The sequence below is a fragment of the Schistocerca nitens genome, chromosome 2, assembly GCF_023898315.1.
Source record: "Schistocerca nitens isolate TAMUIC-IGC-003100 chromosome 2, iqSchNite1.1, whole genome shotgun sequence".
Lineage (NCBI taxonomy): Eukaryota > Metazoa > Arthropoda > Insecta > Orthoptera > Acrididae > Schistocerca > Schistocerca nitens.
The window spans coordinates 671,008,234-671,262,904 of record NC_064615.1 but is presented as its reverse complement, the minus strand read 5'-3'; the positions used below and the strand labels follow the sequence as shown (position 1 = coordinate 671,262,904).

Genomic DNA, 254,671 nt, shown 5'->3' with positions numbered 1-254,671 from the left:
GCTGTGGCTGGGTGGCGCCTGTGGGGAGAGCCCCTGGTCGGAGTGGGTTGCATCAGGGCGGATGACCCACAATGAAGTGGACTAAGTCATCTCTTGTTGGTGACCGTACGGTCACCAGCAGTCTCTAAGAAGAGCAAGATCGAATACAGTGCCGACGGGTATGATCCTAAATCGTTTCCCTCCCCCACTACACCGTCGGAGGAACGTAGGGCTACAGAACGGAGAGAGCCATATTCGCCTCTGTTTTTAGTCTGTAGCAGAACTGATCGGGACTCCTTTCTACCTACGAAGCTTCAATTTTTCGTTGAACGCCTTGAGGGTAAGTTTAGAAAAGGGACAGCGCTGTCCAAGATGCGAAACGGCGCGGTCTTGATTCAGACAGCATCCCCATTCCAAACCCGAGCGTTACTCGCCTGCGACATGCTGGATGGTATTGCTGTTTCCTTCACTCCACATAAAAGCCTCAACATCGTCCAGGGGATAATTTCCCATGACGGTCTCCTCTTGCAGTCTGACGACGAGCTCCGCGCCAATTTAGAACGGGGTGTTCATTTCATCTGGCGCGTTTACAGGGGACCCAAAGACAGCAGGGTTGCTACCAGTGCCTTCATCTTGGCCTTTGAGGGTGATTAATTGCCTGAAAAGGTCAAGGTGATGGTTTACTGCTGTGACATTAAACCATACGTTCCTCTCCCTATGCAGTGCTTTAAATACTGGAAATTCGGACACATGCCTTCCCACTGCACTTCCAGCGCCACATGTCGAGACTGCAAACGTCCACTGCACCCAGATACTCCATGTGCGCCTCCTCCCACTTGCATCAACTGTGGAGATCACTACTCCCCCTACTCGCGAAACTGCCCAGTACTCCAAAAGGAGCAGAAAATCATGGAGTACAAGACCCTAGACCGGTTGACTTACACAGAGGCTAAACATAAATTTGAAATAATACACCCCATTCGGTTGACATCGACATATGCTGCAGCTACGTCACCATCACCGTCCCAAAGTACCAGTGGTTCCTCACTCTGTGCCATGAAGAGTGGGCCGTTCAAGCCACCAGTATACATCATCCCCCTTGGTGGTAGGAGGCAAATCTTCCTCTGTTGCTCCCAAACCACCTACTTTGGGATCAAGCCCCCCTCCCCCCTGCTGGAGAAGCAACAGCCTCCTCCAGCTCCCCTCATGCAGAAGGGGTCCCTTGGAGCCACCTCTCCCAAGGTCTCCACTAATGCCAAGGCGGACACTTGCCAGTGGCTCAAGGAGCCAACAGCTGCTGGATGAAGAGCTTCGCGGTCTTCCTCCATGCCTGAAGCTGCTTTGGAGAAATCTTCCCAGCAAGCCCCTAAAGAGAAGCGAGAGAGCAAGCACTTTGCTGAGCACTATGCTCGCGCCTCTGCGTCGGAGAATTACCCCACAGCCTTTCATACTCTCAAACGGCGGATGGAAGGGAAAGTCCTCTGGTTCACTACACGCCACCGTGAACGCTATAACGCCACATTTACAGAGTGGGAGCTCCACAGTGCACTTGCACATTGCCCTGACACAGCTCCTGGGGCAGATCGGATCCACAGTCAGATGATTAAACATCTCTCGTCTGACTACAAGCGACATCTCTTCGTCATCTTCAACCGGATCTTGTGCGATTGCGCCTTTTCATCGAAATGGCGGGCGAGCACCATCATACCAGTGCTCAAATCCGGCAAAAACCCGCTTGATGTGGATAGCTATCGGCCCGTCAGCCTCACCAACGTTCTTTGTAAGCTGCTGGAAAGTATGGTGTGTCGGCAGTTGTGTTGGGTCCTGGAGTCACATGAACGTACTGGCTCCGTGTCAGGGGGATTTCCGCCTGGGTCGCTCTACCACTGATAATCTTGTGTCCCTCGAGTCTGCCATCTGAACAGCCTTTTCCAGACGCCAACACCTTCTTGCCGTCTTTTTTGATTTACGAAAAGCGAATGACACTATCTGGCGACGTCTTTTCTTTGCTACATTATATGAGTGGGATCTCCGAGGCCCACTCCCGATTTTTACCCAGAATTTCCTGTCGCTTCGTATTTGTCGTGTCCAAGTTGGTACCTCCCATAGTTCCCCCCGTATCTAGGAGAATGGGGTCCCGCAGGGCTCTGTATTGAGTATATCTCTATTTTTAGTGGCCATTAACGATCTAGCAGCAGCTGTAGGGCCGGACATCTCACCCTCTCTGAATGCAGACGACTTCTGTATTTCGTACCGCTCCACCAATACTGGTATTGCTGAGCGGCGCCTATAGGAAGCCATCCACAAGCCGCAGTCATGGGCTCTAGCGCACGGCTTCTAGTTTTCGGCTTCCAAGTCGTGTGTTATGCACTTCCGTCGGCGTCGTACCGTTCATCCGGAACCAGAACTTTACCTTACTGACTATCCCCTCGCTGTAGTGGAGACATATAGATTTTTAGGACTGGTTTTCGATGCCCGATTGGCTTGGCTTCCTCATCTTCGTCAGCTTAAGCGGAAGTGCTGGTAGCACCTCAATGCCCTCCGCTGCCTAAGCATAACCAACTAGGGTGCAGATCGCTCTATGCTGCTGCAGCTCTACAGAGCCCTTGTTCGATCCCGCCTTGACATGGTAGTGTAGTTTATGGTTCGGCGGCGTCCTCACCGTTGCGTTTACTCGACCCAGTCCATCACTATAGCGTTCGAATAGCGACGGGAGCTTTCAGGACCAGTCCAGTGACCAGCGTCCTGGCGGAGCTGGAGCCCCTCCATCGCAGGTCAGGCGTGCGCAACTGCTGGCCAATAACGTTGCACACGCTCATAGTTCTCCTGCGCATCCGAATTACCATCTCCTTTTCCCACCCAGGCGGTCCATCTCCCGCATCGGTGTCCCAGATCAGGACTTACAATTGCAGTTCGCCTCCGATCCCTTCTATCTGAACTGGAGTCCTTGCCTTTCCCACTTATACTTGAGGTCCATTCGCGTACACCTCCGTGGTGTACACGTAGGCCGCGGCTTCGCCTGGACCTTTCACATGGCCCGAAGGACTCAGTTCGCCCCGCGGCTCTCGGCTGTCACTTCCTCTCGGTTCTTGACGTGTACCGAGGCCATGAAACGGTTTACACCGACCTCTCGATGGCTGATGCTGAACTCGGCTTCGCGTGTGTCCATGGAGGACATATTGAACAGCATTCCTTGTCCGATGGCTGCAGTGTTTTCACTGCAGAGCAGGTGGCTATATCTCGTACTCTTGAACACATCCGTTCATGCCCTGGGGAGTCGTTTCTTCTGTGTACTGGCTTCTTGAGCAGCCTACAAGCTATCGACTAGTGCTATCTTCGTCATCCTTTGGTATCGACCATCCAGGAGTCCATCTATGCCCTGGAACGGTCTGGTCATTCAGTGGTGTTTGTGTGGACCCCAGGAGACGTCGGAATCCCAGACAACGAACTTGCTGACAGGCTGGCCAAACAGGCTACCGCTTATGGAGATCGGCATTCCAATAACTGACCTGGGTTGGTTTTTACGCCGCCAGGTTTTTCGGCTTTGGGAGACGGAATGGCATAGTCTCAGTACGCACAACAAACTGCGTGCCATTAAGGAGACTACGAATGTGTTGCTGTCCTCCATGCGGGTCTCTCGTAGGGACTCAGTGGTTCTCTGTCGGCTCCGCATTGGCCACGCTTGGGCGACCTACGGCTACCTCCCGCGCCCTGAAGACCCGCCTCAGTATCGATGCGGCGCCCAGTTGACAGCGGTCCATTTTCTGGTGCACTGTCCTACTTTGACTGTCCTGCGACGAAATCTTCGGTTACCAGACTCGTTGCCGCTAATTTTATCTGACATCGGCTGATTTGGTTTCACGTTTTATTCGTGAGGGTTGGTTTTATCGCTCTGTGTAACTTTAAATGCGAACATTTTTAGGTTAGGCTTTACCGTGACTGTTACTGACATTAAATGAAACAGTAAGTTCACTGTTACCAGTCACCGTTTTATTTATTTCCACGACGCGTTTCGAAGGTTTAAACCTCCATCATCGGGTGGATTTACATTAGTAAGTATTACATTTGTGTGTGTGTTGTGTTACGATTTTTGGAGGAACTTGTGGCACTGCCTAGTAGAGAAACGAGACACTATTTCAGAATATGGTTTAGGATAACTTTTGACGAAAAATTAAACTGATATCTAATGGTAAATATTAAATAAGTAAACTACAGTACCTTCAGTGATCACAGGTTCCTTTTGCTGTCGTAACACATCACATGTATACTGCCACATTTGTAAACAAATATGGCGTCTGGAATCAGCTGGGTGCAAAGTTCGTATAACAGAAGTGAAGACATACTCGCAAAGTGCAAAGAATATACATCATAACAATATTATTACAGAATAATTGCTTTAAGCATTTGGCGGTGTTTGTTTTGAGGGGTCAAATATATGTGTGTGTACTTCAGGTCGTATATAAATCCAATTCTGACAAGTTAGAACAGCAAACATTCGTACTCGTTTATACAATCAGGTGAAATGTTAAAATGGCTTAAACTTCATTCTTATTGATAACAATTAGGTGAAATGTTACAGACTATAATTACAATGATCGTATTGGCTACAACAGTAAAATCATACATACATTACATTCTTTGATTGGGGTTAATAGACAGATGTGAAGTGAGGGGCTAGAGGCAGAAGGAGAGGTAGAGAGAGAAAAAGTGTGTGTGTGTGTGTGTGTGTGTGTGTGTGTGTGTGTGTGTGTGTGTGTGTGTGTGTGTGAGTGAGTGAAAGGGAGAGGGAGAGGGGGGAGAGGGAGAGAGAGAGAGAGAGAGAGAGATGGGGGGAGAGAGAGAGAGAGAGAGAGAGAGAGACAGAGAGAGAGGAAAAAGTGATTATTGAGAGGAAACATTTACATGGCAAGGAGTCTTAAGATTGCATGTTGCATATAGTAGCTGCCTAAAGGTTGGAGTAATACATTGGTTAATGCTATGAAATATGCAGATAGATACACATTTGTGCCAGTAGTTGATGTACATAGAGTTTTAAGCTGACAAGGGGTACAAGCTGTTGGTGTGATGAATTATCTGTGAATGAGGTCAATCTCGTGTACTCTTGGCAGCTGTCAATATTTATGGTAAATATTAGGTGTGTGTGTGTGTGTGTGTGTGTGTGTGTGTGTGTGTGTGTGTGTGTGTGTGTGTGCGTGTGTGTGTGTGCATTTTATGAGTGTAGGCAGTCGCTGAAAATGGAGATGATACTATTGTAAATATTGTCATTTTTGTCATTTAAGATAGATTCTGGTTGTTTCATTTGATGTTTGTATATTTGGAGTGTTTCAAGGATGTGTAGTTTTCTGCCTTTTGGTTGGATGTGTAGGATGCTAATACTTGTGTTGTTAACATGGTGTTTTGTTTCATGCAAGTGTGTAGCTATTGCTGATGTGTGATATTTTTTGTTTTTTAGTGCTGCCATGTGTTCCTTGAACCTAATCTCAAATGATCTGCCTGTCTGGCCTATGTAGAAGCAGTCACAGTCCAAACATTCAATTTTGTACACACCTGTGTGATGAAGTGGGTTTTGTGTGCCGATGTTGTGGGGTAACTTCTGTCCAATCTTGTTGTCCGTTGTAAAGGATATGCTTATGCCTTTCCGTTTGAAGACATTGGCAATCTGGTATGAAATGTTACCCAGAAAGGGGATTGTATGGAAGATGTTATTTTCTTTTTGTTTATTGTGTTGTGATTCCTTTGCCATTATTGAGTGTTTTAGGGTGTCTACTATGGAGCTGTTATAACCATTTTCAATAGCTGTTTGTTTTATTATTTCAATTTCTTTATCACATTTATCTTCTGAGAGTGGTAGTTGGATAGCTCTATTAATCATGTACCGGAATGCTGCCATTTTGTGTGCTGCAGGGTGGCAAGAGGAGTTGTGGATTGTGGTATGTGTTGTGGTAGGCTTCCGATAAATTTCAAATTGATGCCTATTATTCTTTATTGTAATGGTAAGGTCTAGGAAATTTATACTGTCGTCTTTTTGGTGTTCAACTGTGAATTTTATGTTTTCATGGGAGTTGTTGAAAAACTGATTCAACTCACTGATGTCATCTTTAGTGCCTTTGGTTAAAATGATGGTATCATCTACATATCTGTAGTAGTAGATGATACTTTTGAGGAGGTGGTGATTGGAATTCAGGATTTTGTCTTCTAGGTTACTTATAAATATTTCTGCTAGCAATCCAGAAAGATTTGAGCCCATTGCCAGACCATCTGTTTGTTGGTAGATTTTATTGTTAAATTTAAAATAGTTGTGTGAAAGTGTGAATTCAAGCAGGTCCATTAGTTCATTAATGTGAGTTGAAGGGATATTTTTGTGTTTATGTAGGTTGGCATCTGTAGTGTGGGGTCTATTGGCACAGAGGAATATAGGTTTTGTATGTCAAATGAGGCAAGTGTGGCTCCATCAGGTACTTGTATGTTTTTGACATATAGTGTAAATTCTGTTGTGTTTCTAAGTGTTCTCTCATTATTGAATGTGTATGCTTGTTTGAGAATTCTGAAGAGTATTTTATTGAGCTTGAATGTTGGGCTGTTCCTACAGTTGACAATGGGCCTGATGGGGGTCCCGTTTTTGTGGATCTTTGGCTGTGATCTAAGGTAAGGTGCTTGTGGGCTCATTGTTACAATGTTTCTTGCTTCTTGGATGGTGAGTAGAAAATTGATGTTGTTTGAAATGTGTTTAATCTCCTTTTGTATTCTGGCTGTTGGATCTTTATGTATTTCAGTTATGTTGCTGGTTTGGAAGAAGTCTAGAGTTTTTTCTATGTATGTTGTTCTGTCCATTACAACAGTTGTGTTGCCCTTGTCAGCTTTTACAATTATTGCATTATTCACGTTTAATTTACTCTTAATGGTACGTGTAAGGGCTTCTTCTCTTTTCTTGTATGCTGGGAAAGGTTTTGCAATCTCCTTTTCAATGATTTCGTTAATTTTGTGGCAGGCTGATATTCTGTCAGTTTGCTTCTTAAGGGCGATGGTCGAGATCTGTGTTGCACAAGTGATGAGCTTTTCTTGGTTCTTTTGATCCAGCGGAGCTTGAACATTGTGCTTTAAGCCTTTGCAGAGTAGTGCCTCTTCTTCTGCTGTGAATGTTATGTTCGTGTTGTTGAGGAAGGGTGTGTAAAATGTGTGGTTCTTTTGACTGTTTTGGTTCGGTTTGGGAGGTAGTTGTTGCTCTATAAGATTGGCTAGTTTTTTCTTCTGTGTAGTTTTCGTTTTCTGTACGATGAACTCGGTGTACTCTTTGACTTTTTTGGTTATGGAATCATATTCTAATCTATGAAGCAACTTTCCCAACTGTAATTCTGCATTATAAAGCTGTGTATTGAACATTTGTTTTTTAATATAAAGTTCTTTCAGTTCATTTTTCACCCAGAGTTTTCGTGCGATTTCCAGTGTTCTCTTCGCAGTTGTTGTGTTTGTTTTGATGTCAATCTTGACATAATTTGGGATGATGTTATACTTGAGACAATTCCTATTGAAGTGTATGTGTTGTGTCGTCATTGCGACCTTTTCTGCACTGTTTTTGTAATCGAAAATAGCCTTGATTGCCTGACTGGGCAGATTAACTTTAAATGCGAACATTTTTAGGTTAGGCTTTACCGTGACTGTTACTGACATTAAATGAAACAATAAGTTCACTGTTACCAGTCACCGTTTTATTTATTTCCACGACGCGTTTCGAAGGTTTAAACCTCCATCATCGGGTGGATTTACATTAGTAAGTATTACATTTGTGTGTGTGTTGTGTTACGATTTTTGGAGGAACTTGTGGCACTGCCTAGTAGAGAAACGAGACACTATTTCAGAATATGGTTTAGGATAACTTTTGACGAAAAATTAAACTGATATCTAATGGTAAATATTAAATAAGTAAACTACAGTACCTTCAGTGATCACAGGTTCCTTTTGCTGTCGTAACACATCACATGTATACTGCCACATTTGTAAACAAATATGGCGTCTGGAATCAGCTGGGTGCAAAGTTCGTATAACAGAAGTGAAGACATACTCACAAAGTGCAAAGAATATACATCATAACAATATTATTACAGAATAATTGCTTTAAGCATTTGGCGGTGTTTGTTTTGAGGGGTCAAATATATGTGTGTGTACTTCAGGTCGTATATAAATCCAATTCTGACAAGTTAGAACAGCAAACATTCGTACTCGTTTATACAATCAGTTGAAATGTTAAAATGGCTTAAACTTCATTCTTATTGATAACAATTAGGTGAAATGTTACAGACTATAATTAAAATGATCATATTGGCTACAACAGTAAAATCATACATACATTACATTCTTTGATTGGGGTTAATAGACAGATGTGAAGTGAGGGGCTAGAGGCAGAAGGAGAGGTAGAGAGAGAAAAAGTGTGTGTGTGTGTGTGTGTGTGTGTGAGTGAAAGGGAGAGGGAGAGGGGGGGGAGAGGGGGAGAGAGAGAGAGAGAGAGAGAGAGAGAGGGGGAGAGAGAGAGAGAGAGAGAGAGAGAGAGAGAGAGACAGACAGAGAGAGAGGAAAAAGTGATTATTGAGAGGAAACATTTACATGGCAAGGAGTCTTAAGATTGCATGTTGCATATAGTAGCTGCCTAAAGGTTGGAGTAATACATTGGTTAATGCTATGAAATATGCAGATAGATATACATTTGTGCCAGTAGTTGATGTACATAGAGTTTTAAGCTGACAAGGGGTACAAGCTGTTGGTGTGATGAATTATCTGTGAATAAGGTCAATCTCGTGTACTCTTGGCAGCTGTCAATATTTATGGTAAATATTAGGTGTGTGTGTGTGTGTGTGTGTGTGTGTGTGTGTGTGTGTGTGTGTGTGTGTACATGTGTGTGTGTGCATTTTATGAGTGTAGGCAGTCGCTGAAAATGGAGATGATACTATTGTAAATATTGTCATTTTTGTCATTTAAGATAGATTCTGGTTGTTTCATTTGATGTTTGTATATTTGGAGTGTTAAAGGATGTCTAGTTTTCTGCCTTTTGGTTGGATCGGTAGGATGCTAATACTTGTGTTGTTAACATGGTGTTTTGTTTCATGCAAGTGTGTAGCTATTGCTGATGTGTGATATTTTTTGTTTTTTAGTGCTGCCGGAGCGTGGAATGTCAGATCCCTTAATCGGGCAGGTAGGTTAGAAAATTTAAAAAGGGAAATGGGTAGGTTAAAGTTAGATATAGTGGGAATTAGTGAAGTTCGGTGGCAGGAGGAACAAGACTTTTGGTCAGGTGATTACAGGGTTATAAATACAAAATCAAATAGGGGTAATGCAGGAGTAGGTTTAATAATGAATAAAAAAATAGGAGTGCGGGTTAGCTACTACAAACAGCATAGTGAACGCATTATTGTGGCCAAGATAGACACAAAGCCCATGCCTACTACAGTAGTACAAGTTTATATGCCAACTAGCTCTGCAGATGATGAAGAAATTGATGAAATGTATGACGAGATAAAAGAAATTATTCAGGTAGTGACGGGAGACGAAAATTTAATAGTCATGGGTGACTGGAATTCGTCAGTAGGAAAAGGGAGAGAAGGAAACATAGTAGGTGAATATGGATTGGGGGGAAGAAATGAAAGAGGAAGCCGCCTTGTAGAATTTTGCACAGAGCATAACTTAATCATAGCTAACACATGGTTCAAGAATCATAAAAGAAGGTTGTATACCTGGAAGAATCCTGGAGATACTAATAGGTATCAAATAGATTATATAATGGTAAGACAGAGATTTAGGAACCAGGTTTTAAATTGTAAGACATTTCCAGAGGCAGATGTGGATTCTGACCACAATCTATTGGTTATGAACTGCATATTGAAACTGAAGAAATTGCAAAAAGGTGGGAATTTAAGGAGATGGGACCTGGATAAACTGAAAGAACCAGAGGTTGTACAGAGTTTCAGGGAGAGCATAAGGGAACAATTGACAGGAATGGGGGAAAGAAATACAGTAGAAGAAGATTGGGTAGCTCTGAGGGATGCAGTAGTGAAGGCAGCAGAGGATCAAGTAGGTAAAAAGACGAGGGCTAATAGAAATCCTTGGGTAACAGAAGAAATATTGAATTTAATTGATGAAAGGAGAAAATATAAAAATGCAGTAAATGAAGCAGGCAAAAGGGAATACAAACGTCTCAAAAATGAGATTGACAGAAAGTGCAAAATGGCTAAGCAGGGATGGCTAGAGGACAAATGTAAGGATGTAGAGGCTTGTCTCACTAGGGGTAAGATAGATACTGCCTACAGGAAAATTAAAGAGACCTTTGGAGATAAGAAAACCACTTGTATGAATATCAAGAGCTCAGATGGCAACCCAGTTCTAAGCAAAGAAGGGAAGGCAGAAAGGTGGAAGGAGTATATAGAGGGTTTATACAAGGGCGATGTACTTGAGGACAATATTATGGAAATGGAAGAGGATGTAAATGAAGATGAAATGGGAGATAAGATACTGCGTGAAGAGTTTGACAGAGCACTGAAAGACCTGAGTCGAAACAAGGCCCCGGGAGTAGACAACATTCCATTAGAACTACTGATGGCCTTGGGAGAGCCAGTCCTGACAAAACTCTACCATCTGGTGAGCAAAATGTATGAGACAGGCGAAATACCCTCAGACTTCAAGAAGAATATAATAATTCCAATACCAAAGAAAGCAGGTGTTGACAGATGTGAAAATTACCGAACTATCAGTTTAATAAGTCACAGCTGCAAAATACTAACGCGAATTCTTTACAGACGAATGGAAAAACTGGTAGAGGCGGATCTCGGGGAAGATCAGTTTGGATTCCGTAGAAATGTTGGAACACGTGAGGCAATACTAACCTTACGACTTATCTTAGAAGAAAGATTAAGAAAAGGCAAACCTACGTTTCTAGCATTTGTAGACTTAGAGAAAGCTTTTGACAACGTTAACTGGAATACTCTCTTTCAAATTCTGAAGGTGGCAGGGGTAAAATACAGGGAGCGAAAGGCTATTTACAATTTGTACAGAAACCAGATGGCAGTTATAAGAGTCGAGGGGCATGAAAGGGAAGCAGTGGTTGGGAAAGGAGTGAGACAGGGTTGTAGCCTCTCCCCGATGTTATTCAATCTGTATATTGAGCACGCAGTAAAGGAAACAAAAGAAAAATTCGGAGTAGGTATTAAAATTCACGGAGAAGAAGTAAAAACTTTGAGGTTCACCGATGACATCGTAATTCTTTCAGAGACAGCAAAGGACTTCTAAGAGCAGTTGAACGGAATGGACAGTGTCTTGAAAGGAGGATATAAGATGAACATCAACAAAAGCAAAACGAGGATAATGGAATGTAGTCAAATTAAATCGGGTGATGCTGAGGGGATTAGATTAGGAAATGAGACACTTAAAGTAGTAAAGGAGTTTTGCTATTTAGGGAGTAAAATAACTGATGATGGTCGAAGTAGAGAGGATATAAAATGTAGACTGGCAATGGCAAGGAAATCGTTTCTGAAGAAGAGAAATTTGTTAACATCGACTATAGATTTAAGTATCAGGAAGTCGTTTCTGAAAGTATTTGTATGGAGTGTAGCCATGTATGGAAGTGAAACATGGACGATAACCAGTTTGGACAAGAAGAGAATAGAAGCTTTCGAAATGTGGTGCTACAGAAGAATGCTGAAGATAAGGTGGGTAGATCACGTAACTAATGAGGAGGTATTGAATAGGATTGGGGAGAAGAGAAGTTTGTGGCACAACTTGACTAGAAGAAGGGATCGATTGGTAGGACATGTTTTGAGGCATCAAGGGATCACAAATTTAGCATTGGAGGGCAGCGTGGAGGGTAAAAATCGTAGAGGGAGACCAAGAGATGAATACACTAAGCAGATTCAGAAGGATGTAGGTTGCAGCAGGTACTGTGAGATGAAGAAGCTGGCACAGGATAGAGTAGCATGGAGAGCTGCATCAAACCAGTCTCAGGACTGAAGACCACAACAACAACATGTGTTCCTTGAACCTAATCTCAAATGATCTGCCTGTCTGGCCTATGTAGAAGCAGTCACAGTCCAAACATTCCATTTTGTACACACCTGTGTGATGAAGTGGGTTTCGTGTGCCGATGTTGTGGGGTAACTTCTGTCCAATCTTGTTGTCCGTTGTAAAGGATATGCTTATGCCTTTCCGTTTGAAGACATTGGCAATCTGGTATGAAATGTTACCCAGAAAGGGGATTGTATGGAAGATGTTATTTTCTATTTGTTTATTGTGTTGTGATTCCTTTGCCATTATTGAGTGTTTTAGGGTGTCTACTATGGAGCTGTTATAACCATTTTCAATAGCTGTTTGTTTTATTATTTCAATTTCTTTATCACATTTATCTTCTGAGAGTGGTAGTTGGATAGCTCTATTAATCATGTACCGGAATGCTGCCATTTTGTGTGCTGCGGGGTGGCAAGAGGAGTTGTGGATTGTGGTATGTGTTGTGGTAGGCTTCCGATAAATTTCAAATTGATGCCTATTATTCTTTATTGTAATGGTAAGGTCTAGGAAATTTATACTGTCGTCTTTTTGGTGTTCAACTGTGAATTTTATGTTTTCATGGGAGTTGTTGAAAAACTGATTCAACTCACTGATGTCATCTTTAGTGCCTTTGGTTAAAATGATGGTATCATCTACATATCTGTAGTAGTAGATGATATTTTTGAGGAGGTGGTGACTGGAATTCAGGATTTTGTCTTCTAGGTTACTTATAAATATTTCTGCTAGCAATCCGGAAAGATTTGAGCCCATTGCCAGACCATCTGTTTGTTGGTAGATTTTATTGTTAAATTTAAAATAGTTGTGTGAAAGTGTGAATTCAAGCAGGTCCATTAGTTCATTAATGTGAGTTGAAGGGATATTTTTGTGTTTATGTAGGTTGGCATCTGTAGTGTGGGGTCTATTGGCACAGAGGAATATAGGTTTTGTATGTCAAATGAGGCAAGTGTGGCTCCATCAGGTACTTGTATGTTTTTGACATATAGTGTAAATTCTGTTGTGTTTCTAAGTGTTCTCTCATTATTGAATGTGTATGCTTGTTTGAGAATTCTGAAGAGTATTTTATTGAGCTTGAATGTTGGGCTGTTCCTACAGTTGACAATGGGCCTGATGGGGGTCCCGTTTTTGTGGATCTTTGGCTGTGATCTAAGGTAAGGTGCTTGTGGGCTCATTGTTACAATGTTTCTTGCTTCTTGGATGGTGAGTAGAAAATTGATGTTGTTTGAAATGTGTTTAATCTCCTTTTGTATTCTGGCTGTTGGATCTTTATGTATTTCAGTTATGTTGCTGGTTTGGAAGAAGTCTAGAGTTTTTTCTATGTATGTTGTTCTGTCCATTACAACAGTTGTGTTGCCCTTGTCAGCTTTTACAATTATTGCATTATTCACGTTTAATTTACTCTTAATGGTACGTGTAAGGGCTTCTTCTCTTTTCTTGTATGCTGGGAAAGGTTTTGCAATCTCCTTTTCAATGATTTCGTTAATTTTGTGGCAGGCTGATATTCTGTTAGTTTGCTTCTTAAGGGCGATGGTCGAGATCTGTGTTGCACAAGTGATGAGCTTTTCTTGGTTCTTTTGATCCAGCGGAGCTTGAACATTGTGCTTTAAGCCTTTGCAGAGTAGTGCCTCTTCTTCTGCAGTGAATGTTATGTTCGTGTTGTTGAGGAAGGGTGTGTAAAATGTGTGGTTCTTTTGACTGTTTTGGTTCGGTTTGGGAGGTAGTTGTTGCTCTATAAGATTGGCTAGCTTTTTCTTCTGTGTAGTTTTCGTTTTCTGTACGAAACCAAAAAAGTCAAAGAGTACACCGAGTTCATCGTACAGAAAACGAAAACTACACAGAAGAAAAAACTAGCCAGTCTTATAGAGCAACAACTACCTCCCAAACCGAACCAAAACAGTCAAAAGAACCACACATTTTACACACCCTTCCTCAACAACACGAACATAACATTCACTGCAGAAGAAGAGGCACTACTCTGCAAAGGCTTAAAACACAATGTTCAAGCTCCGCTGGATCAAAAGAACCAAGAAAAGCTCATCACTTGTGCAACACAGATCTCGACCATCGCCCTTTAGAAGCAAACTGACAGAATATCAGCCTGCCACAAAATTAACGAAATCATTGAAAAGGAGATTGCAAAACCTTTCCCAGCATACAAGAAAAGAGAAGAAGCCCTTACACGTACCATTAAGAGTAAATTAAACGTGAATAATGCAATAATTGTAAAAGCTGACAAGGGCAACACAACTGTTGTAATGGACAGAACAACATACATAGAAAAAACTCTAGACTTCTTCCAAACCAGCAACATAACTGAAATACATAAAGATACAACAGCCAGAATACAAAAGGAGATTAAACACATTTCAAACAACATCAATTTTCTACTCACCATCCAAGAAGCAAGAAACATTGTAACAATGAGCCCACAAGCACCTTACCTTAGATCACAGCCAAAGATCCACAAAAACGGGACCCCCATCAGGCCCATTGTCAACTGTAGGAACAGCCCAACATTCAAGCTCAATAAAATACTCTTCAGAATTCTCAAACAAGCATACACATTCAATAATGAGAGAACACTTAGAAACACAACAGAATTTACACTATATGTCAAAAACATACAAGTACCTGATGGAGCCACACTTGCCTCATTTGACATACAAAACCTATATTCCTCTGTGCCAATAGACCCCACACTACAGATGCCAACCTACATAAACACAAAAATATCCCTTCAACTCACATTAATGAACTAATGGACCTGCTTGAATTCACACTTTCACACAACTATTTTAAATTTAACAATAAAATCTACCAACAAACAGATGGTCTGGCAATGGGCTCAAATCTTTCCGGATTGCTAGCAGAAATATTTATAAGTAACCTAGAAGACAAAATCCTGAATTCCAATCACCACCTCCTCAAAAATATCATCTACTACTACAGATATGTAGATGATACCATCATTTTAACCAAAGGCACTAAAGATGACATCAGTGAGTTGAATCAGTTTTTCAACAACTCCCATGAAAACATAAAATTCACAGTTGAACACCAAAAAGACAACAGTATAAATTTCCTAGACCTTACCATTACAATAAAGAATAATAGGCATCAATTTGAAATTTATCGGAAGCCTACCACAACACATACCACAATCCACAACTCCTCTTGCCACCCCGCAGCACACAAAATGGCAGCATTCCGGTACATGATTAATAGAGCTATCCAACTACCACTCTCAGAAGATAAATGTGATAAAGAAATTGAAATAATAAAACAAACAGCTATTGAAAATGGTTATAACAGCTCCATAGTAGACACCCTAAAACACTCAATAATGGCAAAGGAATCACAACACAATAAACAAAAAGAAAATAACATCTTCCATACAATCCCCTTTCTGGGTAACATTTCATACCAGATTGCCAATGTCTTCAAACGGAAAGGCATAAGCATATCCTTTACAACGGACAACAAGATTGGACAGAAGTTACCCCACAACATCGGCACACGAAACCCACTTCATCACACAGGTGTGTACAAAATGGAATGTTTGGACTGTGACTGCTTCTACATAGGCCAGACAGGCAGATCATTTGAGATTAGGTTCAAGGAACACATGGCAGCACTAAAAAACAAAAAATATCACACATCAGCAATAGCTACACACTTGCATGAAACAAAACACCATGTTAACAACACAAGTATTAGCATCCTACACATCCAACCAAAAGGCAGAAAACTAGACATCCTTGAAACACTCCAAATATACAAACATCAAATGAAACAACCAGAATCTATCTTAAATGACAAAAATGACAATATTTACAATAGTATCATCTCCATTTTCAGCGACTGCCTACACTCATAAAATGCACACACACACACGCACACACACACACACACACACACTCACACACACACACACACACACACACACACACTTTTTCTCTCTCTACCTCTCCTTCTGCCTCTAGCCCCTCACTTCACATCTGTCTATTAACCCCAATCAAAGAATGTAATGTATGTATGATTTTACTGTTGTAGCCAATATGATCATTGTAATTATAGTCTGTAACATTTCACCTAATTGTTATCAATAAGAATGAAGTTTAAGCCATTTTAACATTTCACCTGATTGTATAAACGAGTACGAATGTTTGCTGTTCTAACTTGTCAGAATTGGATTTATATACGACCTGAAGTACACACACATATATTTGACCCCTCAAAACAAACACCGCCAAATGCTTAAAGCAATTATTCTGTAATAATATTGTTATGATGTATATTCTTTGCACTTTGCGAGTATGTCTTCACTTCTGTTATACGAACTTTGCACCCAGCTGATTCCAGACGCCATATTTGTTTACAAATGTGGCAGTATACATGTGATGTGTTACGACAGCAAAAGGAACCTGTGATCACTGAAGGTACTGTAGTTTACTTATTTAATATTTACCATTAGATATCAGTTTAATTTTTCGTCAAAAGTTATCCTAAACCATATTCTGAAATAGTGTCTCGTTTCTCTACTAGGCAGTGCCACAAGTTCCTCCAAAAATCGTAACACAACACACACACAAATGTAATACTTACTAATGTAAATCCACCCGATGATGGAGGTTTAAACCTTCGAAACGCGTCGTGGAAATAAATAAAACGGTGACTGGTAACAGTGAACTTATTGTTTCATTTAACGCTCTGTGTAAGTTTTAGCGCATGTCCTTTGTCCCTATGTGTCCTCCACCCTAGTGCTTTTAAGGTGGAGATTTTAATGTGTTTCTTCTCCTTTATATTCTCATGGTCAGCCAGCCATGGTAATCTGTTTTGTCGTTTTAATCTCTTCCACCTGTTTCTTGCGTTTCTGTGGTTGTCTTCTCCCCTTTTGTCCATTTAAATGTTTGTTGCCATTCCGACGTCCATGTGGTGTTTTCCTTTCTCTCTGTTGTGTGGTGTCAGTCTCGCTTGTTTTATTCTCGCCCTTGTGGCTTTGTTTTATTCGGAACAAGGTACCGATGACCTAGCAGTTTGTTCCCTTCCCCCCTCTTTCAGACCAACCAACCCACCTCTCTTTTAGTATGCCACATGATACTTCAACTAAGTTTTAGCGATGATTATACGCTGTCCAGTCACATTAACGTGACCATATATCAATAGCCTGAATAACCACATTTTGCACCGCAGACCGCTGTGACACATACAGGAAGAGAGTCAGTGGGGTTCTGGAATATACTGAGAGGGATGTGGAGCTACGCTGACTGTGGCCAGCTGCCTTAGTTTTCTCGATTGAGGATCCTGGCGCGAACAACACGATCGAGGTCTACATCTACATCTACATCTACATCCATACTCCGCAAGCCATCTGACGGTGTGTGGCGGAGGGTACCCTGAGTACCTCTATCGGTTCTCCCTTCTATTCCAGTCTCGTATTGTTCGTGGAAAGAAGGATTGTCGGTATGCTTCTGTGTGGGCTCTAATCTCTCTGATTTTGTCCTCATGGTCTCTTCGCGAGATATACGTAGGAGGGAGCAATATATTGCTTGACTCCTCGGTGAAGGTATGTTCTCGAAACTTCAACAAAAGCCCGTACCGAGCTACTGAGCGTCTCTCCTGCAGAGTCTTCCACTGGAGTTTATCTATCATCTCCGTAACGCTTTGGCGATTATTAAATGATCCTGTAACGAAGCGCACTGCTCTCCGTTGGATCTTCTCTATCTCTTCTATCAATCCTATCTGGTACGGATCTCACACTGTTGAGCAGTATTCAAGCAGTGGGCGAACAAGCGTACTGTAACCTACTTCCTTTGTTTTCGGATTGCATTTCCTTAGGATTCTTCCAATGAATCTCAGTCTGGCATCTGCTTTACCGACGATCAACTTTATATGATCATTCCATTTTAAATCACTCCTAATGCGTACTCCCAGATAATTTATGGAATTAACTGCTTCCAGTTGCTCACCTGGTATTTTGTAGTTAAATGATAAGGGAACTATCTTTCTATGTATTCGCAGCACATTACACTTGTCTACATTGAGATTCAATTGCCATTTGCTGCACCATGCGTCTATTCGCTGCAGATCCTCCTGCATTTCAGTACAATTTTCCATTGTTACAACCTCTAGATACACCACAGCATCATCTGCAAAAAGCCTCAGTGAACTTCCGATGTCATCCACAAAGTCATTTATGTATATTGTGAATAGCAACGGTCCTATGACACTCCCCTGCGGCACACCTGAAATCACTCTTACTTCGGAAGACTTCTCTCCATTGAGAATGACATGCTGTGTTCTGTTATTTAGGAACTCTTCAATCCAATCACACAATTGGTCTGATAGTCCATATGCTCTTACTTTGTTCATTAAACGACTGTGGGGAACTGTATCGAACGCCTTGCGGAAGTCAAGAAACACGGCATCTACCTGTGAACCCGTGTCTATGGCTCTCTGAGTCTCGTGGACGAATAGCGCGAGCTGGGTTTCATAAGACCGTCTTTTTCGAAACCCATGCTGATTCCTAGACAGTAAATTTCTAGTCTCCAGAAAAGCCATTATACTCGAACATAATACGTGTTCCAAAATTCTACAACTGATCGACGTTAGAGATATAGGTCTATAGTTCTGCACATCTGTTCGACGTCCCTTCTTGAAAACGGGGATGACCTGTGCCCTTTTCCAATCCTTTGGAACGCTACGCTCTTCTAGAGACCTACGGTACACCACTGCAAGAAGAGGGGCAAGTTCCTTCGCGTACTCTGTGTAAAATCGAACTGGTATCCCATCAGGTCCAGCGGCCTTTCCTCTTTTGATAGATTTTAATTGTTTCTCTATCCCTCTGTCGTCTATTTCGATATCTACCATTTCGTCATCTGTGCGACAGTCTAGAGAAGGAACTACAGTGCAGTCTTCCTCTGTGAAACAGCTTTGGAGAAAGACATTTAGTATTTCGGCCTTTAGTCTGTCGTCCTCTGTATCAGTACCATTTTGGTCACAGAGTGGCTGGACATTTTGTTTTGAGCCACCTACCGCTTTGACATAAGACCAAAATTTCTTATAATTTTCTGCCAAGTCAGTACATAGAACTTTACTTTCGAATTCATTGAACGCCTCTCGCACTACATTTCGCTTCGCGTAAGTTTTGTTTGTCTGCAAGGCTTTGGCTATGTTTATGTTTGCTGTGAAGTTCCCTTTGCTTCCGCAGCAGTTTCCTAACTCGGTTGTTGTACCACGGTGGCTCTTTTCCATCTCTTACGATCTTGTTTGGCACATACTCATCTAACGCATATTGTACGATGGTTTTGAACTTTGTCCACTGATCCTCAACACTATCTGTACTTGAGACAAAACTTTTGCGTTGAGCCGTCAGGTACTCTGCAATCTGCCTTTTGTCACTTTTGCTAAACAGAAAAATCTTCCTACATTTTTTAATATTTCAATTTACGGCTGAAATCATCGATGCATTAACCGCTTTATGATCGCTGATTCCCTGTTCTGCGTTAACTGTTTCAAATAGTTCGGGTCTGTTTATCGCCACGAGTCGGTTCTCTGTTTAACTGCTCAAGGTAGTTTTCAGATAAAGCACTTAAAAAAATTTCACTGGATTCTTTGTCCCTGCCACCCGTTATGAACGTTTGAGTCTCCCAGTCTATATCCGGCAAATTAAAATCTCCACCCAGAACTATAACATGGTGGGGAAATCTACTCGAAATATTATCCAAATTATCCTTGAGGTGCTCAGCCACAACAGCTGCTGAGCCAGGGGGCCTATAGAGACATCCAATTACCATGTCTGGGCCTGCTTTAACCGTGACCTTCACCCAAATTATTTCACATTTCGGATCTCCGTCAATTTCCTTCGATGCTATTGTACTTCTTATCGCTATAAACACGCCTCCCCCTTCACTGTCCAGCCTGTCTCTGCGGTATACATTCCAATCTGAGTTTAGGATTTCATTACTGTTTACGTCTGGTTTCAGCCAACGTTCTATCCCTAGTACTATATGGGTGTTGTGACCGTTTATTAATGAGAGCAGTTCTGGGACTTTTCTATAGGCGGTCCTGCAGTTTACTATGAGCACATTAATATTGTTATTCCCTGATGTATTTTGCCTACTCCTACCTTGCTGCGTCTCAGGAGGCGTCTTGTCGGGCCTAGGGAGGAAATTCTCTAACCTAAAAAACCCACATGTGCACTCCACACGTACTCCGCTACCCTTGTAGCCGCTTCCGGCGTGTAGTGCACGCCTGACCTATTCAGGGGGACCCTACATTTCTCCACCCGAGAGCGGAGGTCGAGAAATTTGCACCCCAGAGCTCCGCAGAATCGTCTGAGCCTCTGGTTTAAGCCTTCCCCCCTGCTCCAAACCAGAGGACCGCGATCGGTTCTGGGAACGATACTACAAATAGTTAGTTCTGATTCCACCCCGCGAGCGAGGCTTTCCGCCTTCACCAATTCCGCCAACCGCCTGTACGAACTGAGGATGACCTCTGAACCCAGACGGCAGGAGTCATTGGTGCCGACATGAGCAACAATTTGCAGTCGGGTGCACCCAGTGCTCTCTATCGCCGCCGGCAGGGTCTCCTCCACATCTCGGATGAGACCCCCCGGCAAGCAGACTGGCCTTCTTCCCCGACCTTTCCGCTATTTCCCTAAGGGGCTCCATCACCCGCCTAACGTTGGAGCTCCCAATAACTAATAAACCCCTCCCCCCGTGTGCTTGCTCGGACCTTGCTGAAGGAGCGGCCACATGTCGACTCACAGGCAGAGCGGGCGATGCCACACGGCCAGCCTCCACATTGACCCTCCGCCTCGTGCGCCGTGAACGCCGCTGAACCCGCCACTCCTCTTGAGAGGGTGGCCCAACCGCGCCCGGTACCCGCGAAGATGTCTCGACAGCAGGGACAGTGGGTGAAGCATGTAACACCTGGGGTGTACCATGCGACGCACCAGACTCCCCACTGCCGCTACACTCCGAGGCAGCAGCCTGAAGACGGCTGACTGCGGCCATCAACACGTTCAGCTGTTCGTGAACAGTGGCCAGCTCCTCCTGCGTCCGTACACAGCAGTCACACATCCTATCCATCCTAAGAAATCAATTTACTGTAGAGAGTTAATCAACTTTTAACTAGACTGCTAATTCACTAAAGGTGGCTGACTAAACTGACTTAACTGTGGTTGCTAGCCACTTCTTGTAGAAAACAATGAAAATAGCACTACCTGTCTCTGGACTGTATTGAAAACAAACACTAGCACTACTTGCACTATGTTTGACTAAAGGGACCCTCTCTGACTGTATTCAAAACAAACACGAAATCTATGGAACACTATTACTAGCACTCGACAATTAAAGCTTCCTAAAAGCAAAAACACACGGAAGAAGAAGTGACAAGTAAGAAAAATACAGTTAATACTTAAATTAACGAAGCTCGCTGAACAGCAGACGTGAAGCGGACGGCAGATTTTCGACTGGGTTTAAATCTGGGAAGTTTTGTGGCCGGGGGGGGGGGGGGGGGGGGTATGATAAACTCCTGCTCCTATTTAAAACATGCATGAACACTGCTAGCTGCGTTCATGCATTGCATTGCCTGCAAGTAGATGCCAACGTGCCGAGGAAAAACAAACTGTGTGCAAGGGTGGACATGGTCCCCAAGGATAGATGTATACTTCTGTTGATCCATTGTACCTTCCAGAATGGAAAGATCAACCAGGGAATGCCAGGAAAACATTTCCCAGCCCATAATACCCCTCCTCCGGCCTGGAGCCTTCGAACTATTATTGCGAGGCGTTTGCTGTCAGGCGCCTCACGTCCCATGGAGCATAAACGCGATTCTTCTCAAAAGGCCACCTGTCGCCACTCAGTGAACGACCAGCTGCAGTCATGGTGTGCAAATTCCAGCCTTCGTCGCCGATTAACAGCAGTCAGCGAGAATTCATGGACCAGGCGCCTGCTGCAGAGGCTCAAAAGCGGCAACATTCGCTGAACGGTTGTTAAGGAGGCAGTTTGTTTGTAAACCCTCGGTTCATCCGGGCGGTCAGCTGCTCGAGTGTCGCACGCCTGTTCGCCCGAATACATCTCAGCAGTCGCCGTTCGCTCCTGTCAAAGCCAATGATTCTGCCCGTTTGGGCGTAAGATAAATCGCTCCGTTTGCGCGGTGTTTTCAACGTCCTTCAAACATGCTTCATACACGTTCCGCTGCTAAAGTTTCCACCTGCCGACTGTGAGTGGTTATTGCACGCTGGTGTAGACCATAGGCTGTGATCACATTAATGTAACTGTACTGTGTACTAGGCTCTGTGGGAAATGCTACCAAGTGACTTCGTGTTTCATTTCTCTCCTCCACCCCCCCCCACCCCACCCCCCGCCCATGTTCTGCTATTATTTTTCCTTTTCTTTCTTGTCCTGTTATATATCATCCCATCATAATTGTATTATTATTTCTCTTAATGATTTCCTTTACCTCATCATACATTCTCCCTGTTCATCATCTACGGATCTGACAGATATAATCTTCTACCACGGTGATGCCTGAAGTTTCGTGGCCATCTCGGCTACGATGATGCGGTCACTATGCTGTTCATTGTAGATAACTCGCATTCCTATTGTCTTATTCGTCATCAGGCCTGCTTCTGCATTGCTCCTGTTCGATTTTGTATTTATAACTCGGCCTCAGAAGTGCTGTTCTTCCTGCCGCCGCACTTTCGGAACCACATGTTTGTCCGGCCTCACTCAAAAAAAAAAAAAAAAAAAAAAAAAAAAGGTTCAAATGGCTCTGAGCACTATGGGACTTAACATCTGAGGTCATCAGTCTCCTAGAACTTAGAACTACTTAAACCTAAAATAACCTAAGGACATCACTCACATCCATACATCCATGTCCGAGGCAGGATTCGAACCTGCGACCGTAGCGGTCGCGCGGTTCCAGACTGAAGCGCCTAGAACCGCTCGGCCACTCTGGCCGGCGGCCTCACTCAGATACACCATTGTAGTGGTAGCACGAGCGATAAGGCTGTATTTATCGTTGAGGCACGAGAGTGACGTGACCTTGGCGAGATTACGGTTCGTGGGGAGAGATAAACGATAAAAGTAAGGAAATAATTACACTGGTTGATGTTTTGAAGGTTAATATTAGCCTGAACATACTCTTCTTTTAAAAAAAAAGATTGGAGTTTAAGCATTTGAAGGTTCTTGCAAGATCTGCGATGATGGGAAAGCTCCCTGAAGCAGTGATGTGTGTCTTGTCAGGTTTTCACTTAAGAAAATGGAAATGTTACAATTTTTTTGTCGTTGCCGCCAATACTGAATATTTAGAAAACTGTGTAACTACAGTATCTAGAGGAGGTGTCTCGGAAAATTACAGACAAGTCGTCCGTCTAAAATGGGGTAGGAAAAACACGGAAAGGTACACATGGCAACAATTTAAAAAAATGGTTCAAATGGCTCTGAGCACTGTGGGACTTAACATCTGGGGTCATCAGTCCCCTAGAACTTTGAACTACTTAAACCTAACTAACCTAAGAACATCACACACATCCATGCCCGAGGCAAGATTCTAACCTGCGACCGTAGCGGCCGCACGGTTCCAGACTGAAGCGCCTAGAGCCGCTCGGCCACACCGGCCGGCTTGCAACAACTCGTATTGTACTTGTAAATTGTCGTAGTTATGCTCGGAAAGAACCAGAGTTCCAAGCGCTAACAGAAAGCGCTGTAGCTCAAATCGTTATAGGTACGGAAAACTGGCTAAGGCCGGAAGTGAGTTCATCCGCAATTTTTGCAAAGCACCTAATCGTGTTCAGAAAGGATAGATTAAATACAGTTGGCTGCGAAGTATTTATCAGTGTCAGCAGTAGTTTACTTTGTAATGGAACTAAAGCAGATAGTTCCTGTGAGCTAGTACGGTAGAGGCTGTACTTGACAACCGGCAAAATTAATAAATGGATCCCTTTTACGGAAACCCTGACTCAGATGATAAAGTTTCTGAACGTTTCAACGAAAAATTGAGTCTTATTTCGAATAGGTGTCCCACTCATACAGCTATAATTGGTTGTGAATTCTGTGTACCCTCGATATGCTGGCAACAGGTCTACGAAAGAGATTGCTTACACAACGCTTGTCCACCCTCTTCTGGAATATTGCTGTGCGGTGTGGGATCTGCATCAGATGGGGCTGTCGAAGCACATCGAAAAAGTTCGAAATGCAGTTCGTTTTGTATTATCGCGGAACAGGGGAGAGAGTGCCACGAACGTGATACGTGAATTGGGGTGACAATCATTAAAACAGGATCTTCTTGTGAAATTTCACGCACCAGATTTCTCCTCAGATTGGCAAAATATTTTGTTTGTCCCCAACTACGCAGTGAGAAATGATCATCCTAATAAAATAAGAGAAATCAGAGCTTGTACAGAAAGATGTAAGTGCTCGTTTCTCCGCGAGCCGTTCGAGAGTGGAATGGTGGAGAAATAGCTTGCAGGTGGTTCGATGAACGCTCCTAGGCACTTAATTGGGAACTGCAGAGTAATCATGTAGATGTAGACGAAGACGTAGTTACACAGCACATAGTTAATAATCCAAATGTTCAACTACCAAATAAAAGTTATTTTGTACTAGTGTACACTCTAATTGCCCCGGAAAGAACCAATAAGTGTCGTTTAAGTATTGAAAAACTTTGCCTTGTCTTAGAGCTATCGCTTTCAGAAAGGCGATTGGTTGGTTATACAGAAACTTGGAAGTGAGCTCCCGTATACACTCCTGGAAATTGAAATAAGAACACCGTGAATTCATTGTCCCAGGAAGGGGAAACTTTATTGACACATTCCTGGGGTAAGATACATCACATGATCACACTGACAGAACCACAGGCACATAGACACAGGCAACAGAGCATGCACAATGTCGGCACTAGTACAGTGTATATCCACCTTTCGCAGCAATGCAGGCTGCTATTCTCCCATGGAGACGATCGTAGAGATGCTGGATGTAGTCCTGTGGAACGGCTTGCCATGCCATTTCCACCTGGCGCCTCAGTTGGACCAGCGTTCGTGCTGGACGTGCAGACCGCGTGAGACGACGCTTCATCCAGTCGCAAACATGCTCAATGGGGGACAGATCCGGAGATCTTGCTGGCCAGGGTAGTTGACTTACACCTTCTAGAGCACGTTGGGTGGCACGGGATACATGCGGACGTGCATTGTCCTGTTGGAACAGCAAGTTCCCTTGCCGGTCTAGGAATGGTAGAACGATGGGTTCGATGACGGTTTGGATGTACCGTGCACTATTCAGTGTCCCCTCGACGATCACCAGTGGTGTACGGCCAGTGTAGGAGATCGCTCCCCACACCATGATGCCGGGTGTTGGCCCTGTGTGCCTCGGTCGTATGCAGTCCTGATTGTGGCGCTCACCTGCACGGCGCCAAACACGCATACGACCATCATTGGCACCAAGGCAGAAGCGACTCTCATCGCTGAAGACGACACGTCTCCATTCGTCCCTCCATTCACGCCTGTCGCGACACCACTGGAGGCGGGCTGCACGATGTTGGGGCGTGAGCGGAAGACGGCCTAACGGTGTGCGGGACCGTAGCCCAGCTTCATGGAGACGGTTGCGAATGGTCCTCGCCGATACCCCAGGAGCAACAGTGTCCCTAATTTGCTGGGAAGTGGCGGTGCGGTCCCCTACGGCACTGCGTAGGATCCTACGGTCTTGGCGTGCATCCGTGCGTCGCTGCGGTCCGGTCCCAGGTCGACGGGCACGTGCACCTTCCGCCGACCACTGGCGACAACATCGATGTACTGTGGAGACCTCACGCCCCACGTGTTGAGCAATTCGGCGGTACGTCCACCCGGCCTCCCGCATGCCCACTATACGCCCTCGCTCAAAGTCCGTCAACTGCACATACGGTTCACGTCCACGCTGTCGCGGCATGCTACCAGTGTTAAAGACTGCGATGGAGCTCCGTATGCCACGGCAAACTGGCTGACACTGACGGCGGCGGTGCACAAATGCTGCGCAGCTAGCGCCATTCGACGGCCAACACCGCGGTTCCTGGTGTGTCCGCTGTGCCGTGCGTGTGATCATTGCTTGTACAGCCCTCTCGCAGTGTCCGGAGCAAATATGGTGGGTCTGACACACCGGTGTCAATGTGTTCTTTTTTCCATTTCCAGGAGTGTAAATTACATGCATCGGTGTTTCCGGATACTTCAGGACGAATTGTGCTGCCTCTATAAGACTGGTATGCGGAACACCAATTGAAGACGCACACTAGAGGAAAATGTGATGTGTGTATTACTGCAAGACGAGGATACAGAAGGCCTTTGCTCGTTTAGTGCCTTCCAAAACGAAACGCTGCAGCGGAAGAGAGTGGATGGCGGACTGTGTTGCAGCGCGGCTGTCGGCAAGCAACGTGCTGTGGCTGCTGGCGTTCTGCGGCTTCGCCCTCAACTACGCGGTGCGCGTCAACCTCAACATCGCCATCGTGGCCATGGTGAGGAGGAGGGCGGCTGCGGCTGCGGCTGCGGCTGCGGCGGCAACGGCCGGCTACTGCGGGGGAGGCGCCGCACAGGCGAACGGAGGCAACGGCGCCAACGCCAGCGGCGCCGATGGGTTTTTTTTGGGCAGCCCTGAGCACAATATCACCGCAAATGACACAGCTTATGCGAACACTACAGCCTTTGATGAGGTTAGTGTGGAAATTTTCATAATTTTACTGCAGCCTGCTGCAGGTGCTTTCGGGGAACATGTACATGTTGAAGGAAATAAAAGTAACTGTAATGTAATCCTAAAGTAGAGATCCACACGGATTCGTATGTCCGGGGTTATACCTGCGGATAACTACAATAATTTATGGTGAATGAAGGTACATATGATAAACCAGGGGCAGCCAAGATCGCAACTCCCGGGGTCGTGCCTTAAGGACCTCGTACACGATCGAACAATTTGTCAAACTGTACTTTGTTTACCAAGCATTTGACCGTGTACAGACCTGCTTGATATGTTTGTCAAGCACAGATCGCGTGACGTGTTTGCGAGAATTTGTGATTGACGGTAAGTCTGACAATATGGCACACGTTGTTTGTGTCAATGATTCGCCATGTATGCTTAATGAAAAATTGTTTTATTACAATTTATCTCGCCGTATCTTGAGTTTCCACAACTATACAAATTATGATCAAGAATAAAAATAAAATAGCTTCAGTCATCAAAATTATCCCAACCACATACAGGGTGTCCATTGATCGTGACCGGGTCAAATATCTCACGAAATAAGCGTCAAGCGAAAAAAACTACAAAGAACGAAACTTGTCTAGCTTGAAGAGGGGAACCAGATGGCGCTATGATTGGCCCGCTAGATGTCGCTGCCATAGGACAAACGGATATCACTTGCGTTTTTTTAAAGTAGTACGTTAAGAAATACGAATGTTTTAGTTGGACCACTTTTTTCACTTTGTGATAGATGGCGCTGTAATAGTCACAAACATAAGGCTCACAATTTTAGACGAACAGTTGTTAACAGGTAGGTTTTTTAAATTAAAATACAGAACGTATGTACGTTTGAACATTTTATTTCGGTTGTTCCAATGTGATACATGTACCTATGTGAACTTATCATTTCTGAGAACGGCTGCCGTTACAGCGTGATTACCTGTAAATACCACATTAATGCAATAAATGCTCAAAATGATGTCCGTCAACCTCAATGCATTTGGCAATACGTGTAACGACATTCCTCTCAACAGCGAGTAGTTCTCCTTCCGTAATGTTCGCACATGCATTGACAATGCGCTGACACATGTTGTCAGGCGTTGTCGGTGGATCACGATGGCAAATATCCTTCAACTTTCCTCACAGGAAGAAATCCGGGGACGTCAGATCCGGTGAACGTGCGGGCCATGGTATGGTGCTTCGACGACCAATCCACCTGTCATGAAATATGCTATTCAATACCGCTTCAACCGAACGCGAGCTATGTGACTGGTGGAAGTACATCGCCATTCTGTCATGCAGTGAAACATGTTGTAGTAACATCGGTAGAATTATTATGTAGGAAATCAGCATACATTGCACCATTTAGATTGCCATCGATAAAATGGGGGCCAATTATCCTTCCTCCCAAAATGCCGCACCATGCATTAACCCGCCAAGGTCACTGATGTTCCACTTGTCGCAGCCATCGTGGATTTTCCGTTGCCCAATAGTGCGTATTTATTCCGGTTTACGTTACCGCTGTTGGTGAATGACGCTTCGTCGCTAAATACAACGCGTGCGAAAAATCTGTCGTCGTCCCGTTATTTCTCTTGTGCCCAGTGACAGAACTGTACACGACGTTCAGAGTCGTCGCCATGCAATTCCTGGTGCATAGAAATATGGCACGGGTGCAATAGATGTTGATGTAACATTCTCAATACCAATGTTTTTCAGATTCCCAAGTCTCACGCAATTGGTCTGCTACTGATGTGTGGATTAGCCGCGACAGCAGCTAAAACACCTACTTGGGCATCATGATTTGTTGCAGGTCGTGGTTGACGTTTCACAAGTGGCTGAACTCTTCCTGTTTCCTTAAATAACGTAACTATCTGGCGAACGGTCCGTACACTTGGATGATGTCGTCCAGAATACCGAGCAGCATACAAAGCACACGCCCGTTGTGCATTTTGATCACAATAACCATATGTCAACACGATATCGACCTTTTCAGCAATTGGTAAACGGTCCATTTTAACACGGGTAATGTATCACGAAGCAAATACCGTCCGCACTGGCGGAATGTTACGTGATACCACGTACTTATACGTTTGTGACTATTACAGTGCCATCTATCACAAAGCGAAAAAAGTGGTTCAACTTAAACATTCATATTTCTTTACGTACTACACGAATATGTAATAAAAAATGGGGTTCCCATTTAAAAAAGCGCAGTTTCGTTCTTTGTAGTTTTTTCGTTTGATGCTTATTTCGTGAGATATTTGGCCCGGTCACTATCAATGGACTACCCTGTATAATGCAGGAAGAGGTTATGAACAAAATCAGTATTTAACGCATAACTTACCGGCGGGAGTGCAATGGAATAAAAAAAAAATTCTAAATTCTCCCATTCTTCCACTAACGATGTGGGCTATATGTTCTTACGATGTGGTATCTTAATGAAACAGCGTTAGGGGAGCAAGTAGAAGAGAATATATTTTTCACACATTTGTGTCTTTTTCAATGTGCGGGCAGTGTAACTCTAAACAGATTATTAAAATTTTCATTGTCCATTCGCAGAAAGTCGAAGTATTCATCAGATTCTGAGTATAACATTTCCATTAACAGGTTTACCTGTAAATATTTCTCACTTTAACCATTCCCTCCGAGCGGTCCGAGGCGCTGCAGTCATGGACTTTGCGGCTGGTCCCGGCGGAGGCTCGAATCCTCCCTCGGGCATGGGTGTGAGTGTTTGTCCTTAGGATAATTTAGGTTAAGTAGTTTGTAATCTTAGGGACTGATGACCTTAGCGGTTAAGTCCCATAAGATTTCACACACATCTGAACATCGTCTGAAACCATCCCCACGACCAGCACCTTGTTTTCTTTTTTAGCACAGTGCCAGAGTGTATCTCAGAAATTTTTTTACTGCACTTACAGCTGTTCCCACCAGTGCCAAATTCGGCATACACGAAAAGCGTCTGCTTCAAAAGTAAGGTTAAATTGATAAGCTTTCTTTGTACGTGTACAGGCTTGTTTGATACATCCGTGCCTAGAAAAGAGCCAATTTGGCAGACATGTTTCTTCTCTTTTAAGAGGGCCTTAACAAGTTTTTAAGAGTTTCATTGTCGATTCGAAGAAAGTTGATGTTGTAATCGGTTGTCGGACTAATATTTCCTTTAGCGGAGTGTCATACGCAAATCTCTCTCATTTTAAGCCATTCCCTGTACCATCATTTTGTTTTCTTCTTCTTCTTCTTTAAACACAGTGCCAAAGTGAATGCCCGAACTACTTTGTCTACATTTGTGGCCATTTTCACTACTATCAAAATACGAACAGCGCCTGCTTCATAGTGGGATTAAAGTGACAAACTTCGTTTGTACGCTTATAGGCTTGTTTCACAAATCCGAAGTGATTTGCTCGTTTACGAGTGCCTTTAGCGCTCAGCCTCGCTGCACATTTCCGCCACCACCACGCCACGCTGTCTGGGTGCTTGTATGGGGGAGGGTGCAGAATGCGGGGGGAGCGGGGGGGGGGGGTGGAGATAAATGATAAATTGTGAACACGTGACATTTAAATGGCAACGCAGTCGCACTGCATACGACTTGGTTTTGTATTTCACACCTTTTAACAAAACAGATCAGAAACAAAACAAATTTTCTACACTATTTCACTGTTTTGCATTCGCATCAAATCATAAAGAAATTGTTTCTCGACTTGCGGTGACTTACTGTGGACAGTGTGCAGTTAAATTCATTTAAAACGCGAGGTCTGCAACCTATTTCGGATGTTCTAATTTTCGTTCCTGTACTCCTTTCTCCTTCACAAATTCAACAATAAAAAAGCACTCCGTCTTGAGGCCACAAGTGGCCCACAGGGACCATCAGACCGCCGTGTCATACTCAGCTGAGGATGCGGGTAGGAGGGACATGTGGTCTCGAAACTGCTCTCCCGGTCGTTATGATGGGTTTCTTCGACCAGAGCCGCCGCTACTATTCGGTCGAGTAGCTCCTCAGTTGGCATCACGAGGCTGAGTGCACCCCGAAAAATGGCAACAGCCCATGGCGGCCCGGATGGTCACCCATCCAAGTGCCGGCCACGCCCGACAGCAATTAACTTCGGTGATCTGACGGCAACCGGTTAATCCACTACAGCAAGGCCGTTGCCACAAATTCAAGATTACCGAGTTTTAAATCGAAAAATCGTCCCTCGGAATCCTCTCGACTTAACCAGAGTACTTTGCAGTAATAGATAAAGTCTCTATACTCTTCGTTCAGTTCCATCGAAAACTGTTGCAACTGATAATGGAGAATTGTGCACGGTCCCAGAAAAATTATTATTCATACTACCAGTTACTTCACGTACTACATGCCTGATAATTTAGTACAAAGTAATTCTCATTCTACTGAACAATGAATCCAGTCTCTCGGGCCCTTAATTTTTTGCGTTTTCAGTGTCACCTAAATCTTTAAATTCTTTCTGCATGTTACTGTAATACCGTTTCATAGCAAATTTGCAGTACCCATCGCTTAGGCGACTGTGTTGTAGATATTGAGAATTTTCGTCCCTATCTTCTGTCATTCCTATTTATTTTTAATGACTTGTAACTATAAAACGCTACACTGTCTCTTTTTGTGAAAAATCCACTGGGCCTGCGAACGTCCTTCATAACACGAACAAGTAGCGAAGATTAATTCTATCGAACTGTAGAAAGTCGTGCCAACAGAAAAAATGCCGCACCGCAGTACTAAAAGAAATGTCGCGCTGAACCGAGTACTTCCATGAAGAAACGACCAAAGACGGGACATGTCGAGCTGTAGCCCGCATGCGAGTCTCTCGCTCGGCCTACGTGAAATTGTGCACGCCGGCCCTTGGAAAGTTCTGCAGCAGATTTCACAAAATCAGTTCCAGTAAGTACGACAGAATGTGAAAGGTTCAATTGCACTTACATTTTTGCCTGCAGTATGTTTGCCTTCTAAAACCACGAATTTATCTTTGTAATTTTCTACAAGATCATCCTATTTTCTTTAATTTGGTGTGCGTGCGTGTGTGTGTGTGTGCGTGCGTGTGTGTGTGTGTGTGTGTGTGTGTGTGTGTGTGCGGGAGGGGGGGGCGGGGGAGGGGGGGGGGCAAAGCAATGCTGGACCTCTAGGATGTCGGGACGTAGGTGTTTGTTCAAGCTTTATTCAGACATAAAAAGGGGGTGGAGGGGGGGGGACGGGCGGTAGCCTGTGGCCCCACTGAAGGTGTTGGTTTTCATTGGATTTGGTTATTGCAGGGCCTCGGTGGTTGTAAGATGGACCTCAACTCGGTGCCACCGTTGAGGAGCGATAGATTCCAGGTGTCAGGTGATGGGCCTGAGTTCATCGATACTATGGAGGAGTTTCTCTGTTGCAGATGAGGTGTGATCAGAGATGCGTGAGATGTTCAGTTCGGCCGGCCGGGGTGGCCGAGCGGTTCTAGGCGCTACAGTCTGCAACCGAGCGCCCGCTACGGTCGCAGGTTCGAATCCTGCCTCGGGCATGGATGTGTGTGATGTCCTTAGGTTAGTTAGGTTTAAGTAGTTCTAAGTTTTAGGGGACTGATGACCTCAGAAGTTAAGTCCCATAGTGCTCAGAGCCATTTGAACCATTTGTTCAGTTCGGCGTGAAGATCAGCTATCCGGATCCACTTCGGAACTCCTAAGATGAGGCGAAGGCACCTGTTTTGAATGACTTGTAGTGGCCGAGAGTTGGACAGGCTGGTAGTTCCCCACATGGAGCAGCCGTAAAGAAGTGCAGGTAAAACGGTCGCTTGATACAGCCGAACCTTCATTCGAACGTTCATTTGGACACTGTACATCAAGGGGTACAGTTGGTATACGAGATATAATAGTTGAATCCTATTGTTGTGTATATGACGTTTGGAAAGGAGTTTGCTATCCATGGTCACCCCTAAGCGTTTTACTTCGTCCATTCATGCAAGCTCTTGATGGTGAAGAGTAGGCCTGTCCTGCAAGTCTGGGTGTCTGCAAGTGAAAAGGACAGCTTTAGTTTTGTCGACGTTGAGACGAATAATCTAACATCCACTGTTCCGTCAGTGTGAGTTGACGGTGCAGTCTCCTAACTGCTGCAGTAATCCGCCGGCTACCGTTAGTAAGGCTGTATCATCTGCGAACTGAGCTAGGAAGACCTGGCGCAGGATGAATAAGTCGTTAACATAAATGATAAATGGAGTTGGGGACAAGATCGAGCCCAGTGGGAGACCCTCCTATAGGCATCTAACAATGGACCAATGCTCATCGATGTGTACCACTATCTGCTGGAATTGGAGAAAACTGCTGATTATCCGAAGAGAATAGTCAGACAAAGTTTGCGGACCGTGCAGTTGATCAAGACCTTATCAGTTCACAAACGATTATAAGCTGTTTCTCTGTCTAAAAAGATGGCCGCTGTATAACTGGAAACATTCATACTATAGGCAATGTACTCTGTGACTCACAGTAGTTGAAGTCCACCTGAAAGCGAAGCTGGAACGCGGACTGATCTTGCCTAGTGACGACCTGATCTTGGATAAATGGTATCATGCGGCGCAGAATGAGGCTTTCCAGAAACTTTGATAAGGTGGAAAGTATCCTCATAGGACGGTGGTTAGTCAGTAGACTAATGTCTTTGTCATGGTTCGGGATTGGAGTGATTCGAGCGACCTTCCATGCGCCCGGAAAATAGCCCAGTCTCATACAACTATTATAAATCTTTGCGAGCAGCAGTAATAGTTTCTGTACAAGATCATCCCATGGTCTACTTCGATCAGTCGAGCTAATCTCTTTCGGTTATCTCTTTCTGGCACCATTGATGTGTATGGTAATTTTGGCGTTCTGCTAGGGCCTTCAGCCAATGATAAAACGTTTGCGGTTGTCCAGCCACGAGGCCGAGTAGATTCGAATGGACACTCAACATTCTGTTTCCGTTTCCAGATTTCTGCGTTCTGCGTTCTGCTTTTTGCTTGGTCGGCGCGGAGCAATTCAGAGTACTGCAATGTGTGGACTTTGGGTGAGATATTTACAACTGCTTGCCCTGTTGATTAACAGTCAGTTTGTAGGTGATTTCAGCCGTGTGATCTAAATATTCACAGTTATTTTTCAGTCATTCCGCTTGCAGAACATGATAAATTTTGACGTCCGTCCGCGTGGCGGCACAAATGCTCACAGATCGTTTGTAGTTTCGTAACCTGGAAGCTGATTTATATGAATCGATGAATATCCACCAGTTGAATTAAATATTCAGTCGTGTCATCCTCTCCTCCACTGTAAATGAAATATTGTGTTGTTGAAAGATGTATCTCGAACACAAGTGATTTCGAGCCTCTTTGAGAATTGCATTTTATTTTAGGTATATGAGAACTCATATGGTCTTTGTGATTTGTCTGCACACTCTTAAGGACAATACAATAACTAATTGTGCTATTTCTGTTAATTATTTCGTTCGACGCAAATCATTATATTATCATTGAACTAAAATTGTGCTATGCGGTTATACCGCCATCTTGTACACATGTAATGGTACGGGCTTCGTGACATCAAAGATCAGCCAGTACGCAAATGGTCAATTAATAGAGTCTCACGCTGTTATTCCAGTCCATTAACGATATATGTTCCGTTATTTTGCATGAATAATTTACAGGTGCTGAAAGCCAGGTCACTGATCCTCTTCTACAATGCAGATGACCACGGAAGACCATGCATTGTGATTGTTCGTACAATAGTGGTACATTTCGTGGCACATATGGTAGTGAGACGTCCCCTATTTTCAATAACGCCGGCACGGTAGCTCAGCGTGTTCGGTCAGAGAGTTGGTTGGCTTCTGTAATGAAAAACTGAGTGGAAGGATCAACCAACGAACTTGAACGGATGTCATGTGACGTCAGCAACGACCAAACACAACGATCAACAACGGACAAAAAAAATAGTGTTTACAAATTTTGGTTTTAACTTACGTCATGAACTCACTGGCTGATGAAACGTTTCAGAAATCGAAGTTTTGGAGTCCAGGTTGAGTGATCAGCGATACGGGGAAACATCCTCATGGCACCATTTTTGGCTATAATCTGAAAGTAAACACATTAAGTAACTTTTGAATAGGATTTCTTGAGTTACTACCCAGTGTTAGGTATTAGAGTACGTAGCTATGCAAGTTCATTACCATTGCGCACATATTAAGTAGGTGCGTGTGTGTTCTGTGACTATTCCTTAAATACATGAGTATAAACATTCATATGACACAGCACAGCTTAATAGACTGAGGCTTTGCCTAATTACTCATGATAGCAGCTAATTTCTTAAACAGCAAGCATCTTACAAATAGTCAGATAAGCGGGACTTATCGATAATATCGGAGGCTATGTTGTTTTTGTCAAGATCTGTCTCAAAGTTGGTTCATTGGTAAAATGTTAACAAAAAAAATTAGAAGTTTTGTTTTCAGGAAAAGACCTTAAAAATAAATAAGGGACAAAAATGTTTTGGCACTATTTTAGATCCAGAAAGAAATGAGTTTAAATTTGATGTTACTGACGTTGAAATATGTCTTTCTTTTAATTCACAACAAAACCAAAAAGCTGAGGGGTGGACCACCTCAACAGGGGGAGAGGGTGGCGGGGGCGGGAATCGGGTCAGGCGCAAACCTGTCATCAGCGCTGCTATGTACGAAAAGGGTGAAAGTACTTTGCAACCTTTAATAGCTGCGGACAAGGATCAAGGAATGGCCGGATGCAGTTGCTGATGCGCGAATAACTTGCGGATGCAATGCAGGTAGCATTTCGCTTGTCCGGTGGATATTTACCTACAAACTTACGTACTGTAATAAAATTGGTAAACTTAAGTTATTTCATATTTTTATTGTTCTTTACAGTTGTTTCGTTTTGGGAATATAGACGTTAGGTATCGTATCTTACACAGTAACAACCAAATAAGTCATGTTGCAGAAATGGAAACATACCATATTTGTAGAAAAGTAAATGCAGCAAAATATTTCCTGAATTTCAATCCACCGTTAATTCTCTCGGAGAAAAAGGTTGACGAAGGTTGTCTGGCTGATGCTATGCATTACCAGCGGCCGATCCTCGTAATTGTTTTCTCGATGAGCTCCCACTTCGAACAAGTGTCGCTCGTGTCTCGCTGTCGTCAGCCTCGTTGCTTTCTGTATCAGAAACACCGCACCTTACTGTGTAACACCGAACGCATTGTGGGAATATTTAGGAGCTGTAATAAATCTCAACTATCGGCAATGCTACGGTTGTAAAACGGTGTTAACACGAGGGTAGTCATAAAGTTTCAGTTATCGCTGCCAGACAATAAAGTTACTTACGGTAAGTCCTACAGAGTTGAACCACTTTTTTTCTTTGGCATAAAATTTGTGTGTTTTTCAACTCTTTTTTACTTCTGGCAGCATGAACGTATAGTGTACCATATAAATACAAGTATTATTGAGGCACTATCACTTAAAATACAGGTGATATGATAAAATGAAAATCTACATCGTTGATCCATTACATCTACTCACCCATGGGTGAGATGAACCAGCTTATTGGGAGGGATGGACCATATGAAAATGGCTGTACATGAAGAAAAGACTCAGTTAAAATTACATATTTTTATCTGGAGCATGTTGTAATGTGTACAGAATTACACTGAAGCGACAAAGAATCTAGTATAAGCAGGCGTATTCAAATATAGAAATATGTAAACAGGCAGAATACGGTGCTGCGGTCGGCAATGCCTACATAAGACAACAAGTGTCTGGCGCAGTTGTTAGATCGGTTATCGCTGCTACAACGGCTGGTTATGAAGATTTAAGTGACTCTGAACGTGGTGATATAGTCTGCGCACGAGCGATGGGACACAGCATTTCCGAGGTAGCGATGAAGTGGGGATTTTCCCGTACGACAATTTCTCGAGTGCACCCAGAATATCAGGAACCCTGTAAAACATCAAATCTCCGACATCGCTGTGGCCGGAAAAAGATCTTGCAAGAACGAGACCAATGACGACTGAAGAGAATCGTTCAACGTGACAGAAGCGCAAATATTTCGCAATTGCTGCAGATTTCAATGCTGGGCCACCAGCAAGTTTCAGCGTGAACCAGTCAACGAAACATCATCAATATGGGCTTTCGGGGCCAAAGGATCGCTTATGTACCCTTGATGACTGCATGACACAAAGTTTTACGCCTCGCCTGTGCCCGCCAACACAGACATTGGACTGTTGATGCCTGGAAACATGTTGCCTGGTCGGACGAGTCTCGTTTCAAATTGTATCAAGCGGACGGACGTGTACAGGTAGGGAGACAACCTCATAAATCCACGGACCCTGCATGTCGGCAGGGGGCTGTTCAAGCTGGTGGAGGCTCTGTAATGGTGTGGGGCGTGTGCAGTTGGAGTGATATGGGACCCCCTGATACGTCTAGATACGACTCTGACAGGTGACACCTGCATAAGCATCTTGTCCGATCACGTGCATCCATCCATGTCCATTGTGCATTCCGACGTACTTGGGCAATTCCAGCGAGACAATGCGACTCCCCACAAGTCCATAATCGCTACAGAGTGGCTCCAGGAACTCTCTTCTGAGCTTAAACACTTCCGTTGGCCACCAAACACCCCCCCCCCCCTACCAACAAGAACATTATTGATCATATGTGGGATGCTTTGCAACGTGCTGTTCGGAAGAGATCTCCACCCCCCCTCGTACTCTTACGGATTTATGGACAGTCCTGCAGGGTTCATGTTGTCAGTTCCCTCCAGCACTGCTTCAGACATTAGTCGAGTCCATGCCACGTCGTGTTCGGCATTTCTGCGTGCTCGCGGGGGCACAACGCGATATTACGCAATTGTACTAATTTATTTGGCTCTTCAGTGTATTTTATTAAATATCTTAGTCCGAAACAGCTTTATAAGTTTGCTAAAAATCTTGATTGAACATTGGCTTTTCAAATAAGTTGTAGGTTTTGTCCAAACGTGAACCTGACTTTCTCTCACTTCGGCAATTACTTTTATTACCAGATGTTGGACAACATTCACGTGACCATCGTGAAAAGGAAACGCACTAAATGCATTCATGATTTTTATTAGTTTTGTGATAGATTTCACCACACCCAACACATTCATCTTCATTGCATTCATCGAAGTTATATTCGTAATCTTCTACAATGCCTGCATGTGATGAACATGGTGAACTACTTGCAGTATATTTCTTTTTAATTTTCTTCAGTCTGTTTTTCCCATTACTAGTATTTACCTCTGTTGATCCTTTTGTGCCTTTTTTCTGTTTCCCTTCTTCTCTCATCCCTCTTTTTGTTTACAGTGTCAATATTTCCAATAGACTTTAGGCCTTTGGATGCAATTGGTGCGGCTAGCTTTCTCTTAAAAATCTTGGTTTTGCCAATAGAAGGAACAAATGAAATTTCTTCCAAAAGTTTTCTCTGTGTTGTCTGGGAAGTATTCAGTTTTGAAGATGGTAATATTGGAAATATTAGGCGCAGTAGGAGTAGAGTCCGACGTTGTTTTGGTGAATGAATTTGACTTGCGCATATAACCTTGCTCACCAACTAGTCCAACTCTCCTGGACTTAATTAATTCTTAGTTCGTTTGCAAATCCACGTCTGCATTCCTGGTACACACCGAAAACCCCGCGCCACAATGCCGTAGCACACAACTAGGAGAGTCAAAACACTGATAAAGTAGAGTCCCGCGCGTAATTCCTTTCCTACATTTGAAGGGGAACAACATAGCAATAATCCGGGCTGTGTTGCTGGAAGTGTAATAGTTCTCAGGGAACTTAGATAAGAACGGATGCGAGAAAGACACAACGGTTAGGTGGTGCAGGAGCTGAAAATAGAGAGAACGATGAAAAACAAAATGGCAAAACATCTCTTTGTAAAGAACTGGAAACCTCAAAACATGTGGAGGCCGTCGTGCTCGAATACAGGCATATACGAGGTGAGTCAAAAAGGACTTGACAACTTTGGAATGATATAGAAATTTATAGAGATAACTTACAGAAACAGTAAATGTGTCACTTTGTAGGAAACAGCCTCAAGTTTGATTCAAGTACCCCATTCAACCACCGGGAGCGCCAGCGCAGTGCACTGTTAAAATGGCTACTTTCACTAGTGCGGTGCGTGCTCGCTGTGTGTTTTTGTTTCACGAAACGAACTCTGCAACAACTCTTCGCATCAAATACACTAAACAACCTCCAAGCAGGCCTATAATTTGCTCCTGGCAGAAGAACTTTGTTGAGATGGGTCTTTCACTGCGACATGATAAATCACCAGGGCGCCCGCGTGTTGATGATTATGTAGAACAGAAAATCCACAGATCGACGAAGACGACTGAGATGGATGTTTTGCTGACAATAAGACGGTGCACTACCTCATTTCTTCACGGAAGTTCGAGGCTTCCTCGATAATCGCTTCCCAGGTTGGTCGATTGGCTGCGAAGGGCCAATCGCATCGCTACCTCGCTCCCCAGACTTGACACCACTGGATTTCTTTCCCTGGGGTTTCATTAAAGACCGTGTGTATGTTCCTTCCCTACCAAACGATTTAGCCACCCTGAAAAATCAAATCTACGCTGCTGTTGCACAAGTTATTCCACTTTTCAACAACAAATATGGGAAGAAATTGATTACCGGTGGGACATTTGCCTCATCACAAATTGGTAGTCACATCGAATCAAAACGACACCTGACACTTTTATTTGAATTCTGAGGTTGCTTGCTGCAAAATGACACGTCTAAATATTCTGCAAGTTATCTCAATAAATTTCTGTATCATTCCAAAGTTGTCAATTTCTTTTTGACGCACCCTCTACAATCAGGTTGAAAATGGAAAAAAGGGGAAGTCAGTCATAGGTCGGTTTTAAACGTCTTGCACGTGTAATGAAGGTGGCAAAGGTCGCTGCTAATACGTGCTCACAGCCATTAACAAAGCAAGCCGAACCGAGGCAACAGTAGAAATGTAACATCTGTGTCAAGCTAGGCCATATGATTTCTTTAGCTGCTCTGTTCAAAATGGAAGCTTGCTGGGTTTATCACCGAGACCCTGAAACAAAGGAATGCAAACAAGTGGGTCCACCACTGCCGCATAAGGCAAAGAACTAACCGTCATTGGGCAAGGTGATGCTGAGTGTATTTTGGGAATGACGTGGTCTAGTGGTCACAGAGGCATGCTGTCACACAAACATATCGAAACATCCAGACGAAGCTTCTCGAGAAAGTGTGCATGGGCTCCAATTCATTCTGCACACATTTGCAGCTCCTTTCAAATGGCTCTGAGCACTATGGGACTTAACTTAAACATCTGAGGTCATCAGTCCCCTAGAACTTAGAACTACTTAAACCTAACTAACCTAAGGACATCACACACATCCATGCCCGAGGCAATATTCGAACCTGCGACCGTAGCGGTCTCGTGGTTCCAGACTGAAGCGCCTAGAACCGTTCGGCCACAACGGCCGGCTGCCACTCCTTTGTCAAATTTTGTAGCATCCCCTGTCCTCTCCTGATGAGCAGCCAGTGATTTATCACTCTTTCTTTATGCGTGACCGGCATTTTCCTGAATGATGACGAGATTATTTTCTCCAGAAAATCCAAAATGAACACTTCTACAACCAAGGTCTCCCCCACCTCATCCATCGTTTGGAAAAATGCGCTGCACTAAGGGATGAATCTGTAGAAAAGGACTATATGACTTTCATCGTATCTGCTTGATTATTTCGACCTCATAATCAATACTTTCTGACTAGACGTCTTAAGGCTTGCCAGCATCACTTTGATTCCCGAAAACGGTTTAAAACCAAATGATAAACGCTCTGTAGCAATATAACTATTTTCAGAAGGATCTGCATCTACATAAATACTCCACAAGTTGCTGTACAGTGTATAGCGGAGAGTAACTCGTACCAATGTTACCAGTTTTATGTCCTATTCTCTTCGCGTATTGATCGAAGGCGAAATGACCGTCTATATGCCTCGGCATGTGTCCTAATCTCTCCTATTTCATTCTCATGATCCGTACCAGAGATATACGATGGAAGCAGCACAACGATCACGAAATCTCTACAAATACATGTTCTCTAAATTTACTCAACAAAGTTTCCCAAGAACTACATGACCTTTCTTCCAACGTTTCCCATTTAAGTTCCCTGACAATTTCCATTACACTTTCTCACTAGCTTGGAAAACGTACACCACTAGCAATGAATATAATGCATGCCCAAAAAGTTCTTAGACTGATTTTATTCCTGGCATATAAGCAACGTCATCACAGTAACTACTGTGGTGTCTTGAACTACCAACTATAAACAACAGATGTACATTCGATCAGTCTGTTGCGAGCAGGCAGTGTTTAGTAGTGGATGTCTGATAGTAGTGCGTCACAAATCGCAGTAGAGCAACAAACTGAATGTCTATAAATCAGGTGTTCAAGACACTCTCCTGAATGTTTTGAAGAAGAGAAAATTGTGTGAGAAGTTCGTGCCGCATCCCTTGTCTCTCGAACAAAAGCAACAACTCCTCGGTGCCTGCCCGATTCGATTGAAGTGCAAAATGCAGACAGTTCTTTTCTGGAACAAAATTATCACAAGTAACGAGATTTGGTGTTATCTGTACGAATCTATTACAAAACAACAACGTACAGAAGGTTACAAAAGGACCCAACTCGATGACATTACTGAAGTTCAAGTCACTGTGTAAGGTGGCAGAGTAAATGAATGTCAATTTTGCAACTTACATGAGAGTTTTTATACATCATAACAGGAAGGTGAATGTCACCCTACATACTTAAGCGAAAATGATCAGATTTGACTATTAAAATGAACAGTATTAAATGCAAAGGGATGACACCCAATCGACAGTATTAACACACCAAACCTAAATCCTGCACGTCAATTAGCAAGAGGTGAAACAAGCTGCTGGAGGAAACGTTTCGTTTGGGAGCAGATGCAAGGGGCGACGTCACGGGCCAAGTACAGCGGAAAGCTCTTAAAGCGACTTGCGGCGCAGGACTACGAACGGGTCAGGTGACTCATCCAGGAGGGCAAGTAGTGGGCCACAAGAGTAGTACAGAAAGAAGCTTTAGAAAACTGTGTTGGGGAATTTCCAGATGGATACGAATAAATAGGCGACGCAGTCGATCACGTGAACTGCATGTGGTATGTTTGTGATGTGCGCATGTAACTTTTAGGCGTCTGGAGCGGGCACAAAATGGCCGATTGGCTGACAGGAACTAGGAAGGAGTAAATTGCCGAAATTTCGACGCAATGTGATGGTAGGTCCTTTGCGATTGGCAGAGATAGTTCCCACAAAATAAAAGGAATGCTCCTATTGGTCGGAAAAAGACGTGAAATGCAGCATGAAAGGACCCAGGTAGGGGACAGTTTGCTGCAAGAGACAAAAGACCGAAAATTTCGGGGACTCTAGTCTGAACCAGCGTCAAGTGCAGAACAGGGTGCATCACGCTCTGTATGATGAAAAGGAGGAATTTTGAGTGAACACTGCGTTCACTTCAGCTGATAGTCAGCTAGACATTAGCTGTAGCGTCGCTGAGCTCCAACAGTGGAGAAACGAAACAGCCACATAGTTAACTGTTCTTGTGAGAACTGAGAGGACATTGTAATATGCACGCTGCTCCATCTATGCACTTGTATATCACCATATTTTCAGACTAGGGATGAGTGCATGTTTTCTCGTCTAACGAGAAACATCGAAGAGTTTCTGCTGATAAAATCAGCAAAGATTTTGATTAGCCTTTATAGGACTTTCAGAGGATGAGAGCAGCAATGCAGCCAACAGCTTATCGCAGCTAAAGTAAATACCTCTAGCAGAGGCGCAAACTCGTTGGTTTGCCAGCTTGCGTCCACTGTGAACTCGAGTAACTTTGAGTAATCTTTTGCTCAGCTTGTCACAAAAACTAACCATCCTCCGTAGACTTGGTTGTCATCCTAAATATTACCGAACTTAGAACCGGAATCGGATGATTTGTCGTAATATTGGTCAATTTCACGATGTAGTAGTAAGAATAATTTTGTAAAGAACCTTCTGGTTAAAATTTGATATTGTTGTGTTTAGAGTTATTTCGATTAAACAGGACGAAATGCGTTATCTAGACAACTGTCCTAACATTGTCATGTTACAACCCATCTAAGTTCGTGTATTTCTTTGACAATAATCCTGAATTAAAAACAATTTGTGTGCAGCTAAACACTGTTGTGCTCGGTCATAGAATAAGGGTCCACTACTTACCCCAGTCATTTATTCTGGAGACGCTAACGCACTCAAAGGGTGTTTTGCTGATGTCTGACGAAAGAGAAAAGGAGTGGAGTGCCAGAACTGTGACACCCGAAATGAACAACATCCCAAAGAAAGACTTTTCTGACAGGTTCACATGGTGGTATGAACGTTCTGTGCTAAGGTGTGAGGGGTGGAGGGTGGGAGGGGGTGCGGGGGGGGGGGATAGACTACGTAAAACACCTGAGTCACTGAAAGCAGCATTTTTACGTTTCTCTATTTTTTACTAATCCAGACCCGAAACTTTTTGGACTGACGAAAACTCGAAACATTTGGAATGACGGGGCGCAATGTCCACATGCTGGTTTCCTGTAAAATCAAGCAGAAATCTCGAAGAAGACATAGCTTGGTTGATCGAAATTCACACCAAAATCATTACACCCAAGTTTCTATGGAAACAAATGGTGATTATAAGCTTTAATTAATCCTTACTAAGACCATATATTCTATCAGTTGCCATCTAGCTAGCTAAAAGTTCCACGATCTAATAAGAGGAATTTTCCTACCAGTCACATGAACGCTGATTGCAACATTCACTTTCAAAAACCGGAAATCAGATAACATTTACACAGCTGCAGACGGGAACCCATTTGAGATACCTAGAGAACATTTTCTCGATCACTGTGGATCACTAAATTCCGAAATCAGTAGTACTACCAAATAGCTCTTTCACCAAAGAGGACCCACAATTGGCCTTGTGCATCCTAGAGGGCTGAGAACCAATACTGGAAGATGCCACGAGTTCCAAGCCACTTCAGAAATTATTTAAACATTAAGGGCTTTCATCCAATCAGGCGGAAGGCGTAGAATGATTGGTTTGTGACTCAAATGCTTGCTTTCTCGTTGCTCATTCTCTTTGTGCGCTAACTGCACTTAGTAGGAGGTACCGCCTTCTGCGAGGACTTCCTTTACCACTTACCGCATGGGGAGGATACCTGACATCCTGTAGATGTCTCTAAACCTTAAGCCGGACTATCAGACTCATTTTATGTGAGTTACGGAAAATCTAACCATTACGTCTAGGCCGGCAGATAAAGCGAACTCTCGGCTTATAGCGCCTGTGTAAACAGCTGAATGATGGCTGTTGCCTCACTAACAGTCAAAACTACGCCCACAATGCGCGGCCGTCTACAATGTAAAGAATTAAATGAAAGTTAAACACCGTTTCCTACTCTCATCAGGTACGGAAACGTTAACTCTCGATATTCCTCTACAGTATAACAGCCGATCTCTGGGACATGCCCTAACCCTTCTCCGTCTTTGACTGAGCCTTGTAGATGTAGAACTTGTGGCTAATGATTAGTGCTGTTGCCGACGAATAACCAGAGAATGGACGTTTAACCATCTCGCCCTTACATCTGTGATTGATCTTCATGCAATCTGTGGTCGCCTCTCCAAAGCGTTTCGTCTAGTAAATGATATCTTGATGCCTTTCGACCAACATAGATTTATCAGCTGTCTTTCCTTACTCTTAAAACACGAACAGTTATCTACAGTGCGCAGATAACACAAACAGATGGCACCATCGGTGTTTTACGTGTGGATGATCTGTAAAGCACTGCTGTAGGAAAGTTAAGTGATGCGCTACTGTGTTAACAAAAGCTCACCTTTCGTATCAATAGCGTCATATTTCCCCGATTATTGCTGTCTTTGTAATTACTGATTTACTAGCTTAAATATACCATTGTAGATAAAGTTAAGTGGCGCTGTTAAACTAAATTTATGTGAGGCACTACTGTGTTCAAACATATGCAGCTTTCGTGTCAATAGCTTCATATTTCCCCAATTATTGTTGTCTTTGTAACTATTAATTTACTAATTTAAATAAACCAGTGTAGATAAAGTTAACTGGCGCTGTTAAACTATCACTTAGATAAAGGTCCAATTTGCAAAAGGTTGTGGAACGTGCTTAGTTCGATAAACATTGGTAGTCGCCCTGGTGAAGACACCCTGCAATAGCAGCCGAAGCGTTGGTAGTATTATCACATATGACGCAGTCACAGGATTTTACTGAAACTGACTGTTATTCCATCAAAGTGCTTGGAAATGAATTACTTCTGCCTTATTATGATGTGAGGATAGCTGATGACGGCCGAAACCAGCGATTTAATGTTGAAATTTTGTGTGATTGTGCCTAGAAATAAACAAGTTTTAAAAATCATTCGTATCATGACGGCTTTTCTGGAGTGCGCCAGTCTAAACCGTGTCGTTTTAACAAGCACGGAGTTCTTTTGATTTTATTTACACTGATCAGCCAGAACATTATGACCACCTACCTTATATGCTGTATGTCCACTTTTGGCACGGATAACAGCGGCGACTCGTAGTGACATGGAAGCAATAAGGCCTTGCTAGGTCACTGAAGGGAGGTGGTACCACATCAGCACACAGGAATCATCCAATTCCCGTAAATTCCGGGGAGGGGCGCAGTGAGCTCTGACGTCACGTCGAATCACACCCCATGTGTGTTCGATCGGATTCAGATCTGGCGAGTTGGGGTGCCAGCACATCAATTGGAACTAGCCATTGCGTTCTTCGAACCACTCTATCACACTCTTCCCTTGTGACCTGGCGCATTTGTTGTTGTTGTTGTGGTCTTCAGTCCTGAGACTGGTTTGATGCAGCTCTCCATGCTACTCTCTCCTGTGCAAGCTTCTTCATCTCCCAGTGACTACTGCAACCTACATCCTTCTGAATCTGCTTAGTATATTGATCTCTTGGTCTCCCTCTACGATTTTTACCCTCCACGCTGCCCTCCAATGCTAAATTTGTGATCCCTTGATGCCTCAAAACATGTCCTACCAACCGATCCCTTCTTCTAGTCACGTTGTGCCACAAACTTCTCTTCTCCCCAATCCTATTCAATACCTCCTCATCAGTTACGTGATCTACCCACCTTATCTTCAGCATTCTTCTGTAGCACCACATTTCAAAAGCTTCTATTCTCTTCTTGTCCAAACTGGTTATCGTCCATGTTTCACTTCCATACATGGCTACACTCCATACAAATACTTTCAGAAACGACTTCCTGACACTTAAATCTATACTCGATGTTAACAAATTTCTCTTCTTTAGAAACGATTTCCGTGGCAGTTTTTGAAAAATGCCACTACCGTTGGGAAACATGATCGTCATGAATAAGTGTACATTGTCTGCAACCAGTGTACGCTATTCCTTGACGGTCATGGTGCCTTGCACGAGCTCCACTGGAGCCCACGTGTATGTTCCTAAAAGCATAATGGAGCCGCCACCAGCTTGTCTCACTCCCGCAGTACAAGTGTCAAAGAGCTGTTCCCCTGGAAGATGGCGGATTCGCGCCCTCCTATCGGGCATGATGAAGAGGATATGGGATTCGTCAGCTCATTCACTGCCACTGGGCCAACGTCGAATGCCGATGGTCACAGGCTAGTTCAGTCGTAGTAGCCGATGTCGTGGTGGTAACACTGGCAAATGCACGGGCCGTCGGCTGCGGAGGCCCATCGTCGTGGTTGTTCGGTGCACTGTGTTTTCTAATACACTTGTGCTCTCTCCAGCATTAAAGTCTGATGTTAGTTCCGGCACAGTTAGCCGCCTGTCCTCTTTTACCAGTCTGCCCAGCCTACATCGTCCGACATCTGTAATGAGGAGTCCCCCCCAACCTCACGACGTCTGAATGTGGTTTCGCCACCTGTCGAAGACTCACCACAGCACTCCCCGAACACTCGACAAGACGTGCAGTTTCCGACATGCTCGTGGTGAGCCTATGGGCCATCACAATCTGCCCTCGGTCAAACTCAGATAATTCGTGCTCCTTCCCCATTCTGCGAGGGTAATCCCAAAACTAACGTCTCAGATTTTTTTATAAGTACAGAACTCTGTTTGTGTGGCAGTTGGTCACACTGTTATGAAGAGTACTTCATGCGCTATGTGTAAACATGCGCACGCCGCGCTGAGGCGCTCAGTCTTGGCTTGACAGCCGTTGACAATGGAGTTCCCGTTGGATGTTACCGCCAAGTGCGAATTGCGAACAGTTACTCGGTTTTTGAACGCAAAGGGCACTGCGCCGATTGAAATCCATCACCAATTGACGGAAGTGTCTGATGAGTCGTGCATGGATGTCACAAATGTTCGTAAGTGGTGTAGAGAGTTTGCAGCTGGTCGGACCGAAATTCACGACGAACAAAGGAGCAAGAGACCGTCAATTTCTGAGGAGACACTGTTGAAGGTTGAGCAAAGCATGCGTGAAGATCGGCGGATCACTCTGGATGATCTCTGCACATTGGTTCCTGAGGTTTCCCGAATCACAGCTCGCAGAATTTTAACGGAAACATTTAACTACCGGAAGGTGTCCGCAAGATGGGTGCCACGCATGCTGACTGAGGACCACATGCGGCAACGAGTTGATGCTTCCTGCGCATTTCTCCACCGCCTTGCAGCCGAACAGGACAACTTTCTGGACTCAATTGCCACGGGTGACGAAACCTGGGCATACCACTTTACACATGAGGCCAAGCAACAATCACGCCAGTTCATAACTTTCTGAACAGCATGGCGGCGAGCTGGTATGACATGGGCATACAAAAACTGGCACAGCGTCTACAAAAATGCATTGACAGAAATGGCTAAATGTTCAAGCTGTAAACTGATGTAAACAATTGTAGAAATAAACAGATCTATCTACTTATAAAAAATAGGAGACCTTACTTTTGGGATTACCCTCGTACACAGCATGCTCACTGAAACTACGTGCACCGAGCGTGTGTCTGAGTAGCAGTCACTCCTCACCAGGTGACGCTGATATCGCGCGGACGGGTTTATATCGACTGGCGGTCAATGGTCAGAATGTTCTGGCTGATCAGTGTCTGTTGCCTCTGCTAGTAAATCGCGCCTGCCAACCACTTACTCCATCCCGCCATCTTCCCCCTCGGCAGTCTGGACGGGCTTGAACTGCCAGATCCGTAAGAGTTATGGTGTTGTTACAGGATGGCCGCTACGACTGGGACGAGCACCAGCAGGCCCTGGTGCTGGGGGCCTTCTTCTGGCTGCACTGGTCCACTCAGGTGAGAACGCTGTATCACTCACAACCCACCATACCATACGCTGTGGCCAAGCTGCTTTCTCTGGTACACTGAGCGAGGGGTAAACTGAGCTTTCAACACTCTCCCCCCCCCCCCCGCCCCTCTGTATATCGAAATGATACGCATCGATTTGACTGATGATAATCAAATGGCTTCCCATGGGATCAGATGATTTAATAGATATGTAGTGCAGTGTATTAATAATAGGAAATGGCTATCGCACCTCACATAAGATAATAAACAAGTAGATCTTTTAACTATGAAATGAAACACTGCTCCAATTTAAACCCTACTTATTATAATGTTCTCTATTAACATGCCATGAGCAGGTCTATTCGATCTGGAAAAACAATGTTGAGAACCCGAAAATTCACAATTACTAACATGGAATGATTCTAGTGTAATATTTAAATGACCTGGCAAAGACCATATGGTTTAGGTAAATGGAGGGAAAGTCCGTACCTTACACCTCAAATATCACACATACCAGATGTCACAAAGAAAAACAAACCATTGGAAAGAGTAACATGGGGCATTTCACAGACTTAACAATCCTCCATCATAACATGCAGTCAATAAAAAATAAAATACAACTATTAGAAGTTGACCTCCAATCGTTGAACTGCACAGAAGTTTTTATTACTGAGCACTGGCGTAGAGACACAGAAATCCAACATGTAGTATTATCATTGTATGAAAACGCAAACTCTCACTGCAGAACTACTTCAAGGGGTTGAGGATCATGCAGTTATATCAGAAAAGGAACACAGTTCAAATCAAGACATGACCTCACTACCGTAAGTGAAGACAAACACTTTGAAATATCAGCTATTAAATTAACAGGGCTTGATGCCTCCAAGAAATTAATCATTTTGTGTTGTGTATGGATCTCCCAGTGGTAGTGTGGACACTTTTTTCAATAAGTTAACAGCATGTATCACTAGGGGTAAGATAGATACTGACTACAGTACAATTAAAGAGACCTTTAGAGAAAAAAGAACCACTTGCATGAATATCAAGTGCTTAGATGGAAACCCAGTTCCAAGCAAAGAAGGGAAAGCAGAAAAGTGGAAGGAGTATATAGAGGATTTATACAAGGGCGATGTTCTTGAGGACAATATTACTGAAATGGAAGAGGTGGTAGAAGAAGATGAAATGGGAGATATGATACTGCGTGAAGAGTTTGACAGAGCACTGAAAGACCTAAGTCGAAACAAGACCCCGGGAGTAGACAACATTCCATTAGAACTACTGATAGCCTTGGGAGAGCCAGCCCTGACAAAACTCTACCATCTGGTGAGAAAAATGTATGAGACAGACGAAATACCCTCACAATGTGAAAATTACCGAACTACCGATTTAATAAGCCACGGCTGCAAACTACTAACACCAAGTCTTTACAGACGAATGGAAAAACTAATAGAAGCCGACTTCGAGGAAGATCAGTTTGGATTCCGTAGAAATGTTGGAACACGTGAGGCAATACTGACCCTACGAATAGATTAAGGAAAGGTAAGCCTACGTTTCTAGCATTTGTAGACTTAGAGAAAGCTTTTGACGATGTTGGCTGGAATAATCTCTTTCATATTCTGAAGGTGGCAGGAGTAAAAATACAGGGAGGGGAATGAAAGGGAAGCAGTGGTCGGGAAGGGAGTGAGACAGGGTTGTAGCCTATCCCCGATGTTATTCAATCAGTATATTGAGCAAGCAATAAAGGAAACAAAAGAAAAATAGTAGGAATTAAAATGCATGGAGAAGAAATAAAAACTTTGAGGTTCGCCGATGACATTGTAATTCTGTCAGAGACAGCAAAGGACTCGGAAGAGCAGTTGAACGGAATGGACAGTGTCTTGAATGGAGGATATAAGATGAACATCAACAAAAGCAAAACGAGGATCATGGAATGTAGCCGAATTAAATCGGGTGACGCTGCGGGAATTAGATAAGGAAATGATACTCTTAAAGTAGTAAATGAGTTTTGCTATTTGGGGAGCAAAATAACTGATGATGGTCGAAGTAGAGAGGATATAAAATGTAGACTGGCAATGGCAAGGAAAGTGTTTCTGAACAAGAGAAATTTGTTAACATCGAGTATAGATTTACGTGTCAGGAAGTCGTTTCTGAAAGTATTTGTATGGAGTGTAGCCATGTATGGAAGTGAAAGGTGGACGATAAATAGTTGAGACAAGAAGAGAATAGAAGCTTTCGAAATCTGGTGTTACAGAAGAATACTGAAGGTTAGATGGATAGATCACATAACTAATGAGGAGGTATTGAACAGAGTTGGGGAGAAGAGAAATTTGTGGCACAACTTGACTAGAAGAAGGGATCGGTTGGTAGGGTATATTCTGAGGCATCAAGGGATCACCAATTTAGTATTGGATGGCAGCGTGGAGGGTAAAAATCGTAGAGGGAGACCAAGAGATGAATACACTAAACAGATTTAGAAGGCTGTAGGTTGCAGTAGGTACTGGGAGATGAAGAAGCTTGCACAGGATAGCGTAGCGTGGAGAGGTGCATCAAACCAGTCTCTGGACTGAAGACCACAACAACAACATAAGTTCTATAAAAAGTCTCAAGTACAAAGGTCAACATAATTCTGTGTGGGGACATTAACATCAACACTAATATCATAAATGAATCCAGCAGCACCTTCATAAACATACTTCAAAGTTTTGGCAACAAGGGTTACCACAACGACTTCATCAGTAATTGAGCATGTGGCCACAAATATGGACAAGGAAAAATGTGATGTAGCTGTAAAAGATTTCGGACAATCAGACCATCTCTGTCAAATGGCAACAGTAAAGTCAGGCATCGAATCATTCCCTAAACTAAAAGCCTACAAACGACATCTATCAGAAATCAAAATAAAAGATTTTTCAAAAGAACTAGAAAAACGAAGCTGGGATGAAGTGTATAAGGAAACCAATGAGAATATGAAATTCTCTAAATTCTCCACATTGTTTAAATTGAACATTGAAAAGGCATTTCCAAAAGTATGCATGTCTGTATCAACATCTCACAAAAACAGGTGGATAAAGGCAGGTATTAAGAAGTCCTCCCAAACACTTAAAACACCTCAGTTCCATGAAAAAGGTTCGCAATGATCTAGAATTTTGAAATTTCTATCATAGATACAAAAAGATCTATGATGTCCTTCACATCAGGGACATTTCCAGAGCAGTTAAAACAGGCAAGAGTTGTACCTTTGCTTAAGATAGATAATGCAGAAGACATAGAAAATTACCGGCCCATTTTCCTGCTGTCAGCATTCTCAAAAATAATAGAAGCAATTAAGAAAGACAGATTAATGAATTACAATCTTTTATGCGAATCCCAGTTTGGTTTCCGAAGTGGCAAAAATACAGTCAGCCATAGTAGAATTCACAAAATTTGTACTTGATGCTCTTGATAAAGATGAGTGTGTCATAGGCATAATTTTGGTTCTTTCTAAGGCTTTTGATACAGTCGACCACACTATTCTACTAAACAAATTAGAAGCAATAAGAAGCAATAGGAATAAGAGGGGTAGCTAATGACTGGTTTTGATCATATCTAGCAGATAGGGCACAAATAGTAGAGATAACACATACTTCAAATAGATGTAATCATTTAGTAAAACGTTTATTGGAACCAAAATACATTAATGTAGGGATTCCACAAGGTAGCATATTAGGAACAATACTGCTCCTGATATACATCAATGACTTTCCCAGTAGTGTTACTCATGGTGAAAAAATCCTCTTCGCTGATGACAGCAATATTATAGTCGTGAGAAAACAAGAGAACTCCTTGCCGAGAAAGCAAATGAAACTCTCAAGGTAGTTTATGATTGGTCAGTAAGTAATAAAGTGACATTGAACATAAAGAAAACTAATGCCATGAATTTCAGTTTGAAGAGGAAAAATGACAATGTAAAATTAAATGTCGATTGCACCTTCATAGACTGCATAGCAAATGCAGAATTTCTAGGAATGAATATTGATTCTCAGTTGAAGTGGTGTGAACACACAAAAGTACTTGCAAACAGAATGTCATCAGCATGTTATGCCCTTAGAATCCTATCATCAGTGTGTAACATGCAATGTCTTTTAGTTACGTATTATTCATACGTACACTCAGTTCTTAGCTATGGCATTCTTTTTTGGGGAAGAAATACACAAAATATGAACACAGTTTTCAAACTCCAGAAAAGAGCCATAAGAATAATAACCAAAAATACTAGTCGAGCTCATTGTAAAGATCTGTTCAGAACAGTGGGGATTTTAACTGTTCCATGTGAATACATTTACCAGTCAGTTGTACACATCAAAAATAACATTGATAATTACTGGACAAATAGCTCTGTCCATGACCATGCAACAAGAGATAGACTCAATTATATTTACCAAGAAAAAATAAACATAAAGCTCAAAACAGCATTTTCTACCAAGGAATAAAACTGTACAATAAATTATCAAAAGAGATTAAAGAAATTGCAAAAATACACTTATTTAAAAGGGCAGCTAAAAAGTACCTGTTATGCAATACATTTTACACATTGAAAGATTACTTAGCTAAAACAGAGTAGGGGTTTGATAAAAAATGTTACACAAATAAATAATAATAATAATGATTATAAAATATCCAACATTCCACATAACACCTTCACTTTATGTTTTTTCCTTCTTTTTTCCTTTCTAGAAATACTTACCCCAAGCTATGCATAGCAGAATACTAACACCTCTTCCTCTTTCTGAGCTCAACATCTCACTCATTATGGAGGGATGCTGACTCAGTTTTTCAGGATAGCAAATGGGAAGTTGCGGTACAGAAAATGGCCCAGAGACCACCGGTGTGTGTGAGTGTGTGTGTGTGTGTGTGTGTGTGTGTGTGTGTGTGTGTAGTGAGTGAAGTGTTATGAAACAGTGTGTATAGTGTGTGCAGTGACTTATAGTGAGATATGACTGAACATTACATTATTTAATAAGTCATTTGTAAAAAAATAAGTATTGTATACCAAGAGTAAGCCTAATGATTGTCTCTAACTAGAAGTCTGTAAATATATGTGTACACGAATTGGCTTATTCTAAATTGATCTAAATTTGTAAATATTTTTACATGTCCTATATCCTTATAAAAAGAGATCTACAGATGAATAAAGCTACTACACCTGTGAAAGATGAGCAAAAACTCCAGGTGGTGAGGGGGCAAACTGTACTCAGAGTAACTGCCCCGTACCTCTGTCTACCGTCGCTAAACATGGCTCCAGCCAAACTACAGAAAATATCACATGTAAAATGGCCAGCGCAAAAGAGGAGGGGTTAATATAAAAAGATACGGCTTAATCTTGGCAATCACTGAAGTTACTTATTACAAGCATTACATATTTATTAATTATTGGGAATAGAACTCAGACTGTAACGAATTTAAATCAGTCATGAATGAAACATGATACTTGCCAGTCCAGCAATGGACTGACGCATATCAGCCGAAGTGAGCCGGGGACAAAATGGTACGGAGAAAAAGCTACCAAACAGCCTCCCAGTAATAGCATTTGGGTTAAATCCCATCATTGTGCGTCTGATACGTCTAAATGTATATAGTCCAATTAAGTTCACACGCCAAACGTGGAAAATAAAATATTAACGACATATTCATGACAAACGTGCAAATGCAGTGGACACATGGGATTAAAATATTAACTGATGAATCAGATGGTGATGGACAGAGTAATATAGTCATTGCCGTTCTTGGCTGCAAAACATAATGTTTACAGACGAGTTCTACTTCATCCTGTTGTGGCTGCAAGTATGATTGATCGTGTTCATTGTAATGTGGCTGTCTATACTGTTGAGCAGCCAAGTGGACAAATGGCACTTGTGGAACTCTAGTCGCCATGGGATACAACATGTACTCTAGACTCCTCCGTGTTGACTACAATATGACCATCAATCACTGCGTCAGTTAAGTTTTGGAACCCGATCTAATGCCCCTACGTCAGGCAAATCAAAATGCAGAACAATCCTCGAGCTCTTTAGGCGAGCAAGACACAAGATTTCCTCGAAGAACGGTGGGCACTGTTGTTTCGCCGGACAGCGACCCAAAATGTTTCCCACGGCACGCGTCGCGGATGCGGTAGGTCAGCAAACACTGTTAATGCTTTGTGAATTCGCTTGGAGTGAGTTTTCTCAGGAACACAAGCAGGCACTCTATGATTCCATATTAAATCTTTTAAACTTTCTGATTTAAATACGTAGGAATTTCATACTGTACTATACTCGTCTCAGCTACCGCATCATGTTGTCAGCGCTCACACAATAAACTAGGTTATGTAGGACATCCTTCAATACTAGACATTTATACAGGGCGAACCCCAATACCACACGCAGTGGTTAGCACGCTGGACTCGCATTCGGGAGGACGACGGTTCAATCCCGTCTCCAGCCATCCTGATTTAGGTTTTCCGTGATTTCCCTAAATCGTTTCAGGCGAATGCCGGGATGGTTCCTTTGAAAGGGCACGGCCGATTTCCTTCCCCATCCTTCGCTAACCCGAGCTTGCGCTCCGTCTCTAATGACCTCGTTGTCGACGGGATGTTAAACAACACTAACCTAACCTAACCAATACCACACACAAAATTTTGGCGGTTGTGGAGGGACATTTCCTGAGTATTTTGGTGTAAGAGACCTGTGGTCTAAGGTACCTCGTTATAGAGCATTTGTATTTCGTATGATTTCTTACCGCGATTTATCTTTGTATCTGTATTGTACTGAAAATGTCTGCACACTGAAAATGTCGACGATACGCGCCGTGTGCCTTATATGGAAACAAACTTTCGTCATTCAGTCATGGTTCTTGCTACTGACGACATTATTGTTCAGTTTACTCTTGACCTCAAGCTCGCATTCAGTACTGTGCGGTTCTGCAACGGGTGTGTTTTTCGGGGCAGTGTTAGGTTTACGTTAACATTGATACACAGCAATATGCATAGGTTTACAGATGAACAGTTCGCCTGTATGCATCTCATGTATGATTTCTCTGAAACCAATGGGAAAGAGGACAACGACGCCAAGTTGAGCTGTTTCGCAGCGATGGGAAGTACGTCATAGTATCGTTACAACCCCCGATCTCAGGGGTTGTAATATGTCAGAACGACCGAAAGCCATGGTTTGGGAGAGAGGGATGACTCACGTCGAGGAGTGCACAGAAAAACAGGTAAGTATGTCATTGACTTTATTACATCGAAAGTAAACATTCGACCCTGCGCTGAACTCGGCGATGGCGCCGTACCGCGTGCGTGGGTCAGAGCCACGCGAATCCCGGGAGTGAAGCGTCGGTGTGCTGTTGCCCAGCCTTGTGGACGTAGCGATCCTACTCGCGCGGCGGCTATATGGCCGCCGCGTGCGTTAACTGTGCCCGTGGCCTGGAACACGGCTGACTTCTCGCTCAACCGCGACTCGTGGTGCCCACGTAGAGCGCCGTAGGGAAGCGACCGACTGCCGTCATTGTGTGAGCCATAGCAACTACAGCCGTCCGGCCAGGGCAGCTCGTTGAGTGCCCGCAGACAGCTCTGCACCTGGGAGGCCGCGAGTTCGCGCCTCAGGCCGCCCCTGCACTGTAACCACTAGCAGTAGTTGTAGCAAAATGCTCTGCCATTGCGTGAGCAATGTCTCCAGGCGTTGTTTGGTGACACCCATGTTTCAGCACAATTGCTATTGGTAAACAACTGTGTTTATCGGAAATCATCCGAGTGGCTTCCATTACCTTTGTAGAGGAAGTGCAGGAGCACTTGCCATGACCTTTTCTTGCTCTCCTTATTTACGGTCGAGCTTTGGCTCTCGTGACTGTGACGTTGTGTTGTTGGGCAGCATTTAAACTGTCAAAGAGCCACATTCCTGTCCCGGATTACTGAACGCCACTCATCAGACTACCAAGGTACAGGTTGCCTCCTAAGATGACCTTAAGGCACTGGGATGCATAAGTCAGCAGCATCAGTGGTCCACCCTTCCTGGGTGCTGTCATGGTGTTCAAACTCTGCCAGCTGGCTGAACAGCATCCTGTCTTTCCACAGTGGATGTGAGCCTATAGAGGGTGAGGTTCAGTCTTGTGGGGGAGATGATTTCCTGAGTCTGATATCAAGGTCCATTAGCTCCACCGAATAATTTTGGGAGATGCCAGAGAGAGTGACATCAAAATCATCAGACTGTCAATTTCCTGACTTCATCAGTGATGGAAGCCTGGCCTTTAATTTTCAGCCCGGTATAAGCTTCAGAGTCACAGCTGTAGCTGTGTTAGTGCAGCATTGGACGGCGCCCCACACTGAACCTTTTGAGGGGCTGGGAGCTCTGCAATGGTGACAACCATGACCGTTTCTGAACTTCTTGGGGGAGGTATAGGCATTGAAATAACTGCAGCAGCACTAATGCATTGACAAATGCAGCTGATAGTGCTGACATTGCCGCGCGGGATTAGCCGAGCGGTCTAGGGCGCTGCAGTCATGGACTGTGCGGCTGGTCCCTGCGGAGGTTCGAGTCCTCCCTCGGGCATCGGTGTGTGTGTTTGTCCGTAGGATAATTTAGGTTAAGTAGTGTGTAAGCTTAGGGACTGATGACCTTAGCAGTTAAGTCCCATAAGATTTCACACACATTTGAACATTTTTGAAGCGCTGACATTGGCAATCTCTGTTTGTGGAGCACCATCGGCATTCTACACTTGCTGTTTCAGAACCGAAGCAAAGGAGGTAATGAATGTTGGGGACAGCATGGCTTTATAAATCCTTTTAGCCTTACCATACGGGATGCACTTCTTAGTCTCAAACTCTTGTATCTTCTGTTCTTCAAGATATATGCTGCTGTTCCGACTACAAACAGGGTGATCCTCAGAGCAATTGACACAGCTTACAGTCCTCCGGACAATGCCACCCAGAGAGCGGAGGCTAGCAGCCCTCCGGCGTAACTCTCAAGGTGCAACGCGGCGTGCCACAGCAATGACGCGTCCGTGCAGCGGAGGTTGAAGGTAGCTTCTGCGGACCGGTTGGCCGCCAGCATCCATCACCAGTAGGTCGACGTGGTTGGCCTGCAACTTGAACAACCGTCATTCTCCCCCGTACTAAACGCAGACAAAATGGCGACACGACTACGTCTTTTCCCTACGCCTCTGACGTAGTTCCTCGGAAGGGGACAAGTGGAGTGCTCTTTGATAATTACAACGTCAGCTTTCCTCCGCCGGCTTCGACACCTACACAGAGGTCGCTAGACGGTGCTATAACTGCAACGCATGGGTTCCTCACAGCACGTCGGAGCCCTGTGCTTCCCTGATTACTTCACATTCTTACACAGTGCCCGCTGGGCCGTGCTTTCTAACCTGCGAGGGGTTTCGTAAACCTGCCTGACAGAATCGTTTGCAAAATATCAACATCGCCCGCGCATGCCATCCTATGTGCCAATCGATCCCTTAACTACTATCTGCCACCCATAATTGCCCAAGATTTACAATAATTCCCCAAATCCAAGACTGTACTTATTCACGACGCAGCAGTAATTCTGAATCTGTACGGAGATGACTGTATAAAACCGGATTCGTCCGTGTTTTTCACTGTTACGAAGGTACATTGACAGGAACAGAAATAACTAGTTTAACACACCCATTAAATCGTAACTACATCATTATTCTACAACGAGCCACAATAGGCGACGTGTCCCTTACCGCAAAGTACCCAGAAAATACCTCCAAAGAACTTAAGAAATTTTGCTGGTGGAGTTGGTGTTCAGCCTGCACACGGCAGGAGGTTTACTCGGACTTGATATCAAACACACACACACACACACGAGCAGAGCCTGGTGGCTGGTGAGGAGGGTGGCCGCCTGCGCCGTGTTGCAGGTGCCGGGCGGCATGCTGGCGCGCCGCGTGGGCCCCAAGCTGATCTTCGGCGCGAGCAACCTGTCCGCGAGCCTGCTGGCGGCGCTCATCCCGCTGGCTGCCGGCGTCGACTACCGCGCCCTGGTGGCTCTCAGGGCTCTCCAGGGACTGCTCACCGTGAGTTCCGTCGCCTCCACCAGCTCTCGCTCTACTCACAGGTTTTACTTATTTACCCAGAATAACATCCTGGATTTTGGATCTGCACATAATTATGTCCGTCTGCTGCAGGACACTAGAGCGTTCAGTACCTGATCAGAAGTATCCTGACACTTATTAGTGGATACTGATATGAGGTGTGTCAGCACTTCACCTTTATGGCCGCTTGAACTATGTTAGGGAAGCACCTAATGAGATGCCTGAATATTTGTTGGAGAAGGCACCGGAATCTGCCACTGGAGGCGAAGCCGAAAACAGAGAAGGTAGCGACCATGAACTATGGGCTCTGGAGCGAAATCGATGATCTACTTCATCCCAAAGAAATCACACCCGCCCCCGACCACACTCACCCCCGCCCCAGGATGACGTCACGTGTCCAAACGTGACGTGGGGCACGTGTGCCCCAGCCCCCCATTCCCGGCCCCTCCACACACCCCTCCCGCAACCTAACCTACTGGCGGGAATTTCGAATTTTGGTGGGAATTTCTTTTGCCTCAGGGTTGTGCTGATATCCCACCCCATCGCCCAAACAGGAATTGGTTGGGAATTAAAAATGGCGGTTCCCTTTCCGGGACTCGAACCCTGGTCTTCCTGGGCGGAAAGCCCAAGTGTACCCCAACCCAATTAAATCGACATAGGCCCTTGAAATTGGTATTACCCAATAGGGATGCAGCATCCGATCACACAACGGGAATTTAAGGCAGGCCCAGCAGCTCTGCAGCCTCAGTTGCGGTCGTCACCCAGAATAAAGCGTCCAGTGCCGTCCAGCCGCAGCAGCAACGGAATACGAAGAAGCGGCGGAAGAGTAAGTAACCCCTGCTTAATGTCTGTGTTTACTGCCGTGTGAGGGTCTTTGTGCTTCTATCATCGCTTGTAACGGTTTTTCTTCTTTGCTTATCAGCGGATGCGACGTCCTCCAGCCTGTCGAGGTCTGAAACAGCGACGTGTCTCAGCCCGTCGGGACCCGCAGCAGCAGCATCCTGGGATCCTGTCGCGCATCTGGTCAGCCTGATTGGGCAGGACAATCAGCTGTTCTTGTCGGCTGAAGACACCCAGGCAGCCCCTGACTCGCTGAAGTGCACCGGAGGTCCTAATCAGTATGTCGCAGGTCAGTACTGGCCTCCATCATACGCGCCATCGCAGAATATTCCAGTGATACTGCATGGAAAGAGTGAGGATGTAGTGGATGAGAAGATACCGGTTAAGCCCTGTGCACCACTACTCTTTTCTTCAGTGTACAATTTAACCGCTAGTGGTTCGAAACGTTTACATATTGGTATAGAAGCAGCCACAGACAGAGAGTGGCGTATTGTGATAGACATCGAGAACGCAGCTAAAAGTATTTACGTGCGGTTTACGGAGGTGGAATGGTATGAACTCTGTCGTGCAAAAGCGTATATCGTGCAGCAGTTGACCGCCGAGTATCTCCCGAGCCGTCCTCCTCCGGACATTTACTGTGCTGCTCTACCTCTATCCATTAGAACAGTGTACAATGACTCTGCACTCTGTGTGAAAAAAGGTGACACATCCGTTTATCTACAGCCCCCCTGCCGTTAAATTTTTTTTCAGTCTACGTATGATGCTACAGATTGCTGCCTTGTGTTAAAACAGTGTATATTGCAGAGTATCTAAGTATAAACACTGTGCATGTAGACCACTTCGAACACTGGGTCAGAATGGAGCCGGCGAGAACTAATGTACTGCCAATAAATTTGAGAGAAATAGATGCTGAATTCTATTCTTACAAGAAGGCTTTATTTTCTATATTCTGTACTGGCGTTAAGATAAAGAAACAACCAGTTGATGTAGTGCATCCTGTGTATGATTACTGAATAAAAAAGAACGTATATAACCATGTACGTGTTCTTTTATTTCTTACCTCTTATTATATTGCAAGTACTAAAGCTATTACCCCGGTATATTCTCTGGAAACATGAAACAGCCGAAAATTATGTCTTTAACTAAAGTCTCCGTAAAAGCCCATTGCACGCCAGTAGCTAAAATGGTCGGTATCATGGAAAGCGCATAGTGTTCATTATTTTCTATAAAAACCCACTGCACAACAGTACCTGACGTAGTAGGTGTCACGGCAGGGTGGATGGAGCATCAAGACTTCGTTGTAACCAACTGGAGCTGTGACGGTGAGCAAGAACACAGTAGGAAGAAGAATGGCGTACTCCTTCCCGGTAACAAACGTGCAATAATTGTAGGTCCATCCAACTGCGGCAAGACAAATGTTCTCGTGTGGCTGATAACACGTCCGGATGGAGTCCGCTTTGAGCATGTATGTGTATTTTCAAAAACACTGTTTCAGCCCAAATATCAACTATTACAGGAGATTCTGCAGGGTGTAGATGGTGTGACATACACAACATTCAGTGAGAGCAGCGATATCCCTCCACCGGAAAAAGTAAAGCCTAACACAGTGTTCATATTTGACGATGTTGCTGTGAAAAACCAAGATCAAATTAGGCGATATTTCTGTTTCGGTCGCCATACGGCTCTTGATGTATTTTATCTGAGTCAGACATATTCCATAATCCCAAAACAGTTGGTGAGTGATAATGCTAACCTAATTATAGCATTCAAACAGGACAGTCTAAATTCAACTAAACGCTTAGGTATTACAATTACGAACAACTTAAGGGGCTCCGGAAAGGCTCAAAATCATGAAAAGTTCAATTTTTACTTTTTTGCGTTTTCTGAATCTGCAGACTATTATCTTTTAATAGATATATAATTTATTCAATTCCGAAGACTACAACTATTTTTAAATTTTTTTTGAAATGTGTTCTACATGGGCGTGACCCACTGTGGCGCTGTTAAACTGCTGTCAAATGGTGTTATTATTAACGTCCGTGTTCATCAGGTACATTTTAGTGATGTGAGATAAAGTATGTGTTGTGGCTAACCTGTGATGGTTCAATATATATCGCTGGTGTGATTGTCGATTGTTTCATGTTTATTTACTCTGTCGTTATCTCGAAAATATTCGTAATTAATTCTGTTTCTTGAGTCTCTGTTTTGTTCAAGTATAATAATGAGTAAAAGTAAAGTTATTAGAAATCCTCTGAAGGCTTTTAAGAAAAGGAGAAATGTTGGAAAGCCAAAGGTATGTGTTATTACTGTAAACAATAAAGACGATAACCAAGTGAGTGAACCTAACCTCTCAAGTACACCTGCCCATAGCAGTCAAAGTGGGAAAGAAAATACTTCACAGAAGAAGCTTGGTTCAATGAGTGAAAACTATGAATGTTTTATGGGCGAATCGGATGTGAATGAAATATTTGATATGTCGGTTCTCAAAGGAATTTTTTCAAACTGTGTAAGATGTATTCATTGTAGAGAAGTTGGTCTGGAACTCTCCATAATAAAGCACGTAGGACTTGCTAGTGAAATACAACTGAAATGTGATAAGTATTCATACATGACCACCTTTTGAAACAGTGTTGCAGTAACTGCAACTGAAGAAAATGGTAGCAAAATCTACGAACACAACATTAGATTTGTTTATTCCTTGCGTTCAGTTGGTAAAGGTGCTACTGCAGGTGCAATTTTCTGTGGTATCATGAATCTTCCAAATCCCCCAACCAAGTTTACGACCTATAATAAATTAATAGGGTCTAAAGTAGAAGATGTCTGTATAGAATCTATGAAGAACGCTGTGGAAGAGGCAGTAATGGAAAATAATGGTAACAGAGATTTGACTGCAGCGTTCGATGGTACCTGGCATAAACGGGGACACACATCTCTTCATGGTGTAGTATCTGCCACCAGTATGTATACAGGGAAAGTTTTAGATGTAGCAGTAATATCAAAGTATTGTAGATGTCCACAAAAATATAAAGGTACACATGAAAATAATTGCAAAGCTAACTATAGTGGCAGCAGTGGAGGAATGGAAGTGGCTGGTGTTGCCAGTATATTCCAGCGTTCTGAGGCGTGTGATAAAGTGCGATATGTTAATTACCTTGGTGACGGTGATTCTAAAAGTTTCAAACATGTTCAAGGACTGAAGCCCTATGGTGATGATGTTGTAGTGCAGAAATTTGAGTGTATTGGACACGTACAGAAGCGAATGGGAACAAGACTTCGGCGACTGAAAGCTTCGTACAAAAAACAAAAACTCAGTGATGGTAAAGGGTTGGATGGGAAGGGATGGTTAACTGACAGTGTAATTGACAAAATACAGAACTATTATGGAATGGCTATTAGGCAAAATACACAAAGTGTCGACGAAATGAAGAAGGCTGTTTGGGCTCTTTTTTTTCATACTTCTTCAACCGATGAAAATCCCCAACATAGCTTGTGTCCCAAAGAGGAAGACAGTTGGTGTAAATATAACAAAGGATTGCTAACTGGTGAAGTGTACACTCATAAGCATAGTCTGCCTCATGCAATAATGGAGGTGATAAAACCTATTTTCAGAGACTTAGCAGCACCTGAACTGTTGAAAAAGTGTATTCACGGAAAAACTCAAAACCCCAATGAAAGTGTAAATAGTGTTATATGGTCGAGAATCCCCAAGACTGTATTTGTTGGAAGAGAAACACTTCACTTTGGTGTGTATGATGCTGTTGCGACTTTCAATGATGGCAACATTGTAAGGTGCAAGGTATTTAGAAATATGGGAATGAAGATAGGTTCTAACATGGTACGAGCGATGCTTGCTTTAGACAAGGAACGCCTTCGGGCTGCAGACAGTGCTGTAAAGAGTCTAGAAATACAAGCAAGAGTAAACAGGAGGAGGAACAAGAGGAAGCTGGAGGAGGAGTTTGCAGAGGATGAAGATAATCCATCCTATGGACCTGGAATGCACTAAAAAGTTAATCCAATCTTTGTCGCTCGATTCCCAAAACTTTTATTTTCTCATACTAATTACATGTTTTCTAAGGATCTTCCAAACATATTTGTTTCAAATTTTCAGTAAATGTTACACAGTACCTTCTGCATAATTTAACACAGCCTTTTTCCAAAAAACTGTATATTTTTGAATATATAAATAAAAAATTGCAAAAAATGTTGTGAATTTTCATTACAATTGAAAAAAAATCATCTTTAATAACTGAACTAAAATTTTGTGTTAAGTTGTAGCCCATATTCCAATAAATAATCTGTAAAAAGTTCAACTTCCTACCTCAAATACTTTGTGAGGAAAGATGTAATTTATAAGCGTTATTTTAACATTGCAAGTATAGGGCGTTCTGGAGCCCCTTAAGTTGGAAGGAACACATTGAAAATGTTGTGGGGAAGGCTAACCAAAGACTGCGTTTTACTGGCAGGACACTTAGAAAATGTAACAGACCTACTAAGGAGATTGCCTACACTATGCTTGTCCGTCCTCTTTTAGTATACTGCTGCGCGTTGTGGGATCCTTAGCAGGTAGGACTGACGAAGTACATCGAAAAAGTTCAAAGAAATGCAGCACGTTTTGTATTATCGCGAAATATGGGAGAGAGTGTCACAGAAATGATACAAGGATTTGGGCTGGAAATCATTAAAAGAAAGGTGTTTTTCGTTGCGACGGAATCTTCTCACGAAATTCCAATCAACAACTTTCTCCTTCGAATGGGAAAATATTTTGTTGACACCGACCTACATAGGGAGGAACGATCACCATGATAAAATAAGGGAAATCAGAGCTCGTACGGAAAGATACAGTTGTTCATTCTTTCCGCGCGCTTTACGAGATTGGAATAATGGAGAATTGTGAAGGTGGTTCAATGAACCCTCTGCCAGACACTTAAATGTGATTTGCAGAGTATCCATGTAGATGTAGATGTAGATGCAGATGTAAAATACATTTACCAGGCTCATGTAGGAACCGACATGTCCTTCAATGATTTTGTAAAGATGTGTGCAGATTGCTGTCATCAATCACAGTATGGGTTTCTCGTTATTGATACAACAAGAAAGCGGAATGATGGCAGGTACAGACGGAACTTCCAGGAGTTCCTATATATATAGCCACGCAAAGAGGCGAGTACATCAGTATACACTTCACCATGGATAAATTCACACGCATGCTGGGAGGTCAGATTGATAGGGTGGGTGTACATAGACAAAACATTCGCTTGTACGTGGACGCGAAAATTCAGACTTTCGAACATAAAGTTGGAGGTGTACGCATGGGGCTAGAGACGTATTGTAAAGCCTTTCTGAGACTGAACAATACACTGAATGATCAGGTTAATGCAATCGAGAAGAAAGTAAACGGTTTAACTGAAGGGGGGATAGCTGTCGTTGAGAACGGGAGATTGTACGAACGGGTTAACGCAATTGAAAAAGAAAATGAAGAACTGATGGGACAATAGCTGTTACCGAGAATGGGGAGCAGAATAAGAAGAAGAAGAGCGGATGTATAAAACGTCACGCTGCACAGAAGTCCGATTAGTATACACCGAGATGTCGACTAAGCATAAAGTCATTAAGGCACGGAAGGCCGTTCGCGAGAAGTTACGGTTGCTGAAGTTAGAGCATTTGAAGCGGGAGCAAACACTGCGAGAAACCTTCAAACCAGGTACTGAATCTCTCGATGAACTCTCAGCAAAATTCCGCAACTACTACGATGACGCAATTGCCGATTTCATTAAGCGTCACAGCGACGCTAGGATAGACAGAACATTCGGTGTTAGCGGTGAGAAACCATACATGTTGGGCACACAGCCTATAGCTTAAAATGAAAAAACTATACACATCGTCGAAAAATCTTTTCAAAGAACACCCGGTCTACTGAACCTTATTTTCCTAAGACCCACAAAAACTGTAAATAATTCGCCTAAAGATCTGGAAATGTATCGTGAAATATTGCTTTTAACTGATTTGCATAAGAATGCAAAAAGTCGAAGCAATGTGAAATAAAAATCCGTTACAAGACCTGTTTTGGACTGTGAAAAAAATAGCAGTGGTGATGGTATCGACATTCAGCATAAAAGAGTAGCATAACATGCTTGACAGGAGACGCATTAGAGGAGGAGGCGGTATTCTCGACAAACTACAGTCGAATTACACATTCATGCATATAACAACTCTGGACCCGGAACAAAACTTCATATACGATTGGCACGCGGTGATAAGGGAATAAAACTACTCGACGAAGCGTGTATGGAACACGACATCTCTTGGGCAGCAAATACAGATCGTCACACCGTCGTTCGATTTTTAGGTGATAAGGCTAAGGCAATAGGTGCGAGAAAGGATATTGGTATAGGCCAACGCATTGCAGCATTTGCAGTTGAAACACTATGCTTGGTAAAGTTAAGTTAGGTTTGGATGTGGAGTAGTTCAGTCAAGTTATGAGCGGTGCACGTACGGCGCTTAGCAAGAAGATGAAAAAATGGCTCTAAACACTATGGGACTTAACATCTGAGGTCATCACTCCCCTAGACATAGAACTACTTTAACCTAACTAACCTAAGGACATCACTCACATCCATGCCCGAAGCAGGATTCGAACCTGCGACCGTAGCAGCAGCGCGGTTCCGTACTGAAGCGCCTAGAACCGCTCGGCCACAGCGGCCGGCAAGAAGATGAAAACCAAAGAGTGCATGAAAAACTGTATCCTGGCAGCGTTGTATGCAGCTAAAAGTGCCCTGAAGCATAAAGGAGTGCGAAAAAAAAAAGATCGATTAAACCACCCAGGGTTCTACCAATACCCCAAGACGTCGGGTGGAATTATTCCCTTCATTATTCCTGCCTTAGCTGGTGTCTCAGCGGTGGGTTCACTGGCTGGGGGTACCGTGGCTATTGCCAGGACAGTCAAGAATGCACAAAGCACTCCGTAGCAACTGCAGGAGGCACGAAGACAACCGCATGATGGAGGCAGCAGCCATCGGAAAAGGGCTATATTTGAACCCATACAAGAAAAGACTAGGTCTCTTCATAAAAAAAAACCCTAGCAGTCCTACCAAACAGGGCGCTTACACATACAGATCTGCTTAAGTTTGTTACTAAAAAATTCAACATTCCGAGGTGTGTTTGTGCGGAATACATTACCGAAGACTATGTGGAAATCAGGAAGAAGCGGAATTGTGAATCTGGATGTAGCAGGAGGACCTGGAACTCACTGGGTAGCATATGTTAAAAAAAATACAAATAACGTCTACCATTTCGACTCATTCGGCGACCTGCAACTCCCTGAAGAATTACAACGATACTTCATGGGCAGAAGACATGTGTTCTACAATTTTCGACGCTACCAAGACTTTGATACATACCTGTGCAGTCATCTATGCATCATGTTCCTTCTGACGTTTACGAATGAAATATAAGACGGGGTATTAAGCACCCATTCACCAATCGACGTTTAGCTGCAATGTCGTACACTCTGACATTAAAAGAACGATCGTCTGTATTAAGCGCGAATTACTTCCCACCAACTGATTTAAGCGTTGGAGATTGGAGCATCGCGCTAATTGGACTGGAGACATACAACACCGTCTCACATATCACAGAGGCTGACAATAAACTGCATCTGGAAATTAATGGTAAAGAAGAAACTGTAGAAACTGAACCTGGTACATACGATATTGATGATTTAAACGAAGTTTTAAAATAGTCTGGAAAATGGATTGAGCTCCGTGCAAACATCAGTAGACTTAAATCTGAAGTAAGAACGGTGAATGCTTCGATTGACTTTAAGCAGAAAGGTTCAATAGGCCCACTACTGGATTTCACAAAGGGACAAGTATTGAAGAAGGATCCCAATAAATTGTACAAATCTGATCAGACAGTGGATATTCTCCCAGTCAGTACAATCCGTGTTGAGTGCAACATTGCAACGAACTATATCTCAACGATAGACTGGTTCATTCAATTTACGGATCCTTCCCATCAGTTGGAACAGTTTATAAGATTGTTCAAATGGATCAAATGGCTCTGAGCACTATGGGACTTAACATCTGTGGTCATCAGTCCCCTAGAACTTAGAACTACTTAAACCTAACTAACCTAAGGACATCACACACATACATGCCCGAGGCAGGATTCGAACCTGCGACCGTAGCGGTCACGCGGTTCCAGACCGAAGCGCCTAGAACCCCACGGCCACTCGGCCGGCCTATAAGATTGTTGAGACTCGTACCACCGCTATATACCATCCAGTGACAGTTCAGACATTGGACTATCTGGAGCTGCGTGTTGTGGATCAGAATATCCAACTTGTTGACTTTCGTGGTGAGGAATCATTGTACGACTACATCTACGACAAGATGTATAAAACCAGCGCACGCAGCACACAGCATAGCGCTTCGCAGCAGAACCGCAAGGTGATAACACGCGCGAATTAAAAGTTTCTTAAATCTGTAGGCTTGAAAATTCGGAGTGATGTCGTCGCTCAATATATCTTAGTGGAATATAATGAGCGAATCATACGCCAGGAATACTTCTCACTTAAAACTTATGCTTCAACGACATTTAACAAGAACGATGAAATTAGGATTGTCATCCAGCATCAAGACGCTTTAACCCCTCCATGCAAGAGTTTCATATGTTTGGATGGATCCTTTAAGAAAAAGGATGGTAGTCATACAGTGGGATCAAGGCTTACACGTAATGCTTTGGCATTCCTGTTCCAGGAAACACGTTATGAACTTAATGGTGTAGAGATTGATCGTACACGTAATGTCGGCATAGCATCAACCCTTAGAACTTATGTCCCATCATCACCCTCGGATTTGAATGGCTTATAAAATACAGGCTGCTTCAAAGACGACTCTGTGGGCAGAACAGCAGAATAGTACCGCCGATTTACTGCATGCATACCACTAAAAATGCTTATGGGGTACTTTGAGGACATGCAGCGAATTATTATGAATGCTAAACAGGAGCTTATTCTGGCACGGAGCGCAACAGATAGCAACTCGTACATCCAAGAAGCTGAAGAGGAGACTCAGATCGTCATCAATAAAATTATATGGAACATGTCGCACATCGCTGTGGCAGACGAGGAGCATTTGAAGCTTTTAAAAGTTTTGAATACCGGTATATATCTGCCATTAACTTTCCGCTCATGGAGAGTACCCGGTGCTACCGACAGCGAGCAGACAAACATGGGCTATTAAAACCTCAGTGCAGATGGAAGCAGTTCCCGGGTTCGATTCCCGGCGGGGTCAGGGATTTTCTCTGCCTCGTGATGACTGGGTGTTGTGTGATGTCCTTAGGTTAGTTAGGTTTAAGTAGTTCTAAGTTCTAGGGGACTGATGACCACAGATGTTAAGTCCCATAGTGCTCAGAGCCATTTGAACCATTTGAACCAGATGGAAACACCAAGATTTGTCATACTTGTATTCCAGACCAACAGAAGGGGGAATTTAGCAAATCATTCCACCGTATTTGACAACTATAATTTAACTAATGCCAGAGTCTACTTGAATTCCGAATTATGTTCCTATGACAATTTACTGCTACTGTGGGATGGGAATGTATACAGTCTAGCATTTGACATGTAAGCAAGGTTCCGTGTTTTTACTATGACGGTGTTAAGAGGACGGATGCCTACTCAAACCACGGAAATTCAAAGAGCTGGCACCAATCATCGTGATAGACTGTTCTAAGCAGAATGAGATAATTAAATCAGGACCAACAGATGTACGATTCGAATTTGAATCTTCATCAAATTTCCCAGAACACACTGCAGCGTATGCGCTAGTTCTACATGACTGTGTGATTAACTATTGCCTACTTACTGGTGTTGTGCAACGTGCTGTATAAATAACCAAGTGCTGCGGCATGCCCAGAGCATTTCACAATGACTACTTGCAGTGTAAACGTCGTTGCCGACATTTAATGTTTCTGTGATAATGAGTGTAGACAATTCGTATTTAAAGATGTTGCACTCATAGCATACACAGAAGACGCTGGTATAATGGAGACATTCTCAACAAGAATTGCATCACCGAGGCCTTTCAAGGATGTGAACTCTGCTAAAACATGGAGTGCAAAATGGCTAACACGTTTCTTTCATGATCTCCAATGGGACGATCCTGGTACACCTCATATAGAAATGATGACATCATTTCGAATATTCGATCATCCTGAGACCATCATTTACGTCAAAGGTGAGGAGAGGAGAAGACCGCATGGATGCAACGAATCTTCAAGTTTGCATCAATTCAAGACCTGTAATTCTATAGGTGCCCTGCTATCCATAAGCTTAAGTGTTGTGTCTGATTATGAAAATCTAAAATTACTTTTAAGTTGGATTAATGGAAATAAACGAATTTTTTACCTCACATTCTGTGTATTTCTTTCTTTCTACCTAGCTCCTACTTAGATAGCATGTAGCTTTGCCCAGATCCTATGTCGGTGGCTTTGTTCAAGCACAGGAGATATAATTTCAGCCATGTTTGCCATATGTCTTTGGAAGCTGACACGATCAAGTGCCGCGTGTTCCCAAAAACCTATATGTGCAGCATGATATGCGAAATCCCATGCAATCATTACATATATTTTGTTTTCCTCTATCTTAAACGTCACCCCCATTATGCTTTAAACTAATATCTTGTGCATCTTGCACAGCCCTTATATTCATTTGTAAGGGCAGGGATTTGTGAAATAACATCAAAGACGTATGGTAACGAATAACAATTTTTTCATTCAGACATAAATACTCACAGTAGTAATACAGCTTTACATCCACAAATCTTGTTGTTTTGACAGTACACAAAGTAATACTGCTTTTAAATTCACAGTTCTTGTAACCATTTGAAATTTTTTATTTAAAGTTCATATTTTTTTAAAAATAATAGTACTGAGTGAAAAAGTTTTTTTGTACTTTACATTGCGGTACTGCACAACAAACAGCTGAAATAAGTTAATAATACAATCCCAAACAGCTGCACTAATTGAACTGGGTGGAACTCACACATAAAACTAGTATGACTTGGATACCTAGCTGTAGGTGAAACTTAAAAAACTAATCTATTTACACATGCACTGATCCACTCACACATGCACATGAAGTTCAAATCAAGAAATAATACAGTAAACTATTTTTCCCCCTCATTCATACTTTTTTAACTTTTTTCATTATTTTGGTTCAATTTGTTAAATCTTTTATATACATTGCACTTTTTAATTTTTTAAAATTTTTTCCCAGCTCTTACTGCTTATATAGTCTGACTAGATATTATTGTACTTATATATATATATATATATATATATATATATATATATATATATATATATATATATATATATAAGTACAATAATATCTAGTCAGACTATATCTTATAGTCAGACTATATATATATATATATATATATATATATATATATATACAGGCATACATATTTACACAGACATCCACACTCAAATGCTCTCACAAGCATACAGACACACACACATTCAAGCATGCCATACATCACACATACAATATTTAAACTATGATAAAAGAGCCATGCTATCAGGTACAAGCTCTCACTCACTCACTCACTCACACTCTCTCTCTCTCTCTCTCTCTCTCTCTCTCTCTCTCTCTCTCTTCCTCTCTCATTCACACCGTTGAAGTCCCCAACCCCCTCTCGTGCTTCAAGTAAATAGTGTGAGTAAGAGAAGGTTTCAATCCCATCATCACAAATGACCTTTTATTGTCATGAGGTGACAATCCAACTTTAGATTTCAGCACAGTGTACAACTCGTGACTTCATGATTGGTTACTAGTTTGCTGTACCAAATGCGGCAGTTGTGGTGGAGTGCCCCGAATGCCACTTACAGACATCGCAAGTAGTCTTCGACCATGAGGACACGTGATGCCGCATGTCGCACACCATTAGCCTGTCTCTGGGTGGCTCCATATATTGTACGATATGCATACATTTTGGATCCTAGACCTACAAACTCCACAGTCGGCAATTCACCCGCCTCATCTTTCATCAAGCCGATAACCTTCTTGTTCTGAGGAACAACACTGTAGGAATTATCAGCTGCATATCTCGATGTGTCCATTTCATTACCGTGACACCTAATTACTTCGTATGGATCACTGTTCTTCACCCAGTAGATGAAGCTATCTGTATCCATATAAATTAACTCTGGTTCCATGAAATGAGTTTTAGCAAACTCATAGTGGAAGTGGTACATGTGGAGTTTGGAGCCATCCAGTATACACACATCCACATAGATTGGTTTCGTTAACTCTGCTGAAACCTTCGACATCTCCACAGCAAGAAAGTTCTCATTGAAAATAGTGACCCACTTAAAATTTGGTCTGGCAATGCAGTTTCTTATGCCCCAACAGCCATCCCATTCGGTCGTAATCAAAATGTCGTATTCATTTCTTACATTCTGCATGGTTTTACCGAAAATGGAATTATTCATTAATTTGTAAAAGTCTTTTTCGAAATCTCTAGTCACACTCTCCTCTTTCTGGTTTTAATTCAATATACTCCTTCAACCAGGGGGACTGATTGAAGGAAATAGATTGGATGATCCTACATAGCACCATCCCTAAGCTGGGACACTGCTGGAGATTATGATAATGAATTACATACTTCTGCTTGCGTCCAACAGTGATCATCAGTTTAGGGATAGTGCTTCTTCGTGGAACTTGTTTCTCTGGACCTAACCGCATGTTGCTTGTCATTTCAAGCAAACTAACAAGGTATATGAGGTCTGCTGCCACCACATACCCTACATCATAATCAGCTGCGTGACCCAATATTTTTCCACCTAATGCCTCTAATTCGTTTTCGGGCACCCATTGAAACCCACCAACTGGCAGTGGCTGTATCATGGCGTGCCTGTATAAATTATTCGCATCCAAATATAGAATATAACCTGATTCGAGAGATGCATTAAACCAAACACCCGTACATGGATTATTTGCATTGGCGTGTCATGGACACACTGGCAATGTCCTCCACGGATCCCGCACTCAAAGAAAAGAAGCATATCGGCATCAGCCAAAAGTTCGATGCTGCACCTCATTTTCTTCAGCATTGCGTCCCAGGACAACTCAGTTGCCGTGTAATAAAAGGCAGGGTCCAGAGACTATGTGGCCATACATACACTCCAGAACTTTTCAAAAATATCCGCAAGTAAGCGCACGTCAGTGTCCATGTATAATCTTGGAATGTTGAATTCCCGCCAGACATTAACGGCATGCTCATTATCTGCACTAGTTGAGGCATCGCCTGTGAGAGTACTGGTAAATGCAGAAATGTCAGGTAGCCTGGTTTTGTTGAGTTTCACCTTACTATCCAGATAACTCATAAGGGAAAACTCCTTTCCCACTATCAAACTGAAACTTTTCCCCGTCGGGGTACGCAGATCGGGTGATATGCATATTTTCTCGAGGAAGAGTTTCAACGTCTTCCTGGAGCGGCACCTGCATAAAACGTAGTTTGTCAAGGAAGCGGAGCATAATTTTTGGCGTCATTTGTTTGGAGAATGAAATATATTTCTCAACACTCTCGGGCAGGACACTGACCTGATTTTTCTCCCAACCGAAATTAACCAATTGCTCAACTAGAAAGTGAGCGCCATACCCACTTAAGTTATGGAAGAAAATGGGAATGTGTCATGGTAACTTTTCTGTTAGCAGAAGAGCCAACACCGTGGTACGAGTTGAGGCAGAAATGCACGCGTTTTAGCTCACGCAGGCTGGCGTGATGAGGGAAGAACTATACTGACGTGAGGTCTGGAACATGACAAGGAATGAGAATTCAGAAAGCAGTCGTGATTAGTTTCATACTTAACTTTAGTCCGTTAATGATGAACGTCACTCTTGATGGTACATGATTCACAATATTATCTGTTCAGAATACATTCTTGAAGTAATTATAGTAACTGAATATGGCGCCTTGCTAGGTCATAGCAAATGATGTAGCTGAAGGCTATACTAAACTATCGTCTCTGCAAATGAGAGTGTATGTAGAAAGTGAACCATCGCTAGCAAAGTCGGCTGTACAACTGGGGCGAGTGCTAGGGAGTCTTTCTAGACTAGACCTGCCGTGTGGCGGCGCTCGGTCTGCAATCATAGTGGCGACACGCGGGTCAGACGTATACTAACGGACCGCGGCCGATTTAAAGGCTACCACCAAGCAAGTGTGGTGTCTGGCAGTGACACCACGTTCCTCCCCCGCAGATCGGCGGACGGTGGTGTTATAAGGACTCCGCCCGCCGTGGGGAAGACCCCATGTTGACGAAGTGGGGAGCCTAACAACAGGCGAGGCTGTGCCACCCGCACCCTGTCATTCGGACCGCGGGGAGCTAGGGAACGCCTGAAAACCTACTCCAGGGTGCACGCCAACATGCGGTGTATGTGCCCGTAGAGAGACAGGAGGGGCCGAAGGGTCGACCTCCATCGGGCCGGGGCACCCGACGGGCGAAGACGACATATGGTCCGGAGCGGGCAAGAGTTCCATGTCGGAGGACAGCTGGTCACGGGGAGCGAGCGGCGGCGCGGCGGCTGCAGCGACGTGTCCACTGCGGGCGTCGCTGGCGGGAGAACAGGCGGCGGCGGCGGCGCGTCGCCATGGGGCAAAATGGAAGGCAGCGTCGGTAACACCGGGGGCTGAGGCGAGCCAGTAGATGGGTTCCCGGGGCGCTGACCGGACGGCACTGTCGCTGAAAGCAGACGGGGAGCGGCAGATCCTGTGCGACGACAGAGGCGCAGCTGATTGAGATGCCGGCGCACCTCACCAGAGGCCACCAAAACCAGATACATAGCACGTCCGAGGCAGCGATGAATGCGCCCTTCGAGCCAACCGCGGAACCTCGATAGTGGCGGTAGTAGACAACGTCGCCTGGGGCAAAAGCAGGTGTCTGCCGCTGCACAGGAACCGGATGTTGTGGATGTAGCAAAGACATCAAGGTTCGATGATGGCGACCGTGGAGCAACTCAGCCGGTGAGCGACCATCTCGGGGCTGAGAGCTATACGAGGACAAAAAGAGCAATAACGCGTCCTCCCGAGAATGCGACTCTTTCAACTTCAACATCTGTGACATGAAAGTCCTGACCAATAGTTCATCGGCACCGTTTGACTGTGGCGAAAACGGCGCGAACGTCAGATGTTGAATACCATTGGCCTTGCAGAATGACTGAAATTCTGCTGACATGAATTGTGGGCCATTGTCGGAAACAATTGTCTGTGGAAGACCTTCAATGCAAAAGATAGCAGATAACGTTTGGATGGTGGCAGATGATGTCATGGAAGACATCCGGACGACAAAAGGAAATTTAATGAATGAATCTATCACAACCAACCATCGAGCATTCCAGAATAGACCAGCAAAATCGATGTGTAAGCGTTGCCAAGGGAAAGTGGCTTTTGGCCATGCAAAGAGTTTCCGCAGTGGTGCTGATCGTTGTTTGGCACACACCATGCAAGAAGAGCACATAGCCATAATCGCGGCACCGATTCCGAAGCAAGTACAGTGCTGACGAGCAAGTTGTTTCGTTCTCACTATACCCCAATGTCCTTGGTGGAGAAGCTTTAAGACAGAGGACTGTAATGAACGTGGGACCACGACCCTGGACTGATCATTATCAGAACGCAACAGCAAAACACCATGTCGAACAAAAAGTGTTTCCTTGTGAGCAAAAAACCCGCGAACCAACTTTGACAAGGGCCATTGCATAGCAAGAAAACGCAGAGCGGTAGCAAGGACAGGGTCAGCAGTTGTGGCTGTAGCCACACGACGAAAATCAATCGGAAAAGATTCGACCACGTCATCGGTTTCCAAATCAATGAACATGCAAGCAAGTTCGGAGGAATCGAATGCCCTATCCTCAGCAACAGGCAAACGGCGTTTCCATGCTTAGCAGTGGACCGATACAAGATATCGTAGCGGTACTGTGAGTGGAAAATAGACCAGCGAATGAATTTCTGCGCTGTACGTGGAGGTACAGGCTTGTTCGGATGAAAAAGCGATGTCAAAGGTTTGTGGTCTGTGATTATGATAAAGTGACGACCATACAAGAAGTCATGAAACTTTGTAACACCAAATACGAGAGCAAATATTTCCTTCTCGATCTGTGAATAATTTCTTTGCGCAGACGAGAGCAATTTGGACGCAAAGGCAATAGGGCGATCGTGCGAGCCATCTTTGTGCGCAAGCACAGCACCGATCCCGAGATCCGATGCATCCACCATCAACAAAAGGGGCTTCTGGGGATAGAATGGCGTAAGGCAACTATTGGAAAGCAACGCCGATTTCAACCGGCGAAAGGTGTGTTCGCATTCCGTCGTCCAGACGAACGGAACACCTTTACGGCGTAAGCGATGAAGCGGAGCTGAAATGGAAGAGGCATGCAGCACATATCTGTGATAATAGTTGATTTTTCCCAGCACACTCTGTAGCTGCTTCAAATTCTGTGGCGAAGGCAAGTCTTGTATGGCACGGAGGTGCGTGGGACTGGGATGTATGCCTTGGGCATTGAGAACATGTCCCAGGTATGGCAAGTCACTAGCAAAATACACACATTTGTCCTTCAGTAAGCGAAAACCATTTTGTCGCAAGACCTGATATAATATTCTGAGATTGGCTAAATGTAGTTCTTCTGTCTTTCCGGAGATCACAATATCGTCCAGATCGTTTGCGGCAGTAGGGACCGACGCACAAACAGTTTGTAGATATTGCTGAAACAATGCAGGGGCGGATGCACACCCGAATGGCAGTCGTTTGAATTGATACAAACGAATATGCGTGTTAACCTCCAAAACGCGCTGGGATTCTTCGTCCACCGGTATTTGCAAGTATGCATCTGCTAGGTCCAACTTCGAAAAATATTTGCCCGGGCACAGTTTGTCAAAAAGATCTTCCGGGCGGGGTAAATAAAAAGTTGCAGCCACTAATTGTGGATTCACTGTTGCCTTGAAGTCCACACAAAGTCTCAATTTTCCCGAAGGTTTTGGCAAAATTACTAAGGGTGATGCCCAGAGAGAAGCCTGCACACGTTCAATTACACCTTGTGATTCCAAATCGTGTAATATTTTTGCAACCTCATCACACAATGCGTGGGGAACATTGCGCGCTCTGAAAAATTTTGGGTGCGCGTTTACTTTCAGTTCCAAATGTGCTTTATAGTTCTTAGCGTAACCAAGGCCCGGTGCAAAAATGACTGCAAATTCTTCACATAGACGAGAAACACTGTCTGAAGGCACAGTCTGATTCACTGATAGGACCTGATTTACTATAGACAAGTTAAACAACTGAAATAAATCGAAACCAAACAAGTTCACTGCAGAAGCAATCACTGATAGTGGTGACACGCGGGTCAGACGTATACTAACGGACTGCGGCCGATTTAAAGGCTACCACCTAGCAAGTGTGGTGTCTGGCGGTGACACAACAGCAACTGATACTTCAAATTGCATGCATTGTGAGCTGCACCGCGGAACTTCCCCGTAAGATAACAATGATCTTTAAGTGGAGTTTCAGTTTTTCTATCTAAGGGCAGCCTACAAATATGACAGTTAACCGCATCGTTGTATAATTTTTTATCTTCCTCCGATGCAGTCAGGGGAAAGTTGGTGCTGTAAAGCGTGTCAACATCCCATGAGAGTTATTCAAGCCCAGTGAGCAACCGAACCGCAGGATTATCCCTGACATAAAATTAATAGCTGTTAAGACTTGAATCATATGAACATGCAATTTGGTATGCCGCCACATACGGTACGTGTTTTTGCTTGAAATTAGTATGTGAAGCTAAGGGGTTCCCTTCACAGTGGGTAATAGGGGCAAGGAGACATTCGAAGTCTGCATATACAACAAACGGACATCGTTCCTGGTGGTGAGCATTCTTGAATTTAATGAACTTGTTTTCTTCTGTAGGCATAACAACATCTATCACTTCCTTGGATTCACAGTACTCCAGATACCTTTTTTAAATACTTTTCTTCCGAGAAGTTATTTAGACACCTAAAGCAAATGTGTTTCTTATGTCCATGTTTAGACAGTTGGCTGTAAAGGAGGCGGGACGTGTCTTTGATCCATACGTAATGCTGTTTACCACTTTCAGAGAAGAGCAGCATGTTTACGTGAATATCACGCTTACCTGCATATTTCGGAAAATGGAATGGTCCAACTATAGTATGCTCGTCCTGCTCATCTGGCTTGCTTTTCTGCTTCTTCTTCAGGCCATAAACGTGAACCGATATTCCAGGATTTTGTGCCTCAAATTTTGGAATGTCCTGAATATTTACAGGGAGCTCAATACCATCAGAGTTATAACATCCATGAATGTTAAGACTTGTTCCATATCGAGATGTGCGCTGCGGATGTTTAGTGTAATTTCTCTCACAAGCCAGGATTGACCATGCAAAGCAAGTGTTGTCTTTTACGTTTTGAACATTAACGCAAGCCTGCTTTTTCCTAATATCCTCAGGGAGTTTGATATAACAGGACCCTCCATTTAAAGGATCATAGACATGAATATGGATGTCGAGGTATGGTATTTGGCTGAGTGCTTTAGCTGACCCTCTTACTTCAAAAATGGTTCAAATGGCTCTGAGCACTATGGGACTCAACTGCTGAGGTCATAAGTCCCCTAGAACTTAGAACTACTTAAACCTAACTAACCTAAGGACAACACACACATCCATGCCCGAGGCAGGATTCGAACCTGCGACCGTAGCGGTCGCGCGGTTCCAGACTGTAGCGCCAGAACCGCTCGGCCACCAGCGGCCGGCCCTCTTACTTCCATCTTGGAAAACCGGACCAGTATAGCACCCAAGGTGGATTCATGATACCACTTGGTGGCTGGTGTACTCAGAGATTTAACGCCATTATCACCCAAAAAGTAATGTAAGGTTTCCTCCTCAGCAGCACCCTGCTGTTTTGGCGGGTGTGCCAACTTGCAGCAGAGCACTGCATTACATTTAATGGCAATATATCTCGGGTCGTCTAGGGCTTTCAGGAGCTCCGCCTCTAATACTGGGAGGTACACTTCTATAAAACTGGCTGGGTCACGATAGCCCCCAAGCGGATTCTCTATTCTCTTAAATGAGATCGCCCCTCAAAGGCCCTAGCAACCGCCGAGTATTCTAGAGGGGTCATGACGCCGCTAATCTGACGTCCTTCACTATCAGGACGGGATAAAGCTCTACCGCTAGCCACAGGTTCATTATCGTTAATAATACTACAGTTAGGTGACGGCTGCGTCCAGTCGGTGGATGAGGGCGCTGTGGACGAGGCATCTTCAGGGGGGGGAGGGTACGCGCCGAGGTACACATACCTTGTGTTGCCGGCGAGGGCGAGAAGTCGAAGTGTGAGTAGTAGGAGGTGGTGACTGCGACCTCCGGAGGGAGCACCCTGGCTGTGGCAAGGGCGCTCCTTGATGTTCCTGCATAGTGGAGCATTCACTATCCCCAGCCTGGGGGTTGGGAGAACTTTGCTCTGACTGAATCACCCAAGGACGCCAGATGGTATGCGGTGGTTCAGGGGCAGGCACTACAGCAGCCGCGATCGCCCACCACGCGGCAACGGGCGACGCTTTGCATGGCGGTCCATGCCGCTCGGGTGTGTGTTTGACACCCTCCCCCACAACCATCGCTCTAGGTGCACGTATCACAGCCATCCTGTCGTGACAGTGTTGGTGTCACCTCTGTAACATTCAAATAATGGGAAAAATTAAGCACAATGCTCAATATTTTAAAAAATATATATTCTTTAAACAAACAATCACAAGCAAATCACCATTCCTGAATAATAATCATATGCTTAAACAATGGCGGTCACATTATAATCACCTTATACATTCTGGGTCCCAGGACTGAGCACTTAAGTCGATCTTTCTGGCAGTTCTCCCACCCAGTCAAATATATACATCTCCTGCTTCAGAAGGGAGGGATCGCCACCATCTCACATTCCCTCTCAAGCACCTCACACTCACTGGAATTGTTGTTGTTGTTGTTGTGGTGCCATCGATCCATCTCACGGAAGTCGCCCGCAACAAGATAGTGATTATTAGAAACATCAACAAAAAAATTGTGCTGAATTTGACTACAGCGAGATATTGATTATAACTACGAAAAAAACTAAATAAATACACTGCTGGCCACCGTAAATGCAACACCAAGAAAGACAAGAGTAGCACAACAAAATTTATTTTGTAGATAACATGCTGACCAAGTATCAAATGATTACGTTTACAGACGTCTGTGACATGTGGTTCCTGCCAGAATCAGTAGCCAGAGTAACCGCCATTGTTGGAGATCACCGCTGCCACACGTCTCGGCATTGAGTCAAAGAGACGTTGGATGTGTTCCTGGGGTACAGCAGCCCAAGCAGCTTCCACACGTTGCCAAAGATCACCTGGTGTGGCAGCTGGGGATGTAATCTGGGTCACTCGTTGAGCAACCATGGACCACATGTTTTCTATCGGCGAAAGATCCGGAGAGCGAACCGGCCATGGAAGCAATTCAATCTGGTTATTGACGAAGAACCTTTGGACAATGCGTGCCACGTGTGGTCGCGCATTATCCTGTTGAAATATGGCTGTGGCCGAGCCCTGAAGGTAGGGAAGGACAACTGGCTCCAGCACCTCGGATATGTAGCGCCGGCTATTTAAAGTACCGGCAATGCGTACTAGAGGCGTGCGAGAGTAATATCCAATACCGCCCCATACCATAATACCCGGTGCAAGACCAGTGTGGCGGTGCATAATGCAGCTGTCCAGCATCCTCTCTCCACGGTGTCTCCACACTCGAATCCGACCATCGTGGTGCTGCGGAAAGAAGCGTGCCTCGTCAGTAAAGACAACGTCATTCCATTCTGCCGTCCACATCCGTCTGTCATCACACCATTGGCGACGGAGACGTCTGTGGTTCTGCGTCAATGGTAGACGAAGCAATGGACGTCTTGCGGACAGACCACTCTGCTGTAAACGGCGTCGAATGGTACGCGCAGACACTGGATGATGCGTTACAGACGCAATGTGCTGTGCTATGGTTCGGGATGTCACTGAGCGATCCGTCACTGCCATGCGCACAATTTGCCTATCAGCACGTGCAGTGGTGCACCGAGGTGAATGCGATCGACCACGTCGGTCCGTCGTACCCTCCTGCATCCAACGGTCACATATCCGCATTACAGTTGTTTGGTTTCGTCCAACACGACTAGCGATTTCTCTGTATGATAATCCACAATCTCGGTAAGCCACTATCCTTGCTCTGTCGAACTCGGATACTTGATCAAAAGATGTTCGCTGTTGTCTACGAGGCATAACTGATCGTCTTGTGAAACAACCACAAGGTAAACACACCTGCCGAACGTGCACTCGTCGAAATCGCCAAGCCTTAAATGGCGCTATGATGTGGCGCCACATGCGCGCGTGATGTGCGTCTGCGCTGAAATTCTAATCAGTTGCATATCTCATCGCTGCAAACTCATGGTGTAAATTTCACTTGATTCGGATGCTTCCTTCAGGGTGTTGCATTTACGGTGGCCAGCAGTGTAAGTAAAAAGTTCACACCAGATGGAAGTGATGACTTGACGAATAAACCTACAGGAATCCCATTTTCTTCTTGAGTAGTGAAACATCTACAACAATGAATGTATATACACCTGACGCAACTGTATAAGATAAAAACGTCTAATGGCAATATATTATAACTGTACTTACTTTCTTGCTGCATTTCAGACTCCAGCAGCAGCAGTTCAATGTCCATCAGCTGCTGCTCTAACGCTGCAACAGCGAGATCAAAAGTTTTATAAATACTTGTTATGATCTGAATACATCAAGAGCTGTTTTCTGAACATGTAAACTACCACACAGAATTTGGAGATGTACTTACATGATGCTAACGCAAGCTCTTCCACTTGATGGGGACTTTCAGTTTCCAGTTGCTGCTGCTCTAATGCTAGAACAACAGTAGAAATGTTATAAGCACTTGTTACGATTTGAACACTTTAAGAGACGCTTTCTGAACATATAACTATCACACACATAATTTTGACATGTACTTATATGATGCTGGCACAACCTCTTCCACTTGCTGGAGACTTTCAGCCTCCAGCTAGCGTTATAATTCGGGAATGAATGCTGTAATAGTAAGAAAAAAGAACTTTAATAACCGCTTGTTACGAAAACGTATCACAATCTCGAAAGATTTTGAATACTTTGCTACGAAATTACATAACTGTCACAATTAGAACTCATAATTTTTTTATATAAAGACTTACATGGCAATTGACCCAAGTTTGGCCCTTTCCCACCACCACTGCCGCTGGCAACACTGCTGGCTGAGCATTTCATCACACTATGCACTGTCAAAGACTGATTATGATTGCGGTGTAGGTTGGGCTTTATATAGCTTCAGACTCCACCCTCTATTTTGTAGAGGACGAATAAGAACTCAAAGTGCCATACCAGCAAGTTATAACTTGCAATTTTTTTCTTAAAGCAGGTTTGGTGCAGCTGTTTGAGGAAAGTATCACATCTGTGGGGGAGGAAAGAAGATCTAAGACAAACATCCTGTGTTTGTCTGCAAGTGGGTGGAATACTGGGTGCAGCTGCTAGCCTTAGAAAAACACTCTTTGTTCACTCTGAGACAGATGGATAGTCTGACGCACCCATTCTGTGTTTTCTGGCAAGTGGATCGAAAATTGGATGTAGCTGCTAGCTTTAGAAAAACATTCTTTGTTCAGTCTGAGACAGACGGAAAGTCTGACACGCCCAGTGCCAGATGCAGTCCTCAAAAAATATTTTCCTTAAGACAGAGCTGTGGCGGAAGATGCTGACCTTCTAAACCGGTAATGACCAACAAAGCGCGCCTTGAGAGCAGAATTGTATACAGATTCCAGGTGCAGACTACCACCCCTTCCCCCACCCCCACCGATGGAGGCAGACACATGGTCATCAGTAGACTGCCGGACAAGTGACCGAGCAGCGCATGTGTCGCAGTTGCGTCATTAGACTGCCTAACGACTCTAACGTTATCTCACGTGGTGCGGCGCCTTTCATGTCAAAAGGCCCGCAACTGGTCAGGAGGCGTCGGGTAAGCAAGCTACTACCTACTGGGAGGGGCTGGAGACCGCAGAAGCTACAATGGTGAAGTCCCTAGACAAGGTAATTTGTCTGCACAATAGCATGTACGGTGAACTAAACAATAGGAGATAAAAGGACGGCTGCCTCAAGTGCAACTTGTTCGTCCAAAATATAATGACAGAGCCCCCAATCCACCTCCCCTAGAAAGAGAGTGGCTGTGTTAGGCGACCGCTCGTGATACGCTGCATGTCTTCAGACGACGGTCCTATCAACACAAAAGGGAAATTAAGTAGCATAGCCCCACCCATCCGGAGGACGTTCCAGACGGCTATTTCAAAAGTCGGCTGTTTGCGAGACAGAAAGCCCCTCCTGCAGTGCCTTCAGTACAAAGTGTGACGCCGGCATCCTCAGAACCGTGATAAATGACTGCTATCCTGACCGAGGGAGAGCCACGGCCTCGTAGGGAGGTCGCCCGCCGTTCTGCGCTGGACTATTTAACATCAACTAGACTCTTATAAGAAAGCAGCTATTAAAAGAGAAAAACACAATCATTTTACATTCAACAACAGCAGTTGTATGGTATCGTCAGTTTTTGAGCTGTATTGCACTTTTATCCAGTCCTTGTGTAGCGCTATGCATATAGTTGTGCAGTGATTAGTTACGTGATTAGGATCGATCTTTGCGCCAGTTTCCCAAACAAAATGAATAAACTACACTAATCTAACCTTCCTCTTCCGCATCTGGATAGTTTCCATGTGTTGGGGGTGCACCTGGTCTTTCGATCCAGTAGAATCAAGGTTCGAGTCCCGGAAAGGGCACAACCGTTTTTAATTGCTCGTCAATTTCAAGTTCCTCTAGTGATTTAATTGCGCTAGGCAGGTGCAATAAGGCTTTTCACCCAGGAGGAATGGGGTTCAAGAACCAGAAAGAGCGACGCCATTTTTAATTTCCCGTCAATTCCAAGCACCTCTGCTGGTTTAATTGTGTTAGAGGGGTGCACTTGGGTTTTCCACCCAGGAGGACCAGGGTTCGAGACCTGGAAAGGGAACTACCAATTTTAATTTCCAGCCAAATCCCGGGTGGGGGATGGGGTGGGATGTTAGCACAGCTCTGGGACAAAGAAATTCCCACCAAAACTCAAAATATCCGCCAATAGGGGTGGGAGGGGCGAGGAGGAGGAGGGGACTCGGGCACACATGCAGCTGAGAAAACAGGTGACGTCATCTTGGGCTGTGGGTGGGTGTGGTCGGGGCATATCAATTTGATACCAAAATTGCGCTCGCGCTGCCAGTTCCCTACTACTGTCGTTACATTAAGTGGAAATGTGAAAACGTCATAATGTTCAGTGTGCTTCACGTACCATGAGGAACATGAGATTGTCCGGCGTTGTGCATGAACCACTACTCCCGCAGCCAGGCAGATAGGACCAGTCACTGCATGGCGCCCAGACACGTTGTTCCAAGAGTGTGGTGGTCTGTGAATCGGTTTTAGCCAAGACATAGACCAGACGAGATCGAGCAAGCTTGACTGAAAGTACGAGATAATCGTAGCGCTATTTGTTGCTTCAGGCCAGTGTGTTGGTCGTATCTACTAACGGAGCAAATTCAAACCGAAACTATACAAAGTGAAGCAGGGCACCGACTGACCAACATAGATACTGTTCATTGCCAATACATGGTGGACATTTTGATGCACTTGTGCTCTTTTTTTATGAAGTACAGCTGCATTATTTATTGAGGCACATGTCCTCGCATAACCATCAACTTTGCAGTTCTAGAAGTCCTCGTCAGTTTCATCGAGAACCTCTGCATGTTGCAAAAACAACAGTGTGCTATGCGTTTAGTGCAACACGAATTGTTGTACCGATCTTTTTCCACCAGACTGTAAATTATGTTACGTATGTGAAGAATGCACTGAAAACTTTTTTCTCAAAACTAACATATAATGAAAACATCTGTGGTTATTTTACACCGAGGTTGTAAGTAGGCCCACCAATACCATTATTTCTACAAGGACTGCAGTGGGTCTGCACCTCTGGTGGCCCACCAATACCATACTCTCTACCAAGACTATACTGGGTCTGCTCTGTGATGACCTACCTACCAATATTCTTCAAAACGTCGAATGACTCTGCTGTGGGTTTGCTCTGTTGTGACCCATTACCTGTCTGCATGACAAGAGTCAGCACTGTCTTTCCGTTGGAAGGACAACACTACTTCTTCAAGACAGCATGGAAATCCACTACTTCCGTGTGCATTTTCTTTTACTGCTCAGACTTTGAAAAAAAAACTGCAATTTTACTATGATGAATGATCAGGACTGTCTTTATGGACTGTGAGAAAATTTTACCTTTTGACCAACATTGTATCAATAAGTGTGTGCATTTGATATCTTTGTTATTGTAATCATGAAACATTTTATCAAATCATTATTGGCCACTGCCCAAAACAATTTGTAAAATTTTTTGTGGGGAGCATGGGGGCTATGTAAGTAGGCTGTTTAGGTTGTCTTATTGGCAACGTTACGTAGCGCTCTGTATGAAAATCACTGGCTGTGCTGTGTGCAGTCTGTGGGTAGTTTGCATTGTTGTCTGCCATTGTAGCGTTGGGCAGCGGCAGCTGGATGCGAACAGCGCGTAGCGTTGCGCAGTTGGAGGTGAGCCGCCAGCAGTGGTGGATGTGGGGAGAGAAATGGCGGAGTTTGGAAATTTTTAAGACTGGATGTCATGAACTCCTATGTATATTATGATTTTTCAACACTATTAAGGTAAATACATTGTTTGTTCTCTATTAAAATCTTTCATTTGCTAACTATGCCTATCAGTAGTTAGTGCCTTCCGTAGTTTGAATCTTTTATTTAGCTGGCAGTAGTGGCGCTCGCTGTATTGCAGTAGTTCCAGTAACGAAGATTTTTGTGAGGTAAGTGATTTGTGAAAGGTATAGGTTAATGTTAGTCAGGGTCATTCTTTTGTAGGGATTATTGAAAGTCAGATTGCGTTGCGCTAAAAAATATTGTGTCTCAGGATAAGCACAGTCTCGTGAATAATTGTTAAAAAGGGGACGTTTCAAGGTGACAGAAGTCATGGGATAACGATGTGCTTATATACAGATGGCGGTAGTATCACTTATACAACGTATAAAAGACCAGTGCATTGGCGGAGCTGTCCTTTGTACTCGGGTGATTCACGTGAAACGGTTTCCGACGTGATTATGGCCACACACCGGGAATTAAGAGCTTCTGAACGCGGAATCGTAGTCGGAGCTAGACGCATAGGACAGTCCATTTCGGAAATCATAACAGAATTCAATGTTCAGAGATCCACAGTGTCAAGAATGCGTCTAGAATACCAAATTTCAGGCATTACCTCTCATCACGGACAACTCAGTGGCCGAAGGCCTTCACTTAACGACCCAGAGCAACGGCGTTTGCGTAGAATTGTCAGTGCTAACAACCACAGAAATCAATGTAGGACGTACGACGAACGTATCCGTCAGCGCATTGTGGCGAAAGTTCTCATTAATGGGCCACGGCATATCGGTTGGATCCTACACGACTGGAAAACCTGATCACATTAGTTCCGATTTCATTTGGTAAGAGCTGAAGATAGGGTTCGAGTAGGAGCAGGCCCCACGAAACTATGGACCCAAGTTGTCAACAACGCATTGTGAAACCTGGTAGCGGCTGTGTTTACTTGGAATGCACTGGGTCCTGTGGTCCAACTGAACTGGAGACCATTTTCAGCCACTCATGGACTTCATGTTCCCAAACTACGATGGGACTGTCACTGGACCGCAGTTGTCCGCACTTTGTTTGAAGAACATTCTGGACAATTCGGGCGAATGATTTGGCCACTCATGTCGCCTGGCATGAATCACACCGAACATTTATCGGACATAACTGAGAGGTCAGTTCGTGCAGAAAATCCTGCACTGGCAACACTTATGCTATTATGTATGGCTTTAGAGGCAGCATGGCTATATATGTCTGCAGGGGACTTCCAAAGACCCGTTGAGACCATGCCACGTCGAGTTGCTGGACAACACTGGGCAAAAGATGGTCCGACACTAGCTTAGGAGTTATCCCATGACTTGTGTAACCTCAGTGTATGGTAGAAAGTGCAAGAGCAGTATGCAATTACAGTATTACAAAGTGTTCTTTGAACTCTCCTGGCAATGATGATGATGAGGCCCCATACTCCGAGGAGCGTAGGGGATGATGCGGGAGACCCGCACCACTGTACTAGGCAAGGTCCTAGTGGAGGTGGTTTGCCATTGCCTTCGTCCGACCGTAATGGGGATGAATGATGATGCTGAAGACGACACAACTACACCCAGTCATCTCGAGGCAGGAAAAATCCCTGACCGCAGAGGGAATCGAACATAGGACCCCATACGCGGGAAGCGAGAAAGTTAGCGCAAGACCACGAGCTACGTGTCCTCCTGGCTATGTTTCCGGTAAATTAACGCCCCGTGGCTTTACTTAACAGCAGAATCACTCATATTCTTGTGTGCTTTCGTCTAGTGCAAAGAATGTAGACACACGTCTAGAACTCCCATTATGCGTGTTGCTGTACAGGGATTGCTACTGTATCACTACTAGCGGGATCCTGCAGTTCGATCAGTGTTAGTTACACAAGGCACCAAGAATTCATTTCTTTTACTCCGTCGGTATCTTGCCAATGACTTCGTCGCACTGATCAAAACGGCTGCAACTGAGTTCTGTTCAGCAAATTATTTAAATCTCTCAGGAAGATTTATTTTAGCGCCCACGTCATTGTAGGAGAAATATTTATTTAACTGTCTCGATCTCCCATGTAGTGTCAGTTAAGTAAACTAAAATATTGGAACTAACCAAATTCCTGAGAAACATTTTGGTTTTAATTACAAAGTTCAGATTTCTATTTTCGAGTACCAATAGGAAGAACACTGCATATATGTAAATGGAACGTCTTAGCGAATGATACTTTACAGTTAAGCTGATTAGAGATGTTGTTGTTGTGGTCTTCAGTCCTGAGACTGGTTTGATGCAGCTCTCCATGCTACTCTATCCTGTGCAAGCTTCTTCATCTCCCACTACCTGCTGCAACCTACATCCTTCTGAATCTGTTTAGTGTATCCATCTCTTTGTCTCCCTCTACGATTTTTACCCTCCACGCTGCCCTCCAATACTAAATTGGTCATCCCTTGATGCCTCAGAATATACCCTACCAACGGATCCCTCCTTCTAGTCAAGTTGTGCCACAACTTTCTCTTCTCTCCAATTCTATTCAATACCTCCTCATTAGTTATGTGATCTACCCATCTAATCTTCAGCATTCTTCTATAGCACCACATTTCGAAAGCTTCTATTCTCTTCTTGTCTAAACTATTTATCGTCCACTTTTCACTTCCATACATGGCTACACTCCATACAAATACTTCCAGTAACGACTTCCTGACACTTAAATCTATACTCGATGTTAACAAATTTCTCTTGTTCAGAAACACTTTCCTTGCCATCACCAGTCTAAATTTTAATGGTCTTGTCAAGAGAGAACTTTACCATTTTCTATCCTGTCTACTTCGACCATCATCAGTTATTTTGCTCCCCAAATAGCAAAACTCATTTACTACTTTAAGCGGCTCATTTCCTAATCTAATTTCCTCAGCATCCCCTGACTTAATTCGACTACATTCCGTTATCCTCGTTTTGCTTTTGTTGATGTTCATCTTACACCCTCCTTTCAAGACACTGCCCATTCCGTTCAGCTGCTCTTCCAGGTCCTTTGCTGTCTGTAACAGAATTACAGTGTCATCGGCGAACCTCAAAGTTTTTATTTCTTCTCCCTGGATTTTAATTCCTACTCCGAATTTTTCTTTTGTTTCCTTTACTGCTTGCTCAATATACAGATTGAATAACATCGGGGATAGGCTACAACCCTGTTTCACTCCCTTCCCAACCACTGATTCCCTTTCATCCGCCTCGACTCTTATACTGCAGTCTGGTTTCTGTACAAATTGTAAATAGCCTTTCGCTCCCTGTATTTTACCCCTGCCACCTTCAGAATTTGAAAGAGAGTATTCCAGTCAACGTTGTCAAAAGCTTTCTCTTCGTCTACAAGTACTAGAAACGTAGGTTTGCCTTTTCTGATCTGATTAGAGGTAATGAGTCCGTATTTTGCTTTGCAGGGAATGGCGTGGCCATCGATGCACTGTATGACGGCGAACTGGGTGCCGCCCAACGACAGGAGCAAGTTCATCTCCGCTTACCTCGGTGAGTAACGAACTGCGATCGACTGATTCTTAGAGCTCTCCGTCGCTATCGGACACTTATAGACGGGGCCGGATTAAGGCGCAACAGAAACAAATGCCCGCAAGAGGCGCAAAGCTGATAGGGGCGAAAGAGGCAATATAGTTGACAGAATTCTGATCAGTTGTCAGCAACCATCCTCCAGTTTTCTTGTAAATGAAAGTGGCGCATTTTGGCCCTAGACGAACAGAAGCCAAGCCCAATTTTATCAATAAATTTTAATTTAACCCCCACGCAAGTCCCGATCCATGATAATTTAATAAACAAAACTAAGCATGAGACCTGAGTTTCTCCTGGCGTATACAACTTTCAAATAACTTCCGGGAATTCAGCCAAGTAACACTTTCAGCGACCGCCGATATTTCGGCGGGAGAACACCCCGCCATTTTCAAGGCAAACTGCAACGGACAGGCGGCGTACATGCAAATTTAAAACCTCGGTTCTCGGACAGAAGCAGGAAAGATGACACACACACTGAACACTAGTGCCACCAAAGATGACCAAAGTCAGAGCTATCGATAGTGAGACTATGAATTCGCAGGTGAGGTAGCATTGACTCTGTCTCTCTGTTTTTTGACAAGGGAGAGAGCCGGATTCCAAACAGAGTTTAAACAGAAACCTCCATCCCTGTTAACGAGGTTGCTCGCTAATTTAATCGAGTTCAGATGTTCTAGAAAGACATTCAAATTCTCCCTACCATAAGGCCAAACAATGTCTTTCTAGAACATCTGAACTCGATCCACCCGAACATTCTTTTTACGATGGAGGTGGAAGAGGATGGTTGCCTTCCCTTTCTTGACGTGTTGGTTAGGAGGAAGGATGATGGATCATTGGAACATGCAGTCTACAGGAAACGTACTCACACCGACTTGTACTTACAGGCTAATAGTTGTCACCATCCGGCTCAGCGTGAAGGGGTACTTCGTACATTGGTACACAGGGCACATGTCGTTTCTGACGCTGAGACTTTGCCAGCTGAGCTGTCCCATCTTGAAGTTACATTTCGTCAAAATGGTTATAGTGATAGACAGATTGAACGTGCGTTGCGCTATCGACCAACTGTACATCGGGTGATTGATGATAATTCTGAGTCAACACCTAAGTCGACCGCCTTTTTGCCTTACGTAGGAAACAGTCCAACAAGATCGGTCGTATTTTACGGAAATACGATGTGAAATGTGTTTTGCGACCTCCATCTAAAATTAGAGAACTTTTCAGTTCCGTTAAGGATGATCTTGGGCTGCGTAAGGCGGGGGTATATCGTATTCCTTGTAGCTGCGGCGTGGCATATATTGGTCAAACTACCAGGACCGTGGAGGACCGATGTACTGAGCATAAACTGCACACACGATTACAGCAGCCAAATAGATCTACTATTGCCGAACATTGCTTGGATACTGGTCACCCCATGTTATTATATAACACCGAGATATTGGCATGCACGTCCAGCTATTGGGACACTGTTATTAGGGAGGCAGTTGAGATTAAATTAGCGAGCAACCTCGTTAACAGGGATGGAGGTTTCTGTTTAAACTCTGTTTGGAATCCGGCTCTCTCCCTTGTCAAAAAACAGAGAGACAGAGTCAATGCTACCTCACCTGCGAATTCATAGTCTCACTATCGATAGCTCTGACTTTGGTCATCTTTGGTGGCACTAGTGTTCAGTGTGTGTGTCATCTTTCCTGCTTCTGTCCGAGAACCGAGGTTTTAAATTTGCATGTACGCCGCCTGTACGTTGCAGTTTGCCTTGAAAATGGCGGGGTGTTCTCCCGCCGAAATATCGGCGGTCGCTGAAAGTGTTACTTGGCTGAATTCCCGGAAGTTATTTGAAAGTTGTATACGCCAGGAGAAACTCAGGTCTCATGCTTAGTTTTGTTTATTAAATTATCATGGATCGGGACTTGCGTGGGGGTTAAATTAAAATTTATTGATAAAATTGGGCTTGGCTTCTGTTCGTCTAGGGCCAAAATGCGCCACTTTCATTTACAAGAAAACTGGAGGATGGTTGCTGACAACTGATCAGAATTCTATCAACTGCTAGACTGAACATACACACATGTTTTAAATTACCAATGCTACTACAAGTGATTTGAGTTTCCACATATGAAATTTATTGTCCAATTATCACACATTATTGTCTCTGGTGATCAACAAAAGCTATGTATAGCAATATATGATATGACTGTAGTCCCCAGTAGATACAAATGCACCATAAATTAATGAACTACATGGGAAAGCTCAAGACTGCGTTCACAACCTAGAAATTATGATAAAATATCCTCACTCAAACCGACACAATGATTGATTGTCCTATAGGTCGATTAGATATGGATTTCAAATAACATTTCCACTAACTGCTGTGGCACACTGCAAAATTATAAGAGTCCAGACTGCGCCAGAATAATTCTAAATCCTGCGACTGTACCAGAAACCAAGTCGAAAACTTCACAAAATTCGTCAAAGTCCACACAGAACGCGAAATACTTTCAAATACCTAAGTCGCGGTTGGACCAGTGTGCGATTTGCAGGGGGGGGGGGGGGATTTCCCCCCGTCTGCATCAGACCATCCCCTCCTCTGGCTTTAGTTTATGCATCCCTACCTGGGATGTTTATTTCCCACGCACTGGAGTAAAACTTTACATATAATTTAAATTTGTGGAGCCGAACACTGAAAGTTTTTAATACAGTCTTACTATTAATACTATTAATATGTTTGCTTATTAATTTTGAAAAAGTGTTATGTATTAGTTAAGCATTTCAAAACATTTAGAACTGAATCATCATTCTCAAGTTGTCATTGTTGCTTTCGTCTAAGGTGCGTCATCCGTTTATTTGCGAGCTTGCGAGGGAAGTAGTGTGGTAGTCATACCGCAGAGTTGGGTGAGCTGGGGGCTGAAATTCCCACCCCGGGCCCTGACACAGGGTGGTGACCGGCCCGGTACCTGTGCGAACATTTACCGTTAGGCCACCTTTTGGCAACGGTATGGAGCGGACTAACGCGCCTGGGACGAAAGCACACCTTACTAAATAACGCACCATCGTCTGCTTCTAGTTCATAGGATACTATTTCGTGGACCTTCTTTAAATACTCTTCTCTTCCACCATCGTTTTCTTTTCCTTTGCTTTTCATTTCCGTTGTTAGCTGCATGTGCAAGTACCAAGTAGGCCGCCGCTGCGATACTTTATCATCCTTTATACTGCAGGACCGACACACATGTGGCACAAATTCTGTTGCTCTGGTATAAATTATCCTGCCGCATGCAACATACGCCGCAAGATGTTTCCTGTTGTAGCATGCTACAAGACGACGCACGCCACATTTCCGTAGCATGCCACAATGTTGCAAGATGTCGCCCCAGCGTAAACGAGGCTTTAGAGCCAGGTCTGTATTGTATGGTGGGTGTGACGTGTTGCGTACGAAACTAAAACCTGCAATCAGATCCAAACGTCGTGGAAAACTCTGAAGAGGTGTCATCCTGCAGCAAGATAACGCTCGCCCACATTCTGCCAGACAGCCGACGCAGTAAAGGAGTTGAGATTCGTGGTGCTGGAACATCCACCATACAGTACAGACCTGGTTCCAAGTGCTTTTCACATGTTTGGACCCTTATCGGAAGCACTACAGGGAAGAAGATTTGAAAGTGATGAAGACGTCATTGCTGCGGTGCAAAATTGGTTACAGATGCAACCGAAAAACGTATTTTCTAATGAAATAAAAAAAAACTCGTAAAACGTCGGGAAAACCGCATTGAAGTCCAGGGAGGTTACGTAGAAAAATAACGCATGTTTCAGTTTTCTACCATCAGAATAAGTGCAGCTTTTTCCAGATGTGCCTTTACTTTTTGAATTCCCGTCGTATACCTGTATGTAGATGATTTCGTAACTAAGCTTTACCTATAATGTACTTTTAAATTATATAACAAGGGATGGCTTTTCTGATAGTGCATACGCGTGCATAGTGAGTTTCGACATTAACATCTATTTATAAATAACTGTTTAACCATGGGTAACGTCACGGTCCAAGCTAGTAACATATGTAATTATACCGACCCCCTAAGACATCCCCCCCACTGGTAAAAGCACAAATCGCACACTAGGTTGGACCATCGCTTAACCTACTAGATGAATATCAGTCAGGCTTATGTAGACACCTCAGAACAACATCTGCCTCAATAAAGGTAACAGATGACCTGAAACTTGCCTTAGATGAACAAGAGGCAACAATGATGTACTTCTTACATCTCGGTAAAGTCTTAAGACACGTCGACTATGACATTTCACTTGTCAAACTTAGCAGTCTAAATTCCTGGCGAAGTGCAGTGCAGTTGTTTCGCTCAGACCTGACATCTAGCCAGCAATGCTTTATGTCCGGTAGCATAAAGTCACAATGAAGCCAGGTAGTATCAGGCATTCCCCAGGGTTCGGTATTAGGTCGTATTCTCTTTTCATTGTACATGAATGTCACTGGTCCTGTTCTATTGCAAATACCACATGTACTCTGATTACTCTAGTTTTAACGAAGTACAAAACCTATAAACCTGACGACAGCTACCAAAAATCTCAGTTCCGACTTGTGTGCACTATCAAAATAGGCGCATGATATAGGATTAAAGCTCAACCCATGCAAACCCAAGCAGTATTGGCTGATCCTTCTAGGCTCATTAGCTCGAAATATAGGGAATGCCTGCAGTCTTTAACTCTAAATGGAACTATTATCATCTTTCCTTCAGAAAAGAGTCTAGGAGTAACAATACATAAAAATCTAAATTAGACTGAGCACATAATTGCAAATGATACAAGAAGACATCGGTATCTCTCCACACCCTAGAAAAATATAAAAAACTCTTTCCTCTTCACCTGAAAAAGAAACATGTACATACTCTTACACTTACAGTTATTGATCACAGCGATGTTATCTTGCAAGCCCTTTCTCAGGAAAGCTCACGGCGCCTGGAACTGGTTATGAATGTATGTGTTTGTTATACCTGTGATGTTCGACTCTTTGATCAAATTTCAGCATCATGTACGTAGCTATCCTGGCTGCATGCAGACAGGCGCAAAGATCTCCATACCCTCTGCCTTCTCTACCATCTTATCAGTGAACACTGTTCCTCATATATCCCCTCGACCTTAACGTTCTCGTCTGAACAACACGACAGAAATGCCCAATGCCATCAGAGTAAAATCCTTTCTGTCCCATTCCATCATTCAGTCACCTTCTGGAAGCTCTTCTCAGTACCAGGAACCCAACGCTGGAACGATCTCCCGCATTATGTTAGAGGACTGAATAATACCTCCAGTTTCAGATGACGGATCATGACATATCTACTAAAGCAACGATCATGGTTACTATTGTCCCTGTACACACTCGTTACCTTTGTACATCCCTCTTTCTAACCTGATCTTCCTCACTGTCCAGTATTCTTAGCCGATGTAGTCTCCCCAAATTTCCTTTTCCCAGAAGTCGCTATATATCAGAAAACATTCATTTTGTAGACTTATAAATTCTTCTTATTTCACTTCGTAGACTTATAAATTATTCTTATATCTGCCACTATCATTATGCTTGTTAATGTCACAAATATTATTGTTATTATTATTATTTCTATTATCACTAATAGTGGATGCAGTTGCGGTAATACAAGTAACGCCATTATCAACATTTGTTAGTTCATAGTCAGTATAATTTACTCAAATTGCCACATCGGACACTGAAATCATTTTAATACTAGTCATCATACTGTTATTTCTTTGGTAACTATGATGTAATAGCAATTTATGTGTGATACCCTGGTCCGACCTAAGAGAGGGCCTGATGACCCTAATCAGATCAGTTTAAATAAATAATCAAGTAAATAAATAAAACAAAAATAAATATACCGACCGACAGACCATAAAAACCAGGCAGACTGACCTCAAAAAGCAGACATCAAGACAACCACAGAGCAGGGACAGACAGACAGGCAGACAGACAGACTGACAAACCACGAGGAATATGGACGCAGACCTATTGAAGCCTCGGTCACCTCCTTCGAAAACTAGCCCCTTCTCTTATTCTCAGCGTCTTCCACCGGCGAAAAGTGCACCAATGACGTCAGACGGATCTCTCGTGTGATCACCAGCATAAATTTACAACTTTTTATATATGCATTAATTTGAAATCCCGACTGAACCATGTGCTGCCCACTAAAATTCTACTTAAAATTTATATCATAATAATTTCTAATTACCACAGTTTGACCACAAATTAGGGTTTAATTACTCACAATTTGAGCTTTCACTGGTGAAAACTGTTTACGCTCTGGGCGTCCTTTATTATTTAGTTTACAATTACAAATGGTTTATCATTTTCATCAGATTCTGTCTCCTCTTTCCATTGCTGTATAAAAAATAATAATTTTACAATGTAGGTAGTGTGAGTAGTTACTAGTATCCGCTGCCAACACATATTGCCATGCTGTCAGTGTGTCTGCCTTCCTGTATAAATTATGCTTAATTTATTAAGTTCCAATTACATTGTTTCTCTCATCTTAATTACTTGAGTTGTGGATCATATGATTATCTCAGTCGATGCGTCTCATCAACAGCAACAATATGATAGTTCAATCTCTGTGGTACCGTGATTACATTAAAAGTTCTAAGTTACAAAGTGCATTCATTATAAGCAAATTTATTTGCCTCTGTAACTTCTTTTATATAAAACACTGAGATGATGCATTTATATTATTAGATGGGTAATTATACCCACTTTTATATAACACCTCGTGTTCTGTGTACATAGTATATGGTTAGCGCTGCACATGCACAGACTGAAACTTTCCGATGGCCAGAGGCCGCTGACGTCACGGGCTCGCGATAAAATCCACAGGTGGTGCGAAGCGTTGAGCGGAGGGAAACGTGGACCCAGCACCACCTCCGAGAGGCGAGAGGCTCGAAGCCGTCCCGTGATAGCCGCGAACCCAACTCAGACTTGGCGCTCGACCAATACACAATACGCCGATATAACTTTGTCTGTTGCAATTGGCCCGCAAGACTCAGACTTTGACAGAATCAACTAAGTTTCGTAGAGAAAAATCAGAGGACACTTCTCCTTAGGTCGTTTCAGGTGACACTCCAGCGCTTGAGTCAGTACACTTGTCTTAGAGCTGCAGAGCAAGATGTCTCCATATTGAAACAGAGCACAGAGGCTGTGTTGAACTTCAGAACGGCCGGCCGGGGTGGCCGAGCGGTTCTAGGCGCTACAAAAAATGGTTCAAATGGCTCTGAGCACTATGGGACTCAACTGCTGAGGTCATTAGTCCCCTAGAACTTAGAACTAGTTAAACCTAACTAACCTAAGGACATCACAAACATCCATGCCCGAGGCAGGATTCGAACCTGCGACCGTAGCGGTCTTGCGGTTCCAGACTGCAGCGCCTTTAACCGCACTGCCACTTCGGCCGGCTACTAGGCGCTACAGTCTCGAACCGCGCGACCGTTACGGTCGCAGGTTCGAATCCTGCCTCGGGCATGGATGTGTGTGTCGTCCTTAGGTTAGTTAGGTTTAAGTAGTTCTAAGTTCTAGGGGACTGATGACCTTAGAAGTTAAGTCCCATAGTGCTCAGAGCCATTTGAACTTCAGAATATTCAGCCGCTACTGCAGCCGTCTCCTGGTTTTACACTTCCTAATAGAGCTAAGCATGGGTCGTCATTGCAGTCACCGAGATTGGCCGTCTTTGCGACACAGTTCTATATCGTTGTTTTATGAACACATTCAACTGTACAAATCCTTTGTCCACTTGTTAAATGTTTGTGTCCTTGGTTCAGTCGGTAAATCATTTTTGATGTCTTCCGGTAATAAACCAATTTGTTATAGTGACAATTAGTTTCCTTTCGTAGTTTTATGGTTCCCACTATCAATATGGCTGTGTGAGGTGTTGTATCCATCCTTTCATGATTAATTGGTTCACCCCTGGTAACTTTCACTTCGTAAGCTGTTATCTGCTACACAACCTTGTTTCTTTAAAATTCGCATTGACTTATGGGGAGCTTTCCGTATCCGTACATCACCGGGGAAAGGAACTATAGCATCTGAGAAGTATGCTTAACAGCTAACCCGACACCTCACAGAGGGCGTACTAGCTCAGCTGCAGAAGATTCAGGTAAGGAAGTGGATACGGCCTTACCAAAGAAATCATCACAGAATTCGTCTAACCTTAATCAGGAGGATCAGACACTGACTAACCTCTGCCACTTACCAATAAAGTTTTGAAGACTGATCCCTCCCTCAACTCATTACAGTTAAATTAATTAGTACAAGCTAATCATTAGTCTGATTCCGGACACTAATTTCTGTTTTCATGGGTGATCTTACAACACATTGAATTAGTCCTGTAAGGATTTTACTCTATCTTCAAGCCGGCCGCGGTGGCCGAGTGGTTCTAGGCGCTTCAGTCCGGAACCGCGCGACTGCTACGGTCGCAGGTTCGAATCCTGCCTCGGGTATGGACGTGTGTGATGTCCTTAGGTTAGTTAGATTTAAGTAGTTCTAAGTTCTAGGGGACTGATGAGCTCAGATGTGAAGTCCCACAGTGCTCAGAGCCATTTGAACCATTTTCTGTCTTCAGCTTACTGTTTAGGGACTGTATGTGTGTCGTGTTGGTGAGTGTTTGCACGGTGTACATACCTCGAATGAAATAACTTTGTTGTTAACAGATGTCGGTGGCAGGGGGTGTGGCGGTGTTGCCGGTTTGTACGCAGCATGGCACGCACTCATATAAATCACTCCTTGTTTGTCTGTTCCCCTTCCACCCCATGTACCCTGTCTTACCTGGCAACGCTCTACCTGTACCAGGAATACAGGCAACACGGTCAGATGTAAACATAGAAAAAAATGCGACTGGCTGACGCCTAGGCCGAACTACTTGACACGCTGAAACGCCACTCACAAAGTTATTTTACTCGTAGTATAATGTTGTGGTGTCGCAGATGACGAGTAAACGGTGGATGAGAGCGAAATCCAGTGTTGGCACATAGCTTACTCATCTCGAATAGCACAGACAAAGCTACCAAGCTTAATGTCTCCTTCTAAGAGATCTATCAGAGTGAACAACGAGACGCATTATCACTCCATCAGACACAGATTACATGTTTGATACAATGACCTGCAGGCTTTGCCTTGGTAATTGCACACTATCATCTCTCCTCCTATTGTGCGCAATATACACCTGCAGGATTTGAGTCCGTTAATACTGGGTCTATTAGCACAAAAGTAGCGTCCGTTAGCTCCTTCACCGATTGAGGGTGGTCTTAGCTTTACCTGGATCGGTAGGAAAATTGCGTCTCGTATATGCTTCTGTGACCTGTAGGATCTCTCTCTCTCTCACCTTCCTCCATGGATGCATTATATATTCGTGGATGACTGTCGTAGTCCTTTGAGATGCAAAACAATCAGCTGATGACGACTATGCGAATGGAGAACTCTTTGTTTAATACCACAGGACTAGTTGTGGTGGAAACATATTGCAGCAGGGTCATCGATCAAGACAGTAAGCAGGACGAATGCGTTTTTGATGCGCTGCGCCAGGAAGGATAATGTAGATCTGTTTAGGAGTGGTAAATGGGGGTGAATCTGATTTAAGGTCCCTCTAGGCTGAAGCTGTGGAAGGAAGCACTTCATTCGCACCCGCATTTAGAGAAAAGCACTGAATCTACATCTAAATCCGCATCCATGATTTAAACCACTATGAAGTGCATGAAAGGCTTTTCTGCCATTCAGTTCACGTTTGGAATGCGAGAAGAATGACTCCTTAAACACCTCTGCGGGAGTTTTAACTACCTGATCTCGTCTTCACGATCCCCACAGGAGCGATACTTGTGCGGTTGTAGCATATTCCTAGATTCACGCGATTGCAACTGTTTCTCAACGACACCAACACTTCAGTTTTACTGATCTTTGCAGTTATATTCGAATTAAACTGGAGCAGAACTCCTGGAATGTTCTCTGTAAACGAAAATTTGAAATGGACTTCAGTACTTCTGTTTTTCGTTCGCTAGTTTGCTTCAGTTCCTGCCTATACCATGACTGTCTGGAGACTAACTTTGGTGCCACTAGCAGGCTTTAAGTATGGCCACAGTTGCTGCGGGTTTTGTGAACGATCCTTCGATAGTATTTAGCTACGTTGAAGGCTTTACGCAGGGCTCCCTTGACAGCCAAACGCGTGTTATTCAGAATGGCCCTATCTGTAGCTTTATATTTATTTTAAATCTCTTGTGCAGAAGTACCTGCTTCTTTAGAAGTTCAGTTACAGTATCTGTATACCATGAAGGGTTCCTTCCATCATGCGCTGTTCTGTTAGGTACATATCCATCCACTGCATGCTCAACTGCTCTTTCAAACTTGAGCTTCTCCTACAGGCTCCTTTCCAGAGTTAAATATTTCAATTTCCTCACCGAGGTATGACACTACTGTCTTTATCTAGTTTGTTGCACACATAAATCTTTATACTTGTTGTAGTAGCTATTTGTACTCTGGTAACATTATTAACACATCTGCCTCAGGATCACTGACACCATTTGCAATGCTAGTCTTCTCAAAAAGGTTAGGCTTATTTGTTACCATTACTTTCAATATATGTCCATCTTGAGCGGTCTTTTGAACTGTCTTCAGAGAAGGCATTTAGTAATGTTTTGCAATATGTCTTGTCACTCTCACCACTAACGAGACTGTAGTTATCCCTTTGATAAAAATCTCTTCCAGCGGTGCATTATAAATGGGGATCTTACGTCCTAGTGAACAGACGGTTTCTTTAAAGTTTTCTGTTGTATTTAGGGGTGAGTCGGGTGATCCATAGCATAATCTAATTATAAGTTTATGCTCGCCCATAATATAATATTATGGTTTCAGGTACTGTATTATTATGGTATACAGGTACTGTAAATGAACTTCTAAAAAAGAAGGTACTTCTGCAAATAATATTGCATGCAGCTTCACTGTCTGTCTTGATGGATTTGATCTTCTTATCTATTGCGGCAAATACACCAGTTCTGTATCCCATTAGCCAGCCCTTTAGATATAAACTTAAATTTTTCCCTTCGCTGGAATAGGTGGGTAAAACTCCCATCGTCAGGCTAACCAATGCTTCATAGGCTTGACAGGTGCCCCTGAACGAGGATTAAAAACACGTGACGCCCCTTCTGTCAGTAACGGAGGCTAAAGCGCTGACTGTTACACTCCATGAGCACTTAATACAAACACAACACCTTTCCGCCTCACGAATATATGTGATACTTCGTGCGGTACCGTTGAAAGAGCACTGTACATCCATGCAACTGTTGTTACATCTTTTAAATCTGTCAGCGTCGACCCGAGCAACCCGCTGGTAAAATTCAGCATTAGATGGGATCAAACTGTGCTTCATTCATTCTAACTTGGACCATTTGCCACGAAAAAATCCATAGTCGAATCGTTTCTTTATACTTGTCCACAAGCGCTAGTCACCCGTCTATGACTACCAATACGGTCGGGCACACAGTTTTAATCTGCCAGGAAGTTTCATATCAGCGCACACTCCGCTGCAGAGTGAAAATCTCATTCTGGAAACATCCCTCAGGCTGTGGCTAAGACATGTCTCCGCAGTATCCTTTCTTTCAGGAGTGCTAGTTCTACAAGGTTCGCAGGAGAGCTTCTGTAACGTCTGGAAGGTAGGAGACGAGATACTGGCAGAAATAAAACTGTGAGGGCCGGTCGTGAGTCGTGCTTAGGTAGCTCAGATGGTAGAGCACTTGCCCGCGAAAGGCAAAGGTCCCGAGTTCGAGTCTCGATCGGGCACACAGTTTTAATCTGCCAGGAAGTTTCAATACGCGAAGAGTTGGCGCAGTGGTTAACCCACTGAAATCTCGTTCGTGAGAAGATCCCCGTCCTCTCATTTCAGTATACGCGTTCTGTGGTCATCTAAAATGCTTCCAACGAAAGACTGAATGGTTCCATTGACAAGAGCGTAGAAGATTTCAGTTTCCACCCTAGTCCAGCCCCCCCTTAGATCTCCGTCTTTAATGTTCTCGATGCCGACTGAATGGTAAAACCCAATTACTCTTTTTAGTTGGAAGTAGATAAGACGTGACTTTCCAGTTACGACAAAAGTACGAAGAATTTTCCGGTAATTGACCGACACACATTACTTTCACCCAGTCAAATTATTAACACTTGAACAGGGACTGCAGATAGGCGGCACTGGGTAGGAATGTGGGTCGGTGGAGAGGCGTGCAGAGATGTTGTTGTTGTGGTCTTCAGTCCTGAGACTGGCTTGATGCAGCTCTCCATGCTACTCTATCCTGTGCAAGCTCCTTCATCTCCCACTACCTGCTGCAACCTACATCCTTCTGAATCTGTTTAGTGTATCCATCTCTTTGTCTCCCTCTACGATTTTTACCCACCACGCTGCCCTCCAATACTAAATTGGTCATCCCTTGATGCCTCGGAATATACCCTACCAACGGATCCCTCCTTCTAGTCAAGTTGTGCCACAACTTTCTCTTCTCTCCAATTCTATTCAATACCTCCTCATTAGTTATGTGATCTACCCATCTAATCTTCAGCATTCTTCTGTAGCACCACATTTCGAAAGCTTCTATTCTCTTCTTGTCCAAACTATTTATTGTCCATGTTTCACTTCCATACATGGTTACACTCCATACAAATACTATCAGAAACGATTTCCTGACACTTAAATCTATACTCGATGTTAACAAATTTCTCTTCTTCAGAAACTCTTTCCTTGCCATTGCCAGTCTCGTTTTACATCCTCCCTACATCGACCATCATCAGTTATTTTGCTCCCCAAATAGCAAAACACATTTATTACTTTAAGCGTCTCATTTCTTAATCTAATTCCCGAGCCTCAGCAAATTTAATTCGACTACATTCCATTATCCTAGTTTTGCTTTTGTTGATGTTCATCTTATATCCTCCTTTCAAGACACTGTCCATTCCGTTCAGCTGCTCTTCCAGGTCCTTCGCTGTCTCTGACAGAATTATAATGTCATCGCCGAACCTCAAAGTTTTTATTTCTTCTCCATGGATTTCAATTCCTACTCCGAATTTTTCTTTTGTTTCCTTTACTGCTTGCTCAATATACAGATTAAATAACATCGGAGATAGGCTACACATCTGTCTCACTCCCTTCCCAACCACTGCTTCCCTTTCATGCCCCTCAACTCTTATAACTGCCATCTGGTTTGTGTACAAATTGTAAATAGCTTTCCGCTCCCTGTATTTTACTCTTGCCACCTTCAGAATTTGAAAGAGAGTTTTCCAGTCAACGTTGTCAAAAGCTTTCTCTAAGTCTACAAATGCTAGAAACGTAGGTTTGCCTTTCCTTAATCTTTCTTCTAAGATCAGGCGTAGGGTCAGTATTGCCTCACGTGTTCCAATATTTCTACGGAATCCAAACTGATCTTCCCCGAGATCCACTTCTACCAGTTTTTCCATTCGTCTGTAAAGAATTCGCTTTAGTATTTTGCAGCCGTTGCTTATTAAACTGATAGTTCGGTAATTTTCACATCTGTCAACACCTGCTTTCTTTGGGATTGGAATTATTATATTCTTCTTGAAGTCTGAGGGTATTTCGCCTGTCTCATACATCTTGCTCACTAGATGGTAGAGTTTTGTTGTTTTGTTAGGCCTGGCTCTCCCAAGGCTGTCAGTAGTTCTAAGGGAATTTTGTCTACTCCAGGGGCCTTGTTTCGACTTAGGTCTTTCAGTGCTCTGTCAAACTGTTCACGCAGTATCATATCTCCTGTTTCATCTTCATCTACATTCTCTTCCATTTCTATAATATTGTCCTCAAGAACATCGTCCTTGTATAGACCCTCTATATACTCCTTCCACCTTTCTGCTTTCCCTTCTTTACTTAGAACTGGGTTTCCATCTGAGCGCTGGATATTCACGCAAGTGGTTCTCTTTTTTCCAAAGGTCTCTTTAATTTTTGTGTAGGCAGTATCTACCTTACCCCTAGTGATATGCGCCTCTACATCCTTACATTTATCCCTTAGCCATCCCTGCTTAGGCATTTTGCAGTTCCTGTCAATCTCAGTTTTGAGACGGTTGTATTCCTTTTTGCCTGCTTCATTTACTGCATTTTTATATTTTCTCCTTTCATCAATTAAATTCAATATCTCTTCTGTTACCCAAGAATTTTTAGTAGCCCTCGTCTTTTTACCTGCTTGATCCTCTGCTGCCTTCACTATTTCATCTCTCAAAGCTACCCATTCTTCTTCTACTGTATTTCTTTACCCCATTCTTGTCAATCGTTCCCTAATGCTCTGCCTGTAGCTCTCTACAACCTCTGGTTCTTTCAGTTTATCCAGGTCCCATCTCCTTAAATTCCCACTTTTTTGCAGTTTCTTCAGTTTTAATCTACAGTTCATAACCGATAGATTGTGGGCAGAGTCCACATCTGCCCCTGGAAATGTCTTACAATTTAAAACCTGGGAGAGCTGCATCAAACCAGTCTCAGGACTGAAGACCACAACAACACAACAACAACAACCTTCTAGTATCTCCAGGCTTCTTCCATGTATACAAGCTTCTTTCATGATTCTTGAACCAAGTGTTAGCTATGATTAAGTTATGCTCTGTGCAAAATTCTACCAGGCGGCTTCCTCATTCATTCCTTACTCCCATTCCATATTTACCTACTAAGTTTCCTTCTCTTCCTTTTCCTGCTATCGAATTCCAGTCACCCATGACTATTAAATTTTCGTCTCCCTTCACTATCTGAACAATTTCTTTTATCTCATCATACATTTCATCAATCCCTTCGTCATCTGCAGAGCTAGTTGGCATATGAACTTGTACAACTGTGGTAGACGTGGGCTTCGTATCTATCTTGGCCGCAATAATGCGTTCTCTATGCTGTTTGTAGTAGCTTACCCGCACTCCTACCTTTTTATTCATTATTAAACCTACTCTTGCATTACCCCTATTTGATTTTGTTTTTATAACCCTGTATTCACCTGACCAGGAGTCTTGTTCCTCCTGCCACCGAACTTCACTAATTCCCACTATATCTAAATTGAACCTATCCATTTACATTTTTTAAATTTTCTAACCTACCTGCCCGATTAAGGGATCTGACACTCCACGCTCCGATCCGTAGAACGCCAGTTTTCTTTCTCCTGATAATGTCGTCCTGAGTAGTCCCCAGCCAGAGATCCGAATTGGGGACTATTTTACCTCCTGAATATTTTACCCAAGACGACGTCATCATCATTTAACCATACAGTAAAGCTTCATGCCCTCGGGAAAAATGCGGCTGCAGTTTCCCCTTGCTTTCTACCATTCGCAGTACCAGCACAGCAAGGCCGTTTTGGTTAGTGTTACAAGACGAGATCAGTCATTCATCCAGACTGTTGCCCCTGCAACTACTGAAAAGGCTGCTGCCAATCTTCAGGAACCAGACGTTTGTCTGGCCTCTCAACAGATGCCCCTCTGTTGTGGTTGCACCTACAGTACGGCTATCTGTATCGCTGAGGCACGCAAGCCTACCCACCAACGGCAAGGCCCATGGTTCATTGGGGGGCATGAAGTCCCGATGCAGCTGACATCATTATTCCCTTCCTTTTCCCTTTCTAATTGGTTCAATGTCTGAACAAAACTGTCAATGAAAATGGAATGCCGGCCGTGGTGGCCAAGCGGTTAAAGGCGCTACAGTCTGGAACCGCAAGACCGCTACGGTCGCAGGTTCGAATCCTGCCTCGGGCATGGATGTGTGTGATGTCCTTAGGTTAGTTAGGTTTAAGTAGTTCTAAGTTCTAGGGGACTGATGACCTTAGAAGTTAAGTCCCATAGTGCTCAGAGCCATTTGAACCATTTTTGAAAATGGACTGTGCGTATGGTATATTTGGCTTGGAGTGCCTGTATGGTGCAAATCTATTTATCTGACGTCACTTCAGCGACTTCCGCATCGATGATGATGACACACACACTCGCACTCGTCCGGAGCGGAGAAAGTCCCTTACCCAGCCAGAAATCGGACCTGAGACCCCTTGTTGGAGAGTCAGCAACACTAATCGCAAGGCCACGAGCTGTTAACAACAAAACTGGTAGAGGAATCATGATATACAACAGTCTCACTGACATTCTGTAGAAATTTACTAGACTGAGAGAGCCATCTCGGTGCTGCAGGTAGCAGTGTAGGAGCTGCGCTGACGTTCCCGGTGTCGGGTGTGCTGATTGACTGGCTGGGCTGGCCCGCCATCTTCTATGCCACAACAATGGCGGCCATTGTCTGGTTCCTGGCCTGGTGGCTGCTCGTCTTCGACCATCCTCATCACCACCCGCGCATCTCCCATTCTGAGCTACATTATCTGCAAGTCAGACTGGTTGCTGATGCTGCCAGCTACAAGGTTGGTCAAGAGGCCTTTTCTGTGCACCATTTCCAATTGTGTCTAAATTGGTACCATTAAAAAAGTATTTAAAACTTTTTTCATGTAATGTACTATTTGATGGTTGGAGAGAACAAAAAGATTAACACGTCTGGCGCAACACTGCAGCAGTTCACCTGCATAAGATGTCACTGGCAAGTGTTTATCTTTTCCTTTTGTTATTTATTAAGTTTACTTTTGTGGGGCGTAATTTAGCCATGAAAAAGTAATTTAGCCATTTTTTGCATTTTCTATCAGTTTACAAAGGTATTTAAAAACATTAAGACATTAACTTTTCTTACATTCATAAGCAGTACATGAAGACAACGTGAGACTACCACGCAAGAATCATTTTTCTAGACTTACATTTCTCGCACATGGGCCATATGTTTTCACACGAATTGGAAAAAAGTTGTTGTACAACTTTAGACCATTTAATCACATAATAATCTAGAACTGAGGACCTACACGAGGATCTAGATCTTAGCTGTAGGGGATTTGTAAATAACTCCCCGATTTGATTACAACTGCAGAGTTATCAGGAGTTTCATCCGCTGGCGGTCTTTTTGGTCGTCATAATACTGCTCTGAAACTGGTTACCCACTTCGTCCGAACATCTAGTTACTGCGGTGCAGTCTGCCATGCATAGCTGCCACAGCATATTCGTAATACTCACGGATAGACGTATCGTTACTGCAATTAACTGTGTGCTCGTGAGTTTTGAGTTCTGCTCGTATTGGTATCACATACTCGTAGTTGAGATTTGCAAATGGGTTTCACAAAATATGCAAACAGTCTGTCACTACATTTGATCATATTTGGTATTTACAAAACATTGATGTTGGGAGTTTAATCATCGATATTTCACTACCGATATTGACGTATACAAAACATTGCAATATAGATGTTAAAGACAGAACATCGTCCTTCTATTTGGCAAACGAACCAGTCTGCTTGTTATCATCATCAATCTCTTTGTGTACATTTAAACGAAACTTTTTGTGAACGTATATCATAACGACACCCGTGCAACACAAGTGCGACTTATCGAACATGGCCTTGGAGTACGGTTGAGGTGGAGGGGTTGGGTGGGTGGGAGGAAGTGATGTGTTTGAACAGACTAATGGAGGAACATTGGCTGTTGTAGCTAGCGTAGACTAATACCTTCCATTGCTCATTCATTTCATGCTTTCGTGATGTCAAGCAGTAAGGGAAACATGTTGATCCAAAACAGGAAAAGAGGGAAACCAAATTTGATTTATAGAATGAATAACAGCACCAAAAAAATTATTTACGAACTGGGAGGGAAACACACATGACATTACAAGTCAATTATTATGTGAAAGATCGCCTTTTAGATCTTTAGCAAGATCCATTAGAAATATGAAATAACATCATAGGTAATACCAACCTACAGCCGGCCGGTGTGGCCGTGCGGTTCTAGGCGCTTCAGTCTGGAACCGCGTGACCGCTACGGTCGCAAGCTCGAATCCTGCCTCGGGCATGGATGTGTGTGATGTCCTTAGGTTAGTTAGGTTTAATTAGTTCTAAGTTCTAGGCGACTGATGACCTAAGAAGTTAAGTCCCATAGTGCTCAGAACCATTTGAATCATTTTTGAACCACAGTCGTATGTAACTTATGAGGGTAAACATTCTGGATTAATCTGTAGACTGCCCCGATCCACTGTGGTATGCAGTGAATGATTCAGCTTAATATTCTTAACAAAACAAAGAGAGGAGGCAAAGTCAGAGATGAACCCACCGACCACAGCAATCTTATTAGAGATAGAGCTCACGCTCATTTGGGCAACAGTGGGACAGGAAATAGTGTCTGCGCTGTTCAGGTGGAATTCAAAAAAGAGGAAAAAAAAAAATGATTTGAGGTTCTACGAGGGCGTGCTGAAAACTAATGCCCCGGAACTTTTATGTGAAAACTATTAAAGCTTTTTAAATTATGCGACGTTATTATCATCTTTCATCTTTATTCTAGATGTCTACTTATTTATTTCTCAACATAATCACCCAGTTTGTTGATAGTCACTGCAGATTGTTTGGCCTTGTCGACGAAGCTTACCTCGACTTGCATCGCTTCAACCCTTTCAAAGTGAAGTCCTCAAAGTTGTTCTTTAAGTTTTAGAAACAGATAGAAATCGGATGGGGACAAGTCGGGATTGTATGAAAGATGATCGATGACAGTGAACCAAAATCGTAGAACTGTTGCGGATGTCGCAGCGCTCATGTGTGATCTGGAATTGTCATGCTGAAGGAGAGGGTGTTACATGTACGGATGAACTTTTCGAATTGGCACCTCGATTACAGCACGCTGTTTCTCACGTTACGGCATAGTTACGTGACACACCGCCACGCTGCACGCTACAGTTCGGAGCCCTCTAGCTGCAGAGTACACGCCACTACACCTAAATTAGGTTTGCACCAAAATCATTGAGCGTATTCTCAGTTAGAATATGATAAACTTTCTGGGGACTGAGAAACTCATTTCCACGAATCAGCATGATTTTAAAAAGCATCGTTCGTTTGAAACTCAACTTGCCCTTTGCTCACATGATTTACTGCGAACTATGTGTTATGATGACGACGAACGAGTCGTCGCCAATGTGAATGACTGGTGGCCAATGCTAAATAGAAACATACAAATCTATTCTTTGCATACACAGCAGGTTTGCCAGTTAAGTCCATAAGGAGCTGGCTGCATGGTCTGGGTCTACAACGACTAAAATTATTAGAAGTCGTTGGTAAAAAATACTATATCGTACTTAACTGGTGATACAGGAATCTTCATAGTCAGGAGGAATATAATTACAAACAGAGAGCTATAGAGGCATCACATAGGCCATACTTTAACTAAACGCCTTGTTAGAGGTTGCTTCCCGAGCAAGAGTCGCCGAGCGCAAGCTAGACTTGTTGCAAGCCGCGGAGCGGCGCTAGTCTTGACTCGCGGATCCAGCGATACTAGTACGGACCGCGGTCGATAACTACAACCCCTAACAAATGTGGTATCGAACGTTGATACCACACTATGGATGAAAGTCAACAGGCAGAACTTCTAGCTTACCAGAAAGCATTTGACATGGTGCCCCATTGCAGGATGTTAACGAAGGCAGGAGTATATTGAATAAGTCACAGATATTTGAGTGGCTCTAAAACGTCTTAAGTGAACCCAGTATGTTGTCCTCGACGACGAATGCTCAGCAAAGACAAAAGTATCGTCAGGAGTGCCCCAGAGAAGTGTGATAGGACCGCTGTTGTTCTGTATAAACGTAAATGATTTGGCGGACACGGCGGGCGGTAACCTGCAGCTGTTTCCTAATGCTGCTGTGGTATACGGTAAGTTGTCGAAGTTGAGTGACTGCAGGAAGATACAAGATGACTTAGACAAAATTTCTAGTTGTTGTGATGAATGGCAGATAGCCCTAAATGTGGAAAAATGGAAGTTAATGACGATGAGTAGGAAGAAAAACCCGTAATGTACAGTTACAGTATTACTAGTATCCAGCTTGATACAGTCAAGTCATTTAAATACCTGGGCATAGCATTGGACAACGATATGAGGTGGAACGAGAATGTGGTAGGGAAGGCGAATGGACGACTTGGGTTTATTGGCAGAATTTTAGGAAAGTGTGCTCCATCTGTAAAGGAGACCATATATAACTCATGGTGCGACCTACTCTTGAATACTGCTCGAGTGTTTGGGATCCATACCAGGCCCGACGGAAGGAAGACATTGAATCAGTTCAGAGGTGGGCTACTATAATTTTTACCGGTAGGTTCAAACAACTTGTAAGTGTTACGAAGGTGCTTCAGGAACTCAAATGGAAACCCCTGGAGGGAAGGTGACGTTCTTTCCAAGAAACACTATCGAGAAAATTTAGAGAACAGGCATTTGAAGCTCACTGGCGAACGAGTCTACTGCCACCAGCATACATTGCGAGTAAGGACCATGAATATAAGATTCGAGAAATTAGGGCTCAAATGAAGACATATAGACAATAGTTTTCCCCTCGCTTTATTTGCGAGTGGAACAGGAATGGAAATGACTTGCAGTGCTATAGGATACCCTCTGCCACGCTCTTTATGGTGGCTTGCGGAGTATCTATGCAGATGTAAGTAGTGGGACAAAGCTGCCACCATCCTATGTTGCATTGTTGCCAAATTTATTCAAGATGGCAGATCCAAGATGGCGTAGATAGATATGGCAATGTCACAATGATGTCATGGTGCGAAGTTAAAATTCTGGTAGGAAACTAGGCCATTTGGGCTACCTCCACTAACCTAACCCCCTCTTCTCCCCTCCTCCCTCCGCTCCCCCAGAAAATGGTGGGAGGTTAAAATTTTGGTGGGGAAAAAAGGTCACTTGGGCTACCTCCACTAACCTAAGACATCTGATCACCACCTCTTCCTTGAAATTGGTGGGGCTACTGGATAGGAGGGATGTAAGTCTTTATATTGCACGCAGTCTTTATTTCAACAATTTAAGTTGTCATAGGCAGTTGCTCCATCCAGTGTGTTCACCATGAGGTCCAGAATCCAACTGACCTAGCACACAGTACTACCACTAGAGGGCACTATGGTCCCATGGCGGTCTGGGCAAAAATGGCCGGAAAAGGACTCAGCCTGTGCTGGGCTGCTGGAGAGAGGAAGGAGGGTACTTTATTTCAGGACTATTTAGGGATGGATTTCACATAGTTTATTTATTACACTGATATAAAACACTCGATCTGATGTGCTTGGAGTCACAATACACAGCCTACAGACCTGCAAACTACTTGTAAGGCACCAAAATAATGCAGTACACTGATATACAGACACGCAAACAACTCGTAAATTTCCGAAAAATTGCAGTACACTGGTGTAGAGACACGCAGACAACTCCTAAATTGGCATAATAATGCTTGTAAAACGCTACGCAAACACGCTCATCAATCATAAACTGTCGAAATAATGCATTTTGCACAGCCCACAGATATGATCATAAAATAATGCGACAGACACGTTCACAACTCGTGAAATTGACAAAAAATAATGCATATTTAACACTCTGCCAACACGCTCACAATGCTTAAACAGCCTAAAATAATGCACTGCACAAACACTCATTGCACGTAAAAATGCTTTTGACCGCGACTTATCAGTGACCTATTCCCTATACAGCTCCAAGGCGCGCATGCCAGACGACGCACTCACACCGGTCCCATACGTGGGACTCCTCTGGGCCACGCACACGCATTTACCATTGCTGGCGCGATACCTATCTACCTGTGGTCCAGCGAAGACCTAATTGCCGAGCGACTCACCGGTGCAGATATAAGATGTGTTACCGTTCCTGGAGATCGTTAAGTCCTGCTTTCGACAAACATCTTCGAAACACAAACGTTCTCACTGCTATGTAGAGGCTCCTATGTCCTAGCACAAAGGAAGTCTTGTGAATGAATGGTGCATTCTGATTGGCTCCTACTGAATTCACCCGCCAAATTACTGATGCTGCTGGTGTGGAAGCACTGTCAGCCTTTTTTTTCTGCAGATGAGACTTTCAGCGGCAATACTATTTTGTACAGATCGCCATATTGCACTGAAAATTAAACCCTGAAAAAGTGCTCTACAGATCGTCAAATACAGAAAGACACTTACTCAGTTACACCACTCTGCCACTGAGGACGGAAGCTTGAATATTACAGCATGAAACTGATCTGCAACCTGGCAATATATCACCGCATACCGTGTTAATGTAGTAAACATACATACAATTCGTATTCTATGCCATCAAAATCGCCCCTTTTGCATCATGCATATAGCTATCGACCACCAGACATTCGTACATATACCGCGAACACAGGCAGCATAAGCACATGCAGCGTATATACTCCTTGCAGCAGCAGATATTTACCGCGAGGTAGGGTGTTCATTAACTGCAGCTGACGACTACAAGCCATCTGCCCCCGATGCATGACCAGAGTGCCCTCAGTGCACCGAAGTCACTCTCCGAACTGTTGTACAAAGTCGGGGTCGGTTCCCCTCAACACAAATGCGTTATTGTTTCTGGCCCCGACCTGCTTGCTTACTTGCTTTCTACACCCATCTCCAGACTTTTGGATCAGAAGAACATGTGTACTTCCACATCGTTTGACAAAATATCATACCATTTTCGCAATACTTCTCGATATCAAGCACATGCAATATCGCTTGCATAGCAGTATCGCTTGTACAGTATAATTCTGAAGGTATAAAACAGAAATTATTTGTATAGAAACTCGAAACCTTAGCGAGGTGGAGTGTGCTGTCAACTACCGAGTAACTAGAAACTGCTCTCATCTGCGAAGACCTTTACGTGAAACCTCAAAAAAAAAAAAAAAAAAAAAAAAAAAAAAATTAGAACAAAATTGACATTTCCACTTACGTAAACCGATGTCGGTGATATAACAGATTCCTAATCATCCTTATAATTTACGAAGTCAGCTTAGGTGTTTCTCACGTCTAGAGAATCAGCAAACATTTCTTCCATCCATTCTTCATCTGCAAGAAGCACACACCACAATCAATGTTTTCTCAACCAAATAAAGGCAGGAAATGTGCAGAAGCAGTCAACTAGACAATTTACATGCGAAGGAATAATGGTCCAGCGCAAACACACGTCCATATTGAATCTTCTCAAACATCCACGCGATCACGAAGGCTGTCCAACACATAATGAGTATTAGTTCGCTATTTGGCCGTCTAGAGGACGATATGATTAGGTCACGCACAATCCAGCATCCCAACAGGCCTTTCCATTCGGACAGCTCCTGCCGTTAGTCAGAAACGTGAATCATTCCCGACACAAGCCACCGCTACTGCGCGCCATGCACCCCCAGAATCGTCCTGGGAAACCAGCTACGTATATATACTTATAATTAAATACTTACAATTAAATATTACGATCGCGGTCTCAATTGGACGACATTCGACAATGAGTGAGGTACAAAATATCTGTACCATTCTTATGACTTGACATACTTTCTTCCCTTTTCTATCACAGTTTCCACGTCAAATCCATACCTTCCTTACGATTGGACATAGTCATTTTCTTTGCACATATTGGGACACACAAACAATTTTATAAGCCTGATGCTCAAGGTGAACCCATCACGCATCCCCTAATACTAAGTGTAATACTTTGGCAATAACTGATTGCTGGTGATACGAATCAATACTGAGCAAAAGTCAGCGATGGGTAGACATGTCTCATAAGTTTTTGCTGCGAGTGGTACCCCTGTGTCTTAGAAAGAGAGGCGTAATCGTCTTACAGTCCGCTGTATGTTAAAATAAAGGATCGAAAAGACCATGTTACAGTCGCAAGCGATTTTGATTCTACAGGTGCTCACAAGTATCCATGTTACAAGCTATACTGACTTTACAAATCGAGGTATTGCATTACCTCCGGATGAAGTGGTTTTTCCAAACACTGCAACACTGAATTTAGACAGTGATCGCTGGAGTGTATATTAACAAGCCGAAATTGCGATTACACATCGCTGACGGTGTAAGCTCGTAATAAAATCACCTAATTTAGAATGTGATTCTCCTAAGGAACGTGATATTTGCAGCTCCCTCATGTTGCCCCTAGCTATTCCTCCAGTATTTGTAACACATTCTGTCAGAGGTTCAGTGATTTATCCACTGGGTTATAGCCGATGGTTGATTGAAAAGGATGGTGTGCTGATTTATGTCGTAAGGAATGCACACTGGCTTTTCAGATCTCTAGTGCTACGCTTTCCAGTAGAAATCGTCTCTATGATTTGGAATCGTCTTTCCTTTCAACCACATACATACGTTGTATCCGATGGACACTAGCATGTCACTCTCATATCTCGAAATGAGTCACCTTTTTCGAACCTATCTGCTGCAGTAAAATTTTATATAGTCCCTAAGCCTCTGGCAAGTGCTGCCATTTCTGCAACTTGACGCATGTGATCATTCCAATTTAAGTGGCTCTGAGCACTATGGGACTCAACTGCTGAGGTCATTAGTCCCCTAGAACTTAGAACTAGTTAAACCTAACTAACCTAAGGACATCACAAACAACCATGCCCAAGGCAGGATTCGAACCTGCGACCGTAGCGGTCTTGCGGTTCCAGACTGCAGCGCCTTTAACCGCACGGCCACTTCGGCCGCAATTTAAGTCAGAACTGAACAGAAGTTGGAGAGAACTATATCTACCACAGCAGCCTTTTCAGTAGTTGCAAGGGCAACAGTCTGGATGATTGACTGATGTGTCCTTGTAACAATAACCAAAACGGCCTTGCTGTGCTGGTACTGCGAACGGCTGAAAGCAGAGGGAAACTACAGCCGTAATTTTTCCTGAGGGCATGCAGCTTTACTGTATGGCATGGAGAGCTGCATCAAACCAGTCTCAGGACTGAATACCACAACAACAACAACATATCTACCACCTTCTGCAACCCGAATAAAAACAGAGTGACCTGAGTTAGTGCGGCAGGACTGTGTTTTGACCATTCAGTGGAATTGGGAACATTTTGTTGTAGCTCCACCAACAGTATATAATGTGTAAGGTCAGTGCCAAACGAAGCCAGCTCCTGCAACACGAGGTAGTATAACAGACAGTATGGCAACTGGGAGAAGGACGAGGATTTTGCTACTGCATTGTGATGCATCCCCAAACTACATACAGGTACTACAGTTCGAAGCAGATCTGCGTCCTCAGATTCCATTCACATCTATCACCCCAACACGCTATCATCATTATTCTGTACTATACAAAAGAGAAAAATTACGAACTATAAAAGTTCTACTAACTTCATCCGATAGAGAACTCGATAATACTTTTACCGATTCTCTCTCCTCCTATATATCGAAATCAAATACCGTCGGTGTGCCAGCATCATGCACATGTGACGATCTTAATAGATATGTGACGATCCTATTAGATATACAGGTACTGATCCATTGCACAGACCAGTGTAAGGTTGCATCACCTGTACTGTAGGAGCTGTCCGAATATAAAGGCCTGTTGGGATGCAGGAATGTACCTGACCTAATCATGTCGTCCTCTAGACGGCAGTATAGCAAATACTCAATATGTGTTGGACAGCCTTCGTGATTGTGTGAATATTTGAGAAGATTCATTATGAACGTGTGTTTGCGCTGGACCATTATTCCCTCCCATGTAAATTGTCTGGTTGACTGCTTCCTCACATTTCCTGTCTTTATCTGGTTGAGAGAAAATTGATTGTGGTGTGTGCATCTAGAAGGTGAACAACAGGTGGAAAAAATGTTTGCTGATTCTCTAGACATGAGAAACACCTTAGTTGACTTTGTAAATTATAAAGATTGTAGTTACTCAGTAGTTTACAGCAAAGGTTTCGAGTTGTTGTAGAAATAATTTCCGGTCTATGTTGTTGTTGTTGTGGTCTTCAGCCCTGAGACTGGTTTGATGCAGCTCTCCATGCTAATCTATCCTGTGCAAGCTCCTTCATCTCCCAGTACATACTGCAACCTACATCCTTCTGAATCTGCTTAGTGTATTCATCTCTTGGTCTCCCTCTACGATTTTTACCCTCCACGCTGCCCTCCAATGCTAAATTTGTGATCCCTTGATGCCTCAGGACATGTCCTACCAACCGATCCCTTCTTCTAGTCAAGTTGTGCCACAAACTTCTCTTCTCCCCAATCCTATTCAATACCTCCTCATTAGTTACGTGATCTACCCACCTAATCTTCGCCGGCCGCGGTGGTCTAGCGGTTCTAGTCGCTCAGTCAGGAACCGCGCGACTGCTACGGTCGCAGTTTCAAATCCTGCCTCGGGCATGGGTGTGTGTGATGTCCTCAGGTTAGTTAGGTTTAAGTAGTTCTAAGTTCTAGGGGACTGATGACCACAGATGTTAAGTCCCATAGTGCTCAGAGCCATTTGAACCTAATCTTCAACATTCTTCTGTAGCACCACATTTCGAAAGCTTCTATTCTCTTCTTGTCCAAACCATTTATTTTCCATGTTTCACTTCCATACATGACTACACTCCATACAAATACTTTTAGTACGACTTTCTGACACTCAAATCTATACTCGATGTTAACAAATTTCTCTTCTTCAGAAACGCTTTCCTTGCCATTGCCAACCTACATTTTATATCCTCTCTACTTCGACCATTATCAGTTATTTTGCTCCCCAAATAGCAAAACTCTTTTACTACTTTAAGTGTCTCATTTCCTAATCTAATTCCCTCAGCACCACCCTACTTAATTCGACTACATTCCAATATCCTTGTTTTGCTTTTGTTGATGTTCATCTTATCTCCTCCTTTCAAGACACTGTCCATTACATTCAGCTGCTCTTCCAAGTCCTTTGCTGTCTGTAACAGAATTACAGTGTCATCGGCGAACCTCAAAGTTTTTATTTCTTCTCCCTGGATTTTAATACCTACTCCAAATTTTTCTTTTGTTTCCTTTACTGCTTGCTCAATATACAGATTGAATAACATCGGGGAGAGCTACAACCCTGTCTCACTCCCTTCCCAACCACTGCTTCCCTTTCATGCCCCTCGACTCTTATAACTGCCATCTGGTTTCTGTACAAATTGTAAATAGCCTTTCGCTCCCTGTATTTTACCCCTGCCACCTTTAGAATTTGAAAGAGAGTATTCCAGTCAACATTGTCAAAAGCTTTCTCCAAGTCTACAAATGCTAGAAACGTAGGTTTGCCTTTCCTTAATCTTTCCTCTAAGATAAAGTCGTAAGGTCAGTACTGCCTAACGTGTTCCAACATTTCTACGGAATCCAAAGTGATCTTCCCCGAGGTCGGCTTGTACCAGTTTTTCCATTCGTCTGTAAATAATTCGTGTCAGTATTTTGCAGCTGTGACTTATTAAACTGATAGTTCGGTAATTTTCACATCTGTCAATACCTGCTTTCTTTGGGATTGGAATTATTACATTCTTCTTGAAGTCTGAGGGTATTTCGCCTGTCTCATAGATCCTGCTCACCAGATGGTAGAGTTTTGTCAGGACTGGCTCTCCCAAGGCCGTCAGTAGTTCTAGTGGAATGTTGTCTACTCCCGGGGCCTTGTTTCGACTCAGGTCTTTCAGTGCTCTGTCAAACTCTTCACGCAGTATCGTATCTCCCATTTCATCTTCATCTACATCCTCTTCCATTTCCATAATATTGTCCTCAAGTACATCGCCCTTGTATAGATCCTCTATATACTCCTTCCACCTTTCTGCTTTCCCCTCTTTGCTTAGAACTGGGTTTCCATCTGAGCTCTTGATATTCATACCAGTGGCTCTCTTTTCTCCAAAGGTCTCTTTAATTTTCCTGTAGGCTGTATCTATCTTACCCCTAGTGAGATAAGCCTCCACATTCTTACATTTGTCCTCTAGCCATGCCTGCTTAGCCATTTTGCACTTCCTGTCGATCTCATTTTTGAGACGTTTGTGTTCTTTTTTCCTTGCTTCATTTACTGCATTTTTACATTTTCTCCTTTCATCAATTAAATTAAATATTTCTTCTGTTACCCAAGGATTTCTACTAGCCCTCGTCTTTTTACCTACTTGATCCTCTGCTGCCTTCACTACTTCATCCCTCAGAACTACCCATTCGTCTTCTACTGTATTTCTTTCCCCCATTCCTGTCAATTGTTCCCTTATGCTGTCCCTGAAACTCAGTACAACATCTGGTTTACTCAGTTTATCCAGGTCCCATCTCCTTAAATTCCCACCTTTTTGCAATTTCTTCAGTTTTAATCTACAGTTCATAACCAATAGATTGTGGTCAGAGTCCACATCTGACCCTGGAAATGTCCTACAATTTAAAACCTGGTTCCTAAATCTCTGTCTTACCATTATATAATCTATCTGATACCTTTTTAGTATCTCCAGGATTCTCCCATGTATACAACCTTCTTTTATGATTCTTGAACCAAGTGTTAGCTATGATTAAGTTATGCTCTGTGCAAAATTCTACCAGACGGCTTCCTCTTTCATTTCTTACCCCCAATCCATATTCACCTACTATGTTTCCTTCTCTCCCTTTTCCTACTGTCGAATTCCAGTCACCCATGACTATTAAATTTTCGTCTCCCTCCACTACCTGAATAATTTTTTTTATCTCGTCATACATTTCATCAATTTCTTCGTCATCTGCAGAGCTAGTTGGCATATAAACTTGTACTACTGCAGTAGGCATGGGCTTTGTGTCTGTCTTGGCCACTATAATACGTTCACTATGCTGTTTATAGTAGCTTACCCGCACTCCTATTTTTTTATTCATTATTAAACCTACTTCTGCATTACCCCTATTTGATTTTGTATTTATAACCCTGCATTCACCTGACCAAAAGTCTTGTTCCTCCTCCCACCGAACTTCACTAATTCCCACTATATCTAACTTTAACCTATCCACTTCCCTTTTTAAATTTTCTAACCTACCTGCCCGATTAAGGGATCTGACATTCCACGCTCCGATCCGTAGAATGCCAGTTTTCTTTCTCCTGATAATGATGTCCTCTTGAGTAGTCCCCGCCCGGAGATCCGAATGGGGGACTATTTTACCTCCGGAATATTTCACCCAAGAGGACGCCATTATCATTTAACCATACAGTAAAGCTGCATGCCATCGGGAAAAAATTACGTCTGTAGTTTCCCCTTGCTTTCAGCCGTTCGCAGTACCAGCACAGCAAGGCTGTTTTGGTTAATGTTACAAGACCAGATCAGTCAATCATCCAGACTGTTGCCCCTGCAACTACTGAAAAGGCTGCTGCCCCTCTTCAGGAACCACACGTTTGTCTGGCCTCTCAACAGATACCCCTCCGTTGTGGTTGCACCTACGGTACGGCTATCTGTATCGTTGAGGCACGCAAGCCTCCCCACAAACAGCAAGGTCCATGGTTCATAGGGGGAGGTTCCGGTCTATGTCTTCGGAATTATACTGCACAATCAATACTGCTATGCAAGCGATATTGCATGTGCTTGATATCGAGAAGTACTGCGAAAATTGTATAATATATTTTGGGAAACCATGTGGAGTTACACATGTTCTTGTGATCCCAGAGTCTGGAGAGGGGTCTAGAAAGCAAGCAAGTAAAGCAAGTCGGGGTCAGAAACTATAAGGCCTCTGTGCTGAGGAGAACCTACTCCGACTTTGTATAACAGTTTGGAGTGTGACTTTGGTGTGCTGAGGGCACGCTGGTCATGCATCGGGGGCAGATGACTTGTAATCTTCGGCTGTGGTAAATGACCACCGTACCTCGTGGATAGTATCTAGTGCTGCAAGGAGTATATTCGGTACATGTGCTTATGCTCCCTGTCTTCACTGTATATGCACAAGTGCTGGCGGTCGATGTAAAAGGGGCGATTTTGATGGCGCAGGATACGAATTGTATGTATGTTTACTACATTGACACGGTATGTGGTGATATATCGCCAGGTTGCAGATCGGTTTCACGCTGTGATATTCAAGCTTTCATCCTCAGTGGCAGAGTGGTGTAACTGAGCAAGTGTCTTTCTGTATTTGATGATCTTTAAGGCACTTTTTCCGGGTTTAATTGTCAGAGCAGTATGGCAATCTCTACAAAATAGTATTGCCGCTGAAAGTCTCATCTGCAGAAAAAAAGGCAGACAGTGCTTCCACACCAGCAGCATCAGTAATTTGGTGGGTGAATTCAGTAGGAGCCAATCAGAAAGCACCATTCATTCACAAGACATCCTTTGTGCTGGGACATAGGAGCCTCTACATAGCGGTGAGAACGTTTGCATTTCAAAGATGTTTGTCGAAAGCAGGACTTAACGATCTCCAGGAAGGGTAACAGATGGTGAATAGGGTGCCACGTTAGGACCATGAGGAGATATGCAGTCGGCGTTATTCTGGGCTATTTTCGAAAACAAGTCCTGTTAGGACAAGAATTTCCATGCGGACAAGCTGAGACATCATGAAAGCTCCTACAAAAGCGACTGTTAACTGTTTCTTCAGTACTTTACAATATCCGAGAGGTACACGTGGCTCTTATTTACATAGACATGTGACAGCAGTATAACACTGATAGCCTTTTACTTGCGTCAGCGTGGGTGAGTCGCTCCACAGACACCTCTTGCTTGACGCTGGACTGGTGGGTATGCGTGGTGGCTGGGTAAACACGTACGCGCCCAGAGGCGTCTTGCATGTCCCTTTAGGATCGCTAGGGAGACTGTACCCTGTGCTATTCTGGGAAGCATTGCAACAGATTTTATAGCACATCCAGAGGGGGCATTTAGCTCTTATTTACATAGACCTTAGATATCAGTATAACACTGATAATCTCTTATCTGCACCTACGATGGTGAGTCGCTCGGTAATTAGGTCTTCACTGGACAGCAGGTAGAAAGGTATCGCGCCAACAATGGCAAACACGTGCAGGTGGCCCAGACGTGTCTCGCAAATGTCACTGGCATGAGCACGCCATCCGTTGTGCACGCCTTGGAGCTGTGCAGGAAATAGTTCGTTGATATGTTGCGGTCGAATTTCTTGCCGATAGTTCGAAAGCGTTTCTTTCGTGCAATAGGTGTTTGTGCAGTGCATTATTTTCAGCTGCTCAAGCGTTGTGAGCGTCTTGTCAGAGCGTTAAACATGCATTATTTTTTTGACAATTTCACGAGTAGTGGACGTGTCTGTTGCATTATTTTGTGATCATATCTGTGGGCTGTGCAATGCATTATTTCAGCAGTTCATAATTAGTGAGCGTGGTCGCACAGCGTTTTAAAAGCATTATTTTGACAAGTTACGAGTTGTTTGCGTGTCCGTATATCAGTGTACTGCATTATTTCGGTGATTTACGAATAGTTTGCAGGTCTGTAGGCTGTGTATTATGACCCCAAACACATCAGAGCGAGTGTTTAGTATTAGTGTAATAAATGAACTACGTGAAATCCATCCCTAAATAAATTGCTCCGAAATAAATAAAGTACACTTCTTCCTCTCTCCAGCAGCCCAGCACAGGCTGAGTCCTTTTCGGGCCATTTTTCCACAGACCACCATGGGACCATAGAGCCCTCTGGTGACAGTACTGTCTACTAGGTCAGTTGGACTCCAGACCTAATGGAGCTACTGCCTATGACAACTCAAACTGTTTAAATGAAGACTGCATGGAAAATACTTATGTCCATCCTATCCAGCAGCCCAGCACAGGCTGAGTCCTTTTCCTGCCAGTTCCAAGGAGGAGGTGGCGCTCTAATGTCTTTGGTTAGTGGAGGTAGCCCAAGTGACCTCTTTTCCTGCCATTTTCTTAAGTTAGTGGTGGTAGCCCAAGTGATCTTTTTTCTACACCAAAATTTGAACTTCCCACCATGACATCATTACGACGTTCCCATACCTATCAATGCAATCTTGGATCTGTCATCTTGAATAAATTTGGCAACAATGCGGTGTGGGGTGGTGGCGGCTTTGTCGCACTACTGATGTGGACATAGATTGCTATTGCTGTTGACACTCCGATATTCCAACATGATAAGTCATTTTCACTGGGATGCTCTCATACCTCCCTGGTTTCAAGAATACTGAGTCTCTCTATCGTATCACAACTGGGCTGCTAAATCACCCAACCGTAATCCATGGAAAATGTGTATTACTATTTATATAACAGTGCTTGAAATGTGGGAATTAGCATCCCTCACTTTGGTAGTTGTACTGAATCTAAACATCCGTAAGTGGGTACATTTGGATATGGCACACCTCAATAAACTTGTGGATCTCTTCTTCGTCGAACTGAGGCGATTATCAAGGCCAGAGCGAGTGCGACATGGTATCATCGATATGTCTGCTGCGGGTCACTATTTTTCTGTTCAGTGTGCTTATTTATCTGAACTGGCACCCTGGGAATTCTTCTTGTTCCCCAGTAGCGAATAAGCGCTCACAGGGCAGAAACGCCCTCTGAATAAAGAAACTGCTGAGTTGTACATTGGTGAGTTGATTTACATTCCCCAGGAAGAATGGTTTAGCACATTTCCCAAGTAGTTCGAAATGCTGAAGGAGTTGGTATATGTATATGATGAGACTTTTGGAAGCCTAACTCTTAAATAAATTTGTTAAAATTGACTGATCTAAAATCTTTTGACATGGCGTTGCTATGAGAGACATTGTTTCATGATCACTTCTTTGCTGATGGCTTGCGTTCTTTCATGGCTTTAATGTGGCCCAGGAAATGGAGATTTATGAGAGCAACAAACTACATATCGTTGCAGCCAGCAACTCCCTGGGGACGCATCCTGACCTCGCGCCAGGTGTGGCTGCTGGTGTTGGCCAAGTGGGGCAGCTTCTGGGTGATGTCCACCCTGCTGACGCAGGCACCCACCTACCTCAGGAACATACATGGCTGGAGCATCGGCATGGTGAGTCATTCTGTGCTTGGACCTACTGGCTACAGCAGTGGCTACAGGTGTTTTCCAAATGGGGTAGCTCCAAAGTGCTGTCGAATTGACCGGTGGAGGCACGCATCTAGCTAAGGAACATAATCTGCTGTTACATCAGCATGTCTGATTTAATGTCTTAGGTGCCAAATTATACTGATGACAGTACTATAGAAAAAAGACCATGTTTGGCCCAATAATACAATCATCTCCTGCTCACTTTTTTTATGATTGTTCCTGGTTACTTGTATCTCCTTGACATTATCTTTAGATCAAATCTACGAGCTAGAGAATTAACATTAAAAGGATGGAACTTACTTTTATATAAAAAATGTTTCATACTCTGCTGCCTTCACTATTTCTTCTCCCAAAAGTGGCCATTCTTCTTGTAGCGAATTTCTTCCTATGTTGCAGTCACCGCCTAATGATCCCGTTAAGATTATCAACAAACTTTGAACCTTAACTTCATCAATTTCCATCAGTTTAACTTGCCACCTTTTTCGTTCGTTGTAATTATTGTTCATAACCAATAAATTATCGTCACTTTGCATCTGCACCTGGAAAAGTCTCACAATTTATAATCTAGCTTCGAAAACTCTGTTCCACATATGCATCCTTCTTTCTTGATTCGTAAGCAAAGTGTTAGCAGTGATTAAATTATCATCATCATCGGGTTGTGTGCCTTGCGGCAGGGTTTGACCGCATAGCCTTCCATGCTTCTCTGTCTTCTGCGTTTCTCTTCATTCTTTGGTACCCTCCTTGTGGCCTGCTGTCATCATTCAGCATCTGGAATCTTTCTTCTGCCCTTCCCTCTCTTTCCCGGAACGAAACCTTCAGTTGCCTCTACTAGAAGGCTATCTCTTCTTAGATTGTGGCCTATTCAGTTTAGTTTCCTGTTCTTCACCGTCAGCAGCATCCTCCGTTCTTCTCCAATTCTCCTCATTACTTCTTCATTCCTGACTTTATCAGTCTAGCTGATCTTCTCCATTCTACGCCATATCCACATTTCACAAGCTTCAATTCTCTTCTCATCCTGCGTCCTCAAAGTCCACGTTTCTGCTCCATGCAAGGCCGCACTCCATATTAAGGTCTTAACCAGTCGCTTCCTTAATTCCTTGTTTAAACAACTAGTTAGGAGTCTTCTTTGCTTTTGAAATCCCTCTTTCGCCAGATCCATTCTCACTTTGATATCTTGTTGGCAATCCATGTCTTCTTTAATCCAACTTCCCAAATAGTTGAATGCTCTTACCTGTTCTATGATTTCTGACCCCAACTTAATTTTCACTTTTCTTTTCTTTAGGCCTATGACTATGGTGATGATGTTTGGTTTGTGGGGCGCTCAACTGCGCGGTCATAGCGCCCATACAAAAGTCCCAATTTTACACAGTCCAATTTTTTCGCAAGGCAATCTAGCCACTGTCACGAATGATGATGATGAAATTATGAGAGCAACACAAACACCCAGTCCCTCGGCAGAGAAAATCCCCAACCCGGCCGGGAATCGAACCCAGAACACCGTGATCCAGAGGCAGCAAGCTAGCCACTAGACCACGAGCTGTGGACGCCTATGACCTTATTTTCGGTTTTCTTTTTATTAATTTTCATGTCATATGCTGCACAGGCTTCATTCAGGTCACTTAACATTTGAGTCAGTGTCTCTTGATTTTCTGCGAGGATCGCCATGTCATCTGCAAATCTTAAACATTCAATTTTCCGCCCACCTATCCTGACGCCTCTTGTTCCATCCAAACAGCTTTCCAGTACTTCCTCCAAGCAGACGTTAAACAGAATCGGCGAGAGACAGCAGCCCTGCCTACCGCCTCTCCCAATCGTGCTGTCTTCAGAGATCCCATTACCTATTCGTACCCGAGCTTTCTGATTCAGGTGTAGATTTGGGATTAATCTTCTCTCCTTCCACTTTACTCCTTTCTTTTTCAAGATATCTGACAGCTTTCCCATTGCACTCTATCAAAGGCCTTTTCGAGGCGTATGAGGACAGCGTACACTTCTTTGCCCTTTTCTTTGTATCTTTCACAGATGGTTCTTAGAAGTCCAATGGCATCTCGTGCTCCCTCTCCCCTTATTAAACCATATTGTTCTTCACCAAGTGTTTCTTCCAGCGTTCCATATAGCCTCCTATTCAGAATTCGAAGAACTACTTTTCCTGCCTGCGATATTAGGCTGATTGTCCTGTGATCTTCACACTTTTTGGGATTATTGGTATTTGGGATTGGGACTATTATACTTACGAGAAAGTCTTCTGGCCATGCCCCTTTGTCGTAGATGTAGTTGCCAAGAGAGGTCAACTCATTTTCGCCTGTTTGTTTTAAACTCTTTAACATTTCTGCCGGAATGTCATCTAAGCCACACGCTTTGTTGTTTTTAAGTTCTCCCGATGCCTTATTTACCTCTGAACGTAGGATAAAATCTCCTTTCTCATCTTCATTTACTGATTGTTCCTTCTCAGTCTGCAGATCGGAAGGTCTTTGATCCGCTTTATAGAGAGTTCCAATATATTCTTTCCATCTATTCTGAACAGCGTGTGGGTCACTTAAGAGTTCCATCTTTCCCTTCTATCTCCATATTTGTCTTGTTCTTCCTTCCCTGAAATACGACTTCCTTGGCTACTCGATACATCTTTTCATACTTGCCCTCTTCCTCCAGTGTCTCAGTTTCTGAGTAGATTTTTCTGGTCCATTTTTTCATGGCCTGATCAGTTACTCTTCCCAGCTCATTGTTCAGTCTTCTGTATTGCCTTTTCCTCATCAGTTTGTGCGTTTTTCCATTTTCTCCTTTCTGCCATCTTCAAGATCATGTCATGTTTTCCTTCTCCACTTGCACTTCATCAGACCAACGACATCTTTACCGGTTGCTTTCAGGGTGTCTCGGAACTGGTTCCACTGTTCATTTATGCCCCCTGTCTTTTCTCTAATTTTCCACTTGTCTCGGAACTCTTCTTCAAGCTTTTTGGTTAGTCCTTCTTCCTTTAGAGCATCCAAGTTAAATTTGTCCCTCACTTTACCTACCAACATTCTTTTCAATCTAACCTGCACATCTGCTACAACCAAGTTGTGGTCAGAGTTAATATCTGCTCCTGGATAAGCCTTGGCATTTCTCATGCATGTCCGGAATTTACTCTGTATTAGCATGTAATCGATCTGGTATTTCCTATTGTGTATATTCGATGTCCATGTTTACCGTCATCTTTTGTGATGTTCAGAAAGCGTGTTTCCATCTACCAATGAGTTTGCCTTACAAAATCTGACCATTCTCGCATTTCTTTCGTTTCTGTTAGCCCATCCAAACTTTCCAACCACATCTCGGTTTTTCCCTTCGCCAACCACCGCGTTCTAATCTCCCATTACTATTATGCACGCCTTTTTCTTTTCTCTCTCCACCAGTGATTCAATTCTGCTGTAGCACCCTTCAATCTCATCGTTGCTGTGTTGGCTTGTTAGCATGTAGACCCGTATCAGAACTACGTCTTTCTTGTGACCTTTCAACCTCAGTATCATCAGACTGCTATTTATGTATTCCACCTTCATTATCATGATTTTTACCTTCTTCTTTACCATGATAACTACTCCAATCATTCCGTTTTTTCCTCGCCTGAATAAAATATTACTATTCCCAAGGCCCACTTGATATGACCCTCTAAGTGCAAAATAATGAATCCGGAGGTAAAACGTCCCCTCAATCGGATCTCTGGAAGGGGAGTACATGGAGGATAATTGAAAGTGTAAATATATAGAAAAAGGAGAGGAAAGAGGAAAATCTAAGGATTGGTACGTGGAAAGTTCGTACCCTCTTACTATCTGGCAAATTTGAAAATGCGAAAAAAGAGATGGAGCACAACAATATAGGTCAAATATGCTCTGTGAAAAATTCTCCCAGGTGGCTTCCTCTTTCAGTCCTTCCCCTGAGCCCATGTTCTTCTGTTATTTTCTCTTCCTATCTCTGCTTCCGAGTTCCAGTCTCTCACAACGTTTTAAATTTTTGTCTCTCTTAACCATACGATAATTTCTTTTTCTTGTCGTATGTTCTTTCAATCGGCTCACTACCTATGGGGTTGGTAGGCATGTTGATTTGTACCATTGCGCTGGGTGGGTGTTGGGTTTACGTCTATGTCTGCTATGATAATGTTAATGGCAGTTTAGAGTTAGAGTTGATTACTGGGAAAGTAATTCATTGATTGTTTTTAATAACTAACACTCACCGAGTGTGATTTTAATATAATAGTTACTGAGAATGAACTGTCATACATTTTCAGCTCTAAATAATTGCTTATTACATGTACTATCATTACAGTAAACAGCATTTAGGTACTGTAAATTAGCCGCGCGGAGTGGCCGCGCAGTTAGAGGTGTCATGTCACGGACTGCGCGGTCCCTCCCGCCGGAGGTCGAATCCTCCCTCGGGCATGGGTGTGTGTGTTGTTCTTAGCATAAGTTAGTTTAAGTTAGTTTGAGGTAGTTTAAGTAGTGTGTAAGTCTAGGGACCGATGACCAAAGCAGTTTGGTCCCTTAGGAATGCACACACATTTTGAACTGCAAATTACAATACTGAAAGCTGTTATGAGAGTCATAGCAAATTTTTGTTGTGGGGCGATCGATTTTGTTGGGTTGGCAGAAGAGCCAACACCGTGTTACAAGAGGAGGCCGAAATGCACGTGCTTTAGCTCTCGCAGGCTGGCGTGAGGAGGGAAGAACTATACGGACGTGAGGTCTGGAACATGACAGTGATTAGAATTCAGAAAGCGGACGTAATTAGTTTGATACTTAACTTTAATCCATTAATGATCAACGTCGCTCTTGACGGTACATGATTCACAATATCAATATCAATAGTAACTGAATATGGCGCCTTGCTAGGTCGTAGCAAATGACGTAGCTGAAGGCTATGCTAAACTGTCGTCTCGGCAAATAAGAGCGTATGTAGACAGTGAACCATCGCTAGCAAAGTCGGCTGTACAACTCGGGCGAGTGCTAGGGAGTCTCTCTAGACTAGACCTGCCGTGTGGCGGCGCTCGGTCTGCAATCACTGATAGTGGCGACACGCGGGTCCGACGTGTACTAACGGACCGCGGCCGATTTAAAGGCTACTACCTAGCAAGTGTGGTGTCTGGCAGTGACACCACAGATTTTCTAAATGTTATCAACTATATAATGAGTTAGGGAACAATTGTGAACGGTAATTCATCCAATCTGAAATAGGGGAACATGAATAATGAAATATGTGAAAGAATATTTAGTAAAAAAATTAAATATTGGCATGTCTTCACCCACCTTCGTCTCTCTTTCGTATTGATTCATGGTGCAGTTAACAAAATGCACCGCGCTCTCCTGTGGGTCAGACCCCATACCTGAATGTCGGTAATGGGCTACCGCTAGCGTCTGCGGCTTCCAGGTGAGAACGGCAATTCCGCGTCACCGCGGGAAACGCTCGCCGCTGCCGCTTGCCGCGCTGCCGCTCTCTGTTGAGAACCGGTCTGAAAGCGGTGACGACTGTGCGTCTCCCTCAGATTCATGTGATCAGAGGACGAGTGTGATAAAGCAAGATAATACACTACTGAACTGTACTGTATTTTCAGGGTCAGTAAATTTTCATAATTACAGTGCAAGTATCTTGTCATCTACTGCACGTGGTCATATAGGTTCAAGCCTCAGCATCAAACGATTGTCTCCAGAGCCCTCCACTTAGGTCGATAGTTCAAATGACCGCAATTTCGCTCCTTCTAACTAACCCACTGCAGCACATGGTCTGTCTCAATCGAAACAACAACAATCTCCCTCGCGCCAAATTTCGAGTATATCTAGATCGACCATACTGAAATGATTCGACATTACTATAGCTACGTGCCCCTGACGTGCTGTATAACTTTTGGATGCTCGGTGTATGTTGACGTGGCCTATATGTCCTCGTCGCTGTGTACTATCTCTCCCACAGTTAATGAACAACTGTCAAATGCGATAAGTTATCCTGGTTGAGTACGTACAAGCTTTGTCAGCTCTGACAAAGCATACTGGACGTAAGATAATAAACCGGTTGTCTTCGGACGTCCGCGTTTCCTGGCATCGGTAATATTTTTGAGCGCGTGATAGTGTACCTAAAGGTTTCAGTAACACAGCGCCAGTTCCAATGTTAATCGATTCTGAGTGGAGAACATGCAGCTTCCTACTACGCTGACAGCACTCCTTCTCTCAACTTGTTCACAAATTGTTACACGAAATTAATGAATAGAGCATTTGACTTCGAAACTGATAATGATTTCAAAAGCTCGTAGAAAGATCAGATTCTAAAAAAAAATTAATTATATACTAGTGTGGCCGTGTGTCCAATCGAACCAGTTACACTGTTTCAAGCAGTTCGTTAGTCTAAGAATAACTCTCATGATCTGTAGACATGAATATGTTACAACTGAGAAATGTTAGCAAGTGAATCATGACATAAAATTTTCCTGACAGTAGCTAAAATGTAAATCCCTACTTTAAAAAAATGGAAAAATTCACGTACTGGAAGATCTGTGCGGTTGTTGCTGAAATCACTACTCTCACGCCAAAGAACAATCGCAACGCAACGCATTAACATTTTCATTTGCCGCTTACACTGCCCTAATTGGTCCAAAACTGATTCAAATGCACCTTCCACCCCGATGTCCAGACATACCGAAACGCAATAGACAAGCTAATCGCTGGAATACCGCGCTCCAAGCCAGCTGAGACTGATGTGGAATGACCACACAGCATAAAACTTGTGAATCAATAATTTCCTTAAATGTACCTGACAAAATTATTTGGTGTTTTAATTCTAATGAAATGACATTTAATCATGAAAGTATTCTTTAGACCGAAGATATATTGTTATTACTAAAGGAAGGTCTTCCTTGAAAGCTATTGTTTGTTCTTGTGGTCTTCAGCCTGACGACTGTATTATTGCTGTTCTCCACGCTACATTACGCTGTGCGAGTCTCTTCATATCTGAATACCAGCTGCAACCGACATCCCTTTAAACCTGGTTACTGTAGTCGAGCATTTTACAAATTTTCCGCCTCCCCTCACCTTATCTCTGTGAACAATCCGATTATTCCTTGATACCTCAGGATGCGTCCTATCAACCGGTCGCATCTTTTAGTCTGCTTGTGCCATGATTTACTTTTCCCCCAACCTCGGTTGCGTATCTCCCCGCTAGTTATGTGATCTACTGATCTATTCTGAAGAGGGTCATAATGTGTAATAGGCAGACATCTATCCAGACCATCACACAAGAATTCCAAACTGCATCAGGATCCACTGCAAGTACTATGGCAGTTGGCGGGAAGTGAGAAAACTTGGATTTCATGCTCGAGCGGCTGCTCATAAGCCACACATGGTGCCGATAAATCCCAAACGACGCCTCGCTTGGTGTAAGGAGAGTAAAGATAGGACGATTGAACAGTGGAAAAAAGTTGTGTGGAGTGACGATTCACGGAACACAATGTGGCGATCCGATGGCAGGAAATGGATATGGCAAATGCCCGTCATCTGACAGCATGTGTAGTGCCAACAGTAAAAATTCAGAGGTGGTGGTGTTGTGGCGTGGTCGTGATTTTAATGGAGGGGGCTTGCACCCCTTGTTTTTTTGCGTAGCACTATCACAGCACGGGCCTACATTGATGTTTTAAGCACCTTCTTGTTTCCCACTGTTGAAGAGCAATTCGGGGATGGCGACTGCATCTTTCAACACGATCGATCACCTGTTGGCGGAGTGGTTACACGACAATAACATCCTTGTAATGGACTGGCGTGCACGAGTCCTGACCTGAATCCTATAGAATACCTTTGGGGTGTTTTGGAACGCCTACTTCGTTACAGGCCTTACAGACCGACATCGATACCTCTCCTCAGTGCAGCACTCCGTGAAGAATGTGTTGCCATTCCCCAAGAAACCTTCCAGCATCTGACTGAACGTATGTCTGCGAGAGTGGAAGCTCTCATCAAGGCTAACGGTGGGCCAACTCCATATTGAATTCCATCATTAGCGATGGAGGGCGCCACTAACTTGTAAGTCATTTTCAGCCTGGTGTCCCGATACTTTTGATCACATTGTGTATTTTTACAATCACCCTCCGCATGGCTCCACGGTCCCTACATGTCAGTACATGAGTTCTGGCAGGTCTTGATTTATCTGTGGTTGTTCTTTCTATTCACAGTCACACCACCAACAGTCAACATGAGCAGCTGAAGAAGGATTAAAATGTCCCTGATAGGTTTGTTAGTCAGCTAACAGCCATCAGCTAGTCCATGTTCGGAATCATTGAACTTTCTGAGCGACCCAGTCTTCTGCTACTGCCTGTCTACTGACAATACAATGCTCTCCACCTCCTTTTGTACCAGCGGATCCACCTCTCGCAACGTATAGTGGTCACAAGCACATTATTTAGTGTTGTCCGGATACTTTTAACTAGGCAGTGTATAAATTTATACTACAGTGGTGTGTGCTGCCTTCGTGTCTCTCTTGGTTGCGATAAAATGCATTCGCGATGTTGTTTACAGGTATTCCTATTTTCTTATTCATCATTACCCCTACTTGTCATTAGCCCTACATGCTGTTGTTTTTAAAAGCATCTACTTATCTGACCAGAAGTCGTGTTCTCCCACCAGCATGCCGCTTTTTGTATCTATCTTCAACCAACCATTTTGCTTTTTAAATTCTGTAGCCTACCTAGCTCATGAAGGGATCTAACAGCACACGTGTTGATTGTATTATAATATATATAATAATATGTAAATTAATATTAAATATTATTATAATTGGATATAATAAATAAAATTAATAATTGTAAATATAAAATATTATATTAATATAAAAAATTATTTTAATCATAATAATATAATTATCTAATTATCTATAATTACATTATTTAACTACTAAATATTTAAGTTAACTTAATATAAAGTTAATTTTATATTAATAACATATTACATTAATTTACAAAATTGTATAAAATATATTTATTATTATTTAATCTTTCTTTATTAATAGTGAAAAGAAAGATTAAATAAGAAAGAATATAATACATTTATCGGTATACACATTCCATATTAATCTTTATTTATATACAATAGAGAAGTTGTTGTGTTCATAGGGGGGTGTGTTTCTTTTTTTTTTTTGCTATTGTTTGTGATTTTTTCTTTTTTTTCTTTAAATATTTGAATCTTTTATTTTTTTCTTGTTTTGATTAATTGTATTATATGTAAGTTTTGTTAATCTGAATGTACTTTTTGCAGGAATTTGATTTAAATATCAAGTGATTTTGAATTTAGCAATTGATTTAGTATCGGCATAATTCATGCCAGCAGCCGCAGTTATACGATTGATACAAGTGAATATTATTGGTTAAAACATTTGTTTATATTATTAGGGTTAAAATATAAATTTGTAAGGTGAAATGTTAAAATTTATTTGTAGCTGTTTTTATGAATCTGTGAAATTTAAATGATAAACTAGGATTAGATACCCTACTATTTTAAATGTTAATTATATTTACCAGGGTACTATTAGTTAAGGTCTTTAAACCCAAAGAATTTGGCAGTATCTCATTCCATTCAGAGGAACCTACCCCATGATTGATAATACACGATTTACTCTACTTAATTTATTTGTTTGTATATATCCATTATCGGAGAATCTTATAGTTAAGAGGAGGTGGGTTACAATAGATTTTTGTTTATAACGGATTTTATGGTGAAATACTGTTAATGAAGGTGGATTGATAGTAGTTTAATTTATTTAATTTAACTGATATTGGCTCTGAGGTGTGTACACATCGCCCGTCGCTCTCATTATTGATTATTCTATTTTTATTATTTTAAGATAGCTTCAATTTAGATGAGATAAGTCGTAACATAGTAGATGTACTGGAAAGTGTATCTAGGAAGAGGTGCAAGATATAACTTATTAGTAAAGTGATTCACTTACACTGAAAATTTTTCTGTGCAAATCAGGATATCTTGATTATTTATTTTATTATATTTATTTTTTGCTTTTTAAATTATTTAATATAAATAATCTTGTTGAATTTTATCTTAGTATATTTTATAGAACTGATTTTTTAAATTATAGTTTATTGGTAATGTAAGTGTTTTATGAAATATTATTTTAAATTTTTAAAAGTAGATTCTATTTATTGTACCTTTTGTATCAGGGTTTATCAAAATTTTAGTATTTATTTTACTTGTCTCGATTTGGGTTGATTTATAAATAATTTATAGTTACTGTACCTTAATTATTATTAAATTATTTATAGAAATGAGATGTTAATCGTTTCCTAAGATATCTAGTTTCTTAAGAAAAATTTAATTTTCGAAGTTAATTATTTTTATTTAATTTTTTAAGTATAAATATGAACTTATTTATTCTTTAAGGGTTAATAGCCTATAATTTGTTTTATAAAAATATAATAGTAAGCTTTAAACCAACTATCTTTAAGATTACGTTTTAGTTCATTATTTTTTATTTTGATTTTATAAATATTTTAGGTTTTTTATTAAGATTATTAATTTAATTTTAAAATTTTTGTAATAATGATAGAATTAGTATATTTATTTGTATAAAATTTTTACCTTGTAAACTTATTATAAGGAACTAGGCAAAATTGATTTCTGCCTGTTTATCAAAAACAAGTCCTCTTGAAAATATTTCGAGGTCTGGCCTGCTCACTGAGCATATTTATAAAGAGACGTGGTATTTTGACCATGCAAAGGTAGCATAATCATTAGTCTCTTAATTAGTGGCTGGTATGAATGGCTTGACGAGAAATCAACTGTCTCTTAATAAATTTTTGAATTTAACTTTTGAGTCAAAAGGCTTAAATTCTTCTTTAGGACGGGAAGACCATATAGAACTTAAGAGTTTACTTTTATATAGTTTTTTGCTTGTCTTTCTATTTTTAATGACGATGTTTTTTGGGGTGACATGAAGAATAAATAAACTCTTCATTATTATATCATTGATTTATGTTTGTTGTTTTGATCCGTAATTTATGATCATATGATTAAGTTACCTTAGGGATAACAGTGTAATTGTTTTTGAGAGCTGATATCGACAAAGCAGATTGCGACCTCGATGTTGGATTAAGAAAAATTTTGGGTGCAGGAGCCCAGTGATTAGGTCTGTTCGACCTTTAAATTCTTGCATGATCTGAATTCAGACTGGCGTGAGCCAGGTCGGTTTCTATCCTAAGACTATCAATCCATATTAGTATGAAAGGACCATATGGCTAAAATGTTTTTTATTATATTGATTAATAATAACTAATTTTCTATTTTGACAGATTAATGTGTTGAATTTAGAATTCATTTATGTAGACTTTTTCTACAAATAGTATTGATACTTTATGATTTATTTATGTTTATTTTCAAATTTTCTTTTATTAGTTATTTATGTTTTAATTAGTGTTGCTTTTCTAACTTTATTAGAGCGTAAGGTTTCAGGTTATATTCAGATTCATAAGGGTCCAAATAAAGTAGGATTTGTAGGAATCCCACAGCCCTTAGTGATGCTATTAAGTTGATTTGTGAGGAGCAGCCAATTCCTATTATATCTAATTATTTACTTTATTATTTTTCTCCTGTGTTTAATTTAATGATTTCTTTGGCTGTTTGAGTAATTTTCCCATACTTAACTTATATATGTTCTTTTTCTTATAGGTTTTTGTTTTTTTATGTTGCACTAGATTAGGTGTTTATACCGTTATAATCGCTGGTTGATCTTCTAATTCAAATTATTCTTTATTAGGTTCTCTTCGTTCTGTTGCTCAAACAATTCCTATGAAGTTAGTTTGGCTTTGATTTTATTATCTTTAATTATTTTAATTGGTAGTTTTAACATGTTTGATTTTATAAATTATCAGCTTTATTGTTGATTTATTATTATTTCTTTTCCTTTAGCTTTAGCTTGTTTTGCTTCTTGTTTAGCCGAAACTAACCGTACTCCTTTTGACTTTGCCGAAGGTGAATCTGAGTTAGTTTAAGGTTTTAATATTGAATATGGTGCAGGTGGTTTTACTTTAATTGTTTTAGCCGAGTATACTAGAATTGTTTATATAAGAATATTATCAGCTTTAAGTTTTTTAGGTGGTGATTTCTATTCTTTTACATTTTTTATTAAGCTTGCTATTATATCCTTTGGCATTATTTGAGTTCAGGGTACATTAACATTTTTCCGTTATGATAAGTTAATATACTTAGCTTGAAAAAGTTTTTCACCTTTATCTTTTAATTTTTTTATTTTCTTCGTTGGTTTAAAGATTTTATTTATCTCATTTATTTAGTGAAACATGCTTTTCCTAAGCTAATTAACTTATTATTCCTTAATTAGCTTACCTCATGCATTTGCAACATTGACATTAATTAAGAAGTATGTAAAGTAGATAATTGTTAAGATTTGCCCTGTTATAATGTAAGGCTCTTCAACAGGTCGTTCACCAATTCATGTTAATAAACATACAACTACTATGATTCAGAATAAAATCTGATTAGTAGGATAGTATTGGATATCTTGGAGTGGTGTTTTATTATAAAATGGTAAAATTATTAAGATTCTAATTGATAAGAATAATGCAGTAACACCTCCTAACTTATTAGGAATTGATTGTAAAATTGCATATGCAAATAAGAAATATCATTCTGGTTGAATATGAACTGGTGTTACTATTGGATTAGCAGGTACAAAATTATCTGGATCTCCTAGGAGGTAAGGATTAATTAAGCATAATATAATTAATAATGATGTTATTAATACAAATGTAATAGAATCCTTGAAAGTAAAGTATGGATGAAATGGAATTTTTTCGATATCTCCATTTAGTCCTAACGGGTTATTAGATCCTGTTTGGTGAAGAAAGAATAAATGACTTGCTGCCATAGCTGCAATAATAAATGGTAATACAAAATGAAATGTGAAAAATCGATTTAATGTTGCGTTATCAACAGCAAATCCTCCCCACACCCATTGAACTAAATCTGTTCCTAAGTATGGAATTGCTGATAATAAATTAGTAATTCGTGTCACACCTCAAAATGATACTTGATCTCAAGGTAAAACGTATCCTATAAATGCAGTTGCCATAACTAAGAATAGAATTACTGTTCCAATTGTTCAGGTGTGTATGTATATGTAAGATCCATGGTAAATTCCTCGTCCTACATGCAAATAAATACAAATAAAAAATATAAATGCTCCATTTGCATGTAAAGTTCGAATAATTCAACCATTATTTACGTCTCGGTAGATGTGTACTACACTACTAAATGCTATTTCAATATTTGATGTGTAATGTATAGCTAAAAATAGTCCAGTTACGATTTGAATTACCTAGCATAACCCTAGCAGGGACCTAAAATTTCATCAAAATGAAATATTTGTTGGTGCAGGTAAATCAACTAAAGAGTTATTAATAATTTTCATTAAAGGATGTCTTAATCATAAGGGTTTATTCATTAGTAAATTATCTTATTTTACAAATAGGCCCATGGTTAATATTAGTGATTTTAACTACTGCTAATAGTGCTGAAAATAAATAAATAATAATAATTATTATTATTGTAATAATGAATGTTGGTCTGTTATATAATTTTTCTAAAGATATTGTTATTTCTTGGTAATTGATTAAATTATCAATATTTATAGTTTTAGTATTTTTGAAAAAGTCTATAAATATTATATCTAGGATAATTAATGTCGATATAATGAATACCCATATTGTTAAGGTAGTAATTATGGTAATTGATTTAGTTTGAAATATTTCGTTTGATGCAATTCTTGTAATATAAATAAATAGAACTAATATACCACCAAGAAACGTTAAAAATAAAATATATGATAATCAATATCTTTCCATTATTGTTCCGGTTATTATTCCAACTAAAAAAGTTTGTAGGATAATGAAAAGCATTATTGATATTGGGTGTCTTAATTTAATAAAATTAATATTCATTATGTCTGATAGTGATATAATTATTATTTTAATCATTTCAGGGGTTAGCTTATTTAAAATATCGGTTTTGGGGACCGATGATGGAAATTTTTCCACCTCTGATGTTTTAAAAGTGGGGGCTAGAGTTATTTGCGGTTTACAAGACAGGTGTTTTTTTAAACTATTAAAACTAATGTTTATATTCTCTTTTTTTACTTCTTTGTTGGGTTATTTTGCTGGTGTTTATGTTTTTTCTTCTAAACTTAAACATTTATTGATGATTCTTCTGAGATTGGAGTATATTGTTCTTTCTTTGTTTATATTAAATACTGTTTTTCTTATTGAGTTTGATTACGATTATTTCTTTCCTGTTATTTTTTAGTTTTTCTGTTTGTGAAGGTGCTTTGGGTCTTCCTATTTTAGTTTCAATAATTCGTCCTCATGGTAATGATTTTTTTAATTCATTTGGTTTATCTTTATGTTAAAGTATTTTTTATAACTATTTTTTTGATCCCTCTTTGTTTGCTGAATAATTGTTGATGGTTGGTTCATTCTTTAATTTTTCTGTTGAGTTTTGTTTTTATAATTTGTGTTTATTCATATGCAGATTTGAATATAATTAGATATTATTTTGGTATTGACTATTTTTCTTTTAGTTTGATTTTGCTGAGTTTTTGAATTTGTTCTTTAATAATTACTGCTAGAGGTTCAGTTTATTTAAGTTCTTATCATTCTAATTTTTTTGTCTTTGTGGTTTTAATTTTAATGATTATGCTTTATTGTTCATTTGCTACATTAAGTTTTCTTTCTTTTTCTATATTTTTGAACCTACATTAGTTCCTACTTTACTTTTGTTTTTGGGTTCAGGTTACCTGCCCCAACGTTTACAGGCTGGTGTTTATTTAATTTTTTATACTTTGGTTGCTAGATTATCTTTATTATTGGTTTTATTTAAGGTTTATGATTTTTCTAACATTTTATATTTCCCTTTATTGGTTGACTTTGGTTCTTATTATTTTATATTTTATGTATTTATAATTTTAGCTTTTTCAGTAAAGCAGCCAATATTTTTGGTTCATTTATGGCTTCCTAAGGCTCATGTAGAGGCCCCTATTTCAGGTAGAATAATTCTTGCTGGTGTTTTATTGAAGTCAGGTGGTTATGGTATTTTTCGTGTTATAAAGGTTATTTCTTATTTGGGTTTAAAGTTTAATTATTTTTGTTGATCTTTAGGTTTATCTGGTGGGGTTATTGTTACATTTATTCGTTTTCGTCAGGTTGATTTAAAGTCTTTAATTGCATATTCTTCTGTTGCTCATATAAGATTGGTTATTGGTGGATTGATAACTATAAATTGGTGAGGTTGTATGGGTTCTCTTTCTTTAATGGTTGGTCATGGTTTATGTTCTTCTGGATTGTATTGTTTATCTAATATTATTTATGAACGTTTAGGTAGACGAAGATTATTAATTAATAAGGGTATAATTAATTTGATACCTAGAATGGCTTTATGGTGATTTCTTTTAAGATCATCAAATATAGCTGACCCTCCATCATCAAATTTGATAGGTCAACTTAGATTATTAAATAGAAGTATGCCTTGATCTTCTTTTAGATTTTTTGCTTTAATTTTTTTATCTTTTTTTAGAGCTGTTTATACTTTATATATATATATATATATATTCTTATTCTCAGCATGGTAATTATTATTCTGGGGTTTATACTAGTTCTCTTGGTTATTTTCGTGAATATCATCTTTTACTTTTGCATTGATTTCCTTCAAATATTCTTTGTTTAAAGGGTGAATATTTCTTTGTTTCAGTGGCTTAAGTATTTTAATTTAAAATATTGTTTTGTGGTATCAATGATATGAAGTTTTTCATCTTAGGCCATGAATTTATTTTCTATTTGTTCTTTGCGTTTTTTTCTTTATTATTTTCCAGAACTATAATATTTATTTTAGGTATTAATTATTTAATAATTAATTACAGAGTTTTTCTTGAGTGAGAGCTTTTTAATTTAAATGGTTCTATGGTTGTAAGGACTTTAATTTTGGATTGAATGTCTCTTATTTTTATCTCTTTTTTATATATATTTCTTCTTTGGTGATTTATTATGGAGAGGGTTATATTATTATTGTTTTTATATTTATTCTTTCTATAGGTTTTTTAATTATTAGTCCTAATTTGATTAGAATTTTGTTAGGATGAGATGGTTTAGGTTTGGTTTCTTATTGTTTAATTATTTATTACCAAAATGTAAAATCTTATAGTACTGGTATATTAACTGCACTTTCTAATCCTATTGGTGATGTTGCTATTTTAATTTCTATTGCTTGAATATAAAATTTTGGTGGTTGGAATTATATTTATTATTATGATTTGATTTCTAACTCTTTTGAAATAAAGCTTATTACTATATTAATTGTTTTGGCAGCTATAACTAAGAGAGCTCAAATTCCCTATTCTTCTTGACTTCCTGCTTATATAGCTGCTCCTACTCCTGTTTCTGCTTTAGTTCATTCTTCTACTCTTGTTACTGCTGGATTTTATTTATTAATTCGTTTCAGACCAATATTAGATACTTATAATTGTGGTTGATTTTTACTTTTAATTGGTTGTGTAACTATATTTATGGCTGGATTGGGAGCTAATTTTGAATTTCATTTGAAGAAAATTATTGCTCTTTCTACTTTAAGACCACTTGGTTTAATAATAAGAATTTTGGCTATAGGTTATCCTTAACTTGCGTTTTTTCACTTTTCACCTTATGCTTTATTTAAGGCATTATTATTTATGTGTGCAGGCTCAATAATTCATAATTTAAAGGATTCTCAGGATATTCGTTTTATGGGCTCAATTGTTAGTTTTATACCTTTATCTTCTGTTTTTTTAATGTTTCTAGTTTGTCTTTGTGTGGTATACCTTTTTGGCAGGTTTTTATTCAAAGGCCTTGATTCTTGAAATAGTTTGTTTAAGATGAATTAATTGTTTAATTTTTTCTTTATTTTTTTTCTACTGGTTTAACTGCTTCTTACTCTTTTCGTTTATTTTATTATTCAGTTTTTCTGGGGATAATAATTTTTATTCTAGATTTTCTTTTGATGATAAGGGTTATTATATTTCGTTTGGTATAATTGGTTTATTGATGTTGTTGTTTTTGGTGGTAGTCTTTTGTCTTGGTTAATTTTTCCTATTCCTCATATGATTGTTTTACCTCATTATTTAAAGTTTTTAACTATTACAGTTGTTGTTTTAGATGCTTATTTGGGTTATCTTATTTCTTAGTTTGATTTTTCTCATAATTTGTTTTCTTTAACTATGCTTTCTTTTGTTAGATTTGCTGGTTCTATATGGTTTATACCTTTTCTTTCAACTAAGTTTCTAAGTTATATTCCTTTAAAGTTAGGTTATTATTCATGGAAATTATTTGATTATGGTTGAGGTGAATTATTTGGTGGCCAAGGTTTATATAGATTATTTATTTATTTAATTGGATATATTCAGGGTTGATATGATTCTAATTTCAAGATTTATATTTTAACTTTTATTTTTTGAATATTTGTTTTAGTGATATTGTTTTTCATGTACTTAAATAGCTTATAATTAGAGTGTGACACTGAAGATGTTAAGGAAGTATTTTTACTTTTAGGTATTTATAAATATAGATATGTTATTTTTACAGTGAAAATGTAATGTTTTATTTTACTATATAAATTTTAGAAATGTTAGCAGCTTTCATATTGGCTTTACAGTTCCTTAATTGGGGCTTTATAGTTCAATTATATTATTAACAGTAATACGCCTCTTTTTGGCTTCAATTAATAAGAATAAGGGTACCTTATTTACCAATCTTCCAGATCGAAACTGACTGCAATATTTCGCTTCTTATTCTATTTAAGGTTGATTGATTATATCAATACTTTTTGAATGCAACCCAAATGTTACAGTTAACTACAACCCTTTATTCTGCTCATTGTAAGGCTCCTTGATTTCATTCATGGTATAGTCTGCCTAATAGGACTAGAATAAAAAATATTGTTGATACTGTTCAGATGTCTGAGGTTTTGAAAATAATTACAATTGGAAGAATTAGTGCAATTTCTACATAAAAAATAAAAAATTACTGGAATTAGGAAAAATCATAGGGAGAATGGTATTCGTGCTGATCTTTTTGGATCAAACCCACATACAAATGGGGATCTTTTTTCTCGATCATTGATTAATTTCTTTGATAATATTGTTGCAAGTATTATAACAATTATTGGAATAATAAATCTAATAAAAACTCTTGTAGATAGAATTAGGATTGTTTTTCTTGATTTATATCAAGCTTTCTGATTGGAAGTCAAATGTACTATTTATACTAGAAAAACAATTATCTACCTCATCAATAAATAGAGATGTATAAGAATAGTCATACTATGTCTACGAAGTGTCAGTATCATGCTGCTGCTTCAAATCCTAAGTGGTGTCTTGCTGAGAATTGATTTATTGAGTGTCGAAGTAGACATGTTGTTCCAATAATTATGTGGAGACCATAGAACCCTGTTGCAACAAATAATGTTGATCCATAAACTACGTCTGCAATAGTGAAAGGTGCTTCTCAATATTCATATGCTTGAAGTATTGTGAAATATAGTCCTAATAATTCTGTAAAAAATAATCCTTGTAATGCTTGAGTATAGTTAGATTTTATTAAACTATGATGCGGTCATGTTACGGATACTCCTGAGGCTAAAAGAATAGCTGTATTAAGTAATGAAATTTGTATAGGATTAAAAGGTTGAATTCCTATTGGAGGTCAAAATATTCCTAGTTCAATTGTTGGTGCTAGTCTTCTTCTAAAGAAGGCTTAGAAGAAAGAAACGAAGAAAAATACTTCTGATGCAAAAATAGGATTATTCCTCATCGTAAGCCAATTGACACAAACCCTGTATGTAGTCCCTGATATGTCCCTTCTCATACTACATCTCGTCATCATTGAATTATAGTTAGTAAGGTAATTCCGAATCCAATTATAAATAAGTTAATGTTAAATAGGTGAAATCATTTTGCTAATCCTGATACTAGGACTATTGCTCCAATTGCTTCTGTTAGTGGTCAAGGTCTATAGTCTACTAAGTGGAATGGGTGATTTGAGTGAGTTGTTAAGATAGGTTTAATATACTTCTCTAGAATATAAAGTTCTTAAAATTGAGAAAACATAAGCTTGAATTATTGCCACTGCTGATCCTAGAATTAATAGAAGTAATTGTCCAATAATTAGTAGTGAGATTAAGTTTATTGCTATAGATGGTCCTGTGTTTCCTAGTAAGGTTAATAGTAAAAGTCCTGCAATTATATTTGCTGCTAATCGTACTGCTAGTGTATGTGGTCGAATGACATTTCTAATTGTTTCAATTAATACTATAAATGATATTAATGCAGGTGGTGTTCCTTGTGGAACAAGGTGTGTAAATATATGATTGGTATGATTAATTCATCCAACTAATATGAATCTTAATCATATAGGTATAGCGATTGCAAATGCTAATGCTAAATGTCTTGTTCTAGTAAAGATGTAAGGGAATAATCCTATAAAATTATTAAATAGTGTTATAATAAAAATTGAGATAAAGATGAATGTTGTTCCATTAAATGATTTTGGTCCTAGTAGTGTTTTGAATTCGTTCTATAAGGTTAGGTTTAGTTTATTTCAGATAATATTAACTCGTGATGGTGTAAGTAAGAATATTGATGGGGTTAATAATAGTCTTAAAAATGTTCTAGTTCAATTTAATGATAAATTGAAGATGTTAGTTGATGGGTCAAATGTTGAGAATAAGTTTGTTATCACTTTCAATTTAAGTTTTTTATCTCAGTTGTTCTTTTTTCTGCTCTTTTAATAAGGTTAGGTTTAAATGGGAAAAAGTTTATTTGATTAAATAGGATTAATGTAGCTAAAATATAATGAATAGGGAGAATGATATGAGAGGAGATATTTGAGGGATTTAGATTTTATTTCCCCATCAGAAGTAGTCGTTAATTTACTATTGTTTGTTTTAAGAGACCATTACTTATTTTCAGTCATCTGATGTTTCAAGGTGTACTAATTGTTTAGTTATTTTAGATTGACACTCTAATGTTATATATTTTAACTAACTCCTTAGATTATCTTAGATAATCACTTGATAAATAAATTTACTGAAGTTCTTTCAATTACAATTGGTATAAATCTGTGGTTTGCTCCACAGATTTCTGAGCATTGTCCGAAGAATAATCCAGGTCGGTTTATTGTAAATGTTCCTTGATTTAGTCGACCTGGTGTTGCATCAATTTTAACTCCTAACGCAGGAACTGCTCATGAGTGGAGAACATCTGATGCTCTTGTTAATACTCTTACTTCTGTATTTATTGGGAGAATTGTTCGGTTATCTACGTCTAGAAGTCGGTTATCTACGTGTAGAAGTCGAAATCCATCATTTTCTAGATCTTGTTCTGGTGTTATATAAGTGTCGAATTCTACATCTATAAAGTCTGAATATTCATATCTTCAGTATCATTGTCGTCCATTTGTTTTAATTGTAATTATTGCGTCTAGTAAGTATTGCATCATGTAAGTATAATAGTCGTAATGATGGTAAAGCAATAAAAATTAGGGTAATCGTTGGTAATGCTGTTCAGATTGTTTCAATTAAATGTCCATGAAGTATGTTTCGGTTTGTATAGGCAATAAATAATATATAACTTAGTGCATAACCTACAATTACTGTAATTAATAATAATATGACCATAGTATGATCATGGAAGAATGATAGTTGCTCCATTAATGGTGAAGCTCCATCTTGAAGGGATAAATTTGATCATGTTGCCATTTGAATACTTTTCTAATAAAAGGTCAAACCTTTATTTGTAGAGCTTAAATCTACTGCACTAATCTGCCATATTAGAATCTAAAAATTAATGGTAATTCTGAGTAACTGTGTTCTGCAGGTGGGTTATTTTGTAGCCATTCTGTTAATCTTCTTATATAGGCTCTAAATATAATTGCTCGGTTTGTAACCATTCTTTCTCATATAATTACAATGAATATAATAATTCCTACAATAGAAATTGTAGATCCAATTTTTGATACTACATTTCATGATGTATATGCGTCTGGGTAGTCTGAATATCGTCGTGGTATTCCTGCTAACCCTAAGAAGTGTTGAGGGAAGAATGTTAAGTTTACTCCAATATATATAGTTGTAAATTGGATTTTTAATCATGTGTTGTTTATGGTTAATCCTGTAAATAGTAGGTATCATTGAATAACATCTCCTCTAATTGCGAATACTGCTCCTATAGATAATACATAATGGGAGTGGGCTACTACATTATATGTATCATGTAATACAATATCAAGTGATGAGTTTGCTAATACTAATCCTGTCAATCCACCAATTGTGAATAGGAAAACAAATCCTAGAGCTCATAATAGTGGTGGATTAAACTTGTATGTAGTTCCATATAGTGTAGCTAGTCATCTGAATACCTTAATTCCTGTAGGTACTGCAATAATTATTGTTGCTGATGTGAAGTATGCCCGTGTGTCTACATCCATTCCTACTGTAAATACACTCCTGGAAATGGAAAAAAGAACACATTGACACCCGTGTGTCAGACCCACCATACTTGCTCCGGACACTGCGAGAGGGCTGTACAAGCAATGATCACACGCACGGCACAGCGGACACACCAGGAACCGCGGTGTTGGCCGTCGAATGGCGCTAGCTGCGCAGCATTTGTGCACCGCCGCCGTCAGTGTCAGCCAGTTTGCCGTGGCACACGGAGCTCCATCGCAGTCTTTAACACTGGTAGCATGCCGCGACAGCGTGGACGTGAACCGTATGTGCAGTTGACGGACTTTGAGCGGGGGCATATAGTGGGCATGCAGGAGGCCGGGTGGACGTACCGTCGAATTGCTCAACACGTGGGGCGTGAGGTCTCCACAGTACATCGATGTTGTCGCCAGTGGTCGGCGGAAGGTGCACGTGCCCGTCGACCTGGGACCGGACCGCAGCGACGCACGGATGCACGCCAAGACCGTAGGATCCTACGCAGTGCCGTAGGGGACCGCACCGCCACTTCCCAGCAAATTAGGGACACTGTTGCTCCTGGGGTACCGGCGAGAACCATTCGCAACCGTCTCCATGAAGCTGGGCTACGGTCCCGCACACCGTTAGGCCGTCTTCCGCTCACGCCCCAACATCGTGCAGCCCGCCTCCAGTGGTGTCGCGACAGGCGTGAATGGAGGGACGAATGGAGACGTGTCGTCTTCAGCGATGAGAGTCGCTTCTGCCTTGGTGCCAATGATGGTCGTATGCGTGTTTGGCGCCGTGCAGGTGAGCGCCACAATCAGGACTGCATACGACTGAGGCACACAGGGCCAACACCCGGCATCATGGTGTGGGGAGCGATCTCCTACACTGGCCGTACACCACTGGTGATCGTCGAGGGGACACTGAATAGTGCACGGTACATCCAAACTGTCATCGAACCCATCGTTCTACCATTCCTAGACCGGCAAGGGAACTTGCTGTTCCAACAGGACAATGCACGTCCGCATGTATCCCGTGCCACCCAACGTGCTCTAGAAGGTGTAAGTCAACTACCCTGGCCAGCAAGATCTCCGGATCTGTCCCCCATTGAGCATGTTTGGGACTGGATGAAGTATCGTCTCACGCGGTCTGCACGTCCAGCACGAACGCTGGTCCAACTGAGGCGCCAGGTGGAAATGGCATGGCAAGCCGTTCCACAGGACTACACCCAGCATCTCTACGATCGTCTCCATGGGAGAATAGCAGCCTGCATTGCTGCGAAAGGTGGATATACACTGTACTAGTGCCGACATTGTGCATGCTCTGTTGCCTGTGTCTATGTGCCTGTGGTTCTGTCAGTGTGATCATGTGATGTATCTGACCCCAGGAATGTGTCAATAAAGTTTCCCCTTCCTGGGACAATGAATTCACGGTGTTCTTATTTCAATTTCCAGGAGTGTATATGATGTGCTCATACAATAAATCCTATTAATTCAATTGATAACATAACGTAAATTATACCTAATGTTCCAAATGATTCAATTTTTCCTCTTTCTTGACATAAAATGTGTGAAATAATACCAAATCCGGGTAGAATTAGAATTTAAACTTCTGGGTGCCCAAAGAATCAGAATAGGTGTTGGTATAAAATTGGGTCCCCTCCTCCCGCAGGGTCAAAGAATGATGTTTTTAAATTTCGATCTGTTAATAGTATGGTAATAGCTCCTGCTAAAACTGGAAGGGAAAGAAGGAGAAGAAGGGCTGTAATAGCTACAGATCAAACAAATATAGGTGTTTGATCTAAAGTTATACTTTCTGATCGTATATTAATTGCTGTTGTAATGAAGTTTACTGCACCAAGAATAGATGATACACCTGCTAAGTGGAGTGATAAAATAGCTAGATCTACAGATACACCCCCGTGTGCAATAGCTCCTGCTAGAGGGGGGTAAACTGTTCATCCTGTACCAGCACCGTTATATACTATAGAAGATGTAAGAAGAAGGGTAAATGAAGGTGGTAGTAATCAAATACTTCTATTATTTATTCGTGGAAATGCTATATCTGGTGCACCAATTATTAATGGTAAAAGTCAATTACCAAATCCACCAATTGTAATAGGTATTAGCACAAAGAAAATTATTACAATTGCGTAGGCTGTAATAATAACATTATAAATCTGGTCATCTCCAATTAGAGATCCTGGTTGACTAAGTTCAGCACGAATAAGTATTCTTATAGATGTTCCTACTATTCCTGCTCATGCTCCAAATAGGAAGTATAAAGTACCAATGTCCTTATGGTTTGTTGAGAATAATCGTTTTTGCGGTAAGATGGCTGAATTTTAGGTGGTGGTAGACTGTAAATCTACTTATGAGATATTTTCTCTCTTACCATATTTTGGTCTTATATTCAATTATGATTCTAGACTGCAATTCTAGAGGATTAAAATTTTACTAAGGTCTAAAAGATTATTCTTTTAATTATAACTTTGAAGGTTATTAGTTTAATTAACTTAAGTCCATAGTATAATGAGATTAGGGTTGATGTTGAAATCAATCCTATTGTTCAAATTATTACTGTTATAGGAAGAATAATTCTTGATTTTTGAGACTTTATCTTTATAGATCATGAATTTTCTGTGTATGACATAATTAAGGCTGAGAATCTAATACGTATGTAATAATAAAGTGTAATTCTAGTTAATACAACTATAATACTTATAATAGTTGTTATGTTGTTTTCTATTAATGATTGTATTACAATTCGTTTTGGTAGAAAACCAACAAATGGTGGTAAACCACCTAGAGATAGGAGAGATGAGAATATTATGAATTTAATTTCAGTTTTAATATTTCTGGCTGAAGAATTTGGTTCATGAAAAATAGGTTTATTTGCTTAAATAATAAAACCAGGATTAATCTTAGTATGAGTAAATAATAAAATATAGTTCTCAGATGTTTTCTCTGACTGTCAGTGATCTAATTATTCACCCTAAATGTCTAATTGAAGAGTATGCTAGAAGCTGGCGTAGAGATGTTTGATTTAAACCTCCTATTGCTCCGATAATGATTCTTAAAATGATAATTGTTCAAATGAAAGTTCTTAGTTGAATACTATATGATAATAGCATTATTGGAGCAATTTTTTGTCATGTTATTAATGTTAGACACTTATTTCATCTCGAAGCTCCTATTACTTCTGGAATCAGCAATGAAAAGGTGCAGCTCCAATATTTAATAATAATCTAGATCTGATTATTATTGATGGAATAAATTCTGCTTCTCATCCTATTGGATACTTTATTTGAATCAACAAAATTGAAAATAATAGTATTGTCGATGCTATTGCTTGGACAATAAAATATTTAATTGATGACTCATTTATTATTATATTTTTATTTCGTGTTAGGAGCGGAATAAATGAAAGTAAGTTGATCTCAAGTCCTATTCAAACTCCAAATCAGGAATTTGATGAAATGGACAGGATCGTTCCTATCATTAATGTTGATAGGAACAGAAGTTTTGTAGAGTTGTTGGTCATTAAAAAGGAGAGGATTGATACCTCTATAAATGGGGTATGAACCCAATAGCTTGTTTAGCTTACCTTTTTACATTAAGGTGTATGATGCACGTTAGTTTTTGATACTAAAGGAGGTAGTTTAATTCTATCTTATGTAATTTGTTTAATGAAGGTAATTCTTATTTACTTAATTTACCCTATCAAGGTAACCCTTTAATCAGGCACTTCATTTATTTAATATACAAATTAAAAGGTTTTTTTGAAATTTGGTTATGTATTATTTTGGTTATTCCAAATTAATAGGTTATGAAGGATTGATATGATCATAGAATCGTATATTGCACACGTATCTAACGCAAGCATTCATCACTAGCTCGAGGCATCTCGAATTTTCACTATTTGTACCGTGTTGAACTACTTCATAGTAGTAAAGATTAGGCAAGACAAGTGTTTGGACTAATTTTTGTTTAGCATGGGTTGGAAATATTTTTCTAAATTTTTGGATTGCATGTAGGGATGAGAGAGATTTCCGGCAAGCTGTGACTGTTTGCTCTTCCCAGTTTAGGTGTTCATCCAAGATTATTCCAAGGTCTTTTACTGTTTTTTGGTACAGTAGTTGGGTACCATTGGGGAGTATTTGAGGGACTGCTTCGCGAAAGTACCAGCTGATTAACTTTGGATGAGATATAAGAATGACCTGGGATTTCTTGGGGTTTAGTTTCAGACCTAGGTTCTGTGCCCATCAAGAAACAGAGCAGACATCTGCGTCCATACTCGCTACTGCATCAGCAATGTACCTGGGTCTTTCACTTACGTACAGTTGGATGTCGTCGGCATGTAGATGGTAGTTGCAGGAGTGAATCACTGAAGGAATATTATTAATGTACAGTGAGAAGAGTAATGGACCAAGGATGGAGCCTTGGGGAACTCCAGAGCGCACGTTTTTCCATGACGGCTTCTCCGACCCACAAATGATTTGTTGACTTCTGTTTTTGAGGTAGCTGTCGAACCAGTGTATTGCGCTGTTTGAGAAATTCAGATGTTTCATTTTAATTAGTAATATATCAAAGTCAACAGTATCAAAGGCCTTGCTAAAGTCAAGCAGTGTTAGGATGGTAGCTTCACGTCTGTCCATAGCATGTTTAATGTCATCAGTTACTTTGATTAATGCAGTTGCTGTACTATGGTGCTTTCGGAAGCCTGACTGATGTTTATCATGGGTGTTATGAGTTTTGAGGTAATCCGTCAGCTGTTCATGGACGATGTATTCTAGGGCTTTAGATATTACAGGTAGTATGCTGATCGGCCTGTAGTCACCTGGCGACTTTTTTTTATCGATAGTAGGTTGGTAATCATAAAGTTGTGACTGATAAGTGAACAAATTCAATGAGTACACCACGAAGGCGAGAAAAAAATTTAGAGTCAATATTGTAAGTGTGGCATGGTCCCTTTGTAAAATAAAGGTCCTTTCACAAGATACAGATGCTTCAAGCCAATGATATGCTTTCGGATGTTCAGCTGAGTTGTTTTATGCACAACATTCCGTCGACCGACCCAGTTCTCAGCTACTGCTAGCTGTTTTTATGCGTACTCGGTGCCTGCCGTGGACTCCTACCAGACAGTAATGTACCGTTGGTGCGGAAGCCGCTATTTACAGCACAGTTAGAATCCCGGCGTCCGTTGCGCTTTTGTACAACTGCTATTCAGAGTATGCTGCATGTCTTACGAGGAGCAGACTATTTGAACAGTCAAGCAGAGGCGCAAGGAACATCAGCGACACACGCGACTAAAGCAACCAGGAAAATCGCCTACCGTCTAGGACTACCTCGAATATAATCACGAAATAAAATACGAGAAGATCATTATCGTTGTGCAAACAAGACGTTTCTGGAATAGCGCAGTTAAAGAATCTATCTAAATAAAGCACTGGGAAAATCTAATAATCCAGGACGGAAGTTTCTATGTAAAGTAGGCTTGCGGTCCGGCACTCGATTTAGGAAAATCTCGACAGCCATGACACCCAGCGGAGCTGGGAAACACTGAGAGAATGTGTTTTTCACAGTACGGGCTCTGCAAACTGAATAAGCGAAGGGCGGATCGGGTGCCGCGTGTCGAACTCTACCTAAAAATACCTCCGCAATACGAATAGAAGTTAATGGTATTGTTGGAGTAGAGGCAACGAGTTCGCTTAGTAAAAGAGCTCGCAGCACATGAAGAAGAGAACTGGGTCGGTCGTCGAAATATGATGCAAATGAAATCTACAACTCAGCTGAACAAGCGAAGGCATACTAGGAAGCAATCACGTCAAAAAACCTGAGAGATCACATTATTTCATGTTTTCCATATTTTGCAACACCTTGAATAATATATAATCAAGACATACACTGATCGTTCTGAACATTATAACTACGGACCTACTATCGATATAAACCCATCCAGATGATAGCAACGTCACCTACCGAGGAATGACTGCTAGTCAGACATGCACAGTGCATGCAGTATCAGTGAGCGTGCTGTCCGTGTGTACAACGCGGAAGGCGCACGATCTTTCTGAGTTTGACCAAGGGCAGATTATGATGGCCCAGAGACTCGGTACGAGCATTTGGGAAACTGCGTGACTTCGGCAGCTTGGATGTATGCTTCCTCTCGGAGCTTAACATCACCCCTGACACACTAACATCGCAACAGTACTCACATCATTCACAATCTCGTCTTCTAGAGGCGTCTGACAGTACTGTAATTGTTGCCGGTCATCCTTACTCAGTGTTTCACAATTTGTATTTCAGGCCACCAGGGGTCGTAGAGGAGACTGAGTAGATACATTCTTGAACACATGTCTGGAAATGTACCGTTTGGTCGTAAAATAACTGCGAAGATAGGTTCAATTTAAAATCTCCAGCTTCAAGATACGCACATAGCAGAGACAATGCACTATTGACCTGTCTGTTCTATAGGAGCCTATGGGATGGGCAATATTTAGAACACTATTCATCGGTTTCTGTTCTATGTGACGAAGGACGTCCGTGAAACATCACAACGAACCCTCCTACTTGTACACGTACAGATTTCTCGCAGCCGTTATCATAGCCCGACGCAAATGGTACGATATGTGAGCATGCGAAGAGTCCAGAAAAAAGTCCATTAAATATGGGCTCTAAAATTCATATCTTAAGAGCTATGGGCACTTGGTAATTAGAAGATACCTGTTTCACAGGAGCGAAGATGAACAAGTGCTCGTGGATCTTAAGCTACGGATTTTATAGTCAATATTTACTACAGGCCTTTTTTTTCTTATTTTGGTCCATACTATCTCCTCCAAAAATATGGGAACCAAAGAGCTTTCAGTAGAACACATGAGCTTTACAACATCGAAGATAAAGAAATGCTCATTCCTCTTAAGGTATACAGTTAAGAGCCAATGTTTACTAGACATTTTTTCGTTGTTTTGGTCCATACTGCCACCTCCAAAAGTCGCCTACCATACAGTCTTAGTGATAACAGTAGCGGTACATCTATTCCACCGTGAAATGTATCAGAACCATTTTCGCGTATGTCTTTCGATTTGGTCCTTTCCCGGAAGTAGGTCCCTTACCTCAGATTGACACATTTACACTTCTCCATCATCCCTAGAAGTTTGTAACATCACGAAATCACACTGTATATGCAATGGTACATTCCCAGTCATGGGTTCCTCATCAAAATTTTATCTACTAATTCCCATCTACCAGTCCTAGAAGCCTGTAATAGGAATTGTGACACACCCTGAATTTCCAACAGTTCTCAGAACATATCCAACAATTCAAAATCAGCGAACTTGGAGAGACTTTAATGTGATTACAGGGTTGCTACGTGTTCCCTGCCTCTGCTTGCAAAGTATACGTTTGAAAATGCTAGTAATGTGTAGGTTGTAGGTTATAGTTTTCTACCGCTAGACAGTACCGATCAGTCGTGTCAGTCTTCACTGATAAGCATGTAGTCAAATCTCGTGGTTCACTCCATCACTTTGCGTGGAGTTATGCTTTCAGTGATGACATGGATGCAGTGAACTGTTCCGAATCACTGAGAGTGATGCGTCAGAGTGCTCAGTAGCTCTTAGTATTATGCCAATCAGAAATCTTAGAATCCTCTTGGTGTAGCTAGAATCACTACTGTAAACAATGTAAATTGACGCTGAGGTAATTATTTCTTCCGTGGCTCAATATTTCTGCATTATTGTTGCTATATACGTCGTACACTGTTTATGAAATTTACAACACACATAAAAGTACCCGAATGAATCCAAACTCCGGAACTTATAACATTTATAGTTCTTTGAGCCACTGTTTATTGTGTATTAAACCGTGGACTTGGAACGACGGAGAGGCTTCGTGCCGCCGTAGTCCTCAGTGGTTCACAGCCCCACAGCAGTTCATACACCCCACCGCCGCCCCACACGGAACCGAGGCCCCCAGTGCCTTCTTAAAGTGGACTGAGACAAGAACAACAACTGCTGCTGCCTAGTTTACACCAGCCGTTGCAAACTGTGTCAGCTGAATAGACTTTTGTTTTGACTGGCTGCTGTAATAAACGATGGACGAAATATCCTCTGGCCTGCGCGTCGAAATTCTTATTTCCGGTTATTAATTACTACTAAATTAATATGTTGTTGATGACAGTATGGGAGAACTTCTTAACAGTGCACTACCATTGCGTAATGGAAACGTAAATTGATTTTCAACTTTAAGTAAATAGTTATTTTCAAATTTAAGTAATAGTTGAATCGTTAGAAAGAGCCTAATCACTTAGTCAGTCATCGGCTTCGTTCCAAATGACCGACTAACGGGTTGGTTCGCTCGAAACAGTTCAGTTGCTGGATCGTAAGTGATGCAGTGCACGGATCGGGTATTTGCGGGATCTGTGAGCAGCACAATTTGTTATTGAGCTTAGGGAAGCGTGATTTGGCTTGTGATATGTTAACACTAGTTGCTCACTTGTAAAGTGATGAACAATTCTGTTTTGACCAACAAGAGTGCTTGGTAAATTTGCGAGTGACTTTTGTAGGCGTGCACATAATTACGCGACATTGTTGTTCAGTTTACTGTTCTATCTCAAGAAATGTTAATAATAAAAAGAGGTGGCACCCCGATAAACTAATTACTCATTATTTCAGTGAGAGAGAGCTTTAGGCTGTTCCATCGTAGTTCCATCAAGGCCTTGTAACAAACGCAACGGAGTCAAGATCTACATGCTGGGACGATAACATCGGTTGAAACGGCACGTTGGTGGAAATGTTGGGAATTCTGTGTCTTGCTCTGACTTGGCGATGCCTGACTAAGACCTCTACACGTACTGCTTCTCTCCAGTACAAAAGTAGATAGTTACGTTCCATCCGTGGTAACACAGACAAGGGAATCACTCATTTAATTTGATTATTATTCATTACCATTGTTGTTATTGTTGTTGTGGTCCTCAGTCCGAAGGCTTGTCTGATGCAGCTCTCCTCGCTATTCTATCCTGTGCAAGGTTCTTCATCACTACTGGAACCTACATCCTTTTGAACTTGCTTATTGTATTCACCTCAACTCTCCCTCTACAATTTTTACCGCCGCATTTCCCTCCAATATTGAATTGGTGATCCCTTGACGTCTCAGAATGTGTTCTATCAAGCGATCCCTTCTTTTCGTCAAGTCATGGCACAAATTCGTTTCCTCCCCAGGTCTGTTGATGCATCCTCACGGGTTATATCACCTTCCCATCTAATCTTCAGCATTCCTTTGTGGCACCACATTTCAAAAGCTTCTGTTGTCTTCTTGTCTGAACTGTTTAACGTCCACGTATCACTTCCATAAAGCGGTACACTCCAGCAAAATACCTTCAAAAAAACTTCCTAAACTTAAATCACTATTCGATGTTAATAGATTTCTCTTGTTCAAAACCGGTTTTCTTGCCATAGCCAGTTTACATTTTATATCCTCCCTTCTTCGGCCATCATCACTTACTCTGCCACGCAAATAGCAGAACTCATCTACTAATTATAGTGTCTCGTTTTCTGGTCTGATCACTCTGCCTCGTCTGATCTAATTCTAATACTTTCCATTATCCTTGCTTACTTTTTTTGTTAATGTTCATTTTATATCCTCCATTCAGGACCTTGTCCATCCCGCTCTCTGACAGAATTACAACGTCACTGGCAAACCACAAAGTTTTTATTTCTTTTGCCTGAGCTTTAATTCCTTCTCCAAATTTTGCTTTCGTTTTCTGTACAACTTGCTCAATGTACAGGTTGAATAACAATGGGGATAGACTACAATTCATTGAGATTAATGCCGTAAGCTGTGTCATGGAATGCATAGCACCACCAATCACTACAGTCGATTTCATAACCTATGTCCGCCAGATAGCGTGCCTAACTTTTTGGAAACAAGGCATCAGTCCGAAACATTCCGTATCGTCACGAGAGTCTGTGCAGCTTGCTGCCACATCGGCAGTTTTGGTTGGAAACCAAAGGTATATTAACACATATTTTATTCAAACAACAGTCTTGCAGAGACAGAAGGCTCTGCTCAGTGATCAGCAGTAAAAAAAAATTATCAAGCTGTCAAAATGTTACTTTCAAGGAATTTTTCAACGACGCTATGGTTTAAATAGCCATACTATAAATCAACTATGAACACCAGAGGGCAGTGTACCATCTATCCATGGGTAGTTTTGCCCTTCAATAAACTGCCTTTCCTCGCAGGTGAGCCGTCAGATGATACCTGACTAAGTTCTCTACAGCAGTTGTCCTCCGTTGTTATCACAGCACCAGCCGCCGTCCTACTTTCTACAAGTGAACTACATTGGGGTGAGAAAAAGTCACGGGATAGCGATATGCGCATGTACTGATGGCGGTAGTATCGCACACACGAGGCATAAAAGGGCAGTGCATCTGAGTACAAATGAGGTGATTCATGTGAAAAGATTTCCAACGTGATTACGGCCTCACGACGGGAAGTAACTGACTCTGTACGCGGAATGGTAGTTGGAGCTAGATGCACGGGACATTCCATTTCGGAAATCGTTAGGAAATTCAATATTTCGAGGTCTCCACTGTGAGCCGAGAATATCAAATTTCAGGCATTACCACACACCAGAGACAACACAATACCGTTCACGTAGAGTTGTCAGTGCTAACAGACAAGCGAAGAGGCAAGCAACACTGCGTGAAATAACCGCAGAAATCAAAGTCGGACGTATCCGTTAAGACAGTGCGGCAAAATTTGGCGTTAATGGACTGTGGCAGCAGACGACCAACGCGAGTGCCTTTGCTATCAGCAAGACATCGCCTGCAGTGCCTCTCGCGGACTCGTGGCCATATCGCGTGGACCCTAGATGACTAGAAAACCGTGGCCTGGTCACTCGGTCCCTATTTCAGTCAGTAAGAGCTGGTGGTAGGGTTCGAGTGTAGCGCAAACCCCACGAAGTTGTTAACAAGGCACTGCGCAAGCTGGTAGCGGCTCCATAATGGTGTGTGCTGTGTGAACGTGGAATGGACTGCTTCCTCTGATCCAACTGAACCGATCATTGACTAGAAATGGTTATGTTCAGCTATTTGGGGATCATATGCACCCATTCATGGAGTTCATGTTCCTAAACAATGATACAATGTTTACGGATGACAGCGTGCGATGTTACAGGGTCACAGTTCTTCGCAATCGGTTTGAAGAATATTTTGGACAACTCGAGCTACTAATTTGGTTACCCAGATCGTCTTATGTGAATCCCATCGAACATTTATGGGACATAATCGAGAGGATAGTTTGTGCACAAAAACCTGCACTGTCAACATTTTCCGCTGTTATGGACGGCTATAGAGGCACCATGGCTCAATATTTCTGCCGGGGGCTTTCAACGACTTGCTGAGTCCATGCCACGTCGAGCTGCTGCACTATGCCTGGCAAAAGGGGGTCCGACATGATATTAGAAGGTATCCCATGACTTTTGTCACCTCAGTGGATAGCGCCCCTGCTATCCACGGTGTAGCTTTTTGCCGAAATGTACTGGTAGCAACACAAAGAGCTCTTGTTTCAATTGCTGTGTACTTTGCAGTAGTGCTGTTTCAGTGGTTTATCCTTCTTTAAGACAAAGCCCCTGCTTGTTGCAGGTCGGCCTGTTGTCTGGCATACCTCACATCGGCAGGACTGCGTTTGCGCTGCTTGTCTCCAGGGTTGGAGATTTCTTGCTGAAGAAGGAAATCATCTCGAGGCCATATCTCAGAAAAGTGGCCACTAGCTCCTGTAAGTTAATGCTATGCAAGCGCATACTTTCTGTATTAGACGCCTCTCTTTCGACACTTGAGGGTGTGTGCTGTATAGCGTAGGACGGCAGTGTACAAATGAACTTCCCGAAGTTTTCCCTGTTGTGTTGACAATTCCTCGTTTCTCCTGATATTCGTACTGTAATACTGGGCATAATAAAGGCAGACTATCGGTTCGATGCTCGCCTACGTATCTTAGCGATCAGTGTGTCTGACAGCTAAGTGGAGGACTAAGTTTCATTTGCTCGCACTGCCAGGGATGATAGAAGAACTGGAACAAAGTGCATTCAGCCTTGAGAGGCACACTGAGAAGCTACTCTCATGAAAAGTAGAAGCTGCAATGCGTGGAAAGCAGACGGCGACCGATGTGCTAGGTCCATGTTAGCTTTAAAAGAGATGTAGGAGAGCCGAATTGTTCTTGGCGTATGAAGAGGTGTAAGAACTCTATGATTTGGTACAGTATACGAGTGGGGGAAAGTAGTTGAGTATGGCAGATGGTTCAGAATGCATGTAATTCCAGGTATTGGAGGTACTGAAAAAACTTGGGAAGAGCAGAGGCCCATATTACACTGACATAAGTAAGGATGGGATGTTAGAGGGTTTTTTGTTTTGTGTGGATGATTGTCGTGGGATTTAAGCTCCGTGTTCACCCAGTTAGTAGATTTGGTCTATTGTGAACTCTGTTTTAGAAGGGTAGTAGGCGAAGGTCTACTTTTGATGCTGTGTTAGTCCTAGATATTTCAGTGTTTTAGTTAGGTGGAATGGACAGTTTTAGATGGTTAGATACAGTTCTCTGGAACGGAATGCTGTAATTATTCCAGGACTGACAGGATGCTATGACAGATAACACTAGGAGGGGAAGTTGTGGGGATGGATTAGTTAGTTGATTTGAGGAAGGGGCCAAAACACCGAGGTCATCGATCCTATAAGGTTAGGGAAGGATGGGGAAGAAAGTCGGCCGTTTCATTTCAAAGGAACGATCCCGGCCTTTGCCTGAAGCGATTTAGGGAAACCACGGGAAGCCTAAATCAGGATGGCCGGACGCGAGTCCTCCTGAATGCGAATTCAGTGTGCTAACCACCCTGCTACCTCGCTTGGTGTGGAGAAGGAGCTGAAGGGTGAATGAAAGATAGACTGAACTGAATGAAGACGGTGTCGTCAGATATTGGAGTAGGTGCACAGGAGGGGATGAATTTTGGACGTCGGATGTGAATGGCAGATAAAGGAGCGTTGAGAAGAGAGATCCTTGCGATTCGCTTGCAGTTGAGTGGAAAATTTCGGAGTCGTTCTTGTTGATAGTTACATAGGATGGACAGTTAGTCAGAAAGGATGCAATTAGCCGATTTTATTTGATTGTAAGCGCGTAACAGTGAACAGGAAACAAGAATATTAGATAAGTTCGTAGGCATTTTCGATATCTAGAAAGACGAAACTGTAAGGCTCAGAGCTGGGAAAATTATTCGCACATTGCAACAGGGGATGTTGTCCATTTGAGAGTCCAAAGAAGCGGGATGAGTGACTGTTTCCAGTGCATAATGAAAAAGGAAGATTAGGGTTTAAAGTCCCGATGACAATGAAGTTATCAGAGACGGGGCACAAGTTCGAATCGGACGACCCATTTTCGAGGGAACCATCTCGGCATTCGCCCGAACCGATTTAGGGAAATCGGCGTCGAGAATGAGCGGGAGAGTTTGAAGTCGCGAAACCCACCTTTGTCATGTTCAAAATGTCGTGCTAGGTGTTGAAAACTGATTCATGACTCATTTTCACTTTTTCGACTGTCGCTTTGATTGTGATAATGCCGTTCTACAAGTACCAGGGCCTCCAATTCTCTTGCGATTCCTGGTCCTTCAAACAGTTTCTCCACTCCATGTAGCGATTACTAATAAAAAACTACACACTGCGCTCAATTGGAAATAAGGTAATCCTACTATCAAACATCTAAGAAATCGATTAAACAAACAAATGTCTGCACATACTATGTCAACTATATTTCTAATAAAAGCTTACAGGCAGTGCGCCTTGTGTAAGCAACTTCCTGATTTACTTTTCTTCTTCTTTTTCCTGAGCCTTTGTCTCGCATCAGAGATAATACAGGATCTGCATGGTTAATAACGGATTTGGAATGGGTAATTTAAGGGGTGGCCGGATGCCCTTTCTGTCGGCACGCCGTTACCCCCAGGGCAGAACATCTACATCTACGTGATTACTCTGCTATTCACAATAAAGTGCCTGGCAGAGGGTTCAATGAACCACCTTCAAGCTGCCTCTCTACCGTTCCACTCTCGAATGACACGCGGGTAAAACTAGCACTTAAATTTTTCTGTGCGAGCCCTGATTTCTCTTATTTCATCGTGATGATCATTTCTCCCTATGTAGGTGGATGGCAACAGAATGTTTTCGCAATCGGAGCAGAAAACTGGTGATTGAAATTTCGTGAGGAGATCCAGTCGCAACGTAAAACGCCTTTATTTTAATGATCGCCATTCCAATTCATGTATTATGTCTGTGGCACTAACTCCCCTATTTCACGATAGTACAAAACGAGCCGCCCTTCTTTCAACTTTTTCCATGTAATCCGTCAGTCCGACCTGATGCGGATCCCACACTGCACAGCAATACTCCAGAATAGGGCTGACAAGCGTGGTATAAGCAGTCTCTTTAGTAGACCTGTTGCACCTTCTAAGTGTTCTGCCAATGAATCGCAGTCCCTGGTTTGCTCTACCCACAATATTATCTATGTGATCGTTCTAATTTAGGTTATTTGTAATCGTAATCCCTAAGTATTTAGTTGAATTTACAGCCTTCAGATTTGTGTGACTTATCACGTAATCGAAATTTAGATGATTTCTTTTAGTACCCATGTGAAGAACTTCACATTTTTGCTTATTCAGGGTCAATTGCCACTATTCGCACCTTACAAATATCTTATCTAAATCATTTTGCAAGTCGTTTTGATCATCTGATGACTTTACAAGACGGTAAATGACAGCATCATCTGCAAACAATCTAAGACGGCTACTCAGATTGTTTCCTATGTCGTTAATATAGATCAGGAACAATAGAGGCCTATAACACTTCCTTGGGGAACGCCGGATGTTACTTCTGTTTTACTCGATGACTTTCCATCTATTACTACTAACTGTCACCTTCCTGGCAGGAAATCATGAATCCAGTCGCACAACTGAGGCGATACTCTGTAGGCACGCAGTTTAGTTAGAAGACGCTTGTGAGGAACGGTGTCGATAGCCTTCTGGAAATCTAAAAATATGGAATCAATTTGACATCCCCTGTCGATAGCACTTATTACTTCATGAGTATAAAGAGCTAGTTGTGTTTCACAAGCACGATATTTTCTGAAACCATGCTGATTACGTGTACCCCAACTGTCTGCGTGTAGTTTTATTTTTGTGGAAGTGAGCGAAAGCGTTCTTAATATTCGCGAGTCGTGAGGCGGGGATGCGGGAGACCACCTGAAAACCACATACACGCTGCCCGCACACTGACACCTCATAGTTGATCTGCGGAGTGGATTTGATATGGGGCGGCACACCTCCCCATCCTGGTAGCGACACTTTAACACGCACAGCTATCCACATCGGTTTACAGTTAACATTCAGTAGATAGTGTAATGGGATGACCAGAGCGGGTGACGTGGTCGGGGTTGTAAGGCGTGGCTGGGTAGAAGAAGGTGGCTGTTTTTAGCAATCTTCCTCTTTATTGTTGTTTCTCCCAATACATTTTCCGATAGCTCAGCCCCACCGCTCGTGTCGTGGTGGAGATGAGCTGATGCACGCAGTCCGGGGAACGCAACACCGAGCTCGGTCAGCGGCTGCGCAGGTGGTAGGAGGTTAGCAGCACAAGGCGTGGCCCAGCTCGCAGACACGGTGGCTCGTGACGACGCCAGGAGTCGCCGGTGCAGCAGCGGGCAACGCCCCCCGCCGACCGGTCCTCGGAGACAGCGTCACTGATGACGACGACGTGACGGCGACCGAACGCCCAGTCGGTCGAACCGAATGCCGACGCCCACCTCTGATGCCCTTAAATAGTGCAGACCGCTGCTGAATCCGCCGGTTACGCGGCGGCGTGTTTATTAGAAGGTTCTCGATGAGTTGGCTAACGCAACCGCGCCGCATGCGGTCCGCGCGTGCGTAATTCTGCTAATGATGCGTTTTGATGGCTGCCGCGCACGTACACACATACCGACGCTCGTTGCAGAACTGTGTCACCTGCATAACGCGCTGGCCGGCCTTCGTCCGCCGTTTGCCGTGAGGCTGGCGCATCGCGCTCTGAAACACACTAAATCATAATTTCGCTCCGTATTTCCTAAAAATAACCCTTTGTCCTCTACAACAGATACACCAACAAAAACCTGGGACAGTATCAATCCAGTCAGCCATGAAAGGTGCAAAACAAAGACTGCCAGAATACAGTTTACTTTTAACCTCCGTTCTTTAGGAAAGTGCTACAGCTCTTGTTCTTTGCACATTATTCTGTGCTTCCAGTGCTTCTGCATTGGACTTTCGAGTACTCACTCTACCCTCTGGGTTGCGATGCCGCGTAGTTGCTTGCATGTTCTTTGCATGCAACAGATTTTTCACAAATATGATTAATAAAAAGATTTTCTTTCCACTTTCCGGCCTTCTCCTATTAGTCAGGAAATTTTTCCAGTAAGTCACTCTAGTTTTAGGTTATAAATTAAAAATATGGCTACTACGGAGGATTCGTTTTCAAAGCTCCATATTTTCCACAGTATTACATGTACAGATAAGACAAATACACAAATAGAACTGTCAACTCTTCAAGTTCGCGTTTCGCATTCTACAAATGTTCTGTGAGTGCCCCTCTGGTCACACGACACACGTCCAGACGTCGAGTCAATGGTCGTTACAGCAGCAATGAAGCGTTCTCTGAGCCGTTCCGATGTTCCTGGAAGTGGGGTTCGCACTTTTTCCCGAAGAAAAAAGTTACAAGACGTTAGGTCAGGAGACCCTGTGTGCCAAAGGAGCAGTGCTACATCATTTTCCAGGCGGTCCGGCGAACCGAAGTTGGTCATTTAGGTAGCAACGAACATCGACGCTCCAATGAGGGAGTGCTCCGTCTTGTCGGAAGATATTCTCGGAATCACCAGTCAGTGGTGTAAACAACAACTGCAACATATCGAGGTAAGAGTTGTCCGTAAGAGTCTTCTGACAGAAGTAAAACGGCCGATACAGCTTCGCCTGATGACATTTCGCAGAAATCATTAACCTTCGGCGAAACTCGTTCGTGCTCCACAGTGTTAAGGATGTGAGGACGTTTAGTGGCCCACAATCTCACATCGTGGAGATTAACCTTTCCAGATAAATGGAAGGTAGATGTGTCGCTCAGTATTAGCTTGGAGGTCCCCTCCCGCCGGAGGTTCGAGTCCTTCCTCGGGCATGGGTGTGTGTGTGTGTGTGTTGCGGGTTTTCAAATAACTAATGAATGGTGGTGGCTCTCAACTACGCACCCTCCGACTCAGAGTTGCGATATTGAAAGTTTTGGCTGGTTTCGTTGTCCAGGGGCTGAGATACGTAGTTGCCACATTACAGGCCAAATACTGCAGAATCTACAGTATACGATAAGAATACACACATGAAACGAATGGTCGAAGGTTTCTATCACTCGGCAATTGCGAATTATGAATGTAAAATATAAAATTATTAATGAAAGATCGCAATTAAATAAAATCTGCAGGTACTACCTTAACGACTTTAAATGATGAGTACGATAGTAGACGTACTTTTGAGAATGCGGTATATTTCTGCAAAACACTTATTGGTGTCAATGGTCCAGCAATTAAATAAAATACAAGTTGAATAACAGGGAAACTTTAGATTCCTACTGCACGCAATTAGCTATGAGCAACAACATAGCTCGCGAGATATTCACTTCCAAACGCGTACTTCGTCTTCACTGCAGAAGCCACGGAAATCACACAAGCACACAAGTCGGCACTCCGAAGTATCTCTTATCTCTCGCGATCACGTGCAAACTGCCCCACCCCAAGTTAGTTAGGTTAGGTTAGTGTTATTTAACGTCCCGTCGACAACGAGGTCATTAGAGACGGAGCGCAAGCTCGGGTTAGGGAAGGATGGGGAAGGAAATCGGCCGTGCCCTTTCAAAGGAACCATCCAGGCATTTGCCTGAAACGATTTAGGGAAATCACGGAAAACCTAAATCAGGATGGCTCGAGACGGGATTGAACCGTCGTCCTCCCGAATGCGAGTCCAGTGTGCTAACCACTGCGCCACCTCGCTCGGTCCACCCCAAGTCTTTCCGCCGACTGTCCGTCCCTCGCGCCGTACCGTCCCGACACATCCTGTGTCCTGTGCCGTACTGTCCAGAACTGCCACGTTCCGAACTCGCTTCCATCCAGTCTCCCCATTCACAAGCGCTGTGATTGGCTAGAGTGCTAGCGCCATGTCTTCAAGCCAACGTACACTCACAAACATATTTAAACACATACGAAATACTGGAGTTGCATTTAAATAACTGAAATTAAATAAATATTCCTACGGCTGGACCATAAACACGCTCTAACACACATTATTAAATACATAAACAATTAAATAAATATATATCTAAAGAAAAGAAGCCAAAGGTAGGCCAGCAGCCTAATGTCTCTGTACTTTCTAAAACACATTAAATAATCGACCAATTTCTTCATGAATAGCATATATCGGATATTAACAAAGACAAAACTGATTACACCATTAGAATCGTCGTGCAAATAATGGTAATTTGCATGTTTCTTTTTGAGATATCATGATTGATCTGAGTACTGTTAATTTCTGTACGAACTGTGAAATGTCTGCCATTAAGGTTTCAAAAAGTCCGCCATCATCGACACAAAGCACCATCCTCGTCATAGCGGGATTTCCAGCCACGCGACTGGACCATGTGCTGGGGCTACCCCTCTCGTCCGTCTAACGTTTGGCACCACGTGTTTGCTGGCTTTGACGAGCGTCCTGTGCGGCCGCCCCAATTCCGAACATATAATATTCCCAGGGCGTCACAACTCGCCCGTTACCTCACAGTGTGTGTGTGTACGTGTGTGTGTGTATGTGTTGCTCTTAGCATAAGTTAGTTTAAGGTAGTTTAACTACTGTGTAAGTCTTGGGACCGACAACCGCAATAGTTTGGTCCTTTAGGAATTCACACACATTTGAACATTATTCTGCTTGGATATAAATGTTCATGGTCAAGTGCATCCAAAATTGCAATGCACAATTGAAGGCGCCGGCCATAACAGCTCGGTATTAATGGTCGCACGAACTGCAGACGGTACGGTTTGAAATGTTTTCGTCCTCGCAAAATCTTTCACACTGTTTGCTGCGGTATTCCAATTCGTAGCTCGCGCGGACCGTTGATTTTTTTCGGTCAGCCTACGAAATTTTCCTCCACGCTCTCCCCGGTTGCATCTGACATACTTGGTAGCCGGCACGGTAGCTCAGCGTGTTCGGTCAGAGGGCTGCGCGCTCTCTGTAATAAAAAAAAAAACTGAGTCAAAGAATCAACTTCAACAAATATCTTGCGATGTCCACGCAGAGCAAACGCAAGGAACTATATCGAACAAAATGAATAAAAAAAAAAAAGCTGTTCTAGGCGCTTCAGTCCGGAACCGTGCGACTGCTACGGTCGCAGGTTCGAATCCTGCCTCGGGAATGGATGTGTGTGATGTCCTTAGATTAGTTAGGTTTAAGTAATTCAAGGTGCTAGTGGACTGATGACCTTAGATGTTAACTCCCATAGTGCTTAGAGCCATTTGAACCATTCTGAACTTTTCTGTTTACAGAGACAACCGGTGTCCTTAAATTGTCGATACCAACGCACAATGTTCTGTTCATATGGCGATTTTTTTCCATAATCTCCTATGCATGCACACTCCACTATTATACCAGATAAACATCTCGCATATTCCAACACACAAAAACTCTTTTCTCGCTTTGTCGCCATTTTTTCATAGCATTGCACTCGCAACGCCATCTGGTGGGCACAATGCAGACTCGATGACTTTACGGTTCTCGTCAAAAAAATCATATCAATTCATGTAATATTTTAGAAAATATACAAATATGAACACGACTGAATCATTTGTAGTAGCCCTGTACTTTGCCAGGAATAAGAGGAGGGGGAGGAGATGAGTGTTTAACGTCCCGTCGACAACGAGGTCATTAGAGACGGAGCGCAAGCTCGGGGGAGGGAAGGATGGGGAAGGAAATCGGCCGTGCCCTTTCAAAGGAACCATCCCGGCATTTGCCTGAAGCGATTTAGGGAAATCACGGAAAACCTAAATCAGGATGGCCGGAGACGGGATTGAACCGTCGTCCTCCCGAATGCGAGTCCAGTGTGCTAACCACTGCGCCACCTCGCTCGGTGCAGGAATAAAGAGAGACTAAGCGGACTGTTGGGGTGAAATCCTGATACTCTATATAGCGCAACATACCCTCTGCAGTGCACTTGACAGCGGATCGCGGAGTGTGGATGCAGGTGTGGGTGTGGCGTGTTGCAGACCTGCTGGCGTCGGCAGCGCTGCTGGCGGGCCTGTCTTACTCTGGCTGCAGCCGCGACGCCGCCACGGCCTTCCTGGTGGCCGCCGTCTCCGCCAACGGCGCCCTCGCCACGGGGCCGCTAGCCGCGCTGGTAGATATCAGTCCCAGCTTCTGCAGTAAGTACCGACGTCTGCACAAAAACGTAATTCTGCATCTTTGCCATTGCGAATATACAGGGTGATTTTTTCCGCCGTGAACAAACTATAGGGATTGATCGGCGAGAGTATACAGAACTAAAAAGGTCGAATGAACTTTGCAACGTCTCCTTAGAAAATTTATGATTGACTGTGCTGATAAACCTCTTACATTATTTGATTTTCAAACAGCTGAGCAGGACTGAACGTACTCAGACATTTCGCTCTTTATCTATTCTGATCAACACTAAACTGACACACAATATTTTTAGCGCAACGCAATCTGACTTTCAATAATCCCTACAAAAGAATGGCCCTGACTAACATTAACCTAAACCTTTCACAAATCACTTACCTCACAAAAATCTTCGTTACTCGAACTACTGTAATACAGCGAGCGCCACTACTGCCAGCTAAATAAAAGATTCAAACTACTGAAGGCACTAACTACTGATAGGCATAGTTAGCAAATGAAAGATTTTGATAGAGAACAAACAACGTATTTACCTTAATAGTGTTCAAAAGTCATAATATATATATATAGCAGTTCGTGACATCCAGTCTTACAAATTTACTGTGTGTCTGATGGACACACGTCCAGATCATCCGCTCTCAAAACTCCGCCATTTCTCTCCCCACATCCACCACTGCTGGCGGCTCACCTCCAACTGCGCAACGCTACGCGCTGTTAACATCCAGCTGCCCAACACTACAATAGCAAACAACAATGCAAACCGGCCACAGACTGCACACAGCACAGCCAGTGATTTTCAAACAGAGCACTACGTGGCGTTACCAATAAAAAAACCTAAACAGCCTACTTACAACTTAGGTCCGGAAATGCATGGTTTCCATGCTAGAGACCATTTATTCAACATTGTTACAGAAACTGCGGCCTAATGCATGCAGGCACACGTACAGTATGTGTTAGAAATGGTTTCCATATGCTTCAACGCATACTTGCACGTGCCCTACCATGTTCTGTCTCACACATTCACATCTGCCAGGTCACATTAGAACAAGTCAAAGGCAGTATGAACACGTTGCTCCAGTGTCTCCATATCTGGAACGGGCTCTGCAGACACGATATGTTTGAGATGTCCCCATAACCAGAAATAGCATGGGTTGAGATCCATTGAACGAGGAAGTCATGCAGCTGCACCCCCTCGCCCAATCCATCGATCACAGAAGACACGACTGGGATGCAACTGGACAGTAACAGCGAAGTGGGCTGGAGCACCATCATGTGTCAGCCACATATCCCTTCGAATCATCGATGCCGCTTCTTCCAGCAGAGGAGGCAAAGTCACCTGCAAGAAACGCCAGTAGTTACGGCCTGTTAGGCGACGTGAAAGGAAGACTGGTCCCAAAATACAGTCGCCAATTATCCCAGCCCCCACATTCTGACTGCACCGATGCTGATGATTCGCTGTCACCATTACATAGGGATTCTGTAGATTATCCCACTGATGAGTGTTATGAAAGTTGAAGATAGCTCTCCCTGTAAAGGTGGCCTCATCTGTAAATAGAATGGATGACACAAATCCCAGAATAATGGTAGCCTGGTGAAGAAACCAGTGATAAAACTGCTCCTGATATGAAAAGTATGTCGTTAGTAAGCCCAGCACACAGTGCAAGTGATAGGGTAGTAACAATGTCATAGAGCATGTTCCACATGGTTGTCTGGCTTTCCCTGTACTGGCGGGCCAACTGCCTGGTATTGACACGGTGGTCGCCTTTCACGGTGTTAATCACGTTTTCCTCCAGGCCGGGCGTCCTTCACGATTTCCTGCTTCCTGAAATGACTCTGTGTCAGACAAACAGCGAAACACTGCTGCAAACATTGAATACTGTGGTAGTTGTCAGCAGAGATAAGTCTCCTAATACATCCTTGCTCCCCACTGCCCATTGCCATTTGCCTCTCCATAACTAAACACCATGTGGGCAAGCTCTCATTCAAATATGGTACCATTGTGCACCTTTTTTGCTCCATATTCTCTCGTTGATCAACCCCTAGTGTTTGTACACAGTGGAAAAAAAAAACTGAATAAGGGAGTCCAGCATCATCTCCTGAACCCTTGGCTCGATTTCAGTCAAATGTGGCACACAAACAGCGAACTTCACGATTATCAGCAATATTGGTGTTATAACCCCCTTGTTCCTATAGGAGCGAAAACACAGGCAAAATACAGTTTTTTGCCCCTGTTGTGTAGGCTGGCTTGCACAGCAGGTGTGTTATGAGGGTAGTTTGGAGTTTGGCATGCCTTGAAAGGGACTACTCTTGTGGGTGAGCATGGCTAAAGGAGTGTGGGGGGGGGAATAAGGAGATGGGTAGTGTCAGAGGGAGGATGATGTGGATGAAGAAAGGAGGGGGACGAGATGGACAGAGAGGAGGGAGAAGGGGGTGGACAGAGATGGAGGGGAGGAGGAGATGGACAAAGTGAGGGGGTGGAGGAGGAGACGTACAGAAAAAGAGGAAAGGAGGATATGGTCAGAGGGGGAGAAGGTAGGAAGAGATGGATGGAGAGAAGGGGAAGGAGGAGAGGTACAGGAGGCAGGCGAAAGTTGTAGAGGGGCAATTAGCAGGTGGAAAAGGAGAAGAGGAGTTGGACAGATAGAGATGGCAGAATGAAGTGAACATAGAGGCGAAGGGTGGTGGACACAGAGAGGGAGGAGTAGGAGGAGGAGATGTGTGCAATGTGTCAAACGCTTGCGTGAGCGAAGACGTGGGGATAAAGCTAGTATAATATACTAACTGTTACCTGCAGCTGCACTCAAATGTCAGTAGTTTTGTTATAGTGATTTATGGTGAGTAAGTAAGCTAGTAATTTATAAATGTCTGTTTACATAGTGGTGTAGAGATGTATGTCTAAAAGTATGCAGTGCCTGTATGTAGATACATAATGAACATGTTTCTGTGATTTTGCTGTACATCTAATCTGAAAGCATGCATTATATTTTCTAATCATGTGTAAAACATGCCTCGATTTATTAAATTCGTACAGAAGTTGTGGTTCCTTTGGCACACTAGTTCTGGATGTGAGATTTTTCCACCAGAGCAGCACATACCAACCTTTTCTTCCTTTCACTTCAGTGCATTGTAGTGTGTGCATTCTTTATCCATCCCCCTAAGATGACTAATTATGATTAACATAGTCAGTTAATAGATCATAATCAAATATAGCCTCACCAAAAGCCTCCCACGTTCCACATGTAAAGGTACGACGTTTCTCCGTTAGTCGTACAGCCTTTAACTGACGCCGTCGTTGTCAGTCTTGAAGCATCTCGAATCTGTAAGACGCGTGATGCTCAGCGGCTAAAATGCAATGGGCTTGCGGCTGATATTAGTATGGAACTATGGATTAAATAAGTAGAGGACTGTATTATATTGTATTCATTACACTGAATCGTATTATGCAGAACACATCAAACAATAAAAGCATCTTTACAAATAAGCTTAAGTTCAAAAGTCAAAGAATAAATAGATTTTTCAAAGAGTAATTATTGTTCCATATTTCGCGTTATATTCTTGAAATCAATGAATATGTTGCACTACAAAACTTCTAAAGTAGCCTATGCTCATCTCAGCGTTCAAGCTATCTTCACATCAAATTTCACCAAAATCGTTTCAGTAGTTTAGTCGTGAAAGCGTAACAGACAGTTAGTTTCTCATTTATAGTTTTAGTGTCGATTACATATTATAATACATCTTTCAGTGAAATGGTCTAATCTATTTGACAAGTGCACTAATCGACGTTTTTCCAAATTCGTGTAGTAAGCGGCACAAGGAAAAAATGGAAACGAATATAAATCGCACAACCGAAAACTTTTGTCTTTTTTGTCTGTATAAACGAAAACACATCCGCTGAACTCAAAAGTTGAAACCAATAAGCGAGAAATAAGAAACGACAACTACAAGAATTGTTCCAAGAAGGAGACCTCATAAGCGAAAACTAATAAGCGAGAAACAAGAAGTTGGAATTGATAAACGAGAACTGCAAATTGAGAACTGAGCAGCGGGCCATAGCTTGGTTTCCGATATCACCGAGACCTCCGGAATCAGACCTTCACAATTCTCGGACTGCTTGCGTCCCTATGTGCGCCGCTGGCCTATGCTGCGATTCTCCGTCTCTTGTTGGCCAATCTGTCTGTCCTATGGTACACTGCCCTCATCCTCATTCTTAGTCAGGTCGTCCAATGTGGCTTGTGGTGATATTTTTCACTACCTAATTTCGTTCATTATAAGAATAAACGTGATGTGAACAAAGACAAACTCGATATCTACTCAGCAGCCGTAGCAAACGCACACTGGTGTTTTACGCTTTTGGAAGTAGGTTCTACTTATATATTATAAATCTTATTACTGTGTTACTGTAAATGAAACTTTAAGTGTTGTGTCGACAGACTTGCCAACACTACGCACACTAATTGAAAGAGGCGGCCAAGATGCACGCGCTAACTCACGAAGGATGGAGTGAGGTCTGAAACAGGATACATAATGAATGTTATAAAGAAAAGTACGTAGCTGCTATAATACTTAACTTTAATCCATCCTTTGTATACATCGTTCTTGATGAGCCATCTGGAGATTGTGGCGATACAAGTGAGACTCTTTAGATACATGCAATGTTACAAATGGCGCCTTGCTAGGTCGTAGCCATGGACTTCGCTGAAGGCTATTCTAACTGTCTCTCGGCAAATGAGAGAAAGGCTTCGTCAGTGTAGTCGCTAGCAACGTCGTCGTACAACTGGGGCGAGTGCTAGTAAGTCTCTCGAGACCTGCCGTGTGGTGGCGCTCGATCTGCGATCCTGACAGTGGCGACACGCGGGTCCGACATGTACTAATGGACCGCGGCCGATTTAAGCTACCACCTAGCAAGTGTGGTGTCTGGCGGTGACACCACATTCCTCCCCCGCAAATCGGCGAACGGTCGTGTTATAAGGCTTCCGCCCGCCGTGGGGAGGACCCCATGTTGACGTATGCGACGAGGTGGGGAGCCGAACAACAGGCGAGGCTGTGCCACCCGCACCCGGCCATTCGGTCCGAGGGGAGCTAGGAAACGCCTGAAAACCTAGTCCAGGGTGCACGTCAACATGCGGTGTATGCGCCCGTAATGAGACAGGAGGGGCCGAAGGGTCGACCTCGATTGCGTCGGGGGATCTGACGCGCGATGACGACATCTGGTCCGGAACGGGCAAGAGTTCCATGGCGGAGGACATCTGGTCACGGGAAGCTATCGGCGGCGCGTGACCCAGGGAGGCGCTGGGCGGCTGCAGCGAAGCGTCCATTGCGGGCGGCGCCGGCGGGAGAACAGGCGGCGGCGGCGGCGGCGGCGGCAGCGGCGCGTCGCCATGAGGCAAAATGGAAGGCAGCGTCGGTAACACCTGGGGATGAGGCGAGCCAGTAGATGGGTCCCCAGGGCGCTGACCGGACGGCACCGTCGCTGAAAGCAGACGAGGAGCGGCAGAACCCGTGCGACGACAGAGGCGCAGCTGATTGAGATGCCGATGCACCACACCAGAGGCCCCCAAAACCAAATACATCGCGCGGCCGAGGCAGCGAAGAATGCGTCCTGCGAGCCAACGCCGTGAACCTCGATAGTTGCGATAGAAGACAACGTCGCCAGGAGCAAAAGCAGGAGTCTGCCGCTGCACAGGAACCTGATGCGGCGGATGCAGCAAAGACATCAAGGTTCGATGAGAACGACCGTGGAGCAACTCAGCCGGCGAGCGGGCATCGCGGGGCTGAGAGCGATACGAGGACAAAAAGAGCAATAACGCGTCCTCCCGAGAATGCGACTCTTTCAACTTCAACATCTGTGACTTGAAAGTCCGGACCAATCGTTCAGCGGCACCATTTGACTGAGGCGAAAACGGCGCGGATGTCAGATGTTGAATACTGAAAGGTGGCTACACTGAGCCACAGCGCCAGAGATCGCGCTAGAGAGTATTGTTCCGCCGCCTCCACTGGCAGTGATTCTTGAGATGTCGTGGTAGGCAGTGCTTGTTCAGAACTCGTAGTAGGCTGTGATTATTGAGAGGTAGCGGAGCGCAGTGCTCGCTGAGATGTCGTAATGAAAAGTGTTTGTTCCATGTTTTGTGCAGTTGTTTGATGGGATGGACAGCGGATGTTGTTCTAATGGAGATGCTGTAATGTTTATAGTGCTTTTCGTCAATATATATAAGGTAACAAACTCTTATTCTTTTTTTTCTCATTATTTCAATGTCCTGAATAATGCGTCATTACAGGTTCAGTCAACAAAGCATCTGGCTTGTGTTCTTGGATTAGAGTGTAATTCTGGGTTTCTGACGCAATTATAGTATTTCTATTTTTTAATTACTTCAGTATAAATGATATTTAAAATTTCTTGTCTTATTGAAGAAGAACTGTGCCAGATGTGTACGTTGAGTCACACTTCCACACACAGAACAATTACACTTGTGTCTTGGTTTCGTAGGTTTTATAGTTGCTGGGGACTTAATTAATTAATTAATTGTGTTAACGAAAATTTTAATTTCATTCTTTGTTGTTGTTCCATGCAGTCAGATTGCGTACAAAAACTAGTCAGGGCCTACCGTTTACGAGACTTCGTAATCGGACAGACAGCTACTAAATCAAAAAATTAAAATTATTAGCATTTTATTATAATTAAGCCCCCATGCACGTGGCGACCCTGCCAGGATCGTCCCTTGGAATTCTTCTGATTGTAAAAATAGTAGACAGTAGTATTGTTGTAGTAATTTGTAGTTTAGTAATTGTAGTCTATTTTGCATGTGTAGATTTGGTAATTGTCATTCTTCTAATGGTATTTTATTTTGCAAAATTTAATTTTGTTATCTTGTATACGGGTTTGACAATTTTGTGCAGTTAGGAAGATTTCAATTGTTCGTTAATCGTGTTTGAGGGAAACATTTCGTGTGAATGGTATTGTTGGAGATAAAGTGTCATTGTGTGTAATTTTCATATAGTGACGAGTTTTGTATATTTTGTAAATGTTTACGTGATCAATGAAAAGGGCAAAAATGATGGATAGTCAGAATGACGAAATTGTTGACATGGCGAACTCGCCAACACAGGACAACAGTATGATGAATAATGAAGTTGAAAACAATATAATAAGCAGGGAAAATAGTCCAGAACCATTTCAAAAATTTTCACAATCAGAAAATTTTCAGAATACGAGATAAACGACAGAAGATTCTATAATAGTATCGAACACAGATAGCCTTACAGCTATGACGAAGGAAGCTGGTTTTGCAGGAAATGTTAGGGGCGAAAAGAATTTCGAACAAGTTAATATGGAGCAGTTGATGAGTGCAATATTAAATTTTCGATCTGAATTTAAAACTGAGATGGGAACAATGGGATCACAGTTACGATCTGAATTTAAAACAGAGATGGGAACTTTGGCAACACGGTTAGACTCACAAATGGAAACACGGATGGGAACAATGGAAACACGGTTTGGATCTGAATTAAAAACAGAGATGGGAACTTTGGGATCTGAATTAAAAACTGATATGGGAACTTTAGGATCTGAATTAAGAACTGATATGGGAACAATGGAAACACGGTTAGACTCACTGGGATCACAGTTAGGATCTGAATTAAAAACAATGGAAACACGGTTAGATTCGCGAATAGGGACATGTTTCAAAAACATGAAAGATGAGTTAAAGAAAGAAATTAGAGAAGAAGTACAACCGATTTTGAATTCTCACAATAATAGTTTAATTTCGACAGAAATCAGACAAGAGGAACAGGACAGAGAACAGGAAGAAAAAGATCGCGTGATAGTACAAAATTTTTCAGAGTTAAATTTACAACGTGCACACGATAAGGAAGGAGTATTTGAAAGAATCGAGAAATCCGTACCAAATGACTTAACGCAACAGTGTGAACAATCAACTACTAAATGTGACAATACCGAAACCCGAGTCGCGACACTTACGGAAGACGTAAATAATCAGAAAGAACAAATAGGTGACTTATCGGAAAGAGTTGAGGAGATTACAGATAAATCGATAAGTCTTAGTTTAAATGGGGACAGAGATTCGGATGATACAGCTCCATTACCATTTGCAGAAACCGAAGAGTACCAGAACATAAATAAGCATGTTGAAAATCAGGGAAAGTTTAATGAACGCGTGAAAAGGGAATTTGAGGCATTACAAAAGCAAGTCAAACAAATCGAAGGCGAAATTGTAGGAAAGGACAGTAGAAGAAATTTAGAATCACAGATAGCAGAAGGGTTTGAAGAAAGTAATTTCTTTCATTTACGGGATGCAACAAGAGAGCGCCAGGCGCGCGAACTTGACAATAATCGACATTCAAACTGGGACAGACGCGGTAGGTCTTTGTCGCCACGAGGCGAAAACTTTGACTATAAACACTTTTTGACTGTTCGGAAATTTAAGATCTTCCGCAATTCTAAGAATGACATACATCCATGTGCATGGTTAGATCAATTGTACGCACTCCCACCAAATTGGCCACTAAGTCATAAACTGGAATTTATGTGTGGATATTTAGAAAACGAACCGGCGACGCGGATGCGCTCACTCATTAGAGATTGTAATAATCTGAATGATTTTTATCATGCATTTCTATCGGCATATTGGTCCGAAAACACACAAGACAGAGTCAAACATAGTCTGATTATGCAGCGTAATTTTAAACAGTCTGAGTTCCGCACGCCGGCAGAATACTTTGAAGACATGATTCGAAAGAATCAGTTCCTGTCCAACCCTTATAGCCCGACTGAATTAATTCGCATTTGTTTAACTAAGCTGCCACAATCCATAAGACAAATTGCTTTAGCTGGAAGATGTAAAGACGACATTGAGACTTTTAAGACTTTGTTACAAGAACTTGAGTATGACAACGACGACGGGACTTCTTGTAACTTTTTCAGTAACAGTAATTACGATAGATTTTCAGAGAAAAGGGATAGTGATCGGAACGGGCGTTATATGGGTAACTTTGAGAATGACAGACGTAACAGACAGGACAATAGATACCAGCCTTATGACAATAACAGACGTTCTAACAGAAATCACACAGACAATTATAGTAACGGTAATTCGTACCGGAATGATCAATCATACGGAAACAGTAATCGGTATCATCAAGACAGAAATTATCCATACAATAATAGAAACTCTTACTACAGAAATAACCAGGGTAGTAGGTCTAACAATAATTTCAGAAGTGACAGTCGAAATTATACAAGAAGTAGTTATGCAGACAGACAGGAAAACAGAAATTTTAATAACAGACACAACCAAGAATTTGCATCTAACAGACAGGAAGGACCTAATTGGCATCCTCCGCGTGACAGAAATTCAGAGAGACAAGTGGAAATAGTAGAAATTGATCCGCGAAATGACGGGAATAATCAAAGACGTGACGCAAACAATCGACCATGACTTGCAGCTTCGGCTTCTGGCAGCAATATAGACGGTTCAGAAAGTAATGACACTACAACTTTACACTACGTACGCCTGGAAGATATGAGAGACATTTTGCTAGGCGAAAAGGAAAATAATGTAGACGCATTTTTACATCCTGTTATTGTGTGGGTAAGAATAAGTTCACTGCAGTTTTAGATTCTGGGAGCCCATTGAACGTCATTAGTGAATCAGTTTTTCGTATATGTGAAAGAACTATTGCCTGTCCTGTGTTACCTATTTCTAAAACTACAATTCGAGGAGCGATTTCTGGAAAAGGTGTGGAAGTTAAACAACAGACCAACCTAAATTTTATTTGTCAAGGATACGAATTGTCTGCTAATTTTATTATTGTTCCATTACTCAGTACACAGATTATATTAGGTATGGAGTTTCTTAACACACATAAGGCAATTTTGAACTTTAAAGAAGGAAGTGTGAATTTGACTGTTGCTGGAATGCCGAAATGTTTGAAATTTTTCGAGTGTTTAGCAAGATCTGAATCAGATACAAAATGTTTAAGGTTTCTTACTTCTGATGTTTTCGTTGAGCATTATGACGACAGTGTGTTTATTCATGACAATGACAATAGATACAGAGACGCGATGGAGGATATAATTAGTAGCGAAGAATTAATTAATGAAAAGGTTAAAAAAGCTGAAGTGCCAGATGACGTTGCAAGAGAAGAGCTGCACCATATTTTGACTTCACATGCTACAGTGTTTAGTCATCACACAGGAACTATACAAGGCTTACAATATTTATTTAAAGTAAAAGAACACACACCATTTCGCGGAAAACGTACGCTATTCCTTTGGCCTATAGAGACAAGTTTAAGAATGAACTTCAATACATGTTAGATTAGGGCATTATTGAGCCAGCAGTCAGCCCTTATACCAGCCCATTACACGTTGTTCTTAAAAAGGATGAGTCAATTCGTTTGGTTCTGGATTCCAGACAGATAAATAATATTATTATTCCTGAAACTGACCGTCCACAAAATTTAGATGAACTTCTTCAACATTTCCATGGAATTAAAGTTTTATCCACGATTGATATGCGCGCAAGTTTTTGGCAACTAGAACTCCACCCTGATTGTAGAAAATATACTGCCTTTTTAGCCTTTGGTAACTGTTACCAGTTTCGGAAATTACCGTTTGGACTTACTGTATCTTCTGCAGCATTCTTTCGTAGTTTAAATGAAATTTTACCTGTTTATCTTCGTGACAATATTACTTCATATGTTGACGATATTCTTATTGCTAAACGTTCTTGGAGTGAGCATAACAAAATTTTGGATTCATTATTACGTATTTTTGCACGGGTTGGCATGACAGTGAACTTGGAAAAATCTGAATTTGGTCGTTCTCAGGTGAAATTTCTCGGTCACATTATTTCTACAGAAGGTATTCTTCCTGATCCAGAAAAGCTAGACGCAATTCGTAATTATGCTGTTCCTACTACAAAACGTGATGTTCGTAGTTTCCTTGGTGTCTGTAATTTTCTTAGACGCTTTGTTAGATTGGACAATTTGGCCACACCTCGTTTATTTGAACTATCTGGAAAAAATTCTAATTGGTGTTGGGATGAGGAAGCTCAGTCAGAATTTGAACAACTTCGTGATGCTTTAGTTGCTGCTCCACTTCTTTCACATCCAGATTTATCTAAAGATTTTTGTTTGGCGACGGACTCATCATACAAAGGCCTAGGTGCACATTTATTTCAAGAGATAGAAGAAAACGGCGTTGTAGTACAGAAGACTATTGCATTTGGAAGTCGTGTTCTCTCTAAATCCGAAAAGAATTATTCGATTACGGAACTTGAAGCTTTGGCTGTTGTTTGGGCTTTCACAAAATTTCGCACATTTTTGTTCGGTAGACATACTAAGGTTTACACTGATCATCGAGCTTTGGAATTTCTTATGTCAACTAAATTAACTCATGGCAGATTGTCACGATGGGCGTTGTACCTACAGGAATTTGATTTTAGTATTGTTTACATACAGGGATCTTCAAATATTGTTGCTGATGCTTTATCACGTGCACCTATGGGTTTGAAACAAAGTGCTGAAGAGGACTGCAAAGAAAACCATTATTGTTTGATGTACATTCAAGGTGTTGCGTTTGAGAATTTTATTTCGTCTTCGCTCCAGGACATCGCTAAGGAGCAAAACAAGGATCCAATCTGGAAGGACATTAAGGAGAAGTGAAGGAGAAAGTAAAGCGTAGCGATCAGACAGTATTATTTAGTTCGCAATGATATTCTTTTCAAACGAAAATCGGTCGACAACTCTGTTTGGTTAGTTTGTATTCCTGATGAGTGGGTCAATAAATTGATTTGGTACACACATTTCAGTTATGCGCACTTTGGTCCCAGAAAATGCTTTCATAAATTACGAGAAAATTGCTACTTCAGTAATATGGAAAAACGTATTCGATCTGTTCTTGCCAAATGCAAATGATGTCAAAAAGCTAAGCCGCCAACTGTTTCTCACAGAGCACCGTTGTTTCCTATCATTCCAGCGAAATTAAAGGACATGGCTGCAGTCGATTTGTTCGGTCCAGTGGTTCGTTCTACTAATGGTTTTGCGTACATTTTCGTAGCAGCTGAATTGACATCAAAATATGTGTGTTTTACACCTTTACGCAAAGCAACAGCTCGTTCAGTATCTAACGCTTTCATCAAACATTTTCTTAAAGAAGTTGGTCATGTTGATAAGGTAATATCAGATAATGGATCACAGTTTCGCTCTAAAATTTGGCTTCGTACTCTACGGCGTCGCAAGATTAAACCAATTTTTATTTCACTTTTTCACCCTCAATCTAATGCTTCAGAGAGATGGATGAAGGAAGTCAATAAATTGTGCCGTCTTTATTGTCATCAGAATCACAGAACTTGGGATCAGTATCTTCATATTTTTCAAAACATTCTGAATGAACTTCCTAATGACTCAACTTCTTTACCGCCTCTATTGATATTAAAAAATAAAGTACCAACAAATCGCATTTCTGAAATCGTTCCTTTTCCGCCTTCACGGAAACTGCGGCATTCTGAAGATGTCAACCTGGCTCTACGAAATATTGCGTCTGCGGCTGCAAGAAGAGAGAAATCAGCTAAACGTCCTCGTCGTTTAAAAATTTTGTCAGTTGGTCAAAAGGTGTTAATTAAGTCTCATCGTTTGTCTCATAAAGGAAAAGGCTTATGTCGCAAATTTTTTCTGCTTTATAACGGTCCATATAGAATTCGCAAAATTATTCATGATAACACTGTTGAAGTAGAAACTCTTAAATCTCGGCGCTCTAAAGGAATACATCATATATCGAAAATAAAATTTTTTGTGGAATGACATACTTTTGAGAAACCAACAGTTATACGTAAACATGCAGAGAATGCAAGGATACCGCGCCGTGTTCCGGCGGCGGCAGATACTCAAAGCAACAGTGAAGTCTGCACGCCGCACAAGGCAGTCGTTGACCGCAAACAATCACTTTCTACGCCACGCGTCGACAGCTGATCGAGCGCACAGTGCGAATGCACTGAGAGACGTAAACAAATACACAGTCTAATTTCTCCGACTAAATTCTGTATGAAGCTATGGTGACTTCATAAATTATGTTATTAACGTTCAGTATTTTTCGGGATATGGTTGTATAAAATATTTAAGACCTTCAGGTAAATTCTGTGCGTGTCCGACGTTAAGACGACTTGCTATGGAGAAAATTTCAGGAAGAATGTAATTTAAAAAAAAAAAAGTAATAAACTAAAAAAGGGTAACTATTAATTGAGTTTATTTTTCAGGTAACATAATTCCACTTAGGTACGTATTTTAGATGTAATTTGCTGCTCGCGATTACGTGATTCATACTTTGTGCTAATTTCATGTTCTATGAATTTACTTGTGAAGCGACGTGCTTGTGCACATTTGCTGATTTTGACAATTATTGATTAATGAACAGTGTTATTACTTGTGTATATTATGCATCGCTTGGCTGCTATGCCTTTTCACTGATGTCATATTTTTTATTATGTGCCTGCTGTGCTTATTTATTTAAATTGTAATTGTCAACTGATTAATTGTGCTGACTGTGGTTATGTATGTAAGTTATACTTTGTGATTTATCTGCTTGCGCCTTCATGTTTACTTATTAAGATGACACACGAACATTTATTTGCTTATGCTGATATGATGCTAATGACTTGTTTATTACGTAAGATATATGTTTGCTGCTGTGCGTATGGATTGCATATTTACACATTTCTGTTTGTTGTCATAAGTACTCTTTAATTTGGTGTATAGAAATACTGATATACGGTGTACGAACATGGAGTTTAGGTCACACCATGGTGTCAATTATAGATTGTTCGCTTGACGGAGCCTCGTTGTAGTAATTGTGCTGCATCCACTCGTTGACATTCTGTTCTCCACTGGTATATTTACTCGCTATTGCATGTTTTGCTTATGCTCAGTGCCTTATATTTTTAAGATAAGAAAATGAACTGCTATAATTCTACGAACGACATTGGTACAAGAAACTGCATAGAAGTCACATGAGCTGGAGGTTTTATGGAAGCTGTATAAATTTATGCTAATAGGAAGGAAGCTAACGACATGACATACCAACACTAGGTTAGACCATTGACAGTTATTACACTGCATTTTTCGTGAGTAATTGAAATAGGAAGTGACACTTGACACAAGAAATACTCCACATGTTTGCTTCTGTTTGCCATGATTCTTGAAGTGGTGTACACACTGTGAAATATTATGATCATTAACACTCCGTAATCGTACTTAATTACTGAAAGTTCTTCGAACTAAAGGCTGTTAGAGGTCATGTATGCATTTCTTTTATTTAATGATGGACAAGGAACCAAAATGTATCTTATAATTTATAATGAGTAGAAAATTTGGGTCAGATGGATTACACAGAGGTGTGTGGACACTGTGTCTTCGGATTGTATGGGATGATGAATTGAAGTTTGCACTAGGATTTTGTCTGTACTTGTTCGAGGAGACTGACTAGAGGAAGAGTTCTTATGGAAGTGAAATGATATTGGTGCTGAGGTTTATATGTATCGACGTATTGAAGAGGTATTATTGAAGTATTAAGATTAAGTGATGATGATGTTTATTGGAGTTTTCGTGGACAAGAGGTAATGTTAATGATATTGATGATAAGGTTTATATGTATCGACGTATTGAAGAGGTATTATTGATGATAAGGTTTATATGTATCGACATAAGAGGTATTAGTGAAGTATTGAGATTATGTGATGCTGATGATTATTGGAGTTTGGTGGATAAGAGGTAAAGTAAGTGAGGAGCATATTTTTTTTGTTGGTCTATATGGAACAAGGAGGATGAAGATGGCAGACTAGAACACTCAAGTAGAAAGAAGATTGTCTACACACACACTTTGTGAAATCACTAAGCAGTATATACTTTTTTTTGAAGAGAGGAAGTAATTGCATATCTTGGCTCACTGACAGTTGTTCAGCAACCGTACATTTTGATCTGGCTTGCCAAACATTGGTCTTGACATGATGACTATGACGTTGACTAACTATTATTGACTGTTATACATTGCTGCCACTACTACTTAATACACATGATGAACATAAAATTTTGACAGAATTGCAGTTACACAGTTAACACTATTCAATTACACAGTAGCACTAATGTGGATGAAAGATGAGTGAGTGTGTTTTGTGTGTTTTACTTTTATAATCCCAGAGAAGTGATCCCAACCTATCTCCTAAATATTATTTTACTTGTTTGTTGTGGCTTGCACTGACACCCATAAATATTATAGGTTTACTGCTATTTGTGTATTGTAATAGTTAATATGACAATTACATGATATCATTTGTGTGTTTATTATTATTTGTATGATGAACTGTCTAATTAGTGATAGTGAATATTATGGACTGTTACTTGCACTTTTTCTACATGATTGGTGCCACTTGAAAATGTTTAATTTCTGCTAATGAACTCTGATGAACTGTCTAATTAGTGATAGTGAATATTATGGCTTGTTACTTGCACTTTTTCTACATGATTGGTGCCACTAGGACATGTTTAATTTCTGCTGATGAACAGTGTGATTAGTGATAGTGAATTTTATGGACTGTGGTCAGCACCTGATCAACATTACTGGGTGCCACTGATGGACTGCTTCTACTGAAAAGATGTCACCTGTTGATGTCTGCACCTGTTCAACATTGCTGGGTGCCACTGATGGTCTGTTTCTACTGAAATGATGTCACTTGTTGGTGTCTGCACCTGCTCAACATTGCTGGGTGCCACTGATGGTCTGTTTCTACTGAAATGATGTCACTTGTTGGTGTCTGCACCTGCTCAACATTGCTGGGTGCCACTGATGGATTGCTTCTACTGAAAAGATGTCACCTGTTGATATCAGCACCTGCTCAACATTGCTGGTGCCACTAATGGAACTGCTTATACTGAAATGGTGTTACTTGTTGATGTCTGCACCTGCTCAACATTGCTGGGTGCCACTGATGGACTGCTTCTACCGAAATGATGTCACTTGTTGGTGTCGGCACCTGCTCAACATTGCTGGGTGCCACTGTTGGACTGCTTCTACTGAAAAGATGTCACCTGTTGCTGTGTGCACCTGCTCAACATTGCTGGTGCCACTAATGGAACTGCTTATACTGAAATGGTGTTACTTGTTGCTGTCTGCACCTATTCAACATTACTGGATGCCACTGATGGACCGTTTCTACTGAAAAAATGTCACTTGTTGGTATTTGCACCTGTTGACCATTGCTGGGTGCTACTGCTGGAACTGTCAACTACTTGTTTCTTGGGCTATGGAAAGCGTTTATGTAAATATTTGTATAAACTGATTTTTTGTGTATTACTGTTTGTGAAAAGTTATGAGACTCTTACCTGCACATATTCGTCATTGCTGACGCTATTGATTGAACTGTTTAACCACATAATACTTGTGTAAACTATTATGTAAAGTCACATGTATGAAAGAATTTGTATTGCTTACTGTATTTTATATATTAGGTTATTGAAAGGTCAGTGCAAAGCCAAAATGTTATCTAGTTATATGATATTTACGCATTAATATTATCTTTTATTTTTGTCTGTATTTTTTTGACGAATTTGGTGGTATTTTCACCACCAATGCTGGCAAAAATACCATCAAATTCTAGCCCGTGGAGGAAGGGCATATGAAAGGTGGCTACACTGAGCCACAGCGCCATGTATGAAAGAATTTGTATTGCTTACTGTATTTTATATATTAGGTTATTGAAAGGTCAGTGCAAAGCCAAAATTTTATCTAGTTATATGATATTTACGCATTAATATTATCTTTTATTTTTGTCTGTATTTTTTTGACGAATTTGGTGGTATTTTCACCACCAATGCTGGCAAAAATACCATCAAATTCTAGCCCGTGGAGGAAGGGCATATGAAAGGTGGCTACACTGAGCCACAGCGCCAGAGATCGCGCTAGAGAGTGTTGTTCCGCCGCCTCCACTGGCAGTGATTCTTGAGATGTCGTGGTAGGCAGTGCTTGTTCAGAACTCGTAGTAGGCTGTGATTATTGAGATGTAGCGGAGCGCAGTGCTCGCTGAGATGTCGTAATGAAAAGTGTTTGTTCCATGTTTTGTGCAGTTGTTTGATGGGATGGACAGCGGATGTTGTTCTAATGGAGATGCTGTAATGTTTAGAGTGCTTTTCGTCAATATATATAAGGCAACAAGCTCTTATTCTTTTTTTTCTCATTATTTCAATGTCCTGAATAATGCGTCATTACAGGTTCAGTCAACAAAGCATCTGGCTTGTGTTCTTGGATTAGAGTGTAATTCTGGGTTTCTGACGCAATTATAGTATTTCTATTTTTTAATTACTTCAGTATAAATGATATTTAATATTTCTTGTCTTATTGAAGAAGAACCGTGCCAGATGTGTACGTTGAGTCACACTTCCACACACAGAACAATTACACTTGTGTCTTGGTTTCGTAGGTTTTATAGTTGCTGGGGACTTAATTAATTAATTAATTGTGTTAACGAAAATTTTAATTTCATTCTTTGTTGTTGTTCCATGCAGTCAGATTGCGTACAAAAACTAGTCAGGGCCTACCGTTTACGAGACTTCGTAATCGGACAGACAGCTACTAAATCAAAAAATTAAAATTATTAGCATTTTATTATAATTAAGCCCCCATGCAATACCATTGGCCTTGCAGAATGACTGAAATTCTGCGGACATGAATTGTGGGCCATTGTCGGAAACAATAGTCTGCGGAAGACCTTCAATGCAAAAAATAGCAGATAACGCTTGGATGGTGGCAGATGACGTCGTGGAAGACATTCGGACAACGAATGGGCCAGCAAACTCTATGTGCAAGCGTTGCCAAGGGGAAGAGGCTTGTGGCCATGCAAAGAATTTCCGCGGCGGTGCGGATTGTTGTTCGGCACACGCCATGCAAGAAGAGCACACAGTCGTAATCGCAGTATCGATTCCGAACCAAGTACAGTGCTGACGAGCAAGTTGTTTCGTTCGCACTATGCCCCAATGTCCTTGGTGAAGAAGCCGTAAGACAGAGGACTGTAACGAACGTGGGACCACGACTCTGGACAGATCATTATCAGAACGCAACAACAAAACACCACGTCGTACAAAAAGTCTCTCCTTGTGAGAAAAAAATCGGCGAACCAACGGATCCTCGATCCGCGACTTTGACAAGGGCCATTGCGTAGCAACAAAACGCAAAACAGTAGCAAGGACAGAGGCAGCAGCTGTGGCTGTAGCTACACGACGAAAATCAATCGGAAACGATTCGACCACGTCATCGGTTTCCGCCTCAATGAACATACAAGCAAGTTCGGAAGAATCGAATGCTCTAGCCTCAGCAACAGGCAAACGGGACAACGCATCAGCGTTTCCGTACTTAGCAGTGGACCGATACAAGATATCGTAGCGGTTGGCGACCTCATAACGCAATGCGTAGGGAACATTGCGCGCTCGGAAAAAGTTCGGTTGCGCGTTTACCTTCAGTTCCAAAGGTACTTTATAGTTCTTAGCGCAACCAAGGCCCGGTGCAAAAATGTCTGCAAGTTCGTCACACAGACGAGAAACACCGGCGGAAGGCACAGTCTGATTCACTGATGGGACCTGATTGACTATAGACAAGTTAAACAATTGAAATAAATCTAAACCAAACAAGTTCACTGCAGAAGAAGAATGAAGGACGTAAAATGACACAAGTTTTGTTTGTCCCTTGTATGTTGCAAGAAGAGTGCACTGTCCTAACACAGGGATCTGCGGTCCTGAATAACTATTTAACTTAACATTTGCGGCACACAACGGAGGTTTGCCCAGTTGTTTGTACGTGTCGTGATTGATCAATGAAACTGCAGCTCCGGTATCGAGCTGGAATGGTATCACTTTGCCTTCAAAGTCCAAGTCGACAAAAAGTTTATTGTCCTGCTGACGACAAGAGCGACTTTCACGTGCAATTTGAACTGAGACAGGTACAGAAGCACTTGCGACTTGACGGGATTTCCGGCGACGTCGACGCACACTGTTTGTGGGACGAACACAGTCACTGTTTGAGATAGTGGCACTGGACGGGGTGGAATGAACGACATGAATGTCCATGGGCGAAGGTTCACGAGCCTGATTGTCCTTGGTTCGATTCCGGCGCGAAGCAAAGGGCCTGGAATGGTTGTGATTGTCTGATCTGAGCTTTTTCTGGCAAACACTTTGAACATGTCCTTTCTTATGACAGTAAAAGCAAATAGCTTGGCGTGACGGGCGATTGTCACGCGAATGTCTAGTTGCACACCGCGGGCATGATTTCACTGCATTCGCGGACGTGCGCGAGGGCTGTTTAGCGGTCCGTGCAACGCGCCCGGCGGGCCGGTTAATGTGACACACGGCTGGCGAAGTTTCAAACGATTCTTGTGCAAAGTCAAGTGTGTCTTGCCGATCCAATATGTCTATCACTTGTGGAAGGGAGGGATTAACTAGTTTCAAAATCTGTTCCCGTATACGAACATCAGAAACGTTCTGTGCTATTGCATCACGTACCATTGTATCTGAATAAGGAAGTCCACATTCACACTCAAACGCACAATCCCTAGTAAGTCCTTGCAATGTTGCAGCCCACTCCCGATTAGTTTGACCGGCCGTACGTTTTGTACGAAAGAACGTATACCGTTTTGCAACGACATTGACTGTTTCCTTGAAATAGGCATCTAAAGCAGACAAAATTTCTTCATAGGATAGAGTTGCTACGTCGCGTCGGGGAAACAATTTCACTATCACACGGTAGGTGGACACACCTACACACGAAAGCAAAAACGGCTGCCGCTCATTACCTTGAATTCTGTAGGCGGCGAGATGAAATCCAAATTGGCGTGACCACTCCGTCCAGGTTTCGTTGGCTGGGTCAAAATTACGGAATGGTGGTGCAACTGCGTGTTGTGGCTGCGGTAGTGGTGGAGCGGCGGCGGCCGCATCGTTTTGCAGTGCACGTTGACCCTGGACGAGCTGTCCAAAGGCATCCAATAACGCCTGCCTCTGCTGATTCTGCAAGCGATAAAATTCGGACAGTACATCTGGAGAATGGGGCGAAGCCATGACACAAGTAATTTAAGCAAAGCAAGAATAAAGAAGACCGGTTTTACTCTCGTCGCCAAAAATGTTGTGTCGACAGACTTGCCAACACTACGCACACTAATTGAAAGAGGCGGCCAAGATGCACGCGCTAACTCACGAAGGATGGAGTGAGGTCTGAAACAGGATACATAATGAATGTTATAAAGAAAAGTACGTAGCTGCTATAATACTTAACTTTAATCCATCCTTTGTATACATCGTTCTTGATGAGCCATCTGGAGATTGTGGCGATACAAGTGAGACTCTTTAGATACATGCAATGTTACAAATGGCGCCTTGCTAGGTCGTAGCCATGGACTTCGCTGAAGGCTATTCTAACTGTCTCTCGGCAAATGAGAGAAAGGCTTCGTCAGTGTAGTCGCTAGCAACGTCGTCGTACAACTGGGGCGAGTGCTAGTAAGTCTCTCGAGACCTGCCGTGTGGTGGCGCTCGATCTGCGATCCTGACAGTGGCGACACGCGGGTCCGACATGTACTAATGGACCGCGGCCGATTTAAGCTACCACCTAGCAAGTGTGGTGTCTGGCGGTGACACCACATTAAGATATTCTAATGTCTAAACAGCCATTAGCGTCTATCTTCATTATGCTTTAGCTATGTAGTTTTTATTTAAAAATCGTGTACCGTCGCTATCTACGTAAGCGCTAGTTGTGCTCTGACTGTCAGGCTGTTAATACACACTGTGAACATGTGTGACGCTGCTTTCTGCTCCACAGTGAAAAAAAAAAAGTTACAAATTGGCGAGAAACAGGGTGTTTTTATATTTTTCACAAGTTTATAGGGAAATATCTGTCACTAGCTGTGATGCAGACTGCATAAATGATATATGAGTTTACTGGTATTTGTGTCGTGCTAAACCTGCTGAGTGCGAAAAGAAAAAGAAGAATGCCGGCAAACCTTCCACTCCAGGACAGTCAATATTGTGTCTGAGGAAAACGTGACGATTTTGTGAAAAGGGCTGTGTGGTCGAAGGTGCGCATGATCTTCTTCAGAAACGAGGCGCCTATAGTGAATAAGATACTTAAAATAATACATGACGATGATGACCTGGCCATTTTTAGGAGGATAACATTTTACAACCTAACGAGAGACATTGGTTTCCGGTTTGAAAATAGAAAATCAAATCTACATCTACATATATACTCCGCTAGCCACCGAGCAGCGTGTGGCGGAGGGCACTATTCGCGCCAAAGTCATATTTCCCGCCTTCTGTTCCACTCGCAGATCGCGCGAGGGAAAAACGACTGTCTGAACGTCTCAGTGCGAGCTCTAATTTCCCTTATATTTGAATGGTGATCATTGCACCATTTGAAAGTTGGTGGTAATAATATATGCTCTACAACCTCGGCGAAGATCGGATTTTGGAATTTAGTCAGCAGCCCCTTCCGTTTAACGCGTCTTCTATCTGTAAGTGTGTCCCACTTCAAGCCAGTCCCGTGGAACTTTCCGCCGCTGTTCCAATGATCTCTGATAGATGATGAATAAGAATGGTGCTATATTTGTAGCATAACCAACATAAAATCTTACGGGGATACCGTCTGGGCCAAATGCCTTCCTGGCATCTAAGGATATTAACTGTTTTACAATCCCAGATACACTTAACGCCATGCCAGCCATCCTTGCGTTTGTTCGATAACTGAAAGGGGAATGGTGCTGCAGTCCTCTACTGTAAACGAGTTTTTGAAAGCTAGGTTTAGAATTTCGGCCTTCTGTTTATCATCATCCGTTACATTACCCGTACTGTCAGCAAGAGAAGGTATTGAATTATTTGTAGCGTTCGTAGTGTAATAACAGACAGAGCTGATATTTCTTTGTAGAGGAGGAGTTATCTTCGTCATATTCAACAACTTATAAGTGAGAAATGTGTAATATTTGTTACCTTGATGAGGCTTGTGTTAATATTAGACATGTCACACAAAAAGTATGGATTGAGTCAACAGTTACTGACAAACAAGCAAACTTCTGTTGCAAGCTTATCAGAGGGGATAAAAAGCCCTATGGGAAAAGAAAAACATTAATTATTGTACATACAGTTAGCAACTGTTCCGCAGAAGGTTGATGATTTAATTTTTGAACCTAAGAAAACTGGAGATTATCACGAAGAAATGCATGGTGAAGTGTTCCTTAGGTGATTTAGAATATTCTGCCCAAACTGGAGCCCTCCAGCATTGTTGTATTGGGCGATACATCTTATCACAGCGTCAAAGTTGAGCGTAGGCCGCAAAAACCTTGGAAAAGCTAGACGCTGTAAACTGGCTGGTAGAAAATGGATACAATATCGATCCTATCGCAGTTAAGGCTGAATTGCTGCAACAGGCTGAACGTTATATTGTAGACCAGAATGTTATCGATTTAGCTGCCAAGTCTGCGGATCACATTGTCGTTATCACCGTACGACCGGAATCTGAACCCAACAAAACTGATATAGAGCCAAGTTAAGGGGTTTGTCGCAAGAAATAACAAGACTTAGCTGCCAGACGTACTGGAACTAATTCTCGGATCTTCGTCACACGTCGATATCGAACGCTGGCGGGATGCATATCAGCAAGACATAAAAAGAGGAGAAAATGTGACGCTTAGATGCTTTCGTGGATTCTGTAGCAGACGACACTTCGAGTACTAAAATGTATTCCTCGGATTCGGATATGGAAGGAGTTCCGAGATTACCAGACGACTCATTATAAGTGTTACTTCAGTGGCTTCAATATTTAAATACTTACAGTACGCTCTTAGCTCAAGCATAAAAATTGTCCTGTGTTTAAGTTAGGAATTTTCATCACACTTGTTTCTAATTACAGTATTATGTTAGCTAAGAATGAGAGCATGTTACGTTTTACGTCTGGTCGCCTAAAACCATATTGCCGAAGTTTTGGCGTATATTATTTCTTTCTGATTAAAAATGAAACTGCGTTCCAAGCTATATCGTTTCGTTGCTCATCTCTTTTTACGTCGTAGCTTCAACCGTTCACATCACTGCAGGGTAGTTGGACCAGCCGGCTGGCCAGTACTGTCCAAGTTAGATGCGCCGGTGAAACTGTTATGCCGTATTATCGTTGAGTCGAAGCGCGCGTAAAGCACAACAAAAAACGTTTCCTTATTATCGTACTTGTCTGTACTCGCTCCACGAGAAACGAAATTCAGTGAGTTTCCTGCAAAGACAGAAGAATACATAGTGTAATGTATACATGTATTCTTATGATGAACGCAATATAAACATGCGTCCTCTTGCGGTTGGTAACGGTCAATCGTGTCGATGTTAGGGCTGCCATCCTTCTGCCTAAAGCGTTCTGTGCGTGATGATTCGAAAGTGCGTGTCGGAAATAAATCGGACAGTGTAGACGCGTTCCGTCCTCATGCTACAGGTAGACGTTTACCTAACCAACCCTATGTGATGAGGCATCATCATTCATCAGTTGCAACTTAGATCCGTATGCAACGCGTAGCTAAAAGGTAGTTGCCCACTAGTTGCCCACTATATCCGCTGATGAGTCGAGCATTTAAATATAGCACACATGTCAACGACGCAACTGCAGTTGAAAATGGCCACGGACCAAAACTGGCTAAGAATATAATGTTGGTAATGCGGAACACGATGCAATAAAGGACATCTTTTATAAAGCATCTGACAGCCTACGCTGGATATTTCAAATGGTTTCATCATTGACAAATTACATCGAGGCTGGGACCCACACAGGAATAAACTGTTCTTTGGTTCAGTTCCTGCTCAACGACCTTTGAGGTCCTGCAGAGATCCTACAATGCCGTAGCGATATAGCAGTAATAACACTGAACATGAGCGAGCTGTGTAGGCGGCAGCAGTGTCAATCAACCTCGCTATTTCTATACAAACCACATTAGAGATAGACGTCTGTTCGCTAATAGTCACTCCTTTTCGATTCTAGTCGGACTAAATGACAGAAATGACATTGTGACAACAAATACTACGGTTACAGTCACGGGCCGAGGAGAGGACTTTTCTAGTACGCAGATGACAGGAACACGAGGAGTAGAAGTCACATACCTCTACCAGTAAACTCTTGAACAGTCTCTTCTTGTTTTTTTATTATTTTTACGGCTCCTGTGGGCCTGCGCCTTGACTGCGGCCCATCTGGCAAACCTCTCGGTACGACGCTGCACAATCACTACCTAAGCCGAGACAAACTACATTTTAAACACCCAAACATTCAGCAAAAGGATGTCAGAAATTCCTAAAGTAAAAGGTAAGCGTAGAAAAATGTTGTGGGCAAAGTTCCGGAATTTTTTTATAGACCTCGTAAGTCTATCAAAACTGCCCAAAGCTAAATTACTTTGAAAAAACTGGAGAGACATCTTTGCTAGAATGAAGATTGTGAACAGGCAGTAAAATGCCGACATCAAATCAGAAAATCCACATGACAAGTTCCTGGAAACTAGAAAAGAAGCTCCAAAATTAATTAAACAAACAAATGGACAGTGTGAGAACCGTCAGTTCCGTGAAACTGGAGAAGACTTCCAAAAATGGGACGATAACCATTTACAAAATTTTTAAAAGGAAGCTGAGTGGGTACCAACCCCGAAATCTCTGCTTGAATCAGGAAAAGGGACATATTAAAAATATATATATAGAAATTGCCCTGAGCCAACAGAAAGATTTCCACCAGAAAGTCCCATAAAAACCAATTCAAATGCACAAGCAACAAATTAGAAGATTAAAAATGACAAAGAATGTAGTTAAGACAGAACTGTTGCAGAACTCCTAAAATCAGCTGGCCGCAAGACCAGCAGAAACATTTGGTGAACTGAGAAAATTTCGAATGACTGGAGATCTGCATTGAAACATCCACTATATAAAATGAGGCACAGAACGGATATTAGTAACTACAGAGGCAATGAATTCCTTTCTTCCTGTTCCATTCAAACTTCTGCCTCATTTTCTCCTGGATAGATCATAACAACAGCTTGAATGCAAAACTGACGAATAGCAAACAGGATTCAGATCAAGTAGATCTTGCCTGTGACATATTTTAATTTAAAACTAATTCTCAGCGATAAAAAATGTACAGTAAAAAGTAGTTTGTACCTTCGTAGATTTTAATGTACACTACTGGCCAGTAAAATTGCTACACCACGAAGACGATGTGCTACCGATGCGAAATTTAACCGACAGGAAGAAGATGCTGTGATATGCAAATGATTATCTTTCCAGAGCATTTACACAAGGTTGGCGCCGGTGGCGACACCTACAACGTGCTGACATGAGGAAAGTTTCCAACCGATTTCTCATACACAAACAGCAGTTGACCGGCGTTGACTGGTGAAACGTTGTTGTAATGCCTCGTGTAAGGAGGAGAAATGCGTACCATCACGTTTCCGACTTTGATACAGGTCGGATTGTAGCCTATCGCGATTGCGGTTTATCGTATCGCGACATTGTTGCTCGGGTTGGTCGAGATCCAATGACTGTTAGCAGAATATGGAATCGGTGGGTACAGGAGGGTAATATGGAACGCCGTGCTGGATCCCAACGGCCTCGTATCACTAGCAGTCGAGATGACAGACACCTTATCCGCATGGCTGTAACGGATCGTGCAGCCACGTCTCGATCCCTGAATCAACAGAGGGGGACATTTGCAAGACAACAACCATCTGCACGAACAGTTCGACGACGTTTGCAGCAGCATGGACTATCAGCTCCGAGACCATGGCTGCGGTTACCCTTGACGCTCCATCACAGACAGGAGCGCCTGCGATGGTGTACTCAACGACGAACCTGGGTGCACGAATGGCAAAACGTCATTTTTTCGGATGAATCCAGGTTCTGTTTACAGCATCATGATGGTCGCATCCGTGTTTGGCGACATCGTGGTGAACGCACATTGGAAGCGTGTATTCGTCTTGGCCATACTGGTGTAATACGCGGCGTGATGGTATGGGGTGCCATTGGTTACACGTCTCGGTCACCTCTTGTTCTCATTGACGGCACTTTGAACAGTGGACGTTATATTTCAGATGTGTTACGACCCGTGGCTCTACCCTTCATTCGATCCCTGCGAAACCGTACATTTCAGCAGGATAATGCACGACCGCATGTTGGAGGTCCTGTACGGGCCTTTCTGGATACAGAAAATGTTCGACTGCTGCCCTGGTCAGCACACTCTCCAGATCTCTCACCAATGGAAAACGTCTGGTCAATGGTGGCCGAGCAACTGGCTCGTCACGATACTCTGGTACTGTGGTATCGTGTTGAAGCTGCATGGGCAGCTGTACCTGTACACGCCATCCAAGCTCTGTTTCACTCAATGCCCAGGTGTATCAAGGCCGTTATTACGGCCAGAGGTGGTTCTTCTGGGTACTGATTTCTCAGGATGTATGTACCCAAATTGCGTGAAAATGTAATCACATGTCAGTTATAGTACAATATATTTGTCCAATGAATACCCGTTTATCATCTGCATTTCTTCTTGGCGTAGCAATTTTAATGGCCAGTAGTGTATACTTATGACTCAATGTACAGTAATTGTCTCTTTCACATGCTGAAAGAACAAAGTCTGGACCTCAGAACCACTGTAATTTTTAGTTAAACAGTAAACTGTACTATATCTATGGTAAAATAAAATTCAGATAGACATTTCGGAACATTTTCAAACTAAAAGAGATGAAAGACAAGGTGATGCATTGTCGCAATTACTCTGCAGCAGTGTCTTAAAAAGAGTAATTCAAGAGTGGTGGAAGTTAAAATCAGAGGTTAAAGCTGACGAACCAGTCGTATGAAGAAGGAACAATAACAGGATGGACTGTTTAGCTTTTCCAGACCACTTGGCGATTGTATGTCAGGACATTTAGACTGCACAAAAACAAATGGAAGTCGTTAAAAAAGCAGCAGAAAGAGTAGGACTCTAAATATCAATCGAAACAAACAAAAATGTGTGTCTAGCAACGACCTGACACTGAAAATTAGAAAATATAAATACAAGAAAACCGAGAGAGGTCCCCAGTTTAGATGTTTAAGCGAAATCTTCCAGCAAACTGGCTAGAGAAGACTTGTTGTGAAATTCGTTGTCACAAAATCGAAGCAGGTTTGAGGCTTACAACGCGTCATTGGACGTCCCAGCTGTGACAGGCTGGTCCTGCTGGTTTAAATCCCGTTTCGACGTGCTGACAGTTGCGGTCGGTCCCCTGTGTAGAGGCCGCTTCGAAACATCCCGAGCAGGGTCGATGGGCATGTGCGGCGTAATCGGCAGGTCGATCCATCATTCGACAGCAGTACGCGTGACATCCCTCCTGCGGGAGCAGCGGCTGTGGAAGCCGTGTCTGCTAACATTGCTCATCTTGCAGGGCATTGGCCAGTGGACTGTGGACTGGTTTCGGTTGCTGGGCTAAGGTCCCAGCTCTCAGTGTTGAGCCGTTAAAGAGAGGACGAAAAGTGATCAGCTCCAGATTATGCAGAAGAGGGAACTTACAAACTAAGATCAAATAAAGAGATTGGAAAATACGCCAACTGTATTCCGGTATGAAAAAATTGAAGGTTAAAATTCCACAGGCGTATTACACTGAAGCACCAAAGAATGTGGTACAGGCGTGCGTATTCAAATACAGAGATATTTAAACAGTCAGAATACGGTGCTGCGGTCGGCAACGCCTATATATGACAGCAAGTGTCTAGTGAAGTTGTTAAATCGGTTACTGCTGCTACAACGGCAGTTATAAAGACTTAAGGGAGCCTGAACGTGGTATTATAGTCAGCGTACGAGTAATGGGACACAGCATCTCCGAGGTAGCGCTTATGTCCGGATTTTCCCGTACCACAATTTCACATGTGTGCCATGAATATCAGGAATCCGGTAAAACATCGGATCTCCGACGTCGTTGCGACCGGAAAAAGATCCAGCAAGAAAGATACCAACGACGTCTGAGGAGAGTCGTTCAACGTGACTGAAGTGCAGATTCCAATGCTGAACTATCAACAAGTGTCAGCGTACGAACCACACGTGTACTCTTGATGACTGCATGACACAAAGCTTTTCGTCTCTCCTAGGCCCGTCAACATCGACATTGGACTGTTGATGACTGAAAATATGTTGCCTGGTCGGACGAGTTTCGTTTCAAATTCTATCGAGCGGATGGACGTGTACGGGTTTGGAGACAACGTCATGAATCCATGGACCCTGCCTGTCAGCAGGGGACTGTTCAAGATGGTGGAGGCTCTGCAACGGTGTGGCTCGTGTGCAATTGAAGTGATATAGGACCCTTGATACGTCTAAATACGACTCTGTCGGATAACACGTACGTAAGCATCCTGTCTGATCACCTGCGTCCATTCATGTCCATTGTGCGTTCCGACAGACTTGGGTAATTGCATCAGGACAATGCGACACCCCACACCTCCAGAATTGCTACAGAGCGTCTCCAAGAACACTCTTCTGAGTTTAAACGCTTCCGCTGGCCACCGAACTCGCAGACAGGAATACTATTGAGCATTTCGGGGGGATGCCTTGCATCGCGGTGTTGAGATCTCCACCCCCTCGTACTCTTACGGATTTATGGACAGCCCTGCAGGAGTCATGGTGCCAATTCTCTCCGGTACTACTTCAGACGTTATCAGAGTCCATGCCAAGTCGTGGTACGGCACTTCTCCCTCCTTGCGGGGATGCTGGACGATATTAGTCAGGTCTACTTGTTTCTTTGGCTCTTCAGTGTAAAAGAATGGAACCAACTAGATTAACAAGACAGCTTGTGTAATTCTACGCAACTCGCAGTCAAGCGAAGACTGAAACACTAAAATGGATCCGTGCAGTAAAAGAGGTCCTGGATGAAGCAGGAAATAGCGAACTTGATACAGCAGACAGAAAAAATGTTTAGGCAGAAAATTCACGACTGGGTGGTTGGTCTGGTAGAAAAACCCAAGAAGACCGGAACGGCTTGGTCTGACGAGTGAAAAAGAGAGAGGGAGTTAAACAAGAGCTGAAACAAAGCTCTGAAAATGCCTCTTGTTGTACTTCGCGCGATCCAGGAGTACCAAACATACATGCAGGCTACAAAGTAAGATGTGGCTCGCCTTTCTGGTGAGTAGACGATACCGTTACACGGACGGCAGTAGATGTGGGTGCAGTGTGAGACGGACGAAGATGGCCGTAAGAATGGCCTTCCATAATCACTCATTGGGCTGATCTCCCGTTGTCGAGTTGTTGCTGAGTTTATGCTAGCTTGCCGCCTGGTCTCTGATGATACAGCCTTATTCACTGTCGGTAATTGAAGAGGCCGGACGCTGTGACCGAGCGGTTCTAGGCGCTTCAGTCTGGAACCGGGCGACCGCTACGGTCGCAGGTTCGAATCCTGCCTCGGGCATGGATGTGCGTGATGTCCTTAGGTTAGTTAGGTTTAAGTAGTTCTAAGTTCTAGGCGACTGATGACCTCAGAAGTTAAATCCCATAGTGCTCAGAGTCATTTGAGTAATTGGAGGTATCTGTTGCAGTACATACTTTTTTAATTTCATAAAGATGCAAATTTTATTGTATTTTTAAGTTACTTTCTTGAATGTTGCGAAAAAAAAGCAAGTGACTTTCGTGGAACTCTTCAGTGACGTCCATGTAACCCGAAAACGCTGTGTAAGAGACGTTGCCGTAGTACGGGTACGCACGGAACGTGGCCCATGGGCCCCATGTAGTCCATCATTGATAAGATGGCGGCCCACTCCTTAACGTTCGTTCTAGTATTTTCTTGTTTTCTTATTCATCTTTCATTTCCTCTCAGAAAGTAGAAGATGGGCCCTTGTACAACTTACTTCTTGTGAGAAAAAATTGTTGTAACTATGTTTCTTAAATAAAGTGAATAAGTTTGGAACGAATTATTTGAAGTAATTATCAGTGACGGCCGGTGATCATGTGTCCATGTGCTACAGCAACACGGTAAACATCGAAGTTAAATAGTGTCATTTCCCTTCGAAAGCGTGCTAAAAGTTGCATTAAAGTTACACCATTTCCCTGTGAACTCGTGCTAGTATGCAAATAAAATGGACGAAAATATGTTTTCTTGAGCTCTCTTCGCGATGACTAGAAACTAGTGTCAAGTGCAGTCGACCACGCTACGATCAACTAAGAGAAGGGCTGCAACTGTCTATTTTTGACAGTGCATGTCCTTCCAGCAGTACGAGTGCCGTGTTGCTCACAGCACAAAGTGATTATTTTTCTTTGAAAGTGCGTGTAATGTATTTTGGAGGCATAGAGCAGCACGGCCTTACGTGGGGCAGTTGACATGTAGGTGCCATAGGTCCATGTTCGAGTGCACCAACTGGCATTCGTCAGCACAGGTTCAATTCTCACTACTACCGTCATTTTTTTCGTCTTATTCCTCACAATGTTAAACTATTAACTATAAAATTTAAATATATTTAAATAGTTCAATTTATATACACAAAATTTAATATATTCAATGTTATTATGATACTACACATCTAAGTTAAAAGGCTGTAGGCAATGGTAAAAAAAGTAAGTATACGTGGAAATTTAGTATGAAAGTGTATGAAAAAAACTGTATCTGTGGTGTGATGTTTGCTGTGCACTTTTGGCTTTACATATTTGTTATTCGGGAAAAGGATGCATGGGGTATAGGGGGATTGAAAGATCTATGACATATAAATGCATTAACAACAAAGCGAAATCATAAACATATAAACAAAATACTTTATCTTAGTGCGTTAGGTAAATCTAATACAGCAACAGTATTATAACAACATAGTGAAATACGCTCTGTTTATTTTTATGATATTGTAGCACATTGGTAAAATTTTGCGCGAGACACCACTGCTAGTTAGGTATAAGCTTTCCTTTTCCTTGTGGCCCCTTAGGTGTAATTGAGCCGGCGTAAGTTGATCCCTGACAGTTGCAGTTGGCTGGGTGCTGCAGCTTCTCGGGTCTACATCAACCAGTAACGTAACGCGATTTTGTAAAAGTCCCCTTGGTAACGCCTCAGTGTTGTCAGAGCTCCATAGACACCTACTGTTTCCGCCTGCAACTGTTAGCTCTTGGTAGCTGAAAGCTGGCAATAGTGCTGCAAGCTGTCAGGGATGTTCTTAGACCGTCTCGGCTATAGTCACAATAGAGATTTGCAACCCTCACTATTGCCAAGTCTGTATACCCCTGACAAAGCATACTTAACTTTACAGTCTGAATGATAAAAATAGTTTTTGCGTTTTAAAAATGAGTAGTGTATGGCGATTAGGTGTATAAATAATAAGCTATTGGTGTAACTCGAAACGTGAACTGCAGATTTCTTTTATGGGGGCAGAGGATGACAGGGTGGTGAGGAAGAGCTACATCACAAATAAGTACTTTTTATTTTTTAGATTGCCCAGATGTACCCGTTGTGTTGCAGGCATTCTGCTGGGTTTAAACAACGTCGTGTGCACCCTGCCTGGCTTCATCTCTCCAGCAGTCGTCGGGGCGCTTACTTACCAAAACGTAAGTAGTGATAAGGGGGAGTCATGCATGTTTCTACAGCCTTGAATCTGTCTTCAAGCCATTCCTACTTATCCATTTTGTATTTCCTGTCAGTCATAGTTTATTCTTCTTCCTTTAAATAAACTTAGTGTCTCCTGAGTTATCCAAGGATTTTTACTACGCCTTATCTTTTTACCTAGGTGACTCTCTGCTGCCTTCACTGTTTTATTTTTCATAGCCACTCATTCGTCTTCTATTGCGTTCCCTCTCCCTATATACAATTGCCCAAATCCGTTGGAACGGACAATGGACATGAATGGACGCAGGTGATCATACAGGATGCTTACGTACGTGTTACCTATCAGAGTCGTATCTGGACGTAACAGGGGGCCCATATCACTCCAACTACACACGGCCCACTCTATTACAGAGCCTCCACCATCTTTAACAGTCCCCTGATGACATGAAGGGTCCATGGACTCATGAGGTTGTCTCGATACACGCCCATCCGCTCGTTCGACCAGGCAACATATTTGTAGTCATCAACATACCAAGTCGGTGTTGACGGGCCCAGGCGAGACGTAAAGGTTTGTGTCGTGCAGACATCAAAGGTACACGAATGGGCTTTCGACTCCGAAAGCCCATATCGATGATGTTTCGTTGAATGGTTCGCACTGTGAATCTTGTTGATAGCCCAGCATTGAAATCTGCAGCAGTTTGCGGAAGGTTCGCACTTCTGTCACGTTGAACGCTTCTCTGTAGTCGTCGTTGGAACAGTTTTTGCAGGATCTTTTTCCGGTCGCAGCGATGTCGGACCTCGGAGATGCTGTGTCCCATGGCTTGTGCGCAGACTATAACACCACGTTCAAACTCACTTAACTCTTGATAACCTGCCATTGTAGCAGCAGTAACCGATCTAACAACTGCGCCAGACACTTGTTGTCTTATATAGGTGTTGCCGACCGCAGCGCCGTCTTCTGCTTGTTTACGTAACTCTGTATTTGAATACACATGCCTATACCAGTTTCTTTGGCACTTCGGTTTATTTTCGCAACAAGATTACAGGCCCTCCAGCTAGTTCCAACCGGGTACGTCGTTGAGTAAGTAAGATGCCTCTTTATAACTGAGCCACTTGAGCTAAATTTTATTGGACTCACTAATTGCGAAATGCAATATCCATCCAATAAACCTTTTACGGGATCGTTGGGTAAAAATCATTGTCCTCTTTTCATGTCATCACTTCCTAGTAAGAGAACAGATATAAACTGACGAAACACGCAAGGTCAGAAGAAACAGTTATAACCCCTGCCTGACCTGAAGCACTGTTCCTTCCACGACCGCATTCTTTAATTCCCACTACATATAACTTTTAAAATTCTCTAACCTACCTATCTGATTAAGGTACCTAACATTCCACGATCTGGGCCGTAGAAAACCAGTTTTGATTTTCCTGATTACGACACGCTCTTGAGTGGGTTCTGTAGATCTTAAATACAGTGCTGCATACAACTGACTGGTACATGCACAACACTACATTGCCATCACATATGTCAGCTGTGGAGAATCACATGACCCTTGGTTCCAGTGCTTCACAATCTGCAGCGGTCAAAAGCGACTATTGTAGTCTGTTAAAGGGGAGATTAACATTTTGTCTGCTGAGCTGATCTACTTACACACTCTAAAAATCATCTGCGTGATAGATAAAACCTAATGTATGAGGAACATCTGTCTTCATCTTCTACTAGTAGCTGGAAGAGATCATATCCACATCTGCCAACAAGAATGTTAGCAGAAATGGTTCACAAAACTACCGCCTAATATCATCGACGTGAATGTGTTGTGTTGAATATTCTATGCTCAGACATAATGAGGTATTTCGAACAGAATGGCATCCTATATCCTAAACGGGGCTAACCGATATATATATATATATATATTCCGAAAACACTACTCATACGAAGCCCAACTCGCGATTTTCTCACACTGCATTCTCAAAACCGTGGATTGAGAGAATCAGATGGATGCAGCATTTCTTGTCGTCTGAGAAGCTTTTGACTCAGTGCCAGTACTACAGCAACACTTATTAACAGAAGTACCATCATATGGGGTTGCTGTTGTCATAGGGCTGGTTTGATGCAGCTCTCCACGCTAGTGTGTTTTGTGCAAGCCTCGTTACGTTAGAGCAACTACTGCAACCTACTTTCACATTTCAGCCTGCTTACTGTATTCATACCGTGGTCTCCCTCTACAATTTTAACGCACCATACTTCCCTCCAATATTTAACTGGAAATTTCTTGATGCCTCAGAATGTGTCCTATCAACCAATCCTTTCATTTATTCAGATTGTGTCATAAATTTGTTTTCTCCCCAGTTCGATTCAGTGCTTCCTCGTTAGTTACGCGATCTACGCATCCAATCTTCAGCATCCTTATCAAACGAAATTCCTGAATAGAGGAGTATTTCGTAGTAGATTCGAGGCAGCATATTGTCTTAAATGCGGAGTTAATGGCACATGCAAAGGTATCTTCAGACGTGCCCCAGGGAAGAGAGTCTGAACCCTTGATGTTCGTGTTGTATACTGACGACCTGGAACACAATATTGACGGTAACCTCTATAATTTTTTCAGGTGATACAATTATCTAGACACTTAAAGTAGTTGATGAGTTTTGCTATTTTGGGGGCAAAATAACTGATGATGGCCGAAGTAGAGAGGATAAAAAATGTAGGCTTGCAATGGTAAGAAAAGCGTTTCTGAAGAGGAGAAATTTGTTAACATCGAGTATACATTTAAGTGTCAGGAAGTCTTTTCAGAAAGTATTTGGGTGGAGTGTAGCCATGTTTGGAAGTGAAACATGGACGATAAATAGTTTAGACAGGAAGAGAATAGAGCTTTCGAAATGTGGTGCTACAGAAGAATGATGAAGGTTGGATAGGTAGATCACGTAAATAATGAGGAGGTACTGAATATACTTGGGGAGAAGAAGTCTTTGTGGCTCAACGTCACTAAAAGAAGGGATCAGTTGGTAGGACACTTTTTGAGGCATCAATGTATCACCAATTTAGTAGTGGAGGGAAGCGTGGACGGTAAAAATCGTAGAGGGAGACCAAGAAATGAATGCACAGGCAGATACAGAGGGATGTAGGTTGCAGTAGTTACTCGGAGATGAAGAGGCTTGCACAGGATAGGGTAGCATGGAGAGCTGCATCAAACCAGTCTCTGGACTGAAGATCACTACAACAACATCAGTTATCTAGAATTAAGTACTTTCTGATAGAGACCTTCGCAAGTATTTAGATCTTGATAAGATTACAAAGTGACACAAAGACTTCCAGATTGCTTTAAATGTTCAGAAATGTAAAACTGTGCACTTCACAAAACACACGAGGGTGTGCTGGAAACTAATTCCGCCGATTTTTTATGTGAAAATTCTTAAAGCTTTCTAAACAAAACAAACTTTATTAACATTCTACATCTTACATATTTATTCTTCATGTCTACGTACTTATTTCTCGATATAGTCACCCTGGCGACAAACATATTTCTCCCAACGAGAGACCAATTTCGCTGATACCGTCACTGTAGAATATTTGTCTTTGTTGACGGAGCCACAACCTCAGCTCTCCTTGCACTGCTTCATCACTGTCAAAGTTAAGTCCTCGAAGGTGTTCTTTAGGTTTTGGAAAGAAATGAAATCGGATGGGGCCAAGACGGAAATGTGTGGAGGATGATCGATAACAGTAAACCCAAGGCGTCGGATTGTTGCAGATGTCGGAGCACTCGCATGTGGCCTGGTATTGTCACGCTGAAGGGGCGGGTGCCCCATGTGAGGATGAACTCTTCTACAGCTCGAAAATCGATTATAGCACGCTGTTTCTCACACACCAACGTAGTTTCATCGAACATAGCCGTGGTACACACTACAATTCGGAGCCTTCTAGCGGCACAGGGCTGTAAATATGTAGGTATGATTAATAAAGATGCAGAAAGTTAATAACGATTGTTTTCCTTAAAAAGCTCTCAGAGTTCAAAAATGGTTCAAATGGCTCTGAGCACTATGGAACTTAACAAAATGTGTGTGTGTGAAATCTTATGAGACTTAACTGCTGAGTCCGCAGCTCGTGGTCGTGCGGTAGCGTTCTCGCTTCCTGCGCCCGGGTGCCCGGGTTCGATTCCCGGCGGGGTCAGGGATTTTCTCTGCCTCGTGATGACTGGGTGTTGTGTGATGTCCTTAGGTTAGTTAGGTTTAAGTACTTCTAAGTTCTAGGGGACTGATGACCATAGATGTTAAGTCCCATAGTGCTCAGAGCCATTTGAACCATTTTTTTAACTGCTGAGGTCATCAGTCCCTAAACTTACACACTACTTAACTTAAATTATTCTAAGCACAAACACACACTCCCATGCCCGAGGGAGGACTCGAACCTCCGCCGGGACCAGCCGCAGAGTCCATGAGTGCAGCGCCCAAGACCGCTCGGCTAATCCCGCCCGGCGGGACTTAACATCTGAGGTCATCAGTCCCCTAGAACTTAGAACTACTTAAACCTAACTAAACTAAGGACATCACACACATCCAGGCCCAAGGCAGGATTCGAACCTGCGACCGTAGCGGTCGCGCGTTCCAGACTGAAGTGCCTAGAACCGCTCGGTCACACTGGCCGGCTCTCAGAGTTATCACATTAAAAAATAAGGGGGCATTACTTCTGTCACACCATCTAATAACAGCCTATGACTACACTGTCAATGAGGCCCCCAATGTTGGAATTAGTCAACCTATACGAAAACCTACATCGAAAAAATTGTGGAGATATGAAGTGAAATTATTACAGGGCTCAGCTGTAGGCAAAGCGAGAGGCAAACTTTCGTTGATTGATAGAATGTTATAAATAAATAAATGTCGTGTGATTAGGGCCTCCCGTCGGGTAGACTTGTTCGCCGGCCGCAAGTTTTTCGATTTGACGGCACTACGATGACTTGCGCGTCGATGGGGATGAGATGATGGTGATTAGGACAACACAACACCCAGTTCCTGAGCGGAGAAAATCTTCGACCCAGCCGGGAATCGAAACCGGGCCCTTAGGAGTGACATTCTGTCGCGCTGACCACTTTTTTTTTTTTTTTTTTTTTCGTTTTCGTTCGTTGTATCTGATCGGGGCGGACGTCGTAAGACACCCTTTTAAGTTCGTTGTTGATCCATTAACACAGTTTTTTTTTTATTACAGAGGGCGGCTAACCCTCTGACCGAGCACGCTGAGGTATCGTGCCGGCTACCACTCAGCTACCGGGGGCGGACGATAGAACGTTGAGAAAAAGTAATTAGTCTACAAAATAGATTGCCTACAAAAGACTTGCACAACCGTTCCTGGAACATTGATCAAGTGACTGGGACCCGTATCAAAATGGTTCAAATGACTCTGAGCACTATGGGACTTAACATCTATGGTCATCAGTACCCTAGAACTTAGAACTACTTAAACCTAACTAACCTAAGGACATCACACAACACCCAGTCATCACGAGGCAGAGAAAATCCCTGACCCTGCCGGGAATCGAACCCGGGAACCCCGGGCGCGGGAAGCGAGAACGCCACCGCACGACCACGAGCTGCGGACAACCCGTATCAAAACAGCACAACAGGGGATATGGGAAGTATACAAAGAAGGTTAGCACGAATGGTCACAGATTTGTTTGTCCCTTGGGAGAGCGTTATGGAAGTACTAAGGACGCTTGAAGATGGCCGCCAACGATTCCGCGAAAGCGTATTCACAAAATTTCAAGAAGCAGTGTTAAGCGAAGATCAAAGAATATTTTACAAGATCCTACTTAGCGCTCCCTTAGGAACAGCGAACATTAGAATGCAGAGAGACACTTCAGCAATCGTTTCTTCTGCACTCCATAAAATGCGAATAGAATGCGAAGAATCGCTAATAGCTGGGTGGAATGATTTAAGTAGCCTCTGACATGCAATTCGTAGTTGTTTGCATAGTACTGATGTATGTACACATTTACTTGGTAAGAATAAATTACCCGTACGCCTCTGTAAGCGACCGAATTATCCCGGTTTAGGCTCCTGGTCGTTACATCATGTATAGCTTTCTGTGGCTATTTGCAAGTAACGCAGTTGTACACAGCAAGAATATATTCTTGCTTGAGGAAAGATTGGGATATTTCTCTCAACTTAAATATAATGTAACGAAAAGTACGTAAATGTTAAAAAAAAGTCACAGTTAGTTCTCACTACATGAACTATGACCAGTCATTGGAATCAGACAACACTGTCAAGTATTTTGAAATATTTTTGTGGAGCGATTCCAATTGAAATGGTCAAATAAATTTAGCTGTAGAGAAGGAAGATGTCAGATTGAGATTCAGCAGGATAGCTTTAAGGAAGTGTAAATTCACACAGGAAGAGTGGCCGCCAACAACATATTTGTTCAATCAATTTTTAGCTGCCGCTCTTCTGTCAGGAACTCATCCTAAATTCGATTAACTGAACAAAATAGAGAGGTAACAATATAAATGAATGAAATGATTTTCATTAAATAAAATTTGTAATAGTGAATTGTCTGCTTTATTAAAGGAGATAAATATCGTTCTTTTGTTCCTGCAAAGAAAAAAAAAACACAATGCATACGGCAAAAACGAGTTATCTGCTGCCTTCTAAATACTGTTTCCTGTGTTTCTATGTCAATATTTTTTCTATCAAATACACGTCGGTGTTCTGAAATGTTTGGCCCACACTTTCTTTCACTTCTAAGAAGTTTTCCATACATACTTTGTCAAGAACAGCCATTATGAACTCTGCTATTCTGGTGTTATATTCCTACTTTTTGTATTACATATGGTATGTCATAACTTCACTTACATCGTTCGCTACTGGGCAAAGCGAAGTCTCGCGTTCACATCCCACCTTGTGTGAAAGCAGTACCTTTTGATGTCGACGTTGCCTTCCATTCTGTTCTATTCCACTCCGTTCCACTGAATTACAGTTTGAATCGAACTTAAAATCTATATTGTTATTTTTTTGCAGGAAAATCGACTTCCACCTACTGTTTTAATTGCTGTTTCGTTTCTGGCGTCAGATTGGCGACTCATGAAAATGGTTGTAGCACCTGGCACTCAGAATCTGATTCTTTTTAGAAAGGCCAAATCTTACTGAAAAATTCCTTTTCGTGGTGTTTGATTTTAGTCAACACACACATTCCACCAAGCTCTCTCTAAGTTAATTCCTCTCGTACCCTAATCTTTCTTCTAATATTCCTATGACGGAAGTTACCTATCAGTAATCACCCAACACCATATTGTCAGGTATGTCGATGTCTCTATCTGTGATTACAGTTTTGGGACGTCCTGCACGAGTGTCACCTTTCAAAGGAGTGAGATCAAATTTGAATTTAAACTCCCCCTCTCCCCCTCCCTCCTCCATGGACCCATTTATTAACTGTTGAAACTGAAGCAACTAACTTCTTAAATGCGTGAACCTTGAATTTTTCCCGTCGTTCTGAATATTCGACGATATTTCGGAGTGCGACCAGTCGTAGGTTGTTCATATTTCATCTGGGCTCCTGCTAGACACCGTCAATGACATATCGACTACCCTCTTCATCGAATATTCAGTACAACCAGAAAATTTTAACATTGACAGCAGACGCCTCTACGGGGAAGATTTTTTTTTTTTTTATTTTGTGAAACGGTACACTACAGCATCACCAGCCTTCCGCGGTCTAACTGTGTTGGTGAGCCAGTAGGTATAAACCATAGGGCAGTGACATTGCGTCACTGCAATACAATTTGGAGGTGTGCCGGTGGGACTTGTATCCCATACCACCCTGTAACGGTGACGGTACTCTTCTGTCCGGCATAAAAACGTAGTCCGACACGGGCAGGTAAGATTGGAAAGTCGTGGACGTGGAATGGAGGGCTAGTCCTGGCAAAGGAGGCAGCCGCGGTGGGCGTGCCAAGCCCAGCGCTAGTCCTGTTCGGGAGCCGATTCCTCGAGGATGGTCAGCGGAACCGGATGGCGATGCCAGCGACGTGGATGTGCAGTCCCAACGTGGCGTAGCCCATGGACAATGTCCCGTAGGACAGCCACTTTCTCATAGAGCCGCTTTGTTACGTATGGTCTCCTTGAGGGGGACGATATCTGCTTCCTCAAGGAGAGTCACAATCCGCGTGGGTGGCGGGGCGTGCAGGCTCCACCTGAGAACCTTGTTCTGCAGGCGCTGCCATGTCCGCATCCTGTTGGTAGGCAGGCTGAGTTCCCTACTGTGAAAGAGGGGGAACAACGCCCTGGTCAGCTTTTGCCCCTTGTTGGTGACATACTCTGCATGACAGTGGAACAGCAGCTTGTGGTCCATCCGGACCGCGAGATAGGTGGCCGTCGGGGGCCAGGGCACCTGCACGCCTGCAATCGAAATGTTGCGGCGGAGGACTGGGCGCCGTTTCATGAAATAGACCGCCGTAGTTTTGGCGGCATTAAGAGCGATTTTGTTTGTCTGGCACCAAGTGATGGTGGCGTCCACCTGACGTTGGAGGTGGGCGATGATGGCGTCAGTGATACGTCCAGTGGTATAGAGTGCTGTGTCATCAGCGTATTGTGCCAGGTGGCACTCGGGGAAGACCGGCATATCATTCACGTAGATGTTAAAAAGAATGGGAGATAGCACGGATCCCTGTGGAGTGCCAGCTGTCAATGGGCGAACGCCAAAACGCATTCCCCAGTGAGCCACAAGGAAAGTCCTACCGCGGAGGAAGTCATCCACAATCTTCACATAGATATCCGGTATTGGGGTCTGCGTCAGCATCTTGTGCACGAAGTTGTCGGTCCAGATCTTATCGTAGGCGTTCTACAAGTCCAGAAAAACGGCAGCTCTCGACTTGGTGGCGTTGAAGCCTTTGCTGACGTATTCAGTGATTCGGAGGACCTGAAATTCGGCAGAGAGGTGTGAAGTAAAGTCGAACTGTTCAGGTCGGATCGTCCCAGCCGCCGCCAGAGGTTGGGAAAGTCGATGGAGGATCACCGGTTCAGGGACCTTCGCCATGGTGACGGGGAAGAAATAGGTTCATGCGTTATAAGCTTCAGCAAGATACTAAGAGGGCACCGTTGCTTGATATGCTTAGCCGATTCAGGCGTCTACGGCTCATCTGGAGATGTCTGCCAGGTACGCAGATAAAATATCGTGCGCTGTAGTAGAAGTCGATCTCTGTACTCCCGAAACATCGTCGAAGTTTCTTACAAACATTATCTAATCGAAAGTATCTTGACATCTCTACCTAATGCGGAATTGGCCGCTAGATGTCACGAGTGGCTGACCCGCCAGTACAAAAGGAGACGGGGAGTATTGAGAAGCAGTAACAGCGAAGTGGGTTGCTCAGGCAAGCTCAGTGACTTAGAAACTGGACTAATCACTGGGTGGCACCTGGCTAGGGAATCTATCAGAGACATTTCTACCTTTCTAAGATTGTCTAAGAACGCCCAAGTCGGCTGTTGGTCATGTGACTCTGAAAGGGCAATGTGAAAGAAAAAACACAACTAAATTGAGACCTGGTGAACTTCATGTGCTGATGGACAGGGACCGTCGAGTACTGCGGGGAATGGTTATAAAAAGTAGCATGGCATCAGCAGGTAGCTAAAACGAATGGACTACAGTGGTCGAACGATACATTATTTTTCCAGTGCTAAGCGATGCTTGAAGGACCCCACTGGACGGTAGACGACTGGAAACAAATGATGTAGAGTAATGAATCGCCCTAAATCTGTGGTAATTCGATGGAATGGTGTGGGTTAAACGAATGCTGGAGGATGTTACCTGTTACCATGGGTAGTTCCAACAGTGAAGCACAGAGGAGGAGGTACTGCGGTATAGGGATGTTTTTCGTCGTCAGAAAACTCTAAATGCGAAATGATATGGACACGTTTTACAGCATTGTCTTCTGCGCACAGTGGAATGTTCGAATGTGTGTGAAATCTTATGTGACTTAACTGCTAAGGTCATGAGTCCCTAAGCTTACACACTACTTAACCTTAAATTATCCTAATGACAAACACACACACCCATGCCCGAGGGAGGACTCGAACCTCCGCCGGGACCAGCCATACAGTCCATGACTGCAGCGCCATAGACCGCACGGCTAATCCCGCGCGGCTGCGCACAGTAGAGGAACACTTCAGAGACGATGATGGTTTCTATCAGCATGAGAATGAGCCCTATCATAAATCAGATGATATGCTGACAAGTGGACTGCTCTGCCCAGAGTACCGACCTGAACCCAATGGAGCACCTTTGCGATGAGTGAAAACGTCGACTTCACTCCAGACCCCAGCGTCCAACATCAACACCTTCTCTGGTTTCAGCTTTTGAAAAATGAAGGTTTACCGTTCCTGCACAGGCATTCAGACACTTCACTCGAAGTGCCCCCAGCAGAAAGTTATTTCGTGACACTATATTGATTTGAATGAAATTCACTTAACACAAACAAAAACGTTTCGTGTATCAAGTTGACATTTCACTCAAGGTATTGCGCAACATCTACCGATGCAGTAGCAGCAAAATTTCGTTCATACTGACTTCATCTCTGCACCAGGACGGGAACACTTCGCCTTGCCGCCCCAAAAAGTTGCTGGCGGCACGCTCACAGTGGTTACAGCAACCGTAACGTCGCATGTAACAACTTGCTGCCCTCTGGTGAGTGTGCGCCTTTATAACCGTTTTGGAAGGGCATCCCTACAGACTACAACTATCTGTCGCTAATTCTACAGAGCGATCAGGGACTGTCTGTCTGAGTTAGCAAGTGTGACTGTGTTTTCACTTAATCTGTCTGTACATATACTAATTATTCGTTCCAACTATTTCCTTTTGTCATGTTTACGTAGCTCATGATATTACAGTGTGCTGGATGATAAAGATGGTCATGAATTCGAGTAAGAATCTAATTTTAATCAGCCAAAAATTCACTAAATAGGGGTTAAAGGAAGTCTGCATTCTACAAAAAGGAGATTAAAGTTTAATGTCACATCGATGTCGTTAGAGAAGAAAAACTAGCTCACATGGAAAAGGGACATACACAGTCTGCAGACTGTGGACCGTATCTATGGAAATGCAGCTCGTTCGTGTAAATGATGTGATCGACAGCGTGAGAAGCTCCGTGAGGCCTTTCGCGGACGATTCTGTTGTCTATAGGACGACCGAAACACCAGAAGACTGTTGTGAAATTCAGAAAGACTTGCCGATGATTGACAGTTCGTGCAGGTACGGCAGCTGACCGCGAAGGTGAATAAATGTGACGATTTGCGCATCAGCATGCGAAGTGATCCATTACTGTTCGAGATTTGCTGTTGAAATTCCGAAAGCATGCGTTCATAGACATTTCGGACAACACGGTTTTTTCGTCCGTGAAATGACCATGACGAGAAAATGAGAGAAATTAGGGCTCATGTAGAGCTTTATCAACTTTCGTTCCTCCCACGCAACACTCACAAATGAAACAGGGAAAGTGACATTCGGAGTGTAGATCTGGATGTAGAATCACAACAGTCATAGATCAAGGTATCACCTCGCCTCGTGCCCTTGAAGATGTCTGGATACGTTCCGTTATCGATTCACACACTTATGTCATTGTTTCTTGCACACGAATAAGTATTTCAACCGATTTCTGCTATAGTGCTACAGGTAATATTATTACACAACACGGAATGAGTGGGTGAGATAAGTTCAAGAATCTTATCATTGTGCTGGATCTTATCGTATTAAGTAATTCATGAAGATAAAAAAAATCTGTCGGCACTTCTTCGTTTAACCTTCAGCAACTGGAATCATCCAACCTAAAAGGAATGTGAGATCGCAGAATCAAAGACATTGTGTATGGTCACCTGATTTATTTTTGTACTTCTTACCCAAATATCAAAAAGATGGCGAAGAAGGCCACCAGAAAGTTCTTTACAAACGCAGGTGGACATTCAGCGTACGCTTAGATGTCTAGGTTAATCTCACTAATCCTCGCAAGGAAGGAAGAAGGAAGTCTGGGGTTTATAGTCTCGTCAACGAAGCCATTATAAACGGAGTGTAACCTTGAACTGGACAATAATGTGGCAGGATATCGATTATGTTCTTTTCGAAGGTAACTCTTACGGTGTTTGCAGTTAAGTGGTTTAGGGGCGCTATGGAAACATCTAAACATGGATGGTTCCTGTCCTCTCGGGTACATACTGTGACTTTACATGTTTGCCTAGTGCAACAGCACCATATGATGGCATTGCAAAGTCACTAGGTAGCCTACTGCCCCCTTCTGGGTTTTAAGTTTGTCCTCAGTTCCCTGAATTTCTTAAAGCAACTGTGGCAACTGGAGTCTTGGAGTTCATAACCACATAAGACTATCAGTATATAATAATACACTATCAGCATATAATAATACACTATCAGCATATAATTTGGTGGAATGGGGAAACTGTGTCAACAAGTATTTCCCTCTAGTTTTGTGCTGGTGATAGTCCCGATTCTGCTTTAGGCTGCCAATATTAAGCTTGATAAAAGTTAGTATCTCCAATATGTACTGGCATGGAAGTAGAAGAATACCTAGTTTTTGGAATAGTCGTTTACACGACTCTCTGCTTTTTAAATAACATTATCGTGACAGCTTTCTTTCGGAACTTAAATATTTTATTGGACTCAGAACTGTGGCCCCAGAATATGAGGCCAAATGTTAGGACTGAGTGAAAAAGGGGATGGTTCACTGACGTTAGCATGTTTACACTCGTCACTTCCCTGGCCGACAGAATGTTAAAACATACTTTACTTAGCTTGGTAGCTAAGCTGTCAGTGTGCCTTTTCCAGCTTACAGTGCCAGAGATAGATATTCCAAGGAATTTAGTTACATTTTTCCAGTTCAATACTATTTCCATCTATTTGTGTAGTTGGGACAGTGGGATTTCTGCTGTGGACTGTATGAAACGTTAGGCCTACAGTCTTTTTTGTATTAAGAAGTAGCCTATTAACTGTAAACCATGAATTTAGTAGAGCTATACATTGGTTGACTGCAGCTTCAATGCGATCACCTGAGTCAGATATCATAATATTTTGTCATCGGCAAAAAGAAAGGTATTGCAAGTCGGTAGGTGAAGAGGAAAATAATTAATGAACAGGAGAAATAGTATTGGGCCAAAAACTGATCTTTGAGGGACACCATATTTTACGGTTTGCATATCAGAACATGAAAGAAACTTGTGGATTTTCCTGAAGGGGTGACCTCACATAACTGCTCATACTGTTTTCTGTTTAGTAGGTAGCTTGCTAACCAATCATAGGCAGTGCCCCGTATGCCATAGTTAAATAGTTTTTTTTTAATAGTATTCTGTGGTTTACAGTACTGAAGGCCTTTGTAAGATCAAGGAATAACCCCACAGCTGGCTGTTTCTTATCCATGAGAGTGATAGTTGTGTTTAGAAATTTATAAACAGCATCTGCTGTTGTTTTTCCCTCCTGGAATCCATATTGAGCTGGAGAAAGGATACTATACTTATTCAGAAACGATTTTAGCCTGTCAGCCACAACATACTAAAATATTTTATTAAACACAGAGAGGACTGCTATAGGTAGATAATTATTGGGATCTTGTTTAGAGTCATTTTTGTGTATCGGTATAATTTTTGCTATGGTAGATAATTTAGGGAATAAGCCTTCCAAAAATGAAGAATTAATGATATGTGACAGAGGTTTACTTATTATTCTTGAACATCTGTGAACAAGGAAACAAGCGATTTCGTCTTGTCCAGCAGAAGAAACCTTTTTTTAGAACTTCGCCTTCTTCGTCAGTGGTGAACCCAAACGTTTCCACTGCTTGTTTTGCACCTTTCTCCGAGAATCATAGTATACGCCCAACAATCGTCCATGGTGAGTAGGCGGCCGAAGACATCGTCCGAATTGGCCTGAAACACCCGCGTCATTTCTACTGCTGCCTCGGTTCGGCGGGTGTTTTGAATGAGTGGGAGCACCCACTGGCGGCAATCTTCGTCATGTTCAAAATGTGTAAAACGTTGAAAATTGATCCACAACCGGCGACCAAGAGTTCCACAACTGGCTTGATTGTGATACGATGACCTTCCAGCACCGGGGTCTCCACTTCTCCAGCGATTCCGAGCTTTTCATGTAGAAAGGTTCTGCCCCTTTCTTTTCGACATTTAGTATCGTTTTACGACACTGGAAGCGTCTGGGTCACCTAACCACAGTCTCATATTATGATGGATTGTTGCTGTACATTTCTACTAACTCACCGTAAATGATTGCAGCGTCGCTCCCCTTCAACCACCGAAAATGAATTACCGAGACACACTCCATCATATACTTATCAATGAGTGCGCCATTGTGACTTGGCTCCTCTTGCGGCGTGCTACGATTCTGTAACACTGGTATTTTGATGTGTACAAGGATTGCAGACATATACTTACAAAAGTAAAAGGTCAAATGCAAACATTTTAACATTAAAAGGTATTTGTGCACATACACCTATTAAATATAATTACCAACTATTTATAATTAATGTTAAACCAGTGGCAACAGATACTTTTTTAAACATCATTAAAGAAGAAGAATAATACGAAATTTATAGTAGAGATAAGAAGACGATAAATAGACTGTCCAGTCACGTTAATGTGACTACCTGTCAAAAGCCTGAATAACCACATGTTGCAGTTCAGACTGCTGCGAGACGTGCAGAAAGTGAGTTAATGAGGTTCTGGATAGTACCGAAAGGGTTGTGGAACTGTGCCGACTGCAATGCCGTAGCCAGTTGCGCTAGATTTCTCGGTTGAGGACCCATAGCACAAACAGACCCCACAGATTCTCGATTAGATTTAAATCCGGGTAGTTTGATGGCCAAGGGAGTATGGTAAACTCATCCTGGTGCTCTTCGAACCACACACGTATACCACGAGCTGTGTGACACATTGCATTCTCTGGTCGAGGAGAAATGTTTATCCATTGTACCTCCCAGCATGACGAGATCACCCAGGGAATGCCACGAAAACGTTGCTCAGATCACAACAATCCCTCCGCTGGCCTAGAACTTCCAACGATTCGTCTGAAAACGCCACCTGTAACCATTCGGTGGACGCCCAGTTGCGCTGTATTCGCATGCAAATTCTGGCTTTCGTCGCTGATGAACACCACTCAGCAGGGGTGCATGAAACGGACACTTGCTGCAGAAGCCCATATGCAGCAACATTCGCTGAGCGGTCGTTGAGGAGACTCTGTTTCTACCTCCTTGTCTCATCTGAGCCGTCAGTTGTTTAACAGCTCCATGTAGATTCGCCCGTACAAGTCTCCACAGCCGTCATTCATTCCTGTCATCTGTGGCCCGAGGTGCACCACAGTTGCCTTGGTGCCGATTTCGGATAGCTCCATTCTGTTATGCACGGTATATTTTAACAGCAGCAGCATGAGAAGAGTTTCGGAAATGCATCCACCTTTGGCCCAAAAACCAATGATCATGCCCTTCTGGGCGTCAGATAAATCGTTCCGTTTCCACATCACGACAACGACTTTACTGTTTTCCACGTTGACGCTGACGCTGACGCTAACAGACGGGCCTTTACCTCGGCCGGAGGTGTGGGCGCTGAAGCTTTTAACAGCTGTTCCTACTTAGTTCCTTGCGGGCTGAGTTGATGATGCCTCGCGTTGTAGTTTGTCCTCGCTTGTACTGGTGGGAGTTGGCGTTTTGACTCTTCTTTCAGTCGCGCATGATGTTGCTTAGCGCGGTCTCCAACTCCGCTGATAGCTTCCGCTCTCCATCGCGGACCTCCTTCCATAATCGGGCGACTGCGTCCTCCAGGATGAAGTCCCAGTCGCACGGCGTGAAGACAGGGTTTGTGTTGATGGTGTGCAGGTCCTTTTTGCTGACGAATTCGAGCATGACTGTTCGATACCCGCCACGTAGTTCGAACGGCCTGTGTGAAAGTGTTGTCTTCCGTTTCCCTTCGACCTGCACGAAGAAGTAGGGGTGCTTGTGGGCGTTGCAGCGCCCGTCCCGCAACATGACGGCAATCTTCTTCAGTACCTCCGGCATGTTGGTACTATCTGGAAACGGTATGGTGTCGGAATGGACCACTTCTTGTTTCCCCTGTGGCTTGATGGTCTCTTCGTCTTGTTTCCCCTGCAGCTTGATCTCCCCAGTGGGAGGTGGAGGAGGAGCAGGCGGCACTACGTCCATGGGCGTCTCCCCGGTTTCCTGCATTGCTACAGGTTCCGGAGGGACGTCCGTTTGCGTCGCCACATCCACCCCCGCTTGTCGTCCCGCCGTAGAGGTGGTGTCGGGGGCGGGTGTCTTCTTTTGCACCAACCTAAGTTCTTCCCGCAGCTGTTGAAGCTGCCGGTGAACAGCGACGAGCTCCTTCTGCATGGCTGCCCTCTCTGCCTCCATTGTGGCTTTGAGAGCAGCCACTGCGTCGTCGGTGGTGGCGATGGACGAAACTCCAGCCTCGCCGTCTTCTTCTTCTTGGAGGCACGGTCCATTTCCGCCTATGGAGTGGGATGGCGGGGCCGCAACTTCTTCTCCGTGTTCCGCTTCTCCCTTGTGGCAGTGGATGTCTGTTGCTTCAGGTACACGCAGCTGCGAGAATTTGCAGCGTGCGCGCCACCGCAGTTCACGTGCGTGCGTGCGATGTGTCGCGGTTTGTCACAGTCTCGTGTGTCATGCGCCTTGGCACACTTCAAACACGCGACTGTGTCCCTGCACGTCCTGGTGACGTGCCCGACCTTCTGGCAGCGGGAACACTGCCTCCTGTGCCGCGGGCTGCTACGATTCTTCTTGTTACCCTGGCCATCTCCCACCAACGTGAGCAGGAGCTGGGCCACAGCAGCCAGCCTGCCTCCCTTTCCGCGTCCGGACATGGCGTTGGGCTAGTGGCGTACGCGAGCGACGGTAACGAAGTGAGCCGCATGGAGTCGAGCAGCGGAGTGCGTGCGTCCTGTTTTCCACGTCCGGCCCGCACGCTTTATATACCCTCAACTGCTGGTGCTGACACCTGTCGTCTGTCAGTGGTTACTGCACGTTGACGTCGAAGATAGGCAGTGGTCACATCAACGTCACTGGGCCATGTATAATGCTTTCCCCACATTTCTCTTGCTCTTTGAAAGTTGCCTTCCATTAGAATGTTTAAAACTGGGTACTGGCACTAACAGGCAATTTAGGTGGCTAACTAATGGGAAAAGGATATCATCTAGAACAAAGTGGGAATTATATCAAAATGTTAGGGATAGTAACAAAGGAGCTGTAGTAATCCGCTGCGTATAGTACTGTAAGGTGCCTAAAAATCTCATTAGGAAGGCAAAAAGCATGTAGTATGCAAATATAGTAGCTAATCCTAAGGATAAAATTAAAACCATGGGGTCAGCCGTGAAGGCAGTGTCGGGTCAACAGCATAAGGACGAGGATATAAAGTCAATACACAGCAATTTCTTTTTGTTTTACCGAGAAGTCATATATACGAGTATGTACAGTATTTAACGATCACCTTCTGAACATAGATGGTGAACTAAGAAAAAACTTAGTTTCTGCAGGGAACTTTCTTAGAAAAAGCCTTCAAACACTTCTACCTGAAATACATCTCCGCGATAATGACAAGGAGGAGACTGAGTCAAGAATTAAATCGCTGAAAACTAAGTACTCTCATGGATATGTTGGGGTATCTAGCAGAATGCTAAATCACTGTTTAGCGCACTAGACTCTCATTCGGGAGGACGACAGTTCAAACCCGCGTCCGGCCATCCCGATATATGTTTCCTGTGCTTTCTCTAAATCGCTCCAGGAAACTGCCGGGAACGTTCCTTTAAAATGGCGCGGCCGATGTCCTTCCCCATCCTTGACACCATCCCAGCTTGTGCTCCATCCCTAATGACCTCGACGTCGACGGCACGTTAAACCTAATCTTCTTTGCTTCCTTCTAAATCCCTGTTCTGTATATGTTGGCCCAGTACTTAGCTACATTTTAAATTTTTCCTTCAGAAATGGTCAATTCCATGAAAAATTAACTTACTCAACAGTAAAAGGAGAAAGAGATAATCTAGACAATTTTAGACATTCTATTCCATCAGTGTTTGCAAAAGCTTTCGAAAAATTCTGCGTATGTAAGGGAAACTGATCATTACAATACACATAATTTTCTGTCAAAGTACAGCTTGATTTCAGAAGAGGCTTAATACATTACTGGCCTTTAAAATTGCTACACCAGGAAGAAATGCAGATGATAAACGGGTATTCATTGGACAAATATATTATACTAGAACTGACATTTTATTACATTTTCACTCAATTTGGGTGTATAGATCCTGAGAAACCAGTACCCAGAACAACCACCTCTGGCCGTAATAACGGCCTTGATACGCCTGGGCATTGAGTGAAACAGAGCTTGGATGGCGTGTACAGGTACAGCTGCCCATGCAGCTTCAACACGATACCACAGTTCATCAAGACTAGTGACTGGCGTATTGTGACGAGCCAGTTGCTCGGCCACCATTGACCAGACGTTTTCAGTTGGTGAGAGATCGGGAGAATGTGCTGGCCAGGGCAGCAGTCGAACATTTTCTGTATCCAGAAAGGCCCGTAAAGGACCTGCAACATGCGGTTGTGCATTATCCTGCTGAAATGTAGGGTTTCGCAGGGATCGAATGAAGCGTAGAGCCACGGGTCGTAACACATCTAAAATATAACGTCCACTGTTCGAAGTGCCGTCAATGCGAACAAGAGGTGACCTAGACGTGTAACCAATGGCACCCCATACCATCACGCCGGGTGATACACCAGTATGGCCATGACGAATACACGCTTCCAATGTGCGTTCACCGCGATGTCGCCAAACACGGATGCTGTAAACAGAACCTGGATTCATCCGAAAAAATGACGTTTAGCCATTCGTGCACCCAGGTTCGTCGTTGAGTACACCATCGTAGGCGCTCCTGTCTGTGATGCAGCGTCAAGGGTAACCGCAGCCATGGCCTCCGAGCTGATAGTCCATGCTGCTGCAAATGTTGTCGAACTGTTCGTGCAGATGGTTGTTGTCTTGCAAACGTCACCATCTGTTGACTCAGGGATCGAGACGTGGCTGCACGATCCGTTACAGCTATGCGGATAAGATGCCTGTCGTCTCGACTGCTAGTGATACGAGGCCGTTGGGATTCAGCACGGCGTTCCGTATTACCCTCCTGAACCCACCGATTCCATATTCTGCTAACATTGGATCTCGACCAACGCGAGCAGCAATGTCGCGATACGATAAACCGCAATCGCGATAGGCTACAATCCGACCTTTATCAAAGTCGGAAACGTGATGGTACGCATTTCTCCTTCTTACACGAGGCATCACAACAACGTTTCACCAGGCAACGCCGGTTAACTACTGTTTGTGTATGAGAAATCGGTTGGAAACTTTCTTCGTGTCAGCACGTTGTAGGTGTCGCCAGCGGCACCAACCTTATGTGAATGCTCTGAATAGCTAATCATTTGCATATCACAACATCTTCTTCCTGTCGGTTAAATTTCGCGTCTGTAGCACGTCATCTTCGTGGTGTAGCAATTTTGATGGCCAGTAGTGTAACTGAAAACGCTATATTTCCTTTTTTACTGTACCGGATACATGAAACAAGAATTTGCGAACACTAGGCCCCTTCTTTGATTTAACTAGGGTGTTTATTTGTGTGGATCATTAAATATTACTGCAGATGTGGGACCATTATGGAATAAGAGGAGTATTTCAGTAATGGATCCCCTCATACTTTAAGAACAGACAGCTAAAGGTGACTGTCCACAGTAATGAGAACACCTATGAGTTGGCGTCTGATTAGGGCTTGGTGAAGTGGGTGGGTGGGAGGGAGGCGGGGGAGGGGTATGTGGGGGGGGGGGGTGGCTCAGGGGTCGATGCTGGGTCTGTTGCATGCGTTATAATATGGAAGTTTATTCTAAAATATTTCTGTTTATTGATGACGCTAGCTTGGTAGTGAAGAACGATGAGTGCAAATTAGGCAACGTACCATATACCGCAGTTAAAGACATAAGTCCTTGGCTTGTCGAAAGTTAATTGGTGCTAAATATCAATAAAACTCAGTTTTTACAGTTTCTGACACTCAATTCAACTAAAACTGGAATTTTGATTGCACGGAATGGGAATGAGCATATGATTAGCAAGTCTGAATGACGCAAATTTCTAGGTGGAAAGCCCATGTTCAGGATCTTCTTCAAAAAGTGAATGCTGCTGTATGTACCATTAGAACAGTATCTGCAATAGGTGAATGCGCAACACGAAAATTAGTCTACTATGCGTATTTTCACTCTCATCTGACACACAGCATTATATTCTGTGGTAATTCTTCCCATTCACAAACGGTATTTTTTGCTCAAGAACGAGCAGTTCCAGCAATATGTGGCGTAAGTTCACGGACTTCTTGTCGATCCCTGTTCACGATTCTAGAAGCTCTGACACTGGCCTCTCAATATTCATTTTCTTGCATGTCATTTGTTGTTAACAATATGAACTTATTCCCAAGAATCAGCAGCTTCACCTCATTTAATACTTCGCAGAAATCCAATCTGCATCTGTAATGCACCTCCTTGATCCTTGTACACATCTTCAGTGGGCTACCACAGGAACTGTAAAGTCTTAGCAATAATCCTCGCACTTTCAAGTCCAAAGTGAAGAATTCCTCATGGATCACTCCTTCTTTTCTGTCGTGAAGTCCCTGAAAAATTAAGCTAATTCCTGTTATACAGGGTACCTGAGAAGTTCCTAGCCACTACTGGGAGAACACGGATTTTTGTCTCTTTATTGCTGCTAGTCTGGAAGATGCTGACGACGTTACAAGGAATCAGTCTCATAAGTCGGAGACTGGATGGACTGCCCTTTACTGAGGTTCAAGAATGGTTTCATCAATGTTGCCGTACAAAAGTCTCAAAGCAGACAATCATTAAATGTCTGGGCAACAACTTCAGGCGAAGTGGGAATGTTTGCGACGAGAAACGTTGTGGGCGGCAGTCGAAGTTGTAGCAGACTGTGGAGACCATATGACGGCTATCGAGCAGAGTCCAAAAGCGTCGATACGTCGTCTCAGCCGGGAACACTGCATTCCTAAGTGCACTGCTTGGCAAACCTTGCACTTCGTATTGAAGAAAAAGGCTTATTCTAGCCAGGTGCTCAATTATCTAGAACAGACTCATTCAAGAATTGAGCTCGTGGGCGCGGGCGCACTCCGCGGGCGCAAGGCAGTGTAGTTTTGCGCCCCGCACGTGACCGTGTGTCGCTAGTGTCGCCATAGGAGCGAGAGAGCTAGCTGTGGAGCGAATGCGAGCACACAGCACAACACTGCTCTGCACTGGACTGTTCCGCGGTCAGATCCAACGTAAACAAAATAACAGACGAAGCGCTGCTCTGTAAAAGTGGTCGATGAGCGGTAAAACAAGCAAAGCATTTACTGTTTAGGGAACAATTAGTGTTCGTGTGGCAGTATTACTACGCAAAGCTTTAGAAAACAATATCCAAAACAAGAATAGAAGAACAGCTTAGTAGTCTTCTGACCCACAGGTTTATTCTATTAGTATTGCACATGCTCACTCGTCATATGTACAGTAGGCGTCTTCTGAAAGATATATCAATTTCTTAAATGAACTAGTGTCATAAATATTCTGTTTTGGATATAATATTTTGTAATGGATATAGACTCTCATTCTTACTGTTAGTAGTTACAAGTAAATATGTTTTATCATGCTTCGTGCTACAGCTTTTTGTATCCCTTTTCAGAGTTTAGACATCATATCCTTAGTGTGCTGTTTCGTACACAATAATTTTAGTTGACCAAGTTGGAAAACTTATCAAAAAATACAATGAGGGTTGTTGTTGTTGTTGTTGTTGTGGTCTTCAGTCCTGAGACTGGTTTGATGCAGCTCTCCATGCTACTCTATCCTGTGCAAGCTTCTTCATCTCCCAGTACCTACTGCAACCTACATCCTTCTGAACCTGCTTAGTGCATTCATCTATTGGTCTCCCTCTACGATTTTTACCCTCCACGCTGCCCTCCAATGCTAAATTTGCGATCCCTTGATGCCTCAAAACATATCCTATCAACCGATCCCTTCTTCTAGTCAAGATGTGCCACTTCTCTTCTCCCCAATCCTATTCAATACCTCCTTATTAGTTACGTGATCTACCCACCTTATCTTCAGCATTCTTCTGTAGCACCACATTTCGAAAGCTTCTATTCTCTTCTTGTCCAAACTAGTTATCGTCCATGTTTCACTTCCATACATGGCTACACTCCATACAAATACTTTCAGAAACAACTTCCTGATATTTAAATCTATACTCGATGTTAACAAATTTCTCTTCTTCAGAAACGATTTCCTTGCCATTGCCAGTCTACATTTTATATCCTCTCTACTTCGACCATCATCAGTTATTTTACTCCCTAAATAGCAAAACTCCTTTACTACTTTAAGTGTTTAATTTCCTAATCTAATTCCCTCAGCATCACCCGATTTAATTTGACTACATTCTCCTCATTTTGCTTTTGTTGATGTTCATCTTATATCCTCCTTTCAAGACATTGTCCATTCCGTTCAACTGCTCTTCCAAGTCCTTTGCTGTCTCTGACAGAATTACAATGTCATCGGCGAACCTCAAAGTTTTTACTTCTTCTCCATGAATTTTAATACCTACTCCGAATTTTTCTTTTGTTTCTGTAGTGGCGTAGCAAAACAGCCAAGCCACTCGGAGGTAGCCGAAAGGCACACGTTAAGCTCACGCAGATTGGCGTGAGGTCTGGAACAAGGTAAAGTAATTATCCTATAAAGAAAAGAACGTAGTTCTTGGAATACTTAACTTTAATCCACAATTGGAGAACATCGCTCTTCTTTAGACATTATTACACTGAATATAAACTGGTAATGGCGCCTTGCTAGGTCGTAGCAAATGACGTAGCTGAAGGCTAAGCTAACTATCGTCTCGGCAAATGAGAGCGTATTGGTCAGTGTAGCTTCGCTAGCAAAGTCGGCTGTACAACTGGGGCGAGTGCTAGTAAGTCTCTCTAGACCTGCCGTGTGGCGGCGCTCGGTCTGCGATCACTGACAGTGGCGACACGCGGGTCCGACGTATACTAATGGACTGCGGCCGATTTAAAGGCTACCACCTAGCAAGTGTGGTGTCTGGTGGTGACACCACATTCCTCCCCCGCAAATCGACGTACGGTTGTGTTATAAGGCTTCCGCCCGCCGTGGGGAGGACCCCATGTTGACGTATGCGACGAGGTGGGGAGCCTAACAACAGGCGAGGCTGTGCCACCCGCACCCGGCCATTCGGTCCGAGGGGAGCTAGGAAACGCCTGAAAACCTAGTCCAGGGTGCACGTCAACATGCGGTGTATGCGCCCGTAGAGAGACAGGAGGGGCCGAAGGGTCGACCTCCATCGCGTCGGGGTACCCGACGGGCGAAGACGCCATCTGGTCCGGAGCGGGCAAGAGGTCCATGTCGGAGGACAGCTGTCCACGGGAAGCGATCGGCGGCGCGTGACCCAGGGAGGCGCTTGGCGGTTGGAGCGAAGCGTCCACTGCGGGCGTCGCCGGCGGGAGAACAGGCGGCGGCGGCGGCGCGTCGCCATGGGGCAAAATGGAAGGCAGCGTCGGTAACACCTGGGGATGAGGCGAGCCAGTAGATGGGTCCCCAGGGCGCTGACCTGACGGCACCGTCGCTGAAAGCAGACGGGGAGCAGCAGAACCCGTGCGACGACAGAGGCACAGCTGATTGAGATGCCGATGCACCTCACCAGAGGCCCCCAAAACCAGATACATAGCGCGGCCGAGGCAGCGAAGAATGCGCCCTGCGAGCCAACGCCGTGAACCTCGATAGTTGCGATAGTATACAACGTCGCCTGGAGCAAAAACAGGTGGCTGCCGCTGCACAGGAACCTGATACGGCGGATGCAGCAAAGACATCAAGGTTCGATGAGGACGACCATGGAGCAACTCAGCCGGCGAGCGACCATCTCGGGGCTGAGAGCGATACGAGGACAAAAAGAGCAATAACGCGTCCTCCCGAGAATGCGACTCTTTCAACTTCAACATCTGTGACTTGAAAGTCCGGACCAATCGTTCAGCGGCACCGTTTGACTGAGACGAAAACGGCGCGGATAGCAGATGTTGAATACCATTGGCCTGGCAGAATGATTGAAATTCTGCGGACATGAATTGTGGGCCATTGTCGGAAACAATAGTCTGTGGAAGACCTTCAATACAAAAGATAGCGGATAACGCTTGGATGGTGGCAGATGACATCGTGGAAGACATCCGGACAACAAAAGGAAAATTACTGAAAGAATCGACCACGACCAACCATCGAGCATTCCAGAATGGGCCAGCAAAATCGATGTGTAAACGTTGCCAAGGGGAAGTGGCTTTCGGCCATGCAAAGAATTTCCGCGGTGGTGCGGAATGTTGTTCGGCACACGCCATGCAAGAAGAGCACATATTCGTAATCGCAGCATCGATTCCGAACCAAATACAGTACTGACGAGCAAGTTGTTTCGTTCGCACTATACCCCAATGTCCTTGGTGGAGAAGCCGTAATACAGAGGACTGTAACGAACGTGGGACCACGACCCTGGACTGATCATTATCAGAACGCAACAGCAAAGCACCACGTCGAACAAAAAGTCTCTCCTTGTCAGCAAAAAATCGGCGAACCAACGGATCCTCGATCCGTGACTTTGACAAGGGCCATTGAGTAGTAACAAAACGCAAAACGGTAGCAAGGACAGGGTCAGCAGCTGTGGCTGTAGCTACACGACGAAAATCAATCGGAAACGATTCGACCACGTCATCGGTTTCCGCATCAATGAACATGCAAGCAAGTTCGGAGGAATCGAATGCTCTATCCTCAGCAACAGGCAAACGGGACAACGCATCAGCGTTTCCGTGCGTAGCAGTGGACCGATACAAGATATCGCAGCGGTACTGCGAGAGGAAAATTGACCAGCGAATAAATTTCTGTGCTTTACGTGGAGGTACAGGCTTGTTCGGATGAAAAAGCGATGTCAAATGTTTGTGGTCTGTGATGATGGTAAAGTGACGACCATACAAGAAATCATGAAACTTAGTAACACCAAACACGAGAGCCAATGCTTCTTTCTCGATCTGACAATAATTTCTTTGTGCAGACGAGAGCAATTTGGACGCAAAGGCAATAGGGCGATCATGCGATCCATCTTTGTGCGCAAGCACAGCACCGATCCCGAAATCCGATGCATCTACCATCAACAAAAGGGGTTTCTGGGGATCGAATGGCGTAAGGCAAGTATTTGAAAGCAACGCCGATTTCAACTGGCGAAAGGCGCGTTCGCATTCCGTCGTCCAGACGAACGGAACACCTCTACGGCGTAAGCGATGAAGCGGAGCTGAAATGGAAGAGGCATGGGGAACATATTTATGATAATAGTTGATTTTTCCCAGCACACTCTGTAGCTGCTTCAAATTCTGCGGCGAAGGCAAGTCTTGTATGGCACGGAGGTGCTCTGGACTGGGATGTATGCCTTGGGCATTGATTACATGTCCCAGATAGGGTAAGTCACAAGCAAAAAACACACATTTGTCCTTCCGCAAGCGAAGACCATTTTGTCGCAAGACCTGAAATAACGTTCTGAGATTGGCTAAATGTTCTTCTTCTGTCTTTCCGGAGATCAAAATATCGTCCAGATAGTTTGCTGCAGTAGGGACCGACGCACAAACAGTCTGCAGATATTGCTGAAACAATGCAGGGGCGGATGCACACCCGAATGGCAGTCTTTTAAATCTATACAAACCAAGATGCGTGTTAACCACCAAAACGCGCTGGAATTCTTCGTCCACCGGTATTTGCAAGTACGCATCTGCGAGGTCCAACTTCGAAAAATATTTACCCGGGCACAGTTTGTCAAAAAGATCTTCCGGGCGGGGTGAAGGATAAGTTGCAATCACTAGTTGTGGCTTCACCGTTGCCTTGAAGTCCACACAAAGTCTCAATTTTCCGGAAGGTTTTGGCAAAATTACTAAGGGTGATGCCCAGAGAGAAGCCTGCACATGTTCAATCACACCCTGTGATTCCAAATCGTGTAATGTTCTTGCGACCTCATCACGCAATGCGTGGGGAACATTGCGCGCTCTGAAAAATTTCGGTTGCGCGTTTACTTTCAGTTCCAAATGTGCTTCATAGTTCTTAGCGCAACCAATGCCCGGTGCAAAAATGTCTGCAAACTCTTCACGTAGACGAGAAACACTGGCTGAAGGCACAGTCTGGTTCACTGATAGGACCTGATTGACTATAGACAAGTTAAACAACTGAAATAAATCTAAACCAAACAAGTTCACTGCAGAAGAAGAACGAAGTACGTAAAATGACACAAGTTTTGTTTGTCCCTTGTATGTTGCAAGAAGGCTGCACTGTCCTAACACAGGGATATTCTGACCTGAATAACTATTTAACTGAACATTTGCGGCACGCAACGGAGGTGTGCCCAGTTGTTTGTACGTGTCGTTCTTGATGAGTGAAACTGCAGCTCCGGTATCGAGCTGGAATGGTATGACCTTGCCATGAAAGTCCAAATCTACAAAAAGTTTATTGTCCTTCTGACGACAAGAGCGACTGTCTCGTGCAACGTGAACTGACACTGGTACAGAATCACTTGCGACTTGACGGGATTTCCTGCGACGTCGACGCACACTTTTTGTGGGACGAACACAGTCACTGTTAGAGAGAGCGGCACTGGGCGGAGTGGAATGAACTGCATGAATGTCCATGGGCGAAGGTTCACGAGCCTGAGTATTAGTGGTTCGATTCCGGCGCGAAGCAAAGGGCCTGGAACGGTTGTGAGTGTCCAATCTGAGCTTTTTCTGGCAAACACTTTGAACATGTCCTTTTCTATTACAGAGAAAGCAAATAGCTTGGCGTGACGGGCAATTCTCACGCGAATGTCTAGTAACACACCGCGGGCATGATTTTAGCACTGCATTGGCCTGCTTGCGCGGCACACTTAGCGGAGAGCTTGGCGGCAGCTGCGAGGACGGGCGCGAGGGCTGTGTACTGTTCCGTGCAGCTCCCCCGGCGGGCCGGTTAATGTGACACACGGCTGGCGAAGTTTCAAACGATTCCTGAGCAAAGTCAAGTGTGTCTTGCCTATCCAATATGTCCATCACTTGTTGAAGGGAGGGATTGACTAGTTTCAAAATCTGTTCCCTTATACGAACATCAGAAACGTTCTGTGCAAATGCATCACGCACCATAGTATCTGAATAAGGGAGTCCACATTCACACCAAAAGCACAATCCCTAGTAAGGCCTTGCAAAGTTGCAACCCACTCCCGATTAGTTTGACCGGCCGTACGTTTGGTATGAAAGAACGTATACCGTTTGGCAACTACATTGACTTATTCTTTGAAATATGCATCTAATGCAGACAAAATTTCGTCGTAGGACAGAGTTGCTACGTCACGTCGGGGAAATAATTTCACTATCACTCGGTATGTGCGCACCCCGACGGATGCTAACAAAAAAGGCTGCCGCTCGTTACCTTGAATTCTGTAGGCGGCGAGATGGAATCCAAATTGGCGTGACCACTCCGTCCAGCTTTCCAGTGCCGCATCGAAAGGACGAAAAGGTGGTGCAACTGCATGTTGTGGCTGCGGTAGTGGTGGAGCGGCGGCGGCCGCATCGTTTTGCATTGCACGTTGACCCTGGATGAGCTGTCAAAGAGCATCCAATAACGCCTGCGTCTGCTGATTCTGCAAGCGATAAAATTCGGACAGTACATCCGGAGATTGTGGCGAAGCCATGACACAAGTAAATTAAGGCAAGATCAATTGGTACAAACGCGATTTAGCTCGTCGCCAACTGTAGTGGCGTAGCAAGACAGCCAAGCCACTCGGAGGTAGCCGAAAGGCACGCGTTAAGCTCACGCAGATTGGCGTGAGGTCTGGAACAAGGTAAAGTAATTATCCTATAAAGAAAAGAATGTAGTTCTTGGAATACTTAACTTTAATCCACAATTGGAGAACATCGCTCTTCTTTAGACATTATTACACTGAATATAAACTGGTAATGGCGCCTTGCTAGGTCGTAGCAAATGACGTAGCTGAAGGCTAAGCTAACTATCGTCTCGGCAAATGAGAGCGTATTGGTCAGTGTAGCTTCGCTAGCAAAGTCGGCTGTACAACTGGGGCGAGTGCTAGTAAGTCTCTCTAGACCTGCCGTGTGGCAGCGCTCGGTCTGCGATCACTGACAGTGGCGACACACGGGTTCGACGTAGACTAATGGACCGCGGCCGATTTAAAGGCTACCACCTAGCAAGTGTGGTGTCTGGTGGTGACACCACATTCCTCCCCCGCAAATCGACGTACGGTTGTGTTATAAGGCTTCCGCCCGCCGTGGGGAGGACCCCATGTTGACGTATGCGACGAGGTGGGGAGCCTAACAACAGGCGAGGCTGTGCCACCCGCACCCGGCCATTCGGTCCGAGGGGAGCTAGGAAACGCCTGAAAACCTAGTCCAGGGTGCACGCCAACATCTATACTCGATGTTAACAAATTTCTCTTCTTCAGAAACGCTTTCCTTGCCATTGCCAGTCTACATTTTATATCCTCTCTACTTCGATCATTATCAGTTATTTTGCTCCCCAAATAGCAAAACTCCTTTACTACTTTAAGCGTCTCATTTCCTAATCTAATTCCCTCAGCATCACCCGACTTAATTCGACTACATTCCATTATCCTCGTTTTGCTTTTGTTGATGTTCATCTTATATCCTCCTTTCAAGACACTGTCCAACTGCTCTTCCAAGTCCTTTGCTGTCTCTGACAGAATTACAGTGTCATCGGCGAAAGTTTTTATTTCTTCTCCATGGATTTTAATACCTACTCCGAACTTTTCTTTTGTTTCCTTTACTGCTTGCTCAATATACAGATTGAATAACATCGGGGAGAGGCTGCAACCCTGTCTCACTCCTTTCCCAACCACTGCTTCCCTTTCATGCCCCTCGACTCTTGTAACTGCCATCTGGTTTCTGTACAAATTGTAAATAGCCTTTCGCTCCCTGTATTTTACCCCTGCCACCTTCAGAATTTGAAAGAGAGTATTCCAGTTAACATTGTCAAAAGCTTTCTCTAAGTCTACAAATGCTAGGAATGTAGGTTTGCCTTTTCTTAATCTTTCTTCTAAGATAAGTCGTAAGGTTAGTATTGCCTCACGTGTTCCAACATTTCTACAGAATCCAAACTGATCTTCCCCGACGTCCACTTCTGCCAGTTTTTCCATTCGTCTGTAAAGAATTCGCGTTAGTATTTTGCAGCTGTGACTTATTAAACTGATAGTTCGGTAATTTTCACATCTGTCAACACCTGCTTTCTTTGGTATTGGAATTATTACATTCTTCTTGAAGTCTGAGGGTATTTCGCCTGTCTCATACATCTTGCTCACCAGATGGTAGAGTTTTGTCATGACTGGCTCTCCCAAGGCCATCAGTAGTTCTAATGAAATATTGTCTACTCCCGGGGCCTTGTTTCGACTCAGGTCTTTCAGTGCTCTGTCAAACTCTTCACGCAGTCTTATCTCCCATTTTGTCTTCATCTACATCCTCTTCCATTTCCATAATATTGTCCTCAAGTACATCGCCCTTGTATAAACTCTCTATATACTCCTTCCACCTTTCTGCCTTCCCTTCTTTGCTTAGAACTGGGTTGCCATCTGAGCTCTTGATATTCATACAAGTGGATCTCTTCTCTCCAAAGGTCTCTTTAATTTTCCTGTAGGCAGTATCTATTTTACCCCTAGTGAGGCAAGCCTCTACATCCTTACATTTGTCCTCTAGCCATCCCTGCTTAACCATTTTGCTCTTCCTGTCGATCTCATTTTTGAGACGTTTGTATTCCTTTTTGCCTGCTTCATTTACTGCATTTTTATATTTTCTCCTTTCTTCAATTAAATTCAATATTTCTTCTGTTACCCAAGGATTTCTATTAGCCCTCGTCTTTTTACCTACTTGATCGTCTGCTGCCTTCACTACTTCATCCCTCAGAGCTACCCATTCTTCTTCTACTGTATTGCTTTCCCTCATTCCTGTCAATTATTCCCTTATGCTCGCCCTGAAACTCTCTACAACCTCTGGTTCTTTCAGTTTATCCAGGTCCCATCTCCTTAAATTCCCACCTTTTTGCAGTTTCTTCAGTTTCAATCTGCAGTTCATAACCAATAGATTGTGGTGAGAAGCCACATCTGCCCCTGGAAATGTCTTACAATTTAAAACCTGGTTCCTAAATCTCTGTCTTACCATTATATAATCTATCTGATACCTTTTAGTATCTCCAGGATTGTTCCAGGTATACAGTCTTCTTTTATGATTCTTGAACGAAGTGTTAGCTATGATTAAGTTATGCTCTGTGCAAAATTCTACAAGGCGGCTTCCTCTTTCATTTCTTCCCCCCAATCCATACTCACCTACTATTGTTTCCTCCTCTCCCTTTTCCTACTCTCGAATTCCAGTCACCCATGACTATTAAATTTTCGTCTCCCTTCACGACCTGAATAATTTCTTTTATCTCATCATACATTTCATCAATTTCTTTGTCATCTGCAGGGCTAGTTGGCATATAAACTTGTACTACTGTAGTATGTGTGGGCTTCGTATCTATCTTGGCCACAATAATGCGTTCACTATGCTGTTTGTAGTAGCTTACCCGCACTCCTATTTTTTTATTCATTAGTAAACCTACTTCTGCATTACCCCTATTTGATTTTGTATTTATAACCCTGTATTCACCTGACCAAAAGTCTTGTTCCTCCTGCCACCGAACTTCACTAATTCCCACTATATCTAACTTAAACCTATACATTTCCCTTTTTAAATTTTCTAACCTACCTGCCCGATTAAGGGATCTGACATTCCACGCTCCGATCCCTAGAACACCAGTTTTCTTTCTCCTGATAACGACGTCCTCTTGAGTAGTCCCCGCCCGTAGATCCGAATGGGTTTTTTTTTTAGCTCCGGAATATTTTACCCAAGAGGACGCCATCATCATTTAATCATACAGTAAAGCTGCATGTCCTCGGGAAAAATTACGGCTGTAGTTTCCCCTTGCTTTCAGCCGTTCGCAGTACCAGCACAGCAATGCCGTTTTGGTTAATGTTACAAGGTCAGATCAGTCAATCATCCAGACTGTTGCCCCTGCAACTACTGAAAAGGCTGCTGCCCCTCTTCAGGAATCACACGTTTGTGTGGTCTCTCAACAGATACCCCTCCGTTGTGGTTGCACCTACGGTACGGCCATCTGTATCGCTGAGGCACGCAAGCCTCCCCACCAACGGCAAGGTCCATGGTTCATGGGGTGGGGGGGACAATGAAGATTATAAAGACCTTTAATCCTTACAGTCAACATTGCTGAAGAAGACAATTAACATTTTACACGTTTTTCTTTTTCGAGGAAATGATTTAGTCTAGGTCTGGTACAATATTCCGGGAGATTACTAACCTCACAGAATCAGTCCAATATTTATCGCTAAGTAGTGAACGGTTCTTAGTTTTAGCAAGCTTCAAAAGAGAGAAACAGCGCTCAAAAATATATGTGAAACCAAACATTGAGAGAACTTTGGCCGCGTGCTTGTGCAGAAGAAGATACTTCTCTCGTGGAAAAAAGCTGTAAAAGTCATCCAAAGTTTTACGCACAAGAAAGCGGTGTTTCGGGCGGATCTCGCACTGCAGGTCAATCAACTCTAGTTGAAACACTTGTGAGACGTCCTGTGCCCGAAGGGAAAATGGGGGAACAAATATATCTTAGGCCGGTTGAAGCTCACTTACTTCCAAAAGTCTGTTTTCAAGCTCTTCTCGTAATTCGCAAATTATTTGAACATAATCTGAAAAATCCACATATTATTTAACGCTGTCTAATGCAGGAAAGTGTCCACAATACTCCTCGAGCAACTTTTTCCCCACAAAATCAGTTTTTTTTCATGCTTGAATCGTCTGCACTACATCAACAACAGACTGATTTTCGCCTTCGAGTGACATGTTCAAAGTATTTAAATGACCAGTTAGGTCACTCAAAGCAGCCAATTTCGCCACCCACTTAGGATCACGAAGTAATTCTTCTGAACGCCCTTTCATTTCCAAAACGGTATTGACTTAGTCTCTCAAGGAGAAAAACTGATGAAGCACCTGCCCTCTGCTCAGCCATCTTACTTCAGTGTGGAAGCGGACGTTCGGGTGTTCCACGTCGACATCAGCCAGAAATTCTTTAAACTGGCGATGCGTGAGTCCATGCGAGCGAAGATAATTAACCCTTCGAACAACTGTGTCCATAACATTTTTTACGTTTACAATCTTCGCACAAAGTGCGTCCTGGTGTCTCAGACAATGGACTGCCGCGAATAAGGATCAGCCGACTTCAGCCACTTTGGACCTGACGTAATCGAGCAATCCAGTGCGTATCCCTCGAAGTGCTGGAGTTACGTTCGTTGCTACCTGGTCAAGCGTTCCCGTTTTAAACTCAATGGCTCGAACACGTTTTCCACTGCTAGGAAAATATCAAAACCCGTGGTTGTGTCTTTTAATAGTGTAAGGTCGAGAAATTCTTCGGTGACACGCAGATTGTCGTCGACACCCCGAATGAATATGACGAGCTGAGGTATGTCCGCAACGTCCGTAGACTCGTCAAGGGCGACAGAAAATGAAACGAAGTTTGCCGCTCTCTCCGTTATTTGCTGCTCCATATCTTCTACTCGGCGAGCAACAATTTGAGGCGAAAGAACTTTTCTTTTTTTTTTTTTTTAATTTTTCCATGAGGTCTGCTGGACAAATACAAGCTGCCAAGTCAACCAGGCAATTCTTGATGAGATTCCCAGCCGCCAATGGTTTCCCTGCTTTCGCAGTTCACAGCGAGCATTTGTACCTTGGGGGCAAACTTTGCCCACCTGTTTCCTGCTCCTACCACGGCAAAAAACCTCACAATTAATTTTGTGCAATCCTGTTTTTAAAACACTTTTATCATTTTAACAATTAATAGCTTCGTTCATTGAAACCAAAATAAAAACTAACAAAAAAATTGGGTTAGGTGCGTTTTCCCCAATTCCTTTGAAAAGCGGTCATAGACACTAGCAAGAACAGCGAAATGTGACAAAATAAATTTTTATCTGTTGGAATATTTGCGTTTTAATTAATTGAAAACATAGATCAAACTACGACAAATGTTTTCCCATCCATCGAAACACAAATACACAAAAACAAAGAATGACAATGATAGTTTGCTGTCAGAGAGAGCGTTTGTGACGGCTTTTCAGAAAGTGACCAAAAATAGCGCACCTGAAGCTTTTTCTTATGCCTGTGGGGCGCGATTTAACGCAACCCAAATATAAAAATTTACCGAAAAGAAATCTTCCTTGTTGCTGACAGTTTGATATTCGATAACTGGCACATTTCTAAGTGACAGATTATAAAATATACTTTTATTTATCATCAGTTATTCAAGCTTTATAAGACTTTTATCCATTCTGGATTTGGAACGCTGCGACTGTCTTGTTAAAGGTTTCAGGAATTACTGCAACCAATCTCCGTTGTTTCTTCAATTTTTATTTATTCATGACCGGTTTCGAATCGCCTGGCGCTTCATCATCAGATGATACAATTTAGTTTGGAGTATTGTGGTGGTCGTGCATCTGTGGCAAATACAGAGATCGGAAAGTGATCACTGTATATGGAAAGAATATTACGATTGTAAGATTAATTTGATGGTATTATTCACTGTCTTTATTCTTGTAGCAGGCGCTGCTGTGGAAAACGTAATGTGTGCTTACCAGTATCGTTAAATATCAAGCGAAACAGGCACTTTTCCACCGATGGCGACTCCCACATACTTTACGAAATATAAACAAACGAAAGAGTGTGATTGTTATTGTCTCCAAAGAGTTTTGTGGAGGCAGGGAATTTTCTTTGCTCATTTCTCTCTCTCCCCCCCCCCTTTCTCTCTCTCTCTCTCTCTCTCTCTCTCTCTCTCTCTTTCCCCCTCCCATCCCTCTTCCCCCCTCTCCTCTCCCCACCCCATATGTATACTATCCTGTTTATTGAGCAATGAGAACATGCCAAACATAACTTCACTACCAGAAATATTGTCCTAAACACTTTGCTGTAGATTTTGTAAATAGCAAAAGAAAATTTTGCAATGTAAAAACATAATAATAATTTTTATAAAGAAAGTAATGTAATAAAAATATATATTTTATTACGAATGCCACACAAAACTAAAAATGAGCAAAGAAAATTCTCTGCCTCCACTCTTTGAAGACAATAACAGCCACACCTTTTAGTTTGTTTATATTTTGTAAAGTATGTGGGAGTCGCTATCGGTGTAAAAGTGCCTGTTTCATTTGATATTTAACGATACTGGTAACCACACATTATGCTTTCCAGAGCAGCGCCTGCCACAAGAATAATAACTGTGAGTAATACCATCAAATTAATCTTACAATCGTAATATTATTTCCACATACAGTGCTCACGTTTTCGTCTCTATATTTGCCACAGATGCACGACCGCCACAATCCTCCAAACTAAATTGTATCATCTGGTGATGAATCGCCAGGCGATTCGAAACCGGTTATAAATAAATAAAAATTGAAGAAACAACGGCGATTGGTTGCAGTAATTCCTGAAACCTTCTTCAAGCTTTGACTGACGTTCCTCTTGCGACAAATTATCGAATTTATCTTTGTGACAGGCATTGAAGTGCATTCATTCGTGTACTTTTTTAAATACACGAGTTTCCGATGACATACTGAACATTTGGCATGATTTTCGACAGCAGTACAAAAGAAATTAATTTCTCACTCGGGTTTAAATAGTGCGGACGCACCGCTCCTTCTTTTTTTTTTTTTTTTTTTTTTTTTTTGTCTGCTGCTGTTGGCCATCCATCTCGGTCCACTGTAGCCTTACGTCTGTTGACTTACGGCTTTGTGTCGTATCAGTGCTCTTGACCGCTGCTGGCACAGCGGTCTGTCTTCTGTACGGAGCGCGCGTACAGCGGCATCGTGATGCGCGGCGGGCGGTCCGCACGGTCAGCTAAGCGTCACGGCTCGGCCACTGCAGCAACACACGAATCCGCCCGGGGCGCTGGCCGCGGGCGGTCGCGGGCGCTGGCGCCCCAGGGGCACAGTTGGACGAGCCTGATCTAGAACCTGAGGACTATGCAGCAAAAATGGCCATGTGCTAGGATTTAATTGAGGCAATAAACAATGAACATTTGTTAGCACACGTCCTGTTCAGTGATGAGGCTGTCATACTTTAGCCTCATCAGTTGTCGTAACAGCGGGATATTGGCTGATGAACAACCTCACACCGCCATGGAATTGGGAAGTAAAGCTCCAAAAGTAAACGTGTGGCTGGGCCTCACCTAACAGCGCATTTATGGTCTATTGTATTTGCTGAAGAAACTATCTGGTCAACATCATACGTAGACATGCTTGAACAATTCCTGCGGCCCCATTTGCTTGCCAACAATGTTCGAGATTCGGCGATGTTTTGATAAGACGGCGCCCCAACGCAATTTGTACAGACTACGCATATCAGGTTACCTTCCATTAGGAACGTGGGTGCACTCAGCGACTGTGATACGATTTACAAATAACAGAGCACAGCAATCAGTCGTCCTTTTTTTGCAGGTTTTATTTGGCAAATCTAGATTTCGGCCAGTGCCTAGCCACTATCAAAGCATTATTTCATAGTACCAAGGCATGTTAGTTCCTTGTTGTTCGGGCATCTGTCACGGTTCTTTCAAGACTAGAGTAGTCTCAGACAGGCACCCGAACAACACGAAACTGACATGCCTTGGTACTATGGAATAATCATTTGATAGTGGCTAGGCGCTAGCCGAAATCTGGATTTGCCAAATAAAACCTGCAAAAAAGGACGACTGATTGCTGTGCTCTATCATTTGTAGACTATGAGTAGTTACATCAACAAGAAGTTCCTAGGGTGATGCACTGGATGAGACCTACCACAGGCAGCTCGCTCACCTGGTGTAACGCCCTTGGATTTCTTTGCACGGGATCACATCGAGCGTCAGGCACACGGGTTGAAAACTGGATACAATCGGAATCAAACAGCCAACCAGTTGCAAGTCAAAAGATTATTCAAACCTTAACCTAGGTTTCGACAGATATAAACCTGTCTTCCTCATAAGAAGTAATAACAAGTGTTACAAAATGGCTCTGAGCACTATGGGACTCAACTGCTGAGGTCATTAGTCCCCTAGAACTTAGAACTAGTTAAACCTAACTAACCTAAGGACATCACAAACATCCATGCCCGAGGAAGGATTCGAACCTGCGACCGTAGCGGTCTTGCGGTTCCAGGCTGCAGCGCCTTTAACCGCACGGCCACTTCGGCCGGCCAACAAGTGTTACACATGAAAAGAGAAATGAAGGTACAACGCTTAGTCAACACTAAAATGGTCCATATAAATGCTGTGGCATAACCATAACGGTTAGTCAACAGTAAAAACCATCCATGAAAACTCTAAGGCTATGTGCATCACATACACAGACAGATATGACGCACGTAGCCTTAGATTTTACTTGGATCTTTTTTACTCTCAACTAATCCTTATTGCTATGCCATAGTATTTATACGGACTATTTTACTGTTCACTAAGCCTTACACCTTCGTTCCTCCTTTCATGTGTAACACGTACTATTACATCTTCTGAGGAAGACAGATTTATATCTGTCGAAACGTAGGTTAAGGTTTGAACAAATTTTTGACGTGCAACTGGTTGGATATATGATTCCCATTGTATCCATAATTGTACAGCTGCTGACCGCTGCCACGTTCAAGATTTTAAAGGTGAATATTTGCAGCACGAGCGGCAACGCATTTCAGCAGCGGTGCGTACAATTACCCCAACAATGTTGCAGCGTATGTTCAGGTGTACTGAGGAGAGGTTGCAACTATGCTTGCATATGGATGTCGAATGACAATGAATTCATTGAGTTACGATGTCTTCTCCTATGTTATATTCATATTCCTTCACACTGAAAACATGTAACTGGAATTGAAGTGTTCCTTCCCAGAAACGGTTAGTTGTTGAGTATGGTAACAGATAGTCACAGCTTTTCATCTGCATAGGATTCATCTACATTTTATTTTATCGATGTTAATTTCACGCGTTGACTAATTCTATGGCCATGGAGATTTGCTCCTCAATTTGGTCCTATGGAACTAGACGTATAACAAATAAAAATAAAAACAAATAAATAAAGAAACAAACGAAAAGTTAATAACGTAAGTTAATTTTTTGATGGTAACAGTTAAAAGTTTCCATCTACCGCTCGTAACAGAACTTGCTGTAATACAACCGGATGTACATGTACAAAGGGTACTAGGAAAGTTTTGCAATACGACGGAACAATAAGTTGCAAGAGGCTGATTGTTGCTGTGTTCTGAGATTACTTCATACTTGCATTGTAGCCGCTGTGTCAAGTCTGTGGGCGCAGGAGCTCACTGGCAGGTTTAGTTTGAAGTGCTTACTATGGCATCGTGGCCACGAAGTGAGATTCAGACAGTTTTGAGATAGGACTTCGCGCGTGGTTTAGACATAGACCACTGCTTTGGGGAAAAAAAACTACTCTCGCATTCGGTTATAGACAGGCGGGGTTGGGTTGGGTTGTTTGGGGGAAGAGACCAAACAGTGTGGTCATCGGTCACAGCGGATTAGGGAAGGACGGGGAAGGAAGTCGGCCGTGCCCTTTCAAACGAACCATCCCGGAATTTGCCTGGAGCGATTTAGGGAAATCACGGAAAACCTAAATCAGGATGGCCGGACGCGGGATTGAACCGTCGTCCTCCCAAATGCGAGTCCAGTGTGCTAACCACTACGCCACCTCGCTCGGTTAGACAGGCGGAAGAGTAGATGACACGACATGTGACTTGCTGCTGGGAGATGTTAAAGAAGTTTCCTAAGGAACTATCTCAGTATGTGACTGACGGATGACGGTACTTGGCTGTGCTATTATGACGTGCCCACTAAGACTCAAAACAAAGTTTGGATCTTTGAAGATGACAACACACTCGCAGCTGTCAGAAAATCCCGATCAGAAAAAAAGAAATTGATAGCTATTTCTTTCAAATCGAGTGGAATTGTGGAGCGTGTTGTTTTGGACACACAATAGACAGTCACAGCTTAGTGATACGCTGAGCAGTGCCAGTCTTTCAAGAACCTGCGGCCGAAGTCAAGAATGGACACTTGGTTCCTCCATCACGACAACGCTCCAACTCAGCGCACCACAGCGGCGTGCACCGGATGTTTGCAGGGTACAGGATTGAAACTACTTGAGCACCCTCCTTACAGTCTACATCTTTCTACTTGTGACTTTGCACCGTTCCTGCATGTGAAAATGGAGCTGAAAGGAGTGCGATTTTCAAGTGATGAGGATCTCCTGAGGGCTCAGGACAACAAGTGTGCCTTACTCCCTACAGAGTAGGCGTCAGAAAGAACAGACCACTCAAGACGATGGGCAAGCTAGGCAGTGCACAAGGATAGTTCCAAATGGGAATAGGTGTGCGGGGAGTCAGAAAAGAAAGTGGGTGCACCAGTGTTAAGGCAGAAGAGGTCGAGTTGGTTAAGAATGTCGGCCAAGAGGGCACCTCTTTGGCAGGCCCTGGGAGAACCCCAAAGGGGATGATGCGCATTTAAGTCACCGAGTAGCAAAACGGTGGAGGTAGCTGCCCAATAAGCTGAAAGAAGTCAGCCCTGGTGACATCGAAGGACAGAGGTACATAAATGGTATAGAGGGAGAGAGTCAGGTGGGGAAGGAAGAGGCGAACGGCAATAGCTTGAAGACGGTAATCAGGGAGATGGGTTGACTATGAAGGTCATCCCCTATAAGCAGCATGCTGCCCCCATAAGATGGGATGCCGACTCTAGTACCTTCCGCCGCGGAAGTCGAACACGCGGCAGAACAAATGGACGTGGACAGCCCATAGAGGGCTCCGCCTCCGCGGCGCCTATTCCGCGCAGCGGTTCTCGCGCAGCGAGGGCGCCAACGCTAAGCCTTGTGCAGACAGCGGCCAATAGCCGCTCCCTCTGGTTTCGTATATAGGGACCCGCTCTGCCCTAGTCCAGCCAGTCTGGTACTCGCTCTGGATTTCGTTTCTATCTCGGCGGTACTGCGTTCTGATCGTTGCTCGTTGTTGGCATTTGCCTGGCTCTGGTTCCGAGTGGATTTACGTTTGGTGTTGTGGTTTCCACAAGCCTCCGTTGTTTATCTCTTCCTTGTTGTGTCGCTCATAGTCGGTCGTGGTCGGTTGTTGTCAATTATCGTTGGTCTGTCGTCCGACTCGTCCAGTGTTTACCCGGTGGTGCGTGCTCCACCGCCAGCGGCTTCCCCGCCTGGCGGCTCCGATCCGCAGCCCAAGGCGTTCCCGCTGTTGGTTGTGGTTACTACACCGACCTCAGGGGGAAGGTCAAAACGAATCGATAAGAAATTTGGAAGCTCAAAACGGTCTTGAGGGCGCAATTTCGTTTCCTGAAGAATTGGTGTAGGGACTGGTTTCGGAGATTGAGAGGTATATTCAGTGTGGCGGAAGTTACTTCCAAAAAATTAAATAAATAAAGCTGTACTGCAAAACTTTCCTAGTACCCTTTGTACTGCTGTGAGAAGTGACTGTCAGAGGTGGTGAGAGGTGACTGCCCTTACAGCAGACGCCGGCCCAGTGGCGAGCGGTGTTCCTCATCTCGGCGGCGATGGCGGCCGTGCCGGGAGCTGTGTACGCGCTGCTGGGGGACGCGGTGCGCCAGCCGTGGGACCAGCCGCCCGCGCCACCAGCGGACGCGGCGACCAGCCGGGAAGTGACCCCACTCCAGCCAGGAGGACACGGCGCGGGCCAGTAGGGGGCCAGCCGGCCGGCGGATCCGCTCGGCGAGGCCGGCCACTGGAGGCGGGCAGCGGGCTCTCAGTAGTGCCCTTCGCTATCTCTCCATATGCAGCAGCCAATACTCAACGTAGCGTTTTGTTTTGTTTCCTTTCATCGTGCTGGTTTCTCTGGTGTTCACTGCGACGTCGCTGCTCAGTCATACGGCCAGCACATCTTTTGATATACTCACCATGCACTGAATTTACTACCTCATATTCTAAATACAGGGAGTGTTGAGTAAGCTGTAACACCCTTTTTATTGTGTGAACAGTTAGGATATCCAAACGAGTTGTTTGGCAAATTATAGTACACAGAAGGGCACGAAATTCTGTTGCGTGGTTAATACTCATGACTCCTGTATCAACCGAGATACTGAAGCAAATACGGGCTTTTTTTTCTTAAAAAATATGGATGGATATATACAGTCCAAACACATTAATATGACCACCGCCTATGTTCGCCGTCAACTGCAATTACCGTGCTCACAGGTGGCAGCACTGGCAGTGGAAGGTACCAGGTGATCAAAAAGTCAGTAGAAATTTGAAAACTGAATAAATCACGGAATAATGTAGATAGACAGGTACACTTGACACATATGCTTGGAATGACATGGGGTTTTATTAGAACCAAAAAAATACAAAAGTTCAAAAAATGTCCGACAGATGGCGCTTCATCTGATCAGAATAGCAATAATTAGCACAACAAAGCAAAGATTATGTTCTTTGTAGGAAATGCTCAATATGTCCACCACCATTCCTCAACAATAGCTGTAATCGAGGAATAATGTTGTGAAGAGCACTGTAAGGCATGTCCGGAGTTATGGTGAGGCACTGGCGTCGGATGTTGTCTTTCAGCATCCCTAGAGATGTCGGTCGATCACGAGACACTTGCGACTTCAGGTAACCCCAAAGCCAATAATCGCACGGACTGAGGTCTGGGGACCTAGGAGGCCAAGCGTGACGAAAGTGGCGGCTGAGCACACGATCATCACCAAACGACGCACGCAAGAGATCTTTCACGCGTCTAGCAATATGGGGTGGAGCGCCATCCTGCATAAACATCGTACCTTCCAGCAGGTGTTTATCAGCCAGGCTGAGGATGATGCGATTCTGTAACATATCGGCGTACCTCTAACCCGTCACGGTAGCAGTTTTGCTGTCCAACGCCATCCGTCGGACATTTTGTGAACTGTTTTTTTTTTTTTGTTCTAATAAAACCCCATGTCATTCCAAGCATGTGTGTCAATTCCTACCTCACTATCTACATTATTCCGTGGTTTACTAAGTTTTCAAATTTATACTGACTTTTTGATCACCCGGTACATAGATTGTTTTGGTGGGACGCGGGATACAGTGCAGTGTTTGACGTAATGCAGAAATGGGGCGATTTATCTGACGTTGAAAAGGGCATGCTCGGTGGCTCTTGGGCGAAAGGTAGAAACAGCTAGGTTTGTATAACGTTCGTACGCCACTGTGCCTTTCAAAATGGCACTATCCAAAACCGTTGCCGAGGCAACTACGGCGCACCACGGGCCGTAAACGATAGGTGTAAACGTTGACTGCACAGATATGTACGGGCGAATAGGCTTGCAACTGTCTGTCCAGATGAAACAAGGTGCTACCAACAGCGTCTCCTCAACAACCATTCGGCGAACGTTTCTGCATATGGGCCTCTGCAGCAGGCGTCTGGTTGATGCATCCATGCTGACTGCTGCATCAAAGGCAGGAATTTGCTCGCCAATAGCATAACTGCACGTCCACTGAGTGGCAACACGTATCTTTTTCAGATGAATCATGTTTTATGCTCCATCAGACAAATGGCCGTTGGCATGTGCGGAGTGAAACATCTGAAAGCAAACACCGTGCAACAATCGTCGGAAGGGTCTAGGCCACAGGAGGGAGAGTTATGGTCTGGGGAGTGTTTATGTGATCTCGTAATTCTGAAAGACACTATGGATCAACCCAATTACGCATCTATCCTTGCATACGATGTACACGTCAGAATGCAGTTTGTTTTTCCTCTGCACAATGACATGTACCAGTAGGACAATGCAATGTGTCATACAGCTCGCAGTGTATGTCCGTTGTTTAAAGAGTCCAGGATGAGATTCCCATATTCCCCTTGCCACCAAACTTCCCGTATTTAAACCCAGCTAAGAATCTCTTGGACCACCTCGATCAGGTTGTAGGCGCCATTGATCCTCAACCAGGAAACCAAGTGCAGCTAGACATGGCACTGGAGTCATTCCTAGCAATACCTTCCACCATCTCATTGACACTCTTCCTGAACGTCTCGCAGTGGTCACATTAATGTGACTGAACAGTGAACATTTTTAACTGCATTAGAAAGTACAGTGTAAAGTTTGTTACTGTTGGTACTGAAAATTTTCGTAACAACATCCGAGACATGTACTAACATTGAACAACTAAGTGGCTGAAAATGACTATCGCAGTGTGAACACTGTCAAATGGGACACTCATATCACGCTCCACCATTGTAGCAATCCTTTCAAATATTTACTTCATTTCACCAAACACTGTTCGCTGAAACACGAGCTCATACATATATCTCAGATAGTCTCCATAAGCCCATTCTCTTATGTTAGAAATTATATTTCCAGCTACAAAACCCATAGCTGAATCTGCATCTGTGTCATAAAAAATAGTCCCAGAGGGCATACATTTTAAGTCCCAGAGGGCATACATTTTATTTCAGCAGTTTAGGCCTGTCTTTTTGTCACATTTAGTGCCAGAACCTGGCATGGGAGGCCCGCTTGGCGGTGTTTACACAGCAATAGCCAGTTCCGTTCACGTTGTCTGGAATTTTTGCACATTTGTCAGATAGTTGTGCAAAAAGCCAACGTTTACGAGTGTTGATTTCATGTTTACAATGGCTCTTGTATGCTGTTAAAAATGTGCATTTTTCTATTTCTAGAAAGATCATGCATGTTCCAGTATCTCGGCTGATATGTGAGGCACGTCGATTAAACTTCCAACAAGATGACAAGCCTCTCTACACCCCATAACTTTCGCAAAACCTCATTTCGGTATTTTGAATCGTTCAAGAAATAAAAAGGGTTTTAAGCCTCGGGCAACTCAACCACCGTGGATGCAAGGGTTTCAAAAAGATTCATTTAATAATACAACACTAGACAGAAACTTGATGTAAATTTCAACTGTTCATAGCACTACAAAGTTTTCATTTTACAAATGAATCATCAGATTTCAGTAGCAATATCTTTCACATGCATCCACAATCAACCTTGGTATACTTTTGTCTACTTTTAAGAATTATATCTACATTTAGGAGTATAGGCGTCCACAAGAGATGGTATTTACCATCCCTTCCTCCCCCGCCATTGTAGCCTGGAGTACAAACATTGTAAATACTTCTGGATTAAAGAAGACCACCCACCGAAATGCAGAAGTGTTCAGCTGTGCACACGCACGCACGCACGCACACACACACACACACACACACACACACACACACACACGCATTTATAGGACTATGCCCCTACATGGTGCTGTTATTTATTCTAAAAAGCTGTGCGTCATGATCAGAGAGAGCATTTGTTACTGCGCAAACAGTTATTTTCTTGCTTTGAGCTTCATCAAAGGATCACTGTCAATTAGGGTCCTACTGTCTTTATCCAAACATGTTGGAAAGTTAATTACTGAGATCAAGTTGTAGCATCCAAACAAGCTTTCAAGATCATTTTTCCTATCAGAACCCCTTAGAAAATCTGCATGTAAGTCACTGAATCTTAATAACTGCTTGCTGCTGTCTAATGTATAGCACAGTAAAGGATCCATATTCCTCATAAATAGTTCAAAATTTCCCATTGGGGACCTACATACAGTTACAATTAAATGTGAACTATTTTTCAGCAATAATTCACAAGCATGCACTTCTATGTGCTGATCACTACAAAATCAACTTGTCTCTATGTTGTTGAGTTTGTTTTCTGTAATAGTGAATGTTAACAATACCTTTTCCCTCTTTTCCATGTTATTTCTGCATGAGTAAGGTGCAATAGTGTTATCTTTTATACGTAACTTATCTAACCCTGTGATTATGTTCTGCTCAGACAGGTACAAGACGCCTATCTTTCCAGAGCTCTCTAAATTTTCCAAACAGACAAGAAGCTCTTCTACCTTATTATTCAATCATCTAATATTCTGATGAAATAAGCTAACCTTACTTTTCTGTGCATTATGAAGTATCTGGCTCTACTGTTATTTTTCACTTCTTTCAAAACAGGGTACCCGAATCCCAATTGTAACCTAAGCATGGTGTCCCTCTGACACCAGTAACCAGAAGGATCTTTCTGTGCGTGATGGTGGCCCGCCATATATTATCTGCAAGAAGTTCAGCTGACCTATCTTTCCCTTTCTTATTCAGGTGTAGGCCTTGTGTAGTATATTCCCTTCTCCCAATGGTAGCAACTGGCATTGCACTCATACGAGATTTTGTTCTAGTCAGCAGCAGCCTGTTCAACTCAATATTCACAGAGCTCACAGCAGTGTTAACCCAGGACTGATCATGGTGCTTCAGGACATCCACAAACCTCAATTTTTGTATGTAGTTGTTACTCCTATTTCATCCAAGTCACCCCTAATGCTTTAATTACTGTTCTTAGCCAGTCTGTTAGCTGCTCCCCCAGTTGTAATAACCTGATCCTCGTTGCCAAAACCTTTGCACAAATTCCCTGCGTCTTCCGTCACCTAGCCAAGGCTAGCACTTTGCTTCACAATATTGTGACCTGTTACTCTGTCCTGTGCCATCTGGTTTACACCCCTCCCATGACTACTACCAAGCAGCAAGACTCTTTTCTTCCTACTACATTGAGTTTCTTTGCTAGAAATCTGCTGCATCTTACTGTTCCCTACAGCAGAACGAGGATCTTTCCCACCTACTTCAGGTAACAAGTCAAAATATTCAATACTATTAGCTCAGATGTATATGAAGTTGAAGAGCTGTTCTCCTTTCCCCCATTACTTGTTACCTTTAACCAGTTCCCAAGATATTTTCCCCCTTCAACCTATCAAGTTCAAATTTTGCATGCTCTGATTCAGCCTGAAGGGCACAAATCTTTGCCCACTGCTCAGCGATTCTGTTGTCTTTTTCGCAAACCCAACTCCATGCAAGAGCCTCGTTGAGTTCCCCATCCAGTTCTCCACTACAGTCACCCAAAGGCCCAGTGAATTTCCAGTGCACAATCTACACATACCACTCCTCCTTGCTACCCTATGGCAACATCCGCACTTAGACTACACAGTTAAAAATAGAATTAAAGCAATTAACACACTTTACACACTCTTAGGTTACAATCAAGATTTGGCACCCTGTTGTGAAAGAAGTGAAAAACAACAGTAGAGCCCCATGCTTCATAATGCACAGAAAAGTAAGGTTAGCTTATTTCATCAGAACATTAGATGTAATAAAAAGAAGAAAAATAAATTGGATTGGGCATATATTAAGAAAGAATGACGGACTGGTAAAAACAGTTTTAGAAGGTTGTGTAGAAGGGAAAAGGAAGCGAGGAAGGAAGAAATTTCAGATACTGGATGACGTGATGGATGGTGGACATACAGAAGCCTTAAAAAGGAAGTATCTGTTAAATTATCTTAATTTTTACTCTATGCAAACTGCATGCTTAATGTCAGTAAAATGTTTTCATTTAGTATAATTGTCCACGGCCAGTAATTTTACCTTACCATATAGAAAAAACATGTAATTATTTTATAGTTCATTTATTTTTACTGCTTTTTATGTCAAAATTAACAACCCTTCATCACTTTAAATGCAGTCACAATTTTCAAACCATTCTACATCCTAGTAGTTTCATGCTCTTAAAAAACAAAATCACTCATATCCTATAAACACAAAGCCAATTTTATATGATTTGTATTATTAATTTGGATGTTTTACTGCCATGCATTATAAAAATACCAGTAGAGTTTAGACAGTTTTACGTTATACAGATGTCTTAGTGTACTTTGACGATAATGTCAACAAAAATGTGGTGGGATGATGTACCATTACTGCAGTGCTGTCATATTCACCTGATCTGACACCAAAGGATTTCATTCTTCGCAGTATAATTAAGAGATAAAAGGTGTGGAGCACAAAACCAAAACAGGTTGAACAACTGAAAGCAGGCATTGAGAAGACCTCTACTGACTTGAATAATATTCTTTGTCTGTGTATGTGTAACGGTTTCTAACAGACTAAACAGATGTATTAATGAAGAAGAACATATTATAAACATGAGAAAAAAAATGTTATATTGTGTAAGAAAATAAAATGTTTTCCTAAAATGTCAGAGAGTGTATTTTCTGTTTTGTTAAGTCTGTAGTGATTTTTGCGCTACCTTTGATTCTTTTTCTCCTTATAATTTTCTGTTCCATATTTTGACACCAACTGCTTGTACTCTTTGTGGTAGCTTTAGATCAAGGAACTGGCAACTGACTTTTTACCCGACGACTTTTCCCTTTGGGTAGCTTGAAAAGAACAGTCATCATGGGGCTGTATCATGTGAGTGCATTGGCACATAATGCTCAAGAAACATTTTACTCACAAATATCATTGAGTTTATAGAGGTAGCTGCAGTAGTTTTGTCTTCTTGCAATCAATGTTAATAAGAAACCATATATTTACAGCAAAAATATGAAGACGTAGAGCTAGTGATTTATATTCATGGAAATTCCAAAACTTCCTTCTTCAAAGAAATACTGCACACTTGCTGACATCTCCACAATGTTATTCTTTTTGAAGTAGAAGCTCATCAGACTTGTAGATAACTGTATCTCTCTCTGATCTCTGTATAAACACCCAAATGGTATGGGTGTGTTTTAGTTTTTATATTCAGCATCAGACTGCTGACATCTTCAATGGAAGCTTAGCTTCTCAGAAAGCCCTTGGTTTACTTCATCACTTTTATGTCTATTTTATTAGACATGAAAATTTAAATTCCCGATGTAAAATTTTCCTTATTGGTAGAAATGTTGAAGACTGTAGTACACTTCGTTTCATTTTGCCTGTATGTTCTCTGATGTCCCAGCAGTATCTTGAACATTTCTATTACATATATATATGATGACAGTAACTTGTTCTCGAAAGAACAGTTACTGTTGATGACCGTGCAGCTTTTCCCTGGAATAAATGATGACTAACTGACAACCTCAGCTGCCGACAGGTGTTGATGATATACCTCGATGTGGACAGCTGAAAATGTGTGCCCCGATCGGGACTCGAAACCGGGATCTCCTGCTTATATAGTTAAAGGCTACCCAGCCATTGACCTTCGTCTGTGCGAATGCGCACAGGTTGCCCAAACTCTTACGGGAATCGCCAAAAGCGTGCGCGAGTAATGAGTGGGTGGGCAAATGTCTATAAGGTACAATACATATGTAAAATTGTGGACAGTTGGGAATGTGAGTCTCACGGGAAGCGTGCAAGGGATTAATCCCTGCAGTCGCGCTATTCATCTGTGTCCTCGGTGGCTCAGATGGATAGAGCGCCTGCCATGTAAGCAGGAGATCCCGGGTTCGAGTCCCAGTCGGGGCACACATTTTCAGCTGTCCACATCGAGGTATATCATCAACACCTGTCGGCAGCTAAGGTTGTCAGTTAGTCATCATTTCTATTACACTTTCATATGGGCTACATCAATCTGTTACAATCCTATCAGTGTGTCTCTGAATTTCTACGACAACAAACACAAACACCCCTCGCCTCATGCTTTATCTAAAAACAGAGTAGTGTCAATCACATCAATGCTTTCATAATTCATGTATCAAAAGAAATGGAATTTTGTTAAAAAATATGGTAATTCACACACCAACAACAGCATTCTAAGTTAGACTTTCTATTATTTTCATGAATGATCCCTAGTTGATTCATTTGCTGAGGAACACCAAGATCCTGTACCCCTTCTGAGTCATAATATAAATCTGTGTTCTTACATATAGGTAAAATGATAGGTTTCATTACATAACATATTAGGCTATGATGATAGTTGCCCACAGTGGTGCAGTGCAGCTTATGGATACCAGACGTGACTACATGCAGCATGAAACTTGACCCTGCATAGCGTTATGGGCTCTTTCTTTCTTTTTTTCTATGTATGCAACTAATGAGTTCCACAGCTTGTATAATGGTTTCTGATCTGCTAAGTAAAAATAGATACATATTGATATGTTTGTTTAAGACTTTTATATTCAAAATTTTTTTCTCCGGTATATCCTGTGCTTCCTCAACCCGGAATACTCCTGGCTTAAATCTGCACTGATCTGTCACCACTGTCTTACTTTACCCTTTCCCTTCTCTCTTCTGCCCACACTACTCCTTCCTCATCCAGACTGTGCACTGCCTTCTGCCACCACTCTTCCTCCCCCCCCCCCCCCCCCCCACCACCTTTGGGCACGCACGCACACACACTCACACTCTTTCTCTCTCTCTCTCTCTCTCTCTCCCCTCCCCCCCCACCCCTCTTTTCCACCCCTCTCCCTTCTCTCTTCACCTGCGCAGCTCACCCTCCTTTTCCACCCTTATCATTCCTCCCTTTCTCCCTATCACCACTTTCCTTTTCCTCCCTTCCCTTTCCCCGACTCCCTCTTCCTGTCTCTCTTTTTGCTTTACCCTCTGTACTCCTTTCATCTTGCAACTCTGCTATGGAGTCATCAGTCCAAAGAACTGCATTTTTCTTGCTGCCACCTCTTTGCATCCTTCCCTACCCCTTCCCACTTCGATTAGCTCAGACAACTGCTTTCAATAATCAAGTAGCAACAATCTGTAGGTGTGAATGTGTATACTTTTGCCAGAAAGAAGAGCGAGAACTCCAAAGCTAGGTTAATGATGTTTCCTGCTACTTGTTTCTGTGCTCTATGCATTATTCCACTATAGGTGAGTGGTTGCCTTTCCAATATTTTACATATTTGAAACTTCCATTTATGTGGTATATTTACAGGTGCTTCCTGCAAGGCAAGAAACCTGTCCTAAAATGATAATTGCTCTATGGGATAAATGTTGCTGTTCAGCTCGGTCTGACCAGAAAAGCTGGAAAGATTGCAGGGAAATAGTTTGAGTCGCTAAATAAATTAGAATTCTGCAACCTTCTAGCAAAATTTCTTATGGCTTATATGAGAGTTTCAATTCATCTCAATTACATTCAACTTCAATGGGTAGTCTTTACTTCTTCTGGTCTCTTTGGCACCCAATTGTAAGCCTAACCTTTCCCATCATTGTGTGGTTCATTGCCACTGGTCTCTCTGCTTTGAGAGCCACTGTTTTAGAGGGAAATAACCACTGTTATATTAACATGAGAATATCCAACACTTTGGAGTGTTGTTTTTTTTTTTTTTTTTTTTTTTTTTTTTTTTTTTTTTTTTTTTGGATAGGTGGGAAAGGGGCTGCAATTTTCAGTTAAAACTATTAGGACATTACTGATTTTTCACCATATAATTCACAAAGTACAGTAGAAATAGTATGTTTGGTCACATGGGTACATAAAATATAATATTTATAAACAGTGGTTCTCACTCCTCAATACACCAATGTCAAAAGTTAGAACAGAATCAACTTTATGGAAGAAATGTTTAGAAACAAAAGTGTAGCTTAAAAAGGAGGTTTATTCATGTGGGATGAGAAAATCAACTTCAAGGTTCTTATTCAATTTCTTCATACTTTCCAGCATTGTGTTTCATCAAAGTGCATTGAGTTATTTAAATCACACTGTAAATGAGATAAAGGTCTTGCATTCAGTGCAAGCCACCTTTGGCAGATTGTCAAAATAATGACAACCTTATTTCACTGTCAAAAATGCCCTGTACCTTAGTCATTAATTGTATCTTCTCAGGATTGAGATATGTACAGAAATAAATTTGAATTTAAAGAATGTGCAGAGTTCCAGCTCAGCACTATTGCCCAGTTCTCATCTACATCTACACTCTGCAAACCTCCATGAGCTGCATTGCAGAGGGTACATCCCATTGTACCAATTATTAGGGTTTATTCCTGTTAAATTCACATATGGAGTGCAGGAAGAATGACTGTTCGAATGCCTCTGTGCATGCAGTAATTATTCTAATCTTACCTTCATGATCCCTGTGTGAGTGATATGTAGTTGGTTGTAGTATATCCCTACAGGAATCATTTAAATCTGGTTCTTGAAACTTTGTTAATAGACTTTCTCAGGATAGTTTACATCTGTGTTCAAGAGTCGGCCATTTCAGTCCCTTCAGTATCTCTGTGGCGCACTCCCCTGGATTAAACAAACATGTGGCCATTTGTGCTGTCTTTCTCTGTATGTATTCAATATCCCCTCTGAGTCCTACCTTATACAGGTCCCACACACTTGAGCAATATTTTAGGATAGATCGCACAAGTGATTTGTAACCAATCTCTTTAGTGGAATGATGGCACTTCCCAGAATTCTACCAATAAACCAAAGTCTACCACTTGCTTTACCCATGACTGAACCTATGTGATAACTCAATTTCCTAACTGTACAAAATGTTACATCCTGATATTTGTATGAGTTGGCTGAATTCCAAAAGTGACTCACTGATATTATAGTCATAGGATACAATGTTTTTTAGTTTTGTGAAGTGTACAATTTTACATTTCTGAACATTTAGGGCAAGTTGCCAATCTCTGCAGCCTGTTGATATCTTATAGTACTTCATTATAGATAACTGCATCATCTGCAAAAAGCCTGATTTTACTATTAATAGTGTCTGCAAGGTCATTAATACACAACGTGAACAGCAAGGGTCACAACACACTTTACTGGGGCACACCCAAAGTTACTTCTACATCTGGCAAGGGCTCTCCAGTCAAGATAACATGCTGTGTCCTCCCTACCAAACAGTCCTCCATCCAGTCACAAATTTCACTTGATACCTCATATGACCGTACTTTTGACAATAAGCATAGGTGCAGTACTGAGTCAAATGCTTTTAAGAAATCAATAAATACTGATCTACCTGGTTACCTTGATCCAAAGATTTGTCATGAGAGTATGTCATGAGAGAAAAGTGCGAATTGGGTTTCACAAGCTCGATGTTTTCGAAAATCATGCTGGTTGGCATTGAGGAGGTCATTGCGTTTAAGATATCTCATTATATTTGAGCTCAGAATATGCTCTAAGATTCTACAACAAATCGATGTCAAGGATACTGGATGGTAGTTTTGTGGATGACTTCTACTACCCTGCTTGGAGACAGAATTGACCTGTGTCTTTTTCCAAGTACTGGGCACAGTTTCTTGGGATCAACAATATATTACAGTGAGAAGAGGAGTTAGCTCACGCACAGGGATTCCATCAGGCCCTGGAGCTTTGTTCAATTTTAATGATTTCAGCTGTTTCTCAATGCCGCTGACACTAATACTTATTACATTACTCTTTTCATTGGTAGGTTTTCTTCTAGGTTTTCCATTGTAAATGAACATTTGAAAATAGAGTTAAGCTTTTCAGCTTTTGCTTTGCTACCCTCAATTCAGTTCCTGTCCCATTCGCTAGGGACTGGACACTAACTTTGATGCCAGTAACAGCCCTTACATATGATCAGAATTTCTTTGGATTTTGTGAAAGATCATTTGACAATATTCTGCTATGGTAGACATTGAAGGCATCACATACTGCTCTCTCCACAGCCAAATGCATTTCATTCAGCTTCTCTGTATCTATTGTGCTACACTTTATTTTACACCTATTACACAACAATCTCTATTTCTTTACAGTGGATGTACCTCATGGAGGTTCCCTCCCATAATGAACTGTTCTACCGGGTACATATCTACCCAGGGCGTGATCAACTATTCTTTTAAACTTGAGCCAGAGTTCCTCTACATGTTCCTGACCTGTGCTGATAGTTTCAAGTTCTTCATTGAGATAAGACATTACAGAATTTTTATCTAGTTTACTGAACATATATATCTTTCTGCTTGTTTTAGTTGTCCTTTGTACTTTGGTAATCATTTTTGCCACAACTGTGTTATGGTCACTGATACCAGTTTCGATTGGACGTCCTCAAAGAGGTCACGGCTATTTGTTGCCATTAGATCGAATATATTTCCATCGTGAGTGGTGTTCTTAATATCTTTTGCAGGCATTTAGTGAAGTTTCACAGGATGTCTTATCATGGCCACCACTGACAAAATTGTAATTTTCCCAGTTCATTGTTGGGTAATTGAAATCTCCACCAACAATTACAGTACAATTGGGGATTTCACGTACAAGTGAACTGAGGTATTCTCTGAAGTATTTGGTTGCATCAGGAGAAGTCTGGTGGGCGACAGAAGGATCCAATTATCATTTTATGCCCATCCCTGATACTGAGTCTTGCCTAAACAATCTCACATACAGCTTCAATTTCTATCTTGGTGGATTTGAGTTTTTGCCTACTGCAACAAATACACTACCTCCATTTCTCATTTACCTATCCTTTTGATATACACTTAAATTTTTCCACAAAATCTCACTGTTATCAATTTCAGGTTTCAATCAGCTTTCTGTACCTAGTATTATATGAGCTTCACTGCTTTTCCTGGGCGCTTCTGACTCTGGCACTTTGTTACAAATGCTTCAGCAGTTTACCATTAGGATTTTAATACTCTCTCCTGTGGGAGGCATATCTTTTGATCTTTTACTGATACTTCTGGGTTTCCTACAGCCATCGTTATCTGGACTGGATGAAGAGCCATGTAATTTAAAAAACTTTTGTGTACAGCCCACACTCACAGTCAGCAACCTGAGTAGTAGCTTCTGATGTGTAGTGCACACCTGACCTATTTAGGGGGTCCCTACAGTTCTCAATCCTATGGCACAAGTCCAAGAAGTACAATCCTACCTTGTCACAGAACATTCTAAGTCTCTGGTTCAATACTTCCATTTGACTTGGAACCAAAGGGCCACAGTCAGTTCTGGGGACAGTGTCACAAATTTCCAGCTTCATTGAAACTCCAGGCGCAAGGCTGGTCTTCTCAACCTTCTCTGCCAGTCGCTGGAATGATCCAAGAATGACTTTGGAGCCCAGACAACAGGCATCATTTGTTCCAAAGTGCGTTACAATCTGCAGTTGGTTGCACCCTGTTTCCTCAATAGCTGCTGGAATAGTGTCTTCAAGATGTTGAATGAGGCCCCACAGTCTTACATACTGGGTGCACCTGGTGTCCTTTTCTGTCTCTTGGCGTAATTTCCCTAAGGAGTACCATCATTCACTGAATATTTGAACTGCCAATGATTAATAGACCCCTACCCTTTTACCCTTTTGGATTTGCCTCCTCCTAACACAAGACAAAACAAATTTTCCCAAAACAGGTGAAGTGAGTCCCAGTGGCTCATTTTCAATTTCAGTCAAAGGCAGCACCTCAGACTTGGTTAGGGGGGATCGGTAAAACACCCTGAGTCCTCCCTGGCTCCTGTCCACTCTGTAGAGGATGCCTAGATCTACCATTGACATGCCACTCGCAGTCAAGTGGACAGGTAATGACACTGGGAATTGTAGCCAAGTAAATATACTAATAACAAAACCTGTGAGAGAGACAGTTGGGGAAGATTAAAAATGCTTATCAGAAGTTGATGATGTAGTTTCCACAGAAAATTAGAACAGAACACAACTTATGAGGCTACTTGCACAGCTAACTGAAGGAAGTATCTGGTCTGAGCCCAGTCACTATCCATTTTATTTCATTGATTACCATTGTGTCCACTATACCTTTTATTTTTAATGTAAATTCATCTGAAAGACAAAAATGCAGAATAAATATAGATATAGTTGAAACAGCTACTATAGCCCAGTCAATGGAGACCAAATATACAAATCCTGAACAGTATAGTCTGCACTTAGAGGTGGGTAGTGTGCGTGTGTGTGTGTGTGGGGGGGGGGGGGGCAATTTAAAGGTTTAAAGGTCGCTTTTTGTGTTTTTCATGAATAATGCAAAAACTGCAACTTCTAGCAAAAATATTCCGTGTACAAAACTAAATATATTGAATTACCTACAAAAAAGTTTCTATTCTTTTTTTTTTATCTAGGACTAACGGTTTCCACATTGCAAAGAATGGAATAATAACAGGTTATTCAAAACAGTGTTTCAGTGGTATTAATTGAATGTTTATTGTTAAATCAAGTTAGTTAAGAACAAATATTAAATGTGTGCACTACATGTAAGTGCAGAAGAGCTGTATTAAAGGAGCAAGATGTGTTCTGTGGATGTAACAGGAGGGAAGTGTGAGGGAGGGTAGTGTGGAAGACTCTGGTCATGCATTTCCTTCCTTCACAGGTCTGCAAACTGAGTGGCTAGTAGGTGACTCCCTATTCTGTCTACTACACTATGTCACAAGAAAAAACTACAGTGTATTTCACACAGTTATTGTGGGCCTTTCTCTGCTCCTCAGCTCATGAATCACTGACGAAACAGTGTGCAGACATGTCTGAAGTGTTTTCAATTTCCACTTTGTTAGCACTACGTGCAATATATATCTGAGTTACTTACAATACAACTCAAGAAATGCATATGGGCAGGATCTATGTAAATCTCTGCACAATGTTGTACATAGCTGAACGAGAAATTGATTCACAGTTACCCTGTACGGCAACTGTAGTGTTCTTCCGGTAAAGATGACTTCCCCCACAAGGAACACTGCTTGATATTCAGCTCTTAGACAGACTGTACCTCCCTACCATTCCCTATCAAGTCTCTTATGCAAGTACAGAAAATAACTTTAGTGAGCTCTTTTTTATATAGTGGAGTTACTTTCAGTTTACTGAGTACTTATTTCCAGTTGTCAAGCGAGGTTTTATGTAGAATATGTTCCCATAAACAATGATTGAGTAGTGTTTAATTTAGAAGCGTGATTTTGTAAGTGATCTTTGTGGTGATGGTGGGAAAGGGATTGGATTGGTAAATGTGGAACCTCAGTGTTGTGTGTCATTGACAGTATATTTTAAGGCCGTATAAGCATGTTGTAGTAACTTGGTGGTGAATTAATGAATCGTCAAAAAGTTGCTGCTCTTCTCTTGCCGTTACTGTGACTGATAGACCGCATAGATCCCTTCCATTCAGCAATTCATTGAACTTTTCCACTGGACTGCACTGATTAGAGCCACTTAGCACAAATCTACATTATATCTTTCATTGTGGATGGAGGAGATTAGTGTTTAATGTCCCATTGACAACGAAGTCACTAGAGATGGAGCACACAGGCTCAGATTTGGGAAGGAGGGAGAAGGAAAGCAGCCATGCTCTTTCAAAGAAACCTTTCTGGAATTTGCCTTAAGTGATTTATAAAAATCACGGAAAACTAAATCAGGATCGCCGGACGGCATTTGAACTGTCATCTTCCCGAATGTGAGTCCAGTGTGCTAACCACTGCGCTACCCCGCTCAGTCTTTGAAGGTGGATGTGAACGTGTCTGATGGAATGGGACTGACCATGTTCGAATCTAGAACAGTAATCTGCTGTAAAGCGCATTGCTTGACTGTGTTGAAATATCTGAAGTTCCATAACACCTAGGTGACCTACCTCTGTTGCAGAGGGAGCCAATTTAAGCCTCTGGGCCTGTTCTGAAGTTGGGAGACATGAGGCAGGGATGAAGCATTTTACAACCATCATCCTGTGAAATGTATTCCAGTCATTGATGGTGGAGGCAATGAAATCAAAATTCTTGAATACATACTGGCAGCATGTTACACTTGAGACAGGCACTTAGTAGGGCAGACCGTTGACAGCCCCCATGTCGAGCTTTTTTATGCAATAACTTATTTAACAACTGCAAACAAGTACTCACTTATGAAACTGAAAATAACAGAGCTATATAAAAACAAGTGCAGGATAGTTATTTTGTCTATTCACATAACAGAACTAGACACAAAATGCTCATGAGTTATAGACTGTCTGTAAACTCGAAACAAGGCAGCATTTGTGTTGGGGGAGGTTGCTTTTCCCAGATTGATGCAACAGCTGTCGTACATGATGATGACTAAAAACAAATTTCCCCTTGTGAAGCATAGAACAGTGTGCAGAGACTTATATAGATTCTGTCCATATGTGTTTCTTGAGTTAGTATTACAAGTACCGTAACTCATATCTGTATTCCTCATAGTGTTAACCTGGTTAGAGGAAAACAAACATGCTTCAGGCACGTCTGTGCATTGCGTTGCTGGTGATTTATAAGCTGAGTTACAATGGAAGGTCTGCTATAACTTTTTCAAACACCCTTTTAGTTGTTTACTGTAATGTAGTGGGGTAGAAAGAATAGGGAACTGCCTGCTTGCCCCTAGTCTGCTGACCTATAATGGAGGGAAATGCATGCATAAATGAAGTCCAGCAACCATCCTTCCGTCACTCTTGCAACCTCCACCTCCCATCCATCCTGTTGCACAACGTATCCCTTATAAAGCTCTACTGCACTTATGTGAGGAATACACATTTAATATTTGTCTTTAACCAACTAGATTTAACAATAAGCGTGTTATTTTTCCACCCTCTGCAATGTGGAAACTGTTAATCCTAGATAAAATCACACAATGGTAAATCCAGGATGGAATGTAACATCATTATGAAAATGATAGTTGCTACTCACCTTTTACATGGTGAGTAGTGACTATACTTTTCATAATGATAGATAAAAAATGAATAGGAACTTTTTAGTAGGAAATTTTGTATTGCGAACATTTCCACTATAAGTTGTGGTTGTTGCATTATTCATGAAAACCACAAAAACTGACCTTCTATTGTCTCCCCTCTCCCAGACCTTTACTCATATCCTACTGGTAAAGATTTTTAATTTGTTGTTCCTGGCACTCCCTCGTATCACTCAACAAAAACTTATGACTACACGAATTTTTTCCCCCAACTTTGGTTGATTTGGGGAAGGAGACCAAACAGCGAGGTCATCGGTCCCATTGGATTAGAAAAGGATGGGGAAGGCCGTGCCCATTCAAAGAAACCATCCAAAGCATTTGCCTGAAGTGATTCAGGGAAATCATGGAAGACCTAAATCAGTATTGCCGGACATGAGTTTTGAACTGTCATCCTCCCGAATGTGAGTCCAGTGTGCTAACCACTGTGCCATCTAGCTCAGTCCCCTAACTTTCCTCTGTTGTCTGGACTACTAGTACAGAAAACGGGAGCTTGGTCAAAGCCAAGGATATTACAGAAAATGCATTTAGTGTGTCAATCAAAGCAGCACAAGCCTCACAAACAAAAAGTGTGAACTTCTCACATCCATCCAGAAAAATGAGGGGATTGATTGAATTTTCAACAGGATAGCCTATATTGTGCATATCAGAAAATTTAACAGAATCACCTTCATCTGTACAATCTAACATAATGCTACAGTGTTGATTTTCCATCAGACAGTTCTGACAGGGCACCTTGAGTTGTTGATGTCCAGCATTAAACTATTCGCCACAGTATAATCCCCTAAAGGATTGAAGGATGTAGTACAACAGCTACTGACAGCTTGTTTTTAGACCCAGCAACATGCAGTGATTTATCTGACCGTGATGGTCAAAGGTTAACAATAAAAATTACTTTTCTGTTGGTTATACATCATAGATGAGAAGTATCGTGTCACAGAATCATAAACCATGACTTGATAACAACGTCTGGGCAGAAATTTGCAAATTAGTCAGTTTTGATGGACAATTAACTCTATCTTAAACTTATTCCTACAGCATTATGAGTTTTGTTTTCTCATAAAACAAATAAGGGAAAGCAGGACATAAGCAAGAATAAGGGATGAGTAACTTCTGGCATTAAAGTATCTTCTGCTAGAAGAGATTGCTCTATGTAATTTGGGGAATGAGTGGTGATTAAGATTTGAAGGCACATACGTTGAACTAACAACATATCTGCAAAACTGGAGATAAACAAACCACCTCTTATTACAGACCTATAGGTCCTATCACTCCTTCCAGTCTTTTAAAAACTGTTTTGAAAAATTAGTGTAAGATAGAATACGGACTCATTTATAGCTGAGCAGAACTTGTTAACTGCCTCTCAGCTTCACTTTCATAAAAGATTCTTCACAGAGAAAGCAATACAATACATCACGAATAAAGTGCAACTAGAGCTAAACAAGGAAAATTATCAAGATGCTACAGTCTATGAACCTTTTTAAAAATAAATAAATAAATAACCTTTGATTGTGTGGATCACAAAATTCACCTCAGGGTGGGGGAATGCAACATATGGAGTGTTGCAGGGATTGGTTCTTGGTCCAGTCTTATTTCTAACCAACAATATAAGATGTTCAAATAACATTAAAGGGCAGTCAGAAAGAGTAATGTTTGGTTACAACACAAGCAAAATAACTGAGGGTCCAAAATCAACCATAGAATACACAGCACAGATAACTGTAGACATATACAGCTACCAGTTTAAGCCATAAGCTCACAAAGACTCACATTATGAAATTCCAAACAATGAGAAATGACCTGTTAGCAACAAAAGTAGACTTAATTGTCATATACTAAACAAAATAAACTGTGTAAAATTTCTTAGAGAGTTCAGCTGGTTACCATTTTAAAATGGATTCAACACATAGATAAATCAGGAAAGAGACTCCGTTCAGTGTGTTGTGACTCTAGAAGCATCTCTCATTGTGTTGCCTTGAAAACAAGAGTGTTGGCTCACCTTCACTTCATTGTTTTATGTATTACCTTCAGGACAGTGTACCTAAAATAGAGTTTATTCACCAGAAGTGATCAATACAAATATAATTCTTACACTTACTTCCAATACAATAACTCCTCAATGGTTTTCACAGCCTGAAGTAAAAACCAGTTCAAGTGAACTGTGATATGCAGTCACAATGCAAGACACAAAAATAATTATCATCTAAACCTGCCTCCTTTTCAAGAGCTTAGAATAGAGTTATGAACGTTGTTGGTTAGATATTCAATAAGCTCCCACCTAACAAAGGAAAAAATGGGGAGTACTTACCAATTCAAAAGAAAATTAAATACATGCCTCATTTGTAACTCTTTTTACAGAATTATTTGTAAATCTGGATTCTGGCACTGAAAAGTTTGCTAACTACATGTGGCAGTAGCAATGTTTGTTATAGGATGTAGCAGCTTTTTCAGAGCAGCAGGTTACCTACAAATTTACTAGATTAAATACAAATGGCACAGATGTGAATAGCATGATTGTTCATACAGGATGCAGATTAAGTATCTATGGCCTGTCTCATGTTAAACTATACCTGGACTCATTCCACATCTCTGAACGATGGGTGGATGGATGCCTCTATGTTATTAGCTTTGACAGACTCTATAAGGCTGGAGGATATTCCGTGTACATTGAAAAGATAGAGTGCAGGAAAGGTAGGGGGTAGTGAAGAAAATTAAAATATGAGCATATAATATCCAAATGGATTGACATAATCATATGATACTGGATATTTGGGATATCTGATGTTAAATGTCTGCTAAAGTTATGTAGTGAAGTGTCTAGACGTTTAAATCTAAAGTTTTGTGTGGAGACAAATACCTGAAATGAGTTTACTTTCTTTCACACTAGTTGCACTACGAAGTTACACAAATTAAAATCCTAACTGTTGAACAATTGTGTTAGTTTTCTTTGCTCCCTAATACAGGAACTAATATGGGGCAGTCGCATATGAGAAACTAAACCGATGTGACTTCGGCAAAGCAACAGGTGACGACAAGAACGGAAGATGACCTAACTGCATGTATAGCATGCAAAACTTTGGGACCGGAGTAAAACTGGTTTTTACAGCGACAGCTTCGTTGAAAAGAAGGTGGCATACAATCTGGTTGAGAACTATACTCATCAGTAGCACATAAAACTATAAAATGAATGATGAGATGTATTATAAGGGAATCGTCTTTACGTACTCGCTCAAAGTTAGCAACCGATCCCTTTCAGAAGTAAATTGCATTTTTTCAAATTAATGATGTATTACAGAGAATAAAGATAACATCTAACACTATTATTTCCTTTATTATTCACTAATTCGGTATAGAATTAGCAGACATGGCGTAGGTGGTACAAATAT

The 254,671-nt window shown here is 42.6% G+C and overlaps 1 protein-coding gene across 1 annotated transcript; it reads left to right on the top strand.

The window, feature by feature from the left end:
- The first annotated feature begins 26,385 nt into the window (after positions 1–26,385).
- On the top strand, positions 26,386–194,761 carry LOC126235234 (sialin-like). Its single transcript, XM_049943966.1, has 9 exons — positions 26,386–26,700; positions 47,981–48,058; positions 57,941–58,096; positions 88,235–88,319; positions 104,521–104,741; positions 120,974–121,120; positions 154,298–154,430; positions 162,987–163,142; positions 194,631–194,761. The coding sequence occupies exons 1-9, from the start codon at positions 26,386–26,388 to the stop codon at positions 194,759–194,761; spliced, it is 1,422 nt and encodes a 473-aa protein (XP_049799923.1).
- The last annotated feature ends 59,910 nt before the right edge of the window (positions 194,762–254,671 follow it).

Bases quoted from the DNA above. Each gene is read 5' to 3' on its own strand.
- LOC126235234 (XM_049943966.1), top strand. From the start codon at position 26,386: ATGGCGGACTGTGTTGCAGCGCGGCTGTCGGCAAGCAACGTGCTGTGG. The intron at 48,059-57,940 runs GTGAGAACGCTG...GCCGTGTTGCAG, and splicing joins GGCTGCACTGGTCCACTCAG to GTGCCGGGCGGCATGCTGGC. The intron at 154,431-162,986 runs GTAAGTTAATGC...GGCGTGTTGCAG, and splicing joins AAAAGTGGCCACTAGCTCCT to ACCTGCTGGCGTCGGCAGCG.